The following is a 252,136-nucleotide window of genomic DNA, read 5'->3' on the forward strand; positions in this document are numbered from 1 at the left end:
GGAGGGAGGACAAGGAAGGGGGAAGAAGAAAGCCAAAGTGGGAGGGGTCAGATAGAGAAAGGAAAGGGAGGGAAGAAAAAGTAGACGTCCCTCGTCATTGTCCCATCTGCATGCTTGATCTCAGTCTAATCAATCATACTCATACAGTCCCAATCACTATAGTGTCTAGGTTATGTAATGCCGTACGGTGAGAGAGGCATAAGACTTAAGACTCGGCTCTGGTTTTCTTCACCTGGGTTTGGTCACTTGTTTGTTCGTCTGTGTCCTTTTGCTGTTGCGAGTAGGCCTTGGAGTGGGCGCTGGGCTCTGAAGAGAGTCAGATGAGAGCACAATTTGATCTTTAGCACTTTCTGGCTTGTCTGCCTGTTGCAAAGGCTGAAGGGATCTCTGGGTTTCATTTTTATAATGGAACATGAGAACTGAAAATGGTGGTGAGGCTGCAAAACTACAGCTGAAAGGGCAAGCAAGGCTCTGAGGGTAAGAGATCATAGAATCATAGAATATCAGGGTTGGAAGGGACCCCAGAATGTCATCTAGTCCAACCCCCTGCTCAAAGCAGGACCAAGTCCCAGTTAAATCATCCTAGCCAGGGCTTTGTCAAGCCTGACCTTAAAAACCTCTAAGGAAGGAGATTCTACCACCTCCCTAGGTAACGCATTCCAGTGTTTCACCACCCTCTTAGTGAAAAAGTTTTTCCTAATATCCAATCTAAACCTCCCCCATTGCAACTTGAGACCATTACTCCTCGTTCTGTCATCTGCTACCATTGAGAACAGTCTAGAGCCATCCTCTTTGAAACCCCCTTTCAGGTAGTTGAAAGCAGCTATCAAATCCCCCCTCATTCTTCTCTTCTGCAGACTAAACAATCCCAGCTCCCTCAGCCTCTCCTCATAAGTCATGTGCTCTAGACCCCTAATCATTTTTGTTGCCCTTCGCTGTACTCTTTCCAATTTATCCACATCCTTCTTGTAGTGTGGGGCCCAAAACTGGACACAGTACTCCAGATGAGGCCTCACCAGTGTCGAATAGAGGGGAACGATCACGTCCCTCGATCTGCTCGCTATGCCCCTACTTATACATCCCAAAATGCCATTGGCCTTCTTGGCAACAAGGGCACACTGCTGACTCATATCCAGCTTCTCGTCCACTGTCACCCCTAGGTCCTTTTCCGCAGAACTGCTGCCGAGCCATTCGGTCCCTAGTCTGTAGCGGTGCATTGGATTCTTCCATCCTAAGTGCAGGACCCTGCACTTATCCTTATTGAACCTCATTAGATTTCTTTTGGCCCAATCTTCCAATTTGTCTAGGTCCTTCTGTATCCTATCCCTCCCCTCCAGCGTATCTACCACTCCTCCCAGTTTAGTATCATCCGCAAATTTGCTGAGAGTGCAATCCACACCATCCTCCAGATCATTTATGAAGATATTGAACAAAACGGGCCCCAGGACCGACCCCTGGGGCACTCCACTTGACACCGGCTGCCAACTAGACATGGAGCCATTGATCACTACCCGTTGAGCCCGACAATCTAGCCAGCTTTCTACCCACCTTATAGTGCATTCATCCAGCCCATACTTCCTTAACTTGCTGACAAGAATGCTGTGGGAGACCGTGTCAAAAGCTTTGCTAAAGTCAAGAAACAATACATCCACTGCTTTCCCTTCATCCACAGAACCAGTAATCTCATCATAAAAGGCGATTAGATTAGTCAGGCATGACCTTCCCTTGGTGAATCCATGCTGACTGTTCCTGATCACTTTCCTCTCCTCTAAGTGCTTCAGGATTGATTCTTTGAGGACCTGCTCCATGATTTTTCCAGGGACTGAGGTGAGGCTGACCGGCCTGTAGTTCCCAGGATCCTCCTTCTTCCCTTTTTTAAAGATGGGCACTACATTAGCCTTTTTCCAGTCATCCGGGACTTCCCCCGTTCGCCACGAGTTTTCAAAGATGGATTCAGCTGCTCCAGAAAATCTTAAAATCAGAAGGTAAAAATTTTAATTTACAATAGCATAGAAAGGGGGTTCTTCTAAACCACTTTTCCTTTGCTTCTGTTCTTCCTGCTGGGAAATGCTCTGCGCAGTGGGAGGTTTCCACTTTGTCCACTCAGCGCCACTTCTGTCAGAGCGAATATGCCAGCACCGTTGGCTTGGCTATTCTTTCCATAACCACGGCTCTGATGACTAGACTGTTCTCAGAGCCAGGAACAGATCCAGGAATCCTGATGCTCGGTACTTCCACTGCTCTTCCAAACACTTGTGTAGCATCATATCCCCCTCCAGACTGAGGGTAACAGCGTGCTTCTGCTACCACATCCTTTAGCTCACATGGAAGAGCCCTCTACTCCAGCTCTGAAGAACCCTGCTGTCCACCCATGTGGGGAAGAAATAATGTGCACAATAACATACTGTTGCAGCATTCTGATAGGGCTATGCATGGGGAAAGCCTTCCTTGCTGATAAAGAGTGCACTTCATTCAGTAGGGCTGTCAGAGCAACGCCTTTCAATAGCACTAAACCTGCAAAACTAACATGCAAATTGTTTTGAATATGCAAATTAGTGCAATGAATAATTTGCACAAAGTGTCACACCTGGTGTCAGGGTTCCTTCCCCACTCTGAACTCTAGGGTACAGATGTGGGGACCCGCATGAAAGACCCCCTAAGCTTATTCTTACCAGCTTAGGTTAAAAACTTCCCCAAGGTACAAACTTTGCCTTGTCCTTGAACAGTATGCTGCCACCACCAAGCGTTTTAAACAAAGAACAGGGAAAGAGACCACTTGGAGACAACTTCCCCCCAAAATATCCCGCCAAGCCCTACACACCCCCTTTCCTGAGGAGGCAGTTGGTTACAAAATCATCAAAGATCCAAACCCCTGCATCTTGGAACAATGGAAAAATCAGTCAGGTTCTTAAAAGAAGGGTTTTAGTAAAAAAAAAGAAAGGCAAAAATCATCCCTGTAAAATCAGGATGGAAAATACTTTACAGGGTATTCAGATTCAAAACACAGAGAATTCCCCTCTGGGCAAAACCTTAAAGTTACAGAAAACAGGAATAAACCTCCCTCTTAACACAAGAAAAATACACATAAAACAAAAGATAAACTAATCCGCCTTGCCTGGCTTACCTATACTGGTTGCAATATTGGAGATTTGGATAAGGATGGGTTGGAGAAGATGGATTTCTGTCTGGCCTCTCTCAGTCCCAAGAGAGAGCAACCGCATAAACAAAAAGCACAAAACAAAAGCCTTCCCCCATCCCCAAGATTTGAAAGTATCTTGTCCCCTTATTGGTCATAGAATCATAGAATATCAGGGTTGGAAGGGACCTCAGGAGGTCATCTAGTTCAACCCCCTGCTCAAAGCAGGACCAATCCCCAACTAAATCATCCCAGCCAGGGCTTTGTCAAGCCTGACCTTAAAAACTTCTAAGGAAGGAGATTCCACCACCTCCCTAGGTAACGCATTCCAGGTTTCACCACCCTCCTAGTGAAAAAGTTTTTCCTAATATCCAACCTAAACCTCCATCACTGCAACTTGAGACCATTACTCCTTGTTCTGTCATCTGCTACCACTGAGAACAGTCTAGATCCATCCTCTTTGGAACCCCCTTTCAGGTAGTTGAAAGCAGTTATCAAATCCCCCCTCATTCTTCTCTTCCGCAGACTAAACAATCCCAGTTCCCTCAGCCTCTTCTCATAAGTCATGTGTTACAGTCTCCTAATCATTTTTGTTGCCCTCTGCTGGACACTTTCCAATTTTTCCACATCCTTCTTGTAGTGTGGGGCCCAAAACCGGATACAGTACTCCAGATGAGGCCTCACCAATATCAAATAGAGGGGAACAATCATGTCCCTCCATCTGCTGGCAATGCCCCTACTTATACAGCCCAAAATGCCATTGGCCTTCTTGGCAACAACGGCAAACTATTGACTCATATCCAGCTTCTCATCCACTGTAACCCCCCGGTCCTTTTCTGCTGAACTGCTGCCTAGCCATTCGGTCCCTAGTCTGTAGCGGTGCATGGGATTCTTCCATCCTAAGTGCAGGACTCTGCACTTGTCCTTGTTGAACCTCATCAGATTTCTTTTGGCCCAATCCTCTAATTTGTCTAGGGCCCTCTGTATCCTATCCCTACCCTCCGGCATATCTACCTCTCCTCCCAGTTTAGTGTCATCTGCAATCTTGCTGAGGGTGCAATCCACGCCGTCCTCCAGATCATTTATGAAGATATAGAACAAAACCGGCCCCAGGACCGACCCGTGGGGCACTCCACTTGATACCAGCTGCCAACTAGGCATGGAGCCATTGATCACTACCCGTTGAGCCCAACTATCTAGCCAACTTTCTATCCACTTTATAGTCCGTTCATCCAGCCCATACTTCTTTAACTTGCTGGCAAGAATACTGTGGGAGACTGTGTCAAAAGCTTTGCTAAAGTCAAGGAACAACACGTCCACTGCTTTAACCTCATCCACAGAGCAAGTTATCTCATCATAGAAGGTAATTAGATTAGTCAGGCATGATTTGCCCTTGGTGAATCCATGCTGACTGTTCCTGATCACTTTCCTCTCCTCTAAGTGCTTCAGAATTGATTCCTTGAGGACCTGCTCCATGATTTTTCCAGGGACTGAGGTGAGGCTGACGGCCTGTAGTTCCCCGGATCCTCCTCCTTCCCTTTTTTAAAGATGGGCACTACATTAGCCTTTTTCCAGTGGTCCGGGACTTCTCCAATCACCATGAGTTTTCAAAGATAATGGCCAATTGGTCCTTTGGGTCAGGTGCCAGCCAGCTTAGCTGAGCTTCCTAACCCTTTACAGGTAACAGGATATTGCCTCTGGCCAGGAGGGATTTTATAGCACTGTATACAGAAAGGTGGTTACCCTTCCCTTTATATCTATGACACCTGGAGTTGCACCAAACTTGGCAAGGAAAGTGAAGGAAGCCTAAAAATATGTAGGTCTAAATAATTACAAAAAGAAAAGGAGTACTTGTGGCACCTTAGAGACTAACAAATTTATTAGAGCATAAGCTTTCGTGAGCTACAGCTCACTTCATCCGATGAAGTGAGCTGTAGCTCACGAAAGCTTATGCTCTAATAAATTTGTTAGTCTCTAAGGTGCCACAAGTACTCCTTTTCTTTTTGCGAATACAGACTAACACGGCTGCTACTCTGAAACCTGTAAATAATTACAGCATTCTAAGTTTTCATTGCTGACCCTAATCAGAGGGCCAAACCATTTGTGCTTTCCCCATATTTATTGCAGATAATTGCCATCTATTAATACCTTCTCTCCCCATAAAGGTCTTTTCCTCTAGGAGGAACAGCAAAAGTTCTGCTTGGTTAATAGGGTTTTCCAGCTAGCTGTGTTTCATGGAACCAACTGATTTGCCTGGAGATGGAACCTGCTTTACATGACAGAACCAATGAAGCTGGAAATGTACCCCCAAGTGTGTGTTATTTATGGAACTAGAGGAACAGTTTTGTTACAGGTTTCAGGGTAGCAGCCGTGTTAGTCTGTATCTGCAAAAAGAAAAGGAATACTTGTGGCACCTTAGAGACTAACAAATTTATTTGAGCATAAGCTTTCGTGAGCTACAGCTCACTTCATCGGATGAAGTGAGCTGTAGCTCACGAAACTTGTGCTCAAATAGTTTTGTTACAGTCTCTAATTAGGAAAAAGCTCAGATCTTCTCTACTGCAGGAATTTCTAATCAACAACAAAGACCATACTCTCAACAGCCTCAGTAGAGCAAAGGAGTTATCCAATTTTTCCATTCTGCTGACCAGTTTCTAAAAGGAGAGGGCTCTTATTTTGATGTCCATGGCATCTCATGGACCAATCTCCTTTCCCATCACTCCAATCTGCACCTCTTGTTTCTCAAGTTTCATTTTGCTCTTCATCTGGAAAGACTATGGGCCGAGATCACAATCTGAGAACCACTGCCATTTAACAGCACAAAATTATGATCTAGCGCCACCTAGCCAACTTCCTATACAATTCACCTCACCATATTTTTCCCCTATGAAATACTGCATGTACTTCTCTTAGCAGAACCTTCATGCAGATGGCAAAGGCATAAATATAGTTAATAAGAATAAGTTTCTAATATTAAAGCACTACAGAGAAACAAACAGCCCCTGAATAGAGCGGAGCAGCCATAGAGTTTAGGCACATTTATAGTCTCGTCACAACAATCTCTGGATAATAAAAGTGCACTTCTTATTCTAATTCTACAGTAATTTGTCACAACTTTATTTCATTGGAGAATACCTGCAGATGATAAGGACACTTCATAGTGCAGTTCGTCAAGAGGTTCGTGAGTCTTGATCGTCGGCTCCTAACGTACAGATGCAAAGTGCATAGCATTTCATATGTTCCTGTAGGAAAAAGTGCAGGTCTTTTCAGTTCCATTGTGTGAACTGGAGTTGCTAAACATTGATTAGCCATTGTTTACAAGTCCATATTTATGACCTCATACACAAGACTACACTGGAGTTCTGGTAACTTAGCCCAGATAAAACCTGTACATTGTTTTGTTATGCTTTGCTTTTGTTGGACACATACTGCTTCTCAGAATTGTATTCCACCTTTTAAAATCAGACTTATGATTTTGGAGGATGTCACCATTTAGCCTGGCCTGCACACTCCTCCAATGCAGCAATTTTGTGGGAGGCATTTGCATTGTTTCCTGTCAGGTTGTTCAACACTTCTACAAGAAGGGCCAAGCATAGCTAAGGCTTTCCCATCTAAGGCAGGATTCTGCACACAGTTCTTCAAAACTCAGTTCAAATATTCTATTTCTCTGTTGTTCTGAAAACACTAAAGAGAAAAACGTCTGTGCTTAATACTTTTCTCCCACAGAAATTCTGATTTTGTGGCTATGAACTGAGGTCCATGATAAGAGATTGTCTATTGGTTTTCTATCATGACTGAAAATTGTTACCAAGAACTTGGTTACTATTGTACAAGCAACCTAGGAACTAAAGGCTACTTCTAGCCATTTGCTGAAGTGATCAATTATAGTAACAGCATAACAGTGGTGCAACTTCAATAGCATAACAATGATGGTGCTACTTCAGAAGTTCTTGCCATGGGCTAGATTGTGACACCAGGGTGAGTGGCACCTTATTCATTGAGTAGTCTCATTGATTTCAGTTAGAATACTGGAGGAGTAAGGTGCTACTCTGTGTCACAAGGGTATAACAATGAGATTCTATATCAGAAAAAAAAATTCTCCTGCAGAGCAAGGTAAGAAAACTGGAGGCAACAATGTTATTTATATAATAGGTATTGTTATGTATCTGGCACGTAACACAAGATTTTGTATTATTTTTAATTTGTGAATCCATTCCTGGCCGTCACTGGGAAGATAAGCCTTTGCTTGCTTCAGACAGGTCCCAGATAAGTTTCATAAGTAGTGTGTGTCAGGGAGATCTGGTCTGGAGTTCAGTCATATCTGTGCCCCTGACTGAGGGTGTGATCTTCATTTGTGACATAGTTGAAAGAGGGGTGTAATGATGCAGGTTCTGGTGGGACCCAACTGAGAGTGCCAATTCAGGACAAATTGCTTAAAGCAGGGCAGTTACAGCGCAAAGCTGGGGTTTCTATGCACACCAAGGCAAACCAAAGCAGACAAAAGAGAAAACTTTGGTTTTACCCCACTGGCTAACCACAAGTCATGCAAGCAATTTCCTTAGACACTCCAGTTTCCCAGTATCACTACCAGTGCCACTCGTAATGGGGACAAATGGTTATGAAAACCAATACCCCAGTAAAAGAAAAAAGGTTCTCCTGATCCCAAAGGACCAAGCCCCAGACCCAGGTTAATATACAAATCAGATCTTACCCACAAATCACGCTATTGCCAATCCTTTAGAATCTAAAATCTAAAGGTTTATTCACAAAAGGAAAAAGATATAGATGAGAGTTAGAATTGGTTAAATGGAATCAATTATATACAATAATGGCAAAGTTCTTGGTTCAGGCTTGTAGCAGTGATGGAATAAACTGAAGGTTCAAATTAAGTCTCTGGAGTACATCCACAGTTGGGATGGGTCATCAGTCCTTTGTGTAGAGCTTTCGCTGTAGCAAAGTCCCTCTAGAGGTATGAAGCAGGATTGAAGACCGGCTGGAGGAGCTGCAGCAGCTTTTTATATCTTTATCTCTTGCCATGTGATCTCAGCTTTCTTTGTCCCAAAGACAAGCTGTCCATCACATGGCATGGAAAAACCTCAGAGTTCTGTCCATAGTCATGTCCCTGCATACCTTGCTGAGTCACAAGGTGTGTCTGCCTTCTCTCAATGGGTCAGTTGTATAGCTGATTGTCCTTAATGGACCATCAAGCAGACTAGGCAGAGCTGATGCCAAACTGTCTGCGGTGTCACCCAGAAGCATAGCATAAGTTTGAAATATAGACAGTATAGAGCCAATACTTTATAACTTTAATATTCAAAAATGATACATGCATACAGATAGCATAATCATAATCAGCAAGCTATAACCTTGTCTTAGACACTTTATTTGACCCCCTTTATACAAGATTTGGTGCCACTGCAGGACTTTGGTTACAACAATGATCTATATGATCCCAGTTTATGTCAGTAACGTCACAGGGGGTTAGTCCGGTGGCTGCTACTAACTCTTGAGGAAGCAACCGCACTCAAGAATATATTCCTCCTACAGAGTGTGGTGAGGAGACTGGAACTATTCCTTTGAGATGTGTGCTATTCTTCCCTAATCCCACTCACCCCTTGTCACCTGAAAAGTAGACGACTACAATGTGTTCTAGATGGGGGTTCATCTCAAGGCCACCCAGAAACAAAAGTTAATGCAGAATATAAGACAGCCGTCCATTTTGCCCTAGTGCTTCATGAGCTACTCCACTTATCCGTGAGCTTCCAGACAGGGTTCAAGTTGAGTCCCACCATGATCGAGCTCTAGCTACGTCTTTAAGACAGCCTGGCTGGTGTTCAGTCTATGTCTATCATTCGTGATCTTACTGGGCCACTGCAGCTGTTGGCGACCACGCGATCGTAGCAGCATTCCTTTGCAAATGCACTTTGCAATTTGTTGGTCTTCCACCCTATGTCCGAACCAAGAAAGCTACCAAAACCAGACCTGTGCTGATGGAGGTGGCTGGAGGGTTCAGCTATGAATATCTTCAATTGCTGATCTTGTCCTGCCTCTGAATATGGAGCAGCTGATGAAGACAACGAAAATCAACTGCCCCCGTGGTGCCTGACAATGCTGATGAGCTGTGAGCATGTGGTGGGATGGAGGTCATCTTGGTGCACCCCCTTTCAGTCCGGCATGGCACTAGGGGTGAACCCTGCCTCACTTCCCTTCACAAGTCCAGACAGACCTTTGGTTTAAAAAGAGCACCTTCTTTTCCCAGGGTCTTATTTGTTAACAAGAGCCATAAACCCAAGTAGGAGACTCATCTTTCCCGTGGCCTAAAACATCTCTGTTCCTGGAAACCCTTCCCAGTTCCTTCTCTGGGTTAATCCTTTCCATTCTTCCTTAAGCAGCGCCCCCAGCTCTCCTGTCTAGAGTGGAATTGTGTTTCAGAGTACGGCTACACAACAATAAAACCCTGCAGCATCGCGTCCCGGAGCCCAGAACAGCTGTCTTGGGCTTGTAGAGCTAGTAGTGCAGCCATTCAGGCTTGGGCTGGAGCCCAGGCTCAGAGACCCACACCCTTCATGGGTCCTCCGAGCCTGGGCTACAGCCTGAGTCCAATCATCTGCATGGCTGTTTTTAGCCCTGCAGTCCAGCCCTACAAGCCTGAGTCAGCTGAGAATTGGTGCCGCAGGTCTTTTATTGCAGTGTAGACACGTCCTTAGCGAGCTGAGAGGCCTTGGCCAGCTTGTCCCTCAGCTGGCCCCTTTTCCTTATCAGAGGACTCAGCAGGCAGCCTTTCCTTGCTGGTCTCTTCCGGCACCCGTGACAGAGGAGGCAGCATTTATGCTGGTCCCCTTCTCCCACCTCATCCCCATTTGGCTGGGGGAGAGGGAAGCCATATCCTGGCCTGTCTGCAAGGCTCCTGGACCCAGGCCCTTAAAGAAACAGTACCGGAATTTCTTCCTGAACACTTGTTACTCACAGGACTGCTTCCTCTCTCCCAGTATCTCCCTAGTCCTGGTACATTTAGTGGGACCTTTCAAATTCTTATAGGGCCATGCCATGTGGTGGACTGACTACTGAGCCCCACTACCCTTAAGTGTCAGACTACTCAGTCACACTAAGCATTGGGTGAACACCCTGGGGACTGCTCTCAGCCAAAATGACAGCACCCCTTACTGATCAGGCTAGTTGTCCACTTTGAACCTGAGGTTTTTCCAGGGTCTTTGCCATCTCAAGACATAAAAGTGTTTCAGAAGTTGAGAGCCTGAGGGTTGAGAGAGTCTATGTTCACCTTGGAAACCAGGTAGGATTTGGTTTCCCTGGGTATTTTTGCCATTAGGTGAAGTCCAGAATAGACCACAAGCAATGCTGGGGAATTGGAGAATACCAAGAAAAAAAAATCTATTCTAAAGAAAAGCCATGGCACAATGTCTGTGGCTCCCATTTTCAACAGGCCAAGACCTCTTTGTGACGGGTTGGATCACAGAGACTCCCCTGGGAGCTGCTACTGGATGTGCCAAAACTACTTCGGTTTCTGCTTTCCTGCCCAGTCAACTTAGGACTCCATCCACCTGCCTGGTTTAAGCGAGATCCGCTAGCCTGCTGCAAACCCAGACCCAGGTCTGAACCACATCCCCTAACAGCTGTAGGCTTAACTGAAAGCAGCTTACAGAAGTGTTCCTGCCTTTAACATTCAGATGCCCAACTCCCAATGGGGTCCAAACCCTAAATAAATCCGTTTTACCCTGTATAAAGCTTATACAGGGTAAACTCATCAATTGTTCACCCTCTATAATACTGATAGAGAGATATGAACGACTGTTTGCCCCCCCCAAGTATCAATACATACTCTGGGTTAATTAATAGATTCATAGATACTAAGATCAGAAGGGACCATTCTGATCATGTAGTCCGACCTCCTGCACAACGCAGGCCACAGAATCTCACCCACTCACTCCTACGAAAAACCTCACCTATGTCTGAGCTATTGAAGTCCTCAAATCGTGGTTTAAAGACTTCAAGGAGCAGAAAATCCTCCCTCAAATGACCCGTGCCCCATCCTACAGAGGAAGGTGAAAAACCTCCAGGGCCTCTTCCAATCTGCCCTGGAGGAAAATTCCTTCCCGACCCCAAATATGGCGATCAGCTAAACCCTGAGCATATGGGCAAGATTCACCAGCCAGATACTACAGAAAATTCTTTCCTGGGTAACTCTGATCCCATCCATCTAATATCCCATCTCAGGGGATTAAGCCTATTTACCCTGAATATTTAAAGATCTATTAATTACCAAAATCACATTATCCCAACATACCATCTCCTCCATAAACTTATCGAGGAGAATCTTAAAGCCAGATAGATCTTTTGCCCCCACTGCTTCCCTTGGAAGGCTATTCCAAAACTTCACTCCTCTGATGGTTAGAAACCTTCGCCTAATTTCAAGTCTAAACTTCCTAGTGGCCAGTTTATACCCATTTGTTCTTGTGTCCACATTGGTGCTGAGCTGAAATAATTCCTCTCCCTCTCCTGTATTTATCCCTCTGATATATTTATAGATAGCAATCCTATCTCCCCTCAACCTTCTTTTAGTTAGGCTAAACGAGCCAAGCTCCTTGAGTCTCCTTTCATAAAACAGGTTTTCCATTCCTTGGATCATCCTAGTAGCCCTTCTCTGTACCTGTTCCAGTGTGAATTCATCCTTCTTAAACATGGGACACCAGAAATGCACACAATATTCCAGATGAGGTCTCACCAGTGCCTTGTATAACGGTACTAACACCTCCTTATCTCTACTGGAAATACCTTGACTGATGCATGCGAAGACCGCATTAGCTTTTTTCACAGCCATATCACATTGGCAGCTCGTAGTCATCCTATGATCAACCAATACTCCAAGGTCCTTCTCCTCTTCCATTACTTCTAATTGATGCGTCCCCAGCTTATAACTAAACTTCTTGTTATTAATCCCTAAATACATAACCTTACACTTCTCACTATTAAATTTCATCCTATTACTATTAGTCCAGTTTACAAGGTCATCCAGATCCTCCTGTATAATATGCCAATCCTTCTCTGAATTGGCAATACCTCCTAGCTTTGTATCATCTGCAAACTTTATTAGCACACTCACACTTTTTGTGCCAAGGTCAGTAATAAAAAGATTCAATAAGATTGGTCCCAAAACTGATCCCTGAGGATCTCCACTGGTAACCTCCCTCCAGCTTGACAGTTCACCTTTCAGTAGGACCATTGTAGTCTCCCCTTTAACCAATTCCTTATCCACCTTTTGATGTTCATATGGATCCCCATCTTTTCCAATTTAACTAATAATTCCCCATGTGGCACGGTATCAAATGCCTTACTGAAATCTAGGTAAATTAGATCCATTGCATTTCCTTTGTCTAAAAAATCTGTTACTTTCTCAAAGGAGATCAGGTTGGTTTGGCACGACATACCTTTTGTAAAACCATGTTGTATTTTGTCCCATTTACCATTGACTTCAATGTCCTTAAATAATTTCTCCTTCAAAATTTTTTCCAGGACCTTGCATACCACAGATGTTAAACTGATCCGGTTAACTACAAGCCAATTACTTTTTTTTCCTTTCTTAAAAATAGGAACTATATTAGCAATTCTCCAAACATTCGATACCAACTCCTGAGTTTACAGATTCATTAAAAATTCTTGCTAATGGGCTTGCAATTTCATGTGCCAATTCCTTTAATATTCTTGGATGAAGATTATCTGGGCCCCCCATTTAGTCCCATTAAGCTGTTTGAGTTTCGCTTCTACCTCAGATATGGTAATATCTACCTTCATATCCTCATTCCCATTGGTCATGCTACCATTAGCCCTAAGATCCTCTTTAGCCTTATTAAAGACTGAGGCAAAGTATTTGTTTAGATATTGGGCCATGCCTAGATTATCTTTAACCTCCACTCCATCCTCAGTGTTTAGCGGCCCCACTTCTTCTTTCTTAGTTTTCTTCTTATTTATATGGCTATAGAACCTTTTACTGTTGGTTTTAATTCCCTTTGCAAGGTCCAACTCTACTTGACTTTTAGCCTGTCTCACTTTATCCCTACATGTTCTGACCTCAATAAGGTAGCTTTCCTTGCTGATCCGTCCCATCTTCCACTCCCTTTATGCTTTCTGCTTCTTCTTAATCACCTCTCTGAGATGCTTGCTCATCCAGCTTGGTCTACAACTCCTGCCTATGAATTTTTTCCCCTTTCTTGGGATACAGGCTTCCGATAGCTTCTGCAGCTTTGATTTAAAGTAATCCCAGGCCTCCTCTACCTTTAGATCCATAAATTCTTCAGTCCAATCCACTTCCCTAACTAATTTCCTTAATTTTTGAAAGTCAGCCCTTTTGAAATCAAAAACCCTAGTTGCAGATTTATTTTTGTTAATCCTTCCATTCAGTTTGAACTAAATTAGCTCATGATCACTTAAACCAAGATTATCTAAAATGGCATCCCCTCTAGTCGGTTCAGCAGCTACTTGATGAAGGAATCCATCAGCTATCGCATCTAGGAAAATCTGAGCCCTATTATTATTACTAGCACTGGTCCTCCAGTCTATATCTGGGAAGTTAAAGTCTCCCATGATCACACAGTTTCCATTATTATTTACTTTATTAAAAACATTAAAAAGGGCTCTATCCATATCCAAATTTGATCCCGGCGGTCTATAGCATACCCCAAGCACTATCACAGGGGAGGCTCTACTAGTTATTTTCCCCAGTGTAATTTTTGCTCAGACGGACTCTGTCTTATCCATTGCATCGCTTCTTTTTTCTTTACATTCTACCTCATCATTGACATACAGTGCTACTCCACCACCTTTACCTTTATTTCTGTCTTTCCTAAACAGCACATACCCTTCAATACCTGTAGTCCAGTCATGACTACTATTCCACCATGTTTCTGTTATCCCTATAATATCTGGTTTCTCTTCCTGCACCAGTAGCTCTAGTTCCTCCATTTTGTTACCTAGGCTCCTCGCATTGATGTACAAACATCTTAATTTTTGCTGTTTGGCCTCGCTCACATTTTGTACCCTATTAGGCACAGTCATTCTACAGCAGTATAACGTATTAGACTGGTATCCACACTGCCCTCGCTCCTTATATACATTCTCCTATCCACGGCTGTATCCTTTCTTACTTCATCTTCTTCCCTCTCAATGCTACTTTTTAATAAGTAAAAAGTGATTTTATTAAATACAGAAAGTAGGATTTAAGTGGTTCCAAGTAGTAACAGACAGAACAAAGTGAATTACCAAGCAAAATAAAATAAAACCCACAAATCTATGTCTAATAAAACTGAATACAGAAAAAACCTCACCAGTTCCAGTAAGCTTCCTTTTACAGACAGATCGCCTTCTCCTTCAGGTCCAGCAATCACTCACCTCCCCCTCTCCCGGGTTATTGTCCTTTGTTTCGGTTTCTTTCTTGCGGGTGGAGAGGCTCTCTCTTTAGCCAGGTGAAGTCAAAATGGAGGGGTCTCCCTCGGGCTTAAATAGACTTTCTCTTGTGGGTGGAGACCCCCTCCTCTCGCCTATGCAAAGTCCAGCTCCACGATGGAGTTCTGGGGTCACCTGGGCAAGTCACAAGTCCATGCATGACACACAGTTTATACAGGTAGAAGTCATTGCCCACCTGGCATCTTGAATGCCTCCAGGAAGACTTCTTATGTGGATTTGAGCCTTCCAAGATGCACTGTTCCTTAAGTGCTTCTTGATTGGGCACTTAACTGTGTGAATTCCATTCTCCAGGAACTGACCAAATTCTCTACTAAGGTTATTTAGAAATCAAGCCAGTACACAGCCAACATTCATAACAAAAATGATACATGCATACGAATAGGATTAATATATTCAGTAGATCATAACCTTTACAGAGATATGTTACATGGCATATGTAGCATAGAACATATTCCAGTTATGTCATATATATTCATAAGCATATTTCCATAAAGCCTTATGGGGGGCACCGCCACACTCTTCTCACAGTCATTTCTCATGAGAAGGATCCCCGTGAAAAAGGGAAGGTGTGGTTGGATTTTGGCAAAGAGGGGCCCCTCCCTATGTACCTGAGATCTGTAAACCCCACAGCTTCCCAGCCTGCTCCCACCTGATTCTTTATGGGAAACTCCTGCTGTAAAATGTGGGTCCATCCTGCTGGGGTTCTCTGCAGGAGCAGGCCATCCACCTCTCTTTATCTCCTCCCAGAACAAGCACACAAAGACAAGGGCATTGTTTTTCTGACAGAAAAACAAGATTGAATTTTATGGGAATTTTCACCTGCCTTTTAAAAATGAAAGCAATGATTTGATCATGTTCCTTGTGACCAACCTTCCTCTTCTACCTCACCTTCTGTGTGCTACCTAGCTACTGCATCTGGCAGAGCCTGTCCTGAATTCACTGGGCCACCAACACTTCAATGCCCGTGGAATTCAGGAGAGAGTCCTGTACAGAGAGGATGTATTTTGAGGACAGACCATGAAGAAAGGGGATCCCACTCTTTCCTTCTCACAGCGGTGTTTAGTTATCCTCTTCAGCAACTGACCAGTCTCTTTTGGCCTTTTGATGCAACAGCTGCATGAATTAAGGACATCCAGCAGATGGCACTTTAAACTCTGTGATTAATCTTACACTGATGCTGACCACAAGCTCCACTGACTTTCTCAGGGTAGGTTTCCACTGTAAGCAGAGACAACTGGAGCATGTGGAGACACACCCAGGCTAGCTTTGATCTAGCTAGCTGGAATAAGAATCGCAGTAAAGCTGTGGGAGCATGGGATGTTAAACCCTCCCTGGATACTCATGCCACTGCATGTTGCATATTATGCAACTTCATTGTTGCTGTTAATTGAGGTAGCTAGATCAAAGCTAGCTCACCTGCCCACACATGCTGCAGCGGAAGGGTAGATATACCCTCAGTGTAGCTTTCACTGAGGATTGGTCTGAAAGCAATTCACACAGTTCTTCTGACTACTTGCTCCCTACCTACAACTGCCATGGCAACTTCCAAGCCAAATGAACTTTCCCTTGCTGTTCATGAAGACTTCCACTTCAAAGCCGTCCCCAGGACTGACTCAAAGGGTTGATCAGCAGAGCAAATTAACAGAGAATAAACACATGTAAGGCCTGGTTCTGTTCTCATTTACACCGGCATAAATGATAGGGCCAGCCCCAAATGTTGAAAAGTCATGAGTCGGGCTCACCAAAAATCATGAGATTATGTAAAAATAATAGATTTGGTATTTGTTTTATTGGCCTTCTGTTTTTTGAGCCTTTCAGGTGCATTGGGGTCCCATTTTGAAGCTTTCGCAACAACACCGGGGGCTAGACACTTACTTTTTCTTTAAGAAGGAAGGCCGAAATCATCACCTATCCAGGAGCTGGGGATTTAAGGAAAACAGTAATTATCATGAGACTCATGACAAAATCATGCAAGTTGGAAACACTGAGTAAATCAGGAGTAACTCCACTAAAGTCAATGGCATTATCCCAGTGTAAAGCCTGTGTAGCATACAGAAGAATCAGACCCATTATATCCTACTTGTTTGGCAAGAGAGACGTAGCCTTTTGAAAGGTTTTTGTGGCTTTAGTTCCTTGTGGGCCTTTAACAAAAACATGGAATTGCAAATAAAATGGATCAAAAACACCATGAAACCCACAGCAACCATGTGATGGGGTGAGATCCCCATACTAACCCTGCAAGAGCAGAATTGGGCCAGGTGGACCCAATCAGCTAATTTGGCTGCAAATAAGGAAGCTTTTGGTGGGTGGCAGCTAATTAGAGAGAAGTTCTTCTATGCAGGAAGAGGCAGGTCTATAAAGCCAGGTAGCAAGCTACAGGCAGAAGCTGCTTCTGAGAAAGAGTAGTTGCTTTTTAGGAAGTGGGAAGAGGATAAGCTAGGAAAAGGCTCTAGGAAGGCAAGCAGCAGTCCCTTCTTGGGAGGAGGATTTGGAGCTGGTACACCCAGAAAGAGAAGGGGAACCAGGAGTGGTAGGAAGCGGTCCACAGAAGGAGCAGTGAGAGCTAACAGAGGAAGGTCCACAACTGCTGAGCTGAGGGTCCCTGGATGAGAACCTGGAGTAGAGGACAGGCTTGGGTTCCCCTACTAGCTACTGAGGGAGTGGCACCATGGGGTAGTGAGAGGGAAGACTACCTAGGACTGTTAGGGTGAAGGGGCTTTGCTATCCCAGAAGAGGGTATGCTGAGTTACTTGGCCAGGAACTGAGTCATGAAGAGGATGACAGGTTTCAGAGTAGCAGCTGTGTTAATCTGTAGCCGCAAAAAGAAAAGGAGTACTTGTGGCACCTTAGAGACTAACAAATTTATTTGAGCATAAGCTTTCGTGAGCTAGAGTTCACTTCATCAGATGCATCCAGTGGAAAATACAGTGGGGAGATTTATATACACGGAGAACATGAAACAATGGGTGTTACCATACACACTGTAACAAGAGTGATCAGGTAAGGTGAGCTATTACCAGCAGGAGAGTGGGGAGGAAAAAACCTTTTGTAGTGATGATCAAGCCACACTATCAGAGGCTCATTCATGTGCACATCTACCAATGTGATATGTGCCAGCAATGCCCCTCTGCCAATGTACATTGGCCAAACTGGACAGTCTCTATGTAAAAGGATAAATGGACACAAATCAGACGTCAAGAATTATAACATTCAAAAACCAGTCGGAGAAGACTTCAGTTTCTTTGGTCACTCGATTACAGACCAAAAAGTGGCAATTCTTCAACAAAAAAACTTCAAAAACATACTCCAACGAGAGACTGCTGAATTGGAATTAATTTGCAAACTGGATACAATTAACTTAGGCTTGAATAAAAACTGGGAGTGGATGAGTCCTTACATAAAGTAAAACTATTTCCCCTTGTTTATTCCCCCTCCCCCCCTGTTCCTCAAACGTTCTTGTCAACTGCTGGAAATGGCTCACCTTGATTATTGCTACAAAAGGTTCCCCCCCCCCCCGCTGGTAATAGCTCACCTTACTTGATCACTCTCATTACAGTGTGTATGGTAACACCCATTGTTTCATGTTCTCTGTGTATATAAATCTCCCCACGGTATTTTCCACTGTATGCATCTGATGAAGTGAGCTGTAGCTCATGAAAGCTTATGCTCAAATAAATTTGTTAGTCTCTAAGGTACCACTAGTCCTCCTTTTCTTTTTATGAAGAGGATGCTGGGTCTGAGAGATGGGCTGCAGACCAGAAGGAGGGTGATGGCGTGTAAAACCGTGGATGGGAGCATCAGCCTCAAGAGTTCCTCCCCAGAGTGACCAGGAGGAGGCGCCAGACCAGTGGCGAGTGGGGCACCTGTGAGAAATGCTCAGAATGAAAGCCCAATATGCAGCAACTCTCATTTTCAAGTGATTGGCAACAAGCCCCGACCCCTCTTGGGATTTAAAATAAGAAAACTTGGCAGCTGTACACATTTTTCTTAAAGCATCATGATTGTTTCTATTGTATTTAGCACACGATGACTGGTCTTTCAAAGAAGTATGCTGGGAGTGGGTGGTGAGTGGTTGGTGGAGAACATCTTCCATCCTATTTGTCCAAATGGCTGGTTTTCATCTCATGAAGTGTCAGGAAAAGAAGTGTGGAGCAATAATGAATGGAGTCTACCTTTGTTGTTCCCTTTTCTGTTTGTGCCCTGTTGCAAATGTGCATTTTAAGCTTTTTTTGTGCAGAGACCCTGAACATTTTCTTCTATAAACAAAGAAAGACAAGTCTAAGATTTCCATTCAGCAAGTTACTTAAGCACATGCTTAACTTAAGCCACATGAGTAGCCAGGGGGACTAAAATCAAACTAAGTAATTTGCTGTATCATAATCTAACTCCATTGACATCAGAAGAGTGGCACATTTATTTGCTCTAAGAGTGATACAATAGAAACCTCCTGGCAATTATTTCAGGGACATTTTGTTTCCCCTTGTAAGTGCCTCAGGTGAAATTCAGGTTTGATATCAGAGGATATATCCAACTGCTCTCCAAAGACCAAGGCAGGCCTGGGTGCTGCAGGAGGCAGAAAGGTAGTGGGTGTGTCTACATTGCATAAAAAGACCTGTAACAGCAAAGCCTGAGTGTCCAGGTCAGCAGGCTTGTGGGGCTCATACTGCAGGTCTAAAAATATCTGTGTAGACCAGTGGTTCTCAAACTGTGGGTCGGGACCCCAAAGTGGGTCGGAATCCTGTTTTAATGGAGTTGCCATGGCTGGTGTTAGACTTGCTGGGGCCTGGGACCGAGGGCTTCGGCCCAGGGTGGCAGGACACAGGCTTTGGGCACCCCCTCGTGGGGTCATGTCATAATTTTTGTTAGAAAGGGGTCACAGTGCTATGAAGTTTGAGAACCCTTGGTGTAGACTTTCAGGCTTGAGCCCAGGCTCTGAGACCCAGCCCCCTCATGGGGTTTCAGAGCCTGGGCTCCAGGCTCAGTGGGAACGTCTACACTGCTCTTTTAGCCCATAGTGTAAGCCCCACAAGTCTGAGTCAGTTGACCTGCACTCTGAGAGTTGCTCCCATGGGTCCTTTTATACAATGTAGATATACCCAGAGTCACCAGGTGACTGGCCTCTTTAAAAAGGGAACGGGTCCAGCTCACCTGTGATTAGTTTGTTGTTTCCTGATGGGACCTAACAGTGGGCAGCTGGCCTCCATTAACACCAGGTAACAGTGGAGAAAGGGGAGCAGATGAGAGTGCTGGGGGAGACCTGAGTGAGCAGAAATCAGGAGCTGCTGTTTCAGGGACCTAGCCTCGAGAGAACCATTGGGAGAGTGCTGCTGCTGAGAGGGGTCTGGCAGAACTGGCCAGAGTGGGGAAACCCTGCTGAGTGGAAGCCCTGTGCACAGGCCTCAGGTGAAAGGGGAGGAACGAGCACAGTGCAGGCCGCTCCCAGGAACACGAGGTTTGTTCCTGTGACCAGGGGTAGGACTTGCCGGGATGTGGGATGCTGAGCCCTCACCCAAAAGCCCTGAGTGGTGGGCTATCCTAGAGCTGCGAGAAGGACAGTGAATGGCCAGTGATATGAAGGCCCTGGAATTGGGGTAGGGAAGCTGGAGAAGTGAGGTTAACTCTTCAGTGGGCAGCGGGGCTGGAGAAATGCTGCGTTTTAACCTGGTTCTCACAGGGGATTTTGAAAATGGCCTGACTCCAAGATGTGCTGGAGGTGGAAATTGTATTTGTAAACTGCCCAGAAGCAGAATTTGAATTGGGTGCTGAGGTACATCTACACAGCCTGTGGAAGTGAGCCTCAAAGCCCAGACCAACTGAGGCTCAGGCTTGTGCTAAACTGCTAAAAATAGCTATGTAGACCTTTGGCTCGGGGGGGCAGTGGGCATCAGCCAATGCTCCAGCCTGAGCCACAACTTCAAAGTGCTGTCTAAACCACTATGGTTGGAGTACTAGCACAAGCCCCTGAAAAGAACAACTTCTTTTCCTGTGCTGGGAGAGGTGACCATCAGCCTGATCCTGATTGGAAATCCACCAATAACCTTGTTGTGTTCGCCAGTGGCTTAATGTGAGTGTCACTAGGGGCAAAAAAGAAAAGGAGTACTTGTGGCACCTTAGAGACTAACAAATTTATTTGAGCATAAGCTTTCGTGAACTACAGCTCACTCAAATAAATTTGTCTCTAAGGTGCCACAAGTACTCCTTTTCTTTTTTGCAAATACAGACTAACACTGTTGCCAGTAGGGGCAAGTATCCCATCAAAGCAAAAAAGGGAGGGGAAAAAATTAAGAGCCACTATCCATTTGGTGTGGGCTTGGACAGACGGTTCCTTGGAGTCCGGTGACTGGAAGAGCGAGCTTAGGGTGCCCTTTCCTTTAGGGGAAGGGAGGGAGAATGGTCTAGTGTAGTGTGGCGCAACTGGTGGTTGTGACAGGCATCAGGAGGGTCATGAGACATTGAAAAAATTGCTGTTAGTCTAAGGTAAAGAAAATCAATAGGTCGGGATCACTTTGGGTGGCCCAAACCTTTAAAGTCTGTGAGGTCAAATGTAGTAGTTGTAGTTTACCATTTTCCTGTTCTAGTAAATGTAGGGGTGGGGGCTGTGAAAATGTTTGACTTTGAAAAGTGGAGAGCCATTGAAATACTGGATAAGGCATGGACTGCTCAGGAGAGCTGGATTCACCTCTGAGCTCAGTCATGGCCTACTGGCACAAGTGTGAGCAAGTGACGTCATCTTGTTCCTCCATTCCCCATTTGTAAAAATGGAGACAGTGCTTCCCCACCCTCCTGGGGTGTTGGGAGGGCAAAATGTGTTGGTATCACAATGGGGAGGTCACATAAGGACCTAGATAAACTTCCCCCTCTCACTGATTTCTGTTCTCCATGTTCTGTAATCCTCGTCAGACTTTTCTTTGTCACTTCATCCTTTTCTCTCTCCCTCTCCTTCCTTGCCTCTTCTTCCTTGTGTTCAGAGGGGAGAGCATGAGGGTGTTAGAGAATTTCCCCAAAGCCTGTCCTCTTTCCCTGTGTCCTCTGACTTGGGTGGATGCCCAAGGGGGTTGCGAACAACTGGGAGTGTGCACAGGCTTCATCCCATTCCAAGTCAAACTTTGGCCTCTGTTTTTTTTATTTACAACTTTTAATAAAACGTTCCTGTGGCGAGGACAGTGTGGGACAGCCCGAGTCTGACTAGATTCCACTTAGCCACAGTTTCTTTGTGTGAATCACTTTGCACTGGCAGCTCACGTGTGTCCTTTGTGCTTACGTTGCCAAAAATGGTTTAATTTTGTTCATTCTGGTTCCATTTTGTTTCCTCAAGTGATGAGCCTAATTATATTTAATTGAGCCCCCAACAGAGGGCAATAGTACATTGGCTTTTATTGAGAGAGGTTATAGTTGAAAAGAAACAGCATTCTTCCCTCCTTACTTCCCAAGAGCTTACTCTTAAATCGTCCCACAGCCCTCAGGATCCCTTCTTACATTCTGCTCTTGTTATAGAGTTAAAGACTTTCCAATAAAATAAAAACCAACATCCCCTACCCCACACCAAGGCCAAGAGAAACAAAAGCTTGAGGCAAGGCTATGGGGCTCACAATGGCCACTGACAATAAGTAGCTTGGGCTCTCTCCAGCCATCAGAAGTGAATTACAGAGCAGAGGGCCTTGCGCCCCTGCCCTGGACTTTCCAGGCAATGTTAGTATGAATGTCTCAGCTGACCTGCACTGTTGTGGCAGAGCACAGACAGGTGATCTCCCCAAGAGCTTGGACCCAAGACATTTAAGGCTTTGGGCCCTGATCTGGTGCCCACTGAATTCAGTGGGTGTTTCATGTATGGTGTGCTGGGTAACGACACAAGTGCTCCATGCCTATGAAATTAAACTGGCTCTTTATTAAAAAAAATCTATTTACAGAAGTGCTGCAACTGCAGCTAGCATTCAAGCCATGTGCACACAGACTGACTTCCTGGTGCTGCCTCCAAACTTCCCTGCTGCAACCTGTGCTCCTCCCTCCAAGTTCCACACAAGTTGCTGTAGTGGGACTTATTCCATTGACTTCAGTGGCCATTGGAGGGAGCAGTGTCAGCACTTTAAAAGGTGCCCAGAGGAAGTAGTGTTGGCCAAGCAAGCACCTGCTGAAACATCTGATGGTCTTCAAGGCCAGCCCCCTGCAGAGAGCATTACAACAATTCTACCTAGGAGTTACAAAGACAGGAATAACTGCAGCAAGGTTCAGACTGGAAAGAAATGGCTTCCATTGTCTTACCAGATCTAGATTCAAAAATGTGACATATTTTGGCCACCAAGAAAATCTGGAAGCTGAGGAGCAAGCCAAGGTCCACAATTACCCTTATTCTTGTGTGGGTCCATCCCTTCAGTAGCAAAAAGCAATGCTCCATGCCTACCATGTTCTCAAGGTGCTTTCCTAAGTGTGTGTCCCTTCTGTTTCATGCAGGCAGAGATTGAGCCAGTTCACTCCATTCAACTCTCTCAAACAGGCATAGAAGATCAGAGGCACTGCACAGTCTTAGTGTTTCCATAGCACCTTCCAGGTACAGAGCTACCTTGCTTCACAATGTTTATTCATTAAATAAGTGTCATTTCCCAACATCCCTGTGAGACAGAGAGATCAAGAGACTTAGTTGAGGTCACGGAGTGAATCTGTGGCAGAGCTGGAAATACAAATCTCCCATCCCTTTCACCTCTATAGTCCTTGACAGTTGTGTGATGTGAACGCTGGAGGGGACTGAACACTGACCTTCTGATCCGGTAGCATTTTACACCCAATTTGGGCAGATTTAAATGACAACACAAGGTAGGAGGCAGTGAGGAATCGGGCCCTAGGGCTCCTGACTCTCCTGCACCTTAAGCTTAAGACTGTCCACAGGAGATACAAGGATTTTTCATAAGCCCTCAGCAGGGGCCTAATTTGGCTCCCCTTGAAATGAATGAGAGAGGCCAGCACTGGAATCCTTCCCCTACTGGTGAACGTCATCGGCATACTGATCGCATCGCTAGCCAAAACATCTCACTCAGCTGTCTGATGCTCCCTCTGTGGAGACCAGGAGATGTCAGACTAGACCAGCGATTCTCAAACTCTGGGGCAAGCCTCCCAAGGGGGGCCTGGAAATGTGGCAAGGGAGGTGCAAGCTGTTTGTTTGGGGGGTTTTTTCTTTTTTTTTTTTCTTCCCCTTCTTTTTGAAGAGCTCTGGCTGTCTGCCACAGACTGCAGAAGGGCCACGCACATGCAAGAGGTGGGGATAAAGGGGACAGCTGCAGCCCACCACTCAGGCTCTCCTTTCCCCTGCCATCCCTCCTCTGCAGATGGCGGAGCTTCGGCTGTCAACCCCGGGTGTCAGCAGCAGTGCAGAAGTAAAGGTGACAATGGGGCGCTAAGTCTGCTGTGAAAAGTGATCTTGATGACGAATATCACTTTTCACATTGCCACCCTTACTTCTGTGCTGGAGCGATGCTGCCTTCAGAGCTGGGTGCCCAGCCAGCAGCTGCTGCTCTCCACTCTGCCTTCAGGGCTGATTGGCGGTCTATGTACTTGTGGGGGGGGGAGGGTAGGGCGTCAATGACTACAGACACAAAGAAGGGGCCACTGATCAAATAAGTTTGAGAATCTCTGGTCTAGACCTTTTGGAACTTGCCATGATTTCCTTCAGGGCACACAGCGCCAACAGGAGCTGTACAAAACTATACAGCTTTACTTTGCAAATGTCCCTATACAAAAACCCAAGATTTTTCACAAGATTGAACTAGAATCCATTAATCTGACTGGGAGCACAATTAGCAGATATTTGTGTTGAAAAAATCAACTTGTAACATGGAAAAATAAATGTTCATAAATACACCCAAGATGAAATGTTGCAGTTTTAACCAATGTTCACACAGGTCTTTTAACATTTTCATTGCAATAACGTATTTTCATGGTGATAGTAAGTGGTTTGCCTATTAAAAAACTGACTTCATTTAAAAAAAAATAGGGAAGTCAGAACTATAGGGATACAATGCTATGTCTGAACTAGAAAAAAGGTCTGCTGCTTTCTTATAAACTGGAGACCTTCTGATTTGAAGCTAAATCCAGTTCATTACAGCAGTTAAATATTTATTTTCAGCACCTTGTCTAATTCTCATGACTTTCTTTAAGAAAAATTCCTAGAACTGCCTTGAACAGATTGGACCTGGCTGGGACTAATTGCCTGCAGACTAACCATGAAAAGCTCTGACATAAAAATAACAACTTTGCAGTCAAAATGCTTATAATAGCAGACGTATGTATTAAGCAAACATGTTTCCAACTAGGTGTTGGTTCTTGAAAGTAAAAATAAAACTCTTTTCACAGATTTCTTCAAGGAAATTTCTAACATTTTAAGCAAGATGTCCATTAAGACAACTGGAAGATCTAGAACTGGAGTGATTTACTCCTGCTTATCTGTTCAAACTGCAAAACCACAAGTGTGAAAAGCAATTTGTAAAGGGGGAAGGCTTACTGCAAGAACAGGTATTGTGGTCCAGTGACTGGAGCAACAGTCATGATTTCTATTCCTGGCTCTGCTGCTGATCTGCTGTGTGACCTCAAGTAAATCAGAACACCTTTCTATGCCTCAATTTCCCCTCAAACTTTTAAAATTTAGGTTGCAAGCTCTTTAAGGCAGGATGTGTCTCATAATGGGTTTGTACCTCTATATGGTACTGGTGTATAAGTGATATTAGTTAAACCAGTTCAACTAAAAATGAATTGGGCTGAACTTTTCAGAGGCTCAAACTTTTTCTACCTCATGGTCTCCATAGCTATCTTGAGGAAAAATTTGCCTTTGTAAAGTGTTTTGAAGTCCTAGGGCAAGACAAAGTGCTATTTTTATCACAGAATGAAATACCATGTGGACAAAGAAAAACTTTTTGGATCTGGGCCATTAAAGAAGGTATGGAGAATTAAGATTCCACATGGGATCCAGGGGACTTGGAACCCTTATTGGAGATAAAATTTTACCCAGCTTTTTGAGGATGAAAGAGATTTTCGGAATCCTTTAGGAAGACAACATACTTTAGAAATTGCAGATGGAATCATTCAGTTGTAGAGACCCATAAACTCCTTTTTTGGTACTGAGGTCTCTCTCCAGGGTTTTGAACATATTCCCAATGCTTCTACTAAACAAATCTGTAGTCCCAGTGTTCCTATTTGTCCCAAGGAATGGGTCCTAAACCTTGCTCCCTCTATGCACCAGGAAACTTCAGCAACTAGGGAACCTCATATTTATTTGCTCCTCTTTGGATTTATAGACCCACAGTGTCTCAGGGAGCATCTATATAATTTAATAGAGGACACAAGCATATCTTCCTCTTATCAAAGGCAAAAAGAAATGAGACAAACATCGTCCCGTCCATCCCCATGAGCAAACACCTGCAAAGAGAGAGGCTTTCTATTTTGTCCTTAACACCAAGAAACTGAGGCACTGGGGAAGCAACTTCCAGACTTGGAGGCCCACCACTGGGAATGCCCTACCACCAATCTACCCCTTCTCCCAATTTTCCTACACGTACGTTTCAGCTGAGAGACTGTTGGCTTCAGTGTCTCCTCTGACCTCAGCAGGATGCTCTGCTCCCTCCACAATACAAACAGGTGGTTGAGTTAAGACGTTGCGGGGGAGACATTTTCCATGGGGTCAGGGAAATGAGTCTTTTCTATAACATCCCCCTCCACCGAAGACATCTGCCTTTGGATTGCTATATTGCAGCCTTGGTCTTTTTAGACTGATCATTGCTAGTGCAGGCTTAAATAGTCATGGTGGCAAAACCTACCCATTTCCATCTGTGACTAGTCAGAAAATTGTGCTTTATCCTAACACCATGGGCACATCATCCCAAACAAACAGCAAAAATATCCAAAACACAAGACCTGGTAAATAATGGGGGACTTAAACTACCCAGGCAGTTATTGGAAAAGAAATATAGCAAAACACTCAATTTCCAATAAGTTCTTGAAATGTATTGGTGACAACTTCTTGTTTCAGAAGGTGGAAGAAGTAACCAGTAGGACAATCATTTTAGGCTTGATTCTGACTAACAGAAAGGAATCAGTTGTGAAGCTGAAGGTGGAAGGCAGTTTGTGTGAAAGATCATGAAGTGACAGATTTCGTGATGCTAAAAAAAAGGAAGGAGCAAGAGCAGCAGAATAAGTACAGTACACTTCAAAAAAGCTGACTTTAACGAACTCAGAGAAGTGGTAGGTAAGGTCCCATGGGAAGACAATTTAAGGGGAAAAGGAGTTCCTGAGAGCTGGTATTATCTCCCTGAGAAACTATTAAAGGCACTACTGCAAGCTATCTCAATCGAAGGAAAGATAGGAATAATAGTAAGAAGCCAATAGGGTTCCAATAGAAGCTTTTTAATAACCTGAAAATCGGAAAGGAATCCTACAAAAAGTGGAAACATGGACAAATTGCTAAGGATTAGTATAAAAGTAGCATGTGCATGTAGGAACAAAATCAAAAGGTTAAGGCACAAAATGAGTTACACTTAGTAAGGGACATAAGACAATAAGAGGGTCTTTAAATACATTAGAAGCAAGAGAAAGACAAAGGAAAGTGTGCGTCCACTACTTAGTGGGGAAGGAGAGCTAGTAATGTGTGAGTACAAGAAGGCTGGGGTGTTTAATGCCTGTTTTGCATCAATTGTCACTAAAGTTAATTGTGACCACATACTTTACTCAATTAATATTAATAACAAGGGGGAAAGAAACACAAGTCAGACTTGGGAAAGAACAGATTAAAGAATATTTAAGTTAAGATAAATTTCATGACTTGAATACATCTATGATACTTAAGGAATTAGCTGAAGCAATCTCAGAACTGTCAGTGATGATCTTTGAGAACTCATGGAGGATGGTTGAGATCTCAAAGGAATAGAGAATGGTAAACACAGTACCTATCTTTAAAAAGGGGAACAAAGATGACCCAGGGAATTATAAACCAGTCAGCCTAACTTCAATACTTGGAAAGATACTGGAAGCCATTATTAAACAATATGTACATACCTAGAGGATAATAGGGTAATCAGGAATAGCCAACATGGATTTGTCAAGAACAAATTATTCCAAACTTATCTAATTTTCTTCTTTGACAGGGTACTAGCTCAGTGGGTAGGGGCAAAGCTGTACATGTGTTAAAACCCTATTAAAATCAAGATATAACACAGTCCCACATGACATTCTCATAGGAAAACTAGGGATTTGTGGTCTAGATGAAATTATTTTAAGGTGGGTGCATAATTGATAGACTGTAATCAAAGAGTAATGATCAGTGGTTCGCTGTCAAGCTGAGAGGATGTATCTAGTGGGGCCCCATAGGGGTCTGTTGTGGGTTTGTCAGTGTCAATATTTTCATTAGAGACTTGGATAATGGAAGGGAGAGTGTGCTTCTAAAACTTGCTGACAGCAAACTGAGAGGGGTGGCAAGCACTTTGAAAGACATGATTAGAATTCAAATTGAACTTAACGATTTAGAGAATGGGTCTAAAATCAACAAGATCTTTATCAATAAAGATAAGTGCAAAGTACTATTCTTAAGAAGGAAAAAAATATCAAATGCCCAACTACACAATGGGGAATAACTGGATAGGCAGTAGCACTGCCAAAAAGACCTAGAGGTTGTAGTGGATCACAAAGGAATATGAGCCAACAATGTGATGTAGTTGTGAAAAAAACTAACGTTATTTTGGGGTGTATAAACAGGAATGTTGTATATAAGTCACGGGAGATAACTGTCCCAATCTACTCTGCACTAGTGAGGCCTCAGCTGGAGTGCTGGGTATCACACGTTGACAAATTTGGAGCGAGTCCAGAGGAAAACGATAAACAATCTAGAAAACCTGATCTATGAGGAAAGTTTACAAAAACTGGGTATGCTTGGTCCTGAGAAAAGCAGACTGAAGGGTAACCTGATGATAGTCTTCAAATATGTTAGAAAGAGGACTGATCAATTGTTTGCCACATTCATTGGAGATATGACCAGACTGCTTTTGTTTCATAGTCATGGGGAAAGAGTGGATTTATTTATCTTCAAGGAAAAACAGTCTCCTGACAAAAGATTACTATTCCAACTTTTGGAAGTGGATACTATCACATTCTAGTAGAGTTGCCAATTTTGGTTGGACTTATTCCTGGAGATTTAATCACATGACATAATCTTTACTTAAACAGTGGTATAATTTCTGGAGACTCCAGGCCAATCCTTGGCAAACCCATTCTAGGGTGCAGTCCAGACAAGTGAGGGGCTCTGTCACTGCCTGCCCTGCAACCTTGAGTGCCTCGCAATGCACTGCTGATGTAGCTCCCAACCTGGGCTCCTCAAACAGCCTGTAGGTGACATCCTGCATGCCCATGTATAGCCATGGCCCTCACCCAGCAGCTCTGACCCCACTAGATTGCGTGCTAGTAAAGTCTGGCCTATGGGTGTGTAGTGAGATTGGAAAGTAGTTGATGATTGATGTGTGTTTATGAAATGGGAAAGACATAGTCCGATGACTGGAACTGGAGGAAGAGGGTCAGGTTTCAGGAGGGCCCTGATTTAGTGTGACACTGCACTATACACTGGGGCAGGTCTCCTATCTCTGAAACGGTAGAGCCTCACCATATGTACCATTGCCCATGGACAACATTTCACAGAGATCTTTCTTCCAACTCGCCGCATCGCTTGCTGCCAATGAAACGTGGTAGCAGCAAGCTGGCCTGGGAGACTTTGCTTCAGGGTGGGGTTATAACTAGCCGAACAAACCACGGCATGTGGCTTGAAGCTGCAGCGGCACAGGAGCTAGCATACAGAGCTGTAAACAGGGGAGTTTGAGTGGGAGTTTGAAAGGGGAGTTTGTATTGCGGTGCTTGTTTGGGGTTTGTTTTTGCTGTGGGGGGTGGTCTTTTTGGTGTGGCTTGTGTTTCCCAGATTAATAGGACTTAGGTGGGAAGGCGATGACAGATACGGAGGCAGCTGTGGGAGTGACTCCTGTAGTGGAAGACACATTGAGGATGACTGGATGTGGAAGCTGTGGTATGTACATGATCCTGGAGGGGGGACCTGGTAAGAGTTTTGTTTGCATGAAATGCCGTCTGATAGAGCTGATGGAGGAAAAGATCCGAGGTTTGGAGATGCAAGTGGAAAGTCTGGTTGAGTTTAGGAAGGGGTTTGAGCAGATGATGGAGCAAAGATATGAGGTATCTGAAGGGAAAAGCTCAGACGCACAGATGGAAGCAGGGCTGGGGAATTTTGAGGGGAGACTGGGTGAGGAAAGTGGTCAGTGGAAGCATCTGACTAAAAGAACCAGACAGAGGAAAAGACGGGCTAGTGAAGGAGAAATAGAGCTTAGCAACAGCTCTGCAGAGTTGGAAAATGAAGAAGGGGCTCAGCAGGTAATTGCTGAAGGTGGAAGGGTAAGGAAGAAGAGAAGAGATGCTAGTCCTATAGGAAAAGGGGAAGAGTCAAGGGAGACTACACCAAATATGAGCCCCAGGAGGATACAGGATGGGTTGAAAAGGATTATAAGGGAAAATAGGAATGGAAAGAACTTGCAGCCAGAGGGAACAGGGGAGTGACTGGAGAATAGCACTGTCACCAGGAAAAGGCAGTCCTATGTGATAGGGGACTCTTTATTGAGAAGAATAGACAGGCCTGTAACTAGAGCTGATCCAGAGAATAGAAGGTTGTGCTGTCTTCCAGGTGCTAAGATACGGGACGTAGACCTGAGGCTGAAAAGGATCCTAAAGAGAGCGGGAAAGAATCCCCTAGTTATCCTTCATGTGGGAACAAATGATACGGCTAGATTCTCGCTGGAAAGTATTAAGGGAGACTATGTTAGGCTGGGGAAGACGGTTAAGGAAATTGAGGCTCAGATGATCTTTAGTGGGATCCTGCCTGTTCCTAGAGAAGGGAAACAAAGGTGTGACAAGATTATGACAGTCAACAGATGGCTTAGGCAGTGGTGCTATAAGGAGGGCTTTGGGATGTATGGCCACTGGGAGGCATTCACGGACAGAGGACAGTTCTCTTGGGATGGACTTCATCTGAGTAGGGAAGGAAATAGACTTCTAGGATCAAGGCTGGCACAACTGATGAAGAGAGCTTTAAACTAGGAATCTGGGGGAGATGGTTGGGAGATGTCCAGGTAATCTCCACGCCAGATTTTAGCGTTGAGAGGGAAGAAGATGAAGTAAGAAAGGATACAGCCGTGGGTAGGAGAATGTATATAAGGAGTGAGGGTGGTGTGGATACCAGTCTAATAGGTTATACTGCTGTAGAATGACTGTGCCTAATAGGGTACAAAATGTGAGCGAGGCCAAACAGCAAAAATTAAGATGTTTGTATACCAATGCGAGGAGCCTAGGTAACAAAATGGAGGAACTAGAGCTATTGGTGCAGGAAGTGAAACCAGATATTATAGGGATAACAGAAACATGGTGGAATAGTAGTTATGACTGGACTACAGGTATTGAAGGGTATGTGCTGTTTAGGAAAGACAGAAATAAAGGTAAAGGTGGTGGAGTAGCATTGTATGTCAATGATGAGGTAGAATGTAAAGAAAAAAGAAGTGATGCAATGGATAAGACAGAGTCCGTCTGGGCAAAAATTACATTGGGGAAGATAACTAGTAAAGCCTCTCCTATGATGGTGCTTGCGGTGCGCTTTAGACCTCCAGGATCTAATTTGGATATGGATAGAGCCCTTTTTAATGTTTTTAATAAAGTAAATACTAATAGAAACTGCGTGATCATGGGAGACTTTAACTTTCCAGATATAGACTGGAGGACCAGTGCTAGTAATAATAATAGGACTCAGATTTTCCTAGATGTGATAGCTGATGGATTCCTTCATCAAGTAGTTGCTGAACCGACTAGAGGGGATGCCATTTTAGATTGAATTTTGGTGAGTAGCGAGGACCTCATAGAAGAAATGGTTGTAGGGGATAATCTTGGTTTAAGTGATCATGAGCTAATTCAGTTCAAACTGAACGGAAGGATTAACAAAAATAAATCAGCAACTAAAGTTTTTGATTTCAAAAGGACTGACTTTCAAAAATTAAGGAAATTAGTTAGGGAAGTGGATTGGACTGAAGAACTTATGGATCTAAAGGTAGAGGAGGCCTGGGATTACTTTAAATCAAAGCTGCGGAAGCTATCGGAAGCCTGTATCCCAAGAAAGGGGAAAAAATTCATAGGCAGGAGTTGTAGACCAAGCTGGATGAGCAAGCATCTCAGAGAGGTGATTAAGAAGAAGCAGAAAGCATACAGGGAGTGGAAGATGGGAGGGATCAGCAAGGAAAGCTACCTTATTGAGGTCAGAACATGTAGGGATAAAGTGAGACAGGCTAAAAGTCGAGTAGAGTTGGACCTTGCAAAGGGAATTAAAACCAATAGTAAAAGGTTCTATAGCCATATAAATAAGAAGAAAACTAAGAAAGAAGAAGTGGGACCACTAAACACTGAGGATGGAGTGGAGGTTAAAGATAATCTAGGCATGGCCCAATATCTAAACAAATACTTTGCCTCAGTCTTTAATAAGGCTAAAGAGGATCTTAGGGCTAATGGTAGCATGACAAATGGGAATGAGGATATGGAGGTAGATATTACCATATCTGAGGTAGAAGCGAAACTCAAACAGCTTAATGGGACTAAATGGGGGGCCCAGATAATCTTCATCCAAGAATATTAAAGGAATTGGCACATGAAATTGCAAGCCCATTATCAAGAATTTTTAATGAATCTGTAAACTCAGAAGTAGTACCGAATGATTGGAGAATTGCTAATATAGTTCCTATTTTTAAGAAAGGAAAAAAGTGATCCGGGTAACTACAGGCCAGTTAGTTTGACATCTGTAGTATGCAAGGTCCTGGAAAAAATGTTGAAGGAGAAATTAGTTAAGGACATTGAAGTCCATGGTAAATGGGACAAAATACAACATGCTTTTACAAAAGGTAGATCGTGCCAAACCAACCTAATCTCCTTTTTTGAAAAAGTAACAGATTTTTTAGACAAAGGAAATGCAGTGAATCTAATTTACCTAGATTTCAGTAAGGCATTTGATACCGTGCCACATGGGGAATTATTAGTTAAATTGGAGAAGATGGGGATCTATATGAACATCAAAAGGTGGATAAGGAATTGGTTAAAGGGGAGACTACAATGGTCCTACTGAAAGGCGAACTGTCAAGCTGGAGGGAGGTTACCAGTGGAGATCCTCAGGGATCAGTTTTGGGACCAATCTTATTGAATCCTTTTATTACTGACCTCGGCACAAAAAGTGGGAGTGTGCTAATAAAGTTTGCAGATGATACAATGCTGGGAGGTATTGCCAATTCAGAGAAGGATCGGGATAGACCTCACCTAGAATACTGTGTGCAGTTCTGGTCTCCCATGTTTAAAAAGGATGAATTCAAACTGGAGCAGGTACAGAGAAGGGCTACTAGGATGATCAGAGGAATGGAAAACTTGTCTTATGAAAGGAGACGTAAGGAGCTTGGCTTGTTTAGCCTAACTAAAAGAAGGTTGAGGGGAGATATGATTGCTCTCTATAAATATATCAGAGGGATAAATGCAGGAGAGGGAAAGGAATTATTTCAGCTCAGCACCAATGTGGACACAAGAACAAATGGGTATAAACTGGCCACCAGGAAGTTTAGACTTGAAATTAGACAAAGGTTTCTAACCATCAGAGGAGTGAAGTTTTGGAATAGCCTTCCAAGGGAAGCAGTGGGGGCAAAAGATCTATCTGGTTTTAAGATTCTACTCGATAAGTTTATGGAGGAGATGGTATGGTGGGATAATGTGATTTTGGTAAGTAATTGATCTTTAAATATTCAGGTAAATAGGAAGAATCCCCTGAGACTGGATATTAGATGGATGGGATCTGAGTTATCTAGGAAAGAATTTTCTGTAGTATCTGGCTGACCTTAATATCTATGAATCTATGAAGTCTTAGGTGAAAGCCTGTGGGACTTGTGCTTCTAAGTCACTAGGCCCAGCTTTTTAAAGGTATTCAGGCCTTGCTGGGTTTAGCATCACAAGACAATTGTTTAAGATCCTAATTCTCATTGACAGCCACTGGGATTTAGCCTTCTGAGTGCCTAAATCCCATTTGAAAATGAGATTTAGGTGTTGCAAAGCTAAGTGCAGCAATGCCTAAATGCCTTTAAAACTCTGGGCCTAATGACTTTGAAGCACAAGTCCCACAGGCTTTCAATAGGCATGTACTTCTAAGTCCCTAAGGGTACGTCTACACAGCAAGCAGAATCGTGTGGTGTGAGTCTCAGAGCCTGGACCTACAGACTTGGGCTCACACTATGGTGCTAAAAAATAACTGCCTAGATATTTGGGTTCAGGCTGGAGGTCAGACTCTGAAGCCCAACTTAGGGAGGCTTCAGAACCTGAGCATCCACATGGCTCTTTTTAGCACTGAGTGAGCCCAAGTCTGTCGCTACAGGCTGAGACTCACTGCTACTGTAGACACACCTGCAGATGCTGTGGAAAAACCTTCCAACCATTATCTTCACAGGTGCTATGTCAGCTAGTACAAAAAGGTTCCCCATTCACAGAATCAGGGCTGGCTCCAGGCACCAGCGAACCAAGCAGGTGCCTGGGGCGGCAAATGTAAAGGGGCGGCAGGATGTCGGGCTCTGGGGTGGCAATCCACCCTTGGAGGCGGTGGGAATTCAGTGACGGGGACTCGACTCTTCTTCGGTTGCCGGCGGCAATTCAGCGGCCGCACCATCACTCCGCCTCTGTGTTCAGCGGCAAGGTTTTTTTTTGTTTTTGGCTAGAATTAAGTTTGCATCACCGTTCGACACAAACGCCGATTTTTAGAGATTTATACCTCAGGCATTAGTGCAGAGGGCTGAAAATGGTCATCTGCATTTTCAGCAATAGCATTTGTTTCTGCAAAATGTTAAAAGTAGGTTGTTACATGAGATAAGTGCTATAGTAATTTAAAAAAATCCAGCCATCTCTGGGTGTCCCCCCTTCCTCTAAATCAGAAGTTGTTTATGCAGAATGAGGAGACAGCATGTACTGGTCCAAATCCCCAGTGGTCTAAATTGACAATTCTCTTGGCTTCAGTGGAGCTATATTGATTTACACCAGCTGAAAATATGGCCCATAAAGAACAAACACACACAAAGGATGCATTTATTTCAAGCACTGAAACTAATTGGCAGAGAGCAGTGTGAGAAAGCTTACTGTAATACTGTCCATGCTGTACCTGTGCGGCGGCTATATATAGGACTGCAATTTCCAGGGCTGTCAGCTAGGAAGCTTTCAGAACCAAAGCATTCATTAAAAAAAGTATGCTAATTATAGGGAGAGAGAGCTGGCGTGATTCTATTCTCAAACTGGTGTGAAGCTGGAGTAATTCCATTGACGTGTATGGCATTACACAGAGATGGAAAATCTGATGTGAGATCAGGCCCAGCATGTCTGCTATTTGGGGGTCAATGGCATTATTTGTTTTTGCCTAGAGAATAGAGAAAGCTGTTTCCCAGGCAAAAGAAAGTAGGGAGATATTTACCATCACACAAAAATACACTAAGACTGTACCGTATACAGATTTATTCCTGCAACCCTAACACATGTGAGTAGTTCTCAATTATGCATCGTACTCTACTGCCTTCAATACATTTAAATAAATCTAAATACACACAGTGGCTACATGAGGATGGTTTTCTCCTTGCAGGACAGAATCTTATATTTGACAGCTGGAGTAATGGCATTGCTAGGGATTCTAACCAAACATACAGCAGAGATTTGACTGGGAAAACTTTCTTCCAAACAGAGGGGCCACACTGGGATAGGTCTTGCACATCCTTCCCAGTAAGGGTCATTCAGCCCTTCCCACTCCTTATGCAGCCGTGAAAGAGCCTCTCACAACAGCAGACCCAGCACTAGGGGAGCAATTGCCTGAAGGGGCAGGGAAAGGTAGGAGCAGATGAGGCCATGACCCAACTCCTCTGCACTTGCCTGTAGAGTGGAATTCACACACCACGGGGATTAATCTGATCAGTGCTGCTCCAGGAGGGACCCTGGCTGCTGAAAAGTTGGGGAAAGATTCTGAGAATTATTATGTGGAGGGGGAAGAACCGCTCATTGAGTGGGTTCCCAAGTGCCAAGCGAGTTGGAAAACTCCACTTTCCTCCCAGCTGCTCTCGAGAGTTTCAGGCACAGGTGAGATATTGATGGTGAGACAGCCGTAAGTTCCACAGTGACATATACTTCTCTGCCCTGCTTCTGAATGAGATCAAATACAACTTTGCCTTCCTACTCTCCTCCTCCGGCATGGAAATCTGTGCACACCTAGGACTCTGCATCCACAGTGGGCCACCCTGGGTTAGATTCCTGTGTGCAAAATCCTGGGGGCTTCATAGATACTAAGGTCAGAAGGGACCATTCTGATCATCTAGTCTGACCTCCTGCACAGCGCAGGCCACCGAATCTCACCCACCCACTCCTACAAAAAACCTCACCTATGTCTGAGCTATTGAAGTCCTCAAATTGTGGTTTAAAGACTTCAAGGAGCAGAGAAGCCTCCCTCAAGTGACCCGTGCCCCAGGCTACAGAGGAAGGCGAAAAACCTCTAGGGCCTCTGCCAATCTGCCCTTCCGGACCCCAAATATGGCGATCAGCTAAACCCTGAGCATATGGGCAAGATTCACCAGCCAGATACCCAGGAAAGAATTCTCTGTAGTAAGACTTGTGCTTTTGAAAATCCCACCTGATAACTGTTGTTGATTATGTGGATTGCAGTAGCACCCAGAGGTCCCAGGCAGGGATCAAAGTCCTTGTTCTGTAAGTGCTATACACACCTGTAAGACAAAGAGGGTCCCTGCCCCAAAAAAGCTTACAACCTATGTTTATGGTGAGAGAGAATGGGTGGATGCTACAAAGTGATGGGAGGAACACAAGGAAACAGTAAGATAATTGAGATGATGAAATATCTTAACAAATCACCCTATGCCAGGCCAGGACATACCATGAGCCAGCAGTGTTTACCCTGGAAATGTGAACGGATACAGGGGATTTGACAGTGGTTTCAAAATTAAGGATATAATGAAAACTGAGTCATCCCTGCTTTACAGGCTGTTGTTAATGGACCCAATCCTGCTGCCATAGAGGCCGGGTCAATGCTGCAAAGTTTTGACAGCAGAGCGATGTAAATCAGGGTGTGAAAAAGCAACACGCTCCAGCTAGCTGTGCTGGGAAAACCCCCAGTGTAGACGCAGCTACTCTGCTGACAGAAGAAGGCTTTGCCTTTATAACTACTAACTACACATGCAGTCCATGCAAGCTAAGATAGTAACCTGATCCTGCAGCATGTAATTGATCATTTCTGGAATCAGGAAGGAAAAATTTCCCCATACACATCATAGGGTACTGGCATAATAGATTGAGGGCTCTGTCCTCTCTCTGAAGAAATAGATATTGACCACGTCCTGAGACAGGCTATTGGAGGGATTGGACAAATGGTCTGCTATAGATGGCAGATTCAAGTTTCCCAATACTGCGGACAGTGGTATAATCCTGTTGGTATCCAGGTGGACAGTGGTATAGTGATAGGCATTCCTTCATTGGAAAGGCTCATTGGAAAGATGCCTTGGGCTCCCCCTGTTCAAGCTGCAGACCCAGACTATTGCAATTGTAGGAAATGGCTCTTTTTCGCTCTTCACCCCTTTTCTCTGTTCACATTTCCCTCTTGGTATTTTCCCCAGTTCAGCCATGCTTTGTCACACTGTTCCCATCCTTACCTCTTTACCGCTCTAGAGTTCATTAAAAATCTGTGGGGAAATTTGCAAAAGATGTCATTGACATTTTTTTCCCTGAAATGTTGAAAAATTCCAACCCTTTCTAAGCATTCCCCTCTCTCTGCCCCAGTGACAGCAGGACAGTCAGTCACAACACTGGGAATCAAAGCTTGGGTCACGGCCCAGCTGCTTCAGTTTATACCAGCTGAGGATATGGCTAAATAAAACCAGGAGCTGGGAAGCTTGCTCGTGCTACAGAAATGCTTTCTTTCCACTCCAGATCGCTAGCTGCACGCTGGGCTGCAGTTCGAATGATGCTGAATGATGATTATTCATAAGAACAGTACAGTGTCGCTACAAAACAATGATGTGTCAGGGCCTGTATGTTACCCAGCAGGCAGACAGGAATCTTGTATTCTAGCGATCCACCAGGCTGTCTCACGATGCTGCTGACTCACTATTTTTCTGGTAACAAAAATGAGAGGATAAACTTTTGTTTCCCCTACCTTTGCCTTCCTTGACCCTTGCTAAATGGTTTCATTAGTCGTGCTCTGCAATTATGTCTTCATACACAAACACTTGTAATAGTGTGTTCACCCTCTTGCTCTGGCATGCTTCTTGCTCAGGCTATTTGCATTCCAGTATATGAGGGGGGTTTTTCTCTGCCAATGTGCTTTTCCAGGGCTTATCTCTGGATGAATTGAGCTATTGGGAGATGAATAATTTATTTTTTGAAAGCCTAAAGGAGTTCAGTTAATCTTCTTGTAGGCTTTAAATGGCCTTTTTAAATCAACCTCCTGATTTAATTCTACAGCTAAGCACCATGTAATTCTGTATCACTTTTGAAATATTTCAAGTTTCTTTATTTAATAAGAAAATAAAGCTCTGTTGCTAATAGAGGGTAAAATGGGTCTGAATCCAAAAATATGACAGAGTGGGCCCAATCCCCAGCTGGTGTAAACTGGATTACAAGGGAGCTTTTCTCATTTACACCTGCTAAAGTACTGGCTCCAGATCCTTGGAATCCGCCATGGAATACTCTTTTATCTCTGTGCCAGAAGGCTGGTGTCAGATTCAGAAGGAGCAACAATGAGGAGCTGACTTAGGAGGAAAAGTTTAAAGAACAATACTTCTATTCTGTATAATAATAACCAATGGGGGTACAGGAATAATCAAGAAGTATCTAAAGTGAGTATAAACAAGAAAAGTAGGGGAGTGTTTGGAGTGGCCCAGGGGTGATGCCACTGCTGGACTTCATTAACAGTCCTTGTGCTTCTCCTTCATCTACTATAGAGGGCCTCAACCTTCTGCAGTGTGGTGGGATACTAGACAGTAGAACCCCTATTTTATTAACTAATTGAAGATTCAGGAGTTCACAAAATTCAAAAGTTCATACAATTAAATGTCTCAAGATTGCAGTAGGCACAGTACATAAATTGCATATGGTGCTCTGCATTGCTTTCTTCTCATGCTTCAAACTACAAGCAAAGTGGTTGTCAATGCATTGAAGGCATCAGAATTTGAAGGGATGTTGATTTGTTCTTCATCAACATACTTTTGTTACGTGATTTCTTCCCCCTCTCTCCCCCCCATCAGAAAAGTAGTTCATATAACTGGTTGTTTGTAAGACTCTCCAGCCTTTTGCTGTTGGGAACTTTGGCATCATCCTTATCACTGAACTCTTTCTTCTCCTGCAAATCTGCCTCTGTTCACACGCATCTGCTTCATTGCCTCAGCTTTACTCTGCTGAAATGCTTGTTCGCCCTTTCATTTCCTCTGGAGTCTATTACAATTCATATATACAACAGTGAGGGGCATGAAGGACTCCCATGTGAGTAGAATTTGAAACTATTAAGATTGTTTAGAGAGGAGAGCATTAAGAAAGGAGATAATATAGATATATCAAATAACAAACCATGATTAAACAACTTCACCCAGGAAATGCTGTTTGCCCTCTCCCTGGATACTAGAAAAGGGGGCCATCCAATGAAAGTGCAAAGCAACAAATTGAAAACTGATATGAAGAACTATTTGGAGGCAACACTTAATTACCCTGTGGAGCTCATTGGCACAAGCCAGCATTGAAATAAGTTGCTTAGCAGGATTCCAAATAAAATAGATAGTAGTTTACTAGAATTTTCAAAGACCTCTAGGGGGTCTAGACACATCCTGCATTCATTTTTAATGGGAGATGTGTCTGAATTCCCCTAGACTATGTAGAAAATCACTACCCTTTATACGTTACAGCATCCACAGTTACATAGATCAGATAAAGATTTAGGGGCATATCCTCAGCTGGTGTACATTGTCCTAGCACCATTAAAGTCAATGGAACTCTGACAGCTTAGAGCTGCTGAGGCTCTATCCATGAGGATATAAACCATCATTCCCCAGACATCAGGCAACCAGGAAGTGCCTAGGGCTAGGTAGAAACTTTGCCAGCAGGCAGATGGTTCCATCATTCCCCACTACCGAGCTTCTTGAACCTTTCTGTGAAGCATCTGGCCACTGCTGGAGAGATGGACCCTTGGTCTGACCGAGTACAGTCGTTCCTATGTTCCTTTCATCCTGTCTTTGAAGCCTCCCTAAAGCCCAGTTTTCCAGAGTGCAGCATGTGCAGAAGACACTTAACCAGCTTCTTCCTTGCCTGAAGTGTGACTGCATCTCAAACCATTCCCCCAGTGCCCCCCCGATGGCAGGATCCAGCTCCATGCTGCCTTCTTCTCAGAACTGCTCCCTCTCTCTGTCCTCCCATGCCCAGTGCTCCAGCACTTCACGTCTCCTGTCCTCTCCCATCCCATCACCACTGCTGGAATGGGAACCTCCTTTTCCCCACATCCTGGGTCAGAGACCGTCTGTGTTTTGCTGCCTTGTTGTTCTCTTTTTTTAAAAGCTGAAAATATCCCTTCCTTCCCTGACCTATTCAGTACCTCTCAGTTCCCAACCCCATTCCCTCAGGGATCTGCCTAAGTGCTTTAATTTATTCATTGGACAGCATCTCTACACTATAGATTGATGTAACTTGCACCATGTGCAGACATGTACCCCTCAGCTACAGAGTGTTTTGGGACACACTTTGCATGAGGGACACGAGACACTACATTGCTAGAAACAGTGGGGTGAAATTAACCCTGTCTTACCTGATGATTTTTTTTTCTCCATGTTCAGAACTTGAGGCGAGGGTGGGTGGGCAAGCAACCAAGCAGGAGCTGGAAGGCTGGGGGTGGGGGTGAGTAGTGACAGGGAAGAGGGAAAATGGGGAGAGACAGGTTGCTGGGGAAAGCCACAAGGGCTGCTTGGGCAGCTGGTCTGGAAAGAGGAGCTAATCTGCTTGTCCTCTGAGTGTGGGAGAAGGAGCCTGTGTTGGATCTGTCCCTCTAGCATGTCAGCTGGCACAGCATTCAGGTGAGTAGTGAGAAGTGGGGAAGGCTTGTGGTCTGAGCAGCAGTTACAGCCCAATGGGAATGCCACCGCGGGAATTCAACCATCAACATGGCATGTTGCTACAATGGCACATTGGGGCAAAGGGCAGCCCAGAGGGATCTTTCAGAAGGGTCTTGGGAACGTTTCCAGTGAAACAACTTACCAAGGGTTGTGGTGGGTTCTCGGTCACTGACCATTTTTAAATTGAGATGGGATGTTGATTTTCTAGAGCTGCTCTCGGTGCAAACAGGAATCGATTCAGGGAATTTCTGGGGCCTGCCTTATACAGGAGGTCAGACTAGCTGATCACAATGGTGACCTTAGATTATATTTTCCAACAGTGAGGTCTGAGGAATAATGTAGCCCCATTACATGAGTCGTTAAAGCTAAAATGAACAAAGCATTAGAGGAACAATCCTGCATTGGCAGGGCCCTGGCCTAAGTGGTCTCCTTGTTCTCACACTTCTGAGAGGGCTCTAGAAGAGCAGAGAGAATGAAGTATTCTTTCCAAAGATGCTGTTGCTAACAGTTTCCTTTTTAGTTTCTATTGGCATGGGATTTTCAAAAGCATCTGCATGACACAGGAGCACAAATTCCTTTGAAAGTCAATGGGAGTTAGGTGCTTCACTTGCTTAGGCCCTTTTGAAAGCCCGCCCCCACAAGTCCCATTGATTTTCTTTGGAGACGTGCTCCTGTATCACTTATGGGCTTTGAAAATGCCACCCATAGTTAACATGGTGCTTCCTTAGAAGTTTGAAGAGAGGGGGTAAGATTACGTCCAACCGTGGATAGGTGGGTGAGGCAGCAGAGGCCCAATTCACAGATAGGACCCTTGTACACTCATTCACAGCAACACAAAGTGAGTGGCTACTCCAGGCCCAGCTTGAGGCACATTGTTGAGGGAGTAGAGTGAAGACTCGTGCACTGTTGCTGTCTACAGTGTACTTTCTCAGGGAATAAGCAGAGAATTGCATTGTTCAGGGTTGTCAGCTCATCACCTTAGAGAGCACAAGCAACTGCACACTTGCCTAAATCTGCTGCCATCGAAATAGATTTTATTTTACCCACGAGATCAGTCAAAGAGTTAGGTCAACACTGAATTATTTTGAAAATTCCACCTTCTATTTATAGACTAATGTAATGTTCATGCTACTTTTCTAAAAGCCCTTCGGAGAAGATGGAATTTTAAATGGACTGAAAGGAACAAACATTAGTTCATGGTTGCTAAGCTGTCCCTAGATCTCACCCAACAATGCTGATGTGCCTTTTCCCCCTGAGAATAATATTGTACTGCCTGTTAGACACTGTGCCTGTCTAGTAAGTGATACGGGATGAATTACGGACAATAAAAAAGTAGGTAATCTACACTGACTGAATTTGTCTGTTGTGAAATTGTCTTGCTGTTGCAATGTGATAACATAAAATTATTCCATTTCTCTATTAAAACAGACAATAATTGGCCTTGTATTTGTTAGCCTGAAGATAAAGGTTTGCTGAGCTGTTGTTCCTTTCATAATACAGACAAAATAATTTTCAAAGTACAAATGTTGAGTATCTCTTAAATGGTCACACATACATTACACATTTATTTAGTTACTGGACTGGGTGCAAGAATCAGTGAGAGGAATAGGGGTGTAGTCTGGAACGTGCAAGTATCAGTACTACCAGAGCACCCTGCCAATGAAACCTGGCATGCACTGTATGCTGTGTGGAGGATGCCACTTTGCTCTACAATCTCTGGCTTGTGCGATGCAGGAATTCAGATCATAACAGTTTCTCCTGGTTGTAAAATCTAATGAAACATCGATGAAACCAATGATAGACATGGAATGACTGATGCTCATAACCCTGCAGCAGTACATTCACTAAAATGACTCTTTCTCCGGTCATTGCTTAGTGATGCTTCAAACATGCTGAATTGTTCTTGACTGGCCTAATTCTGTTTTGCACAGTTGTGAATTTCATCCATTGCATGTATCTCCATCCCTAGCCATGCCTAGACATATGAAGCCCCATTTCCCACAGTTCTCCACTTTTTGTGCCTCAGAACCATCTCCCCGTCACACAGATTATTTGTTTATTTTCTGGCCATGATGACTTGGCATTAACAGAAGCAGTTGCTTTAGGTTTGGTGGGTCTGTAAAGCCACTTCTCTTTTTGGCACTATTGTCTGTTCTCACCTCTCCTCGTTGCTTTTATGATGAGGGCTGATCCAAAGGAATCTGATTTCAAAAGGTGCATCCCTGGCACTTTTACAGTGTCTGTTACAGACCAGCAAGGCATTTGGCTTGTTTCAGTGAAGGTCACTGCTCTAACAACTGCATTGCCTGTCTTGCATTTGCTGGCTAGGATCAGAAGAGAGATGAAAATCCTTTCTCTTTGAGGAAGCTCCGAGTGTTCCTTTGAATTCCCAGAAGTCCATCTCCTTTGTTTCACTGGCTTGATCTGTTTCTAAAACTAAGTCAGTCTTACTCACCGATCCCCATACAGACAGTCCCCAGTACCTCTGTAATCAGTACTGAAGAAGGGCTCAGTGATGTTGGTGACCTTGTGACAGGATCTCAGGACACTTTGCCTTGAAGACTCAACTCACAGAATCACCTTGTCCCTTTTACAAGAACCAGGAGAGGGCCTCATTCTTAGTTACACAAAGGCCCCTTTGCATGGCTCTGGCAGCATAAAGGGGCCTTTAAAGAAGGGGGTAAATAAGATCTCTTCACACTGCTATAGCATATAAAGATGCCTTTGTGCAAATGAAAGTCAGACCCAGGGTGTGAATTTCTTCATTGCCGTTGGAGATTTGATGCGTGCTGAAGAAGATGAAGTATCTAATCCTAGCACAATCTGCCTCACCAGTTCCATGTTTTCTGAATGCTATCCTGTCCTTTCCACTGTGGTCTCTGACTCCCTACAAGGCAAGGAGATTTCATATAACCCCTGCATTTGTATGGTCAATCTGGTACTTTAAGAGATCCTGGCAATGTGGTAAGAACTTCCCTTTTTCAAACAACACCTGATTTTCTCTCCCAAGCAGTCATCTGGATCTGAAATCCTGATATCTGGCAGCCTTTATTTATTAGGAGGGAGAAAAATTTTAAATGGCTCATGTGGTAGAGCTTCCATCTCCTTTCCTTGGGGATAGTTCCCCAACCCTACAGACCATTGTAGGGAATGTTCTCTGAAATCTTGCCAGAATGTCTCCTTATGTAAAACTCTTCCATTGTCAGTAACCTCAGGTGTTACTAATAACACAGGTAGGGAAATAATGAATGTGTGCAATCTAATCTATTTAAATGATTCCCTACTTGCAAAGCACGGCATGCAAATACAAGGGTTGGGAGGGGAGGCTGTGTAGGGCCAGCCGGGACCTGATATTGCATCTGTCCAAGTTTGAGTGCAGCTTCTGTAGACTTTAATGGATAAGGTCCTAGATTCATAGGAAGCCCATTTCCTCATGTCTGAATGATTCATATTAATGTGCACCAATGATTTTGATTTGGGGGCTGTGAATGTCAAGGTCTGCAACAAAACTTTAATTCCTAATTAAAACGCATGTCCATGAAAAATAGTGATGTGTGCTTGGCCGTACCCCCTACACTGACAGCATTTCTGACGGTGAAGATCGTTCACCTTTTAAAAAAAAAATTCATTCCCCTTCTCCCCCCAGCAGCCTCAGTTCACTCCATCTGTGATGATCCAATTGCTCCTCTCAAAGGGCAGCATCTCTTGAAGGTGGATTATTTAGCCAGTTGACTCTCCAACAGCAGTGGCCAACTCTGGCTGTTGTACTGTTAAAAATCTCATGCCATACCAGGGCCGCTCTCAAGCATTTCGGAGGCAAAGGATCTTTCAACTTGCTGGGTACTGATGAGCTGCCCAAGTGCTTGTTTGACTGATTTATCTGCTCAGAACTGACTCTGGTAGTAGGTTTGGGTCTGGGGTGATGGGAGAAGATATTTATCATGTGCCAGGCCTTAGGTAAAGCAGCTCTCTTTTAGCTCAAGTGGAAGAGGGCTGTATTTTTGATGCTGAAGATTCTAGGTTGGGTCCCTGCCACTGACTGTAGTGTGTTACAGAAGGCTTGAGTGATCTGGTTGGGATGTGTGTGGAATTCCTGGATTTCATCGTGGGAAGTATTTTACCCTTGGAACCTCACAGATCTCGCTAACTCAGGAAGAAATCTTTTGAGGAAGCCGCCTTGTGAAAATTGTAGCAGAAGAAGCCCCAGCTAAGCACTGTCATTGACACTGCAGTCCTTTTATTGTTGTGTGTGTGTTGGGCAGTGGGGAACAGAGAGCCATGATAGGAGGAGGGAAATTAGTTGGTGCTCAACAGGGTTAAATGCCGTGTGTGTGGTAGGTACTGGAGGGCTCCTGAGTGAGCTATGTGATCCTACAACCCTCTCTTCTCATTCTTTCGTTCCTTTTGTGGCACTGGCATAATCCAGTCTAAATGGGGCAGGGGGTGGGGAAGAGTACTAAGAGGGAAAATTTTATCTTTACCTGAGACGTATACGTTTTTTTCTCTTCACCACCAGAGGGCACTATTGGTTTACATTTACACTATAGACTGTCCCCTGTCCGCATGTCACAATTCTGGAAATATCCAGGGCACTGATTTATCTATTGAGGAGTTCTCTCCTTCCCCATAAGGAATGGATTCTGGTTTTATTGCACTGGCAGCCCCGATTATACTCCTTCAGAGCCGCCAGCTGCCTTCCTGGGAGCCACTGGATGCTCGCTCTTTTGAAAATCAGGCCACTTAATTAGGTGCCTAAATATGGACTTAGGAGCCTAACTTTAGGACCATCATTTTTGAAAATCCATGCCCTTCTTTCTTAATGTTCCACTGCTGCGGCTGCTGTCGTATTCGTTGTGGGCTTGTTCCACGTGTCAGCAAACAGGCCTGCATCCTATCAGGCAGGATGGTCCAGTGTCTTGTCATTTGCTGGTTTCAGAGTAGCAGCCGTGTTAGTCTGTATTCGCAAAAAGAAAAGGAGTACTTGTGGCACCTTAGAGACTAACAAATTTATTAGAGCAAGTGCATCCGATGAAGTGAGCTGTGGCTCACGAAGGCTTATGCTCTAATAAATTTGTTAGTCTCTAAGGTGCCACAAGTACTCCTTTTCTTTTTGTCATTTGCTGCTACCCATACCATCCAACTTGTTTTACCTTGTGAACGTAAGACTGGCTTCTCTATCCCATGTGGAGCCAGAGGACCTTCACTGCATGGTGTGGGGCAGCTTCAAAGATTTTTTTCACTTTTGTGCTGGAAACAGATTTACAAATACCAAAGGCTCTTGCTGGCGACAGCCTGTGTGACAATACTAGGGGGATTGAAACGGTTGGGTTTGCGCTAGCTCGGAGTAAATACTAATGACTGATTTTTATTTTTTTCCCCATGCATGAATAACTTAAAGCGATCAAATCGGATTGCACCTGAGCACCCAGACTCCCTCACCCTCAGGCTGAGATGGCCCTGGAGAAATTACAGACCAAAGGGGGGTTTTCCTGAAATGTCATCAGCCCCCAAGAACTGGCTGAGGGCCTGCCGCCAAACATGTTTGGAAGTTCTGAATAAGTGTTTAGCTTCTAAGCCATGCCCCCAGGCTGTCCTCTTTGAAAATGTTAACCAATCATGGTCAACTCCGTGAGGAGCCTAGCGTTGTCCATGGCCAGCTATCACAATCGTAAAGGTGATGGACCCAGAAATGGCAGTATGATCATGAGGTTATTAGTGTGCAGCATGGTGGAGTTGTGAGCGGAGAGCTTAACTGGCTAACTTCTTGTAGGTTCATGGAGAAGGTGGTCATGAGCAGGGACTTGAACAGGGAGAGGATGTTGAGCTTGCAGCCTAGCTTGGGAAGATAGTTCCAGTCATAAAGGCAACTTAGAAGGGAACCTGGAGAAAGCTGTGTGAAAAAGAGAATTGAGTGTGATGTCATCAGTGGAGCAGAATAGGTGGACAATGCAAAAAGAGATGATGGTCGGGGAAGAGCTGTACAGAGCCTTTACCTTGATGCAATAGAGAATGGGAGGCCAGCCAAGGGAGTCAAACTGAGGATTGAAAGGGTCAGCATGACAGGAATTTTGCAGCTGGGTTTATGGGTGAAGCCCCTGCAGAGGCGGAAGTTCCAATACCTGAAACAAGCGACCAGTGTACGATTGAGAGCTTTTGGTGTCGGGGGTGGGGGCGGGGGTTGGATCCTAACGAGGTGGTGGAGAAAGAAGGTTCAGGCCTTGGAGAAGGCCTACACATAAAGACAGGGAGGATGGTGGTGTGTTTGGCAGTGTTTTAGAGCACTAACTTCTCAATGTCTGAGCCCTGTCTACATATCTGCTTACATCATTGGTACCTCTGATGTAGCTGCACCACGCCTGAAAAACAGGTACTAATTTTCCTGTTGTAGGAAAAGCCCACACATGTTTCATTACACAATGGAATAGTGGGGGCTCACCTGGGTATGAATTCTCTTATTTTGTTAACTTGGTTAAATGAAGAAAACTGGTGCATTTTCTCCTTGGTTCTGGTCTATACTGGACCATCATTCTAAAAGCCAGAAAATGAGACAGAATCGTGAACTTGCACAGAGTATCGTTAACCGTCAGGGTTTGCTGGTGTAACATAGTGCCATCTTGTCGACACTGTGAGTATCTAACAGGAAGTAGAAGTAGACTAGAGGGAGACAGAGTTGAAGTTCTCTGCAGAAGAGAAAAGGAGTACTTGTGGCACCTTAGAGACTAACAATATTTGAGCATAAGCTTTCGTGAGCTACAGTTCACTTCATTGGATGCATTCAATGGAAATGCATGCACCAAATGCATCCAATGAAATGAACTGTAGCTCACGAAAGCTTATGCTCAAATAAATTTGTTAGTCTCTAAGGTGCCACAAGTACTTCTTTTCATTTTGTTGATGTAATCGTTAAATAAAAGCACTTTGCTGAAACCTAAGATGACCTACCTCCTCAAATGAGGGTTTTGATTTCTCTCTAGCAGCATGTGTTATTTGGCTCGCCTTCCTTCCTGAATCCTGTTTTATTCTCTGTTTGGAAACAAACCTTTGTTCGTGAAGCATTGTAACTGGTGATATTAGCTCTGAGTGGCAAACTCCATTCCCCAAGACGCATTGAGTGAATGTTGGGGAGTGCTCAAAGTTGTTCCCCCTTGGTGATCCTTGATTTGTCTTTGAAACTGTCTGGATGGGATACGCCGCTGCATCGTGTTACTAGACTGCATTCTTGGAGCTGCAGCGGGGGGGGAGGTTCATAACAGACAAGCTAATTGCTGCATTCATCTATGGTTTTCCAGCCTTAAGCAGCAGGAACCCAGGGAAAAGACGCATGCACCACATCACGGTACATCTTACACACACAGCTTAACATCTGGCATTGGGTGACAGATCCCAGATCAACCAGACATCATTAGCAATGGCAACGCGGGATCAAGTTAGCACTAGCTATTAACATCACATCCCAGATTCCTTCTTTTCTGAAGCTTCTTTTTGGTGATAGAAAGATGGTAAATGTAACACAATTCAAAATGGAACTTGATAAAGCTAGAATGATGAGCCCAAGTGGAGCTGTTCTGTCTTAGAATATGGAGAGCAGGGGCTGACTTTTTTTTTCTTTGCACAGTGGCTTCTGGGTCTCCTTGGCTGGAAAGATGACTGGGCACCAGTTACCTACATTGCAGCTGCATGAATGTCAGGGAGAAAAAAATGCCGATTCTAAACTCCCCAGGGCTAATTTTGCCTCCTGTGAATCCTTAGGAGTCAAAGATCAAATTTGAACTGTTGCAAGAGGAACGGATTCCTGGATATCTGCCAACTCCAAAACAAGGCTTTGCCAATGCCAGACAACAGTTGTGGGATTTAGGATTGAAATACATTGCATTTGATCCAACAAAATAGAGGGCATGCTTCCATGTTCAAATTTTTGCCCATGATTCAAAAGGAAGTGAGGGTGTTTACTGAGCAAAATAAGCTTGAGGTCCCAGCTGTTTCAGATGTGTTACATAAATACTGAGGTTCCGATCCAAAATCCACTGAAGTGAACAGAAAGACTCCTCATGACCATTTAGGGATCTGGGGCAAAAATTGGGGATTGGTCCTGCTTTGAGCAGGGGGTTGGACTAGATGACCTCCTGAGTCCCTTCCAACCCTAACCTTCTATGATTCTATGACATGAATAGGCCCTTCATACTATCTTCTGTTTACCTGAGGAACTTCTGTGGCTCCCATCACTTCCTGCCAGGGACGGGGCTGAAGTGAGTTTGAGCCCCCATCTTCCCCCGGCTCACTCAGCCCGTCTCCAGCAGCTGGGCCCGGACCGGGAGCAGAGGGGGCAGGCCATCACCAACTGCCATCTCTCCAGCTAGGCTCTCGCAGGCAACCACTTCACTGCACAGAGCAGAGGAGCAGTTACCCTCAGCTAGTGTGAGAAGCAGCTCCATCCCGCCCCCTCCACTCCCGGCCTGGGCCAGGCTGCAAAGGTGCTGGAACAATTTTATAGTGGGGGGGCCAGGGGCTGAGAACTATTGAACCAAACTGTGTAAACCCTTTTTATAATGGAAACCACTTCAAGCCAGCAGGTGCAGCAACACCTCCAGCACCCCTAGTGTTGGGCGCTGGCACAGTGAGAAAAGGACAGAGCTCCTCCCCTTCTGCAGGCTGAGCAGAAGTCTGGGGGGTACTTGATCCCACATATCCCAACTATATGTCAGCTATGGGATATTCTGAGGTGGGGCTCCCTCAGTGTCCTCTGGTGAAGTTGTTCCACAGCAGATAAATAATGAGAGAGAGTTACTGGAGCAGGGGGAGTGCAGCCTGGATCTCCCACCTCCCTGGTGGATGCCCTACCCACCAGGCTACAGCATAGGGTTGCCACTCATCCGGTTTTTGACCAGAACGCCCAGTCAAAAAGAGACCCTGGTGGCTCCGGTCAGCACTGCTGATGGGGACACTAAAAGTTCAGTCTGCCTTAGCCCCACTGCATTGCTGGCTCCTGGCCAGCCCTGGCTCTGCGCAGCTCCCAGAAGCAGCTGGCATGTCCAGCTCTTAGGCAGAGGGACAGCTATGGGGGCTCAGTGCACTGCCCACAACCCCAAGCACCAGGTCCACAGCTCCCATGGGCTGGAAACCACGGCCAATGGGAGCTACAGGGGTGGCACTTGCTGATGGGGGCACTGTGCAACACCACCTGGCCGGGCCTCCAACTAGAAGCTGGCGGGACATGATGACCACTTCTGGGTGCCACCTGAGGTAAGCGCAGCCCAGAGCCCGCACCCTGAGCTCCCTCCCACACCCCAACTCCCTCCTGGATCCCGCAACCCATGCCTCCTCCAACACCCCAATCCTGAGCCCGCTCCTGCACCCAAATTCCCTCCTGGAGCCTGCACCTCACACCCCTTCCTTCACCCCAACCCGCTGCCCGCACCCTGAGCTCCCTCCCACACTCCAACCCCCTTGGCCTCAGCCTGGAACCCCCTCCTCCACCCCAAACCCCTCAGCCCCATCCCAGAGCTTGCAGCCCTAGCTGGAGCCCTCTCCTGCACCCCAAACCCTCAGCCCCAGCTCCAGCCCCATCCCAGAGCCTGCATCACTAGCCAGAGCTCTCACCCCCTTCTGCACCCCTGCCCCAGCCTAGTTAAAGAGAGTGAAGGTAGGGGAGTATGAGCAACAGAGGGAGAGGGATGGATTGAGCAGGGGTGGGACCTAAGAAGGGGCAGGACCTGGGGGAAGGGGCAGAGCAAGGGATATGGCAAGAGTGTTCCATTATCTGCAATCAGAAAGTTGGTAACCCTACTACCGCATCATTCGCACTAACTCTCTATTGGAAGCTGTTACACTCTGTCTAAATAATGAAGGAGAGACACTAGTTTGGGAGTCAGGGGTTCTGTTTGCTGCTCTCCCATTGACCTGCAATGTCCATTGGACAAGTCACTTCACTTTCCTGTGCCTCTGTGTACCCCACTGTTTGTATGCCTCGTCTCTCTAGCTTGTGAGCTCCCCGGAACAGGGACTGTCATTTTGTTCTGTTTGAACAGTGCCTAGTTCAATGAGGTGTTGGTCCATGACTAAGGCTCCTAGGAGCAACCACAATAATACTATTACACATTCACCATTGTCAAGCCTCAGTTAAGTTTCACGCTAGACTCCAAAGACCCAAGTCAGAAAAGCAAATGCAATAAAGGCGTTAGGCCCTAGGTGTAAGTTAGTTCTATGATGCATCAGTTTTCGTGTGTTTCTTATGCACTGATGAAAATCCCAGGGCTGGCTGGGGTGGAATGACACTCTTGCAGCATTGCCCAGCCTGGCTGGCTGAGGCAGAGAGGACAACTGTAGCATGTGCAGCCTCAGTGCCTGTAACCTCTGATGTCATGACATGGTTCTGACTTCATGTGTCCCTTTTCCCATATGGCTTGGCAGTAACCAAACATGGGACCTTTGGCACCCTGACAGCGTGGTCAACGTGCTATCAGGAATCAGCATTATAGGCTTACATGCGTCATAAGTAGCCTTGGCAGAATTCAATTGTCAGTGTTTACCTTTAAGTATTTTTTTTTCTATTTTTAATTGATTTTTTCAATTTTCAGTTACAGGAAATTGGGGGGGGGGAGAAATCAGACAATAATTTGTTAATGACAATAGATTATGAGATGCAAGAAGTTAAAGCTATACAACCACAAAAACAAACATCACATGTCAACATACACAAAGTAAATATCCTTCCATCAAACTCATAAGTTCTCAAGCAGCATTTTTCTTACTTTGCCTGTCTGTTCCCATTGATAGAAACGTACATTTTTTCAGTTTGTGTGTACAGTGAAATGCAGGTTTACTGAAATTTACTGATAAAAATCTAATCCTCCAAGACTAATCATAAGAGACTAAGACAGTTTAGCTGTATGGTAAAGTGTTCCAACTATGTCAGGATAACAATTTCTTAAAAGTATGCAAATATATCTAAGGTTAGTGTATCGTAAGACAGTTTTGCAAGCCCAGCATACAGAATGTGAACTGCATGCAGAGAGGTGCTCAGATTTATAGTGGTAATCCATATCTCTTCAACACATGACACTATAAAGTCTTTGTTGTCCCAGGCTAGAGATTCTATAGAGCATGCATTTGCTTTCTCCCAAAATGTTTGTGGGTCCCCTTCCATTTCAGGCTGCTATACAACATGCATCTTTTAGCATACCTAAATAAATGCAAGATTTGGTCCTGAAAATTTGCACCACAGTGACCGTTGATGTGACTTCTCAATTCCTTCAATGGAGATGACTACATCACACACCGTACAGTGTTGTCTCCATGTTTCCATGGAAACAGAGTTCCCCAGGCAAGAATCACCATGGCCTCCCATCCTTTTCAGTGGAGATGAGGCAGTATTAACATGCTGCACCTCAAAGCCATGACTTCATGTTTCCATGGAAACAGAGTTTCTTCCCTTCTCATAGTCTTTGATTAGCTGTCACTAAACAGTTCCATTGCTGTGTTGTTGGGATGGACTTCTACCTATTCCACTGTCATGTTGGTAACTATAATAGGAAACCTCTCTCCAGACAGCCATTGTGGCCTGAGAAATTTGCCACACCCACACACACCTTCAAAGCACATGCTACAATACTTGATCATTCTTGAATGTATTACAAACTATTATGACAAGCTCCTTGGTTTTCAACACATCAATCGATGCAGAACCATTGCCTAGAAGCTCACGGAAATGGGTTTATAATATCCTTTTAGTTTGTGTTCAGATGCAGCTTTTGGGGAAAATCCCCTTTTTCTTATGAATCCTCAAAATCCAGCATGGTAGCCCATTCACTGCAACCATTAGTGGTCAATGGTTAATGAATGTAAGGCTCCATAATGGTCTACTTTTAAATACATTTTACCCCCTCCTCAGCATAAAGAAAGCATACACTGGAGAATGGGTCTCTGATGTTATGAGACTTTGTGGTGTCATGAACCTTCCTGTGTAGGACCCTACCCATGTTCTGCATTGCCTAGCTGCAGAGCTGACTGGCATCACAGTAGACTCATCATCAGTAAGGATTTCAGAGATTCTCTGATCAAGAGCTGGTTGGAAAAATGTCCTTAGACATGTTTCAATCCAAAAATGTTGATTTGTCAAAAATCAATGCATTCTGAAGGAATGTCAATTTTGATAAAAAATTGACAAAGGCATTCAGCCAAAGTCAGCAGTCTCCCTTTTCCACCTGCAGTTTGCACGTACAATCGAATCATGGGTTGAAATCAGGTCATCACAGGTGCAAGCATTCCCATTCAGCTCTTCAGTTCCTTCATTTTGAGAATGCAAAAGTGTGCGTGCACTCTGCTGCAATGAGGACATGCTCTCAAGCTTTACCATACGGGTATGTTTGTGTGGGATGTATGTGCATACATATTTTTATTAGAGCTTCTTCACAAAATGCAATGTTCATCCCCATGGAAATTCCAGTCTTACAACCTTGTCTTCAGCCTGCAACAGGATGAAAAGTGAAAATATCATTTTTTACACATCAGTAAGTTCCAGAAGATTTCACTTTGGAAATGTCTAAAAGAAAATGTCAATTGGAATCAAAACGTTTGGCTTAGAAATGTTGACATTTCAAAATCCCGAAGTGTTGATTAGAAACAAAGTGTTTTGCATTTTCCTGAGGACGTTTAGATTGTGATAAAACCCTCCTCTTTGTCAGGAAAATTTCAGTTGAAAAACGTAGGTCTCTTCTAGTTTTACAGTAGGGTCCTAACTCTGCACAGCACCAGAAGGGGAAATTGCAAATATATTTTGTTACAGAAGAGTTCACTGTTCCAGTTTGCTTTATTTTGCACTACTTATTATTGAACATACAGCATCTCATTGCACAGATTTAGTGGCACTATGTGTATTTTGTAGGGGAAGAATAGCCATATGGATGGAAGTCAAGAGACCTAACTCTTTGTCTCAGCTCTCCTCCCAATTTGCTTAGTGACCTTTTGCAAGTCACTTAGTTTCTCTGTGTGTCAGTTCCTTTCGTCCAATGGGAATAATAACACTTCTCACAGGTGGGCTGTGTCATAATTCACAAATATCAGTAAAAGAATTCTTTACAGAGACCATGTCTACACTACAAATGTCTGCCAGCATAGTTATATGAGTCATGGATGGGAATAGGTGCACTCCCTGACTGACATTGCAGTAGAGGCTTTCACCAGCACAGCTGATATAGTTATACTGACAACACTGTATTTGTGGCAGTGCAGCTATGCTGGATAGGGCTCCCAGTGTAGACATGACCTAATAGCGTATGTAGTCTCTGAAATGCTACTGTCTTTTTACTGTGTATTTTTAACATGGTACTTCCTGAAAGAGGAAGTCATTGATCAAACCCTTCAAAGCATATGAAGACTCCCATTGTCAGCCCAGGAGGGAACTTCTATGTTCATCCAGTCTAACAACCTCCATAATAGATGGAGTAAATTAGTACGTTGCGGGGGCATCTTTTACACAGTTGACTTGGTAGCTGTTCTTTTCTAATCTCTCACATTGCCAGCACTAAAAGCTTGTAGCTTGTTCACATACTAGACAAGAGCCCAGATTTCTGCTCAGAGCAGGCAGTGGTTGGACCAGTATGTTTCCTCTGCTGCACCCATCAGCCCTAGAGGCTAGATCTGCACACAGAAGGCCTACTGTAAAGCACCACTCTGAGCTGGTAGTTTCACCTCTGACCCATCCTCAGCTCATTCCCAAAGAGCCATCTGAAACCAGTCCCATGGCAGTGAACAAGATGCATTAGGAATGGGGTGGGGGGGAACCCAGTGAAAAGCAGCCTGCACAACAAATGTGACAGAGACGTGATACATGGTGGCTTATCATTCACAACCCATTCACTCTGCCGGGAGCCTGGAATGGCACGTTGCTGTCAGAGCAAGGCAAGGCTCCCTGGTGCGTGGCTGAATCCTAAGCCAGGTGCAAGAGCGTTTTGGAGCATCCCCTGCGAGCAGGAGAGGGCTTCACTTCAACTAAAGGGTCTGACTCACCTGCTGATGTCAGTGGAAGCTGCAGATGCTCACACCTCTGCCAATCAGGCACAACATCATTAGCACAGGAGGAGGTTCCTAGTCCCATTACTGGGCTGCAAAAGCACCATCTAGTGGCTTAGCCCATCCTAGCCTTAGAGAGCAATCATAGCGTAGAAAGGGACTGGACAAGTCAGGAAAGTGAATCCTGTGGGTGGAGTCTGACCATCTGACTGGGCAGATGGACGGAAACACGTCCGTTTGTCAGCTCTTACAAGAGAGAAACCAGTGACCCCAGAAAACACCCTGACCCTCTCCTCTAGGGCTGGGGAGCAGACCATCCTACTCTCCTTCCTGCCTAGGGTAGAGAGGTGGTTGTCCTACTCTCAATCTCCCCACATCCATTGCCTGTCCCCTGCATTTTCCTCATTAGTCTCCCCCCTGAATCATTCACCCAGAGATGCTACATCAGCTCAGCCACCCTGCTGGACTAGAGCACCGCAGAGAGGCCATGGCACTTCCATGCCCGAAGGAAGATTGACAGATCTCTGAGTGCAGCCAACTGTGTGGTGAAGGGAGGAGGGGATGACAGCAGCTACAATGGATCACAGCCCCATCTCAGTTTCCGCAGCTGCTCCCAGGAAGGTGGTTGCCCTTTAGGACAACTTACTGCTTATTTTACAGAGGCTTTATTTAAGTTTTGTACCACAAGATGATGACAAACCCCCCCCAGTGAAAAATATCCCTTAACTGATCAAGGGGGAAATGCATGGCAAGCAAAGAGGTCACCTCCTGACTCCCAAACAAGCAATCAGACACAAAAATAAGACATGCTTTGAAATTAATGATTTTCCTGAAAAACAGCTGCCCAAGCCCTGGCACCACAGCCTCACTGCTGCCATGGGAGACTGGTGCTTTTATACAGTCTTGCTAGCCCAGCATTCCTGCTTGGAGTGTGACTGGAAGAGCTCTCAGCTAATCAGACAGCAAGTGAGACAGCCTGTGCTCAGGAGTTAGCTGATGACCAGGTTTCCGTTGAGTGGCAGTTTCCTTGCCCAATCAGAATTCACCTCAATCACAATGCTGGTTGGCTGAGGTTGGCAGCTACAGTGAGGCCTCATCTCCTGAGTGTAGTGTCCCACCTTGCAATCTGATTGGCTGAGAGTGCTCTCAATCATAGCTGTGTGCCAAGCTGCCGTGCCCGGCCTGAGTGGGGGGCTAGAGAGGCTGCACTGAGAGTGCTGTAGGGCAGTGCCCCCAGACTGGCTCCTGGGCTGCGCTGAGTGGTGTAGGTCAAGCAGGGTTCAGCCTGTTTGTGTGAATTCTCACATAGAGAGTTCTGCCCAGGCTGCTGCTGCATTGTGCTGGCCTCTGCCTTCTTCAGACCTGGCCAGGCTCTGAGGCCCGCCCCGACCCTCAGCCTGCCTATGGCCAAAGACTTGGACAAATAGTCAGAGCACCCGCCCTGAAGGCAGGGATGAGTAGCTAGAGCCCTTCCTGCCTTCTCCCAGATAAGGAGCAGCAGCCTGAATCCCTGTAGCCAGAACCCTGGGACTAGAGCTCTCCCAGCCAGGGAGCAAAGGAGCCCCAGCAAGGTAACTAGCTAGGCTGGCTGCTTCCTGCCACATCCCACCTCTAGCCCAGGGCTGCCAGCACCAGGGGCCAGCACCCCAACTACAGCCCTCCACCCACCCAGGACAAGGAGCCACCAGAGTTAGCTGGCCACCCATGGTGGGAGGTGTCAGAGCCAGCTGTCAGAACTGCAGTTCATCAGGACCAGTGTTGGCTGGGGAACTGTAAGTATTTTCCAAGACAAATTGGAAAAGAATTCCTATTTTTAAATTGCCCTGGTTTCCTATTGAGAAGAACATTTTTTGTTGTTGATAATATTTCAGTACAGAGCTTTTCAGAAAATGGAGTTTCTGCCCTGTGGGAAATTGTGATATTTCAGCATTTGTCTTCATCCCAAACCAGACAAAAAGTCAAAATAGCCAACGTCTGAAATGCAACAAAGATTAGAACAATTTTGCTTCTGCAATGGCTAAATGAATAATTTCAACATTTTCAGCTGGCACAAAATGTTTCTTTTTATCTTTCAAAATGTCCAAATGTTGATTCTAAACTCAATCTTTCAAAATGTCAATTCCAACCGAACAAAATCTTTGTTCAGAATTTTCCTGTTATAGTAAATTCATTTTTCAATAGGTAGCTTTAATGTAGGGCTTTTCATACACAGCTCCAAGGGAGTATTTTTTTTAGAGATGGGGAAACTGAGGCACAAAGAGGCAAAGCAACTTGCCAAGGTCACCCAGCAGGCCAGTGACAGAGCTGGGAATAGAGCACAGGTCTCCTGAGACCCAGTCTAGTTCTTTGTTCATTAGGCAACACTGCCTTCTGTGTCATGGGCATCAACATTTTCCTCTGAAAATTTTGATTTTTGACAAACCCAATATTTCTTCAGGCAAATATTTCAGGTGAAAAATTTCAACCAGCTCTAATATACACATATCTATACACATGCTCACATGTGTAATGTGTATGTCTACATGTTAACTTACACATGCTCACACACATTGTGTGTATATCTACATGCTATCTTCCGTGCTGCCACCTTCTTGAAGTTACTGCTCTTACTTTATGCCATAATTATACTTTTGCCGTTAAAAAAAAGAAGCCTCCTACTGTCCTTAAAATAGATTAAGATGCCTGTGGTTTCCAGTGTGTCTGTCTAAAATAGCATAGCACAAAGTTAAATATTTAATGCGGGGAAAATTCATACAGACCTGGGGGGAGCTATACTGTTGCCCTTTATCCGGATGGTTTTGTACAAGTGTAATTAGTGATGACAAATGTAACAACTGATTTTTAAAAAGAAAAGCACAGCATGGCTGGCACGCCAGGACCACAGCACATAATGTTATAGCGTGAGACGCTACAAATTACAATTATTTAAAGGATTGATAGTCCCATGTAAGAAGCTGACATCATCGTTCTCTTTATTGTCATAGGAGAGGGCTGTGTTTGGTTTTTATAAGGTAACCGCCCTCTGAATCCCATCTGCATCAGAACGTTTGATCAACATCCTTTTCACAACACAAGAAACCCCTGGGCTGTGACATAAAAAGTCTACAGTCTTGATTCTCATTTAATGGTAAGAGTCTTTCCCACCTCTCTGACAGTGCAATGAGGCCTTGGAGCATGGTACATCACTTAGACTGTCAGCATGGCATATATGGGCTTCAGTATAACTGAGAATTGGGGAACATGGCTCCCAAAACAACCGTATAAGGCTTCGTCCTGCACGATAGTGAGTTCCCTCAACTCCCATTCACTTCACTGCAAAGGGTCTGCGCCAAAGCCTGTTGAGTCAATGGGAATTGTTTGGACTATGCCCAGAGAGAGGGAGCCCTGACTTACCAAATGTGATCCATGGAGATGCTGGGCTGGACCCTCCGCTGAGTTAAATGGTAACTTCAATGGGGCCACTAGGAAAAACTGCACAGAGAGCCATTCTCAGTGTGAGAGTTTTAGCGATTGTGTGAAACCCCAGGATGTTGCTTTGTGGGCTTCAGTGCCATCTGCTAGCACCGGCTCTGTGAAGAAGTGATTTCATGACATGGAACACGCTAGTAACTACTGCTCCCAGTTACGCCAGCAGCCAATCTGGCTCCAGTGTGGATTTGCCCAGGATTCAGATAGAAGGGGGGATAAGCATAGCATCAATGCCAAGATTCATTACCCTGCCCTCCTCACAAGGCTGTGTGCCAGGGTTCACTCTCTGACACCTGCCACTGATAATCCAGCATCACTGAAATCTTTCATTCTTCCTTTCCTTGGCTTGCACTTGTTATTCTGCGCATGACAGACAACAATTGGAAAGAAAACAAAAGCGTTAAAGTTCTCTCTGTTACTCTCCCAGCAAAGCAACACGTCCACCCCCAACTTCAAAGGTGGGGTTTAGTGATCATGAGCACAATGCCACACTTCACAGTGATCAAAGTGATCCACACCCAGGCACAATAAAGGAGATGTAGCTCTGATTACGTTCTTTCAGAAAGGGTTATGATAAACAGAGCTGGGGAAAGGGTGAGAGCTGGGCAAATATATGAGGGCACACAGCTGAGTTATCCCTTTATACCAAAACCAATTCTCATCTCCTATCCAACTGTACCTTTGATCCATTCAATCACACAGTGCCGTCATTTCTAACTTCTAAACTAATTTGACATTGCAAACGCTGAACAAAAAAGCTACAGTAAAGCACATCTCACTCTCAATTCCTTTTTATGACTGTGGATAGGTAATTATTTGTTTTGGTTTTTATTGATGAATTTATATTTCGATAGTGTTGTGCTGATTTTCGTTTATTCAAAGGTCCATTTACAATCATCATGCTGGCAATGTAAATAGACCTTAAAGTGGCTGTGGCTGGCATGGCATAAAGGGGCCTTAGTAGGATGACATTCAGGCCCTGTCCATGTATGTATGGAAAGATATGAATGAGAAATGATTGTCTAAATGGATGAATGCATTGGATATAGAAACACAGATAAGTGGCCACTCATCCAACCTAATGTATAACACAGGCCACAGAATTTCACCAAGTGATTCCTGCATAAAGCCCGTAACTTCTGGTTGATTCTTGATTATAAGACTTCAAGTGATGGAAGAATCTACCACATCCTTGGATAATTGTTCCAATGGTTAATTACATCATTGTTACAAATTTGCACTTTATTTCTAACTTGACTTTATCTAGATTCAGCTTCCAGTCACTTGATCTTGCAGTCTTTGCTAGATTTAATAAACTGTCTACTATCAGGAATCTTCTCCCCACGTATGTATAGACTGTGATCAAATCACCTTTTCACTTTCTCTTGTATAAACTAAAGAGACTGAGCTTCTTAAGTCTTTCACTGAAAAACTTGACTCGTTCATGCAAAAGATGTAAACAGTAAGGGACTTCATGAGATTAGAATAAAAATAAACAAGACTTGGAGTAGAGAAATGGAGTCTAATATATTTAATGGGGTAAGTAATTTGATTAAAACAAAGCATCAAGAAATTTAGGAGTGTGAGTGGACAGCAAATTAGACAAGAGTTTGCCATGTGACAGGACAGCAAAAAAGGTGAATACAGTGTAACAATAATAATATCTAGCTCTTACACACTAAAGTGCTTTTCATCCATAGATCTCAAAGTACTTTACAGAAGAGATCAGTGTTGTTATCCCCATTTTACAGATGAGGAAACTGAGGCATGGAGAAATGGTTGAAATGGTTTGCTCACTGTCACCCAGTAGGCCAGTGTCAGGGGCAGGAATAGCACTCAGGGATCCTGAGTCTCAGCCCATGCTTTAGCCATTAGGTACAACATAATTAGGGCCCTATCAAATTTGCGGCCATGAAAAACACGTCACAGACTGTGAAATTTGTTTTTTGTGTATATTTTTATCCTATACTATGCAGATTTCATGAGGGAAACCAGCGTTTTCCAAACTGGGGGTTCTAACCCAAATAGAGGAGGTGGGAGAGTCACAGGTTATTGTAGGGGGGGTGTCTGAACTCTAGGGTACAGATGTGGGGACAGCATGAAAACCTCCTAAGCTTACTTTTACCAGCTTAGGTTAAAACTTCCCCAAGGTACAAACTATTTTACCTTTTGCCCTTGTACTTTCGCTGCCACCACCAAACGTCTAACCGGGTTTTTTTATTAGGAAAGAGCCGTTTGGAAACATCTTTCCCCTCAAAATCCTCCCCAAAACCTTGCACCCCCCTTCCTGGGGAAGGTTTGGTAAAAAACCTCACCAATTTGCATAGCTGACCACAGACCCAAACCCTTGGATCTTAAGAAAAATGAAAAAGCATTCAGTTTCTTAAAAGAAGAATTTTAATATAAGAAAAGGTAAAAATAATCACCTCTGTAAAATCAGGATGGTAAATACCTTACAGGGTAATTAGATTCAAAACATAGAGAATCCCTCTAGGCAAAACCTTAAGTTACAAAAAGACACAAAAACAGGAATATCCATTCTATTCAGCACAGCTTATTTTCTCAGGCATTTAAAGAAATCATAATCTAACGCATATCTAGCTAGATTACTTACTAAGTTTTAAGACTCCATTCCTGTTCTGTTCCATGCAAAAGCATCACCCAGACAGACCCAGACCCTTTGTTTCTCCCCCTCCCTCCAGCTTTGAAAGTATCTTGTCTCCTCATTGGTCATTGTGGTCAGGTGTCAGTGAGGTTATCCTAGCTTCTTAATCCTTTACAGGTGAAAGGATTTTTCCTCTGGCCAGGAGGGATTTTAAAGGCGTTTACCTTCCGTTTATATTTATGACAGGGGGTCACAGTATGGCCACCCTTATTCTGTGCTTCCTTCAGAGCTGGGTGACTGGAGAGCGGTGGCTGCTGGCTACTTTTGCGCTGCTGCCTTCAGAGCTGGGCCCTTGGCCAGCAACCACCACTCTCCGACCACCCAGCTCTGAAGGCAGCAGTGCCGAAGTAAGGGTGGCAATACCATACCATACCATGCCATCCTTACTTCTGCATGGCAGCTGGTGGAAGCTCTGCCTTCAGAACTGGGTGCCCGGCCAGAAGCCAACCTTCCTACAATAACCTTTTGACTGCCCCACAGTCCTCTTGGGTCAGGACCCCTACAATTACAACATCATGAAATTTCAGATTTAAATAGATGAAATCATGAAATTTACAATTTTAAAAGTCCTATGAACATGAAATTGACCGTGATTTTGGTAGGACCCTGAACATAATAGAACAAGAAAGCAGGGGAAGACAACATGATTTAGTGGATTGCACGACATCCTGGGCATGAGACTAGGTTTATATTCCCAGTTTTGCTGTTGACCTGCTGAATGATCTTAGGGAAGTCATTTCCCCTTTGTTCCTCTTTCCAGCCTTTGCCTCTCGTGTCTATTGAGACTGCAAGTTCTTTGGGCAGGACCTGTCCTTCAGGGCTGGTCTACGCTAGAAAATTAGATTGATCCACCTATGTCACTCAAAGGTGAAAAAAATCCACACCCCAGAGCCACGTAGTTAAGCTGACCTAAGTCCCTATGTAGACAGTGCTAGGTCAATAAAGAATTTGTCTGTCAACCTAGCTACTGCCTCTCAGGGAGGTGTATTTACTACAGCGATGGGAGAGCCCCTTTCATTGCTGTAGTGTCTACAGTTATGTGCTATAGCAGCACAGCTGCATCTCCACTGCAGCATTTTAAGTGTAGGCATAGCCTTACTGTGTGTGTGTGTGTGTGTGTGTGTGTGTGTTCGGCACATAGCCTTAATCTCAGTGAAGGCCTCTAGGTGGTACTGTAACACAAATAATAATAAAAAGAAAAGGAGTACTTGTGGCACCTTAGAGACTAACAAATTTATTAGAGCATAAGCTTTCGTGAGCTACAGCTCACTTCATCGAAATGCATCCGATGAAGTGAGCTGTAGCTCACGAAAGCTTATGCTCTAATAAATTTGTTAGTCTCTAAGGTGCCACAAGTACTCTTTTTCTTTTTGCGAATACAGACTAACACGGCTGCTACTCTGAAACAAATAATAATAAGTTGTCTCCATCTAAACAGTGCTGGTAGAATCACACTTATCTGATTCCCATGAGTTCTTGGCACCGTGTTACCAAGGAGATAGAAACAAACGGGAGTTCCGAGAAGAGCAAGCAAAATGAGCAGAGGGGCTGGAAATGCTGATTTATACACAAAGGCTAAAAGAGTCAAGAATGTCTAGCTTGGCAGCAATACTGCTTTGGCAGGGAGATGGTCCAGGCTGCATTTATTTTCTATTTGCTGCTTGCCTGAAACAGCACCAGGGCTTCCCCAGCTGGTTTCACTTCTGTCACATCACACGAAGTGCTCCCAGCCCTGTGAGGTGGATTAGGGTTTAGAGTCCAACAAGGGAAATCAGCAAGGCTCTTTGGACACAGACAGGGAATGCAGACTCAGACAGAACTTGGGATGGCTCTGGGGGGAAGGCAGTTCTGTTTAGAGGGTTGGAGACTCAGCTTAAAGGTGGAAAGGGTGATACCAAGAAAGGATGGGGTGGGGGAAAAGATTTTTGGGTGGGTGGGTGATTAATTACTACAGAGCCTTGGCTGGCTTTTCAATGGGGTAAATGAGAGTAGTGCCACTGGCTTCAGTGGAGCCAGAGTGATTTATTTCAGCTGAGGATCTGGCCCCCAGACTTCATTGGAGTATGCTGATTTGCACCAGCTGCTGATCTTGCCCCATAGTCTCAACTCTTGTGAGATGGTTTCATCTGAGTAACAGACTCATTTTGATTTGTGTGTGTTCACTGTTGCTTCTGGGGGAGGAGCGTGGGGGGAAGCTGTGTTCAACCCACCAGTGCTACCTAAATAATACCCACCTCCAAGCTTTGTTAGAAATAAAGGGCTGGGTGCATTGTTCAAAAGCTCCTGAGACACATGGAGCCTGAGGGCTTGTCTACACTACAAAATTAAGTCGACTTTATCTAATTCAACCTCGAGCCTCTGAATTAAGTCGATTGTGCATGGCCACACCATGCTTATTGTCTCCATGGAGTGCGTCCTCACTAGCAGTGCCTGCAGGGATGCACAAAGCAGTGCATCGTGGGTAGCTATCCCAAAGTGCAACTTGCTGCAGTGTGTTTTGGTAAGTATGTGCAATGTGTCATGGGACAAAAACATTGTTGCAGGGGAGAATGGGAACATTGCGTCGGCATCCCATGATGCACTGTGCTCAACAGTAAACAACCCTGTGGTTTTCGTGCCTTAAAACAGCCATGCGTATGCCATAATCCCAGAAGCATGGAGCCTGCTCAGCTGTGCACTCTTGCTGTAAGCATCTCAAACACCTTGTGCCTTCTCCTGCAGTATTTCCAGAGCAGAAGTAGGGGCCACCATGCAGGACATAGCGATGTCCTGCAAGCAGCCCTGCTGCAACCCATTGAAAAAACAATCCACATTTGCTCCTGGCAGACACAGAGCAGCTGCACTCTGTTGAGCACCGTTTCTGGTACCATGAAAGAACCACTACCTGGTGGGACCGCATTGTTTTGCAGGTATGTGATGACAAGCAGCGGCTGCAGAACTTTTGAATGTGGAAGGCCACCTTCCAGGAACTTTGTGCAGAGCTTTCCCCTGCCTTGCAGTTCAGCAACACAAAAATGAGAGCTGCTCTGACAGTGGAGAAGTGAGTGGAAATCGCTATTTGGAAGCTTGCAATGCCAGATAGTTACGGTCAGTGGGGAATCAATTTGGAGGAGTTTCAGAGTAGCAGCCGTGTTAGTCTGTATCTGCAAAAAGAAAAGGAATACTTGTGGCACCTTAGAGACTAACAAATTTATTTGAGCATAAGCTTTCTTGAGCTACAGTTCACTTCATCAGATGCATTCAGTGGAAAATACAGTGGGGAGATTTATATACACAGAGATCATGAAACAATGGGGGTTACCATACACACTGTAACAAGAGTGATCAGGTAAGGTGAGCTATTACCAGCAGGAGGGGGGAGGAAAAAACCTTTTGTAGTGATAATCAAGGTGGGCCATTTCCAGCAGTTGACAAGAACGTCTGAGAAACAGAGGGGAGGGGAGGGGGGGAGCAGGGGCAGGGGAATAAACATGGGGAAATAGTTTTACTTTGTGTAATGACTCATCCACTCCCAGTCTTTTATTCACGCCTAAGTTAATTGTATCCAGTTTGCAAATTAATTCCAATTCAGCAGTCTCTCGTTGGAGTCTGTTTTTGAAGTTTGCTTGTTGAAGAATTGCCACTTTTAGGTCTGTAATCGAGTGACCAAAGAGATTGAAGTCTTCTCCGACTGGTTTTTGAATGTTATAATTCTTGACGTCTGATTTGTGTCCATTTATTCTTTTACATAGAGACTGTCCAGTTTGGCCAATGTACATGGCAGAGGGGCATTGCTGGCACATGATGGCATATATCACATTGGTAGATGTGCAGGTGAATGAGCCTCTGATAGTGTGGCTGATGTGATTAGGCCCTATGATGGTGTCCCCTGAATAGATATGTGGACAGAGTTGGCAACAGGCTTTGTTGCAAGGATAGGTTCCTGGGTTAGTGGTTCTGTTGTGTGGTTGCTGGTGAGTATTTGCTTCAGGTTGGGGGGCTGTCCATAAGCAAGGACTGGCCTGTCTCCCAAGATCTGTGAGAGTGATGGGTCATCCTTCAGAATAGGTTGTAGATCCTTGATGATGCGTTGGAGAGGTTTTATTTGGGGGCTGAAGGTGATGGCTACTGGTGTTCTGTTATTTTCTTTGTTGGGCCTGTCCTGTAGTAGGTAACTTCTAGGTCCCACTGTATTTTCCACTGAATGCATCCGATGAAGTGAGCTGTAGCTCATGAAAGCTTATGCTCAAATAAATTTGTTAGTCTCTAAGGTGCCACAAGTACTCCTTTTAATTTGGAGGAGGTAAATCAACTGTGAGAGCTGCTGTGCTCCAAGTGTGCCGGGCCATTAATTGGCTTATGCTATGAAGGGTAGTGAGTCTGGGAAATGTGCGGGACATAGTGGATGGCTTTGCTGCAATGGAATTCCCTAATTGCGGTGGGGTGATAGGTGGCTTGTATATCCCCATCTTGGCACCAGACCACCTTGCCAAAGAGTACATAAACTGAAAGGAATAATTTTCAATGGTGTTGCAAGTACTGGTGGATCACGGGGCATGTCATCAACATCAACATAGGATGGTCGAGAAAGGTTCATGACACATGTATCTTTAGGAACTCAGGTCTGTTCAAAAAGCTGCAATCCGGGACTTTCTTTCCAGACTCCAAAATTAACATTGATGACATTGAGATGCCTATAGTTATCCTGGGGGATCCAGCCTACCCCTTGGTCCCATGGCTCATGAAGCCATACACTGGTCATCTGCACAGCAGTAAGGAACGGTTCAGCTATAGGCTCAACAAGTGCAGAATGGTGGTTGAATGTGCCTTTGGTCATTAAAAGGGTGCTGGAGAAGTTTACTAACAAGGTTGGACCTTAGTGAAGAGAACATCCCCATGGTTATAGTGGCCTGCTGTGTGCTCCATAATATCTGTGAAAAAAAGAGTGAAAATTTTCCACGGGGTGGGCATTTGAGACAGAACACATGGTAGCCATTTTTGAGCACCCAGACACCAGGGCAATAAGAAGAGCACAGTAAGCAGCGCTACATATCCGTGAGGCTTTGAAAAGCCATTTCAATTATGAGTCACAGTAATGTGAGCTGCTTGTCTGCACTGTGCTTTCCCAAACCTTCACCTGCCTTGTATCACTGTCTCTGTAAAGCCAACCCCCTGCCCAAGCCCACTGCTTCCACTCAGTAAAGAATATTTATCTCTCGAATCCATTTACTTTATATAACAAACATAAGTAAAGAGGGAAACAGAAAATAAAAAGGTAACCTTGGGGAAAAGGGGTTGTAAAGTTGGAATGGGAGAAACATTTTCAGCTGTGTAACATAACATCGCATTCTGGACCATCAAAGGTCTGTGAATGAGTGCATTCTGTTCCTTGTACCCTCCCCACCCTGAGTTAAGTGAAAGGGATAATGGACTTTTCACCCACACCTCATGGAATGCTTGGGGGAGGGTGATTCTGTGCCAGGCGATGCTGGCTGGCTGACCACCAGGGGCTGCAGAGGGACTCTACCCTCCTGCTTCTCTTCCTGCAGTTCAACCAGATGCCTCAACATGTCTGCTTGGTTCCTCATAATCTGAAGCATCTCATCCTGCGCCGCACGCTCTTGCTCATTGGAAGCTTTCCTGCTCTCCATGTCCATGTCTAAAGTGAAATCCTCCACGCTGTCAGCTCTGTGTCAGCTGTCCTGGAGGCATTCATTATCTCAGTGAACATGTCCTCCTGTGTTCTCTTTCTCCTCTTTCTAATCACCGAAAGTCTGCTTTCAGGTGTTGAGGACTCGCTAAAGGAAACCTTTCCAGCTATCAGTCATGGGAAAAAATAAAGGAGCCATTGTACATGAATAAAATGTTTTCATAGCAAGGCCATTTTCATTTTAAAAAAAAAAAGAAACCCGTATTACAGTGGATGCAAGCCATAACATAATCAGAATCCGTAACTGTTCCCTGTGCCATTTTCTTGCTCCAGCCATGGTGAGTAGCACCCCCTCACCTCCTTGGATCGAGGGTGACCACACTTTTAATTAAGTTTATGGCAGACTCATGTTGGGAGAAGAGGTAGCTAGCCGAACAATGGCTCTTCCCCATAGCACCACAGGAAGCTGTTTACGAATGGGGCGGGGGGGGGAACGTTTTCTCTCCCAAATTGCGGAATCTCTCATGCAGGGCTCCAGTCCCCTATCAGCCACTTTAAATACTTGCCAACCCAGGCCGAGCACAGTAAAGGCACATTAGCGGCCGTGTGGTTTGGCGATCTGGAATGTGAGAGGGTGGGGTGGGTCTACATGCCCTTTTTTTCCATGTAAGAGCACTTTTAATGAGCACTTCCCACATTTCCCCTAGGCAAGCCTATGTGATATCAGTCTCCTGAGGATAACAGAGGCAGAAAGGAAGGAGATGCTGCAAACATCTGGGTATAGACCCGGTCCTTACGCTGCTATGCTGGGTACCGCAATGATGCCAGCAGAATTAAATTAGGAGTTGCGTGGGAAAGTGTCCTACCATGGTGGAAGAAATAAGACTGCCCTGCCCAGAAACCTTCTGCAAAGGATTGCAGAGTACCTCCATGAGAGGTTCCTAGAGAGATCTATGGAGGAGTCCTGGACTATCCCAGTCCACATAAACAGTCTTTTCCGGGACCCACCCTCTGCATAGCTGGAGCAGCCTCTTTGCACCTGGCTTTTTCTTCACAGTAAACATGCAATACAACCGAATGAGTGTGCCCGCTAAAGTTTAACTGGACTTTGATTGTAACTGTATATTCACCAGAGGTGCCTTCCCCGGCATCACGGTCAGCCACCATGATGTCCTGCGACCCACAGGGCTCCAGGGTTAAAAATATTTCCTGGTTCTCAGGGAAAATGGATCCACCGTTCGACTATCTCTCATTCTCCTCCTCCTCCTCTTCTTCTTCATCCACCATATCGTCCTCCTTGTTGTCCCTAGACTCACACACCTGTGAGGTGTCCATGTTCCTTGTGGGGGTGCTGGTAGGGTCACCCCCGATAATCACATGTAGCTCGTTGTAGAACCAGCATGTGTGGGGTTCAGCACCAGAATGACTGTTCGCCTGTGTTGCCTTACTTGGCAAAGTTATTTTATTTTCACAGGGCTCTACTGTTTGTCCCTCAAGTAGCCCTTCTCCCCCATTCCACAAGCGATCTTTGCATAGATGTCAGTGTTTCTTCTGCTGGATCGGAGCTCTGCCTCCAAAGACTCTTCTCCCCACACAGCGATGAGATCCACCACCTCCTGTACAGACCAGACTGGAGCAAGTTTGGGGCGTATAGTCTCCATGATTAGCTGTGCTCAAGCTGGCATGCTCCAAATGCTGATCAAACAGGAAATGGAAAATCAAAAATTCCCGGGGCTTTAGCAGGGGAGGGGCTGTTTGCTGTGTACCTGGCTGCAGTGCAGCAGAGATGAGAATGATTTCCGGAACGGCCACAGATGAGCGTTGTGGGATTAGGTCCTGCTTTGAGCAGGGGGTTGGACTAGATGACCTCCTGAGGTCCCTTCCAACCCTGATATTCTATGATTCTATGATTCTATGACACCACCTGGAGGCCAAGTAAGTCCAATTACACAACACTGAGTCTGCACTACCTTGCAGTCGATCCATGAAAATCGAATTAAGCGCTACGCCTCTCACAGAGGTAGATTACAGAAGTCAACATTAGAGGTGACTTAGGTCAGCGTAAAAGACCTGGTAGTGTAGACACATACATTAACAGGTCAACTTAAGACAGCTTCCTTCGATCTAACTTTTTAGTGTGGACCAGGCCTAAGTTGCCCTGACTTTCAATGAGGCCCAGATCTCAAAGGTATTTAGGTGCCTAATTCCTATTGGAATCTAGGTCTGCGTCACTTTTGAAAATGGGATTTACACTTCAAAGCAATTTTGAAAAATTTACTATAGATCCGCAGCTGGAGTAAACGGGCCCAGCTCCTTTGACTGCAATGGCATGACACTCATTGACACCAGCAGTGGATCTGGCACTAATTCTGCCATGCACCATTTGCATTGTTCTTTTTCCAAACTTGTCTGGGGTTTGCTTCCACCCATACTTTGCTCAAAGCCAGACAATCTATTACAGGTGCATTCACAGGAGAGAGAGTAGTAGTTAGATTTGTAAGTGAAATTAGGGCATAAGGTTGCATTTTAAAATTGTTCTATCTTCTCTCCTCCATGTATCTCTAACTTTTATGTGGAATCCCGACCCTCCCTTTAGAATTCTGGATGTGGTTCAGGAGGAAATCTCAAGGTCAAATGATGTGACCCTCTGAAAAATATTCTTCTCACATTAGTCCTTGGGAATTATTTACTCTGCTCTGAAGGAAATTTTACTTTTAATATATTTATAAGACCTTTTCATTCCTTCTCCATGTGTGGCCAGGCCTTTTCATAATGGAGAAGGAAGGCCAGGAAAAGAAAAGAATGGAAGACGTGTTGTGATCGGCACAATCAATATGAGGGTTGCAGGATCGATCGATCGAGGTGATCAGATCTTTTCACATGGCTCTTTTGCACTCGCTACGAGCTAGATTGTGACTCTGACTTTGTCTGCGCACCAGTGTGTGGGCTACTCAGACCCTGGGTCCAAGCAGAGAGAAGTAAGCAGGGATACCTAGGCCCAAATTCTCAACTGCCTTTGATTTTGGTGGGACTCAAGCACCTAAATACCTTTGAGGATCTAGGCCCTACTTCCTTGGAGCAAGTGGGCAGGGAATGGCTGGAGCCTTGGCTCCATACAGCTTCCCCATCTCTTTCTCCCTGGCTAGAGGAGCTGAGCCATTGTGCGATGGGGCTGTTGCTATTGCAGGACAGCAGTCTCTATCCCCAGCCATGGAAGCACAGAGGAAACCGGAGGAACTGTGACTTAGGGCAGAAAAAGAACCTTTTTCTTTCTGAGGCCCTCCCAACATGCTATAAGAACTCCATGGCTCACCTGTGCTATAACAACTGGTTTTCTGCATATGAAAGCCAGGGCTGGCGTTAGGGGACAGCAAGCAGGGCCTCATGCCACAGGGGCCCCAGCAAAGCTAAGTTGCTCAGGCTTTGGCTTCAGCCCCAGGTGGCAGGGCTCAGGGCCCCAGGCTTCAGCCCCATGTGGTGGGGCTTCCGCTTTCTGCCCTGGGCCCCAGCGAGTCTAATGCTGGCCATGCTTGGAGCACCCCCTGAAACCTGCTCACGGCCCCCTGGGGGGCCCCTGGTTGAGAACCACTGACTTAGGGTGCCTCTCAGACACAGTGTCTCCTGTGGCTATTGCAAGGACATGACACATTAAAGTCCATCCGTTGTTTAGGACTGTGCTTAAAGTCACAGTCTAGCCTAGGGTTTGGAATTGAGAAGGGTGTTGCACATTCCTTCACCTGCTTACCAGGTTTAGTGAACCTAGCCACTGTCTGAGAGAAGACGGAGCAGGTAGGATCCAGTTCAAGTAACACACGTCTCACTGCAAGCACTGTGCTTGTGAGAGCCTTTTGGAATGATCTCTTCTCAATGTATGAAAATGGTATTTTCCTGCTGTGTGCAGCAACACAAATGATTCCGAATGAATAATATAGCTGAAGGATTTTCCCCTATTTTTCTCTTTGCAAATTGCTCACAAACAGATTGAATGCCTTCCAGGATTTTGCATTCTCTGTGAAGATTTTTTTGCAAATCATTTCAGCAAACACTTCTCACAATTCATACTGTAATGTAGGGAATTAGCTCTGTGAATTTGCACCCTGGGCAGCAACCTTTGAATTTGAGATGCTCTGTTCAGCTGTAATCATCACAATGTGTACTGTGTTTGTTAGTTATGTGCCGTAAGCCATCCAGTCAGAGAACAGAACCACCACCACGGGTACAACCAAGAAAAAAAGTGGCAGGGGACCAAGGGAGTAATTTTTTTAACTGAAAGCTGGGGAGGATAAGGAGCTGGTTCCACAGGGAAGCTCAATTCCACCATCTGTGGCATTTAGAGCAGGTCGGGTGTGCATGTGTGATTGTATGTGTGTATGCATGCAGAAAGCTCTCTGTTCCCCGTCCCTGTCTAAGTACTCTGTCCTTAGGTCTCCCAGCACTGCAGTACAAAGGCCATTTGAGTTCCCACTGCAGCAGTGCACATCTACACTGCAAGGTAAGCCCATACTTGAGCCAGGGCTCAAGTCTAACCCCCAGCTTGAGTCTACGTGGCAATTGCGCTGACCCAGGGCATCGACCAAGGGTCCCAGGACCCTGCAGTTAAGCCAGGATCCAGGGTCCAAGCCCTATTGCTTTGCAGTGGAGATGCAGCCCTGCTAAACTTGGGTCCGAGGAGTCAGCTGGAGGTATCTCACAGTTCCATGGGACAATTTCCTTCCTCCTCTCTATCCCAACAATCTGCAATCCACTCTAGTGAAAACGGAAGGTGCCCCCCACCTTGCAAACAGCAGCATCTCAGGTCAGCCTTAACCCCTTCTCTTCTGATCACCAATCTGCAAGTGCACTGTCAGAGAGCCTCCTAGGTTTGCAAAGTGAGCTGCTTCTTGGTAATGTGGAGGGTGAGCAATACACTTTTCCTATGGTACACCAAGGTCCTAAGGCTAGAATGGCCACATTGCTGGATGGGAGGGGGGGTGCTAGGGACTCTGGGATATGGTTATTTTGAGTCAAGTCTGTGCACTGCAGTGTGGATGCCAGAGCCCTAGGTTCAAGCACAGGTTACAAAAGTCTTAACAAGGGGTTAAAATATAATCTCGGTGCTCAAACCCAAGGTCCCCAAACACAGGTCAGCTGACTCAAGTCCCATTAACCCTGAGATTACATTGCAGTATAGACATACCCTCAGTGCAGAATTGTGGATAAATGGCACTACTGAGCCCAGAGCTTTGCATTTTCTTTCACTCTCTCATACACTTCGAACAACATCCTCCCTCTTGTCCTCCAAATTCTTCTGTCTCTTTCTTTATTCCATGACCCTTCGACACTATCTCCTTGCTGTCCAATGTCTTAAATGTTTCTCCATGTTTTGTTTCTTCTGCTTTAGATTGTCACATACGCAGGGCATGAACCTCACTTTATGGGGTCTATAACGTCCCCAGGGAGGCATTATGAAATAATGAATGACCTCTGTCCTAAACTTGGATAACTAGATGGCATTTTTTGTCACTGGTGCTATCTTTCCTCTCCAGCTCGCTACAAAGGACCACCCCTTCCTCCTGGATCAGGATCCAGTCACCGTGATTCATGGATTTCCCACCTCTGGGCTGAAACTTGATGGGAAAACTACAAATAGGTTCCCACTAGGATAAGATGCAGCAGCTCACCTCCACCATGGGTCACATCAAACCCATGTCCTAATTCTACCACTGGCTCAAGAGCAAACCATTCCTCCAGTTCCTGTGCGTTGCTTTGAGTTATTAATCTCTGGGCTGAATGTGAGCACGAGAGATGTTAACCAGAAAGGTTTGCAGGCTGAATGCAAAATGTGAGTGGTCTGTGTCAGTTACTATTGTGTCACATTGCGTAATTCCAGAACGAGAGAGACAAGCCCAGAGAAGGAGCAGTGCTACTGCTGGGGAACACACTCCATATGGGGTAAATAAGGAGACAGCTGGGAATTCCCTGGAACCAAATAGAGTGGTTCTGGTGGCATCACTGATTACAATGGTGAGTAGTCTTTCAGAACAGTGGTTTGTTCAAAACCTGTTTCCAACTGACCTGGCATTCATTTCCAAGGCAACAACAGACGGCAGCAGACAGATGGCTCAGTAATTTTAGAGCCTCTCCAGAGAAAGGAAGAGTCACTTCAGTGTAGACTGACACTTTCCTGGCACTAGGACTGAATAGGATCTTAACATCTGTATTAACTGGAAATACTTCTAAGAAGGTGCGTTGCAGACATGTTATTCCTAGTTATTTTTGTTTAATTATTACAGGGCACAGACCCAAGCTACCTCGAGGCAAACCAAACTCATGGTGCACAAGGTTTTTACCAGTTTGGGCCAGTATTTCAGGACTGTAGCCTTATATTGCATGTGATCTTGGGCAAATCACTTAATCTTGCTCTTTTGCTAAGTTTCCTATATGTATGTACAGCACCAGGGGACCCTAAAAGCAGTTGGAACCTCTACCCACTTCTGTAATAAATATCCTAGTAGGAAGGCAGGGCTGCATGCTTGGTGCTGAAGACTGGGTGAACCCAAGGGTAGAGAATCCTTTTGTTAAGTGTGTTTCACTGGTTTGGATTAGGCTGGTACAGCTTGGCAGCTGTTTTATTTCTGCTGAATCCACCCCCAATCATATTGGCCCTTTGGATTCTCTTTGGGTGGACTTTTTCCAATGTGCGTGCGCTCTCTCTCTCTCTCTCTCTCGCTCTCGCTCTCCATTTTTCTTTATTGCTGCAGTGCTTTTAAAGAAAACAAAACTGAAAGGAACAAAAAATGTGGGCTGGTATCTCCATTTCCTGGTATCACCTGTGAATCCCAGCAGATGTTAAAACCCCTCAGTAAAATGCTGCTTTGTCTTAGCCAGAAGCAACTGTTCATTACCAAAGCCAGAGTACAGCCATTCTCCACTCATTCTGTCCCCCAAAGCTTGCAAGTACCCCTCTTATCTTCTAAGATGACAACAGACCATGATAAAAATGAATCAAAAGGATCTCTCTGATATTTCCTCTTTGCTTTGGCCATTTACATGTACGTTAAGCAGGCTAAGGAGACGGTTGGCTTATGGTGCAACATGTGGTCCCTTTGGGGCAAGATGAAGAGATGGCATGAGAATCGATGTTTATGGGTTAGATTCTCCTCCCACTTGCACGGGGGTAAATCAGGAGTCACGTCAGTGGTGCTACACCAGAGTGAAACTGGTGTGATCCAATTCCCTCTTCATCCAAACCCATAATAACTAAACAAGCTGTCCACTGGGGGATTGAGTGTAGCTGTCTCTCCTGTATCGCCTCACTGACATGATGGATGAAACATACTTGGCCAAGTTAGAAGTGCAGATGTCAAAAAAAGGGTGTTAATTTAGCTCGTGTGTGTAATCTGTCTTGGCTGTCAAAAGGTGACGTCCTTGCCCTTTCAGCCAGTGCAGCACATTTATGTCCATAGCGTATATGACAAAATTCAGCAGATTCTGTCCTTGACTGACATCAGTGGGTCTACTCATGTCCTTAAAGTTAAGCACATGCTTAAGTTCCCTGCTGCATCAGGTCCTCTGCTATCAGTGTTACTGTGCAATAAGACAGCAGAGGGGAGAGCCCTGTTCTTTGAAATCAGCTAGTCATCCTGGCTCTTATGCAGTCCTTTTAAGAGTTGATGTAGCATGCGTCTTCCAGCTTCCCCTCTCTGCTGTGTCTCTCCAGGGTCCCCTTCAACCTGATATTTTGTCCTGCTCGCTAGAGCTCTGCCAGGGGAGAAAGCAGAGTTGGAAACAAACTCTGCTTTCCTCACAACAAAGGGATTCCTGAGAAGGAGCAGGGCAGCTAAAGCATTAACCCGTGGGAATATGTACCGTGGTGGGTAACTCTCCGGCCTGAAAAGTGCTAGCAAAGCTGTGTGTTTTTCACAATCACACTGTTTTTCACTGGAAGAAAAGCCAGCTTTTGCTTTGGAAGATTTGCAGTGTCGGAGCGTTGCAGGTCAAGAGACAAGAAACGGGAAAGCTGAGATCATTTGTAGCTTTGCCACGAGCCCTGAGTTAAGGGGCAGGTGTGCTGCCCCAGGTGCCACCAGGGACTCAGAGCGTCACAGCCGGGGCACTACTTCCCCTCTTTTGGGGGGCTAGGGGGGCTGGTTGGGGGATAAAGTGTCAGTGCTAGAGCTGGGGGCTGGCCCTTTGAGAGGAGCTGCGCTCAGCCTCACTTGTGCGTAGTTATCTGCTTCCCAGGCTATGAGGTTGAGTTTGGAGTTGGGGCAGTGGTTGGTCAGGTGATCAGGCCTCATGCTTCTTATGAGAGGCAGCTGCTCAGGCAGTTAAAAGAAGGAGACAAAACTGCAGGGAGGTATTGGTAGGATATCTAGGGTCAGAGGGGTAGGCCTAAGTGGATACGTTAAAGGCAGGGGAACAGCAATAAAACCCATGCGAGAGTTAGGAGCCTGCTGGGACCAGACTGAGTGCTGAGGCGTTTCTCTCCTGTGTGGAAGGGTTTCCTTGCACTGGGATTGAGGGGGACTGCTCTCCAGCAGGCAGAAAGGCAGCTCTATGCTGTTTCCATTCTGACAAACCCCAGTTCTGCTGGCCACTGCAGATGTAGCTACAGTATTAATTACTGGAGCGATCATGGGGATGTCAGATGAAATGGAACCATCTTGTAGTAGTAAAACAAAGGCAGGCTCAGAGGTGGCATTAGGCTGTCCGAGTGAGTGTGTAAAAAGAAAAGGAGTACTGGTGGCACCTTAGAGACTAACAAATTTATTAGAGCATAAGCTTTCGTGAGCTACAGCTCACTTCATCGGATGCATTTGGTGGAAAAAACAGAGGAGAGATTTATATACACACACACAGAGAACATGAAACAATGGGTTTATCATACACACTGTAAGGAGAGTGATCACTTAAGATAAGCCATCACCAGCAGCAGGGGGGTGGAAAGGAGGAAAACCTTTCATGGTGACAAGCAAGGTAGGCTAATTCCAGCAGTTAACAAGAATATCAGAGGAACAGTGGGGGGTGGGGTGGGAGGGAGAAATACCATGGGGAAATAGTTTTACTTTGTGTAATGACTCATCCATTCCCAGTCTCTATTCAAGCCTAAGTTAATTGTATCCAGTTTGCAAATTAATTCCAATTCAGCAGTCTCTCGTTGGAGTCTGTTTTTGAAGCTTTTTTGTTGAAGTATAGCCACTCTAAGGTCTGTGATCGAGTGACCAGAGAGATTGAAGTGTTCTCCAACTGGTTTTTGAATGTTATAATTCTTGACGTCTGATTTGTGTCCATTCATTCTTTTACGTAGAGACTGTCCAGTTTCGCCAATGTACATGGCAGAGGGGCATTGCTGGCACATGATGGCATATATCACATTGGTAGATGCGCAGGTGAACGAGCCTCTGATAGTGTGGCTGATGTGATTAGGCCCTATGATGGTATCCCCTGAATAGATATGTGGACAGAGTTGGCAACTGGCTTTGTTGCAAGGATAGGTTCCTGGGTTAGTGGTTCTGTTGTGTGGTGTGTGGTTGCTGGTGAGTATTTGCTTCAGATTGGGGGGCTGTCTGTAAGCAAGGACTGGTCTGTCTCCCAAGATCTGTGAGAGTGATGGCTCGTCCTTCAGGATAGGTTGTAGATCCTTGATGATGCGTTGGAGAGGTTTTAGTTGGGGGCTGAAGGTGATGGCTAGTGGCGTTCTGTTGTTTTCTTTGTTGGGCCTGTCCTGTAGTAGGTGACTTCTGGGTACTCTTCTGGCTCTGTCAATCTGTTTCTTCACTTCAGCAGGTGGGTATTGTAGTTGTAGGAATGCATGATAGAGATCTTGTAGGTGTTTGTCTCTGTCTGAGGGGTTGGAGCAAATGCGGTTATATCGTAGCGCTTGGCTGTAGACAATGGATCGAGTGGTATGATCTGGATGAAAGCTAGAGGCATGTAGGTAGGAATAGCGGTCAGTAGGTTTCCGATATAGGGTGGTGTTTATGTGACCATCGCTTATTAGCACCGTAGTGTCCAGGAAGTGGATCTCTTGTGTGGACTGGTCCAGGCTGAGGTTGATGGTGGGATGGAAATTGTTGAAATCATGGTGGAATTCCTCAAGAGCTTCTTTTCCATGGGTCCAGATGATGAAGATGTCATCAATGTAGCGCAAGTAGAGTAGGGGCATTGGGGGACGAGAGCTGAGGAAGCGTTGTTCTAAGTCAGCCATAAAAATGTTGGCATACTGTGGGGCCATGCGGGTACCCATCGCAGTGCCGCTGATTTGAAGGTATACATTGTCACCAAATGTGAAATAGTTATGGGTCAGGACAAAGTCACAAAGTTCTGCCACCAGGTTAGCCGTGACAGTATCGGGGATACTGTTCCTGACGGCTCGTAGTCCATCTTTGTGTGGAATGTTGGTGTAGAGGGCTTCTACATCCATAGTGGCTAGGATGGTGTTTTTAGGAAGATCACCAATGGACTGTAGTTTCCTCAGGAAATCGGTGGTGTCTCGAAGATAGCTGGGAGTCCTGGTAACGAAGGGCCTGAGAAGGGAGTCTACATAGCCAGACAATCCTGCTGTCAGGGTGCCAATGTCTGAGATGATGGGGCGTCCAGGATTTCCAGGTTTATGGATCTTGGGTAGCAGATAGAATACCCCAGGTCGGGGCTCCAGGGGTGTGTCTGTGCGGATTTGTTCTTGTGCTTTTTCAGGGAGTTTCTTGAGCAAATGCTGTAGTTTCTTTTGGTAACTCTCAGTGGGATCAGAGGGTAATGGCTTGTAGAAAGTGGTGTTGGAGAGCTGCCTAGTAGCCTCTTGTTCATACTCCGACCTATTCATGATGACGACAGCACCTCCTTTGTCAGCCTTTTTGATTATGATGTCAGAGTTGTTTCTGAGGCTGTGGATGGCACTGTGTTCTGCATGGCTGAGGTTATGGGGTAAGCGATGCTGCTTTTCCACAATTTCAGCTCGTGCACGTCGGCGGAAGCAGTCTATGTAGAAATCCAGGCTGCTGTTTCGACCTTCAGGAGGAGTCCACCCAGAATCCTTCTTTTTGTAGTGTTGGCAGGAAGGTCTCTGTGGGTTAATATGTTGGTCAGAGGTGTGTTGGAAATATTCCTTGAGTCTGAGACGTCGAAAATAGGATTCTAGGTCACCACAGAACTGTATCATGTTCGTGGGGGTGGAGGGGCAAAAGGAGAGGCCCCGAGATAGGACAGATTCTTCCGCTGGGCTAAGAGTATAGTTGGATAGATTAACAATATTGCTGGGTGGGTTACGGGAACCATTGTTGTGGCCCCTTGTGGCATACAGTAGTTTAGATAGCTTAGTGTCCTTTTTCTTTTGTAGAGAAGCAAAGTGTGTTTTGTAAATGGCTTGTCTAGTTTTTGTAAAGTCCAGCCACGAGGAAGTTTGTGTGGAAGGTTGGTTCTTTATGAGAGTATCCAGTTTTGAGAGCTCATTCTTAATCTTTCCCTCTTTGCTGTAGAGGATGTTGATCAGGTGGTTCCGCAGTTTCTTTGAGAGTGTGTGGCACAAGCTGTCAGCATAGTCTGTGTGGTATGTAGATTGTAATGGATTTTTTACCTTCAGTCCTTTCGGTATGATGTCTATCTGTTTGCATTTGGAGAGGAAGATGATGTCTGTCTGTATCTGTGCGAGTTTTTTCATGAAGTTGACAGATTTCCACTCTATACGGCTAAATTCAGTGCCTTGCATAATCACAGGTTTCAGAGTAGCAGCCGTGTTAGTCTGTATTCGCAAAAAGAAAAGGAGTACTGGTGGCACCTTAGAGACTAACAAATTTATTAGAGCATAAGCTTTCGTGAGCTACAGCTCACTTCATCGGATGCATTTGGTGGAAAAAACAGAGGGGAGATTTATATACACACACACACAGAGAACATGAAACAATGGGTTTATCATACACACTGTAAGGAGAGTGATCACTTAAGATAAGCCATCACCAGCAGCAGGGGGGGGGAAAGGAGGAAAACCTTTCATGGTGACAAGCAAGGTAGGCTAATTCCAGCAGTTAACAAGAATATCAGAGGAACAGTGGGGGGTGGGGTGGGAGGGAGAAATACCATGGGGAAATAGTTTTACTTTGTGTAATGACTCATCCATTCCCAGTCTCTATTCAAGCCTAAGTTAATTGTATCCAGTTTGCAAATTAATTCCAATTCAGCAGTCTCTCGTTGGAGTCTGTTTTTGAAGCTTTTTTGTTGAAGTATAGCCACTCTAAGGTCTGTGATCGAGTGACCAGAGAGATTGAAGTGTTCTCCAACTGGTTTTTGAATGTTATAATTCTTGACGTCTGATTTGTGTCCATTCATTCTTTTACGTAGAGACTGTCCAGTTTGGCCAATGTACATGGCAGAGGGGCATTGCTGGCACATGATGGCATATATCACATTGGTAGATGCGCAGGTGAACGAGCCTCTGATAGTGTGGCTGAGTGAGTGTGTGTATATTTATATCTAAATTCTCCAAAAAAAGCCGGGGTGCACAATAACTTTTAAAAAGATGTTGATAGAAAGAAAGAAATCAGCTGTAGATAAATAATAAAGTAATTTTCTTATTAAATAAAATACCTTGATTAGCTGCCTCCATGAAATAAGATTCTTACCCAGGGCTCTTCTTTCCTACAAGCTGCCCACATCCGAGGAGTTTAAACAAGACACGTTGACTTGATGAGGGACCATGGCCAGAATTTTGAAAAGGGCTCAGCAGGCCGGCTTTAGGGAAAATGGCACCCTGAGCGAACTTGCATTTTGGTTCCGCTGGCCCCTGTGGGCGTGGCACCTCCTCCCCTGTGCATCCTTCGTCCCGAATACCTGAACCCCCTTCACTCCTACCCCTTGCACCTCTCTCCTGTGCCCCAAACCCTGCACTGTGCCCCCTAACCCCTGCATCCCTTTTCTGCACCCAGGTGGGAAAACTGACCTGGATGCAGTGACGGAGCAGCTGGCATTGCTGCTTTCTTGCCCACTGGACTGCTTCTCCTCTGCCCTGCGCCCCCCTGGGGCAGGAGGGTAGCAAGGAGTGATGTCAGGGCTCCCTTCATCCAGGTCACTTTCCCCACCTGGGCTGTATAAGGAGAGGGCCGCAGAGCAGCCGTTCCTGATGCCTCACAGGACAGCTCAGGTGTGGAAAGTGACCTGGATGCAGGAAGCACTTGGGTGTGTGTGTGTGTGTGTGTGTGTGTTGGGGGGACTGTGTGGGGGAGACTGGGTGTGTGTGAGAGAGGGAAAGTGTGTGTGTGTTGGGGGGTGTGTGTGTGTGGTTTAGTGAGTGTATGAGCACGCTGTCTCTTTAAAAAAAGCACTCAGGATCAGGACCCCGAAGGCTTGTTCAGACCCAAGCAGCTGCCCCCGTACCCAGAGAGGCAACAACGCACACGCTTTCTCCCTGTCCCGTTACCCCAGCTCAGTGGAGACCAGGTACATGGGCAGGGAGGGAGGGGGACACCCCATCATCAGCTTTCCCCCCCATTCCCCTGCACAGCAGACAGGAGGATGCGCCCAGTCTGGAGCAGCATGGCCAGGGGCGGAGGATCGGGGTAGTGGGACAGGAGCAGCAGCGGCTGCACATGGCAGTGGAGCAGGGGGCAGAGGGCCACCCCTGCTCCGGAGGACTCATCTGGCTGGTTGACCAACTTTCCCCCCTGCAGCTCAGGTCCCTCTGCCCTCTCCAGACACTGCTGCTCACCTGCCTGCCACCTCCGTCAGCCCAGCTGGCTCTCTGCAGGTGAGGTGGGAATCAGGCAAACCCTGTGCATGGTGCCCTCTTTGGTGGGCCGCCCTGACCCGATGCGTTAAGCACGTCTGAAGAGCTGATATGCCCCAAGCACTCGGGCAGAGCTTGCTAACAAATAGGCTGTTCCCTAGGTAGGTCTGAGAATGGGGAATAAAACCAGTATTAAGCTATAGTCTTTATGTTGTTCTCCTAACAAACTCTAAATCCTGGAAGGGTTGAAAGTTCTTATTTTATTAGAACCGAACCCAAAACTTTCCTTAACATACACGCAGAACCGGAACACTTTTAGAAGTTTGAAAAAGTCTGGTTTACTTTGTTGGGTTTTCTGTTTTTAAATTCTGTGCCGCTTCCCTGGCCTGGGGGTGGAAACAGTATGATACCAATACTCTCACTCTTATAACACTGCTCTTCAATGCTCAGTGAGCAGATAAGCTCCCATCCTCCACAAGTGTCCAGCAGAGATGGGGCTAACCCACTCTAACCACTGGATCTAACAGCCCTGAATTTTGGAGTTGGCTCAGTCTGCCCAATCCGTTTGCTGGTTTTTAGGGTTTCTCCTGGCACCCATCGGTATGGTATCTGAGCAGTGCCCGGGCTAATTAGACTGGCAAAGTTGCGTCTCTGGTGGATTTCATGGAGTCTTCATCTCTCCTTGGTTTTCTCTGGTGAAAAAGCTTTGCCGTGTAACCTGAAGTTCATTAGACTCCAAGAATGAAATCCAGACCTGGATTTGTTAAATGGCTCCTTTTTGTATCTGTGGAGGTACTAATGTGTCCCCTGTCACTAGTCTTTGACCACCTTCCACATATGCAAAAATAACTTCTCCCTCCCTTTCCAGCCCATAGGAATGACGTATAGGTGTTTCATTTACACTTTGTGTGAACTAATTGAGTGAAGCCACATCAAAGAGATGAGTTCTGCTCCTTAGTTCTGATCAGTGAGGCCTAATATTGTTCTTCTCTCTTGCCGGGGAGAGCTCTAGAGTCTCGGTCAAGCGTGTGTCCATCATTAGTTTTGTGATTCCATTGGAACGGTCATGGTAGGACAGGACAGTGGAGGGGGAGATTTCTCTCTGGGGTAGTTAGGTTCTCCTCCTGGGTGAGCTATAAATACTAGGAAACAGGTTTTGAATTGGGCTCTGTATTAAGAAAGGGGCCAGCGCAGGAAGGGTCACAGGCTCATTGTGACCTGTGTTGCTAAGCAGATGGGCTGCTGCAATTTATAATCTTATCCCTGTATTAGGGACGGGGAATGTAACTGGATGACTTGCTCGTGGGCTGGAAAGCCTGGAGCTAAATCAACCCTGATTACAAGATGAGCCCCACCTCAAGGGAATCAGGTGATTCATTGAGAGAAGCTCGGGAATCAGGTGCTGCGAACAGAAGCAGGTCCAGAGGGCTGACCTCCAGGAGTGGTGGCTGAAGGTGGAGCACTGTTACAGAGAGGACACTGTGCTGGATGTGACTGAAGAACTGGAAGAACTGCTGAATTATGATTTTGGGCTTTATGCTGAGGACTTGTGGAGGATTGTTTGGATTAGTTTGTGATTACGGACTCTGAGCCCTGCGTTAACCTTATTTGATATTAAACCAGCCACAACAGAGACTGTCTGGAGTGCTGAAGGGACCCACAAGGGGCATGGAGCCTGTACAGTGACCTTCTACCAAAGACATTAAGTGACTTGCCTAAGGTCCCCCAGGATGCTGGGAAAAGAACCCAGATCACCTAGTTCTAGAGCCTTAGCCACAGTAACCTCCTGCCTGCTAGCCAGAGGCAGGTTATACCTTTCCCCAATTAAATACTAGGGCCTGTTCCCATCACTCTCCGATAATTAATTAGAGAAATGGAATTTATTCTTTGCAAGAGTTCTTATAGCAACCATCTTCCTCAGCCTGCTGTGTGTTTAGACAACTGTCAGTCTCCCAACTAAAATGATACAAAGCTCACACTGAAGTTTAAAATCCTTACAGAAAATATCGGTTCTAATTTTCCTGTGTGTATGTCTGTTGACTCAACACCCTGCAAGGGAAGCTGACAGCTGCAAGACAATAACAAGTTTCAGCGCTGAATACACCAGTCTTCCAGTTGGTGGGATGGGCCCCATGAAAACAGGACCACTTATCATCCAAAAATGACAGCATACAGGTATATACTATCCCTAGCTCTAACACAGCACCCTTCATCTACAGAGCTCAAAACACCTTCTATAGATGGTGTGTATCGCCACCTCCATTTTACAGAAGGCCGAGTCACAGAGAGGTGAAGTGACCTTCCTGAGGTCACCCAGCACCCTAGCTGGGAATATAAGGGATCTCCTGAGTCGTGCCCTTTCAATCAGCCACCTCTGCCTCTCATAAAGCATCTTTCCAGACTCACTCAGAGCATCACTGAAATGCACCCACCCCGGGGAAGAAGGCAGCAGCTATGTGGTGCACACTCTGTTGTACAGCAGTGGTAGAAAGAGAACTTACTAAAGGATGCTGGGGAAAGCAATGCCTCTTACAAATTCACCTAGTGATCTAATGGTGTAGTTTGTTATGACGAACAAGCAGTGAAAGTCTCCTCAGACAACCCCCTACAGTCAAGCGCATGGTGACCTATCTGCATCAAGAAGATAACAGCCCATGTTAACCCTGGCAGAGCTAGAACTGGTGGCTTTAAGGAGCCTGATTCTCCTACCACTGGTCCTCTGTGTGTCTGAGCCTTTAGTGAGATGAGGTGGGTGAAGGAATATCTTTTATTGCATAGCTTCTGTTGGTGAGAGAGACGAGTCTTCGAGCCACACAGAGCTCTTTTAGTTGCTCCAATAAAAGATATCCCCTCACCCACCTTGTCTCTCTAATGTCATAGAATGTCAGGAAGGGACCTCAGGAGGTCATCTAGTCCAAACCTCTGCTCAAAGCAGGACCAATCCCCAACTAAATCATCCCAGCCAGGGCTTTGTCAAACCTGACCTTAAAAACTTCTAAGGAAGGAGATTCCACCACCTCCCTAGGTAACGCATTCCAGTGCTTCACCACCCTCCTAGTGAAAAAGTTTTTCCTAATATCCAACCTAAACCTCCCCCACTGCAACTTGAGACCATTACTCCTCGTTCTGTCATCTGCTACCACTGAGAACAGTCTAGATCCGTCCTCTTTGGAACCCCCTTTTCAGGTAGTTGAAAGCAGCTATCAAATCCCCCCTCATTCTTCTCTTCCTCAGACTAAACAATCCCAGTTCCCTCAGCCTCTCCTCATAAATCATGTGTTCCAGTCCCCTAATCATGTTTGTTGCCCTCCGCTGGACACTTTCCAATTTTTTCACATCCTTCTTGTAGTGTGGGGCCCAAAACTGGACACAGCACTCCAGATGAGGCCTCACCAATGTCGAATAAAGGGGAACAATCACGTCCCTCGATCTGCTGGCAATGCCCCTACTTATACAGCCCAAAATGCCATTGGCCTTCTTGGCAACAACGGCACACTGTTGACTCATATCCAGCTTCTCGTCTACTGTAACCCCTAAGTCCTTTTCTGCAGAACTGCTGCCGAGCCATTCGGTCCCTAGTCTGTAGCGGTGCATGGGATTCTTCCATCCTAAGTGCAGGACTCTGCACTTGTCCTTGTTGAACCTCATCAGATTTCTTTTGGCCCAATCCTCTAATTTGTCTAGGTCCCTCTGTATCCTATCCCTACTCTCCAGCGTATCTACTTCTCCTCCCAGTTTAATGTCAGCTGCAAACTTGCTGAGGGTGCAAGCCACGCCATCCTCCAGATCATTAATGAAGATATGAACATCCTGGGACCCACCTGACTGCATCAATCTCAGATTTTTAAGTACAGCTTGTGTGCTGGCCAGGAGCTTGATGAAACAAATGGTGCCATCTACTGGAGATGTGACATTATTACTTTTCTCTAATTATTGCATGGATGTAGGCAAAATGAGAAACTCATCACATTAATTGTGTGTGTGAAATGCGTGTTTTTTTGGAGAATGCAATATGGTGGTCAAAAAGCAAAAATTCCCCCAGTGAGCTGTCCTGGGCTGAGAGTAAACAGCTTCTCTGTAGACACCACTGTGACCTAAGTCTGATCCTCCTACATAGACCCTCAACTGGGGTTTATCACAGCACCTCAGGAGCCCAAAGGCTAGAAAGGACTCCATCAAGTCTTTGGAGCAAGAGGGTAAATGGCCAGGCCATTATGACAGAATTCAGAATAAACGTCCAAAGTCTAGAAACGCATGGTGATTCTGGAGGCCCAAACAGCTATGGCAATTATTACATTTGCCAGCAAATCTTGTAAGACTCTCTCTCCTTAGTGTTTTCCCCCAATAAACAAACTGGGAATGCTCAGTACTGTTTACTGAGAGAATTCAGGTTAACTTGATGAGCCGCTCTCCATTAAACATTCTGTAACATTGTCATCGCTTTGTATTCTCACCCAACAGTGAAAAGCTTTTGATTTTTTTTATTTGAAATTCCCTGGTTTTTCCCTTATTCTTAGTAGAGTAAATCATTTTAAAAGCCGGAGTGCCCCAAACTACCCACACTCAAGCTGTGTCTCTGGCATTCATTACACGCAGTGCTGCATCCAAGTGCCCAGGCTTGGCTGCTCAGGGCCAGACAGAGTTCTGTGAAACAAGCCTATGGCCGTGTACACACACAGAAACATCAGTCATCACCCGAGAGAGATGTGGGGACCATCAGCACAAGCCCATAGTGCTTCAGGCACAGGAATAATATTAGCTGTCAATAAGTAGCAGTCTCTTCTCCTCACTGGGACTTGCCCAAGAGGGCTCAAACACAGCAACCAGTGAATTACAAGTACATTAATACTGAGGGCAGCTCTAACTCGACTTCCCAGTAGAATGTCCCAGAGAGTGTCAGTCCACAGGACAACTTGATCACTTCTTCTTTACACTTAAAAGAGAATTTCCTTTCCACTGTGTAAATACTAAAAACTCAGTATCCAATTGCTCCTGGTTATAGGGCAGGAGGGGGAACTAGTATGTGGTACTAGCGTTATCATGGTGAATGTTAGTGGAAGGCCAACTAAACAATTATGAAACCATTCACCATGGAGTCTTGGTGGGTCAGACTTATGGGGCAGCTACTGGAAGCAGCCTTTGCTCTAGCAGTATTACAGCTGAAAGCAAATCATTCAGCAAACCATGCCCCTTCCTACTGGCACCCTTTCTTTGTTGTCAAGGCATAGATCTGGTTTCTTTCACTCTCAGGCAGGAGTATCTGCTTATTTCTTTCAATGAATGTAGACGTCATAACTGAAACAGAGGGTGCGGAAGTAGCTGTGCCGCATCACACTCATGTTTCATCAATTCCCTGCATTTGCTGCCAGTGCTTTTCATGGGTGGAGTTTGGGGGGGGGCAGGGAGGGGCATTGCACCCCCCAAAATGCAAGCTGCAGGCAGGCAGGCTGAATGTGCAATATAATGAGTTCAGCGGAAGAGACAGGAGACTTCTCCCAGCTTGGGCCCCTGAGGCAGGGACTCAGAATTTTGTTTGGCTTTGTCTACACTAGCAACTGAAAGACAAAACTTTTGTCGTTCAGAAGTATTAAAAAACACACACACACACACACACATCCTGAAAAACAAAAGTTTTGTCCAGCACAAGCACCAATGTGAACAGTGCTTTGTCAGCAGGAGCACTCTCCTGCTGACAATGCTAACACCGCTTGTTGGGGGTGGAAGTTTTTTGTCGGCGGAAGAGCTCTCTCCTGCTGACAGACAGCGGCTACACTGCATGCTTTTTAGTGGCACATCTGTAGCAGGACAGCCATGCCGCTACAAGCTATGTAGTGTAGCCATAGCCTTTATAAACAGAGTGATTAATAGCTGATTAAGATAAGAAAGGGCTGCTAGGAGGTTTCCTAAACTTAAATGATCTGTTCCAACCATGGTGAACTGCAAAAAGTAAGTAGCCTAAATGATAGAAAGTAATTGTAGATTTTTTTTCTACAATTGTTTCAATTGTTGTATTCAAGAAGTAGTAACAAAGTTACAAATATCTTTTTTGAGAAGATCACTGATTTTTTAGACAAAGGAAATGTAGTAGATCTAATCTACCTGGATTTCACTAAGGCATTTGATGCAGTTTCACATGAGAAATTATTAGTTAAATTAGAGAAGATGAAGATTAATATGAGAATAGCACAGTGGATAAGGAACTGGTTGAAGAGGAGACTATAATGGGCCATACTGAATGGCGAACTGTCAGGCTGGAGGGAGGTTACTAGTGGAGTTCCTCAGGGATCAGTCCCAAGACTGTTAAATCTTATTTAACATTTTTATTACTGACGTTGGCACAAAAAGTGGGCATGTGCTAATAAAATTTGCAGATGACACTAAGTTAGGAGGTATTGCCAAAACACAGGAGGACCGAAATATCCCACAAGAAGATCTGGATGACCTCGTAAACTGGAGTAATAGAAATGGGATGAAATTTAATAGTGCACAGTGCAAGGTCATGCATTTAGGGACCAACAACAAAATTTTTTGCTATAAGCTGGGGATGTATCAGTTGGAAGTGACAGAGGAGGAGAAAGACCTTGATATATTTGTTGATCACAAGATGACTATGAGCCGTCAATGTGATGAGGCTGTGAAAAAGGCTAACGTGGTCCTGGGGTGCATCAGGTGAGGTATTTCCAGTAGAGAGAGGGAAGTGTTAGTACCAGTATACAAGGCACAGGTGACACCTCATCTGGAATAGTGTGTGCCATTTTGGTCTCCCATGTTTAAGAAAGATGAATTCAGTGGGAGTTTTGCTGTCGACTTCACTGGGAACAGAGTGAGACTGATGAAGTTGATTCTTTTTCTCTAACCTGCTGGTTCCCTCTAGTTACTGTCTGCAGAAATGACATTAGGTGAGTAACATGCTCTTTGAGAGCAGCAGTGCTCAATGTTTCCCCAAGTAGAATGGTCAGATTCAATCCAGATTAGCCAACATATAAGACACATTTATTTTAAATTACGGTAGGAAAAAAGCTTGTATGAACTCACTGCAGAGTTACTAGGCAAAGTTTACTGCACCCAGTCAAACTCTTCAAGAAACCGCAGAGTCAATTCCTATTGTTGGCTATGTGGCGATAACCCCCATTGACTCTATTCAGGTTGCATTCCTGGGACTGAGAATATAATTGGCCTCGTGATCACATCCTCAACTGGTGTAAATCAGATGAGAGCTATAGACTTCCCTGGAGCTGGGTTGATTTACTCCAACTGAAGTCTACAGAGTTACTGCTGTCTGTGTTCCAGGCCTGAATCTGGTTTGCATTAGCTTATCCGCTTCTTGAGCCGCATAGTGGATGGACTCTCTCCCTCTCGCTGCCCTGTAGATAATGCAGTGTGTCTCCCTGCACAAACCCTTGGCTAGTTATAGTCTGCTGAAATTCTGCTTCGCAGACTGGCACACAGCCAGGGCAACATCTCATTCACCTATGTATAAAACAGCATTTATAGAGCCACATTGATACATTTGATGGATGTAAGCCAATGAGCCAGTCTCCTTGTGTAAGATCCCCAATACACAAAGAAGTGATTATATTCATCTCCTGGAGTCTCCAAAAATACTAGGGGTGAAATTCTGGCCCTATTAACTTCAGTAGGGCCAGGATTCCACCCAGGACATCTTTCTAAAAGACACTGGGCTTGATTCTGTAGCAGGGAAGAAAAATTCTCTCCACTGAGGGAATCGCTGGGGGGAATTCTCTGGCCTGTGCTAAGCAGGAGATCAGACTAGATCAGGGGTGGGCAAACTACGGCCCATGGGCAAGATACAGCCCCTCGGGGCTTTGGATCTGGCCCGCAGGATTGCCACTGCCGTGGGCTCTGGGCCTCTCCGGGAAGCAGCCACACCACGTCCCTGCAGCCCGTGGGGGTGGGGTGGCAGAGTGTGCCACATGCTGCTTGTGCCTGTGGGTACCTCCCCCAAAGCTCCCATTGGCCAGGAATGGGGTACCATGGCCAATGGGAGCTTCAGGGGAGGTACCCACAGGTGAGGGAAACACATGGAGCCCTGTGTGGCCCACCCCACCCCCAGGGGCTACAGGGACATGGTGTGGCCGCTTCCTGGAGTGGCGCGACATGGGGCAGGGGCAGGCAGGGGGCCTGGCCTGGCCCCAGTGCATGCCGCTGCCACCCTGGAGCCGCACTAGGTAAGCGGCGCTGGGCCAGAGCCTGAACCCCTCCTGCACCCCATCCCCCAACTCCCTGCCCTGAGCCCCCTGCTGCATCCTGCACCCCTCCTGAACCCCAACCCCCTGCCACATCCTCCACCCCAACTTCCTGCCCTGAGCCCCCTGCCACACTCCCACACCCTTCCTGCACCCCAACTTCCTGCCCTGAGACCCCACTGCATCCCACACCTCTCCTGCACCTCAACCCCCTGACCTGAGCCCCCCCTGCACTCCACACCCCTCCTGCACCCTAACCCCCTTCCCTGAGCCTCCTCATACACTCCCAACCCCTCCTCTGCCCCAACCCCTTGCCCTGAGCCCCTTCCTGCACACAACACCCCCTCCCACACCTGCACTCTGCCCCCGCACCCCAACCCCCTGCCCTGGCCCTGCAAGCAATTTCCCCACCCAGATGTGGCCCTCAGGCCAAAAAGTTTGCCCACCCCTGGACTAGATGGTCTTAACGGTCCCTTCTGGCCTTAAGTAGAATGATCATAATATATATAGATGTTATTGGAGCCACAAAAACTGTTCTGGGAAGTGTTTGAGAGCCATGGAGATGGTCCAGACAGAGATGGCTGCGGATGTGTTTCCTCCATTCAATAACTGTGGGTACTTTGCATCTTCTGGCTTCTTCATTAATATTCACAATTGCCTCCCGCCATTGTACCCTGTAATAAGCCTGTTCACGCTCCCCTCTGCAAATTATGTATTTAAAAAGAATCTGTTCACGTGACTCTGTTTAGCATAGTCAGTCATTTCTGTGGGAATTTCACTCTGAGGCCTTCTTGTAATTTGATTTTTGCCATGAAGGGCTTTAATATGGGCTTTATATTTTGACATAATGTCAGGAGGTCTCCTCAGCCCTGTCATGTTATATTATTATTATTTTTGCTTGGGGAGGCCCAGAGGAAAGTAAAATGTGAATGCCCAAATCTTGCCTCCACGTGTACATGTGTAGCTCTCAGTGAAGTCAATAGGAACCACGTGTGGACATCACACAGCCCACTGTGCTGTTTGACAACTCTGGGCCAGAAGTTTCAAAAGAACTCAGCTCCTACAGAGGCAGCCAAAACAATGGGCAGATTTTCAAAAGCAGTCAGCATCAACTTGCGTAGCTCTTCAGAAAGTCGGGTCACCTATTCTGGTGCCTAAGTGAGAATGAAGCCCTCTTGAAATTTCTGGCCCAGGCATGGAAAGGAACTGCCTATTCCTGGAGTGCAGGAGAGTTAACTATAACTTCAGCAGCTGGAGGGAAGATTGACAGGCTACCTCTGCCTTGCAAATGCTCAGTATAAACTGCTGAGTACTTGTGAAAGCAGTTGTAGTGTTGCCACTCTAGAGATTTTATTGAGACTCTTTGGACATCCAGTGTTTTCTTTAAAGCCCCAGATTTTGGAGTCATGTGATTATGTCTGGATCTGTTCCTTTTGTGGTTTCTTAAAAACAACAACATACGTTTCTAGTTTTGCAGAGAGCGCCTTGAAAGTGTGTGCCCTAAACAGGAAGGTGAATATAGAACCAAAAATATATTATTTAAAATCCCATGATTGTCTTAAGGACTTGACTCTCATGACTTTTGAGTGCTTGGAGTTGGTAATACTGCAACTCTATGCTTCCCCAAAACATTGCAAACTGTGGCCTCCGTTCAGGAAAGCACATAAATACATCCTTAAATCTAGTCTTATTCAGGGCAACACTTATGCCTTTGTTTTAATCCCACTGACTTCAACAGGATGTAAGCACATGCTTAAAATTAAGCACAGACTAAGTGCTTTTTTGAATTGAGCTCTATGTGTTTTTAAATAGTTGTAGCTCTGTGATGTGGGGAATATAACACGTTGCTGAGAATTTTTCACAGATATGGGGGTGGAGTTAGTGGGAAGGCTGAGGGGGTGACATTTCATGAGGTTTTACTAGTTAATCATTGTTTTAGTCCATGTATAACACTGTGTCATAAGACTTCTTCTCTCCACGGATATAGTTATTGAAAACAGTTCAAATAATAATTCTGGTCTTTTTAAAAGTAAGTGGCTGCCATAAAATCTGTAATTTTCAGACTTGAATGGCCTATTTCTAAAATATTTAGGACTGATTCTGATCTTATTCCTGCTGCTTTTACGCTAGTAGAATTCTACTGGTTTTAACTGAGGTTAACCAGTAGAATTCTACTAGTTTAACCTGATTTGCACCAGTGTAAGTTGGAGAGGAATCCAGTCCCAAGAGTGAAGAAAATATAAATGGATTTATATTTTTTTGGTTGGGGGGAACCTAATGTTGAACTAGAATGTCCCCAGAGGCCTGGCATTTTTGTTTAGTAGCGCTCAGAGCAACATGATGCATAGGACATATTGCGAGCTCTGTGATCCAATGACCTTCTAACCTCCAGTTTATACACCTTCACCCTTCATTGCCTCAAGGGAAAGGGAAAAGCTTGTCATGGCACATTAACGTGAAAGCTGTGCCTGGAAGTGGCTCCAGGGAAAATTACAACCATGGAGCTTTCTTTACAAAATAGCCCTTGAAATAGGTCCCTGGGAGGAGAGAGTTAGAACTCTCAAAAGGGAAATATATTGATATGATTTTTTTTTCTCTGAAGCATTTAGGGCTAGATTCACCCAAACAGCCTCCAGAAGTTGGAAGTTATGGCAGCCTGCCAGCGCCAGCATGGGCTGCTGCCTTCCTGGACCTCCCATGCTGAGGTTTAAGCTCCTTTTGCTGGGGAAGGTGGCTCAGGGTATGCACTGAGGGCCTGATCCAAGCCTATCGAAGTCAATGGAAAGACCATGGCTGACTTCAGTGGGCTTTGGATCAAGACCTAAGGCCCTAATTCAGCAAAACATGTGCTGAAGTCCCATTTGCTTGGCATATATATTACCCCCTTCAGTAGTAGTGCTGGTAGGACTTATGCATCAATGTAAGAGCTTTGCTGAGTTGGGCCTAAGTCAACACATCCCTTGGCCATACTGCCTGTGGCCCTGCATGGCCAGCACCACCTGCCTTTTTGGATCTGTACTGGCTCCCTATTGCCCCCTCCAATCCAGTTGAGGGGAGACTGTAACCAGTTCCCAGCTGCCCTCTGTAAGGGGAAGGGGCTTTTTCCAGGGATGATACTGGAAGAAATTGGCCTGGACTCTGGGCTGAATTTGAGCCCCCTTCAGCACTGTAGAGGGGATGTCTGAAACTGCAAATGCTCTTTCTGAAAGTCTGTAGTGAGACAAAGCTGTAGACTGTATCTGAGAAATCCCTTGTTCTGGTGACAATCCAAATTGGCCAGGGTGTATCAAATCCATGTATCGCGTATGCGTGCCCATGTCTGTGACAGCCCCTACTCCTGACAACATGGGGAATGGTGAACACTACAGACAGTTTCTCCAGCTCTTCCTAGCTAGGTTTGGATGCGGCAGGTATTCTTGGAAACGACTCAGCTCTCACACCACACTTGGAAAAGTAGTATGTGCAGTCTTGCGACTCACCACTCTAGGAAAGATGTTAGGAGGAAAATATTAAGATGCTAGGAAGGGTAACTAGAATGGGGACTGGAGTGGAGGGTAGGGAGCTAACTTTTAGAGTTCTCTAGAAAAGAAGGCTCAGGACATGCATGATCGAAGCAGTGACATCCTGCCAGTAACTTAACACATGGCTCCTGCAAAAATTTTCCTCTTTTGTGATAAACTCCACATATCGGGGGTGGATGTGCTGCAGAAGGGAATGAGGCTTTGTGGTATGTGTTCCTTGCTTTCCCCATTTAAACAAAACCACTTGCTCATAACCATAACCAAAGGAATGAGATAACTCCACTTGGCAAACTTACCCAAAGCTGCATTTGGGTAGAAGTGTTTCTCTGTTGTTCCTGAAAAGTATGCCGGCAGCACTGCAGAGGAGGGAAAAGACCTTGGGGTGCAGCCTGGGGCTTCCTCCCTCTCCTACAACAACTTATTGAGTACCTGCTGTTCGGTGCAATCTCCTCCATCCCAGAAGAGAGTGCTGCCTTCTTCAGGGTCTTCTGAAACCCTGACAGGTTCATTGTCTCTGGCAGGGAAGGTTCAGCTGTGCCCAGCCAGGGGGTTAACTCTCCCACAGGTTGGGAATTCACCCCATGTGGGAGAATGTTAAGGAGCAGCTCCCAGGAGTCTATAATAGCTAGAAGTGAGGGGAGACTAGGCTGCTATTTAGATCTCGACTACTGTGTTCCTTGAAAACAAATATCTAGGGATCTGAATATCCATCTCAGCCTCTCCATTCTTTCTCAATATGCCCACCTCCCCAATCTTCACAGCACCCTCTCCCTCCAGAAGGCCCCATATTCCCTACCCTCCAAACTTGGGTTGTCCTTTGGGAAGGGGGTGGCCATTCTCACCATATCTCCAGTGTCTTTGTGGGGAACTAGTGGTCCCCTCTTTGGAGGGAAGAGAGTAGGGTGACTCCCCCTTGAATCCCAAGTGTATTCGCTGCAGGGATGTGACCCACCCCCATTCTTCTGCAACTTGACCAGGAAACACCTGGCCTGCACTGGCTGTATAGCTCTGGGTCTAACACAGTGCACTCGGCCGCTGTCAGCATCAGAAATCCTAATGATACTTTCAAGGGGTTCCAGTTCCCCTGAACGTCTCCAACTTCTTACCTGTGTCTGAGAACAGCCCTTCCCAGAATCATCACTGCAACAGACCCAGGTTTTGGATCATGGTATCCTTCTGCTCATACACAAGTGCTGCCCAATGTGGAGAAAAAAAGGCCATCTGCCATTGCCATCTTTGCCAGAGCCACTTGAAAATATTATACGGGCCCAAGCCTATTAAAAACCTTACATGCTTGAGTAGCCCTAATGCTGTTGAAATCTATTCCTGCAAGTAAGGATTCTATAGGATCAAACTGAGACCTTTGTGAATCAGGGCCTTTAAGGCTCTCATTGACATCAAAGAGAGTTAACAAGCTTAAAGTTAGGCACTTGCTTTAGGTACCTTGCTGAACTGGGGCTGAAAAGAACAGTTAAGCCAAAGACATTTTCATTGCACTAAAAGCTGATGACTGAGGATTGCCTATCACCAAATCTGTTCCTTTCTGGAACTACAACCTGCATCACAAATCTAGCCACTTCATAGCCCATCTTTTTCTAGAATATCCACCAAGGACAGGGTGCAGGCTTTGAAAACTCATCTGAAACACAGCACTGTGCTACCTGTGCTGTAGGCAATTCTCTGAAACCCACCCTGGTACTTTTTTAAAATGTCCATGGGACTTGTACAAACAAATGAAGAAACCATCCAGCTGTTTCCCAGAAGTGTTTCTGGGGTGGAAGCATTCCTAAAAATATTATTGATTGATTTGGATTTTTGTGAACTACAGTAAGTCAGCAGCCCCTTCAGGGCTCTGGGTACCCTTGGTGATCTGAAATATGCTAATAAACAGATTCCCCAGTTACTCCTGATCAAATCAAATAGCCAAGCGACACATAAACATAACAAGAACTAATGGACACCTGCACCAGAATGTCCCTGCCAAGCACCCAGCTCTTCATGGACAAAGGAGACCTGCTGAAGGCAGCTAAACTCAGGCAGTTATGCACCAAGGAAGGAATCAAGTTCCAAAATCCAGAGGTCCTAAGTGAAAATGCCCTACTGGCTGCTCTCTATTTATCCGAAAGCACTTCAGCTGAAGTGTCCCCTCTGATCTTCACTGTGGCAGTATGTCATGTCTTTGGGCCAAATCCTGCCAGGAGCTGAGCCCTCTCAATGGTCATCAAAGTCAACAGGAGTGGAAGATGCTCAGCAATTCACAGGCTCTAAGGCTGAGAGGACCCAGGCCATTTAGGGCTTTGTCAAGGGGTGGGAATTCACCCCTGCAGCACCTCCTGCTGGTCTCTCAGGGAATTACCTCTTCCAGCCTCTGGAGCACCCTCTGCAGGCCAGTGTCCAGCTTGCCACTGCCCCCCCATGTCCCTCCCAGACCCCAATGCCCCTTTCCCTGGGGTGCTGACCCCTGGCAATATCCCCACAGATCTGGGTCTCCCCCTCCCAGGGGAACTCCCACTCACTATGCCCACCTCTCCTTAGTCTTTGGCTACTGCCAGTCACCATTGAGCCCCCCCACACTGGGATGGACTGCAGTGTATAAGCCAATCTTCACAGGCAAGGGGGGGGGCTTGGACCTGCTGCCTCTGCCTACCCATAGGCTGCCCTGTTGCAACCCCAGTACCCTGTCTTAGGCCATCTGCCCTGCTTCACCTCTGGTACACTCCCCAGCAGCCAGGCCCATCTCCCTCCACAGCTAGAGAAGACTCTGTCTGCTCCTGCCCCACTGCCCTCTTATAAGGGCCAGCTGAGCCTTTATTGGGGCATGGCCACAGCTGAGCCTGCTTCCCCCAATCAGCGCAGGAACTGCTTGCTCCCAGCCACATCCCTTTCCTGGGCTGTTTTAAGTGCTTTAAGGCCAGAGGGGATGACCACCCCACTACAGGCTTTATATAATAAAAATGACGTCCTGAAAGAGTACATGCATCAGTTAGCAAATGACAGCAAAGACGGTCAGGAGAGAGCCCTTAAAACTGAGAGGCTATTGGAATGTGTGTCTGGAATCCAGGAGCTTATCCATGCAGCGGTGCATCTTGTTTTAATTGCTTTCTTTGTTCACCGAGATCTGAGCTTCCTTTGCTGGCGTCTCTATCTTGTTGCCGTCTCTGTGATATAACAGACCAGACTATCAGGGGGCCTTCCCAGTGCGTGAATGGGGATCTGGGAATGGAATTACAGGGCGGGGTTTCGGCCAAAAAGACAAAGCACATCACAATAAACACCCATGTCTGGAGACTAAAAGGCTTTCACACCATTGTTCGAAATGCTGGGACGGATCCTCAGCTGCTGTAAGCTGGTTTAGGTCCCTTGAAGTCAACATCAGTGATGCTGATTTACACCAGCTAAGGATGTGGCCCATTATTCCTGGGAACTAGGAAACACTTGTCATAAATGTCATGAAGATCAGGGGGAATAAATAGCAACAGCTACTCAGAACAGTGAGAGTAGCAAGTGAAATATAATAGCTTCCTCTAATCAGTGCCAACAATACGTACATTGGAGAGAGATCCTCCAAATCACTAGGGACTTGTTCCCCTTTCCGTCACACCTAAATAAATCAGGAGTAACTCCGGTGGAGTCAGAGGGAGACTGGTGTAATGTGAGGGGAGAATAGGCCCTAGAAATCTAGGCCTGGATTCTCAGTCACACCAAGGCTCCTTTGCTCTGTTCTGGCAATTCAAAAGGAGCTTTAACATGAGCGTATAAGCAGTGTCAAGGGGCCTTCACATACATGAGATTCAGGCCAATAGTGCCTGAGGGAACTGGACTCTTCTCCCCCTGGAAATTGTTTCTTTAATCTGGACATGCCAGCGTACGGACAGAAGGACCTCAGCGTTACTGCTCTGCTCACCACAAAGCGATGGATGGGTTTTCTCTTTCCAGTCTTCCTCTCTTCCCTGTTGCTCCATGGAAAAACCTATGGAATCAACAGGGGAAACTGACGATCCTGCAAACACATCCCAAGGGGCTCTGTGTAGGGGCAAGGATGCAGCTGGGACCATCTGATTACACATTTGGGGCCTGACTACAAACAAACTGCTGCTAATGCACTAAGTAAAGCTGCTGAAATTTTAAAAAAGAGAAGAGGATTTTACCTCCAATCTGTTCCTTCTATAGTGACTGGTTATTCCTAGAAACAATTTCTGAAACAGAAGACATGCCCCTTTAAGTCCCAGCAGCTGTAGAACTTTGTTTTTGCTTCCAGACTGGAACATGTACAGTTACAACGGCTAACAAAATCTGTGATCACGCACCAATTAACCTGAAGACTTCCTGTTCATTTAAATGCATAACAGGAAGTGGTGTCTGTGCTGTATTCCGCTCAGTAGTGGACATTTATTAGCATTTGTTACTAGAGGTCAACAGATTTAGACTGACATCAGGACCCAGGGGACTCGTGTATTAAGTGCACAAGCCAAGTACTGAGCTGAATGGCTGACCTTAGCCTAGGTAATGCTCTTGAGGGTTTCCAGAAAACTCCCTAAAGTCACTTGCTGCCTCCTGATGAAAGATGGAACGCACAGAAGCTGCTTGTTAAGAGCTACTATTACTGACAGCTCCTGGGAGCAACCCAAACAGATGGAAACCTTAAGAGCAGTCGTTACAATTAAAAGAAGCCAGCAAGCTTTGCTGTTCCTGTTTAAACTGCTGCAGATGCTTTGATTAAACCTTTGTGACTCGGCATTCCTGCTGAACTGTTCCTTCCCATTTCCATCAATGCTTTAGGGTTTCCCTCCAGGCCAGACCTGGAGCTGCAATTGCTTAGTTGTTTTTGGGATTCGGCCACATTTCCATACTGTCACCACATAAATAATGACAGAAGAAAATCTTCCTCCTTTTCACTCCTCTATCACCTTCGTGGGATGATGTATGAAGCCAGAGACTATAGGCCTGATCAAAAGCCCATTGAAATCAGACCCTGGATTGACTCGGTTGGGCCTCAATCTTTATTATCCAGTCCTCTGTACAGGTACCTTGTATATAATCCATGTTAACCCAGTGTCGGTCTTTGGCTCCCTCTAGTGGCTACACTGAGTGAGAGGTTTGAGTCCACTTCTGCCTTTAAATTCCTGGATCTGGATTTTTGGATCAAGCAGTAGACTCATCGTGTTCCTGGGTTTAGTCTCTCCAGGCAGCCTGTCCTCAGGTGTCATTACAAGCTATGGGAACTAGAGCTGCTGTGTATATGGGAGTCACAGGATGAGCTTCCACAGCCGGCATGTATGCGTAACCCATATTAACCCAGTGTCGCTATGCATCCGATGAAGTGAGCTGTAGCTCACGAAAGCTTATGCTCTAATAAATTTGTTAGTCTCTAAGGTGCCACAAGTACTCCTTTTCTTTTTGCGAATACAGACTAACACGGCTGCTACTCTGAAACCTCTTCATCATCTAGGTTATTCGGGAGCGTTTCTGAAAGATAAAGCTGTGGGTGGAACAGCTGTCTGTTCTGTAGAGGCTAGTGGGCAAACCCCACCCGTGAAAGGATTTGCAGGAAATCTTGTCAGCGGAAACTCTCCGTGGTTTCCTCTCTCCAAGGCCCTCCTGCATGTTTGGGTGCTCTGGCTCCGTATAAAGCTTGACTGAAGAGCTGTGCATGCAGCCATGTGGACAAACAGCTGCTGGAGCTGTTGTTTCTCTGCTATCCAATAATACCTATATTCTAAGTTGCCTTTCCGCCTGCCACTGCTGAGATTGAGGTGACTTAAATCCACTGACCATAGTCTGCAGTGCTCCAACCACAGTACCCCCCGGGCTGCTCCAACTTCGGGCCTGGGGCCTCAATGATCCCATGCCTAACTAGAGCAAGGAACACTCCATATGTGTTCCCCAACGGCCCCTTAGTGGAATACCCCACAGCACAGGAAGTGGGGTGAGGCTGGCAGAACAGCTGGAGCAGAAGAGTTCAGCTGCAGTGCAGCAGACTGGCTTTTCTGAACTGCTGAAACAACCCTGCTGCAGGCAGCTTGTGTGGCTATTAAGAAATCCTCCCCAAACACACACTCCAGGGACAGGTTCACCAGAAGTACAGCCTGAATGCCAACACCTTCATCTCCCAGCCCTGAAGAAGAGCTCTGTGTGAGCTCGAAAGCTTGTCTCTCTCACCAACAGAAGTTAGCCCAATAAAAGATATCACCTCACTCACCTTCTCTCTCCAACACCTTCATTAGAACTAACAGTACTGCTGAAAAACCCCATCTGCGTGAATGCTTTGCAGACTAGCAAACATCCAATTTCCCTTTGCCCTCTTATAGGTGGTATGAACAGTGTCTTCCTTAGAGGCTCTTCAGTAAAGTGTCCTGTACCCTTAACACAGTGTTACGTCCAAAGAGTTGTACAGTATTTGGGCTTGTAATCAATGTTTGGGGTTTTTTAAAGCACATTGTTCTGTTCTTAAAAGTTTCAAAAGTAATAAAGAGGGTTGCAGGGAGAGCTGTATGAGAGAGAACTGTGTATGTGCCTTTGGAGATAGGACACCAGCTACTGGCATATAAAGATATGTTAGCATTGTTCATAAGTTAGTAGGTTCAATAAAGATGTTGCGAGGCCGTGCATATAGTTTCCTGAAGCTAGCTCTTAAGATGCCACAGTGTTGCCAATTCTCATGATTTTATTACAAATCTCACAATATTTGGTTCTTTCATCCAAGCCCCAACTCCTGGAGCCATCTGATCCTGTGAGAATCTTCAGTTTTGGTTTAAAAAAAAGCAAAGGAAGTTCCTAGCCCTTGTGAGTGCAGAGAAAACCTGACCCCTAAAAGCTCAAATACCAGACAGTGAATAAAATGAACCTCTTATTTCTTAAGATCTCATTGTTTTTCAAGCAGTCTCATAATTTGGGGGACCTGCCTTTTGACGGAGAGGGTGACGCAGGCAGGGGGGCTGGAACAATTTGTATAGTGTGTGTGCGGGGGAGGGGGTTGAGAGCCATTGAACCAAACTGTAAACCCTGAATCTATGATACCTTGAGACTAACAAATTTATTTGAGCATAAGCTTTGCTGTAGCTCACGAAAGCTTATGCTCAAATAAATTTGTTAGTCCCAAAGGTGCCACAAGTACTCCTTTTCTTTTTGCGGATACAGACCAACACAGCTGCTACTCTGAAACCTGAATCTATGATGTAAGCCACGTCAAGCCAGAGGACGCAGCAGCACCCCCAGTACTGCTAGTTCCAGCATCAATGGACACATGTGGCATCAGAAGCAAAAGAATTTGTCCTGCTTTAATTCTTCAGTGTAGCTGGCCAGAGGCAACTGGCAGTGGCTGCAAGCAACTTCCCACTCCCTTCTGCAGCCAGCTCTTAACGGTAGCCATTCACACCCCATTGCCCTGCTTGATGCTCATCACTTGAGGAGGGATGACTTGGTTGTGTCTTAGATTTCCAAAGCCTCTTTGAGCCCAGGCAATATTCAAAGGTACATTTGAAAAACTAAAACATGCTTCAAAAACAGCTTCAAGGGATTTGTGTTTAGAGGAGTGATAGCCACAACAGAGGCAATTGCAAAATCCCTGCCAACCTACCCCTGGGAGTACTGCACTTTCCATGGAATATTGCTGCTGCTGAGGCTGACCAAAAGCAAAGGAGCATGTTTATTTGCAGTGGATGGACCTGTCTCTTTCTGTGTGCAACATCTGTGAATGATCAGTGTCAGAATTCAGTCTGATTGCTGGATAGCTAACAAATCCAAGTTGAAACATCTGTGTCAGACATGCATCGCTGCTGATCCATCTACAAAACACATCATACACCAGTTGATTGACTCAGGGTGTGTTGTGTGGGATATCCAGTAAGAAAAGAGAAATTCCATAGCACAGTTATGGAGGGGTTTTTCCCTCCTCCTCGGCTCTCTTTTTAGTTCCTCTCTTCACATTTCTGCTGCTTATTTTTCTTGCATGCTATGGTTATGGTGTTCAATATGCTTAAGAGAATAAAAGCTTGACTTTCACAAAGGCAGACGCAACTGCGCAAGGGGGGGAAAAATTCACATGCCCCATTTGTGTGTGCAATTACCATGATTGTGAGTGCAAATGGGATAGTCATGAAATGACACCAGGAATGGGTTTGGCCTGTTGGAAGGAATATTGTAAAACATAAGAAACTAAGGAATGTCTGCATTTGAGGTGGGAGGCATGATTCCTAGTCGGCATAGATGTATCCACATTAGCACAAAAACTAGCCGTGTCTGCAGCAGCTTGGGCTAGTCACCCAAGTATATATCTGGGAGTCAGGCAGAATTGTACCAGAATTGGGGTGGCTAGCCCAATTGGCTGTCTGTGCCGCATCTGACACACTGCTAGTTTTAGGGCCTAACTTGAGCAGGGCTGAGGCAGGTATGTCTACATGAGCTGGGATTCACACCACCCAGCCTAAATACCGATTACCTCAAAAGAGTATAGGGTGTCCCTCACATTGTATTTCATTTGAAGGTGAAATAGCATCGCACTGAGCCCAGCTGAGATAGTGTGTAGTCTATTATTAAATACACATCACTGTAAAATAGCGTCATTCAATATTTGTTGTAGCTCTTTGACTCTTGCTCACATTTGTTTTGCTCTCAGATGGAAGGTTGTTTTTTCTCCCTTTACAGTGTTGCTAACTCTCACGATTTTATTGCGAATCTTATGACACTTGGTGCATTCTTTAAAGCCCCAGCTCCAGGAGTCATGTGAATACATGAGACTCTCCACTTTCATTGTTTTAAAAAGTATGTCTCTAGCTCTCCTGGCTGTGGAGATAAGCTATAAATAATAACCCAGATGTACCCCCAAAAGATTCAAAAGACAGAAGGTAGATCAAAAAGAAATCAATGTGGTTTTTTTCAGTTTTATGATTTTCATTATTTTTAAGCCAATCTCATGATGTGGGGGCCCCTGTTTCATAATTTTTGAACACTGGGATTGGCAAGCCTGTCAGTATTGCAAATTCAGCCTGGTCTCTGAGTTGGGCTCGGTTCTGTCTAGCTGGCATTTCATCACCAGTAAGAAGGATTCTGTCATTAGAATTTGGTGACCGGTTCTGTTGACAATACATAAGAGAGGAAAGAACTTGGTTCCCTATCTGAGCTGGTAGGTTCTGGGGAGTAGTAGAAATGTGGTTTTTATCAGTGATAGAGGTAGATGTGACTCTGAACACATACAGGCAGCAGGTGGATTGAATAAGAAGGTATCAATTTTGCATAGTCACTTTTCTGACCATAATTGCTGTTGCTGGCTATGGGCTGGAAAATAGCTGGCTCGCTCTGAACTCCTGTTGAGCTGATCATGTGGTACACCCACTCCTCATAGTTCCTGGGATTCAAAGGGGGGCTTCTCTCTGGCAGCAAAGAGTATATCTACTGCTAAGACTCCCCCATTTCCGAGAGAATAAGAGGACACTGTGTGGAATGAAGGGCCAACGGAAGGCTGGGGCCATGTTAGAGAGTGTAGACCCTCATATAAGGCGCCCAGCCTGATCTTTGGCCTGAGCACGGCAGTCACCCAGCACCAAGGCAGGCTGGCAGTTTGGTATATTTTACTGTCGGTGCTCTCTTCACAAGATCAATGTCACTTGCAGTTAAGAAGAATTTAATCGCATAGGATTGTGGCTTCCCATAAAAGGAAACAATAAATGGACTCCTATGTATTATATTATAAAGGCTGGAGAAAGATTTTTTTTTTTCAGAGAATGGTCCCTTGTACTAAAAACTGAAGTGAGACTCGGTGGGGAATCAACCTACAGTAGAAGCAGAACTGATTCTTAACAGAGTGCTTTGGAAAGGGTTCTGTGTGTCAACCCCAAATTTGGGCCAGTTCCATGATCAGATTAGCAAATCTGTAGAACCCCATAAAGAAAAGCATAGAAGTGAAGCTACCCTTTCTCTGTGGTACTGTCATACTAATGCCTAGCTCTTATAACATTTTCATTCATAGAGCTCAAAGCACTTTACAAATTAGCCACATTTTACAGATGAGAAAACTGAGGCAGAGAGAGCTGACGTAACTTGCCCAGGGTAACCTAGGAGGCCAGTGGGAGAGCTGGGATTACAAATAAGGTCCCTAGGCCTGTTCTCTGTCCAGTAGCCCACACTGCCTCATAATAAGAATAAACTGAAGGTTGTTTCTTTGACCTCTGCATGAATAAGGAGGAAATTTGTGAAAGGAAAGCACCCCCCAAAACATCTCCTTTTGTTTTGCTGTATGTCCTCCCTCCTTCTTGCAGAGTTTGGTTTCCGTGTAGTAAAGATGAAATGGTTAAAGCATGTCTAGTGCTGGTTTCATAGAGCATGTATAACTGTGGATGAGGAAAACAACCAGAAAGTATTATAAATAATCTCAACTATTGAAAGCTTGTAGCAATTAGTTTATTTTATGCACAAAGATGAGACTCGGACAGCTTGTTCAAAACTGAATGAGTCTGTCTTGCAAATAAAATGCTAGTGGCATGAAAGTACTTTGCTTAGCGTTATGACCATTGCCTGCGGATGACTAAATGATCTAATGCAAACAGAAGAAATCCAAGAATCAACTTTTAAGTAGCACCTATAATTCCAAGATGTCAGACCATAAAACAGTTTTTAAGAACATGGCCATGAACTGACAAAAAATGATAATGTACAAAATAATAAATATGAGCTTGTTACCCAGAAACACGCACTTTTTTTTCCATTTGGAAACTTCAAACCAAGAAACAGGCCCTTAGTGTTGAAAGATTTTTCTCTCTGGATATGTTTGCAGAAACACAACGTACAACTGTGTGAAAACACTGCCCACTGCTTGGTGAATGTAGTACAAGAAGTCAACAGGTGTGGCACTGGTAGTGAAGCAGTTCTGACCCTGTTGTTGTGGGAAGCTTTGTCAAAGCTTTTCCGATTTCTTTGAGCATGGAAGCAAATGGCAGGAATAGTAAGCCATTACCAAAAACACAGCTAGTAACAGGGACTATGCTGAAATAAACTCCAGAGGCAATATTCCTCCCCAATGTAACCAATGGAGTTACGCCAAAGCTGAGTTTGGCTCCAGAGCTTTGCTCTTGTTGCTGTTTGGAGGAGCATGTACCAAATGAGTGCCATTTCAGAAAGGCTCAGTGCTTAATTAGGGTATGTTTTCACTGCCAAGTTAGCCCAGGTGATCAGTACGCAGGTGTGAGCAGCAACACTACAAAGCGCAGCCCACATCACTGTGTCCTTACTGGTGCTGCGCTCCCCAAAAGCATAGCTGGAGGTATGTTTGTGCTGCAGTAACCTGAGATGCTCTATAATTCTTTCCCAGTGAATTGTGGGAGAACTTGCCTGTCCAGCTGGGCATGCAAGGGGAATTGTGGGAAGGCACTGGAGGACTATCAGCACTTGAGTGGTTCAGCCTGTGTCCTCGCTGCAGACTGGGCAGGCTATCAGCCTGAATGAAAACTGTATCCGGACTCACACTCCTAGCCGGGCCAGCTAGCCTGAGCTGAAAGCACCACTTAGTGCAGGTAAGAGGTTTTTGTGCATGGCTGGGAGGACTGTTGGGGCCAACACCCAGATAGGAGCCTGAGATAACTCTGCAGTCAAGTCATAACTTCAGAGTCAGGACTGGGAACGTTAAAAACATTCCCTGCTCCAAGGCAAACTATGGCTCCAAAGAACAACCACCATTCAGCTGGCGCATCAAAAATGTGCTGAGTGTGCAAAGGAATATGCCGTGTTTGCACTGGGTTTCATAAATGTACAACCTCTGCTTAAAGCAGCCTTTTCAGGAGCAGGGGTGAAGCTGCTGTGTCATCTCAGGAAGACTTTATAAGCCGCGGTTTTCTTAAATTCCTCTGGGAAAAGCCACAATAAAACAGAAAACATTCACTGGGCTCTGCCTGCCATGAGATCATATCAATGCACAGTGTGTTGTGAAAAGCAAGGGGAGCTGCTACTGCTGCCATTAGATGTAGCTACAGGCACAGGACTTGCTTCTTGGGGGAGAAATAGGTTGCAAAAGTGGCAATAAATTCAGCAGGCAACAGAGTCTTAACGTGGCCAGACTAGTGAATGAAGTACTGGAGCTATTCTATGTGAAGTAAAGAGTTGTTTAAGTCAAACCACATGGATGTAAGTTGATGCTTTACTAAACTTTTTCTTCAAACTGAAATAAGAGTTACGCTGGTTTGTCGTAATCCATGTAAGAGCACACCTTTCCTTGACCTGGTGTGAGCCAAGACTTCACTGGTGGAATTGATCAGGCAGTAATTTAGCAGTGTCCGTTTTAAACAGGCAAGATGTATTGTCTCTGTGCTGAACCTTAACATGAGATTACTGTTGAGGACTCCTGGATATTTATTTCTATTGTATCTAATTAGTTTTCTTTGTCTTTTTATAACACTGAACCAGGAATATTACAGGCACAGCCATGTAGAAAATAAATGGAGAAAATGTTTTGGGGCAAATACTAAGTCACCAAATAAATTTTCCTATCCCCATTCCCAACCTACTGTGTGGCAATGTTTTGTTCCGACTCAGCCTTCTCGGGGAAGGCACCTTGTCTGTTGGTGTTTGTAAGGCAAAAAGCTTAACAGGGCCCCAGTCTTGAACTCTTGGCTCTACAGTAATAAATAGCTAATAATGGCACTGGCTTGTTTTGATGAACCTCATCGGCCTCTTCGGTTTTAATGTTTTGCAATATACATTTGTATATAGATCTAGGGGGTAAAATTATTGGAAACACCTGAGTTTCATTTTCAACAGTGAATTAGGCACCTAGAAGCCCAAGTGGTGTTGAAAGTCAGGTGGGACTTAGGCGCTTTTGAAAAGGTTATTCATAATGTGTCATGGTATATGCTAATTACAGACATAGTTCATGCTCTGGTGGTTAGAGCAGAGGACTAGGAGTCTGGTTGTACTCTGGGCTCTACCACTGTGAGCCATTGCAATTCACAACCACACCTTTTTTTTTTCTTCAGCATCTCCCTCTCTGAAATCCTACCTACCTCCAAGGGGCTTTGCGAGGATCAGTCATTTGATGTTTGTTTGCAAAGTGCTTTGAGATCACTGGACCAAAGGGCACTGTTTCAGGATGCGGAGGTACCATTTGATCACTGGCAATGAAGGGTTCATTTTCCTTAGTCTTCCTCCTCCCTTTGCATGGGTTCTCAGGGGAGGATAATCAGGTGGATCTGGAGCCTGCAAGCCAGTCAGGTTCCCCAGGAGGAAGGCAGGAAACTTCTTCTAAGAGTATTTGGTTGGGAGAGAGAAGGAAAAGATTTGTTAGAGCCATAAGGACTTCACACTTTGTGGCAGGACATGACAACACATAACTGTATCTAATTGGATCAGTAGGGGGAATTTCGGGAGACAGGGTGTAATTACTATTAACACCTTGCCCATTAGGCAAGGTTCTGTGGTGACTGCAATGACCACAAGTGACAGTGACCTGTTACTATCTAACCCAAATGCCCACAACAAAATAAAACAAAGCAAGAGATGGGTATTTTTATTGGTCCCGGCTCTTTAGGAAAAAGTACACAATGACCTCAACTTTCTGGAAGTATTTGATTTGTAATGTATGGGGACCCACTGGCACGCTCCATGAGGAAGTGAAATATCCTCCCTGCGTTTTGGGTTACAGTGGTTCTGCCTGCAGGCCATTTTTAGAACTGTCTGGAAGCTTGTTTTGTGCCAGCACAGGAAGAATGTGTCACTTCTAAAATGAGCCATGTCATGGTCTCCAATACAGGCATATTAGCTGACTGTGATGAGTGAGTTGGCTGTTTTTCTTCTAGATGGTTTAACACAGACTAGAATCATTACCATCAAATTAACTCTTATGTTTCTTCTGTGACCATCTCAGAGAGCTGGTTTATATCTTCCTGAGTTCGCTCTAAATCAACATTTTCTGTACTGTGGTCCCCAGAATACAGCAGAGAAATGTTTTGGGGACATACCCCGCACCATCCTAGCTCCACATCTAGCCCTAAAGAAAGGGGAGTTGGTCCTGATCTCCCTGGACCTCTTTGTGATCCCCAGGTTGAGGAGAGTCCATGCTTTAGGTCATTTAGTTTGGCTGGGACAGTCCCCTTCTACAGCTCTGTCCTGGCCATCCCTACTTATTCACCCAAACTGGGGCATTTGTCCCGGCCACAAGGCAGAGCGGAGAGCAGTGGCTGAGGCCCCAGGGTCAGCTGAAGGCAGTGCTGCCCCCCAACAGGAGAGCAGAGATATTTGCAGCTGGTGGACAGGATTACCTTCAGCTGACCCCCCTCTCCTGGGCAGCACAAAGCTTGGGGGGTTAACCTCAGCTCCAGCCGTGGGCGGCATGGGACTCAGGGGGTCCGCCCCAACCATGGGTGGTGCAGGGATCAGTGGGTCAGCATGGGTGGTGAGGGGAGGACAGGTCTGGTGAACCCTGTGCAGGGGGTGAAAGGGGGGGCAGCTCTGGCCTGTTTTGAGTTTAAGAAATATAGTCACTCTACATTTAGTGATGTTTTTTGAAAGTGGGCATGTTAGATTTAAATTTCCTACTGTGGCTGAGATTTAAGACAGCAAGCACCAGGTAGAGGGAAGACTGACATATATACAAGCTAATGTATATAAGCTACTTACTTACAGGTATAAAAACTATTTTAAATATGATTACTGCAATGTGGTGGTTACTGTAATGAGTACTGATTAAAAGTAAAGATTGCTGCCAGAGTTCTGTATAGCCGAATGTCATCGGGTGACTGCCCCAGCCACACTTGGGCTATAATGAATTAGCTGCTTCCCAGCCTGAGAGGGTGGGACTGAGGAGGGCCAGGTGATGATTATAGTTATAAGGCCCAGGTGTCCATTAAGAGGGCTGATAAAGCTTTGTTTGGAGAGTGGAACTGTAGGGAGCAGGTAGGCTCTTGTGGAAGGCCCTGAGCCTGCAGAGGGTTGGGGACTCCAAGGGACGCAGCCTGGGGCCCAGTACTCTATCTCAGAGTGGGGAAGCATGCCAAGAAAAGAACCCAGCAGGGGCTGAAACAGTAGTCTAGGGGAGCCAGCGGAAGCCCAGTGCTGTATTGCAGAGTCAGAAAGACTCTCGAAGGTAGTCCAGAAAGGGCTGGGAATAGGGCCCAGAGGGTAGATTGAAAAGAAGCCCCTGGAGTGCAGAGGTACCTTTTTATTTATTTGGGACTCTTTTGTTTGGATTTGTTATCCTGAAAGGGAATTTAACTCGGAGTGACCCAGCCAGAGGGCTATGCCATGTGAACCCTGGGAGACACAGAAAATCCTGGGGAGGAGGAAACTGAGGTAGGGGGTGCCTGCAGTGCCACGCTTAGCCAGCATGGGGCGCAATGGGCCAGTCACACCCCATAACAGGGGGTCTTTAGTGTAATTGAGAATTTGCCCCAACAAGCTATTCACACAGTCAAACATATATGTAAATCAGGAGATTTAAATCTCCCTCCCTATCTGGTGTCTTTCAATAAATAATACCATGATGTATCTTCCAAGCCTTGGCATTCAGGCAAAACAAACCACAAATGCTTCCCTGCTGTCTGAGGAGAAGAAACCAAAACGTTTCTTTTGTGTCTCTGGAAAAAGTGATCCAAACCCGTAATGTTCCCTGCTGTGGGGATGATGACAGAAGATGCTAAGCTTCAATATCAGTCAACAGCAGACTTTGTTGTAGTTTTCCATGGCTTCACCTTTTAAAAAGACTTGTGGTGTTGTGTGGCATTATAAAGGTAGTTTCAGCATCACAAAGTAAAAGATTTTGACAGGTTTTTTAAAATTCAGATGCAGTGATAAAATGTTATTGTCCCCCTGAAACTCATTGTTGGCTGCAGAATCCATGGAGTCATGGTGAGTTTTGGTAATTTAAGTTTTTTCCACATACTTGAATGCACTAGTTGCACAAATGACAATTCATTCCATTGCCATAAAAGTCTGGAGATGGACAGCATAATGCATGCTGATCGCTCTTGTGTTGCCCTTGGATCATATGTGAGGGTGGCAGAAATACAGCAAAGTAAGGACAGAACCTGAAGGAGAGGAAATCCTCTTTAGAAGGATTTAAAATCCTAATGCCCCTGTACTCTGTTGGCTGGTAGTCATCATAGAACCAGGAAATTAGAGACAGAAAAAACCTATTCTCCATCTATCTGACAGTGCAAGATTGCCCCTTATCCTACATGCAGAGTGTTAGCCAGTTGTTTTCAATGGCTTTTCCTCCGTGGCCCAACCACCCTCTCTACAAGCCATCAGAGTTGGCCAATTGCAGGGCTGAGAACATGCTACTAGCTTTCAAGGCCTGCATGTTTTCTGCAAAGTCTACATGCGTTTCCAGCTTTGTTTTGTGGTGCTACTAGCTGAGCAGCTGGCTAGGGGGACCAGGAATGGGGGTGAGGATATGGCCTATAGTCTTTAATAAAGATCAGACTACTCAGCATGGCTCTTAGTCAGCCGACGTGACATGACTCCCATTAGACAGGAGGCAAAAAGAGAAAGTTAGAAGGAATAAAAGTGAAGGGGACCCTTTGATTCATCTCTCAGGCATTGCTCAGAACTGTGATATCCTCTTGCTCCATCTCCTTATCTGCTCTGGCCAAAACATCACAAAAGATTGGAAGGGAGGGCCACAGGTGTGATGATAAATCCCTGGGTCCTAGCTTCTGGTGGCAACCATTCTGGATTTGCTGATGATGGCCAGTTATAGTGAGGGCGATGCTGCATCCCACGCCGAGTAAGCTGCCGAGTGCTCCCCAGAGATGCGCTCTCCAAAAGGGCTGGCCATCCTCTCCCGGCACCATCGCCCAATCAGAACGCATTGCTAATGGGCTGGGACTGGACGCTTTCTCTCACCTAAGACTGGGGTTGCTGCTCTGAATATTTTGTAACCCCATTAGTCCAAACACACTCACTTCACCCTATGCTGCTGAGTCCATTCTGAAGGGTCATGAGGCAGAGGCATGGAGGGGGAAGAGAGACATTATTGAGTTAAATCTAAAAGATGAGACTAAGCCAGGGGTTAAAACAGAACAGCGGAAACCCCAGGTAAAGGGTTAAGAAACAGTAAGGAGGAGCAGCATGGGGCTAAATATATAGATTGAAGGCAGGGTTTTCAAAAGCCCTCAGCGTGGGCCTAGCTCTGCTTTCATTGTGGGAGTTCTACCATTGCCTTCTGTGGGAGCAGAGCTAGGTCAGTGGGAGCTTTGCCATTGTCTTCAGTGAGAGCAGAGCTAGACCGACACAGAGTGCTTTTCAAAATCCCACCCTACATTTCCTCCCTCAGCCCCAGGCTTTGTTGGTATGGGGTCTGCTTAAGGCCAGACCCTGCAAAGCCTCAGGCAGGTGAGGACCTCTCACCCAGGCAGGTAGTTTCATTGACTTCAATGGGATTAGTCACGGGCCTCCTCCAATAGCCAAACTGCCAGTGACCTCACTGGCAGGAGGCTCAATCTTCTGTGTGAGTGAGGATTAGCCACGCGAGTACAAATGGCAGGATCAGGCCTTTGACTGAGAGCTCTTCTGGGTGAAGGCCTATTTCCTTCGCTGTCTGTGAAGCAGTCTTCATGCACTTGGGAGCTGTGTCAGCCGTTGTATACTACTAGTAATACTAGTTAAAGAGCCACATGCCTCCATTTTCAGGTGCTTATACTATTTCAGAATAATCACCCTTTGTCTGTAATTTCTCCAGCATGTTCTCAGCCTAAAAGGGAGTGGGTCTGGGAAATGTGGTAAAATTCTACTTGGTCCTTTTAAAGTTATCCAAGTATGAAAATGTTTTTTATCCCACGACTTTAAAAAAGAACCAAACCCATTCAGAAGTATTTTTTCCTGTGGATAACTCAAACCCATAGTTTGAAACTTCCCAGCATTATTGCATAGGTGGCCTCCAAGAAGAAAGGCCTTCACTATGTTTGAATAAACTAGGCGTCCAAGTAGGGTTTAGCGTACTTGAAGATACCCCACTGTCTCTGTCAGGCATAGACCTGCCTGCTTATCGTCACAAAAATAGAAGCTGGATAGAACTGACAGTGTTTGAGAGAGTTGGTCTTGTGGCCGTAGGACAGGCAAAAAGCAGATAAGCTTGCTGATAAATAGAACAATGCTGCCAAGAACTGGGTGCCAGGTCACCCTCATTTACACCCTTAAAGAGATCACAGGATGGCTCCTTGAGAAATAAATGGCTCCCCAAGAACTTCTCACTAAATCCTATTACAGCTATTCAGCATTAATTACCCAGAGCTCTGGCTGGTTCAGCTTCCTTCTTTTTTTCATGTTTCTTGTTGTGATCCAGAGATCCGACTCTCTGGTGGTAGAGATTGAGTTCAGTGGCACTGCTCCCCTGCTAAAAGCTAAGCATGTGCTTAAGTTCTTTGCTGGATCAGAGCATAAAACTGGGAGCTCATTTATTCTAAAGATATTACTGACGATGCAACAATTTGGTTTATGTCATCGACTTGCACTGCTTAGCAACACGACATCATTCTAGACCCCATGAGCAATGGGAGCAGGGAGTGTTGTGGGTGAGACTCTGTCTAAAGTCCATTCCTGTGAGATGTTTTGGAGTTTGATGATATGATCCTTAGCTCCATTGATGTCAATAGCAAAGCTCTTATTGACTGTAACAATACAGATTCAGACACTGAATGAAACGACAGGAACACAGAAAGACCATTTGTATCAGTTTTCAGAGTAGATTTGTATCCGTGGTGCCTACACAGCAGCCACTGATCAGCTCAGTACGAAAGTTTTGTGGTAACAGTCAAATGCCCTCCAGGCTTCGGAATTGTTGCTCCTTACATCTTGGATAACCTATTTTTTCTTAAGTGAGGGTATTTTATTTTCTGTAAAATTACATGTAGTAATCTGAGGTTTAAAAAAACTGACCAACTTCAGGGCAATACATTCAGCATCAGAAATGCAGGAGTTGTTAAGTCAAACTGGATTTGTAGAGTGTCTCTGAACAAGTGGAAAGTAAATGTATTGGTCAGGTTTATCCTGATGACAAACTGCAAAATGTCCACGCATTTTCCGCAGTCTTTGGTGGGGAGAAAAAAAATGCCCTGTTGGGCTGAAAGCAAAGCAGGCGCTGACTGAGTCTAAAGGAACATTTTAAAGAAAATTACAGTATGTGCTGCTGAAAATAAGGGTTAGAATGGAAGCTTTTCTATACTGTTGTTGCCACCGGTATGCTGTCATAGTAACAAGCATCCCTCTGTCATGGCAGACTATTGAAAGGCTCAAACCAAAATCCCACATCCAAACACCTTGAACCTTTGGCAAAATTCAGATGCTAATCCCAACCAATGGAAACTTTGCAGCAGGCTCCTTTCCGACGTCAGTCGGACAACTCACAGCGCATAAAATTAAGCATGTGCATGAATCTTCACAGGAGCTGGGCTTTGGGGCAGTGACATTCACATTATGTGTGTACAGCACCTACATTATGGGGCCCAATCTCTGAGTGGGACGTCTCAGTGCTCTGACAATACAAACAGATGATAATGGAAGGGTTGCACCAAGATCCCAGATTCACATAGTCCCCCAATCTTTATTTGGATCCAGATCTAAAGCCAGCCCTGAAACTTTTAGCTCAGGCCTGCCTCTAAATGAAAGTGGATGATAGCCCTGTTTTAAAAGAAATCAAATGGGATACCACTATGACTGCAATGCAATCAGATAGGGCACACCAGGAATTTACAAAAAGAAAAGGAGGACTTGTGGCACCTTAGAGACTAACAAATTTATTAGAGCATAAGCTTTCGTGAGCTACAGCTCACTTCATCGGATGCATTTGGTGGAAAAAACACCAAATGCATCCGATGAAGTGAGCTGTAGCTCACGAAAGCTTATGCTCTAATAAATTTGTTAGTCTCTAAGGTGCCACAAGTCCTCCTTTTCTTTTTGCGAATACAGACTAACACGGCTGCTACTCTGAAACCAGGAATTTAGAAACCACAGATGACATCACCTGTTACTTTGGATATAAAAAAGAGGGGGGTCAGAATGAGTTCAGGACATTTAAAGTAGTTTTGATTGAGCACGGGGGCTCCTTTAGTAATCCCACAGATACTGTGACTCATCAGCACAGTGGTGAAATTCTGGTCCCACTGAAGTCAGTGGCAAAATTACCATTGACTTCGCTGGATCCAGGATTTCACCCAAGGTATAATGTATGGGGGGGGGGGTCAGGTGTCATTTGTTGGTATTTACCATTCACCCAGAGGAGCCGTTCCTGAGATTACAATGTGTACTGTCTAATTACAGTACACATACAAATGATACCATTGTTTTTTACTATCTTGAGATAGTCCTGAGATCTTTGCTTAGTTTTTGCTATGGCTTGTCAAAAAACCAGGAAAACTTTATGCAGACGTTGTTAATGAAAAACTCATTTCTTCTTTGTTGTCAGTGTTGTTTATTTCAAAACTGTCCTGCTAGCTGGCTGTTTGGTTAAAAAATCAGGATGAATTTTTCTGTGAAATTTTCTGAAAAAATTGTCTTTCTTTCTTTCACTGAAAAATTGAAATTAGGAAAATTTCCAGCTGCTCTAGTTTTTTCCTCCTCAATTCTTTCCCAGGCAAATGCTCCTGAAATTTCCTAGAGGTCTTCAGGAATTTACCTGAGTGAAAACTGAGCAAGGATTTCAGAATCTGGCCTATTGCAATTAAAATATTTATAATTACTCACCTGGCACTGTATTGTCCCCTTCATGGGCTACTCCCATCTAGGGGACAGGAAACTCCATGGGTTTCCCACTCTGAATTTCCTATACATTTTTCCAGAGTGGCGGGGAGTTGAGGGAGAAAGTGCAGAGGACAGGATGTGTAGTTATCCCTCCTGTTGCAGAAAGGGTATTCATCTCCAAAAACCAGTGGATTGCCAGAGTTCTTCAGAGGATAATAATGTAACTGTCCTCTGTGAATAATGTACAGAGACCTTGGTTCTATTCCCAGCTCTACCATCAGCCTGCTAGGTGACCATGGGCAACTCACTTTGCTTCTCTGTGTCTCAGTTTCTCCATCTGTACAATGGGGATAATGATACCAAGCTCCCTGGTAGAGTGCTTTGAGATCTACAGATGAAAAGTGCTATATAAGAACTCACTATTTTATTATTATTAATAATAAATTAGTAACAAAGCTACATCTTTGGGATGTTTGTTTTGACAGTGGCCATTTAATATTTTGTGTGTGTGTGTGTATGTATATATATATTTTATATATATATATATATTTGTATGTATATATAAATTTTAATTAAATATATATATATATAATTTAATTAAAATTAATACCTGAATATATTACTTCATTTTTATCAGGCTTGGCATTTCACTTCTTCCTCACTCTCATTTTCTAAACAATTGTTGTTTGATTAAATCCCTTTGGTGTTGTTTTCAGATGGGGAGGGGGGATGTAAAACTTTTAACGCTTTATGGCCTGAATTTCCAAATGCTCCTGTCATTTTTGTTATTTCTAGAGAGCCGGGGTTAATGCAATTCAGAGCTCCCTGTTCTGGTCTTGTACTCTCTCTTCATGTCCTTTCAGCGCCTAAGAGATTTATTTTTGTTTAGCTTTCCTGCTCCATTCAAATTGAGATTACTATTATTAAGATGTGTTTAGAGTACAGCATTCCACTCTTTCCTCTTTATTTTGAGCTTCTGGCTGACTACGCGTGATAATTACATGTAACCACTTCACTTTGTAATATATTCCCCATATTTCCCTTCCAGCTGACCTAACACTTTCATACAGTAACATACTACAAAGTTCACTAACCCCTTTTATCTGGAGGCATAATTGGGGCTGTGTGTTTCTGAGTCTCTGAAGTCCACATCAATCCTTCTAAGCAAACTTCCTTTCAAATGCAGATAAAGTAGAGTACTTTTTCTCAACCCTTTTGCCTCCTTTAGTGCCTGTTTTATGATATCTCTTTCATTTATTTTAATAGAAAAATCAGCAAATTTAGCTTTCCAGGCCATGCAAGCAGCACTGTGAATCTAGTTGTGCTTGATTTTGACTGTATCATAACTTAGCCTGTGGAGCCTGACAAATATGATTTGAATATAATACCTACACATAAGTGCAGATGTCCTTTTCCACAGCCTCTCCATGCCAGTGCTCCCAGGGGTTTTTAACATGACTTAACTGATACCCAGTTAACACAAGTTAGCTAAGACGTTTGTATATGACAGTCTGGGTACCCCATCAATGTCTATTCCAGGACACGCACGTTTGTGTTGTCTAGACTAGCAAGCACACAAACGTGTTAGTAACCTTGAGGTAACTGACCATCAAAGTTAAAAACACTAGTGTAGACACAGTCTCAGCTTGCACTAAGGGGGAAGTTAAGGCCCCAGTTCAGGAAAGTATTTAAGCATGTGCTTAAGTTCATCCTTGTTGAGCAAAGCCCTTAAGCACATGCTTAAGTCCCATTGTAGTCATGGAGGTTGCTATACAGGGATAAAAAGAATAAACAAACCCTGGATAGACAGGGCCTTAGCAACTTTGGTTTTCCCTCTGTGTTTCCATTAATGACAGTAAACTCTGGCTTATAACTGAAATACGACACAGTTGTACAGTTTGAAAGTATCTTTAAAACATTTCCTTTGTTCACCTCTTGTCCTATTTTCCATCAGGCAATTCACCATGGATCAGTTGCTTTGGAATATACATCCACTCAAATGATATGGCAAGTGGCATTTTGATCTGTTTTTTCCTGTGTTCCAGTGAGTTACATGTGCTCCAGTAAGTACTGTTGGTTATTTTATCTTTCTACTTTATACTCACAATTGACTGAATGTCTCACATGTAAGAAGCTATCTAACCAATTCAGTAACAAGACAGCACCATACAAGACATTCTTGCAATGTACAGTTTGATCAATCTGGCATGTGAAAGTCATGTTGCTCCCAAACCCAGTCATGTAGATCAGATGTGGAGCTGGCTTACAAAACACTTGACTTTCCACCCATCATCTATGAGGGCATTGTTAATGAGGACACTACCATAGTAGGTAAATGTCACAGTATTTAGCACCTGGCTGCTAATGCTGATGATCAGTTTGAAACACTGTTTACTTAGCAGTGATTGGTTTACAGCCACAGTATTTGAAACCCTAATTGCTTAACCAATGTCACATCTCTGGTGGTTCTTGGTAGGCCTAAGAATGCCCAGTTATCTTTCAAAGAGTAGTTCTTTAAAATAAGATCTGTTGAAGAGATTACTTTACATATTGCGTGTAAATTATATCCTTAGTCAAAAGCAAGGCTCTTTGCCAGAAGAACACATTGATTTTTTTTTAAATGGTTAGCATTATCTGTTGAAAGAGTAATATGCATTTTATATATTGCCTACGCACATGGTTCTTTTTATCACGTGCACGCTTCCACAAAGCTCAGGAGGAAATTACAACTGAAGAAGTTAATACATACTTAACTCGAGGTCTGAATTGGGCAAACTTGTGGCAGCTTGTTGAGCTGGTAATTTTTTTTTTTTTTTTTTTTTTTTTTTTTTTTTTTTTTTGGGGAGGCCTCCACCTTGTACTCCAAGAGCTAAGCATTCATTACAATTTCATCCTTTATTTTTGTAACCCTGTTGAAGTCAATGGGAGTTTTGCCTTTGACTTCAGTTGGGTCAGGATTTCACCCCAAATCTCTGTCTCTTACTATTGTGCAGATAAACCTAAAAATGTGAACAGGGAGTTACATGAGCATTACTAATACAGTGATGTCTGCCTCAATCTCCAGCCAGCCTGAAACAAGGAGCCTGATTCTCCCTTGCCCTGCACATAGTATAGTCATGGAGATCAGTGGGAGGTAGGTTTAAAATGCTGCCAAATCAGAATGTTAGTATTTTAGACCCACTTTTGCACTAGAGTAAATGACTGTGCCAGGCACAAGACACCACAGAGTCAGACCCAGTAGCAGTGAGAGATATATGGCACTATTCATCACAAGTGGGCATTAACTTTAAAGACTAATAACAATTTTGACATTTTAAATGAGCGTTAATTCATTACTGATCAGTGCATGCAAAAATGAAGTGAGGGATTATGAAGGTCTGTGCTATCTGCTAAGAATGGCACTGCATTTTGTTGTCTTGGAGGGTGGAACTTGGTTTGTGGATGGAGCTTTTGGGAGCAAACCTGCCCCCTCCCAATTTAACTGATTTACTTCTGCAAGAGACTTGTTTCTTTTTGCTTTTTTTGGTCTCTAATAAAACAAGAAAAAAGAACAATCACCTCTACCCTACAATAGTTTCACATGCTAAGGCATGTTGTGGAGTGAGCTGGTGTCCAAACTTTAAATAAATATGTTTATATTTCTCCTTTATTTGCTTAAGTAACAAGAGTTTTGTTGTACAGGAATTATAGCGGCTCCATTAGTACCAATATAATTAGCAGAAAGTTCCTATTAAGCTTGTTGAGGTATATGAAACTTGGCATTTTAATTCACATGTGGCTGGAGCCTGGCACACAGGCTCTTACCTTTAGTGCAACAGTTTTAACTGGAGATGACTGACAACGTAAAATTTTGAGATTTTAATCGCTTTTGATCAGTGTCAGAGCAAATATGGTTGAACTTTGACAGCTAAAACATTGCAATAGGTTCTTCCACGTAAAGCTTTTTGTAAGGATCACATTGTTCATATGAAGATGACTGGACTGTCACGGCCAATGGAATAACTTATCTGTGCACATAGTATTTCTAAATCACAAAATGATAACAGAGGTTGGTTTCATATCTGGATCTGGAGTCTTTCGGGCAAGAGTGAGTCCAAAGTAAAGGCTCCCTTTATGCTGTATCCCAAGCCAAAAATGGTTGAGTGGAGAAAAGACAATGGGAAGAATCATCAAGCTTTATTGATATGGAAACCACTTCAGACAATCTGCCAACCCAATGTTATGTCAGTGAATTAGGGACTTCACTTTGTCCTTGACTCCTACTAGCAACAACCAATAAAATTGTATAGTAAATCTCTTAACATTCCCAGGTAAACAAATTGATAAGAAGGTTACAGCTGAAAAAGTATCCTGTAATTTAAAGGAGAAAGCTGGAAGAACACTTTGGTTTAAAAACTTCAACATAAGAAAACAGGAAATTCTACACTAAATTTTAAAATAAAATCCTCCCAACCTTTGAATGTAGAGAAATTCACAGTGAACTCTCTGCTCCCCGTATGTCAGTCCTGGCTGAATTCCTGTTCAGGTGACCTGTTCGGCCATTAGAGGATAACTTGGCAGCAATAATAATATCTAGTGCATTTCATTAGTAGATCTCAATGCACTTTACAAAGGAGATCAATATCATTATCTCAGTTTTATCGATGGGGAAACTGAGGCACAGCATGGTGAAGTGAGTTGCCCAAGGTCACCCAGCAGGCCAACAGCAGAGCCAGGAATAAAAACAAGGTCTGCTGAGTTGCAATCCAATGCACTAACTAAGCCACATTGCTCTCCATTGCCAATGCCCTTTTGGGTGGTACTTATGTCTGGAAGTTGGCTGGTACATATATTGGTATATCAGCGATGGCACAGCCTTTGTAGAGGTGGCAAATTGCAAAACAACATTTGCATAATAAAGGTATACTTTCCAGGAGGGGAAGAACATTTTGCATCATGGGTATCTGTGGGCCTCAGAAATGCAAAGGGATGGATGTGGTTTGAAGTTGCCTGCTCGCAACCACAGCAGCTGGGTGCTGTTGGGGAACAAAAATTAGCTGCCTGCAATCCCACAAAATTCCATAGGTGTTCCTCTCGGGGTTCTAACCTACACACTGCCTAGTGTTAGCATCTAGTGCTTTGAGCTCCTGTAGATAAGAAGGCACTAAAGAAATGAAAAGCACGATTATGGGATAGCACTGTTTGGCATCCATCTGTGCTCCTCTACCAGAGCTCAACTGCATGGGTTAAGAGCAGCTTTAATTTGTAATTTCCTTGCTGTTGTCAGATTAAAAGTGTGGTTTGGGCCCTTTTTCCTCCCTGCTGAGCTGCCAACATTTCAAGTCCCACCATTAAGTTTATTTATATCCTAATTCTTTGAATTTATACTGCATATGAATAATACACCACAAGGACGTTTATGCATTTAGTGTCTCTCTCTTGCCCACCTAATGCAGCCAACACACCCAGCTTTGGAGAGGTGTCACTCCCATCCTCTGCAAGATTACTGTCAATTTTTCAAAAAGAGTCGGTCTTTTATTGCATCCAGTTTTCCTAACCCCTGTCCAGTGCTGCATAAGACAGGGAGAGTTAAACCCTTCTAATATGTGTTCTGTATTTGCACTTGGTTTTGGTTTGAATAACTCAGAATGTTCTTTGCACATGAATTGCACTTTTAATTTATAACTCTTCTAACTCTCACCTGTATCTCAGGTCAGATGTAATTTATTTTAGTGTTTAGATTCCAGTTCTCCATGGACAGATGAAGTCCATGAAAATTGCTCATGGTGCATAAAATTAAGCACAGGCGTTAGATTTTGCAGGATCCAGACTTAAGTTCTCCAGCAGCATGTGTCAATTTAAATCAAATCCAAACCAACTTGTCGCTGCTTTCACTTCCATATGTTTTTATTCCCCCACATATTCCCTTGTCATTTCCCGTCCTCGCATTTCAGTTTGATTTACTTGTCCTAGAACTAAAAGACCTACTGAGAAGCTGTAGCTCACACAGAAGTGCTGGGCTTGCTGCAGAAATTGTCTCGGGCTTGCATTAAAATCCACGAATTTACTTTCCCCTTTCCTTATTATTACCGTTGCCTGAGCCTGACTCCTCCAACGTCGAAGAAGTGCCTGGCCTCGCTCCCTAACCGAAAGTCCCTGGGTCCTGAAGGAGAAAAGGCCAGAGGAGAGCGAGGGGGTGATTAGACCCCACAGCCCAGTCCCCTCTCTGCCCTGCCCGGCATGGGGGCAGACTCCGGGGAGCGGGCTGCAGGGGAACCAGGCTGCTCAGAAGGCTCCCGGGCAGGGGACGGGGAGCAGCCCGCGCCCCGGGAAGACGTGTCCTCCCCCCTGGGTAGGGCTGGGGGGGGGAGAGTTTAGGGTTAGGCACCTCCTGCGGCCAATCGCACGGAGCGGGTGACTTCGTGCCTCCATCCAGGGGCTGCCGCAGGAACTACAGAGCTGAGCCCAGCCTCCTGCAGGGGAGGAGAGGAGCGGCCGGTCCCCTCGGGAGGGCTCCCCGCTGCTGCCGCTGCAGAGCCCCGCTTCCCCCCCCCCCGTCCCGGCATGGCGAGCCCCCCCTCCCGCGCGGCCCGGGGACCCTTTAAGGGGAGGGGGCAGGGGCTGGGAGGCCTGGTGTTGGGGTGACTCCGCTCCCCTCCGGCCAACGCTCGCGGCTCGCCAGTCCCCGGGCTCGGAGCGACGATGGTGCAGCTCGCCTGGGCTTGCCTGGTGCAAAGCTGCCTCCTCCTGCTGGCCCGAGCACGCCGGAGCCCGAGCCCCGCCAGCGGGGACCCCGCCGCCAGCTGCGAGCTCCACCGGAAAGTAAGTGCCCGACCCGGCTCGGGTCCGGGGGAAAGTCTCTGCTGCGGGGGACTTTCCCCTGCCCGGCCGGGAGCGCCTGGCTGCCCGGGGGTGGGAGATTTAACTTGCGGGGACCCGCCTTGCTCCCCTGGTAGCAGCCCGGCGAGGGACGTCTCCCCTTGTGGGAGACCCGGGAGGCAGCCGCCTGTCCCGCTTGCCTTCCTTCCTGGCTGGTTTGTGGGATGAAGTTTGGGGCTTTGCCCGCGCCCCGCGCAGGGAGAAGGGAAATCCTGGCTCTCCCCCCGCCCCGGCTTTCCCTGCCTTCGGGGATCTACGGGGTTCCCCCAGCCTCGTACAGCTCAGTGCTTTTGCTCGGAGACACGCTGGAGCAGGGGAGAACATCTCTCCAGAGACAGGGGAGGGAGAAAGGAGCCAGGCACTGATGGCTGGCTCGTAAAAGATGAGGTGTAAATAGTGAAGTGATGGGATTTCCAGTGTCCGTAATGAGATCCAGCTAGGGGAGATAAGGAGGGGTGAGGAGCGCCAGCCTGCTGTTTGTGTGGGACCTCGCCGTGTTTACTTTCTGCAGCTCTGATTCCTTTAGCAAATCACTCCAGTTTTAACCGCCCCCCCCACTTGCATCCTGCCATGATCAGAAGAAGTGTTCTCCAAACACGACCCTGTTTGTTCTAGCTCCTGATCCTGGTAACGCCACCACTGTTTGCTCTCTCTGCACAAGATGATTTGAATTAAAACGTCTCCTTCAACCTGCACTTCAGCTCTTTTTGTGACATCCTGCAAATTCAGCTAGCTAGGTCCACAGACTCTGTGACAGACTTTTAAAGTTAGAATGAAAGGCTGCAAAAGGCAGGTGAATGGTTTCACTAGCAGAGGGAAGTGTAAACATGTTGAAAACTGTCCTAAGCCTGCTCTGTAGATGACCTCTGGGACCTTTTAACTTGAAAATGGTAACAGAAAATAGATCCAAACGAAGAGTAAAACATTGCTCCTCACAATTTTTGCTTGAGACTATCTGACTGGTTTTTTTAAATGACCATGTGATTCAGTTTTCCAGAGATTCTTTGACAGTATGGAAAATTTACAGACGACTTGGTTTTTTTGTGCTCGTTTGTCTGTTTCCAGTCCTCTGAGGCATGGCATACCATGTTTTATTAAGGTTTCATAGTAGCAGCCGTGTTAGTCTGTATTCGCAAAAAGAAAAGGAGTACTTGTGGCACCTTAGAGACTAACAAATTTATTAGAGCATAAGCTTTCGTGAGCTACAGCTCTCTTCATCGGATGCATCCGATGAAGTGAGCTGTAGCTCACGAAAGCTTATGCTCTAATAAATTTGTTAGTCTTTAAGGTGCCACAAGTACTCCTTTTCTTCATGTTTTATTAAGGTTCCCATAATGTATTATTTCCTCATGGAAATCTTGCTGTGGTGCTCTCTTTTAATAAGAACTGCTGCAAGAAATGTGCAACTAAAACCAGTTTCTCATAAAGTAGCCACCAGCAGTTTTTTCTTAGTGCTCAGAAAGAGTTCTTGCTGGAGCAGCTCGGAATATAGAAGAAGGTGAAATCAGAGCACAGAAGGATTAAATGCCTACTGTGAGCATCATGTGCAAAGAGGGAATTGATGGTAATGGACATAATACACTTTTTAGTTTAATTAATTAAGGATGACCTCAATTGGTGCCTGCCTGGTATGGTATAGTTAAGCCTTGCTAGGATGGTTGCCTGGAGACAAACTAATAGTACAGCTTGGCACTTTTATATAACGTGTTACATGGTCAAAGACTTGTACAAACATTAACTAATGAATCCATACCCTGGCGAGGTAGCTATGGAATATTATGCCCATTTTAAGGATGGGGAGAATGAGAGATTAAAGTGACTTGTTCCAACCCACAGAGTGGCCCAGCTTTCTGCAAGGGTATTTGCCCCACATGTGCAATGCCAGTTGTGTGTGCAAATCAGGGATGTGCCCCTAGGAATGGGCATGCATAAATCCGAAACTTCACATCCACAGTGCTTGTTGGCGCATAGGAGTCAGGCACAAGAAAAGGGTGAGCGCAGACTTGGGAGAAATGGGACTGTTCTCCTGCTTCAGAGGCAAGTAACTCCCGTGAAATAGGTGGGAGTTACTAGTTGTTTGCAGAGTTGATGTAGCTGTGCTGGTCCCAGGGTATTAGAGAGACGAGGTGTAGGAGGTAATATCTTTTATTGGACCAGCTTCTGTTGGTGAGGGAGACAAGCTTTCAAGCTTCACAGAACTCTTCTTAGTGTCTGGAGTTATTAGTGTCCTACAACGCAGGTTAGCTCCAAGCTGTGCGTGTAGTTTTGGGGAGGGTCAGGGGGGCATTGACCCCCCCAACTGCAAGTCTTGGGCAGGCATGGAATTTCCTCCCCCCGTCCCCCATGCACAGCCCTGTTGGCTTAACTGGAGCTCCCGCCCCCCCCCAATATACAAGTCAAACTATGCCTATGCTCCAAGCACCACCTGAATCTGAATCTCCTTTCATAATTTGTTTTACCTTTAGTAAAGAACCTCTCAGTGTCATGGCTTCCTGCTGGCTTTCTCCAAGACTCGTCACTTCTGCCAAGGCAGTTGGTTACTTTGGCACACTGTTTGCCAGACTTGCTACCTGGTTGCGTTTCTGTTATTTTTTTATTTTTTATGAGGATAGATTTTTGGCTTATTGCTCAAGCCCCAACCTGGACAGTTGACAACCATACTAATTAGCAAGATAGCGGCATAAACTTTTGTTATTACTGACCTGTTTGAGGCCGTCTCTACACGATTGAATTTGACTGTCTGAACATGATTGTTTGCAATGATATTAGCTGACCCATGTTGAGCATGATTAAGCAGCAAGCGAGGATGAGGATGAAACACGATGAACAAAAGTATAAGGCCAAGATTTTCAGAAGTGACTAGTGATTTTGGAAGCCTCAGTTTTTGGGTGCCCAATTGGAAACACTTCAAAGGGGCCTGACTTTTAGAAAGTGCCGAGTACTCGCCTTTAAAAGCATCTGATTTTCGGAGTGTATCTCAAGTTCGGCCTCCAAAAAATCAAGGCATCCATAATCACTGGTCACTTTCAGAAACCTTAGCCATTCTTTCTCTAGTTCATTAAGAAGTGCTGCAGTGTGTTGGATTCAGTGCATGGCTTAAAGGCAATCTGACCTGTTCTCATGTACCTGAGAAGATGCTCACATGGTTTGCCCCATCTACGCTCACTTCTAATGTTTAGTCCTGGGTTAACTAACATGATTGCAGCCAACCATGTTCAGACACAGCAAATTTCATAGTGTAGACCAGACTTGAAAGGAGCTAGGCTCCATTGAAGTGCAGGGTTCCTATACTTAGGGAGGTGACAAATCCACAATTGGCTCATCTCTGTGCACAATATACCTTTTGGTTTTACAATGATTTGGGGATTCTGTGGGAGGATTTAGCAGCTGGCCAGTGGGGTCAGGTTGGAGACCCTTGTCATCAGGGAGCTGTGTGAAGGTTTGGTAGCTGGGAGAAGGCCAGGGATATCTTTTTTTTTTTTTTTTTTTTTTTTTATTGCTCTATCCACTTGTGAGCTTGTCTCCCATGCACTCGCTGCAGGGACGCCTATCTGTAGCCCACCTGTCTCATCCTGGGTCCTGCTGCCTCCTAATAAACTGTCCATACACCAGGCAGCAGTAGAGTCTGGGGCTTTCCCAATCGGAATCAATCAGGAATCGGGGCTTTGGAGCACCTCAGACTCAACTGTGTGTCACGCTACAGGCAGCTTATTGGAGATGCCAGAGCGGGCCGAGCAGATGGCGCTCAACCCCCGCCAAGGTAGTAGGCGGTTTGCCAGCTGGCCAGTCAATTTATTACTGGAGCCAGGAGGTAAACCAGATTTCAGTGTAATCAGTAGCAGCACCCTCATAAAACTGGGTCATGTCTGGAGAGCAGGTGCCAGGCCGGGCTCAGCTCCCTTCAGAGCATGGGGCATAGAAGGAATGGGCTTGTGTGAATTTGTAGCAAGGACTTTAAAAAACAAAAAAGTTTTGGGGCATCTGTAAACTTTGGCAGAAAAAATTGTATTTATGGAAAACCGCAAGCCTCCAGTTGAAAACACCAACATGTTTTCACCAGCAGTTGACGCAACAAGACTTTACCCTTTGTCAAGAAAACCTGAGGTGAAATGTGTTAACGAAGTCTCATTATCTCCTGATTACTATGCCATTAAAATGTGAGACTGCCTGTAGTTTTCCATATTAGCAGTAAGAAAAGGAGTACTTGTGGCACCTTAGAGACTAACATATTGGCAGTCTGCTTCCTCAGGTCATTAGGACAGTGGGAGAAATGACACTATTCAATGATGGATTTTATTTTCAGGTCATATAAATAGGAGTATCCAGCTATTTTCACGGGGATGTTGTGTAAAAAAGGAATCACACTCTTGAAATGCCACATGAACACTTCTCTTTTTAAACAACATTCCCCATTGTGCCTGAAGTGGATAAAGTTTTTTTTAAAATACCAGTTCCTCAAATTATGGGATGTGCTTTTTCTTGCCTCCCTAAATTGCTTTTACACCTGCCCTCCTCTGTGACTCCCAAACCTTCCATCCTGATGCAAGTGTGTGTATTCAGTGTCTGAAAGAGATAAGTTGCTATTTTAAGGAAGTAGCAAACAATAATTCTTCAGAGACCTTTCTTGTCAAAGCTCCATGTTATAGCTAAAACTGCAGCCAATAATTCTCCCCAAATCTTGAATTTTTGGCACAGTAGAAACCATTCTATGTTTTCCTGGGGGGAAAAAGCTTTTAAAAGAATTAATTTGCAAGAGTGTCTTTTGTGAACATTTAGGGTTTTCCCCATTCATGAACGAACTCTTTTGATCTGTTAGTGTATTTTGCTAAATGTTGATGCTCATTTATGTGTTTAATGCCAGCACCCAGGGATTAGCAGTTGTAACTATTTACAAGTGTAGGGAGCATTGTTCATGATAAATTGGCCAATTAATCTAAACGGCTAACTTTTTCCCATTATATTTGCTTCAAAAGAGCATACACAGTTTATCCCTTTATGATATCTCATCTGTCTGCTGTAAATTCTGGCTTTTAGTTTGAAAACTGATTTTTATTTTTCCTCTGGTGAAAAAGGTACTGAATTTGGATTATTTTAATGTTGTATGCAATGCAGTCCTTTTCACCAGGCAAACTCCATTAAACTAGATTTAGGATATTAAGTATGCCAGTAATTTAAAGGAGGGGAAATGAAGAGAATATTATTAATAATGTATTTAACATTTGCAGATAGGTGCATGGGGCACTTCACTCACTGTGCAAAGACATAGGCCCCAATCCTCAAAAGTCATTAAATACCTTTGGGGATCAGGGCCACAGTCCCTGCTTTGAATAGCTACAACCTAAGTGGAACCTGACAAGATGGGACACTGAAAGAGATAAGCAGCAGACAAAGGGGTTAGAAGGAGTGCAAAAGGCACACACAGAGTAAGATTTTGGGGTTGCTTGAGGGATGTATTCCCAGTTTTGTATTACAGTACTTTAAAAAAAAAAAAAAAAAGCATGAGAATATGGTAGTAAATTTAAAGAGGCCATGTGGTGCAACAGATTGGCCATTGGACTGGGACGCAGATGACTTGGGTTCTATTTCTGGCTCTGAATTATTAAGTGATAGAGGCCCTAAATGAGACTGGAGCCACTGTACGTTCACATAGTGACATTCCCTGCCCTGAAGAATGTATAGTCTAAATATGCAAAGACAGCCCCAGAGTGGGAGGGAAGAACAGAGGTGATGCGGCTTGCCAAAGGTCACAAAGCAAGTCACAAACAGAGCTAGGACTAGATCTCAGCACTCTTGATCCTCGGTTCAGTTCTGTACCCACTGCACCACACTGCCAGTAAAGAGTCCTTTCCTTTTTGATTTTCTAGGTTCTCGCTCGTTTGTCACTGGCTTTCTGGTAACCGGATACCCAGTGTAATTCCACTGGAGATCTTTGTTTTTTCCCGTTGCTTAGCTGCATTATTTATTTTCTGTATCTCTGTAGTGTTTTACAGCAACCAATACAAGGTTTCAATGGTTTTGAAATAACTGTTGGGGAGGAAAATAACAGTATCCCTGATAGTTGTGTTACAATAAAATACTTTGCGCGGATGTCATAAAAACCTTCCTGTTTGGCAGGTTGTAGCTCTGATCTACCAACAGGTCTTTGTCAGCACATGAAACGATATATGTCAACTGACAAATGAAGTAGGAGGTGTATATTTGGGGACTGAATGTTATGTCCTGTTACGGTCCTGTAAATGCTGTTTGTGTCCTCCTGGAAAAACAAGCTGGCAATTGCAGCAAAGCCTTTCGCTGTCGGTTTAAAATAGCTGGAATCTGGGGGTTGGTCTATTTCATGATGTCTCAAAAATAAATCCATGAAAAATCTATTGGAAACACCCTTTAGCAAGAGCATTTGGCACCTCTGCTCTGCTAAAACAAATAAAAGGAAGTCAAGGTGCATGCAGAATTGTAAAATTATCTAAAGGTAACTGGATCAGCTAACCTGGGGAGATAGCTTGGCACAGCATTCTGTTCCTAATCATGCTAGTGAATGTGATTTGGCCTTAGGCAAGTCACATTGCCTCCCCGTTTCCCTCAAACTCTTTTCAAGCTCTTTGAGGTAAGGACATATGTTTCTTACGATATGTTTGTGCTATGCCTATGACAGTAGGGTTCTGATCTCTGCTGGGACCTATCTAGCTATGGTCTTTATCTTGCCCTCATTACTGTCGTATCTGAGCACTTTACAGTCTTTAAAGTATTATCTGCACAATAACCCTCTGAGACAGGGTAGTGCTACTATGCCCATTTTACTGATGGGAACTGAGGCAGCCTGCAGTGGAGCAGGGGATTTAATCTAGGTCTCCCAAATCCTAGGCTTGTGTCCTGACCACTGGACCATCCTTGCTCTCCTCCATCTGGCATCTAGGCATCAATATACATAATAAAGTGACTGGTGCCTAAAATTGAGTGTGGTGTGATCCCTCTCTGGATCCTGTGAGTCTGATTTTCCTCTTACACTGGTGTAAATCAGGAATAAGTCATTGAAATTAGTGGAGTTACGTGGCCCCCTTTGCATCTCTCTGGCAGTGTCAAAGGGCAGTAAAGTGTAATGCTCACTTTAAGGCCCCTTTCTGCTGCTGGAGCAGTGTAAAATGACCTTAGTGTAGAGTGGAATCAGACCAGTGGCTTTATCTAGTAAATGTTCTTGAAATGAGGTGAGAGAGAGAGGCTGCCAACTGTCGCATAGCGGGGGGAGAGTGAGCAAGCGTCACCACTGTTCCTGTGTTATCTCACAGCCACTTAGCACTTTGTCGAATTGCTCCCCTTTTGGGGGGAGGGGAGGAAGATGTTTGCTTGCTTTTATCTCTAAGCTACATGGAAAAAATATCTAACAATAGAAGAGCTGCACAAGGGCAAGTTAAGATCAGTGCGTGATACGCACAGGGTGCAGTTTTCAAAGGCATTCAGCCTGGCTGTTTTCTCCTCCAAGCCTAGGGCAGTAAAATTAGGCCAATGCAGAATGCATTTGAAAGTCTCACCCACAACTGCCATTTCAGGTACTTGGGTGGCTTTCAGTATCCTAATATCTAAGCACCTCACACTCTGTAATGTATTTACTCTCTTGGCATCTCTGGAGGCAGGGCAGGGCTGTTATCCCCATTGTACAGATGGGGAGCTGAGGTGCATGGAAGATTAAGTGATGTGCCCAAGGTCGCACAAGAAGCCTGTGGCAAAGCAGGGAACTGAACTCAGGTCTCCCCCCATCTCAGGCTAGTGCTTTAACTGCTAGTCCCTCCTTCCTCTCACATCACTGCCACCTCGTTCTCTCAATCTGTGCTGAGTAGAGCTCTGGCACAATTAAGGAACTTACTAGACACTTACTAACCAGAGGCTTATAACAAAGCTGTAGATTTTGTGGGGGGGCTTGGGGGAGGAGAGAGTGGGTGGAAGAAACAAAGGGATCTCCAGAGGCAGCCCCTTTGGTGAGCTGCCCAACCTCTCCTCAATAACTTCTGTGGCTGGAAAGGGGGAGGCTGCTGGGGAAATGGGCGTAAGTAATAACACCTGCTCTCCTAGGAGAGTGGGGGTGTCAAATGCTTTGAATGCCGGCACCGCCTTCTGGCAGAAGATGCAACTTTGTGCAGCAACTTCTAAAGCTCTGCGTTGGCCAGCAGGATTGATTATGTTCAGGTGTTGGGCTCCTGTCCAGAGCGGACTGTGCCATGCAGTACTAAGGGTGTGCTTTCCTGCCAGATGTGCCTTCCCTCCAAAGAGATGGTAAATGGAGGCCCATTCTGCCCATATCTAATACCTGTTCTTGTGGGAATTAACGATCCCATAATAGTTTTCAGAGAGAAGCGAAGAGGCCCAGCCTGCCCTCATTAGTAATAACTCTTGCTGCTGTTTAGTGCACAGAAATGTCTGTAGTAACATCCAAGTACTCTTTAGGCACAGAGATCTCATGTGAGACTGGGTGAGAGCCATTGCTGAGTGCATAACAGGCTGGTTTCTCCAACACAGTACACTATACTTATAGATTGCAAATTCTTTGGGGCAGGGACTGTCATTCCCTCTATGTCTGTACAGAGCCTAGCATGGTGGGGCCCTGATCTGTTTGGCCTGTAGATGCTACTGCAAAATAATTCTTTGATAATAATAATAATAATAATTAATAATAAACTACTTTCGGTATCTGTCTGATTGCTTTCTAAAGGCCGCTGAACTTCCCAGAGTATGTGAGTATTATGGCAATTACTGTTCTGGTGAATTTGTTATGCTCCTGGATGAACCTCAATTGTCACCCTTTATGTTCCAGCCAGATAAAGCTCTGCTCTCTGCATGTTGACTTTAGCCTTCCAGCAGCTTTTGTTTGGTTAAATTAGTTGAGCCAATGAAATTTTAAGCTAGCCAGAGGCAACTCTTTCCCTACGATCCCTTTTAGCTTTGGCTCCTCCCGTGCATTGCCTGTCACATACAAGATCAGACCTGTTTAAAGCAAAGGATACCCTTTCAACCCCCTCCATAGCTATGGCTGCTCTCCTTCTCTTTTCGTTCGCTTGCAGCTAGTAAGTGACACCACTTGTCACTCCTCTGTGGCTTCCATTTGTCTCCATTTGTTTTCTTGCCACATTAAGTCTCCCTCACATTTTCCCTATTAACTAATAACTGGTTTAGTCACCCATACAGTTAAAATGCTGGTGAATAAAAGGATCTTACACTCTTTAAAGAGACCTCGTCAACTTGAAAATCACCTTGATTTTCATGGGAGCCACTGGGTGTTCTGTGCTTGGAAAATCAGGCCATGTATTTATGTCTAAATGTAGGCACCCATAAAAAAAAAAAAACCTTGGCTTCGAAATGTAGGCCTATGGTGCATGCTTTGGTAAATCCCACCCTACCTCTGAAATCAATGGTAAAAACTCTCATAGACTTCAGCAGGAGAAGAGTTAAATCAACATTGAACACTTTGGCAAATCACACCCTGAGCATCCTATTCTTAGTGAAGGTTAAGGCTGTGCAGAAGTTGATGGTGCTTTGCCTAGGGAAAGCCTCCTTCCTTACTACAGGTGAGTAGCCCATTTGTAAGGATTTCACATCCTGGATGAATGGATTCTCATCAAGTCAAAAATAAAATAAATCAGAATGACTGTCAAAGCACTGGGAAATGAAGCATCAGCACTGCAGCAAACACCCAGTCAACACTTACTCCAAACCAAACTGCCCCTGATACAGAACCACATTCCCTTGCCCAGGAAGGTCTCCTGTAACCACTGGGGGATTGGGGAGATTTTTCTAAGGCACCGATAGCAGTTAGGTGCCTATCATTGGTGCTTTTGAAAATCTCCTTGCTGGTCTTCCAGGTTTACTTCTACACAGTTCTCTCTCTCCTGATGTTTAAACATTTGGGGCTAGATTCTCCTCGCACTAAAGCCTGCTCTGGAAACACAGAGAGACCTTACAGCAGGTGTAAATTACATTAGAGGGGACTTAGTGTAAAGGAGAATCCAGTGCTTGAGTCATCAAACTTCCCACAGATTCATTTTAAAATGGCCTCCCTTACTAGTGTTCTTAGTTCCTTTCTGTCTCCTGGCGCAGCTTTTCCTCCAGCTTTGCTAGTCGTTCTCTTTCCTTTGTCTGTTTTGTTTTCTCTGTTTTTAATTGTGGTTAGCATTCTGTTTATCTTCCTCAGCCCAATCTTCTTTCACCTCCCCTTTCTATTCATGGCACTTATCTCACTTAGGTCTTGATTCATCAAACTATCCTGATTCAGCAAAGCACTAACCCATGTGCTTAATTTAAAGCCTGTGCTTAAGTTCCATTAAAGTAATTTTACCTTAAGCACATGGATTCAGAAAAGCGTCCCTATTCAGGAAGGGGATGTGAACATGTGCCTGCTAAAGTCAGGGCAAGTGCTGAATTGGGTTTTGCTCCATGTCTATTTTCAATCTTCTGTTAGTTATTACTTTACATATTTCTGTCCCTTCCCTATGTCAAACCTCTCCCATCTCTATTAAACCACCCTCTCCATCCTCCTCCCTCTACTTTCTCTGCTTGCTTTTTCCTCATTCATGCTCCTTTCCACTTTCTTTTTCCATAGTCATTTCCTCACATTCTTTTCATGTCCCCGCCCTGTCCTTCCTCTTTTTTCTTCATCTAGCATCTCATGGTCTGTTATATTTTTCTAGCCTCTTCCTTCAGGCCAGCTGGACCCCTTTGCTCCTGTTTAGCTTCCTGCAGGATGAGGGAGTTGAGGACAGAGAAATCAGAGGAATCCCAACATGCCAGAAAAGCTAATTCAGCGATAGAGTGTTTTTTGTAGCATGTCTGTCCGTAACATATTCCAATGTCCCATGCCAGCTGTGGGATGTACCTTTCGCTTCTTCGGCATGCATGGAACTTTGCCTCAGAACGCTGCAGTCCTCACTTGATTTGGAGACCTAGCCTCTGGGTGACAGTAAAGTAGACTTGTTGGAGTTTTCAGCTGAGGAGTGCTGTGTTTGATAGAGAATATTCTCAGAAACCATTGTCTGGGATGAGCCACTGTGGAATTATCTTTCACATTAACCCTTCTGGCCCTAGGTTTCCACTGGAAATGCATAGGCAATGTGTTTCCAATAAGTCTTCTAAGGAGCCTGTTCTGCATTTACCAGCCAGAGCAAGGCATCTAAGCTCAACATCCACGCACACGTAAATCTAACCCCAGCTCTAGGGCAATCTTTTTGGCTAAAAGCTGACCGTGTGTTTGAATTGAGTGTCTGGATGCCCCTGTTGGAGCCAGACATTCGATAACCAGATCTTCCTGCCGGGCAGGGATGGGGTGGAAATTCCAGATGTTTTGTGCTTCCATGCTTGTGGGCAGACAATCAGGAGCAGATTGCCTCTTACAGCAGCACCGACCCCATTGTGTACTCTGATTGTAGATTACCTGGACCCGCTCATCAGCTGGCGTGAACTGGTGTAGCTCCTTCAAGTGAAGCATTGAAGACATGGTGACCCCATATATATTTACTGTCATGCCACAGACCACTCAAAGGCTTGATACAACATTACCTTCTAGGATTCTTTGAGATGTTATGGTCAGTTCTAGGGGAACACTTTTTAAATAATTCTCTATTAAAACATACACAGTGACATCTGAGAACCAGACAGAAATCTAAGCCACCACAGGGCAGGATCTTTTTAGATCTAGTTCTAAGGCTTGTTGCTACTAAAGTAACTAAGCTGTGCAGTTAAGAATTTGAAGGCATTTGAAAACAATATGTTTTTTTAAAAATAAATGTAAAAGTTTTTTCTCTATTTCAAAAAACGTTTCTTGGAACTGTGGGCCAAGTCTGGCTCTCAAGCAGCATTCTAGCTTCCTTTTTTGTCTTCTAAAGTAATTGCATTTTCTCCCAAAGCTGTGCTGAGATAGATTATGCCGAGGGGTCAGGGATGGGCATCAGCCACCTGTGCAGCCTGTGTTTCCAAATTATTATCTGAGTATGTTCCTTATCCACCTGCCTGTTATTTTTCATGTTACATGCAAGGATGTGAAGCTTGGCAAGGGCATTCCCTCACCAAACAGATTTGCATCACAAAAAGCTGTGTCCAGGCTGTTTCCTGGATTAAAGTTTTCTGTCTCCAGGCATGTTTCCTTTCTCCTGGAGGGCCTCAGAAATCACCCATGGATGCTAAAAACGTGGGCTTTTCCTGGTGGAGAGGTTGAAGGGTGGAGATAGTGGCAGTAAATCGACTTCACCAAAGCAGTGGCTGCATTTGACCCACTCCGGCTGGGGGAGGTTGGCTAACTTAGATTCCGCTCCCTGGCTGATATCTGCAGGCAGTGTTGTCGTCAAGGGCAGGGCTGAAGTGTCTGTAACTTGGGTTCTTCTGTGAGATGGAGAGGCCAGAGCCACTGGTTTTATTTTTAAAAAAATAATGAAAATGGGGTTTTAGTGCTTAAAAAAAAAAGAAAAGCCCAAGTAAGGCAGGAGGGACTTTACTACCAAAGGAATCTCACAAGCTGAAAAAGCAACTACGGTCCCAAAAGCGTGGCAGGTTCACCTTGGTTAATAGCGCCCACCTCTGATCATCAGTAGGTCTCAAGGCACTTCGCAAAGGAGGTCTGTCTCATTATTCTCATTTAACAGACAGGGAAACCGAGGCATGGAGAGGTGAAGTGACTCTCTCTGGCAGCTGGCCAGAGCCAGGAATAGAACTCAGGTCTCCTAAGTCTCCGCCCCACGTTCTTCCACTAGACAACACTGCCTTCCTTTAAAAGGAGAGACCGTTCCTGTGGGCACTGAGAGTAACTCTACTGGCCAGCAACATCGTGTGGCCCATTGTATTTGGGGTGCAGACTTGCCGGCGTGAGGCAGATCATATTAAAACAATGTAACTATTTATAGCCTATGTCACTTGCCATGGGTATTTCTCTCCTCTCCCCGTCTGTGTGATTTTTTTTCTCCCCATGCCCCTCCCTCCCCTCCAGCCTGCAGGCCATTGTTCGTTTACTCGGCTGTGTTTCTCTTCCCTTCAGCAAAGCCAGCTTAACTCCTTCCTGTGGACTATAAAGAGAGACCCTCCATCTTACTTTTTTGGCACTATCCATGTCCCGTACACCCGGGTCTGGGATTTCATCCCTGAGAACTCCAAGAAGGCCTTCCAGCACAGCCACATTGTTTACTTTGAACTGGACCTCACAGACCCCTACACCATCTCCGCACTCACCAGCTGCCAGCTGCTGCCGCAGGGCGAGAACCTCCAGGACGTGCTCCCCCGGGACATCTACCGCCGGCTCAAGCGCCACTTGGAGTACGTCAAGCTCATGATGCCTTCGTGGATGACTCCGGACCAGCGGGGCAAAGGGCTCTATGCTGACTATCTCTTCAACGCCATCGCTGGGAACTGGGAGCGGAAGAGACCCGTGTGGGTGATGCTGATGGTGAATTCTCTGACCGAGGTGGACATTAAGTCGCGTGGCGTCCCTGTCCTGGATCTCTACCTGGCCCAGGAAGCTGAGCGTTTGAGGAAGCAGACCGGGGCCGTGGAGAAAGTGGAGGAACAATGCCATCCTCTGAATGGGCTGAATTTCTCCCAGGTAAGAGGAAACGGTGTTTGATGTGGAGCGACCAACTCTGAGGATGTCTAATAAGGACAAATATTTGAATACAGGGGCTCTCTACTGGAGAGCCTGTGAACACAGATCTGGGAGACGCAGCCCTCAACTAGGGCCATGGTAGACGGGAGGGAGTGGCTGGGCAGGCGCAGTGCGATACACCTTCCTTTCTCTCCCCAGGGTCCCTGTGTGGGACTCATCCTGTCCCCTCCCTGGACATATCGGGGAGCCTGGTACCAATGTGGGTGAAAAACTCACGTCCCGTCCCTGCTTGGAGCATAGAGGTGAGGCTCCTGGCAACTTCTCTCCCCACCTCCCCCCGTTCAGGGCTGGGCACAATGAGGCTCTAAATCGCATGATGCATACCCCATAGGCACCACACTATTAACCCCTTCTTTGCTGAGAACTGGCCATTTATTCTAATCTCTGAGCAATTTTTAATTCACGATAGGACTTTGCCTATGTCCCCAGAGATGTGGGCTTTGCCTGTCTGATTGCATCCTTTGTCTCTCCTGTATGCACTGCACTGGTCAAGGTGACCTGCAATGGGGGAAAATCAGTCTGTGCCCTTTCTTTGCTGCTTTATGGTGAACAAAGTAGTATATCCACTCTCAAAGAAAGTATGTTTTTGCTTGTTTTGTGTGTGTTTCTTCTCAAAAATATCATAAACACACAATCTTTCCTATTTTGTGGAAGGGTTTTTTTGGAGGCGCTCTCTCTGGGTAGAGGTGTGAAATCCAGTATTGCTAGGTCTCATGATTTCATCATGAATCTCACAATGTTCAAGCCTCAGCTGCTAGAATCAAGTGATTCCATGAGAAGCTCAGTTATTCTTAGACCAGAGGTCAGGAACCTTTGAGAAGTAGTGTGCCAAGTCTTCATTAATTTAAGGTTTCGCGTGCCTGTAATAAATTTTACATTTACAGGGGCCCCACGACGGAACCCCAGACTGGTAGCGGACTGAGCAGTGCTGGTGGCCGGAACCCCGGCTGGCAGGGGCCAGTGGACAGAACCCCAGACAGGCAGCACGGATGGCAGATGGAACCCCAGATCGGCAGCGGGCTGAGCCGCTCAACCCACTGCTAGTCTGAAGTTCCGTCCGCCGGCCCCTGCCAGCCAGGGTCCCACCCTGCTCAGCCCGCTGCTGGCCCAGGATTCCATCCATCCAGGCCGGCAGCAGGCTTAGTGGGGCTGGCAGCCGGGATCCTGGCTGGCAGCAGAGTGCCACTAAAAATCGGCATGCTGCAGGTTGCTGACCCCTCCCTTAGACAAACACAGTGTATTTCTAGCCTGGTGGTTGCAGAGAAAAGCTTGAAAATGTAACAAGAATGTGCCCTGAAGGCTCAGATGCCAGAAGGCAAAAAAAAAAAAGTCCAAATGTATTATTTTAAAAAACCAAACTTCATGTTTTTAAGCCAGTCTCTTGATATATATAATATGTATTTTTGGAGGGGCCTGTTGATTTTTGGACCCTTGGGCTTTAGTGATACTGTAAATCTTTAGGTTTCAGAGTAGCAGCCGTGTTAGTCTGTATGCGCAAAAAGAAAAGGAGTACTTGTGGCACCTTAGAGACTAACACATTTAAAATATTTCCACTCTATACATATATAAAATTTGTTAGTCTCTAAGGTGCCACAAGTACTCCTTTTCTTTTTGTAAATCTTTAGCACAAGAGCTTTGTTATGACTGTTTGTTCAGGCAGCTGTGTTAATTGTGTGTTAATTACAGATCTTGGTTTTAACAGGCTGACTAGAAATCACTCCTCCTCTAATCATGTGCCACTTGAATGAGGACCCAGGTATTATGATCCTATTAGTGCTGCAGTTATCCATATAGTCTTCCAGGGGAGAAAGAAAGAAAGAGAACGAAAAACACATACACACCCCACTACCACCGCATTTTTATACATGACAGAAAAGCAAACAAGGACCCACCCCCACTTGTCTTCTTTGTAGGTGATTTTTATTACTTTAATGGAATTCAGGCAAGTCAGAGAGACATGATTTCCCCACACAGAAGCCTTGCTAGTTTGTTCATATTGTATTACGCTCCTGTGCAGTCTGAGTTTTATAACCCCCCCTCGCTGCTCTGTATCATTTTTATTGCTCTTCATATTACCCTGTAATTATAACTCCCTGGGTCACCCTTAGCACCTTTCTGAAGGACAGGTATGGTGTTAGTCTCTTGTGCCAGAGGGAGCTCTGTTTAGTCCTGCGTTTTTCTGCACTGTTATTGTGGCACTCTGGAAGCACAGAAACCCTTTGATGTTGCAGTGCTGGCTGGCTTGTTGATGGGGCTTCTGCTAAGAGCCCAGCAGCTCCAATTCAGCTTCCCTCCCCTAATTCTCCAGCCTTCCCCTCACCACATCATCTCCCTTCTCCCCAGTGGTCTATGTGTAGGATTGGCTGCTTCCTCCTGTTTCCCCCACATAGTTCCCTTCCCCAGCCTCTTTCAGCTCCTATCCAGTTAACACCAGCGTTTCAATACCCTCCCTTCCTGATACATTCTTTTTGGAGTGGGCAGATTGAGCCTAGAATCGGGGATGAGAGGACTCCTGATATGAATTATACATTTCTAGTAGCTGGGTCCTATGCTCTTCAGTATTAACAGAAGTCTCAGATGAACCCTTACCAAGCCAGTGCCTAGGGATTGTAACTGAATGTCGGGAGTTGTTCTCCTTTGAGACCTCTATCTCTGACATTGCATCATCTTCGTGAACTGCAAAGAGAAAACCTAGGGAAGCTATTTATTTCCTTGCCATCCTTTGGGGTGCAAAGAAATCATTTAGCCTTCACTCTCCAAGAGGTTTTGCTCTTTGGCTGTGGTTGTTCTTCCTACTTCCTCTTCATCATTATTTTTATGGCTCTGTCATACTGTATTTGCCAAAGGCGTCTGTTCTTTACTAACTTGGGCTGCCTTTCCTGCTTCGAAACGATACTTTTGGCTTGAACATACTCTGTATAGTGCTTATAGCCCTGTGGTGGTGTTCTGTGTCTTTTTTTTTTATCCTTTTTGCTTTTTCTGAGCGCTGTATAACTTCTGGGAGTGTGAAAAGACTGAAACAGTCACCACACTTGGTCTGTCTCATTTATTTTTCTGCCTTAACCCTTCATGCCATTTCTAACCTCATTTGTTTAAAAGTTCCCCCTTTGTGCGGCTAGGGGTGTCTCTTGGTGCAATCGCCTGTAAGGATGCAAACTTCAGTCATTGCAGAATAAGGGCCTACGTTGGGTTGAGAAATTATTTGGATCCAGACCGTTAAACTTTGAGATGTCTAAGTATTAGGCTTCAGTTTTTTTTGTTTTGGATCCATCCAAAATCTACAATACCAAGCCAGAAGAAAAGGCTTTTTATCCACTGACTCCAAAGGGATATTTTATTAATAAATCGTTTGCCTTTAATTTCCAAGGTGGCATGTTCAACTCTTGTGTCAGTTCCCACTGTACAAGACCACAATGCAAAATTACCTTTGGAGATAGCAATTCAAACAAAGGATCTCAGAAAAGGATAGGTCAAGGAGACATGCATGGCCTGAAGCTAAGGAAGGAATAGTTTAGGTTGGATGTTAAGGGAATGATCTTGACATTAAGAGAAATTGGCTAGTGCAATAATCTACCAAGGCTGCTGATAAAGGCCCCTTCACTATGGAGACTTGAGAACAGATTAAACAGGACACTATTTGGAATGGGATGTTGTAGTGTTCTGCACCTCGGGTGTGGCTTCAAGGTGCGTGTATTTTAACAATTCCTCCTTGATCCAATTGGAACATCAGGAAGTAGGACTTCTCTGCACACGGACTGGAACTGAAGAAACTGAATTGGTTTAATTTACACCTGTAGTTATTTCAGTGCAGGTCTGTGACACAGATTCAGTTATTTTGGTTCCAGTTGGTGTGTAGATAAGCCCGTAGCCTATATGTCTAGACACAGAAGACAGGGCATTATCTGGGTGTCTCAGAAGGGAAATGGTTAAGTGTTTGAATTTATGTTGTCATGCTTAGACTTCAATTAAGACATTATTAACTAAATTTAATAGTTTGCACCTCTGCCTCAGTGTAAGAGGAATGCAGTCACTGATTTGCAGTCTCTGCATTCAGAAGGGCTAGACGCTTCGTTTGTTTTAAATGAGAGCTTGGATTCTGTGGAAAGCCTTCAAAATGACCAACTCTGCACATTTTGCTTTTGTGTAAATTTGAATTGTTCACATCTAAAGCTGCCAGACATTTGTACTTGTTCAGTTGAGAAACTAGTTTTTGATGAACTGTATTTCCTGATTAAAATTAATAATTAACTTGGCACACCAAACACTTGCATAGTAGAAACACAATCTTCAGAACATGTGAGACAACGATTGCTTCTGTCTCTCTCTCTATCCCTTACATTCCCACAGAGCACCCATCACTGTGCCCCCTGACCAACTCCCAACAGGACTGTATGAACAGATCAAGATACGATTTTCCCTTTCTTCTCTGTCATCAGGGCTGGTCTCCGCTGTGGGGGTTTTGTCAGCGGAGACACTATGGGAATGTTCAGTCTGAGACAACATGGCTCAGGCATGTTGCTCTGCAGGCACTGACATTTGGGTCATTCTGATCTCTTCTGGCCATGAGTTCCAGGCTGATGGGCCAGTCAGTGGGAAAGCTGTGTCTGCTCCATTTACAAGCCTCGCCTTGGGATTGATAGTAATCAGGGAATGCACAGAGCCACTGGCTGGTGTGTGTGTGTGTGGGGGGGGAGATGATGATGGTACAAGGTGACACAGTCCCTGGCATAATTTAGGCCTATTCAACAGAGGGTGCTGAAGGTGAAGGCTGGAACTTCAAATGTGACCTGTTAATTAAAGGGAGCATGTGATAGGAGCAGAGCATAGAGGCAAAATGCTTTTGGCAGCCTGCAGTGCTGGGCAGTGGATGATGTGTCCTGAACCAAATGGAGGGCTTTTTAAGATCAGTGGTCTCCTACCTAGGTGCAGAGAATTGCAGTAATCCATCCTGGAAATCATGATTGTGTGGCTCACTGTGGCTGCGACTGAATCCGACCCACAGAGCAGCAGTTTCCTAGCCACTCATAGGTGGGGAATAACAGCAGTGTTTGAGGGCCTTGCTGGTTGGGTGTCCAGCAGCAGTGGACATCAAGGCTGCATACTGACTACCCTAACAACCTCAGGGCAGACACCTTCAGTAGAGGGTGGCGTTATATATACGGCGAGTGCTTTACAGCGCTTTCCTCTCCCCTCTCGGCATCACCTCCACCTTTCCAGCATGCAGCCTCAGCCAGGTGCTGTCCCTCTGGGGGGCAGATCTCCACCCAGCCCTCAGAGAGCTGGGAGGTGGTGCTGTTTGTGTGCGGTGAAGGTGATCTAGACTCGGTATTGCCTGCATGCTGCTGGAAGTCTAGTTCCTCCTGATCCATAGCCAAGTGCACACCGTCCCATGCCCTGATCTGCAGTAGATGCAGGTGTTGCTGGTCCTGGGCCGCCGGATGCAGGGCTCAGCTTGAGGTACCACCTGTCAGGCCGCTTGTGGCAAGTGTTTCTGTGGGGGGGGGGGGAGGGGCTCCTGTCTGCCGTGAGGACCTCACAGTACAGTCACCTTCCCTCCTGCAAGATGCTGATCTTTCTGGAGCCTCCCCATGGCACTCCTTGTGAGCACCAGAGGGCATCACTAGAGCGGCGTATGGGCCTTTCTTCTCCGAGATTTGACTGTGCTCCCAACTCCTGCTGTCTCAGGGAATGAGCCTGGGATCCAGACTCCCATGGCATCACCGCCCTGACCTTGAGATGGTTTAAAATGGGATTTTAAACACTGTACCATGCTGTACTGCCTGTGAGTGTGTCTGTGTGTGTCACATCTGCCTTCTTTCCTGGGCTTCTATACTCAGACGTGATGTGCTTGGTAGGAAAACAGTTGGGGTGCTCTGAGCTGAATGGCACTGATCACTTCTAGGTAACTTTGGTGCCACTTTCAAAAGAATAGCTTCTCCATTGGCAGACAAAATGGTGCAAGCATAAGTTCGCAGCTGACTTGCAGACTACGTAAAACTAGGAATATAAACAGTGAGGCATCAGGTAGCTTTCTGACTCAGTTTATCCACTGGGGAAATGAGAATGGAGCATGGAATTGGATGAGGAGCATGTCAGCTGATCTAAGCCTGTGTTAGACAATATCCCAATTAGAACTTTCAGAACTCCTCCTCCCTTTACTTGAGGCTTAGCGCTATCTTTGCTAAGTGTACAAAGGTCAATTGTAAACAGACAAGTATTTGGGAGCAGCTTTCCCAAATTGACAATGCAATTTGAAACCAGTGAGAGGCTGGCAAGGCAATCCACGCCACTTAAAGCTAGTACCGTCAACAACGCCAAGTGTATAACAATGTTTAGGTTTGAGATTTATTGTAATCACAATCCTGTCATAGAACCGTGTTAGGGCAGATTTATGTAGCCGGCCTTGTACATTTCTCACAATCTGGTTACACTGTTCTAATAGGATTAGCAGGATTGCTACATTTCGCCAGAACCTGAATTAATTCTTGGCTGAAAACGTATGGCTTCAGGTTTGGTTTATATAGGGCATCTGCTAAAAGCATTAAGGGAACATTCCAGTGAGGAACTTTTGTTTGGGCAGCTTTTGTGTATTTCACTGTTAACCTGTTTTGGGTTTTTTTGGAGGGTTCCCCATGTCTGTTTTTCACAGAATCTGTACTCTCAGTGCACGCACTGGTACCTGGCTGATTTTCATCCTGTTTGATCCTCGTATGTGTCATTTGCACTTCTTTCTTCAAAGTGCCCTAAAAGAATGAATGTGAAAAATGTTGGCACATCTTTGCAGGCCATAAGAGCTGCTGAAGTTTAAACCTGCTGGTGCCACAACTGTAGAAATTTTGCATTGAATCCGACTGATTTTTTGTCAAACAAAATTTTTTGCTACCAACAAGTCTTATCTTAACCTTTCCTAATGCACAGCCAACTGTTCTGTTCTTGTTGAGATGATCACTGTCCTTGTTTGGTGTCATCTGAGGTGAGGTTTCATAACTCAAGGGTCTCAGAATTGCAGAGACAAAGACTCTGTGGATGGCTGTGGTTCACGGTGGGAGCAGTGTATCATTCTTCCCTGTTGAGGAGAGCCCGTAGTTCTTCAACATGCATGCATTGCTTCGTTGCTGGCCCATAAACTCACTGAATGAGGAATGCAGCATTTGGCAGTGCAAGGTGTTCTAAACTCCTTTTAAGCAGACATGTTTCAAAGCATATTTGGTTCAGCTGAGCAAACAAGCATGTTCAGGAGTCTGTTCAGCATGTGATACTAATCTCTGTGGTGTCGTTAGCATGTGCGTAAGGGAATGTAGCACATTATATCAGTTCTGTTCCATGCTCTGCCACTGGGCTCCTCACTTGCATTTCTAAGAGTTTGGTCTAGACCTCAAGGAATCATTCATATCTGGACTTTATGTGAGGACTGTTGGTGTTTTACTGTTTTCCCTTGTTGTTTACATGAGAAGCTCTGTGAACTAAAAGACAACCGTAATCCTGTACAAATGTACCACTGAACACATCAGAACTTTCTACACAACATGTTGGTGAAAACCTTTTTTTACTGATGTCTGGGCCCAATCCTGCATCTTTAATTCAGGTGAAACTTCCACTGACTTGAGCCCGTCTGGCCTCCGTGAGTGCTGAATTAGGTTTTTAAAGTGTGTCTTCACTGCAGAGTGAACTCAGGTTCTTACCTGGGTGTTGCTTTTCACCTCCTTCCCACCTACACACATACCTCTTTTACCCAAGGTTAGTGGTACTTTCATCCCGAGCTAGCTGTTGTATCTTAGGGATGTGGGCTGGAGTCCAGGTGCCTCTTTAACTTGGGTGGATAACCCGCCCACTTTGCAGTGAGGATACACGTAAATCACTTGGGTGCTGACTGTTTTCCAATGCCTTTCCACAAGCCCCCTCCCGCCCTTGTGCCCAGATAAACAGACAAGGTCTCCCACAACTCACTGGGAAAGAATCCGCTTACTGCTGCACAAAGACTGTGGGATGTACCCCCCAGAAATCTGAGCAACATCCACAGAGGAGCGCAGTGACAGTGAGGACAGAGTGATGTGGGCAGGACTTTGCAGTGCATCAGCTTGCACCCAGGCTAGGCTAACTTGGGTGCTCAGACCTGGGTGCCAATCACCCAAGTTATCCCTTCAGTGATAACATGCCCTTTGTTAGCAAATGCCATGTAATTAGGAATTGGGGTGGTTCGCTGGTGGTGTGATGCACTCTGAGCTCGTGTAACACTGTTATCTTTTTCTGGGCAAAACATGTTCTAGGAGGAGTTTGCAGATGTTTGCCTACCTCTGCACTCCTGCTAACAACCTGTAACTCCCTGTCTATGCAAGCAAAACCTGAGGCAGGTGTTCTGGAGTAGTCTCAGAGAGGAAAAAATAGCGGGGTGGGGGAGAGGGGCCCTTTTAGGTCATGGTGTTACTACACCATGATTGGCATCAGGTCTGAGCACCTGGGTTAGCCTAACCCGGAGGCAAGCATCCTCACAGCATGTGTGCGGGCGTAGCCCATGCTTCTTTGTGCTGAGATGCACCAGAATTCTTGTGGCCAGGAGAGCTTGTCCGTCCTTCAGGGGGAATTGTGGAAAGGCACTGGAAGACATAGTCCAATTCTCTCTCTCTCTCTCTCTAAAACTCAGCTGTCATTAAGAAAAGTCCGGCTTGACATGAAGAGCTACAATTTCCAGGCTGGATTCTTCAGTCTGCACTGAATCCTGGCCAGTTGGATCAAACCAGGATCTTGAGGTCATTACTGTGATGACAAGACAGCTTTCAAAATGCCAGCCCAGTGCTGTGGTTGGGGAGGGAAATTTCCCCCAGGTTCCAGATGAAGAGGGAACCAGTGACAACTCAGCAACCCAGTAGCCAGCCCTGCCTGCCAAGGCAGTTTTAACTCTGGTAAGGTTTCAGAGCCACTTTGATTCTTAAAGGGCTGCTTTGAATACGATGGGGTCCCTTTCGGTTTGGATTAGTGAAGACGTGCCGTCCAAAAAGTAGCCTATAGTTTGTGCTAGCTGGAGTGTAATGTTTTCATAACTTCCAGTAATTATGAGCTTGCTATGGGCTCCTTGATAAAGGCATTTTTTCGTCTCTTCACTGCCATTAGTCATAGCATGTGAGCACCCACAACCGCTCCTCCAGCTTCAGATACTTGCAGAGATTTACACATTCTGACATCTTGGGATCCTGTGATGGTTCAGAGGCTAGTTGCCCTAGAGCTGCTTCAGAGTTCGGGGGGATGGTTATAGTCATGTTGGTTAAAAAGAGGTGCATGAACCACACTAGTGAGAAAGTAAATGCAACCAGTGGCTAGAGAGGTCTTTCTAAAAGTCTCTAGCCTGCACATCCATAACTCGAGACTCTTCTCTGTAACGGGAGTGTCTGACTCATGATAGTGTTCAAAACAAAACTATTATTTTAATTATTTAAATAAGGCAGGTTCTCATCTGAGACAGTCCAGTGTTCCTTGTTTTAGAAAGTCCAACTTGCTGTTGCTTGCCAGTCATCAGTGCCCAGGATTGTAACAATCTGCTTGATTTTATTGACTATTCTGATACAAAACATACGTGCTGGATGATCTCCCATGAGGCTGTTGGACCAGATTCTTGACCTCTCTGTGTGCTTTGGCTGTGCAAAGGGGCTGTAAAGCTGGCTTAACAGTCCACCCAGGATTCCCCCTAAGTAAGGGGGTTCACCAAATGGCATAGAGTCACTGTAGTGACCCCACACCATCCCCTCTGAGACCACTGTGTAGGGGGTTAACCTGGAAAAAGGGGGTGTAGGAATAGTGCTGCTGTGCTCTGGCAGTTCTTGGCTTTTAGAATAGCCCCTTGGGGGTGTGGGCAGCTAAGCAGAATTTAGAGCAGCCCCCAAGCTGCTCTAAATTAGGTGAGGACCTGCTGCAGGACTGGGACTTGGAGCTACCATTGCATCTCCTGCCCCTTCTCAGCTGCAGCTGAAGAACTAGCCTGTTGACTTTGGTGAACCAAAATGGTTATCTGAGGAAAGGTGCCACAGCCCAACAGTGCGGACAGTCACAGCCTGGAGGAAAGATTGAAGCACAGCTTCTAATGCACATCAGGAGGAGGCAGGGTATGGGCTAATGCCACAGTAACAACTCTGTAATTGTTGAGTGACTGTTACAAATATATGGACATTTTAGGCCCTGATGGAAAGAAACTACCTAGTAATTATCTCTCTTAGGTTCCCTTGCGCATGCAGGTACAGCCAGCCCTTCTTGTTAGCTTTCAAAATGTGCTCCAATTAACCGGCTGGCTACCTGACTCCAGAAAGGTCCTATTTGGTATTGGCCTTGATAATAGCAGTGGATTCATACAGGGATCAGACTAGCTTGATTTCCAAGTCTAAAAGGTTGGGACCAGGTAGAGAGCTCATTTTTGCCACTTTAAAATCTCTTTCAAAGAGTCAGTGTCACTAAGTGTTGCTAAACCTTCAAAATATCTGACTGTAAAATGCAGTTTTAATTGTTTGGGTTGGTTGAGAGGTGCGTTTATTGTGATAGGAAGATGCTGTTCAGTATTCTGTATTGTAGCGTTTTGCACTTGAAAACATGCCTTGTATTACAGTGATCCTGATTAGGTGCTAGAGGCTGTGCAAATCTACCATCCGGGTCCTGAAGCCTTTCTAATTTAGCCTTCAAATTGGTGAAGCTCCTCTGAACTCAAGGGAGCTCTGCTTATTTACCCTGAAATCCCAGTTTTGTCACTCTCTTCACCTATCTAAAGCTCTCTGTTCCATTTATTGTCAGCTCAGTTGTCCTCACCTCCACTGCTCCCAATTTAACAATATCTTTGTATTGATCAGCTGCCCCTGATGAAAGTCAGACCTCAGTGTATTTGTGGTCAGACCAGTGAAATGGAGACAGGGTTCCTTTTCCCCCTGTTTCAGGCTGTCGACATTGGCTCACATGCAGCGAGCTCTCTTCTCAACAAGGGTTAGAAACTGAAATGCTAGGTCAGCTCCTCAGCTGGCGCAAATCAGCATAGTTCCATTGCATACAATGGAACGATATCAATTGAAACCAACTGGGGACCTGGATCTTTGTTTTTAAATGAGAGGCTGCATCTGAATGTGCAATGCAGGCTGGATAACTATATCAGGTGGGCCAGAACTAATCCTAAAAGGCCAGTTGCTTAACACCACTGGTTTATAACTATTAGAGATGTCTTGATGCTATTTTTCTGTCTGCCAGATTATAAGCTGTGGCAGTAAGTATTCCACTGATGGACCTACACCTTAGTTGCTCCTTTTAGATTAAATGTACAAAGAGTAAAACCTTGGCTCTTGAGCATTTAAAAAAGTCCTTTAAAATTCTACATTCACTTTTTCTCAATTTTTTAGTTGTAAAACCTAATGCTGCCTAGTGCAGTCTGCTGACACACTGGCATAAATGTCATTGTGCACTCTCTTTATCATAATTATAATAGCAATCCCGAGAGGGTGGGGGGAAATGCAAGCAGCACTCGTTCCAAGACCATGGCTTTGATCCTAGCCTTCTTTCCACGTCAGACAACTCCCAGGCCTATGGCTCCTTTCTAGACTCTTAAAACACCCTATCGGGTATGACATGTTTGACACTTCAGGATCAGTTCATGCCACGCTGGATTCTACTCTTGTCTTGCAAATCATCTCCTGACAGTTACATGTGTCAGCAAGATGCTGGAGAGATTCCAAATAAACCCCAGGACACTTAAATGGAAATTAAACAACACATGTTTCAGAGTAGCAGCCGTGTTAGTCTGTATTCGCAAAAAGAAAAGGAGTACTTGTGGCACCTTAGAGACTAACAAATTTATTAGAGCATAAGCTTTCGTGAGCTACAGCTCACTTCATCGAATGCATCCGATGAAGTGAGCTGTAGCTCACGAAAGCTTATGCTCTAATAAATTTGTTAGTCTCTAAGGTGCCACAAGTACTCCTTTTCTTTAAACAACACATGGATGTTCTATGGAAATTATCCAGATTCTCAATCTTTGCTGATCAAGTAGATCAATTTAGATCCTTCAACTATGAGCCATTTATTCCTCCCTACACTACCCTTGTGTTATATTTGGTTGAAAAGTGTGTATCAAAAGTGTATTAAAGGGACATTGTCATCTTGTTTAGATCTAAAATATAGTTCCCATTAAGAGTGAGCTGCAGAGTTTTATATATGTTGGGCTCATGGCCTTTTTTTGGTTAAGCACAAGGGGGCAGAATTAGAGCTGAGTTTTCAGGTTAACTCTGCATTCCCGGCTTGATTTCTGAGCTTTAACGTTGCATTGATACTTGTTCATTTGAATGGAATATGTAAACACATTTATTTACAACACTGACTGGCCTAATGACACCAGTCTGGGGTTCCTGGGAAATAGCGCTAAGCAAGAACTTTAGTTTCTCCACTTTTTTTTTTTTTTAAATCCAAAGGCAAGTACCAACAAGCGAACATGTAGGACCTCGAAGGCACAGGATCTTAGCCTTCTGCTTCGTATGAATGGCAGTCCTAGTGCTGGCCTGCATGCACTTCCTGCTAGAACTCCAAAAATCTTTTAAGAGCAGCAGGCATAGAGCCAGCATATCATAGACTATCAGGGTTGGAAGGGACCTCAGGAGGTCATCTAGTCCAACCCCCTGCTCAAAGCAGGACCAATCTCCAATTTTTGCCCCAGATCCCTAAATGGCCCCCTCAGGGATTGAGCTCACAACCCTGGGTTTAGCAGGCCAATGCTTAAACCTCTGAGCTATCCCTCTCCCCATGTTAGAGCTTAACTTTGGTATCAGCCACAATAACATGCAAAGCATGTGGGAAAGGTGAAGAGTTGAATGAAATGGACGTTCACCTGTCCGTAACACAATCTGCACTAAATCTCTAATGGGCAGTCAAACTTGCCGTAGCGATGAGATTTTGAAGAAGGAGAACCGGGAAAAATTCCTGTCACTAGGGGGAGTCACAGCTAGGAAGAGATTTACAGTGCAAAACTGCGTCCCCGCTCCTTCAAAGCTGCACATGCTCTGCCCATCTGCCACAGCCAGAGCTGTCGAAGGGGCAGTCCAGGATAGAGCTGGATCAAGGGGCCGCAAGTGGGGAGGGTCCCAGAGCCTGGGCTCCAGCCCAAGCCTGAATGTCTACACCACAGTTTTACAGTCCCGCAGCCTGAGCCCCGCAAATCCAAGTCAGCTGACATGGGCTAACCACGGGAGCTTAATTGCAGGGTAGACATAGTCTAAGCGATGGCTCTTGCCTCTGGCCGGGATAATCTGCAATGGAGTGGGGAGGCTGAGGATGGGGCACGACCAGGTCAGAACGCAGGTTCATGTCAACACTGTTATTGCCATGTTAATATATACCAATCATATGTGTAGCTGGAAGCGTCTGGATTTCTAGTTCCCATACCCATCATTCCTTTCTGTGGGATTTTGCAGATAGGCCAGAATCCATCCCAGTTCTCATTTCCACCACAGAGGGCAATAGCCCATCTTCCATTCTCATCACTGTTTTTAAAGACTTTCTTTGCATCTTCAGCACCTCTCTTGTTTTTCCTCTAACATTCTCACCAATTCAAAGGGGAGTCATAACATCACGAGCTTTGAAAACATTTGCTGGAAGTTGGGATCAAAATCTGCGCCACGAGTTTCATTTAACACCAACCAAGCAAGAATGCCTGCTGCTGTGTTCACGATTACTTCACTGGTCCTTGTCTGCTCAAATTCTGGTTTATTTTCTATTCCCGTTGCCCCTTAATCCTCATCCGTCTCTTGAGACCAGCCAATTCATCATCTAGGATCTGGGTAATGGAAACCTGGAGACTCATCATTGTTTCAATCTTCCCCTTAAGTGCTCTGAGTATTATGCTGTGGTTTGAGCATCCTGTACATAAATTGGTCAGTTTCCAAATTGCATTTGCCCCAGCTAATGATTCCTCCTTCGTCTCATGCACCCCAGTCTCGGGAGCAAAGTAACTGGAGATTAGCCGCAGATAACACCTTCTTTATCTCGGCAACTGAACATTCCAGCAGAGATTTTTATTGGCAGGCTCTTATAGCTGAGCTGAAGATTATAGTTAGTGCTGTTGGAAATACCCCTTCCTGAAAGCAGGACTGTTTTTATTGGGGGTGGTGAATTGCACTTGCTTCAGCCTGATTTATATATAAAAAGAAGTCCCATACCTTATTTGCTATAGTTTCTGATAAGAGTGGCAGGGGGAAATAGGGTGTCTTCCTATTGCCAAACTACTGACAGGAGCAAAAACCATTTAAAGCCCTGCTGAATTTCAGATGGTGGTCTCTGAAGCCAGCACATTTATCTGGTTCAGCTAACTCAGAGCAACTCATCTTATTTTCAGTCGTGTGATTTTTGAGGAGTAGAATGAAGATGGGGAAGAGATCCATCCTGACGTGGGTCGGGCTGTAAAGGCTTTTCTTTTGTAGGATCACTCAAGTAGGCTTCAAAGCCATCCAGTAGCAGCTACAATGAAGAGGGGGCATTGTAAAGTGTTTGGAGAGGGAAATAGGAGCTGGGACTTGGGAAAACAAATTCCACAGGGACATAAACAGGAGAGTGTGAGGTAAAGTTGATATGGGTGAGCTGCTTCCATCCACATCCTCACTGCTTTTCCTGTCACGCTCGCTCAGTGTGTAAGTTACATTCACTTGGCATGTCCACTGGGGCCAGATTGGTGCACATTATGTTACTTTGCAATGCATACTTGCTCCTAGTTTTTGACAAACTTGTAAATAGCATGTCAGCCCCTTCTCTCTGCCCCCCAGTGTGATAGCCCTGGCTTTGGCCCAAGGACTTGCAGGGGGGTGGCACCAGCTTACTTTAGGCTGAGTTCACTCTCCTAGCCCTGCCACTGCTCACTATGCAACCTTGGGCAAGTCATTTAATCACTCTATTTAATCAAGTCTTTATGTAGTTATACAATTGAAGGGTGGGTGAGAAATGCCTGTAAAATGTATATTTATTTGACCGTTTCCCTCACCCTTCATATATTTCTCAGTGTTATAAGGAGTCCAAGTCTTCTGGCACCTCCTGGAGGGGATCCCAAGCCTCATTGCTCTCTGTGCCTATGAGGGGGCCTTTGCCCCACTGGCCAAAAGCAGTTCCAGGGCTGAATACCCATCGGAGGCAGCTCTACTAGCTGAGCTAATGAAGTGCAGCTGAGCCTCTGTAGGCTCATTGCCTTAAAAGAAAGATGTGCTGGAGAGAAGTCATAGGGTTGTGGTGGTAAGGAACTGGGATGGGGCATAGTGGAGAGCTGCCTAGCACGGTGTGTAGTTCTTGATTTGGATTTACTGATTGCAAAGCTGCATGGCAGGAAATACTTGTGAAGCTGGAGACAAAGACACCCTACCTGGAGAGGATGCCTTGGTGTTTAAACATTTCTCTGATCTTTCTACTCCTGTCCCTGCAGCACTCAGCTTCTCCAACTGTATGTTTGCCAGGGCAGTCTCTGGGTCTCCTCAGGGCCCGGAGGGATGGAGGCTTCATGCAGATTGGAGCCTCTAAGTGCTTCTGTCGTATTGCTATTTAATTATTAATGTGTGGTGTTTCAAAGTATTCAGCCAGTCAGAAGTCGGTCACATGGCCTGTAAGGATCACATGTCCTAACACGATGGAAGAAGGCAGCTTGGCCTTGCCAAATGCTCCACCCAGAGCAATTCACAGACTAGAATTCCCTGACTTAGCCTGACGCCTGCCATACTGCGTGGATGCACTACTGTCCTATGGCATCTGCCTGCTAACAGCTTTATGTCAGGTGATCTCTGTGAACGAGAACCAGAGAGCTGTGTTCTTCCATTCTGGCTGTCTTGGGAGAGACACAGCAGCCTGGTCAGAAAACACCTGCTGCTAACTGTGGGTTCAGCTGAACTGGCGTGGAATGCAGTTTTGCTGCAAAGTGAGAAAAAGTCCAGCAACATTTCGGACATTGTGGCTGAAACCCATCTTAGCCACAGGTCATAAGCATTGTCTTGGGCCACCCTTGTTGTTTAACTGTATTCAGCTGCATTCATTGCTGATGTCTTCATTTTAAAAAAATAAACCAAAAACCCCTAATCCTATACCTGAATTACAGCTAGCGGAGTGACTGAGATAATACTTCAAAGTATGTCTCATGGGGTGCATGCCTACCATCTCAAATCCTTCCTTGCAATAGCCTGTCCATGGAGGCAGCAGTACTGAACTCAGGGTGGCCTCCTCCTTTCACCCCATCACACAGGCTGGTTTCCTAGGGGTTTCAAACCACCAATGGACACTACTCAGTCAGTAGCCAGATCCCCCTAGTGCCTGTCAGGCTCCTGTCTGAAATACAATAGACTCTCACTGACTAATCTGCAGATCACACATTTCTTAGAGGTGACTTCGAAAGTGGGAAAAAAAATTGAATTTCTCGCCTTTTTCGCATATAAAGATGGCCCAAAACTCTTCCCCAAAATCTGGTTTTCACACTAACAGCTCCAGTTCTTGGCTGGCAGTCTGCACAACGGCTGGCAAAACAGCAAAACGGTGAGATGGCAAGAGCCACGAGAGTGACCATTGAGCTATTAAATGTGGGAGGGACTTTCAGTCAAGCTGTTAAAAAGTGGGGTTTTGTTAATGCCTATGTAATGTCAGTGACTAACATTTTGAATAGATTTCAGAGTAGCAGCCGTGTTAGTCTGTATTCGCAAAATAGAATAGGAGTACTTGTGGCAGCTTAGAGACTAACAGATTTATTTGAGCATAGGCTTTCGTGAGTGCATCCGATGAAGTGAGATGTAGCTCACGAAAGCTTATGCTCAAATAAATCTGTTAGTCTCTAAGGTGCCACAAGTACTCCTTTTCTATTTTGAATAGAGGAAGTCTTTGTTAAGATTCGTCACCCTCAGCTAAGCGGTTGGCACTAAACGTCCTGGAGACTTCCCAAAGGCTCTCCATTGGAGCTAGCACAGAGCAAATCTGATATTCCTGATATTTCTAAGGAAAAACCAAGCAGTTCAAATAACCAGGCCTTTATACACCTTAGAAAAGCAAACAAAGGATGGTAAGCCCAATTTTTCGTTTTTTGAAAAATTATTGGTAGGCCGGTTTTTAAATAAACCCCCTATTGGTCTCACCTCACTTCTCACTGAAGGTTTAGTAGCCAGGTATTGCAGTGAGGCCTCTTGTGACTAAGATTTCATCACTTTTATACAACATATTGTGTACTTTTACTAGAATGTCAAGTGTGATATGGGATATTTCTAAAGAAAGAGATACTGCATCACAAGATGTACTTGTTATTTATTTTATGTTTTACTTGTCCATGTACTTGGCAATTTTCAAAGTATGTTAAGGTCTATAAACCACCTTGTGTACGGGGCAGTGCCACATATAACTCCCGGGTATGGCTCTCTTATTATCCTGGCATTCTTTGTGTGGCCCCATAGTAACAGCTGCAACTACAGCTCACTTCCGAGTGAGTAGAAATCAAAAACAGCTCACTTTCTGTCCAGTGCCATGTCTTAATACATGTAGTGTGGTCAAACTCTGAGGGTTCACCCTTTAAGCAAGGGCTATGTCTTCACTGCTTAAAAAGCTGTGTTTTCATGGCAGGGCATCCAGCATGCATTAGCTATCCTGCTCTAGAATCGTGGTGGAGACAAGTGCTCTGTAGTTTTTTTTACCATGAGGTAGCTAAATGCGGTCCACACTATACACCTGCCTGTGGGTCACCTCACCTAGTTTACCTCAATAAAACCCAACATTTGTTTTTTAGCAATGAAGACAAAGCCTAGGGTTTACAGCAAGATAACTATCACATGTTAGTATCTTGCAGTAGTCCCCCACCCCTTTATCGCACTGACGACAAACCTAAATAAAGCCATTTTGAGCTACAGCTGGCCTACTAAGTGCTATAAGAAATAGGTTCTCAATCCTGCAAACGTGTGAACCCATAGCACGGTATAATCTTACAAGTGTCTCTCCTGTAATTCAGCAGTGTCAGGATTAACAGCTGCTGAACCGTATTTAAAATGAAGACACCTGGTTTTGAAGGAAAACCCTTAGTTTTAAAGAGCAACTGTTCACTGAAACATCACTGCTCTGTGTGTGTTTTAACTGTACATGTGACACCAAAAGCCCCGACCCTGTAAACAGTTATACATATTGTTAACTTCACGCGTGTGAGTGTGACTTCAGTGGCACTGCTGGCGTGTGTAAAATTAAGCAGTGCATAATTGTCATGGGGACCCCAGGATCAGGGGCTTAAGAACATTGTGTGCCAAGGGAGGTCAGAGAACTTAATTCTCTTTCCTAGCTTGTTTGTCTTGGGTGTAGTCAGGCCCCTTTCTCTTTGCCCTGCACCTTCTGCAGCCATTTACACATGTTTAAAACACTGTCCTACTGACTTCTTAGCGTTAAACACCCACTTTGCACTAGTGTGATGGACTGACTATGCAAAGTTTAGGGCAATGGTGAATTGAGCCTGTAATCAGACCCCTGTGGGTCTTTCCTGGGAGAGGAAAATGTGATGCTAACACAGCATGTTGGCATGGGGATCCAGGACAGGTGGAGGACCTGAGAATCTCTTTCCTAATGGCCTGGGTTTCAAGTTGATTGCCTTCATTTAAAGTGCTTTTGAAAAGTTGTCCTGTGAATTCATTAGCTGTTCTAAGGCTGAGTTAGCTACTAAAGCCACATGATTGACGTTATTGCGAACTCAAAGCGTTCAAAGCTCATGAGTCAAGCCACAACAATTATGAGAATGGCTTAAAAATCATGAGTTTTTTTGAAAAATAGATATTGGTTTCTTTTTATTTGCCTTCTGGTTTTTGATCCTGTTTCCAAGCTTTTATCTGCAGTCATGAAGGGCTAGAAACTTATTTTTAAAATGAAAGCTGGGATGCTGATGCAGTCACATTACTCCAGAGCTGGGGCTTTACCCAACAAACCTTGGGAGCATTGGCAACACAGCAGTAGTGTATGCAGTGCAATACGAGAAATTCTTTGTTCCAGTTGGAAGGAAAGGGGGCTAATCTTGACACTAAAGCATTATTGTACTGATGCAAAACAGCGAGTAACAAATACATCTCTGCAGCCTCTGTGCCTCCTCCCAAAACGTTCAGAAGAACGGCAGGGTCAATGTTGTTGTAAACATCCCTGGGTTTTGGCCGCACTTTATAGCTAAGCAGCATGTTTGACAAATTCCCCCAATGGTCCCGGCCTATACAGTGCACATTTTCCCTTTAAAAGCGAAGAAAGGGACTCAATAGCTGCTCCTGCTTTCCAGAGGCAAAGTTACTCAAAACGTGTATTCTAGTTCTTAGAACAAAAAGTTGCTTTGTTTCTGCTCAAGTTGCTCTCGTCTAATTTTCACTTTTTGCGGGGTGATTAGTTCTGACACGCTCCACATAGCTCCCACTGGCTAAAAACGAAAGGAAATCAAGTCCACGGGTCTCTTTCCAAATGTCTTCAAAGCAGAGCGTTTGAGACAAAGTCAAGAATGGATGCAATTCCAGGCAGTTAACAGAAGAGAGTGATGGCGTTTCACTTGTGAGCTTTGGCTGTGGGCAAGCCGGGACAGTCATTTAGCCTGTTTGTACCTCAGTTCCCCATCTGTAGAATGGGAAGAAAAGCACTGCCCTACGTCATGGGGTTTTTTTGAGGATAACTACATGAAAGATTGTGCAGTGCTCAGATAGCACAGTGCTGGGCACCAAATAAGTATTATAGAATTATACAATATCAGGGTTGGAAGGGACCTCAGGAGGTCATCTAGTCCAACCCCCTGCTCAAAGCAGGACCAATCCCCAACTAAATCATCCCAGCCAGGGCTTTGTCAAGTTTGACCTTAAAAACCTCTAAGGAAGGAACCTCTAAGTACCTTATCTAGATAGACAAAGCAATTCTGCTATGCCCCATGCCTTTGAGGACACATCACCCTCTCTGGAAAGTAGAGAGTCTTAGCGTGAGATTGCCTCTCCAGCACTGCTAGTCAGCGTTGGTGGTGCTGGATGTGATGCTGCTCTATAAGTTTTAATGCATTATTAATAATGAATGTCAGGTAGGTATTATTGTTACCGGTGATCCATTTTGCTACCACTGTTTCCACAACTTTGTAATACCACAGTTATTGCTGCTGTGGCTTCATCATAGCTTCTCTTCTGTATGACTGGCATCGGAGTCATCCTGGAGGCTCACACTGGATTAGGAATTTAGTTCCCTAATCTGCCACAATTTGCAGGGGGCTGAAGAGAGGGCAAACCAGTCCTTCAAATGCTGTTGGCTAGGTAGGGCAAAGTAAGTGCTCCCAAGAATAGAGAGAGTAACAAAAGGAGCTTTACAAATTCTTGCAGCTGCTTCTGCAAGTTTGCTGGGGTCAGCCCATGTGACCTAGACCCAGCCAATCAATAATTTAGTAAGAGGTGGTTGGGGGAGGACCATAATCTTGACTCATTCAATGTAGATCCCAAGTGGAATCTTCCATTTGCTGGCCAGGAGATCACTGAGTTTGTGGACTCTCAGCAGAATTAGCAGTAGGGGTGTTCAAGTGAAGTAGGCTGAGAATATGTGCTACCTGACCTAAGTGTGAATCATTAGGAGTACATTTCTCCCTGGTGAACTAATTCCAGTGAACTCCTGACCTTTTCTCAGATGCTGAAGCTTAGAGCAGAAAGCAATTTAAAAACGTCCTATTGCTTCGGCTAAGGCAATCTTTATTTTCAAAAGGGAAAAGAAAAAAAAATTAAGGGATTAAAACAGCTGTTGGCATTTCTTAATAAAGGTGATTGGGATTGCACCTCATCCAAAAATCACTATTAATTGACTACGTTATTCAAACTTTAATACCTTGTTTCTCTAAATATTAATAAAGAAATGATCTAGAAGAAAAGGAAATGTCAGGATGAGTATGCTTATTTACTACAAAAGAAAGAAAAGGAAAAGACTGAAAGATTGCTTTAAATTTTCAGTCTTGTGTGATGTTCTTTTCTTTTTCTCTTTTTTTTTCTTTGCTGTTTAGTGAAGAAGGCTTTTGATGATTCATATTGGATTGGTGTATTTTTAGAATTGCTTTCCGTAGGATCCTGAATGCTTCCCAAGACCTGGCTTTCGAAATAAAAGGATGATAATTATTTATTACTTCTCCAAATAAATCCTGTTTCTCCAACAGGAATTTGATTGCCACATTTGACCAAGGTTCTCTCATCTAACGCTCTGTTAGTTCAGAGCATAAATCTGCAGCAGGATGGCTCTCTGCATGCGTCTTGGAATAAACGCTGTTGTCTACAGGGTATTTTTCATTTCTCTGTGAAAGGGCACAGGGCTAACAGCCCCAGTAAATGAAACGGTTCTGGAAATTGGGGAAGTGATTGGCATTTTGTCTCCAGCAGGCTGATTCTAAACAGATTAGCAGGAAAAGTGTCCGTTTACATCAGTTTAGGAAAGGAGAGATGCCCAAACATCAGCCAATTTATTGGTGAATACTCTGAAGTGGCCCGATGCTAATGTCCTTAAACTGGTCATTTACCATGGTTAAAGGAGAGTAGGATTAAGTCAAGGTAACTTTTATTTCCATGCAAGGCTAATGCTGGACTTATTTGTGCTAATTGTAATGAGCAGAGCCCCAACAGGCTGAGAGGAGGCTGAAGTACCTGCAGGTGCCATGGCAGAAACAAAGTAGAAGTGACAGCCACTTCACAATGTCTGCCAAATGCCCGCTTGGGTAACCAGTTTGCAGCTGCCAAGGCTCAGATCCAACATTTCAGAATTCACTCCAGGCCCTTTTTGTGCACGTTTAAACTTTTCCAGATGGTTTCTAGGCTTGTTACAGAACTTGGCCATGTGCATCCTTTTCTGCCACGCTGGGTGCTCGTGGAACACAGCTGTACTTTATGCAGATGCACACTGGCTGGGAGAGACTACCAGAAGTACTCAGGGATTTAGGAGCACAGGTCCCATTGACACCAATGAGACTTGTGCACCTAAATCTCCTAGCCACTTCTGAAAATCTTTCCCTGTTGGGACTATCTGGGCCATAGATCCAGTGACCTATATATCGCTAATTTAAAAAAGTAGGATTTAAGTTGTTGTTGCTTGTGAATCAAACAGCTAGCAGGAAAACTTTGTGCCTGACTCCTGTTACAGCCAATGTGCTCATGCTGTGACAGACGTGTCATAGTAGGAGAAGCTATATGTGACTGATTTTACCTGCTATGTCAGTACAATCCAACACATCTGGCTTATGGGTGTGTAGGGGGGGAGAATATCTCTGTGTTTTCTGAGTTATCATACTATTTTAAACCGTATATAAGAAGCACGCGAGTGGAAGGTTTCAGTGCGATTGTTAGCTACTCGAAGTACAAGTTCTTACGCGCTGAGTTACAAGATTGCCAAATACACTGTCAGTGGGGTACGTTAATGAAGGGGAGGGCAGGCTGAACACAGCTGGATACAAGCAAATATTTTCCAACTCAACTATCTTTGGTGGGTACTTGAAAGCACAGCATCTGCAAAAACCAAAATCAGGTGTGGCTTGTACTGTTGTACACCTTGTATCCATGGCCCCCAGATTGTGTGTTCCTATTCAAACCTTGTGCAAAACTGCAGGAAAAGAGCTTAATCCTTAAAGGAAATAAAACGAGAGGTGTCAAAATGGAGGAGAGAAGCCAAATAATGGACCTTTGCAGCTTGGCTGGTTCTTACCTTCTTTTCTGTATTCTCTGCCAGCATCACTGACCCATTTCCTCCTGTGCACCTGACATTTAATCTAGGGATTACAACTTTCCAATTTTTCAAAACTGGACACTACAGCACCCTCCTCCCCCTGACATCGCTCCCACCTCCCCCAGGACTCGCCTACTACCTTCAGAGCCGGGCTGGGAGGAGCCGATGAGAAGCCTGCCCGCCCAGTTAGGGCATGGAGGAGCGGAGGGGGATTCCAATCCCTAGAGCTAGGAGCTGGAGAGAGCGCTCTGAGAAGCCCTGCCAGGCCATCATGGGCAGCGAGCCTGGCCGCCAGCCCTGCTCCTCAAATGCTGTGTGCACTCAGGAACCCGCCCCTTAGCAGCACCAGTACCTATCTCACCACTGGAGCTGGGAGCCAGTTCCTCAGATTAAGCTTCTCTCCATCAGCTGAGCTCCTCCAGCAGCAGCTGCTCTTTCCACCCTTCTGGCAGTGGAGACTGGTTACCGGACTTTTGGTATCCGGTCAGCAGTACTGACTGGACACTGCAAGAGTCCCCTTTCGACCAGCCTTTCCAGTTGAAAACTGGACACCTGGCAACCCTAATTTAGTCCCTCTCTATTTTGGAGGGTGTGCAGGCTTGGAGGGTCTGCATTCCGTACTATGGCATATCTCCCCAGCCATTCCTTATGATGGTCAGAATTAGAGCTGCATGGGAAATGGTTTTCCCATCCTGGGAGAATTTTTGAGATTTTGAACTTTTTTTCCCATCCTGAATGGGAACAAAACATTGAAATGTGGCACGTTTTTCCAAAGAGAAAGTCTGAAAATAATTCAGAAGTGGTTCATCAAAAATTTATTTTTACTATAAATTAACTTAAATTTCGAGACAAAAATTCATTTCAACCTGGAAAAAAAGAAATTTTACATTTCCCAGTTTGAAAATTTTGAAACTTTTCAAAATGTTTTCAAAACTGGAAGTTTGTTGAAAGCAATCTTTTACTGAATAAATAGTTTCAGTTTTGACAAATTGGCATTTTCTGACCAAACACCCCTCCCCCCAGCCCAAACAGTTCATTTAACAATACCCCATCTGCTCTTGTGTCAATGTTACCTCCATTTCAACAAGAACACCACCTTTTTAGGGAGGTCAGTTCTGGGGCCCTATGCACATCAGAGCTCCTTTCTATGAAGGTAAACTGCAAAACAGTGCTAAATATTGAGCTGACCACATAATTTGGGGCTGAAAGGCCCCCATCTAGTCAGGTTTGGGGTGGCAAGGGGAGGGGAAGGTCAGCTCAGAAATAAGCTTCACCTAAGCTTTAAAAAAAAATTTCTGCTGTAAAGTCTTTTTTTGTACCTCCTCATTTGCTGGAAATGTTTATATTGCAGTAACACCTAAAGGTTCCAATCCAGTCTGGGACCCATTGTGCTAGAGACTGTATTCACATGATCTATATCCTGTGGACTTTCCCTTGACTATGAAAGTGTCTGAGTCTTGGTCAGGGTTAGCTAATACATACTAGCTTAGGTCAACCTAAACTCTTTCCCCAGTATAGATGTTGGATAACAGCATGTAGCTTAATCTAGCCTGTTGACTTGTAGTCAAGACAAGGCCGTGAAGTGTACAACCTAAATTCACAATCCTGCATATACGTAGGTTTAGGCGTCCACATAGTCCTGTTTCTCTTGGTGACACTACTCAGGTGCTTAAAATGAATCATATGCAGAAGTGCTTGCAGGATTGGGGCCTGAGAATGTGTAAAGTGTGTGACATCACAAATACCGTGAATTGCAATGAGACCTCTGGCATTTGTGATGCTGCATGCTGAGATATCTTCTGTCAACTGTGCCCACCCACCTAGCAGTTACATAGCGCACAGTAGCCATCCATTGGTCTCAAAGCACTCTACTAAAGTGGGGGAAAGCAGGGGTGTTGTCATCTCTGTTAACAGAGATGGAAATTGAAACACAGGCATGTTGAGAGACTTGTCCCATATCACATAGTCAGTGGCAGACTGAGGACTAGAGCTCAGATCTCTAGAGCTTTAGTCCACAGCTCTGTCTAAGCAAGGCGGTACTCAGGGGGCTTCCCAGAGAAAACACACACCAGTGTTTTCAAACATGGGTGCATACCATGAGGTTAATGGCCAGATTGTTTTTTCTCAAAGGTACTTAGAGCTCAGTAGCACTCAGTGACTTTAATGGGATTTGGGGTGCTCAGAACTTCTGAAGAGCAGGCTACCTCTATCTAGAAGCTGACAGCTGGATGTAGACTAACTGTAGGTAACTACCTGTGAAAACTCTAGCCATAATTTGCAGAGAGATGGTTAAACTTATTTCTGTGCTGAATGCTGACCCCAACCTGAATGTGGGGGTAGGAGGATTCGGGCTAGAAATCTGTGCCCAACTGTTCTCAATTTTGTCTTGTGGTTCACCTTTTAAACCTTCTCCTTGGCATTTCAGGAGAGTAACTCCAGCTGTCTCAGGCATGTCCAATCATAAGGATTAGTTTTCTATAATCTTCCTAAAAATTTACGCAGTATTTCAAAGGCTTCAGCTTCCCAGTGCCTGGGACATCTGACCTCCTTCCCCTGCACCTTTGATCCGTTATTTGGTTAAAGTTATGAAACCCACCTGTTGTACTGAGCATGTTTCCCTTAAGGACCTATGTAACTAGTTAGAATCCCACCAGCGCCTCTGAAAGATACTTCCCAGTTTATGAATTGCTCTGTAAGTCAAGTCTGTACAAGAAGAAACAAAGTTTAATTTTTCTCTTTTATTGAACGAAAGAAAGTTGTGATATGGGAAGCGAATCTGAGTATCTTTCTGTAGTGTGGGGTGTTCATAGAAGTATTGTGGCACAGGTCAGATCTCTCTGCTTATCTTTCTCTCTCTCTGCTTTCCTTTCCCATATCCTCAGAACTTCTGTGATTCTTGGGAAAATAAGACATGCGGATGTCGCTCATCAGTGGCCTAAAGAACATACACATATAGCAAGTTTATATGCACAGGGCCTGTTAACAGTATTTCAAATCTATCTATCAGAATTAACCCTGGCCCTCGTTTCCACTCTGCTGTCTTTTTTTTCCATTCTGCCACGTGGAGAGTGTTGCGTAGCACACTCTGACAGGCCCAAAAGACACCCTTGTATTCCATTGTCCCCTTTTTTCGGAAACAGATTTTAAATCAGCAGATCATTTTCCTGGCCATTATGGAATACCCACTGGTATTTCATGGCCCTGCTAAGTTATTAGTGGGCCTGCCGTGTTTCTCAAGGTCTGCTGCTGTATTACACAGGTAAAGACCTTCTTATTCCTTTTTAACTGAGTTGATCTGTTTTTTCTGCCCTTTGCTCCTCCATGTTAACTAACACTCTATGTTCTTGTTTGCCAGTACAGTAAAGGTTGTCTTTTCCCCTTCACCTCGTTGCACACCCTGTCTGAAGCTACATTGTTACTTGTTCCTTCCATCCTTCCTTTTCAGTAGGACTTGAGTCCTGATTCTTTACAATCATCCATGTGTTTTTCTTCTCTCTCTTGGTAACTGGCTGATACCATCTCTTTTGTCTTTCCCATTCCACCTCCTGTTCTTCCCATTTACTCCCTTCTCTGTAATAGGAGCATTGGGTGATTTTGTGGCACTTAGGATACTCGGTGTTTCTCTGCTGCATTTTTCAATGTAATTGTGAACACTTTGCAAGCCGTCTTGCATTTCCAAGCACACTGTGGTTGGTTGGCTGCCTTATGGCTGCATCTGTGGTAGCATTTCTCAGGGACTGTCCTGGTAGTGCCATTTCTTCTTTACTTGTGCTTGTGCAGGCAGAACTCAGGTGTTTTTACCATTGTGTTGTCTAAACCCGCTCACAGCAAAACTTATCGATGTGATACTACAAATGACAATTCTCAGCAGCCTGCACCAGGGATCGCAACATTGGGGCCACCAAAAGTATTAGCAACAGTGGCAATTCTCTGGGAAAGAAGCAAGGACCCAAGTTCAGCTCTGGTTCAGCTGCACTATTGCTAAGACCTGTTGTCAGAATTGGGTGAATTAACCTACTGTGGTCAAGGCTTGAAAGGCAGATGAACACACTAGCTTTCCCTTGCTAGTGAGTCGTGCCGTTGCCCTGGTTCTGAAATACATTTAGACTTCTCTATGATGTACTTTAGAATGAAAATGAGGGAATCTGGAAAAGTAGAGACAGCCATGGCATCTGGGGAGAACGTGGGCAAGCTGAAAGATTGGGAAGAAGAGAGAGGTGTCTGAGTCCTGGGAAATCTGCTTCCTTGTGGTGGCTTTTCCCCTAAGGGGGTCATGGGCCAGATCCTTGCCTGCTATATGTTGGTATAGTTCCATTGGCTTCAGCTGGCCCTTTAAGCCTAGTGGGAGGGGTCTGCGAGTAGCATCCTCCTAAAGTTTGTCTGCTGTTGGAATGAATGGAGTGAGCAGAGAACTATCCTGTTATATGCATGAATGCTCTGTGGTTCCCGCTTCTCCAGGCTCCAAACTGAGGTGCCATTTGGAAAAGTTTCATGAAATCACAGTGTGGCAATCCCTTCTCAGCCTCTTGCGGGTGTTGTGATTTTTTGCTGTCATCAGATTACTGGACCCAGGACAGACTTCTCTAAGCCTCTGCTGCATGGAAGTCCCTCAAAGAAAGAGAAACTGTGAAATTTAATCTATTGTGTGATCAACGGAAGCATTGCAAATCCAGGTGTTAGGTAGTGAGGTAACCAACTTATTGTGAACATGCAATCTCCCGAAGCTCATTTAATTAGAAATGAATTATCCAGAATATGCTATATTTTTCTTTTAGACATTGCTTTCTCTCCAAACCATCTTTATTTTTCCCCGTGCTAGATTGTTCTAAATTGATAAAGATTATTTTATTGAGTGTATAATATTGAGTCCTGAAAAGACTTTTCTGCCAATTTCAGCTTAGTAGAACATAACAGCATCTGAAACAAGTATATAAAAAAGATGAGTATAGATTTGAGCAGCCTGCCAGTCGATATTAGCTCATTGATTTCATTTGAGCACACAGTCAATGTGCTGGAGTCTTAAGTGGTCCCAGACAAATAAGTCAAGAAGTCTTTGGATGAAGAAACTAAATTTAGAGGATTGAGGGTCATCTCAGAAGAAGGCAATTTTAATGTGAGTACATTAAAACAGTGTTGCAGTGAGTCACTAGGATTTTGGGGTGATGAGGGACATGTAAGTACTTCCATCGATAACCAAGTCAAACCTTCAAAGTTAGGAAATACCAGAATTAAGTTCTTCCTTCACAATCTTAATTCTGTTTCTTTTTGCACATGCCTTCTGATAGTCGCTAATTACATGAGAATTTTCTGTTTTCCTCTCCACCAGACCCCTTGGCACAAATACCTATTTTCCACTAACTTTCTTCTCAGAAATGGTTGAATCATTTTTGTGTGGACTTCTCCAAAGGGCATAAACTGAGACAGGTGCCAAGCATGGAAAATGCCAGCCCGAAATGTCAGTTAGACTAAGCCATAAACACCCAGCAACAGACAATTATAATAGAAGGTCTTGGCAGTTCCAGGTCAAGGCAGTGCGGGACTGTAGGTCCACCCCCACGTGGGGGCCCTACCAGGGTCACTACCCCAGTGAAGTGTGGTGGCCCCCTGTCAGATGCAGGATCAGTGGAAGAGTGACCTCCTCCCTGAGCAGCAGGAGTCTAGGCTTCTGTGGTGGAAGGTGTGGAAACTGGTGGTTCCCCCCGTGGTTCTGCTAGCTATTTGTCCCTCTGCTGAGTGCTGCCTGTAGACTTCGGCAGCCATCCCTGCCTCACTGCACCCCGGGCATGCTTTCAGCATTGACAGACTCAAGCATTCAGGTTCTGAAACATAGTGAGATTTTACAAGATCATAAATGCGGGGTTTTGTTGATTTGTCTTCTGTGATTTCACCCTTTAAAGTTCACGTTTTTCAAGCTTTTCTCTGCAATCAAGTGTGCTAGAAAATTGCTTTGATGCCAGGAGTTGAGGCTGTAAGAAACACATAAAATGTCACAAGACTCTCAGTAGAATGACGAGAGTTGGCCATGCTTCATTTTCAAGCTTTTCTTCACACCTGTTTGGGCTAGAGGCTTTTTTAAAAAATGAAAGTAGAAATTTGGATTCTGGGACTCTAAGCATGTATGTATTGTGCCTGTGCCTTATTTCAGCCTGAGAATTAAACACCTTTAAGTAAGTCATCACTTCTACTCCATCTGTAATTGGGTGCATATCACATAACTGTGATCTCTGCAGAGCTGTGTGATAAATGTCTCTCTTATCATGCACATTTGATCACCTTGCCTGTATTCCCAGTGCAGCTCTTTCATGACAGGCCAGCAGCTCAGCTGCTGTAAACAGCCACTCTTTTAAACTCAACCTGCAACTAAAATGTTTTCTCCTTTTACTTCCTACCCAAATGTGGAACTTTCCAGTAAACTTACAAGGATGGGCTCTGTTCAATCCCATGACCCCATAAAGGTTGATTTTCAAAGTCAGCTGACGATCTAGCCATACAATTCCCCTTGGAATTCGTTGGAGTTGTTTGGCAACATAGCCTAGTCTGCCTGGAAAATCACAAGCCTGAGGCAGAGCTGGAAACAGGTCCTTGCTGCTGTTGGAAGCACTAGATCCTCTGCTTTCCAACTGAACACACAGTGCTCACCTTTCAGAGTAGCAGCCGTGTTAGTCTGTATTCGCAAAAAGAAAAGGAGTACTTGTGGCACCTTAGAGACTAACAAATTTATTAGAGCATAAGCTTTCGTGAGCTACAGCTCACTTCATCGGATGCATGCTCACCTTGCTCCCCAGGGATATTGGCTCTGAAAGACAGGACATTCATTATGTCATAGAATCATAGAATCATAGAATATCAGGGTTGGAAGGGACCCCAGAAGGTCATCTAGTCCAACCCCCTGCTCAAAGCAGGACCAAGTCCCAGTTAAATCATCCCAGCTAGGGCTTTGTCAAGCCTGACCTTAAAAACCTCTAAGGAAGGAGATTCTACCACCTCCCTAGGTAACGCATTCCAGTGTTTCACCACCCTCTTAGTGAAAAAGTTTTTCCTAATATCCAATCTAAACCTCCCCCATTGCAACTTGAGACCATTACTCCTCGTTCTGTCATCTGCTACCATTGAGAACAGTCTAGAGCCATCCTCTTTGAAACCCCCTTTCAGGTAGTTGAAAGCAGCTATCAAATCCCCCCTCATTCTTCTCTTCTGCAGACTAAACAATCCCAGCTCCCTCAGCCTCTCCTCATAAGTCATGTGCTCTAGACCCCTAATCATTTTCGTTGCCCTTCGTTGTACTCTTTCCAATTTATCCACATCCTTCCTGTAGTGTGGGGCCCAAAACTGGACACAGTACTCCAGATGAGGCCTCACCAGTGTCGAATAGAGGGGAACGATCACGTCCCTCGATCTGCTCGCTATGCCCCTACTTATACAACCCAAAATGCCATTGGCCTTCTTGGCAACAAGGGCACACTGCTGACTCATATCCAGCTTCTCGTCCACTGTCACCCCTAGGTCCTTTTCCGCAGAACTGCTGCCGAGCCATTCGGTCCCTAGTCTGTAGCGGTGCATTGGATTCTTCCATCCTAAGTGCAGGACCCTGCATTTATCCTTATTGAACCTCATTAGATTTCTTTTGGCCCAATCCTCCAATTTGTCTAGGTCCTTCTGTATCCTATCCCTCCCCTCCAGCGTATCTACCACTCCTCCCAGTTTAGTATCATCCGCAAATTTGCTGAGAGTGCAATCCACACCATCCTCCAGATCATTTATGAAGATATTGAACAAAACGGGCCCCAGGACCGACCCCTGGGGCACTCCACTTGACACCGGCTGCCAACTAGACATGGAGCCATTGATCACTACCCGTTGAGCCCGACAATCTAGCCAGCTTTCTACCCACCTTATAGTGCATTCATCCAGCCCATACTTCCTTAACTTGCTGACAAGAATGCTGTGGGAGACCGTGTCAAAAGCTTTGCTAAAGTCAAGAAACAATACATCCACTGCTTTCCCTTCATCCACAGAACCAGTAATCTCATCATAAAAGGCGATTAGATTAGTCAGGCATGACCTTCCCTTGGTGAATCCATGCTGACTGTTCCTGATCACTTTCCTCTCCTCTAAGTGCTTCAGGATTGATTCTTTGAGGACCTGCTCCATGATTTTTCCAGGGACTGAGGTGAGGCTGACCGGCCTGTAGTTCCCAGGATCCTCCTTCTTCCCTTTTTTAAAGATGGGCACTACATTAGCCTTTTTCCAGTCATCCGGGACTTCCCCCGTTCGCCACGAGTTTTCAAAGATAATGGCCAAGGGCTCTGCAATCACAGCCGCCAATTCCTTCAGCACTCTCGGATGCAATTCGTCCGGCCCCATGGACTTGTGCACGTCCAGCTTTTCTAAATAGTCCCTAACCACCTCTATCTCTACAGAGGGCTGGCCATCTCTTCCCCATTTTGTGTTGCCCAGCACAGCAGTCTGGGAGCTGACCTTGTTAGTGAAAACAGAGGCAAAAAAAGCATTGAGTACATTAGCTTTTTCCACATCCTCTGTCACTAGCTTGCCTCCCTCATTCAGTAAGGGGCCCACACTTTCCTTGGCTTTCTTCTTGTTGCCAACATACCTGAAGAAACCCTTCTTGTTACTCTTGACATCTCTTGCTAGCTGCAGCTCCAGGTGCGATTTGGCCCTCCTGATATCTTTCCTACATGCCCGAGCAATATTTTTATACTCTTCCCTGGTCATATGTCCAAGCTTCCACTTCTTGTAAGCTTCTTTTTTATGTTTAAGATCCGCTAGGATTTCACCATTAAGCCAAGCTGGTCGCCTGCCATATTTACTATTCTTTCGACTCATCGGGATGGTTTGTCCCTGTAACCTCAACAGGGATTCCTTGAAATACAGCCAGCTCTCCTGGACTCCCTTCCCTTTCATGTTAGTCCCCCAGGGGATCCTGGCCATCTGTTCCCTGAGGGAGTCAAAGTCTGCTTTCCTGAAGTCCAGGGTCCGTATCCTGCTGCTTACCTTTCTTCCCTGCGTCAGGATCCTGAACTCAACCAACTCATGGTCACTGCCTCCCAGATTCCCATCCACTTTTGCTTCCCCCACTAATTCTACCCGGTTTGTGAGCAGCAGGTCAAGAAAAGCGCTCCCCCTAGTTGGCTCCCCTAGCACTTGCACCAGGAAATTGTCCCCTACGCTTTCCAAAAACTTCCTGGATTGTCTATGCACCGCTGTATTGCTCTCCCAGCAGATATCAGGAAAATTAAAGTCACCCATGAGAATCAGGGCATGCGATCTAGTAGCTTCCGTGAGTTGCCGGAAGAAAGCCTCATCCACCTCATCCCCCTGGTCCGGTGGTCTATAGCAGACTCCCACCATGACATCACTCTTGTTGCACACACTTCTAAACTTAATCCAGAGACACTCAGGTTTTTCCACAGTTTCGTACCGGAGCTCTGAGCAGTCATACTGCTCCCTTACATACAGTGCTACTCCCCCACCTTTTCTGCCCTGCCTGTCCTTCCTGAACAGTTTATAACCAACCATGACTGTACTCCAGTCATGTGAGTTATCCCACCAAGTCTCTGTTATTCCAATCACGTCATAATTCCTTGACATCACCAGGACCTCCAGTTCTCCCTGCTTGTTTCCAAGGCTTTGTGCATTTGTATATAAGCACTTGAGATAACCTGTTGATCGCCCCTCATTCCCAGTATGAGGCAGGAGCCCTCCCCTCACAGACCTTCCTGCCTGTGCTTCCTCCCGGTATCCCGCTTTCCCACTTACCTCAGGGCTTTGGTCTCCTTCCCCCGGTGAACCTAGTTTAAAGCCCTCCTCACTAGGTTAGCCAGCCTGCTGGCAAAGATGTTCTTCCCTCTCTTCGTAAGATGGAGCCCGTCTCTGCCCAGCACTCCTCCTTCATGGAACACCATCCCATGGTCAAAGAATCCAAAGCCTTCTCTCCGACACCACCTGCGTAGCCATTCGTTGACCTCCACGATTCGACGGTCCCTACCCAGGCCTTTTCCTTCCACGGGGAAGGAAATGTCTTTCCATGTCTTTCGCTCTCTCACTTGGAGCCCTGCAAAATTGACACACATGATAACAAGGATATGTCTATATTGGAGGCATGGCCCCAGCTGTCCCATGTGGTGTGTTGCCCAAATCCCCCAACCATCCATACTCAAGGCCTTTAAATGCCTGTCTAGGGGCACATGGAACCCGAGCTGGCATGCTCCATTGAGGATATGTGGGACAATGTGTGTTGAGCTGTGACCCGCCCACTTAGCAGTGTGAAGGCAGCAAAAGCATGGGCATCTGGCCTTGTGTTTAGATAGTCCTCCAGTGCCATTCCCATAATTCCCTGTGTCTGTATCTTCCAGACCTTCTGGCCTTGGAATCTATGAAAGAGGCACTCAGTTATCGGCAGAGGTATAACAACCTAGAGGGATTATTTCTGATTATTTGTATTGTGCAGATACCTAGAGCTCAACCAACATCAAGGCCCCCTTGTGGGAGGCAGTTTGCAAAGAGGAGTAATAGAATGCAGCTGTCCCAACCCAATGTCAATAAAACCTTCATATCGCACTCTGCCATCTTGTATTCCATAGATAGAGTCTAAGATTTCACATGTGAATAAAACCAAGAAAAAGAAGTGTTCATCCATATAATGAGGTGTTGGAAAATGGCTAGGTGTTTACAGGGCTGTTATCTTTTTTTTTTTTTTTTTTGGTTATATTACACTAGCACACAGAAGTTCCAATTAGATCAGGAGCTGTTCAAACACACTGTAAGCTGTTCGGAAAAGGGTTCTCTCTCACAATCTTATACTTCTCCCCAGTGCTTTTCCCAGTTAAGAAAAGGAAGATCTAGACTAAGCATGAGGAGAAATATGCTCATGGTGAAATGTGTTCATGACCAGACTAGTTTCCCAAAGGAGGAGGTTCAAGGGCAATTATATGAGACTTTTAAAACCTTGAAAACATGGTGAGGACTGGAGTAGTCCTCATCTTATGGGGTGATGGAATAGCTGCCTAGTAAGTCATGTGTAACTAACTTGGTTAGACCTCCCATGTGTGGGTGATTGCTTCTAGGAAGGTTGGACCAAATGCAATCCCTAGTTTATCCAGGAGCTAGGCACATAACATCTCATGACAATAATATCTCAGATTTCCTTTAATCTTTTCTTTGCAGAAGAAATACGTTATTTTAGGTCAATGCAGAATACTTTTTGGATGAAGGTAAAGTGTTGAAAATACAGGGATCTGTTTGACTCGAGGCATAACAGGTGAAATGTTTGTCATAAAACTATATTCATCCCCAGTCTTGATCAGAACTCATAGCATTTGCAGTTTACACTTTATCTGCTAAGCTACATAGTTTCATTACTATCCAGTGACACACACACATTTAAATTTGTTATTGAAGTTAATAGTCTGTAAACGCCTAACTCAGAAAGGGACTTAAACACCTGCCTAGATTTAAGAGAGACAAGGTGGATGAGGTAATATCTTTTATTGGACTGATGAGAGAGACAGGCACCATATCTCTCTAATATGCTGGGACTGACACAGCTACAACACTGCCTAGTGTGACAGGGCAAGGCCAGATGGCAATGGAAGAGTAGTGGGAGATAGATATATTAGCTCCAGGCTAAACAATCCCTGGTACCAGGATAAGTGAAATGGCAGCTGCTCCAGGTCAATTAAGACACCTGGGGCCAATTAAGAACTTTCCAGAAGGCAGGGAGAAGGCTATGTTGATTGGGACACTTGAAGCCAATCAGAGGCTGGCTGAAACTAGTTAAAAGCCTCCCAGTTAGTCAGGTGGGTGTGCATGTCAGGAGCTGCGGGAGGAAGTTGCACTGTTGGAGAGACTGAGTAGTACACACCATATCAGGTACAAGGAAGGAGGCCCTGAGGTAAGGGTGAAGTGGAGCTTGAGGAAGTGAGGGCTGCTGTGGGGGAAGTAGCCCAGGGAATTGTACATGTCATGTTTCCAAAAGGTCAGCTACCATAGCTGATACTATTAGGGTCCCTGGGCTGGAGCCTGGAGTAGAGGGTGGGCCCGGGCTTCCCCCTCCCCACCTTTGCCCCCTGATTAATCACTGAGATTGGGAGACAACAGAGACTGTGCAAGGAAGGATAACTTCTCCTCACCTCCCTCGCTGGCTTATGATGAAAATGGCTCAGTAGACTGTGACCCTTGTCTCTAGAGAAAGAAGGGTTGCGTAGAGGGTCACAGTGAGCCTCTGAGGCTAGTGAAATCCGCCAGGAAATGCGAGACCCACGGAGGCAAGGACAGAGCTTTGTCACACTAGATTTAAGGCATTTGAATGGGGTTACTTGCATGCTCATGGCCTGAATGCAATAGAAACATACAGTTTATATCGTACTTATGTATTTCCTGTTTACTGCTTGTGCAGCACTCCAAGAAGCCTTTGTTGGAGGAAGAGCACGCAATGATTATTATCATAGCCTATTAAGAATTAAAAACAATGTAAAGGCTACAAAGTTCAGACATGTTGGATTTTAATCGTTCATACAAAGACCTGATGCAATCAGAATGTCCTTCAAATCAGACAATTTGATGTATGTTTATTATTTATCTGTTTATTGAACAAATACATTTTTCTATAATAGAGCTGTAGACTTATCCCTAAACAGAGCCTCCGTCTAATACTTTTTGATTATGGTGTTACTGCAAGTTGGTAAGCAATGGGAGAGCACAAAAATACCACCGTGAGCACCATCAAATTCTGAGATAATCTTCTCCAGTCATCCAAGGGCACACATACCATGGTGAGGAGCTGTGTTAACAACTCAGTGGATAGATTCTTTACTCCTCTCATTAGTGATGACAAATGTCAATACATAACTTGTGCAATGATTAAAGGGAAAGGAGCAGATCCTTAACAGGTATAAACTGTCATAGCTGCATCTGGAGCTGTGACCGTCTACACTAGTGGAGAAGCTTTTCCTAGTTTGTCTGAGTTTCAGGCTGTTCTCAGGGCAGCCCAATGTGAGCAGAGTTAAGGTGATCTGAATGGCCTTACCTGTGTGCATGCATTTGAATACTGGGAGGAGTGAGGGAGTTGTGTGATGTTGAACCCTAAGCTGGAATTTCTAAGTGTGCCCAAGTGTGTGTTTTCTTGGAAGGTTTTTTCACTGCAGTACATGATAAGATTTCTGTCTGAGGTCCTTGATTTCAATAGAGATTTTGGAAATGAAGAAGAGTTCTGTTGGGCAAGACCCCAGGGAAAGTAGTATGAGGAAGTGAAAGACGGAAGTTCATAGAGTGATATTGTAATGGAGGCAAAATAAAAGGAAATTCCATTGCAACAGAAAATTGCGATGAAGAGGAATAATACTGACACGTAAAAGATGAGATCTAGGCTTTGGTGCCGATTTTTGATATTACAAATGGCAGTTGAAAGTCAAGAGGAGCTAGGCATCTAACTGCCATTTGTGCCTTGGAAATCTTCCTTGTCTGTGTTGGAAAAGTTCAGTGGTTTCACTAAAATGATCTAAAAATTGCTAGTTAAACCTCTGCAATTTTATGTAAATGCACTTTAGCTAACCCAATATAAGCAAGAATTAAACCTCTCTAAGTCCATTGCATCATGGATTTCCACTGGTTTAAATATATTATTTGTTTAAATAGTTAAACCCAGAGCACATATCTAATACAGACCATTCCGTAGAGCTGAACTGGGAGGGTAGGACGATGGAAATAATCAAATATTTGAATGGCAACAGAATCTTGAAGAAATCTGTGCGAGGGGGGGGTCTTTATTTGTTAAACAAATCAAAGGCTTTGGAAATATCAATAATATGCCTAAAACATAGAGACACCTTTTCATAAGAGACTGGAAAAAAGTGTTATGACAATATCTGGGGGAAAAGAAAACCTATGGCAAGAACAGCACTCAAAGGGGACCAAATATGAGTGGATGATGGGAAGGATGATCAGTGTATGATGAAGCAGACCACTTTTTAATAAAAAGTGCATGAGCATGAACCATCAAGAAGTGGTTAGAGCCACTGTTGGTTAGCCAGGGAAAGTTATTGACGTGGAGAAGATAAAAGAATACCTGGTAAAACTAAATATTTCTAAATCAGCAGGACCAGAGGACACACGTCCAAGACTTCTAAAGGAACTAGCACAGGATACAGCGGAACTGCTAGCCATCATTTTTGAAAATTCACGGAAAACAGGTGAGATCCCAGAGGGCTGGTGAAAGCAAATGTAGTAACATTCTTTAACAGGGTAAAAAGGACAGTTTAGGAAGTGACTGACCAGTTAGTTTGACTTCAGTAGAAGGTTACAACATCATGAAAAGGAAGGATCCAATTTGTAAGCACTTATATAGTGAGCTGGGTGAAATTCTTCAGCCAAAACTTCTTTTTGGCAAAAAATTGGTAACATTGAGACATTTATTGCATTCCTGTCAGTTTTGCCAAATTGTGCTGGTTGAAAAAACCCAAAATCCTACATAAAAGGATCTGGAAAACCAAAATATTTTTTGTTTCAACATTTTTGTAACAAAAACATTTTTGATTTTTTTTTGGTTCAAAATGACTTTGTTCAAAATTTCCTTTAATTTTATTTAAAAAAAACAATAAAATGTTTTAAAATAGTCAGTCAAAATATTTCGGATTTGTCAAACGAAATGTTTAGTTCTGCCTGATTTTTTTTTTCAATGCTTTGATTTGCTGAAAATTTCAAAAACATTCCTTTTTAACTTGACTCTGATACAAATTGTTTCCCCTGAGTTTTTCTGGAATTGCTAGCAAATCAAAAAATCTGTTCTTCGCACAGCTCTGCTTAGGTAGTCCATCATGTTGTTACACCAGGAAATAAATATGGCTCAGTGAGATGCAAGCAGTGTGAGTTCATTTAAAAAATAAAAAGATTGTCTGTGGGCAAAGTGAATGTAATTAACTTAATCCACTTGGCCTTCGGTAAGACTTTCAATACATTCTTGCCTGGAAAAAGAATAGAGACGTTAAGGGAATGTTTAAAAGGTATGGTAAGGTACCAACAAGGGCTGGATCTCCCCAGCACACAAGCTAAGAAAAGATATTCAGCCCATTCCCACCTTTGAACTTACCTTATGTTTTGATCCTTAACTATGCCAGGATAGCTAACGTGGTACAATCCCTGCAGTGTGGATGCAGTTTACACTGGTATAAAGGTGTCTCATACTGGTATAGCTTATGGTATAGCTTATGGCTATACTGGTATAAGGCACCTTTGTTCTGTTATAAATTAATTCACATTGGGGGTTATACCAGTATAACTATTTTGGTAAAAATCACCCCCTAACTGGAATAGTTGTCCCAGTACAAAAAATCTGTAGACCAGGTCTTAATGTTTGTAAAGTGCTTTGGCATCAACAGATAAAATGTGCTAAATAAGCACATATGATTATCACTGTGGAAGCTGGCTGCTCACAATGGAGATAGGAAAAAAAGTGTGCTTTTCAGATGGTCTGATGTGTGCTAAGAGCCGCTCTCCTGGTGGTTGGGGGTTATGCAGAACGTACTGTATTGATACATAACTGGAATTTGGCACTTTACCTTTGCAAGCTATTTTTAAAGGAAATCAGCCAATGAAATTACTGAACCAATGACAACTATTGCTGAAGAGTCTGGGTGAGTCAGGGAGGGTTCAAAAGACTGAAGATAAAAAGCAAATGTGATCACATTAATGTGTCACTACAAATCAGACACACTGGGTGGTCATTGACAAGGATGATTTCTCCTGTCTACGCACAAATAATACTAAACTGGGAAGAGTTGGGGGCAGGGCTGTGCGTCTGATTTGAGCAGCTCCAGGTGAGCTGAGGGGACATGTTCAGTGTTTAAGTAATTGAAGTGGGGGCACTGTGATAAAGTTGAACAAACTGGCAGCCAGGAGGGAGGCGCTGGGGGGCAGGGAGAGAGGGGGAGCTGGCTGCCAGTGGGTGCTAAGCACCCACTAATTTTTTTGCGTGGGTGCTCCAGCCCTGAAGTACCCACGGAGTCAGTACCTGTGGTGCCAGGAGCTGTACAGACACAGAACAAAAAGTCCCTGCTCCAAAGAGTTTACACTCCAAGTCCTGGGATTACTGCACGGCCTCCCTACAAAGCAGAGTTAAGGTTGTTTGGGTCACTTAAACTGAGCATTTCTTACCTTAGTGTGTTGGGATTTCTGTCAAGTTTAACTCTGAATTTCCTGGGTTTGTAATACTTGGTTTTAGGATAAATATACCAGCTTGTGTTGTGTTGTATTGTTTTTTTTTACCCGTAAATTGCTGAATGACATGCACTCTCCATCTTAAAATCTTAACCATAGATCTTTTGTTTATTAATTCGATAGAGGTTTGGCTTAGCATGGGATTTTTCTCCCTTGCTCTGAGTCAGGACAAGAGGGACTGTGAAATGGGATTAAGATATCACAATAGTAATACCGACATGGAGGTTGTTTCATGAGTTTAAATGTTCTAATGTTGTGTCCTTTGAGTTGTGGATGCATTCACCTGGAGAAAGGTGTGGTCAGGTTCAGCAGCTGTGCCAGTAGGAGAAGCTTTCAGGAGTTTGTGTGTGTACAGACAATGAAACCTATCGTTAGTTGCCTGATTCTTTATAAGAATCTGTTTGCAGTTGCTTAGAACACATGGGCAACCTTAATTCTGGTATGATTGACTTTGCAGGCTTCATGTCCTTTAAATATAGCTTGTTTAGATGTATTTAGCGAGAGAGGTTCACTGATTAGAGAAAATAAATTATATAATTTCTTTTCTCCATCAGTTATGTTGTAAACTTAAAGCTTGTAAAGCACTTTAAGATACTGGGACAAAAGATACTATATGAATGCAAGATGGTAGTAGTATTATTACAATTATTAACATGAGGTGTGCTTAGGGCTAGTCTACACGTACTGTGAATCAATGCTGCCAGGGGTCGATTTGCAGGGTCTAGTGAAGACCTGCTAAATCGACCACAGATCACTCACCCGTCGACTCTGGTACTCCAGCGGAACGAGAAGCATAAGGTAAGGTAAGTTGACGGGTAAGTCAAGTTTCTCCCGTCGACCCAGCAGTGTAGACAGTTGACTTAATGTATTCACATAGCTGGAGTTGTGTAACTTAGATCGATTTAACCCCGTAGTGTAGATCTGCCCCTAGAAGTGATTTCAGGACACTTACTCTTTCTTTGGCATAGTCTGTTTTGTAGTGTAGACAGACCCTTAAGGGTCTCTCTCTCTCTGTCTCTTTTTAATAAATCTGATTCTAACCCTGAAAAACAAATTGGGTAAGGGAAAGTGTTGCTTTTCTCTCAGCTTTTCTCTTTGTTGTCAGGGTGGCAGCAGGATGTATTCCATCTGATGCGATATCCCACATGGTACGTCAGGTGCCAACATAAGGCCAGGTAATGGTTTGGAAGGAGATGGTTAATAGCACGCTTATACTCAGACCCCCTGTAGTGTTCTGGTAGCTCTCTAAACGAAACTCCTGCACAGACTCCTGCTGTCTCCATGCCTTGAGTGGTTTTTGCAGGGTTACTTGCTGTAGCAGGAAAGTTCAGGTTCCAGGCTTTGAGAAGCGTTTTGCTTCAATGGGAGTTGAGATGCAGCCACAGAACATCTAAGAAGTGCGTTGCATCTAAGCGAGGAGCCCTGCTTTCTTCTCAGCACTCAGTTTGAACCATTACCATGACAAAGGAGGATTATTGACTTTCATTGCCACGATGCCTTTGATTCGAGGCTCGCTTTGATTTGGGGCGGCTGTGCTCACTTGCACAGAGGGACCGGTCCCCTTCAGGTGAAGAGGGAGAAGAGAAATGAGCTCTTAAAGCGGAGGAGAAAAGTGAGCACATGACTCAATTGAATGGGTGACGACAACCAATGCAGGGAGTTGCTGAGAAGGGACACCAAAGCCGCTACGATGCCTTAAGACAGTTAAAAGAAAATTGTCTGTAGCAAGGAAGATGCTCCCCCAAACTATAATTCAAGGGGTTGAATGGCCCTCAAAACTGAGAGCTGAGAAAAAACCCCAGAAGATGAGGCAAATGATCGAACAGATGTGAGCGCTTTTGTTGCGAAGACTTGGAGGCTAGCGGGGTGGCGATAGGCTAATTTGAGTCTCATAATGCCAGGTTCCTTTCATATGCAGAGCAGCGCTTTGATCCGGGCTGGATGAAAGTGCTGAAAAGTGGAGAGGATGGCAGGGGGTCTTTTGTCTTTGACAAAAAAGGCATCTGCCGGGCTCTAACTCCCTCTTCCCCACCCCTTTAGCTTAGCAGGCTGTTCCAACAATGCCCGCAAAGGGGACAAGTGTCTCCTGACAGCTGAAGGAATCTCAGGGAGGAGAAAGAGACTTGCAGCAATATATATACCAGAGAGCTTAATCGATTTTTTCCACAGTACAAAAAGGGGGGGAAGGCAGAGGGAGAGAAGAGAGAGAGATCTCAGTGGAAATGAGAGGTGGGAAGGGGAAAAACCCTTTCTAATAAACTTATTACTTTTGTTCTCGGAATACATCTTTTCAGGAGATGCTTTGATGCTGGTGTGAATGCACATAATGGAAAGTGGTGTTGGGGTGGGGGGCAGGAGAGGAACATTTCTGAAAGAAGTACAAACTTGGAGTGATTTCCTGTGGATCTCAACTCAAGGAAGATTTCTGAGTTAATATAATACAGTGTGATGCAACAGACACTCGGAGAACAGAAATCTACCTTATGTACCATTGGTTTGCAAAATCAAGCTTAACACAAACAGCTGGCTTAATATAAACACTCCCCAGGCATGCAGAATTAATTGTAAAGGTCTCTTGCAACTTACTGTCGCAAATTTCTGTCTGGCTTTCCCTGTTTGCTATTCTCTTCTCCCTTTTCTAACAGTGTACAGTAGCTCAGTTTCCTACTTGCTGCAGGGGAATTTTAACTTGGTGCCAGCATCCAATTCAAAGGCTGTAGATCAACTGGGGGCCTGATTCCAGTTGCTTATTTGTCTTACCCCTGTGTAACTCAGCAGAACTATTCCTGCTTTAGTATACCTGATAAGTGAGATGAGAATCAGACCCTGACAGTCTAATTACTGTGGGCTTCCCAGATCAGCACTTTGTAATAGAACTAACATGTTCTCTTACTAGTAACACTAGATAAGGTTATCAACTCTGAACCAAGTCAGTCACACAAATTAAATACCTTGAGCACATGAGTTCAGGAATTCTCCTTGCTATGAAATGCCCAGGACTATCAATCATTGACTGTTTATTGAAGATAAACTTTTCAGCAGGGGCACCATTTGAAGCAGCATCTGGTATTGCAAACAGCTGAAATGACACCATTCGCTAAAATAATTGTGTGGGGAGAATTTTAGGTGCTGTTCCTAAATGCAGGAGCGCCTTTACAAAGGCGCACACATGCTAGTACAACATAATGAAACCCTAGCTTCCTTCGGCAATCTGTGCTGTGCGCTAGCTGCATTGTAACCATATGCACTTCTTTGATAAACATGCCACGTTCTACCGCCAACAAATGCCCTCACAAAGCTTTAACAGCCTGATGCTGAGAATATTTTTAGCACTACCATCATCCGCCCTGCACTGCATGGATCCTGGTACCATGAATTTACTGCATGAAATTGTGGCTCTGTTGATTCCTACACATTTGGCATAGCTTGATTTTTCTACCTCCCAGTGCTGCAGGCTTGATCTTGAGTTCCTTTGGCTCCCCCTGATGATACCAAAGGAGTGCTGAAGGTACAACTGGGTGCCATGCAAGCAGGAGAGCGCACCCTAACTAATCTGCAAATGTTGGCACAGAAGTAGTTCTTACTGGATGTCTGTCTCAGGACTGTGCAGAGCTGTAGCTTAGATGGTTGGAACTAAAATGGGGGTGTTGCTTCCTGGAAAGTGAAAATTGGGAAGGAACTGTTTAGTCCCTAAATGCAAACGAAAGCAGCCAATTGAGGTCAATATCCCCAGCCGCAGAGTTGGTTTCCAGTGTTCAATAAAGCTATACTTTCCCGGGTGCCTTTTGCAGAAAGAACAAGGCATAAGACACCTACTTCCCATATAAAATGAGATGGGAATTGGGCATCCAAAATCCAAAAACCTGAGTCCCTTGGGTGGCTTTGAAAACATTATCCCGGAGCTTTAGATGCTATTCTAGCTGAAATATGGAATATCTGATTAGAACAGCAAAATGGCTTTTCCTCTCCTACAACTGCGTTACCTCTCTGACTATCCAGTAGACCCTGGCTGATCTTCACATTTCTGTGGTGGACAGCTCCCACCTTTCAGCGAAGAGTAGTGAGCCAAGGGTTGTAGTGAATATTTATGTTAGTAAGGCTTTGTGAAGTACCTCTCAGTGTCCTGTAATAGGTTTGAAAAGATAAAATCTTTATTCTGACAATTGTAGTTTTTAGTTTTAAACTGCATCTTTATGGCACAACGTCCTCACTTTGTTGTATGTTTGCGATCTCACTGATTCACAAAATTTAATAAGGCCTCCTATTGGAGATGCACCTTATCCCAGCAAGAGTGCTTTTGCTGTTACTGCATATACTAGATCCCTGAAAAAAATATGCCATTCCAGCCAAAGCACTTTTTTGCTGATAAAATCGCATCTATACTAGGGCTTTTGCCGGTAAAGATCACACTCCTAACTGACATTTCTATACCAGGAAAAGTTTAAATCAGTGGCTGTCAACCTTTCCAGACTACTGTACCCCTTTCAGGAATCCGATTTGTGTTGTGTCCCCCCAAGTTTCACCTCACTTAAAAACACTTGCTTAAAAAATCAGACACAAAAATATAAAAGTGTCACAGCATGCTATTACTAAAAAATTGCCGATTTTCTCATTTTTACCATATAATTATAAAATAAATCAATTGGAATATAAATATTGTACTTACATTTCAGTGTATAGTATGTAGAGCAGTATAAACAAGTCATTGTCTATAAAATTTTAGTTTGTACAACCTTCGCCAATGCTTTTTACGTAGCCTGATGTAAAACTAGGCAAATATCTAGATGAGTTGATGTACCTACTGGAAGATCTCTGTGTACTCCCAGGGGTATGTATACCCCTATTTAAGAACCACGGGTTTAAAGTGTAGAGCTGACCTTTGTCTCAGTAGACCCCCTCTAGTCTTTAGCATCAATTAGGGCTTGCCTATTCTGGTTAATTTTGTTTAATTTCCTGTAGTATGAAATTAAAGGGCCTTAGTTAAAGTTCCTGAAATCCCAGTGTGGACACACTTGTTCAGAAATGTCCTTAATCCACTTCATTTTAATGTACTTCCAAAGTGAATTAAGCTAAAGGAAACTAAGGGTATGTCTACACTACGAAATTAGGTCAAATTTATAGAAGTCGTTTTTTTAGAAATCATTTTTATATAGTCGATCGTGTGTGTCCCCACACAAAATGCTCTAAGTGCATTAACTCGGCGGAGTGCTTCCACAGTACCGAGGCTAGCGTCAACTTCCAGAGCGTTGCACTGTGGGTAGCTATCCCACAGTACCTGCAGTCTCCGCCGTCCATTGGAATTCTGGGTTGAGATCCCAATGCCTAATGGGGCAAAAACATTGTCGCGGGTGGTTCTGGTACATGTCATCAGGCCCTCCCTCCGTGAAAGCAACGGCAGACAATTGTTTCGTGCCTTTTTTTCTGGGTTACCTGTGCAGACGCCATACCATGGCAAGCATGGAGCCCGCTCAGATCACTTTGGCAATTAGGAGCACATTAAACACCACGCACATTATCCAGCAATATATGCAGTGCCAGAACCTGCCAAAGTGAAACCGGGCGAGTAGGCGACGTCAGCGTGGTGACGAGAGTGATGAGGACATGGACACAGACTTCTCTCAAAGCACGGGCTCTGGCAATGTGGGCATCATGGTGCTAATGGGGCAGGTTCATGCCATGGAACACCGATTCTGGGCCTGGGAAACAAGCACAGACTGGTGGGACCGCATAGTGTTGCAGGTCTGGGACGATTCCCAGTGGCTGTGAAACTTTCACATGGGTAAGGGCACTTTCATGGAACTTTGTGACTTGCTTTCCCCTGCCCTGAAGTGCCAGAATACCAAGATGAGAGCAGCCCTTGCAGTTGAGAAGTGAGTGGCAATAGCCCTGTGGAAGCTTGCAACGCCAGACAGCTACCGGTCATTCGGGAATCAGTTTGGAGTGGGCAAATCTACTGTGGGGGTTATTGTGATGCAAGTAGCCAACACAATCAAAGATCTGCTGATATCAAGGGTTGTGACCCTGGGAAATGTGCAAGTCATAGTGGATGGCTTTGCTGCAATGGGATTCCCTAACTGTGGTGGGGCCTAGACGGAACCCATATCCCTATCTTGGCACCAGAGCACCAAGCCAGCGAGTACATAAACCACAAGGGGTACTTTTCAATAGTGCTGCAAACACTGGTGGATCACAAGGGACGTTTCACCAACATCAACATGGGATGGCCGGGAAAGGTACATGACACTCGCATCTTCAGGAACTCTGGCCTGTTTCAAAAGCTGCAGGAAGGGACTTTCTTCCCAAACCAGAAAATAACAGTTGGGGATGTTGAAATGCCTATAGTTATCCGTGAGGAACCAGCCTACCCCTTAATGCCATGACTCATGAAGCCATACACAGGCAGCCCAGACAGTAGTCAGGAGCTGTTCAACTACAGGCTGAGCAAGTGCAGAATGGTGGTAGAATGTGCATTTGGACGTTTAAAAGCACGCTGGCGCAGTTTACTGACTCGCTTAGACCTCAGCGAAACCAATATTCCCATTGTTATTACTGCTTGCTGTGCGCTCGATATCTGTGAGAGTAAGGGGGAAATGTTTATGGCAGGGTGGGAGGTGGAGGCAAATCGCCTGGCCGCTGGTTACACGCAGCCAGACACCAGGGCAGTTAGAAGAGCACAGGAGGGCGCGGTGCACATCAGGGAAGCTTTGAAAAACAGTTTCATGACCGGCCAGGCTATGGTGTGAAAGTTCTGTTTGTTTCTCCTTCATGGAACCCCCCACCCCGCCCCCTAGGTTCACTCTACTTCCCTGTAAGCTAACCACCCTCCCCTTGCCGCTTGCAGAGGCAATAAAGTCGTTGTTGCTTCACATTCATGCATTCTTTATTAATTCATCACACAAATAGGGGGGTAACTATCAAGGTAGCCCAGGAGGGGTGGTGGGGGAGGGAAGGACAAAGCTACACAGCATTTTAAAACTTTTTAAAACTTATTGAATGCCAGCCTTCTGTTGCTTGGGCAATCCTCTGGGGTGGAGTGGCTGGGTGGCCGGAGGCCCCCGCACCGTGTTCTTGGGCGTCTGGGTGAGGAGGCTATGGAACTTGGGGAGGAAGGCAGTTGGTTACACGGGGGCTGTAGCAGCGGTCTGTGCTCCAGCTGCCTTTTCTGCAGCTCAACCTTATGCTGGAGCATATTAGTTTGATCCTCTAGCAGCCTCAGCATTGAATCCTGTCTCCTCTCATCACGTTGCCACCACCTATCATCTTCAGCCCACCACTTACCCTCTTCAGCCCGCTACTTACTCTCTTCAGCCCGCCACCTCTCCTCCCAGTCATTTTGTGATTTCCTGCATTCTGACATTGTCTGCCTCCACGCATTCGTCTGTGCTTTGTCAGTGTTGGAGGACAGCATGAGGTCAGAGAACATTTCATCGCAAGTGTGTTTTTTTCGCCTTCTATCTTCACTCGCCTCTGGGAAGGAGAAGATCCTGTGATCCTTGAAACACATGCAGCTGCTGAAGGGAAAAAAAAGGGACACTGGTATTTAAAAATACACATTTTATAGAACAATGGGTACACTCTTTCATGGTAAACCTTGCTGTTAACATTACATACATAGCACATGTGCTTTCGTTACAAGGTCACATTTTGCCTCCCCACACCGCGTGGCTAACCCCTTCCCCCTCTCCCCCCACCGCGTGGCTAACAGCAGGGAACATTTCTGTTCAGCCATAGGCAAAGAGCCCAGCAGGAACGGGCACCTCTGAATGTCCCCTTAAGAAAAGCACCCTATTTCAACCAGGTGACCATGAGTGATATCACTCTCCTGAGGATAACACAAAGAGATAAAGAACAGATGTTGCTTGAACGTCAGCAAAAACTGGGACCACACACTGCCATGCTTTATTCTGCAGTGATTCCTGACTACGTGCTACTGGCCTGGCATGGTAAAGTGTCCTACCATGGTGGACAGAATAAGGCTGCCCTCCCCAGAAAGCTTTTGCAAAGGCTTTGGGAGTACATCCAGGAGAGATTTATGGAGATGTCCCTGGAGGATTTCCATTCCATTCCCAGACACGTTGACAGTAGCTGTATTGGCTGCCAATGCCAGGGCAAATTAATCATTAAACACGCTTGCTTTTAAACCATGTATACTATTTGAAAAGGTACACTCACCAGAGGTCCCTTCTCCGCCTGGCGGGTCCGGGAGGCAGCCTTGGGTGGGTTTGGGGGGTACTGGCTCCAGGTCCAGGGTGAAAAACAGTTCCTGGCTGTCGGAAAAACCGGTTTCTCCGCTTGCTTATTCTGAACTATCTACAACCTCCTCCTCCTCATCTTCCTCATCCCCAAAACCTGCTTCCATGTTGCCTCCCTCTCCATTGACAGAGTCAAAGCACACGGTTGGGGTAGTGGAGGCTGAACCCCCTAAAATGGCATGCAGCTCATCATAGAAACAGCATGTTTGGGGTTCTGACGCGGAGCAGCCATTTGCCTCTCTGGTTTTCTGGTAGGCTTGCCTCAGCTCCTTAAGTTTCACATGGCACTGCTTTGGGTCCCTGTTATGGCCTTTGTCCTTCATGCCCTGGGAGATTTTGACAAATGTTTTGGCATTTCCAAAACTGGAATGGAATTCTGATAACACGGATTCCTCTCCCCATACAGCGATCAGATCCCGTACCTCCTGTTCGGTCCATGCTGGAGCTCTTTTGCAATTCTGGGACTCCATCATGGTCACCTCTGCTGATGAGCTCTGCACTCACCTGCAGCTTGCCACGCTGGCCAAACAGGAAATGAGATTCAAAAGTTCGTGGGCCTTTTCCTGTCTACCTGGCCAGCGCATCTGAGTTGAGAGTGCTGTCCAGAGTGGTCACAGTGGAGCACTCTAGGAGAGCTCCTGGAGGCCAATACCGTCAAATTGCATCCACACTACCCCAAATTCGACCCGGCAAGGCTGATTTCAGCGCTAATCCCCTTGTCGGGGGTGGAGTAAAGAAATCGATTTTAAGAGCCCTTTAAGTTGGAAAAAAAGGGCTTCATCGTGTGGACGGGTTAAATAGATTTAATGCTGTTAAATTCGACCTCAGCTCCTAGTGTAGACCAGGACTAAGGCCACTTCTGAACTGAGATCATCCACAGAGGGATTTAATGCATTTTAACAAGTACGTCTACATTGCAGCCAGGGGTGTGCATGGTAACTCATGTGGACATACCCGTAGTTATACTCTAGCTAACCTGCTAAAAATAGAAGTGAAGATGCCCCGTCTCCCACCCCCCCAAACCCCACCAGGTATGTGCTTGCTTGTGCAGCTTACACAGAAAGTCCATGCCACAGCATCTTCACTTCTATTTTTAGCAAGCTAGCTAGAGTACAGCTACTGCAGATATGTCTACAGGAATTGCAAATCACACCACGGCTGCAGTGTAAACTACCCTGAGGCACATTAAATTCACACCTTTAGTTAACCTGGTTTAACTTTCTTGAACTTCCTCAGGTAGACATGCCCTTAGTGGGGTGCTATTGGAGTGAGAAACAGAATTCCTGCAGTACCTGAAAAATGTGGGCATTAAGTGCTGTTTTTTGTGTCTTGAGGAGATTGAAACAGATTGTGTCTAAATATATTAATACACCAATGTAAAAAGTTCTTTGTGGGTAGGCAGTCAGGTTTGGTTGTAATGAAGGCAACATCATTTCACATTGTGTGAACATAGCTCTGTAACCTCTGCACTCTCATCCGTTGATCAGAAGGCAGGCAATACAATGGGGAGGGATACACTGACGTGATTAAATCCCATGTTCCCATTGTTTTATAATCTTGACATTTGGTATATGCATCCATGGACCTCTGAGCACAGGTTGGGGAAACCTTTACATTTACATTCCACCCCTGATATTCTATTCTATTTTCCATCAAAGGTCACCAGTCCAAAACAGTTTACAAAAACAATACTAATGTCTCCTGTGAGGCATTGATGGTGCTCATGAGATCTCTAGTTTGGAGGAAATAAGGCCGCCTGAGGTTACTGGTTCTGTTCATTGGATTTTAGCCAAGGTAGTTGTTGAAGAGGGAGTAATTGTGCTGCATGGACCAATGCTGGTATCTGCTTCCATCAGAAAGGCAGACTGCTGTCAAGTAGCATTCAGAGATCACTATTTTCATACTGCCATAGTTGGGCATGGATAAAAAATTTCCTCTTGGCAGGTACATTTGTAAAAAAACAGTCTCTGTGTGGCATGCATGGATACGTTTATATACATGTATGTATAGACACCAAAACTCATCACACAAGACTCAAATTATTATTTGTATTACCATACTAGTCCTTGACCAGGACCCCAATGTGTTGAGTGCTGTACAAAAAGACAGTCCCAGCCCCGGAGAATTTACAATCCAAATATAAGACAAGTGACAACAGATGGATACAGACAGTTGAGGGAGTACCAGGAAGTAGTGAAATGATACTGGGCAGTCTGATCAGCAGTGGTCAGAATAACATTACGGTCATGCCAAAGTCAGGAGCTGGACAAATTCTTTCTCTGAGTGGTGTTACACTCAGGGACGGCTCTAGGCACCAGCAAAACAAGCAAGTGCTTGGGGTGGCACATTTCTAGGGGTGGCATTCCAGCGCTGGCCATGCCACCCCTAGAAATGTGCCCCCGCTGCCCCAGCTCGCCTCCGTTCTGCTGCTTCGCTCTCCCCCCTCCCTCCCAGGCTTGCCGTGCGCCAAACCACTGTTTTGCGCGGCAAGCCTGAGAGGAAAGGAGGAGAAGCCGAGCGGCGGCGCGCATGGGGGAGGTGGCGGCGGCAGAGTGGAGGTGAGCTGGGGCAGGGAGCGGTTCCTCTATTGCCCCCCATTACTTCCTGCGCTCCCCCTACCCCCGCTCACCTCTCCTCCACCTACTCCCCTGAACGCGCTGCCTCTCCCCCACCTGAAAGGGAGGGGGGAGAAGCGGAGCAGCAGCATGTTCAGGGGAGCAGGCGGAGCAGAGGTGAGCTTGGGCAGGGGGTTGTCGGGGGGGGGGAGCAGCACACCCGGGGGAGGAGGTGGGGCCAGGGATTTGGGGAAGGGGTTGGGAAGGGGCAGAGTTGGGGCTGGGGCTGGGGAGACCAAAAAAAGCTGGGGCGGCCAAAAATTTTTTTGCTTGGGGCAGCAAAAATCCTAGAGCCGGCCCTGGTTATACTTCACCACCTTGCACATCCCGTAGATTTGATATTAACCATATTAATATTTATCCCAATCCTCTTTACTTACTTGGTGTTCTGATGAATTTGGTATTTTGGTACATTTGTTTTATTTGGAAAAAAGGAGAATAAAAGTGATAAAACACCCTATATATATATATATATATATATATATATATATATATATATATATATATATATACAGTTCATGTTGTTGAAAAGCACCAGTAGCTCTGGATGCTTTTTGCAGTACCTGAAATAAAAACAACAAGCAAGAATAAATTGCACACAGCAAATGGCACAAAGCCACCCAGGCTGGAATAATTCTCCCCATATCTAGCCAGGCAACCTTCAACCCGCCTTCTGCTCCAAAGGAAAAGAGGATAAGCTTTGCAGAATGTCCTGGAAGCTAGCAATTCTAGCCTCTCTCACTGCAAAGGGACCAGTTCCAGAGTTGATGTGTTCTCATGGGAAAAGGCCCCACCCTTTTAAATCAGCTTTAGCACCTCTGCTAATAGCAGCTACCCTGATGCGGGAGGAAAGGGAAGGGTGTTACAGGAGTGTGGTAGGTTCTGAGGATGCTGGCTTTTTGTCTTTAGTTGACTCGCTCTTATGTCAGCTCAGGTCATTCCTATTGGGTACAGCAGAGGAGTGTAAAGGGCTGAGTGTCTCTGAGGCAGAGGGATGTAGGGGCTGGGATAAAGAGGTCTTGTAGAGGTAACCGTAGGGAACAACCAAACTTGGGAGCAAGGTAAGGCTGCAAACAACCTTTTCTTGTTTACGTTAACAATAAAGGCAAACCTCCAGAAGAGAGGAATGTTTGTTTTATCTTGCCCAGTGTGTATGCATTGTGTTCAGAGCAGATAGCATCACCCTACTTAGATAGAGGGTCTGTCAGGTGCCAAATCCATTTTGGGCTTCTATAGCCCAAAACCACCACCTGAAACTCAATCAGGCAGCCAGTGCAGATTATAGGCACTGTCGTTATTTGCTCTCCATGGCCCTAATTCAGGAAAACATCCGTATTAAGGAAAGTTCCCGTATTTCAACCAGGTTACCATGAACGATATCACTCTCCTGAAGGTAACACAGAGAGATAAAGAACGGATGTTGCTTGAATGCCAGCAAACACCGGGATTATACGCTGCCAGGCTTTGTCATGCAATGATACCAGATTACTTGCTATTAGCATGGCGTAGTAAAGTGTCCTACCATGGCGGACGGAATAAGACTGCTCTCCCCAGAAACCTTCTGAAAAGGCTTTTAGAGTATCTCCAGGAGAGCTTCATGGAGATGTCCCTGGAGGATTTCTGCTTCGTCCCCAGACATGTTAACAGACTTTTCCAGTAGCTGTACTGGCCACGAATGCATCCCAAGTCTTCAGGGCAAATTAATCATTAAACACGCTTGCTTTTAAAACATGTATTATATTTAAAAAGGTACACTCACCAGAGGTCCCTTCTTCGGCTTGTTGGGTTGGGAGGGTATTTAAGTCAGGGTGATAAAAAGATCCTGGCTGTTGGGGAGAATGGTGTGCTGTGTGCTCTCCTCAAGCTCGTCCTCCTCATCTTCCCTGTCAGCATGGTGGAGAGTTACCCCATCATCGGAATCCACGGACAGGGGTGGGGTAGTGGTGACGGCCCCCCTCCCCCAGAATTGCATGCAGCTCAGCGTAGAAGCGGCATGTCTGGGGCTCTGTCCAGGAGCGTTCGTTTGATTCTTTGGTTTTCTGGTACGTGTCTGAGCCCCTTAAGTTTCACGTGGCACTGTGTTGTGTCTCTGCTGTAACCTCTGTCCCTCATGGTCTCGGAGATTTTTTGAAATGTTTTGGCATTTCGTCTTTTGGAACGTAGTTCTGATAGCACGGATTCCTCTCCCCACACAGTGATCAGATCCAGTACCTCCCGTTTGGTCCATGCTAGAGCTCTTTTTCAATTCTGGGACTGCATGGTCACCTGTGCTGATGAGCTCGCCTGGCCAAACAGGAAATGAGATTCAAAAGTTCCCGGGGCTTTTCCTGTAAACCTGGCCAGTGCATCCGAGTTCAGAGTGCTGTCCAGAGCGGTCACAGTGGTGCACTGTGGGATAGCTCCTGGAGGCCAATACCATCTAATTGTGTCCACACTAACCCTATTCAAAATGGCGATGTTGATTTCAGCGCTAATCCCCTTATCGGGGAGGAGTCCAGAAATCGATTTTAAGAGCCCTTTATGTTGAAAAAAATGGTTTCGTTGTGTGGACGGGTGCAGGGTTAATTCGATTTAATGCTGCTAAATTTGACATAAACTCGTAGTGTAGACCAGGCCTAAGCATGTGTTTCCATCCCATCAAAGTCAGTGAACAGAGTTGGGCTCAAGCCTTAAGTGCTTTCCTGAATTGGGATTTAAGTGAAGCCCTGCTCGGTGCAGAATACTTCTTCTTACTCCTGCTTCTGAATGGCCCCAAGCTGAAGCCTGAAGCAGAGAGAGTATGCTACAGAGATCTAGTCCTTGAGTGGTAAAGGCATGGGTAACTCCAGCAAGGTCTGCACCCAAAAGAACCAGTAGTCCTCTTCTCACCAGGTGCTCTTGGCCTCAGCTGCTGTTTAAACAGCCCAGGATCTAGAAAGACACCCCCTCCCCCCAAGTTGCATAGCTGGGTAACAAACAATCCCTCAGTCTGCAGTGCTGACCCTTCTGCTTGCTGCCTGCTGCTCTCTCTCCGTGGGTTCCACTTCGGTCTGCTAGCCCTTACCCTGGCCCTCATCTCATTCAGATACTGAGTCACTCATCCTATTGCACCCCCCAGGGATGTGTAGAGATGCCACAGCCTGTATCTCCCCCTAATCCCAACAGCCTCCAGTATTCGGGTGAGCAGGAGGGGAGGCAGGACAGATTCCCCCACCCCCACAAGGCAGGGTATCCTGTCGTTTCTGATGTGTAAATAGCTATACCTCTGCAGGAAGTGTGGGTTGGTGAAGCATGTGGATTACCCCACATGGAGTGCGAGTAGAGTTGAAGATTCTTGTTCAAATTTATCTTCACAGCCAGTGAGTTAAGCACTTATAATGAACTTTGTCTTTTCCTCCCTCCTCCCTCCCTCAGGTGATCTTTGCTTTGAATCAGACTCTCTTGCAGCAGGAGAGCCTCCGAGCAGGAAGTCTCCAGACCCCATATACGACCGAGGACCTTATCGAGCATTACAACTGTGGGGACCTCAACTCCATCATCTTCAGCCATGACACTTCTCAAGTGAGTCTTGCTGCTGCACCCCCTGGTATTTCCCACCTGTCCCTGACTGCCAGAGAATCCCCTGATTCTGCCCTTCTGCCACACCAGCGTCCTTCAACGGACAGCACTGCCTCCACTCCGAAAAGGTCCGAGTATTGTTACCAATAAGTGGAACCACTTATTGTTCTGTTTAGTGTGGTAGAAACGGGAAGGGGGGAAATGGGGGGGGATGTTTCAAATGATTGTGCCTGCCTTCTTGTTAGGCTGTTCCCGATTTGCATTTTGGGGGGGTTTCTGTTCCTGTTAATTTGAACCTTTCCTTTCTTGCAACTTGAGAGAGTTAAAAGCTTTGCTCAGGAGTCCATGCAATCCAAGCATACTAACTAGTGTTAGTGTGACCGGATACAGCAGCAAAACCTGGGCTCCCATCATGCAAGGGGTTAACTCAGGCTTCCCTAGCATAGGTGTGCTGAGGAGGGGCTGTACGCTTAACAGGCTTTGCCAGGCAGGATATACAGGTATATCTGTCCTCCTCCCCTTGGTGGAGGTACAATTTAGAGTGTCAAAAGAGTGCTTTTGCCAGTAAAGCGTAAACCATTTCCCCAAACAGAATTAGCTATGCTAGCGAAAGGACATTGTTGCTGGTATAACTGCACATACAGTAGGGATTTAGCTATGTTGGTCGGGGGTGTGATTTCTTTCACCCTCCTAATTGATATAACAATGCCAGCAAAACCTTCTGGTGTCGACCAGGCTTAAGAGGGTACGTCTGCACTGCAGCTGGGAATGACCCTCCCAGCCCAGGGTGACAGACCCACGCAAGTTAGTCTGCTTCAGACAGCCGCATGGATTTTGTGGCTCTGGCGGAGACTTGGTCTAGCTACCCAAGCTCAGACCCAGGGGCTCAGGTGGGCGCGACAGCCCGAGCTCTCGCCCAATCTGCAGCATCCACATGCTAATTTTAGCATGCTAAGTTGTGTGGTTTGTTTTATGCTGCACAGCTTTGCCCCAGTTGAACACCCCTTTGCTGCTCCACTGCCATGTATTCTGCTGAACTCTCCCTCCCGCAGGTTACAATTATTTATCTAACACTTCGCCCCTTCAGCCTAGAACCACAGGGTCGGGTTGCCTCTCACTGGGGTGGTGGAACCAGTGCAAAGGAGAGGAGAATCAGGCCATAAGGGTTCTTTCCTGGTGGTGAGTTAGGAATGATCACCCCCATCCTACAGACGGGGAGAATGAGGCAGCAAGAGATTCGTGGCCAGTGTTTCAAATGTGCTGCACGCTACTATCTTCCCTGGATTTGATTTGCACTTGTGGGCTCTCAGCACCTGGGAGAATCAGGCCCTGTGGGACTTGTCCAAGATGACTGAGCGGGTCGTTGGCAGAGGGCCAGATTCTGCATGTGAGAACGCTGCTCTAGATCCGGAGAAATGTCTTTCGAATTACAGCTGGTTTACATTGGGCCAGATGCTGATCCTGGTTATGCCAGTCAGGAACAGGACAAAGATCCTCTCACTCCTGGTCTGCTTCTCTAACTGCTAGCTCACACTGTCTTTCCTTTGATAGGCCCCTTCACAAATGTGGGTAAAGATTGCTAACTAGCTGACTTGAGTGGCTGCTTTTCTCTCCAGCCAGGATCAGAACATGCTCTGTCCTATACTCTAGCTTGTTGCCTGTAGACAGCGGAGTTTTCCCTGGCCTTTCCTTTGAGACAAACAGGATGTCTGACTGTTTAATTTTAGCACCAAAGCTCCGAGAGGTCACTTTTATTTTTTAAAGGCCTCTTTGGCATTAGGTTGTATAAGGGAAGAATCAGTTTAGTCCCAGTGGAGAGGAAGCCCAGGCTTTTTGTGCTAATAATGACACATGCATGTGAGCCTCACCTTGGCACCTATGTAACACTGGACAAATCACAAGCACTTTAATGCCTGTATTTCTCCCATCTTGGCAGTGGGGAGCATAGGCGCCGACTCCGTGGGTGCTCGGGGGCTGGAGCACCACAGGGAAAAATTGGTGGGTGCTCTGCACCCACCGGCAGCTCCCCGCCCCGCCCCAGTTTACCTCCGCCTTTGCTTCCTTTCCTGAGCACGCCGTGTCCCCACTTCTCCTCCCTGTGCTTGCTGCCACAAAACAGCTGTTTTGCGGCTTAACAAGCTCCAGGAGGGAAGGGGGAGGAGTGGGAATGTGGCGCGCTCAGGGGAGAAGGCAGGGAAGGGGGGGCCGGGGGGGGATTTGGGAAAGGGGTTGGAATAGGGGCAGGGAGGGGGTGGGGACTTTGGGGAAGGGGTTGTAATGGGGGGCAGGGCAGGAGGGGGAGGGGCAGGGGCGGAGTTGGGGAGGGGTCGGGGACAGACTGGGGTTGAGCATCCACCGGCACCAGCAGAAGTCAGCACCTATGGTGGGGAAAGCAGTCGCCTCCTCACAGTGGTTCATGGATTGGCTACTTCATGTTTGTCAAGCCCTTTGAGCTCCTTGGATTGTTTGCACTTCTAGAGTACGTGCAGTTTTTATATATAGTCCTATCGCTGTTGTGTTAGTATCGGAGCCCTGTCTTGGGAGAGGGCATGCTTTGCATTTAACCCTGCTCTTTTGTAGCCTAGTTATTTGGTGGAGACTTGTGGCAGCAAAGAGGTGTCTAAGAGGATTGTGTTGAAAGCATGTCAGCTCAAGGGGGGGAGGGATTATATAGGAGGGCAGAAGGGTGTATATGGCCTGATTTGTGTTCAGGTTTTGTATTGGTGTAATTCTGTCTGTTAGTTAATAATTATACCAGTGCAATCCTGCATGCAACTCATATGGGTGTATAAAAGTGTTTTATACCAGTAGAGTTGTTCCCCTTCCCATATGGGAAAAGCTATACTGGTATAATATGTATGTGTGTACATAACTGCATCCACATTCCGGGGATGGAGTTAACGCCATACAACTCTGTAGTGCAGACAAGGCCTAAGTAGGAGAACTGGGATGAAACAAAGAAAGATTGGGTTTAGACTGAATATCAGGAAAAACGAACGAAACCACGCAGTGTCCATTGCGGGAACAGTCTCCCAAGCAGTGAGATGGAATCCCCAGTTCTCTGATACTATAAACGACAAGAAAATGCCCTGTAGGGAATCATTTGGCCTTGTCAGGGTAGTGGCTAGGTCTCAAATATTAGACTTCTGTTACTTCAGAGTGTGAAGTTCTGCCTAGCCCCTTATGTACATCAATGAAAACGTAGGTCTCAACCTAGCAGAGCTGAGTGAGAGCTCGGTGATGGGAGGGGTTCCCTGCTGATCTAACATTTCCCTCTATGGCAGAGCTCGTTCAGTGGGGTGCCCTGTGGAGCTGGAGCTACTGTTATGTTCAGTCCATTGTGCCAGTCTCCTGGCACTGAGCTTTGTGTGTGTGTCACTGTCTCTTTGTTGTTGTGCACACCTAACCTCGGGGTGCTTTGCAGCTGAGTGAATTGTTGGCAATGATAATAATAAATAGCATGTAGTTCTTATTTCGCATTTTCCTCCACAGATCTTAAAGCACTTAACAAAGGAGGTGAGCATCATTATCCCCATTTCACAGATGACCATACAGATTAGACATGTTTATTTTATTCGATTACTACAGATTACAGGCGATTAACCTTGCTTCCTGTCCCGAGGAGAGAACTGCTCTGTTGATACCATGCCTCATGTCTCCAAGGGACAAGTTGCCCTTCACCTACACGACAGTCCTTTTTCTCCACCACATAAAGCTCACCATCAGAGACAGATTCTATGTGAGCTAGGTCAAAGAGTGACCTCCCTGCGGCCCTAATAGTCTAAATCTGTTAAAACAGCAATTCCCAACCAGTTGGATATGATCTGGGAAGTGCTCACACCCCATTGGCGGAGAAATGACAAACAAAAAACAAAACCTGCCAAATTCTGTGGGAGCCAACAAGGGGAAGGAATGAGCAAGGCACTGTCTTCCTCCTGGAGCTCCTCAATCTTACATCACTTACTCCCCCTCTCGCCCCCCTTGAATCTGGGCGGTTTTGTTTTTTAATCTCCTTCCTCTGAAGCATCAGGGTTGGCCTCAGCTGGAAATGGGATGTTGGATGGGGCAGGCCAGGGCTCTGAGGTGGTACCAAGCATTCTCTCTCTCAGATACTTGGCTGGCTGGTTCTTGCTCACATGCCCAGGGTCAAACTGATCACAATGTGTGGGGTGGGGTCAAGAAGGAATTTTCCCCCCAGTTGAGGCTGACCATGACCTCAGGGGTTTTTCAACTTCCTCTGCAGTGTGCCAGTGCATTATCCGGGTATATCTCACTTCATCATTTCCCTGACACTGCAGGGGCCTTCGGCACTGGTGCCCCTTGGTGTCAAAGAATGGCAAAGGATTGTGGGGGAGGGGGGGTTGCAGCAGGCAGCCACAGGTGGATTTGGGGTTATTGGGGTGTGTGTGAGGGGTGTTTGAGAACAAATGTTTAAAGGATGCTGTAATGACATCAGGTCTGGGGACCACCTTGTAAATGATGCACATGAAGCTGGTTGAAAAATGGGAGCGTTCTTTATGAAAAAATTGTCCCTTTTTGGGAAAAACTTAGACATTTTTTGACCAACCGTAGTTGCTTGGTTATTATTCTCCCCCACCCAGCGCGGCTTGCGGGACAGCAGGCAAATGGCTCATGTGGCACTGTCCCTATGATCTTAATCTTGTAATACTTGGTGGGTTTAGGGAAAAGGTATGAAGCTAAAGATAGCCAATGACAAATACGGATTTCCTTTAGCCGTACATGCAGGATTCAAGAGCTACTATCTGACAAACCCAGAACGACTGTTTTCTTTGTATCAACCTAAAACAAATTCAGTTGCACAGGTTGTAAAATCACATACTTGGAGAACTGGAGCATTTTTAAAAATTCATTGAGAGGGGTTTTTGTCCTGCTGTACATGTTTTTTTTGGGGGGGTGAGGAGGAATGCCAGGCTCCTCGATGCCTGACCTTGACAATCTTCATCTCCTTGGAATAAACCGGTGGAATAAAGTCATTTCCCACAAAGATTTTTCTTTCTTGCCTAGGTCCCAAATTTCATTAACTCCACCCTGCCACCCCACGAGCGCATTACCGCCCAAGAGATAGACAGCTATTTCCGCCAGGAGCTGATCTACAAGCGCAATGAGAGGATGGGAAAGAGAGTGAAGGACCTGCTGGAGGAGTACCCTGACAAGAGTTTCTTCTTTGCATTTGGAGCCGGTACGTGCTAGACGAGCTCTTGAATTTGATTACTTTCTTCCTGCATTTTTACAATCTCTGCTTTCAAGCCCCAGATTCTATTATGAATCCCCATGCAGAACTCACTGCAGGATCAGACCCTTAAAGGCATAACAAACCCTCTTCCCTTAGTTAGTTCTTTAGCCGTAGACTATTATTCAAATTAAAGATAAATGTGAACTCTTTGAAGCTCACCCTGTAGGTAAGCAGGGTTGTTGAAGGTGCATATTTAGTTTACTGCCTCATGCTAGCTTAAGTATGAAACGTTAGTTGGTTGATGAGTATCTAGTTCAATCAGTAGTGCCAAGACACTTCCAATGAGATTGGGACCCCATTGTGCTATGTGATATACATGTGCATAAGGGACAGTCCTTGCCAGGGTGAATTTATTCAAATCAAAGTGATTTGAATCACCTGATTTTAATCGAGATTTAAAGATGCAAGCAAGAAACCTTGATTTAAGTAATTGATTTTAATTGTGCTTTGCATTTGTACTTTTTAGTTATTTTCCTAAGGAACAGTGGATTCTCATTGGTTGGTAACCATTAAAACATGCTGATTTACAACTAAATAGAACTAAATCTGATACTTGTACTGTATCCTCCTGGTTAGCAAATAGATCTAGACACATTTATTTTTACAGTCTTAGAAATGGTGAATTTTCTTATTTACTAGATGATTGATTTTCTACTCATGATTTGTGTCAATCATGGAAATTGGTACTCAACTAAAAATGCACAAAACCAGCATTTGCAAATTTTGTAATTACTTGACTAAAACTACATTAATGATGCTGGATACTAGTTTCTATGTAAGTTTACCAAAACATATTTTGCATTTAAAATTAACTGATATATTAAACAAAGTATTATCTGTATGTAATGTGTTGAACTAACTGTTTGTGATCACCACATCCTTCAAGATTTTAGAACTAATAGACCATACTTTCACACCTAGTTTTTATTCATAGACTGGAAGAGGAAAACAAGCATTCCTGCTTTTTCAACTCCCAGTTGCTTTCTTAACTTTGAATGAACTAGTAATTGAACTGTACTAGTTTGAATAAACTGAAATGAAGAAAATATTCTCTCTGCACTTGCAGAGCAGGCTACTGCTGTCAAAAACTGGTTGAGCACTCTCTGGTTCCAGTTACTGAGCCAGTGACTTCCACCAGGTCAGTGGTTGGACTTTCTTTAACACTTGGCAGCAAACATGTAGTGCAATATTATTTTTTGCATTGAATTTAAATGGTGTTATTAGATTATAAAAGTGTAGGCCTTAACACAGGTTGTCAATTTCAAAGTTAATTTTAAATGTTTATTTTTAATAATCAACCTGTATTTAATAAAAATCTGATCTAAATAAAAAAATAGATCTTTTTAATTTAAAAACCCCTTCATTTTTATACACCCTGGTCCTTACACTGAAGAGCTGACAGTCTAAATAGACAACGCAGGCAAAGGCTGATAGGGGTGGGGGACAGAAACACAGAGAGGGGAAGTGACTTGCTCAAAGTCACACCAGTAGATCTGTGGACCAGACAAGGATAGAGCCTAGGTCTCCAGATTCCCAGCCTAGTGCCCTACCCACTGCCTCCCAGTTAAATTTGTCTGTAAATCTTAATGGCCACTGGAAAGGGAAATGCAGCTAAAACCACGCTCAAGGAGAGCAGCATCCTGTCAAGCATGAGATGCACATGACACATTCATCTGATCAGTGGATGTTGCTTCAGTGAGGGTGGAAGGTCTAGATAAGGAAAGGGAAATGTTTATCTAAATGCAGTAACAGCATTTACAGTAAGGAGAAATCTTACACATGCAGCAGGGAGCTCTGGTTATGGGCTATCTGCTTAGCATAATGAGGATCTCTCACATTGAGCAGGGCAGTAATGAAAGGTAGCTGATAGTACCTGTTCAGGCATGCATAAAGATTGTATACATACCATCCTTCTGCACTAATACACTGCTGCATACAGCTCTCCACCATGGAGAAAAGTGAATCAGACACAGGTTACTTGGGTTAGGGCATTTGGGTGTGTGACACAAGTTCAGACTTTGTCTGTCCTTGGCCTAGCCAGTACAAATTAGCTGCCAACACCACTTTCTAAACTCCTGTCATATCAAAGCAGCATGCGAATCCCTGATGGATTTCTATCCGTAGATAGGAAACAAACACCAGCCACAGAAGAAGGCATAATATTCTTTCCTCATGAGAAGAGCTAGTCCTTGCCAGGTACTGCCCCAGTAACTGGGTCATAACTGAAACTGAACGGCTGACGTTCAAATGCAAAAGAGTTCATATGGACACAACTGTGAGCATGAAACTAGCTTGTCCCAGAAGCACTGTCCTCTAAGGAGTAATGACCTCCCAGCACATGCAATGAAATGGGCAGGAATAAACCAGACATTTAAAGATACCTATTCCTGAGTTTTCTTCCCTATCTTCCATTTTGTTTATTTCTTCTCTCTCTCAAGACAGGTCTACACAACAACTTACATGCAGTGTGCCAGGGTGTGAATCTACAGCATAAATGTACATCGAGTTGTTTGAAATGGGAGTACGGCAAAGTGCCCTACAGCAGTGCTACTCAAAGTGGTGGTCCGCGGACCGGTGCCGGTCCGCAAGCCATCGGCTGCCGGTCTGTGCGCACATTGAAAAAAAAAATGCCAATTCCCCACATCAGATAGCTTGAGAACCACTGTCCTACAGAACTTTTAGTGCGTAGGAGCAGAGTCTACACAGCCAGTTAGTGTGCGGCAAGCTGGCCTGTTCTACATTCATTTCACACCCTGGCTTGTCATGCAGTAACTCATTATGTAGACAAGCCCTCAATTTATTTGCCACTGTCGTCATCTCATACAATCTTCTCTGGCTTCCTCAGTTCTCTATCTCTTCGCTCTCTGGCACCTGCCTCCCTGTCACTTCCCTTAGATTTTTAAAAACCATTCCAAGACATCTTTGCTCTTCCCTTCATCCTCTTCTTCTCCTTCCTTCACTTCACCATTCCCCTCGCTCTCCCTTTCAATTGACACACTCCCTTCTCCATTCCCCCCACTGCACTTTCTCTTCTCAAATTCCTCTTCTCCCCTGCCTATGGGGGAAGAGCTCTTGTACTTCTGCAAGGAAATGATGCTGTGGGAAATAGCCAGCCCTGTACCTGTTGAGCTCCAGGTCACAACAGACACTTTGCATGCAGCCTGCGGGAAGTACACTGCTGCTTCTCGCTCTCCACACACCAGTCAAACCTTTCTCAGTGCTTCCAGTGTACTTTCTATGCCCCACCTGCTGGAAGTTTCCAAGCCATTAGCATTGTTTCTTCTCTTCCCCAGGGACACACACACACACACACACACACACACTCACTCACTCTGTACAGGGGCCAATTTGGAAAGTGTCCCATTGTCATGTCTTTCTGTGGTACTTATCTGGCCACATCTGAGCACTCTCACATTTTTAATGTATGTATTCTCACAGCACCCCAGCAAGGAAGGGCAGGGCTGTTATCCCCCTGGGGAACTGAGGTACAGAGAGAGGATAAGTGACGTGCTCAAGAGCACACAGGAAGCCTCTGGCGGAGCAGGGAATTGAATGCAGGTGTCCCAAGTCACATACTTGTGCCTTTAGCCAGTGGATCATCTTTGTATTTGGGTGTATGTCTTTGCTCTTCTCATCAGCCATTGGGTTAAAAAAGTTCAATAACACCACTGTAGATCACCCAGAAAGCAGTACAGGCCCCAGATCATGTTCCTACTGAAAAAAACAAGGGCTGTATTATTCTGAAGCTATTAACACAGACTGAATGTTGGCAAACTGTCAGTAAGGCTACAAAAAGAAGGGCTATGGTCAACATTTCTTCTGTTACCAAAAGAAAAAAAATCAACCAATTACTGAAGGAAATAATGAAGCTGTTCGCTTACTATGACGCAGATTTGTATGACAGTAAACCTCCAGGGAATGCTGTTTTCTTTCCCTAAGTTTTTGTTTTGTTTTGTTTTTACAGACCACCCAGAAAGGGGAATTGGTATGAACAGCCCGATTAGCCAATGTCTGAATTAACAATTCAGCAAATCGTTAGAGACTAAACATCTCAGAAACACCAGGTCTTACTAGTTTTCCTGCTTTGTGACTTAATATGCTCTAAATTAAAATTAATTCACAGACAGTCCAGCACCGTCTAAGACATGTGTACTGAAAGGAGCAGTTGTGATCAGGGAGAAGGTTTGTAGGTTATCACAAAAGAGGGATTGTCACTGACCAAGTGCACAACTGGTAAATAGGTGGTAGATTGTAATAGGAGAGGGACTTGGTTAGAAAGAGAGATGACATGCTACTGTTTAAGGGACTGAGCCAATGCCTACTGGAGTCAATGGAAAGGCTCCCACTGACTTCACTGGGCTTTAAATATGACCATAAGGCATTTGTCAGACCCCATCGGTGTGCAAGACTCTACATCATGCCATGGGAATTTTAGATGGTCAACTCTGTGGGGCAGGAATTGTCATGTCCTGTATATTTGTCCAGCATCTAGAACAATTGGGTCCCCCCCGATTGGCCTCTAGGCCTTACTGCAATAAAAATGTTAATTAGTATCAGTTCTTATGATTTGTTTATTGTTTTGAAAAAGATGCAATTTAGGGCAAGAAGCCTGAAGAATCTTAATTAAAAGTGAAAGTCGTAATTGTAACTGGGTTACAGCCTGCAGGACAGAGGAGATTGATGACATGAGCTAGCAGAAATATTTGTAAAATAAAAGAAAGAATTCCAGGCCAGGATACATTTGTTGTACTTCTAGGGAGGTTTTTAAAAACCCTAAGGAACAGATGGTAGGATTTTCAGTTACCTAGGCAAGTTGGGAGCCTGATTCCCTTTGAAGGTTAACTGGAGTTAGGAGGGTAATTTGCTCAGGCACTTTTGAAATTCCCGCCTACAGTCTAAATAATCAGACCTGGGACTCCAGGAGTAAATAGGGAATGCAGCCAGAGCTACTTTGTGCAAAGGATGCTAAACTCAGACAGTCAGTTACTGGAAAAGCCAACAGACGCAGAGTATAAAGACACTCAAGAAACACACTCGGGCCCGAAAGAGAAGACCGATTTGAAAAAAACCAAACCCAAAAAGGAGCAGGCAAGTGAGATCACAATATACCAGATTAAGTCAATTTTGCCTCTCCCTGTGCGTGAAGGGCCTGATTCCCCGCTGTGCTACTCCACTTCTGGAATGCAGCATCATTTGGACCTCCATGAGAGGAATAGAAGGGCAGAGTCCCAGAAGATGTGTGAACATGACTTGAGAGTGGCCAATCCAACTTGGCAGCTTTTCTGTCTGTTTACTCAGAAGCTTCTTGGAGACTACAGCTAGTGTAGGATTATCATAATGTCAGACTCCAATGGGGATGTAGTCTGTGGAACCGAGAATCATTTCCAAAGCCCCACAGATCACATGAAGGGCACTCAGCCTGGAGTCTATGACAAATATACACAGGTGAAGTTTGAGTGTGCAAAAATACCCCTTGCAAGGTATCTGTGGAATCTTCAAAAATAAGGTAAGTCAGAAGAGAGAGAGAGAGAGAGAGTTGCAGAGAGAAGATCTCAATGGTGGTCGGCTGGCAGCTCCTTGTCTGTGCTAGAGTTCCCTTGTTAGTAGCAGGTGGTGGGAGATTGTTTCTAAAAAAAAAAGCTAGTGTAGACATGTCCCCAAAGCCCTTTCTCTGGAAATCTCCCACCACTGGGCTACCACCAACACAGCTCTCTCCAGTCATAGCAACCATGAGAACACTCATGCAAAACAGGGCATAGGTATTTTACCACTATGTTTCCTAATGCTGCTGGTCTTGCTGTCATGGTGATAAAAGCATGAGCTGCCAGTTTACACTAATACCTCCATCACTGATAGGGCTGGTGCAGCTGCAGCTAGATTTCCAGCAAAATGCCAGTGCAGATACACCGTTGATAGGCAACCTGCCAGAATGGAAAGGTTTTCTTTAATTTATATTTACTCAGGAAAATCTTCCTTCAAGCTATGATTTACTTAGTTGTCAGGCATTCAACGTTTAAGACTTGTTTTGAAATAAGTGGGTTTGGGAGTCTGCTATAGACCACCGGACCAGGGGGATGAGGTGGATGAGGCTTTCTTCCGGCAACTCACGGAAGCTACTAGATCGCATGCCCTGATTCTCATGGGTGACTTTAATTTTCCTGATATCTGCTGGGAGAGCAATACAGCGGTGCATAGACAATCCAGGAAGTTTTTGGAAAGCGTAGGGGACAATTTCCTGGTGCAAGTGCTAGGGGAGCCAACTAGGGGGAGCGCTTTTCTTGACCTGCTGCTCACAAACCGGGTAGAATTAGTGGGGGAAGCAAAGTGGATGGGAATCTGGGAGGCAGTGACCATGAGTTGGTTGAGTTCAGGATCCTGACGCAGGGAAGAAAGGTAAGCAGCAGGATACGGACCCTGGACTTCAGGAAAGCAGACTTTGACTCCCTCAGGGAACAGATGGCCAGGATCCCCTGGGGGACTAACATGAAAGGGAAGGGAGTCCAGGAGAGCTGGCTGTATTTCAAGGAATCCCTGTTGAGGTTACAGGGACAAACCATCCCGATGAGTCGAAAGAATAGTAAATATGGCAGGCGACCAGCTTGGCTTAATGGTGAAATCTTAGCGGATCTTAAACATAAAAAAGAAGCTTACAAGAAGTGGAAGGTTGGACATATGACCAGGGAAGAGTATAAAAATATTGCTCGGGCATGTAGGAAAGATATCAGGAGGGCCAAATCGCACCTGGAGCTGCAGCTAGCAAGAGATGTCAAGAGTAACAAGAAGGGTTTCTTCAGGTATGTTGGCAACAAGAAGAAAGCCAAGGAAAGTGTGGGCCCCTTACTGAATGAGGGAGGCAAGCTAGTGACAGAGGATGTGGAAAAAGCTAATGTACTCAATGCTTTTTTTGCCTCTGTTTTCACTAACAAGGTCAGCTCCCAGACTGCTGTGCTGGGCATCACAAAATGGGGAAGAGATGGCCAGCCCTCTGTAGAGATAGAGGTGGTTAGGGACTATTTAGAAAAGCTGGACGTGCACAAGTCCATGGGGCCGGACGAATTGCATCCGAGAGTGCTGAAGGAATTGGCGGCTGTGATTGCAGAGCCCTTGGCCATTATCTTTGAAAACTCGTGGCGAACGGGGGAAGTCCCGGATGACTGGAAAAAGGCTAATGTAGTGCCCATCTTTAAAAAAGGGAAGAAGGAGGATCCTGGGAACTACAGGCCGGTCAGCCTCACCTCAGTCCCTGGAAAAATCATGGAGCAGGTCCTCAAAGAATCAATCCTGAAGCACTTAGAGGAGAGGAAAGTGATCAGGAACAGTCAGCATGGATTCACCAAGGGAAGGTCATGCCTGACTAATCTAATCGCCTTTTATGATGAGATTACTGGTTCTGTGGATGAAGGGAAAGCAGTGGATGTATTGTTTCTTGACTTTAGCAAAGCTTTTGACACGGTCTCCCACAGCATTCTTGTCAGCAAGTTAAGGAAGTATGGGCTGGATGAATGCACTATAAGGTGGGTAGAAAGCTGGCTAGATTGTCGGGCTGAACGGGTAGTGATCAATGGCTCCATGTCTAGTTGGCAGCCGGTGTCAAGTGGAGTGCCCCAGGGGTCGGTCCTGGGGCCCGTTTTGTTCAATATCTTCATAAATGATCTGGAGGATGGTGTGGATTGCACTCTCAGCAAATTTGCGGATGATACTAAACTGGGAGGAGTGGTAGATACGCTGGAGGGGAGGGATAGGATACAGAAGGACCTAGACAAATTGGAAGATTGGGCCAAAAGAAATCTAATGAGGTTCAATAAGGATAAGTGCAGGGTCCTGCACTTAGGATGGAAGAATCCAATGCACCGCTACAGACTAGGGACCGAATGGCTCGGCAGCAGTTCTGCGGAAAAGGACCTAGGGGTGACAGTGGACGAGAAGCTGGATATGAGTCAGCAGTGTGCCCTTGTTGCCAAGAAGGCCAATGGCATTTTGGGATGTATAAGTAGGGGCATAGCGAGCAGATCGAGGGACGTGATCGTTCCCCTCTATTCGACACTGGTGAGGCCTCATCTGGAGTACTGTGTCCAGTTTTGGGCCCCACACTACAAGAAGGATGTGGATAAATTGGAAAGAGTACAGCGAAGGGCAACAAAAATGTTTAGGGGTCTAGAGCACATGACTTACGAGGAGAGGCTGAGGGAGCTGGGATTGTTTAGTCTGCAGAAGAGAAGAATGAGGGGGGATTTGATAGCTGCTTTCAACTACCTGAAAGGGGGTTTCAAAGAGGATGGCTCTAGACTGTTCTCAATGGTAGCAGATGACAGAACGAGGAGTAATGGTCTCAAGTTGCAATGGGGGAGGTTTAGATTGGATATTAGGAAAAACTTTTTCACTAAGAGGGTGGTGAAACACTGGAATGCGTTACCTGGGGAGGTGGTAGAATCTCCTTCCTTAGAGGTTTTTAAGGTCAGGCTTGACAAAGCCCTGGCTAGGATGATTTAACTGGGACTTGGTCCTGCTTTGAGCAGGGGGTTGGACTAGATGACCTTCTGGGGTCCCTTCCAACCCTGATATTCTATGATTCTATGATTCTAAGTGACCCACACATTTGCCAAGGGATCTAAATCTATCCATAGAGACTGCTGGGTAGAAAGGCAGCTTGATATGATTTGTGACTATGTTTTGGATTAGGGGAATTGCAGCTTTATTAAATCAATTTTGGAAATATGTAACTGCATCCTCTATATTGTACAAGGCCTTAAGCACAACAATTCCGAGAAAGTTTCCTATTCAAATAAGTAAACCACAGTCTAAGTAAATATAGAAAGACTGCCAAATCTGCCCATCTGAATGCCAGCAATTGCCTATGCATTAGTTGTTTGCATGGGAAAAAATGTAAAAGAATAAAATGTCATTTTTTTTCACCCTGCTAGTAGGAAACACAGGCCATGCATTTGAGGTTTTCTTTAACTCTTTCAGTGAAACAAGTATATAGGAGGTGTATACTGTAGGGATGTCAGAGTATAGAGAATACATTTATTTATTTATTTATTTATTAGGGTTTTTATTACTTTGCAATAAACAAGAGTACAGGCAATGCCTTGGACGCCTTTGATACACTGTTAAAATTACACCCAATAAGCACATCTGTTAATTACCCCAAGATCAAATCAAATAACTCTGCAACAACGTAAGTATAACAAAAACTAATTAACCACCCCAGCAGAGTCCAACACCACTGTTGCTCAGTCCTACCCAGTCTAGCTGGAGATCAATCCAGAAGGCGCTCGATCTGCACGAGGGATATATTCCTTTGGGATTTGCTTTGATGATGATGAAGAAGAAGAAATGCAATATGGTGGCAAAAAAGCCATGTGACCTTGGTCTGCTTCTGCAGAAGCATCACAACATTGAAAAGGAAGGCTTTAAATGCAGCTCTAATCTCTAATCTAAATAGTCATTCCATTGACTTCAGTGGGCTTTGGGTTGGGCCCTTGTTTTCCTGTCTCCGGCCGGCGGAAACAACTCTTCCAGCTTGTTACGCCAGATTTGTATTTTTACTATAATGAATGCTTCCCAAGTCTTTCCTTTCTGGCAGGATTAGATTCTTTAGAGTATGGTGCTTCCTGGCAGTCTATCCCCGCTCCTCCCTCCACACTTTAATTAGGCCAGTTTTAGAGAAAGCTCTAAAAAAGGCTCTAAAAGACCTGTGAGCCCAGAGCCCAGCCCCATACTCAGTTGAACTAAATCGAGAGTGTGGGACCTGGTGAGATTTTATTTGTCTTGCACTTTTTCTTTTTTCCACTTGTCACCCAATTGCCTGAAGACATCTTGCGTACGTGCAGCTGGATGGCACATCACGTTCCCAAATTTAGGAGGAGGCCAGGAGAATCCAGGCGGGTTGTTGAATGGAAGTAGCTACATTTCAAAAAAGCATCTTAACAGTATAAACTTTAAGGCCAGAACTCTCAGCACCTGTTGGGAATAACCGTAATTCCCCCAGTAAAAACATTGGGAACCAAGTGTTTGAAAATCTGGGTACCTTCATTTAGGTGCCTAACTGGGAGCTATTGGGTACTGAGACCTTTCTTGAAAATCTGGCCCTGAAAGTATTATATCAAAGCAGCAAAAAGACTTGACTGTAAAATGTGGCTTTGGTCATTGGAAAAAGAAGCATTTTTATAAATTTATGAAACTTCCATATTTCAGTAAATGGACCGAATACACAAAAATGTTTTGAAAGTAACTTCAGAGAGAGACTCTGAGAACTTCTTGTTGAGGAATAGAGGTTAATAAACAATTTTGACCAGAGTCCACAAGTCCTGCTACACAGGTATTAACTGAAGAAGCAACTGAATCTTGTCGAAAAGGAAGTGAGACAATGGAGAAGTGACAAACACTCATACCTGGGTCCAGCCAGACTCTGAAAATGTGTTCTCTGCTTTCAGTAAATTAGGTGAGAAGGAAAGTAGCTCCTATAAATTGAGGCCTGGAATTATTTTCAGTTAGGGTTGTGATTTTATTTTTCTTTTTTAACTGGAATAGTCATACCAGTACAACCCCAGTGTAGATGCAGTTATTTTCCTTCCTGAACAGGAATAGTATATAAAGCACCTTTATACTGACAGAACTGGTGTATTAGGTTGGGGGCTGTGCACTTTAACTAGACAAGTATAGTTAAAGCTTTACAACTTTTGCGTGTGGACAAACAGCTTAGAGAAAGGATCTTGCTCCTCAACAAAGGACAGAAGCTTCAAAATGACAGGAGAAACTTGCCGCAACAGAAGAAGCTTCAGCATAAAGCAAAGACCAGCAACAAGTTCAAGAGCCAGGAACAATCCCTCAGCTCCAGCATGGCTTTGCAAATGTTGGTGCCCACACCCGGCCACACCACCACCACACGCTAGGTTAACTCTGTCACTGCCATTGACTTTGGTTGGCTGTTGAACTGTTATGGTAACTTAAGGTTTGTTGACAGGTTTCAGAGTAGCAGCCGTGTTAGTCTGTATTCGCAAAAAGAAAAGGAGTACTTGTGGCACCTTAGAGACTAACAAATTTATTAGAGCATAAGCTTTCGTGAGCTACAGCTCACTTCATCGGATGCACCCGATGAAGTGAGCTGTAGCTCACGAAAGCTTATGCTCTAATAAATTTGTTAGTCTCTAAGGTGCCACAAGTACTCCTTTTCTTTTAAGGTTTATTAACAGCTTATGATGTTTAAACACTGACTAGTTGGGTAACATATGTCTGGAAAATAGATGTGGGATTTAACTTTAAGATTATTAGTTTTCAATTATTTGCCTGTCTTAAACCACTGTTCAAAGCAAGTTGATGAATTAAAAGGCATGAATACTCTTTGAGTGGTTTCTTTAACTGAATTAAAGCTCTTCTTCAATTTCTGAATTTCTCTGGACTTAGCCAGGTCGTCCTTTCTATTTAAAAAAAACTCACAGTTTTAGTTTAAAGGAAGATGAATCCTATTCCTTTTACCAAACTTCACTTTGCAATCAGGACATTGTTTAGAGAATCTAGGAGGTAGGTTAATTGCACAGGATCCACCTACTGAGTTTGGGAATAATTAATTTTGAATTTAGCTCACCTAGAGAGCAGAATACAGGAAGTGGCTCTCATGCTTATAGGAGCTGTAACGTCTGTTGGAGGTGTGCCTCCGGAAAGGTGCAGCAGACGAAGCTGTAACAGCACTAATTCCTTTATTGCCAGTTTTTGCTTCTTTTCTTTGAAGACTAAATTATGCATGGTTAATAACTTAGTGCTGAGTTATGGCATCCCTTAGGCACAAAAAGCGTTTGTGTTGATAGACTGTGGGTTCATACATCCTTGAATTTGTATCACAGGGAACAATAATTCAATTTTCCTGATCTTTGTTTCTCCAGGCTATAATTTTAGTAATTTGGGGGTTAAATTACTTTGCGCACTACATCCTAACTCCTACACAAACATACCCTGATGAGCTCCCATGGGTGGAAACAAACGGGTCTGTGGCCCTATGCAAGCCCATGCACTGGGATTCCTTGCACTAAGAGCGTGACACTTCAGGCCAGTATGGAGGCATCCTAGATCAGAGCTAGTCCTCCCTCCATTGGATCCTTTGCTTAAACCCCTCTTCCGTCACAGTCACATGGCAACATTTCTTTCATCCTATTCATTTTATGAGGCTGATTCTTCCATCTCTGCCCAGTTGGGTAGCAAGATACCATCTCTGTAGTTCAGGACAGTCTGGGTAGAATGGCTGATGATGCCAAGACAAATTGAAATGGGAAATCTTTTCCAAATGTGCGCTGGACACTGCCCAAGTTAAGCTCGGTAAAAGGCATATGAAACTTATTACATCAGGGATTGTTTCTGCTGTAGGCTGCCTCTGTTATGGCTTGCCAGGCTTTGTCGATATAGAATAGGAGGGTAATCCCATGCAGGTCACTCTTGCCTCCCAGAGGGTCAGCTGTTTTGTGGCCAGTCTTTTTTGCAAGATCATTAATGCTAGATGAAGCTATCCGGGGACACACTCCTATAATCCTTTGCCCTGCTCCAGGTTATTGTGCTTCATCCAGTCCAGCTTCTTTTAGGGAAAAGCAGAGATTGGTATTGACAGAGGAACCTCTGCTTTTGGAAGTCCCTGTACATGAAGGCATGCTTGTCTACAATCGCCATCCCCTCCTGGAGAAGAGCTCCTCGGCCTTGCTTTGGTGTATATCTTCTCTGCATTGGTCATAGAAACTGCATCTTGAGATTACTCCCTTCCAGGAGGCCATGCTTAGGTTCCATTTTTATTACTTCTTCCCTGCTGTACCCCACTCTGCAGGGAAGTCATTTGGGAACACATGAGCCTTGTGGTAGAGACCAGCCCAGAAGTTCAGGTTCCACCTCATGTAGTGATCTCAAGGAAATACAATTTTGCGCTGTCCAAGTTGTTCAGCGGAGTCTGCCTTCTCCTGGATTTAAAAAATGCAAACTCTCTACTACGAGTGCCAAACCCTGTGCTGTGTGAGCTGGGTGACCAATCTGCAGGACTAACCAGTATGATGCCTTCCTACATCTCTCCCATGGACCTGATCTGCCTGGAATTTCTCCCTGTGTGTGTGTTGCTTTGGGTTGCTGGCAGTTCAGGGCCCTCCCTTGCACCTTCACCAGCTGTTGGGAGGAAAGGACTCTTCAGCTATCGGTGCCTTGATGATTGATTTGGTGGGTGTGTGAAACTCTGAAGGGAAGCAAGCAGAGGGTGAGTTGCTGCTGTTCATGTCTCTCAGCTGTCTGAAAAATGGAGCCAAGAGCTATCCTTCATGCTCACAGGACATAGTCCGTGAGGTGGAAAGTAGATAAAGGAGGGTCAGGCTTGATCAGACAAGTAAGCTTAATTCAGTTAACCAGGTTTCGTCCTGGGCATATCTGCTGCTGTCATGGCTACTGATCTGGATGTATTTCCTATTATTTTAAAATGTTTTACGTTTCAGGAGCATTTTAGGAAAAGTGGTTACAGATTCTCCCTCCTTTCCTAGATGTTTCTAAAAAATTAGAAGACTTGTTTGTCTAAGATATTTATAATGGCTTGTTTTAGCAATCCATAAATCTCTAGCCCACAAAAGCCATCTGAATGCTCCTAACCAAGTCAGAGAAATAAACATCCTGACTTAGGACATCCCAGCGGTTAGGACCAGTTGCATCACCCTGTGGTTGCATCACCACAATCACATGCTACAGCTATTCTTACCACTACTCAGAGGGCATCGATCTAAAATGCATTTCCTGATAAACATTTTTGTTCACCCATATATATCCACTGGTTTGTTATTGTGGAACAATTTGTAAGTTACGGGTTATGCGGGAATTTGAGGGAAAAGTGCTGAGATATTTCCGCTAAAGACATACACACAAAATTACATGGATTTCAAGTTTTAGTTTCTTTTTTTACATGGACTTTAAAAGAAAGGGATGATCAAATTATTGATCTATCAGCATCAGATAGAATGTTTTGTTGAAATTCTGACAGCGGCATCATTTACAAAATGCATTCTTGCGACAAATAATAAGTAAGAGACAAACTCTGGAACACCAATGAAACCGCTACAATCTGGCACTTCCTCATTTGCTTGGCTAGAATTTTACAAATGTCCAAATTCACAATGGTTTGATTTGGGTTCAGCAGTCCCCTGATGAAAAAGATATTCTTGACTTAATTATAAAGAATATAACACCTTTGTGTTTGTTCAAAGCAGTAAAGGCTGCAGACCAGAGAAATTGAGCATGTGTGAAGAATTGTGTCACTTAAGATATTACAAAAAATAAAGAAATTGACCCAACCAAAACCCCTTGCCCAATAGACTCACATAATGCAGAACATTTGAGAGGGATGTTAGGAAGATTTGAAATTCAGGTGCCAATGCTTTAACTGGTTTGTAAGTGCATATTGGTCAGACAGCTTTGTTATTTGAGCATATTGCCCATCACAATCCCTGCACTTCACTTCCTTTCAGTACAGATTAAAGGCTTGGTTTTATTTACTCTCCAGTAGGGAGTATGGCTGAGCTGGTGCACACAACAGCTCCTCAGTTCCCTTTTGAGCCTGAACACAGAAGAATAGAGATTCATGGCTCCCCACCCCCTGCCAGAGTAAATTGACCTCTCAAATGCATCACTTCACCTAGTGGTATGAGGATAATGGAGAGCTGTGTACAGAAAGAAAGGAGTAGGCTTTCTGATGGGACAAGGGCCTGGGGCTTTTCTTTTGGGGGCATTCAAGTGTGTTAGGCAAAAATAGAAAACAGGTGAAAGAGGCCTACTCCCTGTCATGCTTCTGTGGACTCATTCTCTCATACAGCACGACTGTTTGATCTTAAACCTTGGGAGGGTGAATCCCCTCTCTTGTTGTTGTTTATTAGTTGCCTTCTGTGAGTAGATGGATCTGGTATATATAACCAGGGCTCTTACTGTAGAGGGGGCTTGGACTATATGTGTTCCCAGAACAGAAACAAAGTAGTAACTAATGACAGCTTTACCCAGTTCTAAATAGAGGAGCTATCCTAAATATGCATGAGATCCTGTGGCTACGGCCCTCCTCCTTCATCCTCTCTCTTGTTTGCTACTTTTGCACGCAATATCACATCTAGAATGAGTTTGTAAGCTCCTCGGGGCACGGGCCTTCTCTTTCTCTTTGTAGTGCAGAGTGTCTGGCACACTTTTGGATGTTGCATAAACAAACAATATAATAATATCTCATATGCATGACACATGAACAGCTGGGTGGTAGTGGTGTTGACTTCTGGTGGTTGTAACTGTTGTGAAATGAGTTTTTGAAGGCCTCCTCACATGTCTGGGCATGTTTATGCGCACAGTTGTGTTTTCACATATACATATTTTTTTGTTCTGTTTCTCTTTTGCTGAGATTTATTAGCACATGATTTCTCTCTGTCAATCTGTTCATTGATGTCAGTGCAAAGACTGCCATTGACTTCAGTGAACTTTGGATTGGGTCCTAAGTCATTTTCTTAAAAGAAAATTTCAGTGTAATATAAAAAATGTTCTTATCACACCATCAAAGAAGAGTAAGGACCTGATTCAGGAAATCACTTAAGCATGTGCTTGGTTTCAGTGGCACTTAAACAGTTGCTTGACTGCTTTCCTGAATGGCAGCCTAAATCACGATGATTATTTTTTGTAATTTTCATAAACAATAAAAATTACAAAAAGGAAAATGCCTTACAGCTTGTCTATGTTACCTAACACTGCACATTTCACCGGATAGCCAATACAAGTATGCAATTGTGCAACTTTACAACTTGTCAAAGGTTCAAGACCAGGCAGTACAAAATCAGACACTATTACACAGACATAACATGTTAGGGTGGGGGTAACAATAACATAAACATACACAAATAGGAAAAAGCGGGAAGGAGGAGGCTGCAGTGGAGGATGGGAAGAGGGAGGGAAAAATCAGAGAGGTGAAGTTAATGGAAGTCTGGCATTATTTGAGCTACCTCAGCATTTTTAAGCCAAATGTCATGACACCTATCAGGTATCAGATTTCTTTGAATTCCTATACTGGCTCTCCACGTGGATAAGCTAATCTTTCTTTAGCTGCAAACTCAGACAGGTCTGAATACCACTGCTCTATTCTAGGCATAAGCCTACTCCTCCATTTTTGTAAAATCACGCACTTGGCAATCATTGCAGCCCTCAAGAACCAAAGGCTTTGTGGTGGAGTGAAACCCAGCGAAGTCGGTCCATAACCTATGATATAATTTTCAGATGAGGATTGGTTGCTGAAGTCAAGGGCTATTTTCACTCTTGTGTCTACCTTTTTCCGCAGCTGCCAGCCTGTCGGTCCCATAGTATATGCATCAGGGTTCCCTTTTCTTTACTGCAGTGCCAACAAACCTAAATTGCTGTTAGGAAAAAGAATAATTAAAACTCAGATGGGGAGTTGCCATTTTGACAATGTGATATAGATTAGGACACAGGAATTACAGCTTGTTATTGAAATGTCTGAGAACCTGAGATTTTTAACGCCTAAGGTAAGTGCTCCTGTTTTAAAAACATAGATGGCTGATAATGAAATAAAGGTTAAGAACCTTGGTATGGCTTTTGATCACTCCACTTCCATGAAAAACCATGTGTCCGACAGAGTACATCACAAATGCGGTCTCTTGTTTTATTCCAGATGAGCACTTTGTGCAGGCTGCGCCCTTATATATCCCAGTCTGACCTTGCAACAGCAACTCGTGCTTTAGTGATCATAGGCTTGATTATAGTCACTCCCGGTCTAGCGGGGCAGCTTGCAACTTGGTCAGAACACATCCTGGTGTGCGTTCCCTCGTTAGGCCCTGCTTGCCAGCAAATGCCAGTTGAGCTGGCACTATTTGATTTTTAAAATCCTTTTGGTGACCTCTCTTCAGACCCCAGCCTGTCAAGTATCAGAGCTCAGACCACACCATTCTTTACAGATATCATCATTTCTCCCCAGCTGCGAGTAATCTGCTATAGTGAGCCTGGGGGTGTGGGACTTGCTGCTCCTGGACATCTATCTCAGTACCCCATACCCATTTTGGGGAATATACCTTAAACCCCATTTTTCTATGCATGATTTTTAATCTGACCCTCTTGGTTAGTTTTATTCCTATGCATTTAGGAGGGAGTTTTTGATTGGCATACTTTCTCTAACTGCTTGTAACAATTTTAACACCAAGTGCTTCTGCAGGAGGAAGGGAGCTTGCTACAAATTATAATTTTATTTAATAGCAGACTGGTAAATGACAGAACAGGATAGAGCTTTGAAAGTCTGTGCTGTACTTCCTATGTCTCAGTCTATTTCCCAGAATCTCTGCCTGATGAGGTATGAAAACAAACCTGAAGTCACAATCACAAGTCTTGAAGTCACAAGTCCTGGAGAGGATTTTCTTTTCCCATGCTGGTCAGCGTTTATTATAATAGACTGTCATAATTAATTCATTATGATGTCAGCATACAGGCAAAGCAGCATACACATTTGGTTGAAAATGTAGTGGACTTATAAATCACTGACAGAATTATGCCAGAGCCAGCTAAATCCTCTCCAAAGTTTAGTGGATTTTTACTGAAGTTATAGGTGAATATCTGTCTCTAATTGCTTATTTTAAAGGAAGTGAGAGATTGAATTCTAGCCAGGCCAGGGCAGTGTCTGACCCAAGTCCAGAGCTATTTTTAATTCACCACAGTGGGATGACTTTTAATTTAATAATCACAACAAAAGGTTTATGACATGATATTTAGGGCCTTACGTTTGCAGAGTACTTGTTATGTGTACTGAAGTACATGCTGTTGCTCCATATTGATACCAGTGTAACTTTGTCTCTGATCTCATCTGTTATGAGGTCAGAGGGCAGTACCTGTTCACACAGGTGCTGGAATTGGGAGTGCTGGGGGTGTGGCAGTACCCCCCGGCTTGAAGTGCTTTCCATCGTATACAGGGTTTACAGTTTCGTTCAGTGGCTCTCTGCACCCCCACTATACAAATTGTTCCAGCATCCCTGCCTGTATAACAATGTGCAGGAACACTTGGGAACAATTTGGGATAGGAAGTGAAGGGTACTTTATCCAGTTGACTCTACAGGAGAAATGTGAGGACAGAAACATTTATTTACCACAGTGGCATATTGGTGGTGTTTAGCAGCAGGGAACTTCAGAATGACCCAATGAGAACATTCTGGCACCACCCAGATCACCGGTATTGATGCTTCTCCAATAATTTGGTATATTATGTACTTTTTCAAGACCTCATAGAAGAGAAATGGAAACCAGTTGCTCTGACAGATCTTCCGCTCCTAGAAGTGCGGCTATGGTGGATTGCTGAGGGGTGTTTTTCTTTGGGAGGGGTGAGGATGGTTACTGCTATTCTTGTTTGCTTTGCTCCAAAGTTTCTAATTTTTTTTTCTTAACTGCAGGTCATTTCATGGGCAACAACACAGTGATTGATGTTTTGGGAAGAGAAGGGTATGAGGTAGAACACACTGCTGCTGGACAACCCATCAACAAGTAATATATACATGTTTTTATCATATTTGATTAGCCATTGATATAGATAAGCTGTAGACAACTATAGAGATACTGTGGAAATAGATAGACATCATTATACATAGATTGCTCTTCTTTGCTATTTCCCAGTACAATTCCTTTGCTCTGTTTATCTTCTGGGAGCTAATTTGGAAATGCGGCATGCATGACACTTGACAGGTTGCTCTTTCATATTGACTTGGACATGTTTTTCCCATAACTTTTAAAGCCTTGAGTTAGCAAGTACTTATGAACGGCAAGTTAAACCTGTTTGGGTGAACAAGCTGACTTGTAGTAGTGTAGCACAAAAAGGGAAGGGCTGCTGGTTTTTCTGTTTTATAGTCCCCTTTTCCCCACCCTGACCCCAGCTTGGCACATCTTCCCCTACGGCATGTGCTTCTGGGACCCTTCTCCCATTCCTTCCCTCTCTTGTGTGTTCAACCAGTCCCTCCCCTTTGGCTCTTTCCCCCTTGTACACAAGTACAGTGTCATATCACTTATCCTGAAAAGTCTTCCCTTGTCCCTTCCCTACCTGCCAACTCATCCCCTGTATTCTCTCTAAACCCCCTGAGTCTGCTCTGCCTTGACTCCTTGTGCAATGCTCTCCTTGACCTTTCCAATCTGACTTCCAGCCTCTCCACTCCAGAGCCGGCCTCACCAGCATCCTCCCTAACACTCTTTGTGCTAAGCTGTATTCTTGTTCCCAAGCTGTCTGCTGCCACCAGTACCTTTGATCACTCTCTCTTCCTCCATTTTATACTTCATTTTAGACTAGGACACTTGTCTATTCTGGTTCTCCTTGCTGAGCACTTTCCTCATCCTGCCTGGTGGCTCCTCATCCTGCCTTCACTCCTACCTATGAATAGCCTTCAAGGTTTTCTCCTCAGCTCACCTTGGTCTCCCTCTGTGCTCTCTCTCAGGTGTTCTGCCATGGTTTCAGTTACCAGAGAACTTCTACATCTCCCCCTCAGTCTAGCCTTGCATCTCCCTCTGTCTCAGCCATCTCCTCCTGGACTTCCTGCCAATATCTCAAACTCCAGATTTCTGATCTCCCTGCTCTGCCTCCTTTCTCTGTCACAACTGATCATTTCCTTATTCTTCTTGCTTGGCTTGCCACCTGGGCCCTATCTTCCATTGCTCTCTCTCCCCTGCTCCACATACAGGTGCTCACTAAATCCCATGTTCGGGCCTAGTATCTAAAATAAGCCTGTTCCTTTGTATTCTTACTGCTAAAACTTTCGCATTTGGGTCATCTTTCACCTTGACTACTGTAATATTTCCCTTTATATTTCCTTCCCCACCACATACCTCTGCCTTCATTATTGTCAGCATTCCTTTTCTGAGCACTACACTCACCAAACCGCCTTCCCAAACACCTCTACTAAAGGAGCTCGCTGGGGCTGGGGCCATCTTTTTGTTCTGTGTTTCTACAGTACCCAGCACAGTAGCATCCTGGTCCATGGTAGGAACTCCTGGGCACTATGGTCATACAAATAATATAAATGAAGTCACTTCCTTTCCTCCTGATCACTTCACCTTCCTCCTTGAATTCTTTCACTGGTGTTGACTGTTAACACAAGGGATGTAAGCTCCTTGTCAGGCTACATTTTAATCTTGGCTTCTCACATGGTGCTGAACATGCTTTGTCATAGTCTACACTTGCTTTTAAACCAGACTCCACATGGGTTCAGCCACATGCCTTCCCATAGCCCTAATGTCAGCAGTATTCTGTTCTCTAGAGGTTCTTGTACTGCACTCATCACTGTAGGATCTGAACACCACTGGGTAGCTCCCTGTGTAGGCGAGCCCTCTATGATGATCCATAATAGCCAATCATAATCTAATACTTGAATCACTTCTTTTTTCAAAGAAAAAGTGAATGGTTTAAAAACGTTTCCTAGAAGAATGAAAAGTCTGGGGAAATGAGGTTTCTGTTTGATGAGAGTCTTTTGGCCAATCATTCTTTACAATTGCCTTAGCAGCTTCTTACGCTCCAGAAAAAGAGAGCTCATGCCATCCTAAATCCCTCTTCACGTGGCTTAGAGATGGGAATAAAAACAAAGCCTAAAGAAAAGTCAGAGTGAAATCTTGACCCCACTGAAATCCATGGCAAAACTTTCCTTGCCTGGAATGGGGCCAGGGTTTCACCCATAGTATTTTATACATCGAACGAGGCGAGGGTGGGTGTCAAAGACACAGGCCCCTAACTTCCACTGATAGTCAGGGAAAGTTCAGTGCCTAATTAACTACCATTTGTATCTTTGAAAACCTCCCCCTAAAATCAGAACTTGCTGCATTTCATGATGTGCAGTGTGAGAGCCTGGAATGAAGCCCTTGGTGGGGCTATGGCTGAAACCTGCTGAATGAGGAAGGTGATCAGGGAGACGGAGATTAATCCTGTTTTCAGAGAAAAAAATGAAGATAAATGGCTCTGTTAAAATATTGGGAATAGCCATCTAGGACTATTTCAAAGCAGGGTTAAGATGGGAAATGAGTTTACAACGGAATGAAAAGCAAAGGAAGGAAAATCCCTCTTGGGATGATTTTGAGGCTGATGACAGGATAGCTCAGAGGCCTAGTAATGGGATACAGAGGCTTTCACCTCTCGGTCACTGGCTTGAACCTGCTTAGACTAATAGACTTTAAGGTCAGAAGTGACCATCAGTATGACCTCCAGCACATTGCAGGCCACAGAACCTCACCCACCACTCCTGTAATAGACCTCAGGCTGAGTTACTGAAGTCCTCCAATCATGATTTAAAGACTTCAAGTTGCAGAGAATCAACTATTTACACTAGTTTTAAACCTGCAAATGACCTGTGCCCCATGCTGCAGAGGAAGGTGAAAACCCCCTAGGGTCTCTGCCAATCTGAGATGGGGGAAAATTCCTTCCCGACTCCAAACAGACCTTAGACTCTGAGCAAGTGGCCAAGTCCCACCAGGCAGACACCTGGGAAAGAATTCTCTGTAGCAACTCAGAGCACTCCCCATCTAGTGTCCCATCACTGGCCATGTAGGATATCTGCTGTGAGTAGTCGCAGGTCAGCTACATGCCATTGTAGGCAACTCATCATACCGTCCCCTCCATAAACTTATCAAACTCAGTCTTGAAACCAGTGGAGGGTTTTCTGTTGGTTTTTTTTTTTTTTTTTTGCCCCGATTGCTTCCTGTGGGAGGCTGTTCCAGAACTTCACTCCTCTGATGGTTAGAAACCTTTGTCTAACTTCAACTTGTTGATGGCCAGTTTATTTGTTCTTGTGTCCGCATTGGTGCTTAACTTAAATAACTTCTCTTCCTCCCTGGTATTTCTCCCTCTGATGTATTTAGAGAGAGCAATCATATCTCCCTTCAGCCTTCTATTGGTTAGGCTAAACAAGCCAAGCTTTTTGAGTCTCCTCTCATAAGGTAGGTTTTCCGTTCCTTGGATCATCCTAGCAGCCCTTCACTGCACCTGTTCCAGTTTGAACTCATCTCTCTTTAAACAAGAAAGCACAGAATTGCACACACTATTCCAGATGAGGTCTCACCAGTGCCTTGTATAATGGTAACAACACTTCCTTGTCTCTACTGGAAATACCTCGCCTGTTGCATCCTAGGATTGCATTAGCCTTTTTCATGGCTGCATCATATTGGCGGCTCAGTCATCCTGTGATCAACCAATACAGTCAGGTCTTTCCTTTGCTCTATCACTTCCAACTAATACATTCCCAGCTTATAGCAAAAATTCTTGTTGTTAGTCTCTAAATGCATGACCTTGCACTGTTAAATTTCATCCCATTTCTATTACTCCAGTTTACAGGGTCATCCATGTCTTCTTGTATGATATTCTGGTCCTCCTCCGTATTGGCAATACCTCCTGACTTTGTGTCACCCGCAAATTTTATTAGCACACTCCCACTTTTTGTGCCAAGGGCACAAATGAAAATGTTAAATAAGACTGGTCCCAAGACCAATCCCTGAGGAACTACACTAATAATCTCCCTCCAGCCTGACAGTTCACCTTTCAGCATGACCTGTTGTAGTCTCCCATCTAACCAGTTCCTTATCCACCTTTCAGTTCTCTATTAATCCCCATCTTCTCCAATTTGATAATTTCCCATGTGGACCTGTATCAAATGCCTTACTAAAGTCCAGGTAGATTAGATCTACTGCATTTCCTTTGTCTAAAAAAATCAGGTGTCTTCTCAAAGAAGGAAATCAGGTTGGGCTAGCACGATCTACCTTTTGTAAAACCATGTTGTATTTTATCCCAATTACCATTAACCTCTATGTTCTTAACTACTTTCGCTTTCAAAATTTGTTCCGAGTCCTGGCATACAATTGAGGTCAAACTAACAGGCCTGTAGGTTGGTAAATAGTCAAAAGTCATTCCCAGATGATAGCACACTCTGACATATGATCTTAGCCCAGCCCCAGTGGATATGTAAGCACATTCCCATGCCCACTATCCTAGGAGGAAGAAAAGGAATACTTGTGGCACCTTAGAGACTAACAAATTTATTTGAGCATAAGCTTTTGTGAGCTACAGCTCACTTCATCGGATGCATACAGTGGAAAATACAGTGGGGAGATTTATATACATAGAAAACATGAAACAATGAGTGTTACCATACACACTGTAATGAGAGTGATCACTTAAGGTGAGCTATTACCAGCAGGAGAGCCGGGGGGGGAAAAAACCTTTTGTAGTGATAATCAAGGTGGGCCATTTCCAACAGTTGACAAGAACGTCTGAGGAACAGTGGGGGGTGTGTGTGGGGGGGGAATAAACATGGGGAAATAGTTTTACTTTGTGTAATGACCCATCCACTCCCAGTCTTTATTCAAGCCTAAGTTAATTATATCCAGTTTGCAAATTAACTCCAATTCAGCAGTCTCTCGTTGGAATCTGTTTTTGAAGATTGCTTGTTGAAGAATTGCCGCTTTTAGCTCTGTAATCGAGTGACCAAAGAGATTGAAGTGCTCTCCGACTGGTTTTTGAATGTTTATAATTCTTGACGTCTGATTTGTGTCCGTTTATTCTTTTATGTAGAGACTGTCCAGTTTGACCAATGTACATGGCAGAGGGGCATTGCTGGCACATGATGGCATATATCACACTGGTAGATGTGCAGGTGAACGAGCCTCTGATAGTGTGGCTGATGTAATTAGGCCCTATGATGGTGTCCCCTGAATAGATATGTGGACAGAGTTGGCAACAGGCTTTGTTGCAAGGATAGGTTCCTGGGTTAGTGGTTCTGTTGTGTGGTGTGTGGTTGCTGGTGAGTATTTGCTTCAGGTTGGGGGGCTGTCTGTAAGCAAGGACTGGCCTGTCTCCCAAGATCAGTGAGAGTGATGGGTCGTCCTTCAGGATATGTTGTAGATCTTTGATGATGCGTTGGAGAGGTTTTAGTTGGGGGCTGAAGGTGATAGCTAGTGGCGTTCTGTTATTTTCTTTGTTGGGCCTGTCCTGTAGTGGGTGACTTCTGGGTACTCTTCCGGCTCTGTCAATCTGTTTCTTCACTTCAGCAGGTGGGTATTGCAGTTGTAAGAATGCTTGCTAGAGATCTTGTAGGTGTTTGTCTCTGTCTGAGGGGTTGGAGCAAATGCGGTTATATCGTAGAGCTTGGCTGTAGACAATGGATCGTGTGGTATGATCTGGATGAAAGCTGGAGGCATGTAGGTAGGAATAGCGGTCAGTAGGTTTCCAGTATAGGGTAGTGTTTATATGACCATTGCTTATTAGCACTACAGTGTCCAGGAAGTGGATCTCTTGTGTGAACTGGTCCAGGCTGAGTTTGAGTGGTGGGATGGAAATTGTTGAAATCATGATGGAATTCCTCAAGGGCTTTGTTTCCATGATGATGAAGATGTCATCAAAGTAGCGCAAGTAGAGTAGGGACATTAGGGGACGAGAGCTGAGGAAGCGTTGTTCTAAGTCAGCCATAAAAATGTTGGCATACTGTGGGGCCATGCGGGTACCCATAGCAGTGCTGCTGATTTGAAGGTATACATTGTCCCCAACTGTGAAATAGTTATAGGCGAGGACAAAGTCACAAAGTTCAGCCACCAGGTTTGCCGTGACATTATCGGGGATACTGTTCCTGATGGCTTGTAGTCCATCTTTGTGTGGAATGTTGGTGCAGAGGGCTTCTACATCCTAGGAGGCTGTCTTACTGTAAAAAGACCTGCATGAACATGGGGAGTGAAATGTCCCTTTAGCTTTATGTCCTGTCCTCCAGGTCAGGGGAGACTTATGGGGAAGTATCTTGGCGTCTCAGTCTGGCACTGTTCATTGGCCCTAAAGTCACTTGAAACATTATTGTAAAATGGGAAGATGAACATAAGAGTTGAGGAGAAGAACAGCCACTGGCTGAAGCAAACGCTTCAGAGTGAAACAGAAATGAAGCCAATCTGCAGCACGGGGAACAGAGCAGAGTGAAAGGCTGTCAACTGAGGGGGAAAAAGAGAGGAGGGGGAGGATAAATTGAGGTGCACATAAACAGCCTGCCCTCCAGAGGTGTGATACTGTGTAGTGGCAGCATCCTCAGCTTCCCTCTTAGGGCAACCTGAGGTCCCCTTCAAGCCACCGTCATTGTGCAAAGGGAACATACAGGGGCCAAAGCCCTGACTTGCACACTTGCTCGCTCTGTGCGCTCGCATGCTTTTCCCTTGGATGGGGAACCAGCTGGGGACAGACAGGAGACCGAGTGAGTTGAGCTCACAGCTCTGGGAGGAAACGACAGAGCCAACTGCAGCAAGGGTTTCTGTTCCTTTGAGGGGGGGCACTATATGTGGGCTAGGAGTTGAGAGGCCAGGAGCTGGAGCATGGAGGGGGAGGAAGGGCTCCTGTCCTAGCGAAGGGCAAGGAGAAGAGAGACTATGCTCCAGTCCCACAGCAGAGAGCTCCGAGGACAGTTTTATATATAGTGTCCTGAATTGAATTAAGCTCCCGGTGTCTCTATTTTGAGCTTTTTAAATGTTATTCCTGTTTTTAGGCTGAATATGTATTTCATAAAATATTCATCATACAATCACAGCCATAATGATTGCGACTCCCACTCCCCTCTGCAGCTCCTGTGCTCAATGAGAGTTCTGCCGGGGTGACCTGGCACCAAGGGAGGGGGATGTGCCATGTCTCCATGCCTCTGACTATCCCTGGGTACCTCTGGGTCTGGGACCTGCTGCCATTCAAAGGCTCGCCTACAGATTTACTTCCGAAAGTATCAAATGCCCTGAGATCTGCACCTCTAATAACCAGGTCACTCTAAAAATGCAAGGATAATGTGTGTGCACAAAGAATAAAACAGGTGCCCTGTGCTATTTGAACAGGCAATTCCTACACTCACCAAAGGATTGGATTCCTAAATCTCATTGTGATGTGTTTGTGGCAGTGCCCATGAAACACTAGGGGCTTTTTAAACCCTCACAAAGAGGCGCTCCTTGCTCATAGTTTCAGGACAGATGGAATGACAGAGGTTGGGGGAAGGACAACAGTAAACAGGGGTTTCTGCACAGGTCCACTCAGGTTGCTGAAGGCAGCACAGTAGCAGTGGGTCTTTAAGGGGGAATTAAATGTGGAAGAGCTCAGCAAGTGTGTACCATGCCCAGGACACAGAGGTGATGCTATAAGAAGCTGAGAAAAGGGCAGGCAAGACTGTAGTGGAGGGAACCAGGGCACTGTAGTGGAGGGAACCAGGGCACTGTAGTGCTTGAAAAGGGAAGAATAGCTCAGAATCTGTTTGCATTCCAAACCCAGCCATGTATTAAATGTCTCTATCTGAGATCTTTCTTCAGAGTGCCTTCTTCTTCACCATCCCAAACGTTCTCATTTTTTGGCACTGCCTCTGTCCTCTCAGTCATCCTGTCTCAGGGTTCAATTCTCAGTTTTCTTCGGGAAATGACTGTAAATTCACTCCTAATTTCATTCTCCCCTTCCAACGGGGACTCACATTCCATTCCACATCCTCTCGCCTTTGATCTGTTCGACTGAAACTTGTTTTAAATTCCATCACAAAGTTCAGGTTCAGTGACCAGACCAGTCTGGAAACTCCAAACTCTCAATGAAATCAGCCCATCTCCTCTCTGGGAGCCTGACTGCTGTTGCAGCAAGAGAAGGGAAATGCTCATTGTACTCCCAGGGTGCAGCTGGTAAAAGCAACATTTTTTTGCTCGCTCTCTTCCTTTTATATTTAAGAACACAAGAACAGTCATCCTGGGTCAGACCAATGGTCTTTCTAGCCCAGTATCCTGAATTTTGACAGTGGCTAGTGTCAGATGTTTCAGAGGGAGTGAACAGAACAGGGCAATTATCGAGTGATCCATCCCTTCTCCTCTAGTCTCAGCTTCTAGCAGTCAGAGGTTTAGGAACATCCAAAGCATGGGATTGCATTCCTGACTGTCCTGGCTAATAGCCATTGATGGACTGATTCTCCATGAACTTATCTAGTTCTTTTTTGAACCCAGTTACCATTTTGGCCTTCACAGCATCCCCTGGAAATGTGTTCCACAAGTTGACTGTGCATTGTATGATGAAGTACATTCTTATATTTGCTTTAAACCTGCTGCCTATTACTTTCATTGTGTGACCTCTGATTCATATGTTATGTGACGGGGTAAATAACACTTCCTTATTCACTTTCTCCACACCATTCATTGTTTTATTGATCTCTATCATATCCTCCTTCAGTTGTCTCTTTTCCAAGATGAACAGTGCCAGTCTTTTTAATCTCTCCTCCTGTTACAGACCCTAATAATTTTTGTTGCTATTCTTTCTACTTTTTCCAGTTCCAATATATCTTTTATGAGATGAGGCAACCAAAACTGCATGCAATATTCAAGGTGTGGGCACACCATGGATTTATATAGTGGCATTATATTATATTATCTGTCTTATTATCTATCCCTTTCCTAATGGTTCTCAACATTCTGTTAGCGTTTTTGACTGCTGCTGCACATTGAGTGGATGTTTTCAGAGAGCTATCCACGATGACTACAAGATCTCTTTCTTGAGTGGTAACAGTGCAAACCCTATCATTTTATATGTATCCTTGGGATTATGTTTTCCAATGCGCATTACTGTGCATTAATAAATACTGAATTTCATCTGCCATTTTCTTGCTCAGTCACCCAGTTTTGTAACTCTTCACAGTCTTTTTTGGACTTTAACTATCCTGAGTAATTTCAGCCAAAGACAGTCTCCAGCCTGTCTGCTGCTTCTCCTCATGCTGTAAGTTACCCTCCAGATCACTCAGGTATTCAGGCTGTGCTCCAGCTTTGAATGGAATGCCATTAATAAGATAGATCGTCCAGGTGCTTAAGAGGAATTTGGTTGGGCTCCACGTGAGGGAAAATACTCTTTCTTACAGACACCAAGGATTGGGTTGTAGCTTTAAAGCTACTTCCCTGTATCAGGCATGATGCAGAGCTGCAGTGTCCGATGAAGTGAGCTGTAAATCACGAAAGCTTATGCTCAAATAAATTTGTTAGTCTCTAAGGTGCCACAAATACTCCTTTTCTTTTAGTGTCCCAAAAGGGGCACCAGGCAGATAGTGTCTGCTTGAGATGAGGCAGATTGATTCCCTGGTTGCACCAGCTCCTACTCCACCGCCAGCATGGAGCCCCCCTTCGAAGAGGCTAGCCCCCTGGCCCCACCCATTCTGCCTGAGGTCACCCCACCATGACCTGAACCCCTCGCCCCCTTGTGGCTGGGGGATTCCTGTCCCCTCCCCCCCACCCAGAAGACCCCTGGGCTGGCCGAAGCCACCCCAGCCTTGCCATGCCTCCCCTCCTGAGACCCCAAGCCGCCCTATGGGAAAAGCTTGTCTCTTCTCGAAGAACCTGGGTCCAGGGAGATTACTGATGAATCCAAGAAGCTGAGTAGCACATACTGCCTCCTCAGCTGCCCCGGAACCTGCATGGGGCATAATAATAAGCAAAACTTCCCGTGCAAACCTCACAACCAGTGTCCAGCAGCTACAGAATACCAGGGCAGGTCTATTATAGCCACCGCCTATGGCAGCCAGGTTTAGGGGAGGATCAGCAGGCCCATAGCCCCATTTCTCCCCCAACTGCTTTTTGGAGGAGGCAGTGGTCCTTGTGCTCCCCAGAGCCAGCCTTGTGGGGGAAAGAACCTTCCTTGCCCCAGCACTTGGCCTACCTGCAAGTGTCTCCTCTCTGCAGTATGCTTCAGCTTTGTTATCCTAGGGGCCTTCAAAATGATGTCACCAACCACTAGGGTTGGCCTAGATCCCCTCTGAATCAATAGGATCTGCTGCCACCAAGTGGCAGGCTGACCTGACACACATCTCCCATTAAAACTCTCCATCCCATAGGGGTCCCTTACTGTAGTACCTGAACATCTCACAGGCTTCCATGTATTTCTCATCAGCACACGCCTGCGAGGTAGGGCAGGGCAGTTATCTCTTTTGACAGGTGGGGAACAGAGCAACGAGAGACTAAGGGACTTGCCAAGGTCACCCGGGAAGTCTGTGGGAGAGCAGGGAATTGCATGCTGGTCTTCCAGCTGTTAAGCCCGTGCCCTAACCATTGGACCATCTTTCCTAGCTGCCAGTGAGTACTTCAGAACTGGTGTTAGGGTGACCAGACATCAAGTGTGAAAAATCGGGACGGGGGTGGGGGGTAATAGGAGCCTATATAAGAAAAAGACCCAAAAATCGGGACTGTCCCTATAAAATCGGGACATCTAGTCACCCTAACTGGTGTTTAGATTCCCCAGTAGAAACAGCAGCATGGCCATGAGTGTGAATTAACCCTGTAACTAAGGTTCTATCGGAAGCTGTATCAAGCTCTTCATTAAAAGGCCAGTTACAGACCATCTCAAATGCGTTCTCTGCTTCTGTTTGTGTCATCTCTGAGGGCCTGCGTGGCTCTAGGGATTGCTAATGACATATAGAGCCTTTCATCACTAGATCGCTTGTTTACTAGATGCAGATTTGTAACGGTGAGGGTAATTCAGCTTACTCCAAGGGATGTGGTAAATTGTCCATCCTTTGGAGCCTTTAAACCTATGCCAGGTCTACACGACGGACTGATATCAGTATAACTGCATAGCTCGGGGTGTGAAAAATCCACACCCTGACCAATGCGGTTACACCAACGTAACCGCATGCGTAGACAGTGCTGCGTTGATGGGAGACAGAGCTCCCTCCTCTCGAGAAGGTGGATTAACTACGCCAAGGGTAGAAACTCTCCTGTCGGTGTAGGAGCGTTTTCACTTAAGCACTACAGCAGTGCAGCTGCGCCGCTGCAGTGTTTTAAGTGCCGACCTGCCCCCAGACTGGCTGCCTTTCTAACCGATCATTCCACCTCAAGCTGGGCCGGCTGCAGGAATAACGGGGTGAAATTCTCTGAGCCATGCTATGGAGGAGGTCAGACCAGATGAGCATCATGGTCTTTTCTGGCCTTAGAATCTATCATTTTTTGGCCTGATTCTGAGAAATGGTGAGTATCTGCCAGTCTGACTTCAGCAGGCACTCAGTGCCTCTCAGCAGCAGTGTTTTGGCAATGTAGTCAGCCAAGTGCATTATGTTATCCTTGAATGATCTTTTCCTCCTGAGCTCAGCCTGTGCATTGGTCAGTGCCGGAAACACTCTTTCCTTAGGCCCTCTGAACTGAAAAGACTCTGCTTGATCCGAGGTGTGACTTGGGGTGGGGGTGGGGGGGGGACGGGAACAGAGGATAGATAGATGATAAGATTTAAACCAGCAGAACTTCCAGGAGGAAATACTTGTTGACGTAGGGGATCAGGAGGCTGCATAGCATCTCAGTTGCCATGGGGCTGGATCAAGAGCCCCACTCAAGGGCGTTCCAAACATTCTGGTTTCCTTTCCCCCCAGTGGGAAGAATCAAAAAACCTGGTCAACCTTCTCATCATCCTCACCGGCGTACACCCCCTATGTGATTGCCCAGGAGCTGCACCGCCCGCCGCATCCTCAGAAAGAGGAAGAGGAGCTTCTGCCCCACCTGCTGCTACCCGAGCATGTCGACCTGCTGGAGAAAGTGGACAGGAAGTACAAGAAGAAGAAGAAGAAGCAACAGAAGAAGCAAAGGCTGCGCCAGTTTAACGACCTCTGGGTTCGCATTGAAGAAAGGTACCAACTGGCGGGGGAGGGAGGCGCTCCACTACACTAAGATTGGCTGTTTATCCAGGCTCATTAACATGCCACAAACCCTGTGTTTTAAACTCTGTTCACTTCCTCTGGTGCAAATCCAAAGAGCAGAATTTGGTCTCTTATCTCTTGCAATTCTTATTTATGCATTTAGATTTAAATAATAATAAAAATTCATATTTCTAGGTGCCGTAACACACCATTAACAATGCAATTGGTTCTGTCTGCATAATTGCTTTAGTATCAAAAATAAGGTAGGGTAAGGAAGAGGCGACTAAGGTGGTTTTCCCAACCAAGAGAACTGACTCTCCTAGGATAGATATAACCACAAGAACACATAGCCGCCTTTTGAACTGTGTGTCGTTCCTCAAGCACCTTCCATTTGCCACTGACCCACTGCTGAATGTGCATCTGTAGATTTACTTATTTCCTTCCCATCTGATAAAATGCAGGTCTGATTCTCCATCACTTTGTGCCAACATTTACCCCGTGAAATGTGCTCATTCAGACTGGAAGCGTTTCACTCCCACTGTGTGCAGTTTAAATGACTGCTGAAGGGGCAGGGCAATGGAGAATTGGCCCCTATGAATTTTAAACAAGTTTCTCAATTCAATTCAGTGGGACTCCCTAAATCATTATTTTTCATCAGCCTCAAGGTGTAGAGAGCATTTGAGAGCACCTGCACTGCTATGATACATTACATCAATATATCATTGCTTTTCGATTCCTCTGAATGATATATTATGGGGACAGGTCGGGGGAAAGCTGCAATGGCTATTCTTGTCTGAGTTTAAATGCAGAGATGATCATTATACTATTTATTATATATGGTTGCATAGGTTGCTATAATTTTCGTTTACTGCAGTTAATAAAGTTGATGTTAGTTATAGTTGGTGGTTTTTATTGCTATAGCTGGTATTAGCTTGACCTTCAGCAGACAATCCTAAAGGATAACCCAGAGCCTTGACCAGTTTAGGCCCTGATCCTTCATATACCCATGCATGTTTACCTTTATGCGTGCAATATTGAGTGGGACTACAGATGTTCTAAAGCCTACTCCTGTGTGTTTGCAGGATCAGAGTCTTAGCTGAGGGTCGTTTTTACACCAAGGGATAGGTAAGATGGGAAGAAGTGTCAGTTGAGCATAACTGGGGGTAAGGGCTGTTTCTCCAATTTCCACTTCAGGAATACTCTAGTCAGACCTCCAGGGAGCACAAAGCTGATAAAGTTTTGTTGGTGGCTACTGTCAGCAACCCCCTCTTGACTCCAGGTATATGTGCCTTTAGGGCCTTGGGAGTGGCAGAGACCAGATCTTTCTTTCTTTGCAGTTTTCTTTCCACCCATGAAATGCATCACTTGAACCAGAAACAAAGTCTGATTTTTAGTAGTAGCAGCCGTGTTAGTCTGTATTCACAAAAAGAAAAGGAGTACTTGTGGCACCTTAGAGACTAACAAATTTATTAGAGCATAAGCTTTCGTGAGCTACAGCTCACTTCATCGGATGCAACCGATGCTCTCAAGTGCATCCGATGAAGTGAGCTGTAGCTCACGAAAGCTTATGCTCTAATAAATTTGTTAGTCTCTAAGGTGCCACAAGTACTCCTTTTCTTTTTGATTTTTAGTAGTGATCCTAGCAGCAGAAGGAGTAAATGGCTAGAGGACAAGCCTCCCAAACAGCTTCTGTACTGGGGGGAAAACAAGCTGAGTGATGTTTATTTCTTCTTGGTTGTCTGCCCGGTGCCTTCCAGCTAGGGAGAACTATAGGATGCCACTGTATCTGCCGCATACTGTCACTAAACTGCCCATCACTGCGCTTCAGGTTAGATTCTTTCCATTGCAGGGGTCTCTGCACTGTCTTTGAATGTGTGGAAAATCAATACTAACTTTACACCCTAGATATCCTACGTTATGTCTAGTTTCAGAGTAGCAGCCGTGTTAGTCTGTATTCGCAAAAAGAAAAGGAGTACTTGTGGCACCTTAGAGACTAAGAAATTTATTTGAGCATAAGCTTTCATGAGCTACAGCTCACTTCATCGGATGCATTTGGTGGAAAATACAGAGGGGAGATTTATATATACACGCACTGAGAACATGAAACAATGGGTTTTATCATACACACTATAAGGAGAAATACTCTCCTTATAGTGTGTATGATAAAACCCATTGTTTCATGTTCTCTGTGTGTGTATATAAATCTCCCCTCTGTATTTTCCACCAAATGCATTCGATGAAGTGAGCTGTAGCTCACGAAAGCTTATGCTCAAATAAATTTCTTAGTCTCTAAGGTGCCACAAGTACTCCTTTTCTTCTTACGTTATCTCTAGGTGATGGGCAGTTCCTGAAATTGCTGCCTTGTTTAAAAAAAAAAAAAAAAAAAAGAGGCAAACAAACACATGCAAACTCCTTTGCATGCTTCTGTTGTGCTAACTGCCTCACCTAGTGGTGCTGTTTCACATGTCACTGATGAAATTCAGTCATTCACAGGAGCCCTTCAGACATAAATATTCAGTCCATCTCTGAAGCCACAGCCCTTACTCCTACATATCCACCTCTCAGTGGATAAATCTCTTGTGCTTGGATCTGGGCCATTCATAACGTAACTCCTGTGAGCAGGTAACCATGAAAGGCCTAACTCAAGTGATTTCATACAGTCTTGTAGCGGGTTTGGCCTGAATTGCTCTGGTCTGTGCTCCTGTATGTATCTGCTCTCTGCTTTGTTGCACTGCCAGCTGGGTTCTGTCCAGTTACTGTAGGAACCGCCTGCAGAGCTGTTGGATATGGAGTGGTAAGTGTTTTCAAAAAGCAGACTAATTGTCTTCAAATTCCCCAAGCATTTTTGCTTAATGCACTCAGCCAACGTAAAGCAGGAATAGTGCACAGCAGCTGGAGCACACTGATGCAAGTGAAATGGATACATTTGTACAGTTGGGCAGGTGTGCTTGCTGGAATTTTGCTGGAATTTATCTTAGTTTCCACCTAACAATGCTGGGCCTGGGGATTTGAGCTGTGTCTGCCTATAGCCTCAGGGTCAAATCTAGCTCCAACCTGTTATCCAAAGAGCAGTGCCCACAGCTCACACTCCTGTTTGAGACAGGCTTTTCACATGGACTTTTGCTTCTCCGTCTCTAGACTGAGAAGCATTTCTAAAATCCTGCCTGGATTTTCCTCACTCCCACTGTCCCACATATGGCCTATATGCTTTCTCCACCTGCCAGTGGTGCCCTTTCACATGGAGCATCATTTATATGGAGGCTGCAGAGAGGCTTGGTTCATGCTAACATGCACGTGCAAACTAGGGAGAACCTGGACTGGGTTCAGGCTCAGCTGTTGAAAGCAGATGCATCAGCCCTATAAATTGGTGCCATGTGGCGAGAATGCTGGTTGGCAGAGCCTTCTCTGTTGCAAGGCTAGATTTGCTTATCTGCTAAGGTTGCTGATCAGCTAAAAGGCTGGCTGCAGGGGCTCAGGAATGTTGCTAATACCTCTCTGCTCCCCTGGGATCAACTGCCTCTTCTGTGAGTGAAGGGGAGTCTAATCAGGTAGATCCCAGCTCAGGGACAGGAATAAACAGCTCCACCACAATGAACACCCCCATCCACCAGGGAGTCTCTCTTGCCAACTCCTTATATTGATGCTCAGCTGGGTTGGGGCCCTTTGGGAATAGTGGTGTGAGATGGGGATGAGGTATTGTCCATGGCAGTCTCCTCTCCTTTGCCAGTGGGGATCTGATAGGAGCATTATCTGGCTCTGTCCTCCTCTGAGAGGGGCAGGTGTGCAGTGGCCAGCCGTTAGCGGCACGAGTCATCAAGGAGTCTTGCTGTCAGTGGGGCTAGGGAGGTTCAGAGTGGGGAGAGTGAAGGGCTCCCTTTCCTTGTGGATCCATGGGGCAGGGAGGCCAAACTCGCAGCCTCATTCAGGAACACACAAGATCTGCAGACAGCTCCATAAGTTGGCCTTGGACCCTCCTGTGGGCATTTCTGTGACAATTTGACTCCTGGTTTGTGGTGATCATTGACCCTTGTGACTAACTGCTGACCAAGATTCTTCTCTGTTTGCCTTGCAGTACCACTGACCCACCTCCCCGGATTCGCATCATTAATGGCTACATTACAGTAGAACCTCAGCCACGGGGACATGGGCGATCCAGTCACCTCCACACAGAAACCAGCAGGGCCCACGTGCCTGTTCACTCTCTGCTCATCTTGCTATTGACACGGGCTTTGCAGACATTAACAGTGCTGCAGTGAGACTTGGGATGAAACTGCAGGGTCTTTGGCTAAAAACTTGGGGGGTGGGGGTGGGAATAGAAGACCAGAATCTCCAGGTGGGATGCCTGTTCTTTGGAATATCTTATTTAGACTCCTCCTTTTCCTGAATCTGGACCCTTAACACTATTAACTGGCTTGACATGCCCAATACAGGAGAAGATATTTTTAATGAAAGCCATTATTTATTCTTCTCTTGCAGAAGAATTATTGCAAGGTATCCCATAATGCTCTTGGGAGATGTACAATGTCGCTGTAACATAGCTGCTGTTTAGCTGTATGAACCCGACTAAATATATTTTTTTGCCTTCACTGCCTCGTGTGGTGCAATAAGTTAAACACTACTAACTCATTGGTGACTTTGGCCAGAAGAGAACATTTTAGCCACATCAGCACAGCTGGGAGGAAGAGGTTGGTATCTGATGTCTGTGTTAGTATCTGTCACTTTGATTTCTCCCCATTTTGGGCCCCAAATGATACATTTCTTTTAGTGCAAAATGTTCAAAAGCACCTAAGCGGGTTGGGAGTTTTAAGTCCCATTGAAAGTTGCTTTTGACAATGTTATTCTTAATCAAGGCTGGCTGCCTCTGTGCAGAGAAGCACTGCATGTAAATCGTGTGCTGAGGGAATCTGGGCCCTTACTGCTTGGCAGATTTCTGAGGGGAGAGAAGCTAAGCCAAAATCACATTGAGTCAAAGCCCTCCACTGACTGGGCTTTTCTGTAGTGCAGCCCTGTTTCCCCTCCCATTCATCTCATTTTTACTTAGGGCTGGCCTACCTATGTCACTCAGGGCTGTGAAAACTTCACACACACCCTGCCCCCCGAGGAGAAGAGTTAAGTCAACCTAAGCCCCAGTGTAGACACTGCTAAATTGACAGCTTCTCAAGAGATCCCTTTCCGCCACCCTAGTAAGTGTCTGGGCCTCAGGGCTACGGTGGCATAGCTGCAGCACGGCAGCTGTGCCGCTGTAGTGCTTGTAGACATGGCCCAGAGTGCCCAGAAATACAAATTATTGGCGTATGTCTACACTGCAGCTTGGAGCTCCAGTAGACACGTATGCGCCAGCTCTGCTTGAGCTAGTGCACTAAAAATAGCAGTCTTACCAGAGTAGCATGGTGACTCAGGCTCGCCATCCGAGCACCAGCCCATCTGAAATCCTAGGTATGTACTCGGGCAGCTGGCACACAGAAAATTACACCTTCCAGCTCCTGTGTAGATGTACCATTAGCTGAGGTGGTGTGAATTGGGTCCAAAGGGCTCCTGGCACCTCAGAATGCCCTGACTGTGAGACAGGGCAGGCATTTCACTAACCACTGGCAGCTGATTGGAGAAATGAATCGAACTAGTACACTGTCCACTTTCTTTTAACTAAAGCCCCCAGCTTCTCCTTTCCTCCTCCTATCTGGTGTGACCTCTTCACAGTCGCCACTGCATGAAACAGTCAGTGCTGGATTTTCTCCCTGCCCGCCACAGGCTCATTCCCGTGCCCCTGCTGCTGTTCAGAGCTGTTCCCCAGCAGCGCTAACAGGAGTGAAAAGGCCACAGTGATGTCCCTTCTGCTGGGTCACTGGGGAAACTGGGGTTTGACCCTCCACTGCTAGGCCTTTTATAATCCCTAATGGTCCATGGCCTATCAAGTATCAGTGTAGCTGAGGCAATAATCCTGTCAGGTCTACATTTGGGCCTTTGTTCATGTAATACTTGCTTTGGGGTTAATGCCTGCATCCAACCAAGGACAGAATATGGCCCTAACTGGTTTATTTAACCGTATTAATTGTTCATCTATGTAAATTGCATCCTGAGACACAATCTCACCGAAATATAATTGCTTTCATTCAATGAGTGTGGAGGCTGGTGTACACTCTGTGCATGGACAAGATCATTGGGTCCAACAGAGCTGTCACCTTTGCTCCCAGATTCCAGGGCTAGCAAAGTTTAGCTTTGGAACAATTTCAGACAGCTGCAGGGGCTGTCCCAGCAGCCATGGGTAGCCAGAGTTGCTCAGAATACGGGGTGTGGCTATTTTGTTGGCCATTGGGGCTACTGTCCACTTGGGAAGACTTTTGGAAGATTGTAGTGTAGTTTGGCTGTAACAGAAATGTTCCCTGAACCTGCCTAATGGACCTGAGATGTGCCTAAGGGACTGCTCTCCACGTGTCTGTCCAAAACACCAGGACCACTTCAGTTGTCCTGGCTCATTGTCCTGAGGTTTGGTCTGCACTGGGGTGGGGGATCTTCTAAGGCCTCCCTTACCGTGTTGACCAGAGTCCCTAGGCCGCTGTCTCCAGAGCTAAGTGTAAGGTTATATTTGGTACACTTGTACATATTGGCCCCCTTTTCTTTCATTTTTTCTTCCTGGTGCACTTGCTGACTAGCTGCATCTGGGATTAATTCTCCACACCCACACCTTAATTTTTATTTTTTTTGTACAGCATCCCAGATATTTGACATGGAATCTGGGCTCTTTGAAATCAATGTGACTATTGCTATTGACCTCAGTTGGGCCAGGATTTCACCCTCTATTGGGGTGGCTGGTACTTTCAAAGTAATAAATGAAAGAAATAGAAATTTGAGAATTCACTGGTTAGGTAATATAATTCTGCCTGAATTAGATTTCAGCCTCATGGAAGCAGAGGCCTGCCACTTTGTTTTATTCTGCTGAGTGGCATGTGCTTAACAAATGATGACACCCAGGATCAATATTCTGTTTGTACCCCAGTATTACAATGCCCAGTATGCTTGTGATTCTTGAATAATGAAAAATTACATGACCATGAATGTTTTATTTTAAAAAGTAACATTTGTATAAAATCCTGGAAAAATTCAGCCCACTTTGAGAATGGCTTATTGAAAAAATTCCTCTACTGGCCCAAATGGCCCATGTATACCTTGCAGTTTTCACATCCTTATGAGTAGGTGTACATTCACGGACATCACTTATCTTGAACCTGGTGCATCTTCGAGTCAGTCACTTGTTGTTATTTCATGGGTTTTCTCTCTGCTGCTTGTGGCTTTTCAAGAATTACATCTTACTTTGTTTTCTCATTTATTTCCAGTTCTGTTAACGATTGCGATTTCTTCTGGAGCTTTGCAGGAGCACAATGCTCTTTCTTACACATTAATGTTATACTCTTATCTCACACTGCTTCTCTGTAAGCTATGAATACCCCCCAGAGTAAAAGGGGGATTCATTACTAGTTTACTTTCAGCCCCCCTCAGAGCATAATCATCAAGATAATATTGCAGAAAGGAGCAAAAAATTGCATGTGCTTCAACCTGGTTCTCAAAAGCTTATGTGCAAAACCATGCCAAGGTTCATGCTGACAATATGAGCTGGAGTAATGCATGCAGCTGTCTGCCTACCTCTCTATTCTCCAACACCCCCTCTATGATTTCACTTGTTTTGATTCTCTTAAAGGAGCAGCGGTTTTTACCATTAATAATGCAAAATTAGACTTCTTCAGATCAGAAAAGTGCAAGGCTCACAGAACGTGAAAGATAAATAGAGATGAAGAAACATAAGCTTTTGTTTCCTTTATTCTTTGTGCTCCGCTTGATAGAACTTGTTCCTTTTGTAGTGTCCATGATGGAACTCTGTAGGAGAGTGTAGCACTTCTGAACTGACGAAGAGGCCAAGACATTCAAAGTGCTCAATTTCACTTCAAACGCTGGGTTAGTCTTATGACTGGTCCTATTTTCTTCCCTGTTGAGTTTAAGCTGCAATTACTCCACAAGCAAGGTACACATGCTGGTAGAGTTCACTGGGTTATTATAGGTTCTTTTGATCAGCTATTTAAAATACTGTGACACAGAGTGTGTAGAATTCACATTCAAAGCTCCCATTTAGACTGCTGTGGAATGCACTTTAAAAGTTAAATTTTTCCAATAGTTTGATCTCTGGAAAAAAAAATGGAGAAAATACATCATTTACACTGAATTGATTTTACAAGAAAATGTTTAAACCATTAAACAATCCCAAAGAAACTGTGAACTTGGAATATTCCTGCTGAAATTGGTTATACAGCCAAAAGGGTTTAGGTTTTACTCAGTATGGGCCCAATCCTGTAACCCGTTCTCATGTGGGCAGTCTTGCCCTATGCAACTAATCCTAATGAAAAGAGACTACTCACATGAAGGAAGGGTTGGAAAGTCAGGCCCTAACTACAGGCAGGTCCACACTTAAAACACTGCAGTGGCACAGCTGTGCCGCTTTAGCGAAGATGTTACTCTGCCAACAGGAGCTTCTCCCATTCATGTAGTTAATCCACCTCCGTGAGAGGTGGTAGTTATGGCAACGGGAGAAGCTCTCTCATCAATGTACCACTGACTACACTACAGGGGTTAGGTCAGCATAACTGCGTCGCTTGGGGGAGGGGGGAATTTTTCACCCCCCTGAGCGACGTAATTATACCGATGTCAGTTTATAGTGTAGACCTGGCCTATGTAATAAAACTGTAGTACATGAATGTAGTGTGAAAATAAAGTGGGGAGACAGGTGGAATCAGATGGAAAACCACACACAGCTCGATACACTTGTGTAAACGTCTCGGGCTAGTTCTTCAACAGAGCTCCAAACCCAACAGTTACCATCTAGGCACCTGAATTAAGAGGGAGAATTTCCAAAACTCTGAGCTCCGCAGTAATCTGAAAATGTATCGTTTGACTGGGGCAATTTCTCCTTTTAGTTGTGACGAGGCAAGGCCAGATGGCTATGGAAGAGTAGTGGGAGATAGATATATAAGCTCCAGACTAAACAAATCCGTGGTACCAGGATAAGTGAAATGGCAGCTGCTCCAGGTCAATTAAGACACCTGGGGCCAATTAAGAACTTTCCAGAAGGCAGGGAGAAGGCTAGGTTGATTGGGACACCTGAAGCCAATCAGGGGCTGGCTGAAGCTAGATAAAAGCCTCCGAGTTAGTCAGATGGGAGTGCATGTCAGGAGCTGTGAGAAGAAGTTGCGCTGTTGGAGAGGCTGAGTAGTACACACCATATCAGGTACAAGGAAGGAGGCCCTGAGGTAAGGGTGAAGTGGAGCTTGAGGAAGTGAGGGCTGCTGTGGGGAAAGAGCCCAAGGAATTGTACGTCATGTTTCTAAAAGGTCAGCTACCATAGCTGATACTATTAGGGTCCCTGGGCTGGAGCCCGGAGTAGAGGGTGGGCCCGGGCTCCCCCCCCAACCTTTGCCCCCTGTTTAATCACTGAGACTGGGAGACAACAGAGACTGTGCAAGGAAGGATAACTTCTCCTCACCTCCCTTGCTGGCTTATGATGAAAATGGCTCAGTAGACTGTGACCTTTGTCTCTAGAGAAAGAAGGGTTATGTGGAGGGTCACAGTGAGCCTCTGAGGCTAGCAAAATCCGCCAGGAAACACGGGATCCACGGAGGCAAGGACAGAGCTTTGTCACAACTGGTGTCAGGAGTGGGATTTCGTTCACAGCGTGCAGAAGAAAGAGGTTTTTAAAAAAAAAAGTGAAGGGGGGTTTGGATATTTTTTTGTTTTGGTTTTTGTTTGCTTTGTACCAAAATGGAGGAGGTGGTAAGAGCTCTGGTACAAGCCATGGCAGCCCAGCAGGAGGCCACCCGGTTTCAGGCAATGGCACAACAGGAGTCTATGCGGCTACAGCAGAAAACCAATCAATTATTGATGAGCCAGGCAACCCAAGATCGTGCTCTCTTTAGAGAGGTGGTGGACCAGCTGAAGATCCTCATCACCCAGGCCCAGGGGTCCGATGGGACGCAAACCCTGAGGGCCACTGGTTGTCTGCCAAAGATGACGTCAAGAGATGACATAGAGGCATATCTCCTCTCATTCGAAAGGACTTTCGAGTCCTTTCACACATTCACACACACACACACACACATTCGAGTGTGTGTGTTTGCTTGCTGAGGAAGTATCCGAGCGTGTGTTTGCTGGGAGGGCAGGGAGAGAGCCTGAGTGAGTGTCTGATTGGCTGCTAGCCTGCAGGGGGCGGGCATTAGGGTGTCTGTGTGTTTGCGTCAGGGAAGCCTGGCTGTTTGAAAATAGCCAGAGCCTCGCGAACCAGCTGAGCGGCAGCGAACCAGCGGAGCAGCGGGGACAGCAGAGCAGCTCACAGCAGGAGTTTGCCTGGGAGTTCGCCTGGAGTGAGCCCAGTGAGGCTTACATCTTGCCAACGTCTCTGAGGAAGCTCATAGTAGGTAGGTGATATGGAAGGGGGGGGTTCAGCTATTGTGACCTGCACTGGATGTGCCATGTTTGTCTTTCTTCCACAGGACAGAAGCGACTTTGTCTGTACAAAGTGCAAGCTGGTCTCCATATTGGAAGAGAAGATTGAAGGTCTGGAGCAACAGGTAACGACCCTGCGTTGTATACGAGAGACTGAGGATTTTCTGGACCAAACTCAGGATAGCCTTCTAGGGGCACAAAGCTCTAAAGATATAGAGCAGGTTGCACAGAGGAGCCAAGAGGCCAGTGAAGAAGCTTGGCAACATGTGACCTCCAGAAGAGGTAAGCGGAATGTCCGGGTTCCAGTAACACAGACACAGGTAACTAACCGCTTTCATGTTCTCTCCACAGGTACCATTGCGGAGAGTGGACCAGATGATATGTCTGGGGGGAGAAAGCAGAAGGAGACCCCGCTGGTTGGGAGGCATGAGATGCGATGTCCTGAGGTTGGGGGTTCCACGACCACCACTCCCAAGAGGAGAAGGCGGGTGGTGGTGGTCGGGGACTCTCTCCTCCGGGGGACTGAGTCATCTATCTGCCGCCCTGACCGGGAAAACCGAGAAGTCTGCTGCTTGCCAGGGGCTAAGATTCGTGATGTGACGGAGAGACTGCCGAGACTCATCAAGCCCTCGGATCGCTACCCCTTCCTGCTTCTCCACGTGGGCACCAATGATACTGCCAAGAATGACCTTGAGCGGATCACTGCGGACTACGTGGCTCTGGGAAGAAGGATAAAGGAGTTGGAGGCGCAAGTGGTGTTCTCGTCCATCCTCCCCGTGGAAGGAAAAGGCCTGGGTAGGGACCGTCGAATCGTGGAGGTCAACGAATGGCTACGCAGGTGGTGTCGGAGAGAAGGCTTTGGATTCTTTGACCATGGGATGGTGTTCCATGAAGGAGGAGTGCTGGGCAGAGACGGGCTCCATCTTACGAAGAGAGGGAAGAACATCTTTGCCAGCAGGCTGGCTAACCTAGTGAGGAGGGCTTTAAACTAGGTTCACCGGGGGAAGGAGACCAAAGCCCTGAGGTAAGTGGGAAAGCGGGATACCGGGAGGAAGCACAGGCAGGAATGTCTGTGAGGGGAGGGCTCCTGCCTCATACTGGGAATGAGGGGCGATCAACAGGTTATCTCAAGTGCTTATATACAAATGCACAAAGCCTTGGAAACAAGCAGGGAGAACTGGAGGTCCTGGTGATGTCAAGGAATTATGACGTGATTGGAATAACAGAGACTTGGTGGGATAACTCACATGACTGGAGTACAGTCATGGATGGTTATAAACTGTTCAGGAAGGACAGGCAGGGCAGAAAAGGTGGGGGAGTAGCACTGTATGTAAGGGAGCAGTATGACTGCTCAGAGCTCCGGTACGAAACTGTGGAAAAACCTGAGTGTCTCTGGATTAAGTTTAGAAGTGTGTGCAACAAGAGTGATGTCATGGTGGGAGTCTGCTATAGACCACCGGACCAGGGGGATGAGGTGGATGAGGCTTTCTTCCGGCAACTCACGGAAGCTACTAGATCGCATGCCCTGATTCTCATGGGTGACTTTAATTTTCCTGATATCTGCTGGGAGAGCAATACAGCGGTGCATAGACAATCCAGGAAGTTTTTGGAAAGCGTAGGGGACAATTTCCTGGTGCAAGTGCTAGGGGAGCCAACTAGGGGGAGCGCTTTTCTTGACCTGCTGCTCACAAACCGGGTAGAATTAGTGGGGGAAGCAAAAGTGGATGGGAATCTGGGAGGCAGTGACCATGAGTTGGTTGAGTTCAGGATCCTGACGCAGGGAAGAAAGGTAAGCAGCAGGATACGGACCCTGGACTTCAGGAAAGCAGACTTTGACTCCCTCAGGGAACAGATGGCCAGGATCCCCTGGGGGACTAACATGAAAGGGAAGGGAGTCCAGGAGTGCTGGCTGTATTTCAAGGAATCCCTGTTGAGGTTACAGGGACAAACCATCCCGATGAGTCGAAAGAATAGTAAATATGGCAGGCGACCAGCTTGGCTTAATGGTGAAATCCTAGCGGATCTTAAACATAAAAAAGAAGCTTACAAGAAGTGGAAGGTTGGACATATGACCAGGGAAGAGTATAAAAATATTGCTCGGGCATGTAGGAAAGATATCAGGAGGGCCAAATCGCACCTGGAGCTGCAGCTAGCAAGAGATGTCAAGAGTAACAAGAAGGGTTTCTTCAGGTATGTTGGCAACAAGAAGAAAGCCAAGGAAAGTGTGGGCCCCTTACTGAATGAGGGAGGCAAGCTAGTGACAGAGGATGTGGAAAAAGCTAATGTACTCAATGCTTTTTTTGCTTCTGTTTTCACTAACAAGGTCAGCTCCCAGACTGCTGTGCTGGGCAACACAAAATGGGGAAGAGATGGCCAGCCCTCTGTAGAGATAGAGGTGGTTAGGGACTATTTAGAAAAGCTGGACGTGCACAAGTCCATGGGGCCGGACGAATTGCATCCGAGAGTGCTGAAGGAATTGGCGGCTGTGATTGCAGAGCCCTTGGCCATTATCTTTGAAAACTCGTGGCGAACGGGGGAAGTCCCGGATGACTGGAAAAAGGCTAATGTAGTGCCCATCTTTAAAAAGGGAAGAAGGAGGATCCTGGGAACTACAGGCCGGTCAGCCTCACCTCAGTCCCTGGAAAAATCATGGAGCAGGTCCTCAAAGAATCAATCCTGAAGCACTTAGAGGAGAGGAAAGTGATCAGGAACAGTCAGCATGGATTCACCAAGGGAAGGTCATGCCTGACTAATCTAATCGCCTTTTATGATGAGATTACTGGTTCTGTGGATGAAGGGAAAGCAGTGGATGTATTGTTTCTTGACTTTAGCAAAGCTTTTGACACGGTCTCCCACAGCATTCTTGTCAGCAAGTTAAGGAAGTATGGGCTGGATGAATGCACTATAAGGTGGGTAGAAAGCTGGCTAGATTGTCGGGCTCAACGGGTAGTGATCAATGGCTCCATGTCTAGTTGGCAGCCGGTGTCAAGTGGAGTGCCCCAGGGGTCGGTCCTGGGGCCCGTTTTGTTCAATATCTTCATAAATGATCTGGAGGATGGTGTGGATTGCACTCTCAGCAAATTTGCGGATGATACTAAACTGGGAGGAGTGGTAGATACGCTGGAGGGGAGGGATAGGATACAGAAGGACCTAGACAAATTGGAGGATTGGGCCAAAAGAAATCTAATGAGGTTCAATAAGGATAAGTGCAGGGTCCTGCACTTAGGATGGAAGAATCCAATGCACCGCTACAGACTAGGGACCGAATGGCTCGGCAGCAGTTCTGCGGAAAAGGACCTAGGGGTGACAGTGGACGAGAAGCTGGATATGAGTCAGCAGTGTGCCCTTGTTGCCAAGAAGGCCAATGGCATTTTGGGATGTATAAGTAGGGGCATAGCGAGCAGATCGAGGGACGTGATCGTTCCCCTCTATTCGACACTGGTGAGGCCTCATCTGGAGTACTGTGTCCAGTTTTGGGCCCCACACTACAGGAAGGATGTGGATAAATTGGAAAGAGTACAACGAAGGGCAACGAAAATGATTAGGGGTCTAGAGCACATGACTTATGAGGAGAGGCTGAGGGAGCTGGGATTGTTTAGTCTGCAGAAGAGAAGAATGAGGGGGGATTTGATAGCTGCTTTCAACTACCTGAAAGGGGGTTTCAAAGAGGATGGCTCTAGACTGTTCTCAATGGTAGCAGATGACAGAACGAGGAGTAATGGTCTCAAGTTGCAATGGGGGAGGTTTAGATTGGATATTAGGAAAAACTTTTTCACTAAGAGGGTGGTGAAACACTGGAATGCGTTACCTAGGGAGGTGGTAGAATCTCCTTCCTTAGAGGTTTTTAAGGTCAGGCTTGACAAAGCCCTGGCTGGGATGATTTAACTGGGACTTGGTCCTGCTTTGAGCAGGGGGTTGGACTAGATGACCTTCTGGGGTCCCTTCCAACCCTGATATTCTATGATTCTATGATTCTATGACTGCTCAGCATGAGGCGTGGGCCAGCATCCTCACTCCTTTTTTGTGTGGAGAGGCCCAGAAGGCCTACTTTGACTTGCCTGCCACAGATGCCACTGACTATACCCGTCTGAAGGCAGAGATCCTAGCATAACCAGGGGTAACGGCAGCGGTAAGGGCCCAGAGGTTCCATGAGTGGAAATACCAGGAGAACAAAACCCTGAGGTCCCAGCTATTCAACGTCATACACCTCGCACAGAAGTGGTTACAGCCCAAGGTGTGCAGGCCGGAGGAGATTTTGGAAACCCTGCTTATAGACCATTACAAGCGGGGACTGCCGCCAGATCTCGGCAAATGGGTAGGCCAGAACGATCCATCCACGTACAACGAGATGATAACACTGGTAGAAAGATGGATGACAGCCAGGGGACTGATCCGACTACCCAAGGAAGCAAGCACCCGACCCCAACCCTGGAAGGTTGGGCAGCCAAACCCCTGGGGAGTCCTAGGTGGAAGAAGGGGGGGCCTGAAAACCAGCGGGGATCCCAGGAGGAAGGGATTGACCTGAGTGGGACTAAACTCCCTAACCTGCAGGATAGGGGAGTAAGTAAAAGCAATTATAGATGTTATGCATGTGGGGAGTGGGGACACATAGCAGCACAGTGTCCCAGCACCGAGGAGCCTATGCAATGTAACTTGGGGGACTAAGAGGTCCCATGCTGCCTTATCCACCTCACGGGGGTCGCATTAGCCCCGCATAATTACACCAGGCCAGTGAGGATAAATGGAACAGAGACTACAGCGCTTGTGGACTCTGGGAGTGCTATCATCCTCGTATCGGGTAAGCTGGTTAAAAATAGTCAGCTGCTACAAGCCAAACGCATAGCAGTGATGTGCGTACATGGGGCTGTGAGCCATTACCCCACCATCCCAGTGGAGATAGAGGTTCAGGGAAACCCCATTGAGGTGATCGTGGGCATAGTTCCTAAACTCCCATATCCTGTAGTCATTGGGAGGGACTATCCAGGGTTTGATAATTTACTCCCCCTGGAGAGGCTGGAGGGAGGTGGGGACTCTGAGGACAGTGACTTGTCACTGCGGGAATGTCAACCCCTGAAGTTCGCGGAGATTTCTCAGGATCTGTTCTCAGCCCCCCCGCAAAAGACCTGGAAGACAAAAAAGGAGAGGAAGGCCGCAAAGGCCTTTGGAACCCGGATCCTGACCCAGGGCCAGAAGACCTCCCTAGTAGGCAGATGGACACGAGCAGCCAACAGAGAAACTTTCACCACAGAAGGTAAGCCAGAAGCTGCCCCTAGCCATGACGGCGGCAAGCCGTTGGAAGAAGCAGAAGCCGACCCCCGGGAGCTTGGGCAGGTTAGTCCCGGGAGAGAGACTATTGGACGGGACCACGTGGAGGACCCCAGATACGATAATGACAGGAAAGAGGTGACCGAGATTGATGGGATACCCGTGGTTGGGAAGGTCCTGGGTCCCGGATCTTACTTTATAGTGAAGAAAGATCTCCTGTACCGCGTGTTGCAAATGCAGGAGCAAGAGATACAACAACTTCTGGTGCCATGAAAACATCAAAAAGCCATATTGAGTCTCGCCCACAGTCCAAGTTGCCCAACTCTCTGGTGTTGACATGGTAAAGTGGACCGACGCAGCAGAGGGGGCATTTACAGACCTTCAGACAGCCCTCTGTAATGACCCCATACTCATAGCCCCGGACTTCAACAGGGAATTTGTTTTACAAACAGATGCTTCCGAGGTGGGGTTGGGAGCAGTTCTGTCACAAATGGTGGGAGAAGAGGAACTTCTCTATCTAATCCTCTATCTAAGCAAAAAGCTCAAGAGAACAGAAATATGCAGTAGTCGAGAGACAATGCCTTGCTGTCAAATGGGCTATGGAGACACTGCGTTATTACCTCTTAGGCCGGCGATTTACTCTTGTGATGGACCATGCATCCCTTCAGTGGATGCAGCGGAATAAGGAAAAGAATGCAATGGGTCAGCAGGCAGTTCTTATCCCTCCAACCATTCCAGTTCCGTATATGGCACAGGGCTGGAAGCCACCATGGCAACTCTGATGGTCTGTCATGAGCATACTGCCTGGCGTCCAAGTTGCCCAGCTCTCTGGTGTTGAGCAGAGGGGGGTAATATGTGACGGGGAAAGGCCAGATGGCTATGGAAGAGTAGTCTTATTGGGATCCAGGAAGTGGACGGGTGAAGCACATCCACTGCTAAAGGATCCCCCCACAGCCTAAAAGGAGGATCCACAGGACCTAGATACCCAAAAAATTCCAGGGGACAACTAATGAAGTAACAGGGACAGTAGTGTGGTCAAAGGGTCAAACTAAGGGAACTGGATGGGGACACCGAGCAGAGAACCCAGGACAGCGCCCACTGCTCCTCAAAGGCGTCAAGGGAGTCAGAGGACGCCGCCCAGAGGAACTCTGCCCGGATACGTGAACGGACCGAGGATCGGAAATAGGCCCTACAGTCACAGGAGACTCCATCGGCCAACCTCCTCACTCTGGTTTTGTAGATGGCCATTTTAGCTAGGGCCAGGAGGAGGTTGACCAGGATATCCCATGACTTTGTGGGGCCACGGATAGGGAGTGCATAAATGAGAAGGTGAGGGGAGAAGTGCAACCAAAAACGTAATAAAATATTGGTGAGGAGCCGGAATAGGGGCTGCAGCCTGGCACACTCCAGGTAGACATGTGCCAGGGTATCCCTCACGCCACAAAAGAGGCAGGTGTCTGGGATTGTGGTGAACCGCGCCAAGTACACGCCCGTGCTCACGGCTCCGTGACGGAGCCGCCAACTGACATCCCCGGCGGGCCTTTGGACTAAGGTGGAATATTGGCTGGCCCACCGGGGCTCCTCACCCTCCGAAGGTGGCAGGAGGTCCCGCCATTTTGTATCGGGGCGGGACACGAGGGTACGGGCGTGAAAGGTGTGGAGCACGAGCGTGTACAGATGTTTTCTTGGCGCGGTTTGAAAGCAGACCGGCTGCATCTCGTGCAGCCGGCTTCTAGTGAAGGGGTGAAAGGATCTGTTGGGTCCACAGAGCAGGGTTCCAATTAAAACGTCCGACGGACCTGGGGTAGTGGGTGGGCGGGGCGTGCCCTCGTGCAGGACCCGGTCGAGATAAACCCGAGCAGCGGGCGACAAAGCGGCCTTCACCTCCTGAAGTATGCGCCGGGGAGTACAAGGTCTGGAAAGCCCCATGCGCTGAGCGAGCATCAGGGGATCCAGCCAGTTTCCCCGGTCATAGTCCAGGAGGTCTCCGACTCTTGTGATCTCTGCCAGGACCAACCTCTGGCGCACCGAGCGGGACTCCGCCACCTGCACACGGAGCTGGGGGTTGTGTAGCAGGGGCTCCTCCAGGAGATCTGCCCCCTCGGTGGCCACCACAGACCTGGTCGTTGAAAAGAGTTTCCAGGTCCGGAAGAGGTCCTGGTAGAAGACCGGCAGCCCGGAGAGGTCTCGCGGAAGACCTCTCGGATGGAGATAAAGGAGCTGCCGGTCGTATCGGAGCCCTCGGAAGCGGCGCAGGAAGGCGTGCGCCAGTATGCTCCACGCCGGACTACCTGCACCATAAAGGAGCCTCTTCAGGGTCTGGAGGTGGAAGACATGGACCTGAGTAAGCAGACATTTGAGGCCCTGCCCTCCCTCCTCCTGAGGAAGATGGAGAACCCCTGCAGGGACCCAGTGCAGTCCTGACCAAAAGAACTCCAGAATTGATGTCCGGAGGTTGGCCAGGAAACCTGGGGATGGGACCAGGGTGTTGAGCTGGTACCAGAGCATGGACAGGACTAGCTGATTAAGCACCAGTGCTCTCCCTCGAACGGAGAGGCACCGGAGTAGTCCTGTCCATTTCCGGAGCCGCTCTATCACCCCGCCCTCTAAATTCTGCCAGTTCTCTGGCGGAGAGGGATACGTGGCAGAAAGGTAAATGCCCAGATAGAGCAGCGGACCCGTGCTCCACCGGATGGCCTGAATCGCGGGTGGGAGGGAGCTCGCCTGCCGCCAGTCCCCTACCACCAAACCAGAGCTCTTGACCCAGTTGACCCACGCAGAGGAGGCTGCTGAATAGATGGCCTGGCAAGCCTCCACCCGCACCAAGTCGCCCGGGTCCTGGACCACGAGGAGCACGTCATCAGCGTACGCCGACAGGACCAGCCGCAGCTCCGGCTCCCTCAGCACCAACCCTGTCAACCTTCTTTGGAGGAGACAGAGGAAGGGCTCGATCGCCAGAGCGTACAGCTGGCCTGAGAGGGGGCACCCCTGCCGTACTCCTCGCCCGAAGCTGACCGGTTTGGTCAGGGTCAAGTTGAGCCTTACCAGACACGCTGCGGAAGCGTACAGTACCCGGAGAAAATTCACAAACCTGGGTCCGAATCCAAACACCTGCAGAGTGCTCAGGAGATACCCGTGATCCACCCTGTCGAATGCCTTCTCCTGATCTAAGGACAGGAGAGCGAACGACAGACCATCCCTACACCCAAGTTCCAATAGGTCCTAGACCAGGTATAGGTTGTCGAAGATGCTGCGGCCCGGGACGGTGTAGGTCTGGTCTGGGTGGACCACGTCTGCCAGCACGGAACCTAGCCTCAGGGAGATGGCTTTTGCCATGATTTTGTAGTCTGTGCTGAGGAGCGAGACGGGACGCCAATTTCGTAAATCGCGGAGGTCCCCCTTCTTCGGCAATAAGGTGAGCACGGCTCGCCTGCACGAAAGAGGGAGGACCCCGCTCTGCAAAGACTCGGCCCAGACGGTGACTAGGTCTGGGCCCAGGACGTCCCAGAACACGCGCTACAACTCCACGGTCAGCCCGTCCATGCCCGGAGATTTATTGGTGGGCATGCGACGGAGGGCTTCCGAGAACTCGGCCAGAGTGAGAGGCAGCTCTAGCCGGTCTCGGTCGCCCACGCTGACCGTCGGGAGCTCCTCCCAAAGCACTCTGCAAGCGTTAGGATCGGTGGGATCCGGGGAGAATAGGCTTCCGTAGAAGGCTCTCGCCCTCTCGCACATCTCCACCGGATCCGTGAGGGGGGTGCCATCTTCTGCCAGTAGGCAGACGATATGTTTCTTAGGCTCCCTCTTTTTTTCCAGGGCGTAGAAGATGCGGGAGCTGTAATCCGTCTCCCGAAGAAGACGGATGCGGGATCGAAAAAAGGCACCCCGGGCCCGATGGTCCTCGATGGTCCGGAGCTCCTCCCGCTTCTCCCGGCACGCTCCGCAGAGGGGTGGATCCTCGGGGCTGGCGGCCAGACGCTTCTCTAGCTCTAAGACCTCCCGTTCCAACTACTCTATCGCCGCATCCCTCCGTCGGCTGGTGCCCCGGGTGTAGTCACGGCAGAAGAGCCGGGCGCGCACCTTCCCTACGTCCCACCACCGCCGTGCCGAGGGAAAGGCACGCCGCTGCCCTCGCCAGGCCAGCCAGAACAGGCCAGCCAGATGACAGAACGAGGAGTAATGGTCTAGCAGATGACAGAACGAGGAGTAATGGTCTCAAGTTGCAATGGGGGAGGTTTAGATTGGATATTAGGAAAAACTTTTTCACTAAGAGGGTGGTGAAACACTGGAATGCGTTACCTAGGGAGGTGGTAGAATCTCCTTCCTTAGAGGTTTTTAAGGTCAGGCTTGACAAAGCCCTGGCTGGGATGATTTAACTGGGACTTGGTCCTGCTTTGAGCAGGGGGTTGGACTAGATGACCTTCTGGGGTCCCTTCCAACCCTGATATTCTATGATTCTATGATTCTAACTCCCGGAAGGATGCCACGAAGCCCACATCCTCCAACAAGCTTTTGTTAATAAGCCAATAGGCCGGCCCCGGCCTCTCCGCGCAAAGGGAGGCTGTCACGGTGACTATATGAAGGTCAGAAAATGGGGCCGGCCGGATGCTGGAGGAGTGGGCTCGTGAAAGATGAAAGCGTGATAAATAAATGCGGTCCAACCGGGAGTGGCGCGACTGATGGGCCTCTACCCGGACAAAGGTGAACGTGGAAGTGCCATCCGGGTGGTGGTCGCGCCAGACGTCCACCAGGGAGTGGTCTTCGACTATCTCCTGGAGGACGGCGACGGCGGCCGGGCTCTGCTCGGTCCCCGAGCGGTCCCGCTCCTCAAGGGTGATGTTAAAGTCCCCTCCCAGGACCAGGCACTCCTGAGGATTCAAGGTGCCGAGGAAGGCGGACGCCTGCTGATACAAATGCAGCCGCTCCGGGCTCACTGCTGGGGCATAGATGTTGACGAGGTTGACTACCAGCCCCTCCATGCGGACCCGGAGGTGCAGCAGGCGACCCGGCACAGCCTCGGCGACCCCCAGCACCTCGGGCCGTAGGTCGGGGGAGAACAGGGTCGCCACTCCAGCCGCATGAACTGTGAGTGGCTAAAGTAGACCCTGTCCCCCCAATCCAGCCGCCAGCTGTCTTCGGCGGTAGGATCCGTATGGGTCTCCTGCAGGAAAACCACAGAGTACCTCCCCTCTCGAAGGAAGGACAGCAACTGGGACCTGCGGAGACCCATCCTACAGCCACGGGTGTTCAATGTTGCGATCTTAAAGGGTGCCATAAGGAGGGCTGGGGGGGATCCTCGCCGGCAGGGATGCTCGTGGCTCCCAGCGGACCGCGCAGCAGTCCGTGACCCACCCCGTAGGTGAGTAAGGAGTCACGGCAGTGGCGGACCTGCTGCTCGGCCGCGGCGCCCTGCCTCCCGGTCCTTTTCCCCTCCCCCATGAGGGCCCTTGCGGCCCGGAGGATTTGATTAAAGTCCCCCCATGGCTGGAGGGCAAGCTGGACTTTGTTGCGGGAGCCACGGACGTCTTCTAGGAACTCCCACAACTCCTCTCGCAGCGCATGGGGGGCTGGGGTTATGGTCTGGTTGCTCCCCGATGGGGCCCTTGGTACAGCCCCCTGGCCCAGCGAGATGGGCAGACAGGGTGAGGACCCCCGACGGGGTTCTTGATGGGTTGACCTGAATGCTGGGGCAATAGGGGGCGGCGGAGGGAGGATAGCAGCCCCTGGTGGGTCAGGACGGGCAAACACAAAGGCCACTCCCTGGGAGTCATCTGTTGGAAACGGGAAGGAGACAGTCCCAGGGGTGGCAATAATATCTCGGGAGGTGGGCAGGATATTGGGCAGGGGTAGAGGTGAGAGTCTGGGTTGGGAAAGGGCTCTCACTGATGCTGGGCGCAAGCTCTCTGGTGGATTTGGCAGCCACGGCATCAGGAGGGGGAGGCACCGGAGTAGTCCTGTCCATTTCCGGAGCCGCTCTATCACCCCGCCCTCTAAATTCTGCCAGTTCTCCGGCGGAGAGGGATGCGTGGCAGAAAGGTAAACGCCCAGATAGAGCAGCGGACCCGTGCTCCACCGGATGGCCTGAATCGCGGGTGGGAGGGAGCTCGCCTGCCGCCAGTCCCCTACCACCAAGCCCGAGCTCTTGACCCAGTTGACCTGCGCAGAGGAGGCTGCTGAATAGATGGCCTGGCAAGCCTCCACCCGCACCCAGGCACCCCGGGCCCGATGGTCCTCGAGGGTCCGGAGCTCCTCCCGCTTCTCCCGGCACGCTCCGCAGAGGGGTGGATCCTCGGGGCTGGCGGCCAGACGCCTCTCTAGCTCTAAGACCGTCCGTTCCAACTGCTCTATCGCTGCATCCCTCCGTCGGCTGGCGCCCCGGGTGTAGTCACGGCAGAAGAGCCGGGCGCGCACCTTCCCTACGTCCCACCACCGCCGTGCCGAGGGAAAGGCACGCCGCTGCCCTCGCCAGGCAAGCCAGAACTCCCGGAAGGACGCCACGAAGCCCACATCCTCCAGCAAGCTGTTGTTAAAATGCCAATAGGCCGGCCCCGGCCTCTCCGCGCAAAGGGAGGCTGTCACGGTGGCTATATGATGGTCAGAAAATGGGGCCGGCCAGATGCTGGAGGAGTGGGCTCGTGAAAGATGAAAGCGTGATAAATAAATGCGGTCCAACTGGGAGTGGCGCGACCGATGGGCCTCTACCCGGACAAAGGTGAACATGGAAGTGTCATCCGGGTGGTGGTCGCACCAGACGTCCACCAGGGAGTGGTGTTCGACTATCTCCTGGAGGATGGCGACGGCGGCCGGGCTCTGCTCAGTTCCCGAGCGATCCCGTTCCTCAAGGGTGATGTTAAAGTCCCCTCCCAGGACCAGGCACTCCTGAGGATTCAAGGTGCCGAGGAAGGCGGACGCCTGCTGATACAAATGCAGCCGCTCCGGGCTCGCTGCTGGGGCATAGATGTTGACGAGGTTGACTAGCAGCCCCTCCATGCGGACCCGGAGGTGCAGCAGGCGACCCGGCACAGCCTCGGCGACCCCCAGCACCTCGGGCCGTAGGTCGGGGGAGAACAGGGTCGCCACTCCAGCCGTATGAACTGTGAGGTGGCTAAAGTAGACCCTGTCCCCCCAATCCAGCCGCCAGCTGTCTTCGGCGGTAGGATCCGTATGGGTCTCCTGCAGGAAAACCACAGAGTACCTCCCCTCTCGAAGGAAGGACAGCACCTGGGACCTGCGGAGACCCATCCTACAGCCACGGGTGTTCAATGTTGCGATCTTAAAGGGTGCCATAAGGAGGGCTGGGGGGGATCCTCGCCGGCAGGGATGCTCGTGGCTCCCAGCGGGCCGTGCAGCAGTCCGTGACCCACCCCGTAGGTGAGTAAGGAGTCACGGAAGTGGCGGACCCGCTGGTAGGCCGCGGCGCCCTGCCTCCCGGTCCTTTTCCCCTCCCCCATGAGGGCCCTTGCGGCCCGGAGGATTTGATTAAAGTCCCCCCATCGCTGGAGGGCAAGCTGGACTTTGTTGCGGGAGCCACGGACGTCTTCTAGGAACTCCCACAACTCCTCTCGCAGCGCATGGGGGGCTGGGGTTATGGTCTGGTTGCTCCCCGATGGGGCCCTTGGTACAGCCCCCTGGCCCAGCGAGATGGGCAGACAGGGTGCGGACCCCCGACGGGGTTCTTGATGGGTTGACCTGAATGCTGGGGCAATAGGGGGCGGCGGAGGGAGAATAGCAGCCCCTGGTGGGTCGGGACGGGCAAACACAAAGGCCATTCCCTGGGAGTCATCTGTTGGAAAGGGGAAGGAGACTGTCCCAGGGGTGGCAATAATATCTCGGGAGGTGGGCGGGAGAAGGGCAGGGGCAGGGGTAGAGGTGAGATTCTGGGTCGGGAGAGGGCTCTCACTGATGCCGGGCGCAAGCTCTCTGGTGGATTTGGCAGCCACGGCATCAGGAGGTGGACTTTCTTCTGTAGGGTCCTCTCCTTGAAAGGAGGTCGAATGCTCCTCACTAGCGAGGGATGCCCCTGGTGGCTCAGGTTCCAGCCACGTGGCACTGGCCGTCGCCTCAACTGGCTCGGCGGCTCTCAGCGGGGTGCCCTCTGCATCTGGGTTGATGGAGGAGTCCAGGGGCTCCTCAGAGGTGGGAGCAGAAGCAACGGTTAGGGGGAGGGAACATGGGGAAAGGGGGGCTGGAGTGAAGTCGCCCAGGTTGAGGCCCGCTGGCATAGGATCGTCCTCCCCCTGGGTGACCGGGGTCAGACCCAGGGCCTCGATCTCCTCATATATAGAGGGGAAATTGTTTTCCGCTACCCCGGGATTCTCCCCGCCGGCACCTGACGCGACGGTTACTTCGGGGCACACTGGGGTTTCAGATGGTGCCTCGGAGGTCTTGGAGGGGAGGGACTCCCGTGGAGGGGAGATACCGCCTTCCAGTGCTGCCACATCTTCCCCAGCCGGCTCTGGTGGATGGAACACACCCGTGGGTAGAGCGGAAGGCTCGGCATCGGTGCCCCCCTTCCTGGTCTTCCGGGGGGCCTCCGCGTCAGGTGGGAGGAGCGGAGCTCGAGCCTTCCGCTTGCCCCGCTTCCCCTGGACTAGGGCCCAGCCCTCCATGGCATCATCCAGGGGCTGGCTAGCAGGGGTTGTGTCAGGGGGCAGAGGCGATGGCTCAGGGACTCGAGGGGGTAACGGTGGGGCAACACAAGGGAGGGAAGATTCCCCTTGGGGCGGGCCCTCTCCCATGCTTGGCGGTGTCCCCGCCGCACCCTCCTCCACAGGTCCCACCTGATTGCAAACAGCGGGGGCGGGGTTCTCCCGCTCGTCTGGGCATAGTGGGGGAGGTGCCCCTTGGGCCCGAGCGGGAGCAATGGTGGACTGGGAAGGAGGAGGGGCGGTTTCGGGCGCCGGGCAGCCAGGGGCGTCGGCGATGATGGGGCCAGTGCCCTGCCGGGGCTCGGGGGTCCTTGATTCCCCTCCTTGCCTGGCCAAGGGGCAGTCCCTCCGGACGTGCCCCATCGCTCGGCAGAGGTAGCACCGGGCCTCCCCCGTGGAATAATGCACCCGGTAATGGGCCCCCTGGTAGGGGACTAGGAAGGACCCCTCGAGTGCCTCTCCGTCACGTGCCGCCGGCGGCAGTTGAAGCTGCACTTGCCGGCGCAACGAGAGGATGTGACGGAGGGCGGGGTCTTTGCAGGCCAATGGGAAAGGGCTGATGACAGAGATGGGCTTTCCCAAGGTAGAAAGGGCGGGTAACAGGGCGGCATTGGGGAGAAAGGGAGGGACGGAGGTCAGGACCAGGCGGACGCCCAGGTCCTCTAGCGGCTCTAAGGGGACGAACATGCCCCCCACTGCTAGGCCCTTCTCCACCGCCTCCTGGGTGGCGGCCTCCGATGCTAAGAAGAAGACGACCTTGCCATACATTTTGGAGGCCGCCACAATGGCCGTGGGCCCCACCACCTTCGCCAATGCCCGCACATAGGTCTTCACGTGGGGTGAGGCGGGCACCAGGAGGAAACGGACGCCATGCTTCCTGGTCATGGTGGGAAAGGGGCCCCGGCCGCTATAGATGGTAGCGGAGGCGGTGGGCTGGAGAAATGATGTAGCGGCAGGTGGGGGGGCTGCCACCACCTGGGCGTATGCTCTGGGGGCCGGGGGAGGGACACCTGCAGAGCTGGTGGAGGGAACAGTGGGGAGGTGCGCCCCAGCTGGAGATGGGGCCGGGGCATTGTGAGCAGCCCTTGCCATGGAGGGCCTGGTCTTTTTAGCGGGGCCCTTCCCCTTCTTCTTCCCCTGGCCCTTCCCGCCGGCTGGGAGGACTTCCCCCAAATCTGAGGGGGTGATAGACATGGCAGCAGTGGAGGTCACCCTGGTGCCCGTCGCTGCTGGTGCCCCAGCGGGGGTGGTGGCAGATGGTTTGGCAGCGGAGGTAGAAGCTTGGGGGGGTGACAGAGTGGCAGGCGGGGGAGGGGGAGCTCGGGCTGCTCGAGGGGTCTCACCCGTCTCATCCCCTGCCATCATGAGCAAGGAGGAAAGGGGGACACCAAAAGGAGGAAGGGAGAGGGGAAGCAGGTCGACTACTCCTCCCCGCTAGGCTGCAGGCAGGGGAGGAGGGCGCCAAAAGGGGTGGGCTGGAAGGGGGGCAATCAGGGGTTAGGGGTCAGTCACCGACACAAGGTGGAAATTCCGGCTCCTCTTGGTGCACTAGGGGAGGGGGGGATACAACAACATTGGGGGTGCAGTGAAGAGGGTTGAAACTAAAATTGGGAAATTGCACAAGCACATGGGAGGGGCATGGGCACACGGAGCAAGGGGCTAAGCAGGCTGGAGATAGGGCAGGGAAACCAAGGGGCTAGCCTCAGAGGCTGGGGCAGGGCAAACAAATAGAGGCTGCAGGAGCAAATGGGCGGGGCAGGCAAACAAACTGAAGGTAGTAAGTAGGAGCTGGGGCATAAGGGGGGCAGGTTGCAAGGGCAAAGCTGAGGGGTAGGCAGTCCGGGGGGGGCACGTGTGCCCACGTGCGCTTGCACAATGTCTCTTTAGGCTGGCTGCTGCTTCTGGCCCAAAGGGTGGAAATAGGGCGTGGCAAGCCAAGCAAGCAGCTGAGTCCAGAGACAGGAGCTGAGGCAGATGGTACACAGCCAGTGGGGGTGGTGGAGGGGGCAGCAGTGGTGGGGGTTTGGGGGGGGTACACAGATGGATTGGGGGGCAACTCCACGCCACACCCCCTGTGTCCCTACAAACACAGTCAAGACCCCCACCACACGAGCACAGTTTGAAAATTACTCAGTCTTAGGGCCCCCTCCACAGTGGTCTGCAAAGTCTATAGGTGCTCCCCCACTGCTAGATGGTCCTCTTCTTCTCCTCCTCGGGCTCCAGCAGCTCCAGGCAGCAGACTCCACAGCCGCAGCAGCAGCTCCAGGAACTCCAGGTGGTGGTCCAGGCAGGCAGAAAGGACCCCTCTCAGGTGGTGGTGGTGGTGTCCACAACAGCAGTGGCTGGGGTCCCTCACTTCTCCTGTCTGGGAGTGGGCTAGCAGCCCCCACTCTGGGGCTGCAGTTGGAGCAATAGCAGCACCTGAGATTGGGGGGTCCAGCAACCAGGTAGCAGAGAATGGGGGGGGGAGGGTGTCTGGCCCAGCCAGGGGAGCAGTTGGAGCAGCAGGGACAGCTTAGGGCCTTACAGCAGGAGTAGCAGCTTCCCATCTCCCTCCAAGATAGAAGGCCATGGAAGAGTCATCTTATTGGGATCCGGGAAGTGGGCGGGCGAAGCCCATCCACTGCTAAAGGATCCCCCCCAGCCTAAAAGGGGGATCCACAGGACCTAGATACCCAAAAAATTCCGGGGGACAACTAATAAAATAACAGGGACAGGAGTGCGTTCAAAGGGTCAAAAGAAGGGAACTGGACGGGGACACCAAGCAGAGAACCCCGGACAGCACCCACTGCTCCTCAAAGGTGTCAAGGGAGTCAGAGGACGCCGCCCAGAGGAACTCTGCCCGGATACGTGAACGGACCGAGGATCGGAAATAGGCCCCACAGTCACAGGAGATTCCATCGGCCAACGTCCTCACTCTGGTTTTGTTGATGGCCATTTTAGCTAGGGCCAGGAGGAGGTTGACCAGGAGATCCCGTGACTTTGTGGGGCCACGGATAGGGAGTGCATAAATGAGAAGGTGAGGGGAGAAGTGCAACCAAAAACGTAATAAAATATTGGTGAGGAGCCGGAATAGGGGCTGCAGCCTGGCACACTCCAGGTAGACATGTGCCAGGGTATCCCTCACGCCGCAAAAGGGGCAGGTGTCTGGGATTGTGGTGAACCGTGCCAAGTACACGCCCGTGCTCACGGCTCCGTGAAGGAGCCGCCAACTGACATCCACGGCGGGCCTTGGGACTAAGGTGGAATATATGCTGGCCCACCGGGGCTCCTCACCCTCCGAAGGTGGCAGGAGGTCCCGCCATTTTGTATCGGGGCGGGACACGAGGGTGCGGGCGTGAAGGGTGTGGAGCACGAGCGTGTAGAGATGTTTTCTTGGCGCGGTTTGAAAGCAGACCGGCTGCATCTCGTGCAGCCGGCTTCTAGTGAAGGGGTGAAGGGATCGGTTGGGTGCACGGAGCAGGGGTCCAATTAAAAGGTCTGGCGGGCCTGGGGTAGTGGGTGGGCGGGGCGTGCCCTCGTGAAGGACCCGGTCGAGATAAACCCGAGCAGCGGGCGGCAAAGTGGCCTTCACCTCCTGAAGTATGCGCCGGGGAGTACAAGGTCTGGAAAGCCCCATACGCTGAGCGAAGGTTAGGGGATCCAGCCAGTCTCCCTGGTCATAGTCCAGGAGGTCTCCGACTCTTGTGACCTCTGCCAGGACCAAACTCTGGCGCACTGAGCGGGACTCCGCCACCTGCAAACGGAGCTGGGGGTTGTGTAGCAGGGGCTCCGCGAGGAGATCTGCCCCCTCGGTGGCCGCCACGGACCTGGTCGTTGTAAAGAGTTTCCAGGTCCGGAGCAGGTCCTGGTAGAAGACCGGCAGCCCGGAGAGGTCTCGCGGAAGACCTCTCGGATGGAGATAAAGGAGCTGTCGGTCGTATCGGAGCCCTCGGAAGCGGCGCAGGAAGGCGTACGCCAGTATGCTCCACGCCGGACTACCTGCACCATAAAGGAGCGTCTGCAGGGTCTGGAGGCGGAAGACATGGACCTGAGTAAGCAGACATTTGAGGCCCTGCCCTCCCTCCTCCAGGGGTAGATGGAGAACCCCTGCAGGGACCCAGTGCAGTCCTGACCAAAAGAACTCCAGAATCCATGTCCGGAGGTTGGTCAGGAAAGCCGGGGCCGGGACCAGGGTGTTGAGCCGGTACCAGAGCATGGACAGGACTAGTTGATTAAGCACTAGCGCTCTCCCTCGAAGGGAGAGGCGCCGGAGTAGTCCTGTCCATTTCCGGAGCCGCTCTATCACCCCGCCCTCTAAATTCTGCCAGTTCTCCGGTGGAGAGGGATGCGTGGCAGAAAGGTAAACGCCCAGATAGAGCAGCGGACCCGTGCTCCACCGGATGGCCTGAAGCACGGGTGGGAGGGAGCTCGCCTGCCGCCAGTCCCCTACCACCAAGCCAGAGCTCTTAACCCAGTTGACCCGCGCAGAGGAGGCTGCTGAATAGATGGCCTGGCAAGCCTCCACCAGCACCAAGTCACCCGGGTTCTGGACCACGAGGAGCACGTCATCAGCGTACGCCGACAGGACCAGCCGCAGCTCCGGCTCCCTCAGCACCAACCCTGTCAACCTTCGGAGGAGACAGAGGAAGGGCTCGATCGCCAGAGCGTACAGCTGGCCTGAGAGGGGGCACCCCTGTCGTACTCCTCGCCCGAAGCTGACCGGTTCGGTCAGGGTCCAGTTGAGCCTTACCAGACACTCTGCGGAAGCGTACAGCACCCGGAGAAAATTCACAAACTTGGGTCCGAATCCAAACGCCTGCAGAGTGCTCAGGAGATACCCGTGATCCACCCTGTCGAACACCTTCAACTGATCTAAGGACAGGAGGGAGAACGACAGACCATCCCTACACCCAAGTTCCAATAAGTCCCGGACCAGATATAGGTTGTCGAAGATGCTGCAGCCCGGGACGGTGTAGGTCTGGTCTGGGTGGACCACGTCCGCCAGCACGGACCCTAGTCTCAGGGAGATGGCTTTTGCCATGATTTTGTAGTCCGTGCTGAGGAGCGAGATGGGACGCCAATTCCGTAAATCGCAGAGGTCCCCCTTCTTCGGCAATAAGGCCAGCACGGCTCGCCTGCACGAAAGAGGGAGGACCCCGCTCTGCAAAGACTCGGCCCAGATGGTGACTAGGTCTGGTCCCAGGACGTCCCAGAACACGCGCTACAACTCCAAGGTCAGCCCGTCCATGCCCGGAGATTTATTGGTGGGCATGCGACGGAGGGCTTCTGAGAACTCGGCCAGAGTGAGGGGCAGCTCTAGCCGGTCTCGGTCGCCCACGCTGACCGTCGGGAGCTCCTCCCACAGCACTCTGCAAGCGTTAGGATCGGTCGGCTCCGGGGAG

At 46.1% G+C, this 252,136-nt stretch overlaps 1 protein-coding gene and 2 long non-coding RNA genes across 4 annotated transcripts; 2 read left to right on the forward strand and 1 right to left on the reverse strand.

The window, feature by feature from the left end:
• Positions 1 to 19,924: 19,924 nt before the first annotated feature.
• LOC119856361 lies at positions 19,925 to 25,082 on the forward strand. Its single transcript, XR_005293264.2, has 3 exons — positions 19,925 to 20,063; positions 23,060 to 23,156; positions 24,953 to 25,082. It is a non-coding gene; the product is annotated as an uncharacterized LOC119856361 (long non-coding RNA).
• A 65,342-nt stretch (positions 25,083 to 90,424) lies between these two features.
• Positions 90,425 to 94,772, reverse strand: LOC119855907. Of its 2 annotated transcripts, none has more exons than XR_006281409.1 (4): positions 94,695 to 94,772; positions 93,679 to 93,803; positions 93,124 to 93,210; positions 90,425 to 91,979 (listed from the first exon to the last, which is right to left on the reverse strand). It is a non-coding gene; the product is annotated as an uncharacterized LOC119855907 (long non-coding RNA). The 2 variants fall into 2 exon arrangements; XR_006281410.1 differs by having other exon boundaries at positions 94,665 to 94,765.
• Positions 94,773 to 118,789: 24,017 nt separating this feature from the next.
• On the forward strand, positions 118,790 to 226,954 carry TRABD2A (TraB domain containing 2A). Its single transcript, XM_038402835.2, has 7 exons — positions 118,790 to 119,473; positions 132,534 to 133,094; positions 186,331 to 186,477; positions 191,500 to 191,674; positions 210,148 to 210,238; positions 222,094 to 222,348; positions 226,430 to 226,954. The coding sequence occupies exons 1-7, from the start codon at positions 119,354 to 119,356 to the stop codon at positions 226,611 to 226,613; spliced, it is 1,533 nt and encodes a 510-aa protein (XP_038258763.1). The 5' UTR covers positions 118,790 to 119,353; the 3' UTR covers positions 226,614 to 226,954.
• Positions 226,955 to 252,136: the final 25,182 nt, after the last annotated feature.

The sequence above is a fragment of the Dermochelys coriacea genome, chromosome 5 (assembly GCF_009764565.3).
Source record: "Dermochelys coriacea isolate rDerCor1 chromosome 5, rDerCor1.pri.v4, whole genome shotgun sequence".
In the NCBI taxonomy this organism is placed as follows: Eukaryota; Metazoa; Chordata; order Testudines; family Dermochelyidae; genus Dermochelys; species Dermochelys coriacea.

Excerpts from the sequence above, each read along its gene's own strand:
- TRABD2A (XM_038402835.2), top strand. The coding sequence starts at position 119,354 with ATGGTGCAGCTCGCCTGGGCTTGCCTGGTGCAAAGCTGCCTCCTCCTG. Across the intron at positions 119,474-132,533 it reads GCTGCGAGCTCCACCGGAAA|CAAAGCCAGCTTAACTCCTT; the intron begins GTAAGTGCCCGA and ends TCTTCCCTTCAG. Across the intron at positions 191,675-210,147 it reads CTTCTTTGCATTTGGAGCCG|GTCATTTCATGGGCAACAAC; the intron begins GTACGTGCTAGA and ends TCTTAACTGCAG.